Raw genomic sequence first — 288,358 nt, 5'->3', positions numbered from 1 at the left:
TTTGTCTTTACAGGACAAGTACTTTAGTCTTTGACGGTTCTGTCGCCTTACACTTTTGGATCTGATTTTTGATTTGGCAGCCATCAAGAGGCTATTTCAAATACATCTGGAAATTATTACATAGCGGGAGGTCTCAGTCAGGCTTTCTCTTCCTCTTTACATATAAAACACATACAGCAAGGTTTAAGTGCACTAACTTGAACTGTATTAATCAAAAACTGCACTAGGTCTATAGTCGGTATTCAGTGATACTTTATTAAAAAAGTGAGCTTTGTGATGCCATATATTTGAGTCAAATCGCAATTTGTATTTCTTGATGGCTAATCGATATGTTCATTAGAAAAAAAAATGGCTATATTGATGAAGCATTGTTGATCTTGTTCTTGCTGCCGGACATTTGGCCTGTGCTGTTCACAGAAATGATCCCAAGGGATTCACATGGCCAGTGTAGTGCCAAATGAAATCAAGTTTCTTCAGTGGGCAGAGAAAGGAAAGGCAATTGTTTAAGAATGTGTCTTAACAATAGACTGAATGAAACAATAGAAATGATTACGTAAACCTTTTACAAGACTAACTGTACAGCAAGCTTTTCCAAGATAAATTCCCTTCAGTGTCAAAATTGTGGTACGTAAATAACTGGAGTGCATTCTACTCTTCCTCAAATTATCTCAAAATACATTTCCTCTGTGTGCCAACAAATCATGCATACAACTATCCTGACATTCCTGCCATTTTTAGACTTTAGGATCAAAGCAAGCGCAAGTACTTTTACATAAATATTTTAGTATGAATCAGCTATGAATTTGTCCCGTGTAGATTCTGAAATAGCAAAGTAGAAAGTAGATGTTAACGTACTATATAGTGCATTTTATTCCATCATCTGTATTTCAAACCATCTCAGAAAGACCAACCAAATGCTTTACTACCTAGACACTCTTTCGTTTGTTTTTTTTGCAATATTTGTCACTTTATAGAGCAGAATAAAGACAGTGATGAAGAGCTGCATAATCAAATCACGTAAATATGAATTTGAATAAAGAAAGAATGATAAAAATGCATGCAGAGAATATTGAAAACTGCGTAGAAATTTTTAAATCAGAACACAAACAGAAAAACATAATTGCTCATTTAATATAGATTAATCAGTCTAGAGTGAATGTTTAATATGATCAGAAATCAATCTAAATGTATCACATATTATAGCCTTAAAACTACATCCAAAAAATAAACAAATAGGTACATAGGCATGCCAGTATATTAACAGTAATTGTAAGTGTAGGATACGGTCCTTTTATCCAAGTAAACATTAATATAATTTTTCTAATTTAATATAATATAAGTTATAATATAACTTTTGTTGTAGTAAACTATTAGTATACTCAATTATTTTTTTGATAATCCAAGTCCGTTTTCGTCTAAGTATTTTTAATTCGATATTGAAATCCCATCTTTTCAGTACTTCTTTCACTACTGTTTCTTTGGTAGTTTGTGTGTGGGTGTGTGAGATGAAATTCTGCCTGATTTTCTTGACTAATACTTGGTGACAGAGTAGAGTTCTTGTGCTTGAGGTAGCTTGCTGGCCCAAAATGTCTGGTGTCTGTTGCACGAGTCTGTGTAAGCGGCTGCATATTCGGAAATTTTCTCATAAATTACATCATCTAGGTTTTAACACGGCCTCCCAGCAGACACGTGAGGGGACCCACAACACAGAGTGTGTGTAGGTGTGTGTCTGAATCGAGTGCACCCCAGCTGAGCCAAATTGCTTGGTTAAATGATTTATTGCACCTCCAGCAGGGGAGCACAGTTCATCATCCAAACACCTCACTCCAAACGTAACCTGTTCTACCCCAAAAATCTAGAACATAATGTGACTTTATACACACTGGTGCTTTAGGAAAATGTTAAATGGACCTGCATCTAGTACCAAGGTTCATTGTAAAAAAAAAAAAAACTAATTACTATTATTAAGCGAAGAGTTACTGCATGTCTCTTGTCATTCACAACGTGTAGAGACACATTCTGCAACTACAAAGAGAGGCTGCAAGTGTTCTGCAATGAAACTTTGCTTTCGTTACACTTTCTTATTATGGTTTTTAAAATTCAGCTTAGTTTTGGTTTGGATACATGAAAGATTTTATTTCATTCAGTTCCTAATTTTGAGTATTTTTAATATGCTACACACATCGTGGATCAAAACCAAAACTGATTAATCAGTATGAAGACTAAAAATACTCCCACTGGTTATATACCATCCCAGCAGGTTTCACTTCCAGTACTTTACTTTCTTATTTTTTTATATTTATATCTATTTTAATAGAGGGTTTCACGAATAGTTCAGGTTTGACTTTGCTACATTATGAATACTGTGTCTATATTAGAGTCAGGGAGGGAGGTCGGGAGAGAGCGTCTCATGCAGGTTTGTCTCAACAGAAACAATACTCAGAACCATACAACGCTGACATCATACAAACTCCCAGCATGGTACTTTACTTTCCCATTCTGCTGGGTAAAGCAAGCCTGCTGCAAAAGCCCCTTTCCAGAACCCCAGTGAAGATTGACAAGAATAATTAGTTCAGAGTGAGGCTATACATATATTTGGATGCTTTCAGAGTGAGTTGAAAGAAGCAGACACAAATATGTTGACTAGAACCCACATGTAGACACACACATATGCTATCGTTCAGTAAGTGAGACTCCGGGATAAGGCAGCTGTGTGGAAGAGAATGGAGTGAGACGCCTTAGCAGGATTTGACATCCTTGATTTCCTGTCACTGGCGGCAGTCACATGCCAAGTGCGTAGGCGAGATAGCTGAGTGAAAATGAAAGGCGTTAAAGGGGCGAGGCTGCAATGTAGACACCCTAACAAACTTAAAGTCGCACACATACACATACACACACACACACACAGACACACACTCCTGCTTTGACTGTCCCAGTGGTGATGAGGTGCAGAATGCTGATACATTTTCACCCCGAAACAAGCAAACAAGCCTGTAGCAGAGACTGCTGTGAGAGAAATGTCTGGTCTGTGTATTGCAGCATTATGAATCAGCGAATCTACCCTTAAGAGTGGTAGACAAATGTCTTTCTCATAAATGCACACTTACACCATGACTCTAACCACCTATTGTGAGATTTCCTCCGAAACCACTCTTAACTTGTCTCACAAATCTTTGTTAGAGAATTCAGAAACTGTGCATGGAGCAAAATAAATTTCACATCATGGCTATAAGTCTTATAATAAACAAAGGTTTTTTAGTCTGTTTAAAGGAGCTTTTTTTCAAGTGCTCTACTGCTGGGGAAGTGAATTGAAATTACATTGAAAACCTCAAAATCCACTATATCTGTTGCATCTCTCCTCTGTTTCAGTTAGAGGTGGAGCTAATTTTCAGGCTGAAAAAAATGTAAACAGAAGCCGAAGATTAAGGAACTATTCGGCTCTATTGCACAAATTTATCACAGCTTCTGAATATACCTTTGAAATGATACGATTAAGACTATGCTTATATCTACAATTTAGTGCTACTACTGTATGAGACCATGATTTAAAGCGTGGTTGGAAGTTTTGGCCTGTTTGGCTTTCCTGATATCTCAACTTTTAATGAGAATAAAGGAGTATCACACACCTGCTGTGCGATTAAAAAAATAGAACCGGTGTAATCAGTCTTATCTGAATCTTTGTGGCTCGTGGTATGCAACCGGTTTGCCAGAGGGTCAGTATGCCAAAGGCGGCTCAATAAACGGGTAGATCTTTTACACCTGTCAGGAAATATGACTTCTTGACATGTTTTATCCTGCAAAAATTTCCCCTTCCCCAATTCTTGTTCAAAATAAAGTCTTAAAAGCAACATGTCTGTGCCGTGCATCTGGAATACTGACCAATCCACTTCATTCCTTAGAGAATGGCGTGCTTAAAGCTGCTATATAGTATTTATTTGGGATGCTTTTAGACTGAAACAACCTTTTTTTGTTGTTGTTGATATTTGTAAATACTTCATGACATAAATACATTAATGTTGGTTGCTGTTCATGCTGATTTTTATCTTAAAATGTTGTGGCATTTAATCAGCAGATTTGATATAGACAGCAAGGTGGCCAATTGCTGAGCACGCAGAGCAGTATCATGAACCCCTCAGTGCTCAGTGCTTGCACAACTGAAGTGCTCTCACATAGAAAAGTCTCTTTACATATCTTATCTTATCTTATTTTTAATGATACTTGCTCTGCACGCTCAGGTTGGCCACACTGGAGCTCTATATTAACATTTAAATGCCATATTATGCTTTATCAGGTTACTTGTATGCTGTATGGATGATGCTGTATTACATCATCCAGATATTTCTATAGAGCAGCGTTTGCAGTCGGCTTTGCATCATTGTGAAATATGTCCTGATCACTTTCACTTCTTGTCTGTTCATTCGTGCGGATTTTACACTAGGCTTCACAGAGTTTCACATGGTATCAGATGATGTTGGAATGTTGAGTTTATATATGAGTAACATGATACTTGTTATCAGTATCGTTATCAATATATATAACATGTACAACCCCTAGCTATTTTTAGCATAATCATTCAGACGTGAATTTCCTGAGAAAGTAGATTATGGATATCTTACACTATCTCTGTGTGTGTGTGTGTGTGTGGACTACAGGATTGAGAGAAACCACAGCTGAAACAAAATTTATTTATTGATTTATTTTAAGTAGTTAATCATAAACATAATCCAATTACCATTAATATGCATTAATTATTTTTTTTGGCCTTACAAGCAGTGTTCATATATCCTAGGTAACACAGGGGGCATGACTTAACATAAAAACAATTTTTTAAATATTATATATTATTTTATTACATATTCTGTATTTTATTTTTTATATATGTATTATAAATATATTCTTTGGCATTAATAATTTCTAATCTTATTAATATCAATTATTTAAGCTCTTGCAGTGTTCAGTTAAAATATAGCTAAAATATTTTATTAATATCTGTTTTCCTGTCTTTTTTTATTTTTTTTTTATTTTAGCTACATATCTAGTAGATATATAATCAACTGTCAGTGTGGAGGCAAGAGATGCCACAAGCTAATCATCACAAGTGCATAAATTTGTCATCTGAGAAACATATAAAATAAGAAATATTGACAAAGTGGGAAAACTAGTGCATGGTATAATAAGCAGTCGATGTAACATGTTGCTGTACTGCTTACTCATCCAAAAAGCTGCAGCTGGTCCAGAATGCAAAGTAAATCACAGCTCATTACCCTGCTTTTATTATTATCATCATCATCATGGCAGCACAACAGGTTGCAACAGTTGCTTCCTTACATCTCCTGGCTATAATACTGAAGATGAAATTTTTATTTTTTATTTAATCTTTGCTTCACCATTAACCTATCTAAAAAATATGATTATTTACTCGTTACTTACAATGAACCTTAGCACACCAAATTTTACCAATCTAAACCTTATTATCAATAAATACACTACAAATGAAAATATTAAAAAATAAATAAATAAAATAAATAAATAGCTAAATAAATAATGAACTGTGCCTTTCAAACTCTCTGAAAAATTCATTCTGCCATCAGGAGAATGCCATTTTGCCATTTAATCATTTAATATATATATATATATATTTGAAAGAGTTTGAAAGGCACATTCTTCACAGTACTTTAGACATTCTTCCATATATACATTTGACAAATTTACACACGCGATTATTATTGGAATGTGTACTTATAAATATGCAAAATAAATAAATACATAAATAAATAAGAATAAATAAAGTAAATGAGTGAGGGTTTAATAATGTTGTTCCTGCGAATTTTAGGAAGCTCCTTTTTAAATATACCTGAAGTGGATATATATGCTGGAAACAAAAGTATCAGAATATTTAATTCCCCTGACCTCTCTCTAATTTAGTCATGGTCAGTTCCTACCCATCAAGCAGCTCTTTCTCACAGCAGCTGCTAATCAGAGATGGTAAAGGCTATCACTTTATTCCTCTGAGCCATGTGAAGACAGCAAACTACAATATATTTGTAATGTTGTTTCTGCGTTCTCAGTGGGCTGCATAACACCCTCAGAGGAAAGTGCTATTCACCCACCTCTGCATGCATGAACTCACAGACACCTATGAATAGCTAATGTCATTGTGGGGTCCCAGCCACAGATGGCTGTGCATCATCAATATTCAAATTTGCGAACTCATCATGATAGGGAGAAGTATTTCTGTTGCACCACTTGGGAGCCCTATCTGCAATCTTTTAGCTTTCTGACCAAGTGTGTATTTGCTTTTGGAAAGAGGAAGAGTAAGAGCTACTTGATAAAAAAAAAAGAAAAAAGATTTAGAGTTAGAGCTACAGGAGGAAGTGTTAGAGTTACAGGAGGAAGAGTTCGAGCTGGAGCTACAGGAGGAAGAGTTAGAGCTGGAGCTACAGGAGGAAGAGTTAAAGCAACAGGAGGAAGAATTAAAGCGACAGGAGGAAGAGTTACAGCTACAGCTACAGGAGGAAGTGTTAGAGTTACAGGAGGAAGAGTTAGAGCTGGAGCTACAGGAGGAAGAGTTAAAGCGACAGGAGGAAGAGTTACAGCTACAGCTACAGGAGGAAGTATTAGAGTGACAGGAGGAAGAGTTAGAACGACAAGAGGAAGAGTTAGAGCTACAGTTACAGGAGGAAGAGTTAGAGCGACAGGAGGAAGAGTTAGAGTGACAGGAGGAAGAGTTAGAGCGACAGGTGGAAGAGTTAGTTACAGGAGGAAGAGTTAGAGTGACAGGAGGAAAAGAGTTAGAGCGACAGGAGGAAAAGAGTTAGAGCGACAGGAGGAAGAGTTAGTTACAGGAGGAAGAGTTAGAGTGACAGGAGGAAAAGAGTTAGAGCAACAGGAGGAAGAGTTAGAGCGACAGGAGGAAAAGAGTTAGAGCGACAGGAGGAAGAGTTAGAGCGACAGGAGGAAAAGAGTTAGAGCGACAGGAGGAAGAGTTAGAGCGACAGGAGGAAAAGAGTTAGAGCGACAGGAGGAAGAATTAGAGCGACAGGAGGAAGAGTTAGTTACAGGAGGAAGAGTTAGAGTGACAGGAGGAAAGAGTTAGAGCGACAGGAGGAAGAGTTAAAGCGACAGGAGGAAGAGTTAGAGTGACAGGAGGAAGAGTTAGAGCGACAGGAGGAAAAGAGTTAGAGTGACAGGAGGAAGAGTTAGAGCAATAAGCGGGAGAGTTAAAGTTACAGGAGGAACAGTTAGAGCTACAGGAGGATGAGTTAGAGTGACATTAGGAAGCATTAGAGTTACAGGAGGAAGAGTTAGAGCGACAGGAGGAAGAGTTAGAGCGACAGGAGGAAGAGTTAGGGCAACAGGAGGAAGAGTTAGAGTACAGGAGGAAGAGTGAGAGCGGAGGGAGTTAAAGTTAGAGTTACAGCTACAGGAGGAAGTGTTGGTGATACAGGAGGAAGAGTTAGAGAGACAGAAAGAGGAGTTAGAGTTACAGGAGGAAGAGTTAGAGTGACAGGAGGAAGAGTTAGGGCAACAGGAGGAAAAGTGAGAGCGACAGGAGTTAAAGTTAGAGTTACAGCTACAGGAGGAAGTGTTAGTGATACAGGAGGAAGAGTTAGAGCTAGAGATGTAGGAGGAAAAGTTAGAGCTAGAGCTACCGGAGGGAAAGTTAGAGTTACAGGAGGAAAAGTTAGAGTTACAGAAAGCAGTGTTACTACTGTAGAAAACACACCAGCCAGGTGATAGTGATTCATTTTACAGTAGCACCAAATGTAAATTGTTTTTATAGTTATTTGTAATAAATCAATGGATTTTTGCTTGCCAGCAAAAAACCCTTAGGGCTCCCATTTAAGGCTAGTAGTATGCACTGGATACTGGGGGACACAACTACAATTGTGTCATTTGGGCATGTGTGAGCAGGCAGATATGAAGCTTGCAAGATAAAATCATTTAGTCATTAATCCTTAGTAACTTCTTGGTAAAATTGAGAGAGAGAGAGAGAGAGAGAGAAGTGATAATAAAAACCCACTTGACTTTAAATTGGTTAGAAAATATCATAGGCAAATAGAAACAAAATAATTGTAGAAGTAGGATTTATAAACAGTTCCACACACATCTATAATTGAGTCCTATTACAAACTCTGAGGATGAGGAACTGTCAGCCAGAATTCATGAAACATACTGAAAATTTTGGCATTTCTACCTCTAGGTTTTTCCCCTGGGATTTTCCAGTGTTTTTAAGGGGCATAGTGTAATAGCTCAGGAGAAAGGTTAAAGTAAAAATTAAGAAAACAAAAACAAAGGGAGAAAGAAGGGAGAAATCCATTCTGGTTCATTCTGGTTCAGGCCATTGCTGTTCAGGATATCTGATAGATCCAGATAGTGGCATGAGGATGATAATGGCTAAGATAAATAGTATGATTCATGTTTCATGATTTTGATAGAAATGATGAGTAGCGGTGAAAAGAATACAAAGCACAGTAAAAGTACTGCTACCGTAATAATAATTAACTTAAACAGGAAATAGGACATGTAGTCTTCAAAAAATCAGTAAGAATATGGTGTCCATTACGGTTACGATATTTATATCATATCTGGCAGATTATTATCATACTGTTTCCTTTAAGCATTTAATTAAATGTATCGGATAAATTGGGGGCAGGGATGCTTATCTCCCTCCACTGATGCAGACATTGCTGCTTATGCTGAGTAAGCATTTAGTACCTGAAATGTAGACTTCGATATGAAGAGTTTTTTTTGTTTTGTTTTTTTGTTGGGGGGGGGGGGGGGGGGGGGTTGGTCGGGTTGGGGGGGGGGTTGTGAAATTTCTAATTTATTTATTTATTTATTTATTTATTATGGAGGATAATAATGAATGTTGGGGAAAAGCTCTTCTCTAACAGGGTTTTAGCTTAACAGGAATTTTTTGTAATGAAGATTACAAAGCACTCTTGAATGTTGCTCTGCATAAAGAAGGTTAGGTTAAGGTTCAGCATACTGTGAAGTTCTAAACATAAACTAGGAAATTGATTAGAAAGTGTCGATTAGAAAGTTTAACAGTTTTGCATACAAAGGGCACTGTTGGCTTAACTGTGTGCAGAGTTTGACAAATTCACTGGAAGTGACTAATGCTTTTTAGCAAATGTAAAATCTGTTAATGGGTGTGTGCTCACATGTATTGGAGGTTTACACAAACCAGAGAATGTCCTAAAAGGGAACATAAACCAGAAAAATCTAAACATTTTGGGGGGAAATGAATAAAATGACACGAGAAAATATTCTTAATTTGTCCCTCAGACCTTCAGAAAACCATGTCTACAATTTATATTAGTTCTTCTGTCATCTTAATTTTTCACAAAAATGTGTGTGTGTGTGTGTGTGTGTAGTCAGGCCTGTGGCTCAGCCTCAGAGACTGACTGTTGCAGAGTCACAGTGGCCTCTTTCCAGCCTCTCCTGGCTCAGGCCACATCTTTCCATCCTGCACAGTGTCAGCGTGGAGGAGCTGAGCTCAACACAAACGGCACAGCGAGTGTCACGCAGTTCAAACCACCGAATAAAATACTCCTGAGTAAGCCTAATGCATTTGGCCTGTCAAACACACTGTGAGACAGCCCCACAACCTTACATTAACCCTTCAGACTCCCAGTGGTTTGGGTTTAGTGTATTCAGATGCACATTTTTCACTAAGTTTCACTGTAATTACGGAAAATATAATTTAAATAACTGAATAATTAGTTACTAATGACTTATTACTCATTCTTCCTAAAGCATATTCAGGGCTTATACTATTTGATTCTATGCTGAGAATGTGTCCATCTTGTGCCTAGTTTTTCTGTTTCTTACAGAAAGACTCACTTCTCACTTTTATTGATGCAAACAGAACACCCTGCTTAACAACATTCACCAGTAGTATAATACAATGTGGCCATCTAGAGGGTGCTAGTGTAAGTGCTTTTTGGATGAAGACATTATAACTGACAACCAAATGAATGTTTAAACTGATGGATATTCTCTAAATCTGTTTACCAGAATTTGTCATTTTTAAATAGATCTATTTTTTTCAATTCAGTTTATTTGTATAGAGCTTGTATAGAGAAACATAGATAAAAAAAAGTTTGAAGTTACTATTTATCCCTAAAGAGCAAGCCTGAAGGCGACAAATAAATTGTCTATCTATCTATATACACTACTCACAAAAATTTAAGGATAGTAGGCTTTCGGGTGAAATGCACTATAACCTTTACAGGTGAACTTAATTTGACCTTCTCTACACTTTTGAATGCACATGTCCAACTGTTCAGTGTTTCAGTACTTTTTGCATAACTTGCTGTTCTCTAACAAGGTGCTTAACGGCAAAATTCACAACTGGTGATTGATCCATGAATCGACCAATAAATTTTCTGGTTCAATTAGAATTGGTATTTAAACAGTCCTCTTCATCATGCTGTTCACATTTTGACATCATGAGATTAAGAAAAAACCTAACAACTGATCAACAGTAACCCGCCATTGCGAGGCTTCAAACAGGATGTTCTCAGAGGTAAGTGGCCACTGAGCTTAGAGTGTCACAGAGTGTCATCAGCAGGTTGCGACAGAGATACAGAGAGAATGGAAGAGTCACAGAAAGGCATAGAAGTGGACGTCCTTTGGCCACATCCCACATTGATGACCGCTTCATTGTGAACAGTGCCCTGCGGAACCGGATGATGAATGCCACTCAACTCCAGGTCCATTTAAGGGAGGTGAGAGGCACCCAAGTGTCACATCAGACCATTCGAAACCGTTTACATCAGCGTGGTCTGCGTGCTAGACGACCTGCAAGGGTATCTGACCACACCACCACATTTACGCTGGACGAGGGACCAGTGGGCCTCAGTGCTGTTCTCTGATGAAAGTCGATTCACGTTGAGCAGAAATGATGGCCGCCAAAGATGTTGGAGACGTCAAGGAGAGCGCTATGCATCAGCCACTGTTGTGGTGGTGTTACAGTCTGGGCTGGGGTACCTCAAATGGAGTGGCCTGCATTTTCTCCAGACCTGAATCCCATAGAAAACCTATGGGATCAGCTGAGTCGCCGTGTAGAGGCTCGTAACCCTGCACCCCAGAACCTCAGTGACCTGAGGGCCGCCCTTTAAGAAGAGTGGAATGCCATGCCTCAGCAGACAATAAGTCGACTCGTGAACAGCATGAGACGTCGCTGTCAAGCTGTAATTGATGGTCAAGGGCACATGACAAATTATTGAGACACTGACATTTTTTGTTGTGGTATACCCACCACTGTTGTTGGCTTTTGTTTCAATAAATTGTTTGAGATGAGGAAATCACCATTGCATGTTTCTACTTAAATGCCCTACTTTCATGATATAATATCACTGTAACGTGAACGTTTTCCATTTTCCATAAATTTCACCCAAAAGCCAAATATCCTTAACTTTTTGTGAGTAGTGTATATTCATAACATTATGAGCAGTGACAGGTGAAGTGAATAACACTGATTATCTCCTCATCATGGCACCTGTTAGTGGGTGGGATATATTAGGCAGCAAGTGAACATTTTGTCCTAAAAGTTGATGTGTTAGAAGCAGGAAAATTGGGCAAGCCTAAGGATTTGAGTGAGTTTGACAAGGGCCAAGTTGTGATAGCTAGACGACTGGATCAGAGCATCTCCAAAACTGCAGCTCTTTTGGGGTGTTCCCAGTCTGCAGTGGTCAGTATCTATCAAAAGTATCCTTCAAGTCCTGTAAGTATCGTTTAAGTCCTGTAAGTTTCCAGGTGGCCCCATCTCACAACTTACAGGACTTAAAGGATCTGCTGCTAACATACCGGTGCCAGATACCATAGCACACCTTCAGGGATCTAGTGAATCTGTGCTTCGACAGGTTAGGGCTGTTTTGGCAGCAAAATGGGGACCAACACAATATTAGGCAGGTGGTCATAATGTTATGCCTGATTGGTGTATATCTGTCTAATCACCGTAGATAATAATTAGTAGTAGAATAATTTCAACAAGATTTCCTGCATACGTGTTCTTTCTTTCATAATCATTATACAGGAAACGAATGATAATACAGTTGTGCATCATTTCATTTTAACTTCATGCAGCTTGTCATCACTATTATTGTGGATTAGTTTTGTGTCTTATTGTGGATGGGAGGCGAAGACAGATGCAGGTGCAGACTTTTGTGAGTAGAAGCAAAACAGGAACAACATACAGAGCATGAACAAGACCATGGCAAACGCATCAAGCATGACAATGGCGTGCAAAGAAACCGGAAGTTAAACAGAGGTGCTGATTAGGGGGAAACGGGATGCAGGTGAGTGTGAAAAGGACATGCTCGGGTTGATGGGAATTGTAGTCAAGCAGCCGAACCATGACAGAGTATGCCTATAATGAAAAGAACTATAATCTTAAAAACAAGAAATTAATTTCTGTGTACACCCGGGGGGAACCTGCCAAGCATGGGGAGAACATGCAGACTCGAACCCAGGACGCGTGAGGCGAACTTGCTAACCACTAAGCCACCGTGCCGCCTATTTTAATCATCAAAACAATAATTCATTTATGGCAATATATATTAGCTGAAATGGTCTTATTAACTGAGTTACAATTGTTGATTGGTGTAGATTATCTCCTCTCTCCTCTTTCCATTATCTTGCCATTAGATGGCAGTAGGGCTGAGCAGTTGGGAAGGTTGTAGCAAGTCCTCCAGGCATTAGTGGTAGTCCATCATATAAAATAAATAAATAAATAAAATAAAATAAAATACACAAACAGGCTTATCAGAATAAACGCAGAAGTACACAGACCTTATAAAACATGCATCTGTCTCATTGCCTGCTGAGGCAGAATGAATTACTGCCACATATCAAGCAACATTAGTACTAGTCAGGCATTTATCTACTTCTGAGACATTTTTTTTAAATGATATAAATGAAATGAAATGAAATAAATCCACCTACTTAACAAATAAAGACTTAATTTTTCACAAATATTGAGTAATCCTTTCTAATTCCTCTTTAAACTGTGACAAAGTGAAACTTAGTGATGTGTAGCCTTGATAATATTAGTTAATCTCATTGCCTCACTACATTCATTTGTGGCCACAAAAGCACAGTGGATCTCAAATCAGCTCTGCTGCAACAGATTTTCTCCAGTGTAGTATTTGAAGAACAGACTTATTTAATAATCTCAGTTCCTTTTTGGAGATGCTGAGTTATCTTTTTTTTTTCATGTCCACAGCAACAAATGACTTCTAAATGTTCATCACAGCTCTTCGTATATCTTTTGTTACATTTTTTTCATATACTTTTCATATTTTCTGTTCCTTAATAAGTAACTTTAACTAAATTTGCTTGGGTTAAATTCTTTAAACAAAATCATTCATGATCATTTCAATGTACATACATGCTGTAGTTGATCGATATTCTGAACATACCTCAGAACATAATTCAGAACATACCGTAATGTCAAAATCAGACAAGGAGTTTACTGAGAACTGATCGAGTTTTGCTTTTTAAAACAAGCCACATTTTAGAGTATTATAAAACATGTTTCAGATTTACAGATATCTGTATTATGGAGTGTTACTGCTCTTGTTTTTCACTTGTGTTTTCTTCACATCGTTAAATATACATTAAGTAACCACTAGGAGATGTTAATTTTATTGACCAAAGTAAAAAAAAAAAAAGGAAGAGTCATAGGGTAATGAGACTGTGGGGATTATGTCAATCACAGTAAGAATAACATGGACAGATATATTAGAATAGGTGCTGTGTTCGATCACCTATAAACTGAGTGACTGTTGTGTGATGTTTCTAACATCATCAGCAGGGTATCACGGTATGTGATACATACAGTACTGTAATATGTCAAAATCTTACTTAATTGAAAATGGAGTCTCCAGTCATAAATACAGTCGAGTAAAAGTAAAATGCCGACTCCTTGTAAAAGTACTTGAGAAATAAAAAGGAATCCTGTGAAAATGACAAATTTCTGCATGAACACAAGACAATTTTCCATTTTAATGATTTTTTTTAGTATGTTTGCTTTTTGCTGTTGTTGTTGCAAAGATCCTTTCTTAAGAAATCTCCACAGTATATATATATATATATATATATATATATATATATACACTACCAGTCAAAAGTTTGGACACACCTTTTAATTCAATGTTTTTTGTTTAGGGATTTCTTTTCTACATTCTGGAACATTTCAAAACTATGAAATAACACATATGGATTTAAGTAATCCATATGTAATGACAACAAAAAACAGTCAGTTGTTATTTTAAGACACGAAGGTCAGGTGTTCTGGAATAGTTCTTGCAAGAACAGTATTGTCAAGTGCATTTGCAAAACCCATCAAGCACCATGATGAAACTGGCTCATACAAAGACCATCCCAGTAAAGCAAGACCAAAACTTACCTCTGCTGCAGAGGAGAAGTTCATTTAGAGTTACCAGCCTCAGAAATCACCAATTAGCAGCGCCTCAGATTAGAGCCGTTATGAAGGCTTTACAGAGCATCAGTAGCAGACATATCTCAATATCAGCTGTTCAAAGGACATTATTGTGTATTTCGGCCGCCTTCAGCATTGTTTTACAATGTAGAAAGAAATAAACATCAGGAAAGGCCATGGAATTAGAAAGTGTGTCCAAACTTTTGACTGGTAGTGTATATGCAGCTTCCCTCGATCCTGAAGACTTTCCTTTACCCCTGATTGCTAAAAAGCTTTCCCACTGGAGACTCCTTGCAAAAACGTTAAATAAACATTTCCTTTCAAAAAGCTATAGCAATGATTATACACGTTTTTACTTGAATAATAGTACATTAAATCAATCTGTTAGATATTAGGGAGACTCATGCAGATTGATTAAAAATGGAGTTTCTAGTCATAATTGCAGTCAAGTATAATTAAAAGGCTTGCTCCCTGTAAATGTGTTTTAAAAAGAAAATTAAAATAAAAAGTTTTGGACTGAAAAAATGTGCCACATTTCTTATATGCCAATATATGAAAATATATGCCACATTTCATTGTGCAACTACAGAACTTGCCCCAAAACCTACTGCTTAGCTACTTACAATACAATAGACTCTGGAATTGATGCTGGACTGATATGGAATTATCAAATAAAACTTGTTGTACAGATTGTCAAATTTGTAAACTGTTGCAAGTTTGATCCTCAAATGTACTTCTGTTTTTACTTCAGCATACTGAAACACTTCACTTGGGAACTAGTGCTAGGGTCGTTCATCCCAAGTGCAGTCTGCAGGCTTCTGCATGTCAGACACACACAAAGGGATCGCTTCAATATAAATGATGGGTTTTACTTTCCTCAAATGACGTACACATATTCAATTTCAATAATGCTCAATAAAAGGAAAGTACAAATACCTTACACTTAGGTATAGTAATAAAGTACAAATACTAAAGTATTTCTATATCTGTACACTGTAGAAATCATTTAGTGTAAGTTGCATGAGAATTGTTCTATAATTGTCAAACATTAAAACATCCCTCTGAATAACAGTGACAAGAGGGAAATGAAAGGGTTAGTTCCTCTTTTTTTTGCATGTGGAAGTTCACATCTGCATGATAAGTTTGGTTTTGGGTTAATGATTTCATTTCAGACGCTGGGACTGAAACATAGAGATCGCTAACAACCAATCTACAGCACAAGCAAGGCAAGTGTTGCAGTCGAATTTTAACACTTTTTCAAAGAAAACCTTATTTATGTTGATGTAATTATGGTAAATATCTCTGCTGTTTTCTGTGCATTTTTATTATATATTTATTTATTACTTAATGCATTACTTAGATTTGACTGCTGGTTCTTTAGGGACTTTATTGTATGTGCTTTAGACACTAGATAAATAAGTATGCTTTGTTTTTTTTTCCTTCTTATATAGATGATTGCTGTGTTAGTGATGCTTATGGTCGGGCTGGTTTCTGCCAAAGTTGTCTGTCCAGACGGGAAAGAATGTCCAGACAAAAATACCTGCTGCCCTATTACAACAGGATATGCATGCTGCCCCTATCCTTCTGTAAGCAGAAATCAAAGCTATTTATTTTGGAAGTTTGTGGTAAATGATTAATGACAATGCTAATTTAATGCTGCATGCTGCATATAGTTATGCAAGAAACCTTTCTGTGGAACTGTATAAGAAACCTATAAATTAAAATTTCCGTGTATTTTTAAGGCCGTATGCTGTCCAGACAAGGCTCACTGCTGTCCAGAAGGCTACCAGTGTAACAGAGAGTCTCAGGAGTGTGTGAAAAAAGGGCTTCCATGGCTTAAAATCCCTGTTTCCACACAAATACCTGCAGAGGAGGAAGAAAAAACATCTCTTGCTCCTCTGGTGCAATCTCCTGCTTCTGTGGTTAGCTGTGACAGCGTCTCATTCTGCCCTGATGGAACAACCTGCTGCAGGTCTCCTCGTGGGCAGTGGACATGCTGCCCATACACTGTGGTTGGTATTTTTTCAGCAAATTATGAATGTAGTAGGTTTATAAGTATGTATATTAAGACATTTTATCTGTTCCTTTAGGGTCAGTGCTGCAATGATGGCATCCACTGTTGTCCCTTTGGTTATCACTGTGACAGCACATCCACCCAGTGTTTCCGTGGAGCACTGAGTTTTCCTGCATCCCCTCAGATTGATGCCATGCGAAGCGATATTATTCAGGTACGAGATTGAGCAACATTTAAATAATACACAAATAAAATGTCATATGACTCTTTTATTTAACAAATTATAAACACTGGCAAAATGGCAAGCAATGAAAGTAGGTGGATTGGGGAAGTAAGAGGACTCATGAAACAAATGTCCGAACTAGGATAGGGTATGTTTGTGTTTCATCTAAGGAATAAAACACAAAGGGACATACTGATAAAGGAAAAGAATAAAACAGTTGCTTTCTTGTTTTCTTAAAAACAATCCTGTAAAAAAAAAAAAAAGACAAATTTCTACAAGAAAACAAGACAATTTATTGTTTTAATGATTTTTTTTTAGTATGTATGCTTTTGTTGTTGTTGTTGTTGTTGCAAAGATCCTTCACGGAGTCTCCATAGTTTTGTGTCTGGATCTTTAGCACATCCTAAAATGTTTCCTAAAGTTAATATGACTTCGAAAACATGCAGCTTCCCTCATCCTGAATACTTGCCTGTGGTGGAACAATAAAAGCTGCCACTTTACTTCAGATTGTTAAAAAGCATTAACACTGGAGACTCCGACCAAAAATGCTAAATAAACATGTCCTTTCAAAAAGCTATATCAGTGATTATACACATATTTTTACTTGTATGATTTTTAATCTGTTATATAATAGGGAGAGTCTTTAATGCAGGTCCATGTAACTTAGGGATGAATGTGCTGGAAAAATTATACCTGAGTGAAAGTGCAGATAATAATGTGTCAACCACTTACTCAATAAAAAGTGGAAGTATTTGGCCAAAAAGTGAAAGAATAATGTCATAGTCACGTTGTAGTCATGACAAACACAGCATGAACACACTGACTATAACTAACACCCTGGCATCATTTACTCTAGCTTCTTTACAGCACAAGTCTGGTTTATTACTTCATATAGTACAATAAATGTCTGTATAATTAGAGCAGTGCTAAGCTGTACAGTAAAACTGTTGTAGGATATCTTATGTTTTAGGTAAGAATAAGGATGAAGATTCTCTTTAAGTTGATGTCTGCAAATTAGTAGATTCTATGATGCCCTGAATAATAAAATTCAAGGCGTAATAGAATCTACTAATTTGTAAACAGTCTTTAGTTGAATGCAAACCCTGTCTGATGTACATTTATATGCTAGCAAAAACTTCAGTTTAGTAAAGCCCTGGGATTTCTTGTTTATTGTGAGTTAATTTGTTGGTAGATTTGATGTAAAATACTGGAGGCTGTTCTATGGTTAAGGTTTTGAGCTACAGGTCAGAAGGTCAAGAATTCAAATCCTAGCACCATTAAACTGCCTTGGCTGTGTCCTTGAGCAAAAAAAAAACAAAAACTTAGTGCTTTGTGTAATTTCTACTACTATTTGTTCTAATACTGGCTAAAACTGTTTAATGTTTATGTTGTTGCTGAAATATTGGATTTGTTAGGCTGATAAAATAACGTTTCCAAAGGAATTACAAACCGCATTGCAAAACAAGCCAAACTGCAACTGTTCACCTTAAGCAATGTAGGCAATGGCAAGACTTTGCTCGCCACTATTTCCCAATGGTTTTCACAATAAAATCCATATTTTCCTTCTTTTTTTTTTTTAATTTTACAACCACATTTCAGCAAATTGTACATTTAGATGTATGTTTTTCCCAGCTGCTTAACGCATGTACCTTCTAACCCATTAAAACTTCACGTATTACTTGTATATCCAACCAGCTAATGAATACTGGGACTTAATAAGTTAAAATAATAAACAATTTCTCTTTATAGTAATGCATGGTAAATGTTGGTCCCTTTCCCCTCAGACGCCTGCAGTGGAGGAAGAGAAACTAACTCCTGCTCCTCTGGTGAAATCTAGCAATCCTTCAGTGGTTTTCTGTGACAGCAACTCTTTCTGCCCTGATGGTACAACGTGCTGTAGGTTTTCTTTTAGCCAGTGGACGTGCTGCATATACGTTTTGGTTGGTATTTTTTCAGTAGATCGTGATTGAGCTCGGTTTACAAGTATGGACATAATATTTTTGTCTGCTCCTTTAGGGTCAGTGCTGCGCTGATGGCATCCACTGCTGTCCCTTTCTTTATCGCTGTGACTTCACATCCACCCGCTGTTACAGGGGAACAATTAGTATTCTTGCATCTCCACAGATTCCTGCCATTCAGAGCAACACCATTCAGGTACAAGATAAAAAAAATAACCATATCCCTTTATTATATCCCTTTGTTATGTAATCAATGTTAAACTTTAGTTAAGGGTGATATATTAAAGGAGAGTAGGCATAAGGGAAGGAAGATTAAATAAATCTGTGACCTATGAAAGGGTTAGATTCATGTAAGGAATAAAAAAAAACATAGATTAGATGCAGGCATAGAGAAATAATCAACAATGAGGGTGATGTGATTAGTTTCTGTAATCAACCCAAAGTTTATTACTTCCGTATTTTGGATGTTATGGATCGTTTTCTTGTTGCAGGATGCGATAACGAATTATCTTGCAATTATAAATTTTCTTGCAGGTAAATTGCAAAACCAACGGTATGCAACATTTTTATCCACAGCCATACCGGCTGTTTGTCAGACAGTTGTCATTGCATCAACTCTGATTTCAGTTGGATGTGATTGCCTGGTCTTTTGAAATCAAATCTAATGACACATTGGACTTTTTATTGCTTTGCAATTTCTAATACTTGTTCTAATACAAACTAGTATTGGATCTGTCAGTCTAATAACATGATAACTGCTACACGGCTTCATTTAATCAAATAACCCAATAATAAATGACCATAAGCAGTGTTGATGATGGCAAGACATTGCACACCTCTACATTTCAATAGATTTCACATCAGTGATAAATCTAGTCAGATGTATTTATTATAGTTTTCCTGACTTTTTTTGTTCATTTAAAGCTGTTTTAGCTATATCATATTTCCTATATTGTAATGCATAAACCATCTAAGTCTTACCTTATTGTTCAATCTTGAACATCAGTAGAACTAATGGAAATGTATGCAGTTCTTAACCAAACAATACATACTACGAGTTTCAAGAAGGTACAAATAAAAATATATTGCATAATTTAACTTAATATAAGTTTATAAGTGCATCCAATATATTTATTTATGGTAAGGGCTGCCTTCATATCCATGGAGAGCCTGTATAAATGACTAAACATGGTTAATCTCTGCAGGATCAGTGCTGTCAAAGTGAGACAGGCTGCTGTGACAGTGGGTTTCACTGTGATGAGAAGACTAAAACCTGTGTGAGAGACTTTGAACAAATGTCTCCACTGAAGACCATGTTAAAACTTCAGAATCAGGACGCCGTCATACATTGCAATGACCAATTCTACTGTCCAGCTGGACACAGCTGCTGCAAGTCATCAACCGGCCAGTTGGCATGCTGTCCATATCCTCTGGTATCTATATCTCTATCTATTCTTCTGGTATATAAAATATACCATAAAATTAAGGGAGCACTTAATTATCACAGTATAACACCAAGTCAATTAAACTTCAGGGATATCAATCTGTCCAGTTAGGAAGCATGAATGTTTGTGAATCAGTTTATCACACACTATATTCCTAGATTTATAACACATTATTGATCTCTGCTCTTATATTGTATGTTTTTTTAAAGGGTCAGTGCTGTCAGGATGGAAAGCACTGCTGTGAATATGGCCATGACTGTGATCCCACATCTACTGTATGCAATAAAGGCTACATAAGCGTTCCTGCTCTTCTGACAAAAGAAGCACTGCGCCGCTGAATTTTCCTTCCTTGAACAAAAGGCTAAGTCAATAAAAAGCAAAAGAGTATTTCATTTGATCAAAAAATCATTTTTTAAGCTTTAAAGTTTTGCTATGCTTCAATAAGCAAGTACATTTACATGCTATTCTTTTCTTATTTTGAATGAACAAAAAATAAATTGCAAACATAAATGCTTTATTGCTTATGCCAATTAATAAAAAGTGATTATAATCACAAATTTGCATTATGTTCATTATTTCTAGTTTGAGTCTTTATTGTACATCATATTATTTATATAATATTTAATATCTGATATTCTTTTTCTGTATTTGTTAGTATTTCCTATCACATGTTACATTAAGTGTACAGGTAATTGTACACTATATGGCCAAGATAGATAGGTAGGTAGGTAGGTAGGTAGATAGATAGATAGATAGATAGATAGATAGATAGATAGATAGATAGATAGATAGATAGATAGATAGATAGATAGATAGATAGATAGATAGATCTTCACAAATATGTTCTATCATGTTGAGGTCACACCAAACTCGCTCATCCATGTCTTTATGGACCTTGCTTTGTGCACTGGTGTGTTGGAACAGGAAGGGGTCATCCCCAAACTGTTCCCACAAAGTTGGGAGCATGAAATTGTCCAAAATGTCTTGGCATGCTGAAGCATCAAGAGTTCCTTTTACTGGAACTAAGGGACCAAGACCAACCCCTGAAAAACAACACCTGAATTCAAAGGTGGGTCGCACAAACTCACTTAGCTGCAGCCAAATTTATGTTAAGGTAAATGAAACAAATCCAGTCCGATATTAAGCAAACGACTTTTAAGAGATGATTCTTTGTTCAAAGGAATTATTTTAATTAAACACACACACACACACACACACACACACATATATATATATATATATATATATATATATATATATATATATATATACAGCTCTGGAAAAAAATAAGAGAGCACTGCCCAATCTCCAGATTTGAACCCTAATCTGAAACCACATTTGAAAACCTCTGGAATGTCATCAAGAGGAAGATGGATGGTCACAAACCATCAAGCAAAGCTGAGCGGTTTGTTTTTTGCAAAAGAGTGGTATAAAGTTCCCCAACAGCAATGTGAAAAATTGGTGGAGAGCATGGAGCCAAAACACATGCAAATCGGGGTTATTCCAACAAATACTGATTTCTTAATGTTATTTAGCCAAAGCATTAACACAATTTGTTTACAAATTATTTACATTTTGTTTTATTTGAGTTATTAAAGCTCTGCAAATACCACATGATCTTGGGTTATTTTGATGTGTTGTCATTTCCTTTAAATATACACTCTAAATAACAATAGTTATATTTTGAGTTTAGGAGAAATATTGTCAACAGTTCACAAAAAAATGAAACAAAACTGTTCATCTCACCAGTACATGAACCTGTAAGAAAAAAACATAAGAAACTGATTATTTTGCAGTGGTCTCTTTTTCCACAGTTGTATATATATCTGTGCAATATGGGTAAATTGCATGTTGTATGTATTTAGTCCCCCCCATTTTACTTTGAATATCCTATATCCTGCACTATACTCATAAGGTTTTCCACTAGATTTTGGAGTGTGACTGTGGGGATTTGCTCAATCAGCCACAACAGCATTAGTGAGTAATGCACTGATTCTGGGTGAGAAGGCCTGGAGGGCACAGGCTCAGTGTCTGAAACCCTTGTTTGGCTTCTAAATTTGTGCCAACACTTTAGAAAAGGCCTACATGCAGATATATAGTCGTGTAAAAATGTCATTTTGGTTCACTTATAAAACGTAGTACTGCATCTTGTCACTAGAGGGCAACATAAACCTTACAGTATGACTTTTCCTCCCAATAATAATAATAATAATAATAATAATAATAATAATAATAATAATAATAATAATAATAATAACACAAAACAAACAGCAGAAATCAGTCAGCACAGAAGCTTAGCAAAGCACAACAATCAAAGCCTCGATTTTTCAGAAGAAACCGAAAGTAATTCGCTTTAAACAGGAAACTCCTCAAGTATTCAAAATTAAAATGTTTTTATTTTTCAAACAAGTGCAATTATTTTCGTGTGAAAACTAACTTTGTTACTTATCCAAAACTCTTATAAGCCACCAACCTGTATGCTAGAAAGTGTCAATACTGCCGTCTCACTGCAACTACGGAAGGCCAAATGGGTCACATAATAAAGGCTTGGATGTTTGATGTTTGCAAGTTCTTACAGACAGGTTCAAAGGTATGCATTATAGGCTGATTGGCATCTGTAAATTGTCAGTGTGTGTGTGTGTGTGTGTGTCCTGAAATCAATCAGCACCCGATCCAGGATGTCCCCTGCCTTGTGTCCCCCGGGTCTTTGGAATAGACTCCCTGCAACCCTGTAAAGGAAAAGTGCTACAGAAAATAAACAAATGGATGTGCTTTATAATACATGTGATGGATGTGTGATTTATGTTATTAATTTTGTTATTATGTAACAATTCTAAGATTATGCATTACATCTAACTATAGATCGCATAGTCCAGAGTATACCAGCACCATCGAATTCATTCCACCCAGAAATCATTCAGATATTGATGAACAATCATCAGAAAAAGTTTGAGAACAGGACTGGATATGAGCTACTATATTATAGTCATTATTGTGCTAAACAATAAAAGATTATTAAATCAGGTATGTAAATATCTAGTAAAATGTGCCTTTTAACTTGTTTTTCTTAAATATTAGAGCATTATAATTGACCAAAAACATTAAATGTTCTATTAAACGTAAATTTTGATCGTGTGATCCTTTTGGTTTTCTATAGTCACAGCTCCACCACATGTACACTTCAGGGTCTGATAATGACGCCAAGAAATCCACGGTGAGACTGCTGTTAATTCTCTCTGTAAATTTGCTGCTCATGCGCATGAACAATATTGCAATCAAAATAGTAGAATATAACATATGAAATAAAAGTAATCACGCTTTATTTACACTGTCCTGTACAGTGATTGTATACACAATGATCAGCCATAACATTAAAACCAAAGAGAGGTAACATGAGTAACATTAGGTGCGTTTACATGGACACTTGTAATCCGATCGTAACAGGACTAGAAGCACAATCAGATTAAAATTTCAATCGGATTCTAAAGGGTGGTTTAAACCATTTTTAGTCCGATCGAGAGGACATGTAAACACTTAATCGGATGGAATCGTGGGCGGCGTCAAGATGGCGCAGTGTTAACTTCAACTTTATTGTGCTCTATATACTTTCTATGTGCAGAACTTGAGTGGAAGTAGTGGAAGTTCAACATTCATCTTGAAGACAGTTTTGACTGTTTTTGGGACCCATTTCACATCCTTTTTTTAAGTTCTTAAGCCGAGCAGCTTAAGAAAAATAAAGCTCTCAAGGAGAAATGCAGCGGACTGGACAGCTATAAACGCAGATGGAACCTCCGTGTATCGGGGATTCCCGAGTGCGAAGGAGAAAACGTCAAACTGGTTGTACTTGATCTTTTTAGACACCTAGTTTTTATCCCGCACTTGTCGAGATGCAATCTGGGCAGGAGCCAAACAGTCTGAATTTTTGAAGCAGAAAAAATCCGAATTTTAGAAGATCTGACACAGGAGGACAAAGTGGCGAGAAAGAAACTCTGGCCTCTTGTTGAAAAGGCCAGAAGAGAAGGAAAGAGAGCTGGGTTTGTGGGTCCCGCTGCTTTCATAAACGGGAAGAGAATTTCTGTCTGTGACACTTAGTATTTAGTGTATATATTACTATGATTATAATTATACCAACCAATTATATACCAATTATACCAAATTTTGTTTTGATTCTTTTCCCTTGGGTCCACGAAATGGTGTGGTGTTCTTCCTGAATTTTATATGGAATTCGTTCCTTAAGTTCTGCATATCTTCCAAGAAGTTTTTCAGTTTTTTATACCTGTTCTGAAAATTGTAACTCTTAAAGTTTCTTTTTTTTTCTTCCTATGTTTAGTTCATGTTTTTCATGCTTATCTTCGAATGTTCGGGGGCTACGTGACTTATACAAACGAAAAGCTGTATTTTTATTTTGTAAATCCAAGAAAAGGGACGTTTATTTTTTACAGGAAACGCACTCTAGTGTTGATGAAAAATTCTGGCGTAACCAGTGGGGAAGCTCTATTTTTTTCTGCCATAATTCCAGCTCATCTTGGATAGTGTCGCTATCTTACTTAACACTCGATTTCAGGGAGAGAATAGAATAATAGAAACTATTTTATCAGGATTGGGAAGATGGATCATTTTAGTTGTTCATTGGGAAGGCAGTTATTTTATAATGGTTAACATATATGGTTTCAACAGTTCTGCCCAAAATACAACTCTGTTTGATGGTATAATCATTCAAATAAATAACTTAAAACTTAAATATCCTTCTGCCTTTATTTTAATTGGTGGCGATTTCAATGAGGCGCCCGATTTTGTTGCTGATAGATTTCCGCCTAGAAACATGTCTATAAGTATTAATCCTCTAATAGGAAAACTCTGTCAATGTCTGAATCTGACTGATGCATATAGGTATTTAAACCCTGACAGACAATTGTTTACCTGGTTTAAATCAGATTTTTCTCAAAAATCACATATAGATTTGTGGTTGGTATCAGACTCCTTGATCTCATTTTTAGTTTCAGCAGAAATTTCTCCCTCTCCATTAACAGATCACGCTGTAGTTGAGATTACTTTATCTGATGATAAATTCAAGAGAAGGAGGAAAGTAAACCCTGGTTATTGGAAGTTAAATTGGACCTATTTATTATCAGACTCTTACTGTCAAGAAATTAAAAAATTGCAGAATGTGTTAAAAACCAGATTAATATATCAGCCATCCTTAAATGGGAGCTATTTAAATATGAATGTAGAAAGTTTTCCTTTAGATTTGGAATAGAGAGAGTATCTGCGAAAAATAAGGAAATATCAGACTTAATTAAAGAAATGACTGTGCTCTTAAGGAACCCTAATCTGGGAGAGGATGAGAAGGATTTTTTATACACGTTTGCAATGCAGGTTGGATAATCTCTTTTTAGAAAAAGCGAGGGGTGCTTTTATTAGATCACGAGCAAAATGGCTAGAGTTTGGGGAAAAAAACTCTGCTTACTTTTTCAATCTAGAGAGGACACGCAGTAGTAAGATGAAAATTTCTTCTTTATATATTAATAACTCATTGGCTAATGACCCCTCTGTGATCTCTTCTCATGTCTTTACATTTTATAAAAAGTTATGTACTTCGTCAGTTGACCCCAATGCGTCATTTTTGTTTTTTCATAAGATTCAACACATAATTCCTAAAGTTTCTGATAATAACAGAGACTTTTGTGAGGAAGGCGTTAGTTTGGATGGTCTTTATAATCTGGTTAAAAAGATGCCTAATAATAAATCCCCTGGGCCAGATGGATTACCCTGGGAATTTTATAAAGTCTGTTGGAACTCTATTAAGGATCTTCTATATGAAGCTCTTATTGAGTGTGCTAGGAAAGGGGAACTGGCAGATTCGATGAAACAAGGTATCATCTGTCTCATACCCAAACCTAATAAGGATTCAAAACTTTTAGATAACTGGCGCCCCATCACCCTGTTAAATTCTGATTATAAATTGTTGGCTTCTTTTTATGCTGAGAAGCTTAAACCTTGTTTGGCAGACACAATTTCTAACACTCAATCCGGTTTTATGAAAGGCAGACATATTTCTATTAATATTAGATTAATCTTAGATATTCTAGATTATTCTGAAATTATGAATAGGGAAGCATTAATTTTGTTTATAGATTTTTACAAAGCATTTGATACAGTTGAACATACATTTATTTTTGAAGCCCTTTCAAGGTTTGGTTTTGGTAGCTCTTTTATCAGTATGATTCGCACCTTATATAATGGTATTAACAGCTGTGTCTCCTTGGCTTCTGGCACTTCTCCGCGTTTTCTTGTGGGTCGTGGTATTCGCCAGGGTTGCCCCATCTCTCCTTTTCTTTTCTTATTGGCAGCCGAACTATTAAGTTTACAGATAAATCACTCAAATATTGAAGGTATTAATATCGGAGACAATACTTTAATTATTAGCCAGTTAGCTGACGACACTTGTCTTTTTCTTAAAGATGAGTCACAAGTTTCTGTTGCCCTAAATCATCTTGATCTTTTCTCCAAAGCTTCCGGATTAGTGGTAAACCCCAAGAAATGCGAGATTCTATATGTAAACGATTCAGATAAAACCTTAATTGAGGGTATTGAGGCAAAACAATGTGTAAAATACCTGGGCGTTGATATTTTTAGATCAGGTTCAGACCGGCTTTGTTATAATTTTCAGCCAAGATTGAATAAAATCAAAAATGTTTTTGGCTGCTGGCTGCAGAGAGATTTGACTATTTATGGGAGAGTCCTACTAACTAAGGCTGAGGGTATTTCACGTCTAGGTTACCCTGCTCTTTCTCTTTATGTTGATGATAAAACAATTAAATCTATTAACTCCCTGTTATTCCGCTTTATTTGGAAAAACAAACCAGAACGAGTTCAAAGAAATTGTCTGATTAGAACGTATAAGGAGGGTGGTCTTAATGCATTCGATTTTCAAACCATCAATCAAACATTCAAAATTAACTGGATTAAGAATTGCATCGCTAAGAATGATCTTCCCTGGTTCTGGATTCCCAATCTCATTTTTAAACAGTGTGGTGACCTTAAATTCTTATTGGCCTGTAATTTTAAGTGCAGTAAATTACCCATCAAGCTATCAAATTTTCACAAACAAGCTTTGGATTCTTGGAAGATTGCTTTTAAGCATAATTTTTCCCCACACTCCTGCATCATTTGGAATAATGAACATATACTATCTGGTAACAAATCTCTTTTTCTTGAGCAGTGGATGGCTCAAAATATTATTTTTGTTTCTGATCTGTTCAATGCTCAAGGGGACCTTCTTTCATTTTCTGAGTTTGTGTCTTTGAGAGGGGCCACGGTTTCAATGAGAGATTTCAATAAGGTAATCAAAAGTATCTCTGTTGGTATAAAAAAATCTTATGAAAGCGCATTTAAGTTACAGCCAGTTAAATAATCACATTCCTACACTTGCAATCAGAGGTATTAATATTTCAGGAAAAAAAATGTAATAACTTTTTATTAGAAAAGCACTTTTTTCAACGCCATGGACCTTCCCCAAAGCACATTATAAATGGAGTTTCTGTTACCCAAATATTGATCTAAATAATTTATGGACCTTCCCTCACAAACTTTTTATTCCAAACAAATTTAAAGAGCTCCATTTCAAAATTACTCATAGATATTACCCCTGTAACCTTCTCCTGAGTAGATTCTGTCAGAATGTATCTTCGTCATGTTCGTTTTGCGATGCTGAAGAAGAGTCTATTCTTCATTTGTTTTGCCACTGTCCATTCACTAAGTCTTTTTGGTCAGAAGTTACCGTGCTTCTATTCCTTTGTTGTAAGAAAATTATACAATTCAATGAAAATATTATAAATATTATAAGATGTTAATTTTGGGTGTACTGTTTTGTTACTCTGTCTCCTGGGTAAATTTCATATTCACAAAGCCAGAGCCATTCGTTGTAAACCCAACTTCAGAATATTTTCTTCTGATATTAAGACCCTTTTTTCTGAACCTTTAAATTCAAAGGCTTTCAAAACTTATACTATTCTTGAATCCATTAGTCAAAACCTTTGATGTTATATGGTGACAAAGGTGTACTTCTCTATACTTTTGTAATGTCTGTATGCCCCCTATTTGTCCTGCTTTGTTATGTTGATACGAATGACCTATGACGTACGGATGTTGATACGAATGACGTATGACGTACGGATGTTGATACGAATGACGTATGACGTACAGATGTTTTCGTGGACTGTGCGCATGTCGAAAGATCTAATCCGATTCTAATCATGTGTCATGTGAACGCGCATAACAATCTGATTCCTTTATACCGCGTTCATGTAAACGCTGCGATCAGATTTGTCAATCTGATTGAATTCAGTCCGATCTGATTAAAAAGTGTCCATGTAAATGCACCTATTGACCATCTTGTTACAGTGGCACACTGTCAATAAGTGTGATATATTAGGGAGTCATTTCTCAAAGCAGGATGGAGGCAGAATAAAATGGGCAAGTTTAAGGACCTGAGCCATTCTGACAAGGGCCAAATTCACATGGCTAGACAACTGGGTCAGTTTAAGTGACCTTGATATCTATCTTAATGTTTTCTTTATAGTATTTTCTAATAGTAGTTATCTGATGCTTAATAAAAGTGCATGAGGAGTTCATTGACAGTTTTGAAAGGTTGTGGCAGTTCTGTAACAAAGCCTGGTCTTGTTCTGCTGTAAACCGTTGTAACAGATCCTCATTGGGGACTTCCTTTCTGCTGTGTTGCTCATTCTTATGTCTCATTGTACTGATATTATTATATGAAAAGCGTCAAAACTAGATAAATTGTTGGTTAAAGGTTATGTTAAGTGCAATTCAATAGCTGCTATAGTTTCAGATTGTACCCTACATTACCTACTTATACTTACATTTCATTGATTAATATAAAGCATAATGTCAGCTGACTTGCAAATGGTAACTCAGTCAGTCCTGACTCAAAGCTCTAAAATATTTTCCTGCCCAAAATAAAATCAGTATATCTATGAAAATGGGGTGCATTGTTACAAATGATTCACTTTCTACATTGGCATTTAAACTTTTGTGTAAATCTTTGTATAAAATATGTCTAGATCTAAGTTGACAAACAGTGTGAAATGTTTCACCAGTTGCGACAATGGGGGGAAAAACTGAATTTAAACATAAATAAATATCTATCTATTATATTTAACATTATCTCATATCTAACTTGCCCTCCAGCATCACAAACTACACAGAGTAGTGCAGCTCAACTGTTTTAACAATGACAAATGCAGTGGTATCCAAAAAACATAAGGCAAAGTCAAAGCACAGGCCATAGGTCATGTGATGAACAAACAGGATATGAACTGAGATAAAAAACTGAGGTTTACTGAGCCCAGATAATTATTCATCTTTAAATGCATGTGGATAGCTAGAGCATTAAATACACTGCATAGTATGAGAAAATGACCACAGATCATGAATTGGGATAATTCTAGATATGGGATGCGTGGGAGTTTATTTGGCTGATTATATAGCCTGCAGTAAACAGCTTTTTATTTAGTTAAGTAAGAGTACAAGTATTCAGTTTCAGTAGTACTCACATAGAGTGTTAATACTGCAAAATACAATTACGGAAGTATTTTAAACATGTGATCAGAACTGCGTAGGAACAGGAACAGTGTAGTTTAATTGAATGAGATGAATTGTTCTGTACTACATTAACGAGAAATGTCTCCCATTTTTTAACTGACACCACTGACGAGGGATATGAAAGGGTCAGTTCCTCTTTTTTACAAGCTTCACATCTGACTGATAAGTGTGTTTGTATGTTAGTATGCTCATTTGAGACTTTTGAGAGCTGGGACTGAGCATACAGACAGATACTGCTAACAGTCAACTGCAAAAGCAAGGCAAGTGTTGGAGTCATTTTTTTCATAAACAACTGCATTTACTTTACGTGAATAGATACTACTTAAAATGTCTTAATGTCTAGTTTTGAGTGTGAAGGTAAATAAAAAAATATATTTTATATATATATATATATATATATTAAGCATTATGAATTGTTTATATAAATACTTATATAAATGCTATTATATAAATACTATTAGTCAGTATTATTTAGCTATAAGAAGAAGAATTGTGCATTATTTATGCTGTTTCTTTATTGTGTATGCTTCAGACAATGGGTAAATAAGTATGCTTTGTTTCTTCTCCTTATCTAGATGATTGCGGTGTTAGTGATGCTTATGGTAGGGCTGGTTTTTGCCAGTACTGTCTGTCCAGATGGGACAGAATGTCAAGACAAAAATACCTGCTGCCCAACTAAAACAGGATATGCATGCTGCCAATATCCATCTGTAAGCAGAAACCAGAACTATTTTTTTTTTCTGTTGAAGTTGATTAATTAATTAGGATTTAGCACATTGTGCTGAAAATAGCAGCTTATATAATCAAGATAAAATAATGTTGCATTTTGAATCATGAATCGTAAGTAGCATATATAAATATACTCTATACTCTGTATTTTTTTAAGGCTGTATGCTGTCCAGACAAGGCCCACTGCTGTCCACAAGGTTACCAGTGTAATGTAGAGACTCAGCTGTGTGAGAACAAGGGTTTTCCTTGGTATAAAATCCTTCATTCCCCTCAGATATCTGCACAGGGGGGGAAGAAAAGAGCTCCTGCTCCTCTGGTGAACTCTGACAATCCTTCTGTCTCTGTGGTTTACTGTGACAACATCTATACCTGCCCTGATGGTACAACATGCTGCAGGTCTCCTTATGGGAAATGGACATGCTGCCCATATACTATGGTTGGTATATTTTCAGTAAATCAGCAAGTCAGGTTTATAAGTATCTATGTTAAGACATTTGGTCTCCTCATTTAGGGTCAGTGCTGTTATGATGGCATCCACTGCTGCCCCTTTGGTTATTACTGTGACAGCACGTCCACCCGGTGTTTAAGGGGAGCACTTAGTATTCCTGTGTCCCCACAGATTGCTGCCATGCCGAGCAACACCATTCAGGTACAAGACCGAGCAATAACCTTATCCCTTTCTTCAATAAAGTATTATTTGAACAGCTATATGTCTATCTACTATATTTCTTATTAATTAATTCATAGTCCTTTAAGTTAACACTTTCTGGTCTATTTCCTTCACAGGAGGAAGTGAAACAAGCTCCTGCTCCTCTGGTGAACTCTGATAATCCTTCTGTCTCTGTGATTCACTGTGACAACATCTATACATGCCCTGATGGTACAACATGCTGCAGGTCCCCTTATGGGCAGTGGACATGCTGCCAATACACTACGGTTGGTATTTTTTTCAGCAAATCATGAATGTGATAGGTTTATTAGTATACATGCTAAGACATTTTGTGTTTTTTAGGGTCAGTGCTGTTATGATGGCATCCACTGCTGTCCCTTCGGTTATCACTGTGACAGCACGTCCACCCAGTGTTTCAGGGGAGCACTGAGTATTCCTGCATCCCCACCGATTGCTGCCATGCCGAGGAACACCATTCAGGTACGAGACTGAGCAATAACCTTTTCCCTTACTGTAATAAAGTAGTACACAAATAAAATGTTATATGACTAGGTGACAAACGAGCAAACTACAAGCTATAAAAAGAGCGTGTGGGAACAGAAAGGTAGATGAATCATGAATTAAAACATGACCTAGGATAGGGTAAGCTTGTTAGATTGTTTTATTGTTGCAGGATGCATTAATATTTTCTTGCAGGTGAATTGCATGTTATGGGTGCATTTCATTTTCCCTTGAAAGGCGGGGTGTAAACTATTGCAACATACATACATAAATTAAATCCGATGACTTCCATGTGACAGTTGGATGTATTCCCCTGGTGTTGCAAAATTCAGTATTATAACACATTTTACATTTTAGTGTTTTGCAATTTCTAGCACTTGTTGCTCCACAGCTTGATTTAGTAGTTTAAAAAAATATAATGTTAAATTCTTGTGATGTCGTTATGAGAATATGTAATGTAACTCTCAGCCAGTCATTACCAAGAAGAAAAACATTGCATTATTTAAGAAGCAAATCATGTATGTAGCAAGACTAACCATATTTAACGTCTGCAGGATGCATGCTGTCAGAACGAGACAGGCTGCTGTCCCGTCGGCTCTCGGTGTGATGAGGAGAGCAAAACCTGCATGAGTGACACTGTTCTTTAAACGGAAGGTTATTCAGACAAAAAGCAATAAAATTTACAATTATATTTGATCAACAAGTGAACATTCTTCAGGTCTGTAATTAGATTTTTGTAATGCCATACTCAAAAGGAGCAGTTGTACAGCATGTTAATCATTTCTTATTTTGAAAGAAATAAATTACAAATATAAACAGACCAATAAAATTCCCAATGCATAAAAAAATCATTTTAATCCAAAAATTGTATGTGCATTATTTTTAGTTTATGACTATTTATTATAGGTTGTATTCCTACATAATATTTTTTATTTAGTTTGATATTTTTTAATTCTTTATTTATTTCTAAGAAACATTCCTGCTATGAAAATGAGGACATTTTTCATGATTATACCCCAAGCTCCTTCATCTATATATAATTTCAATCATATAATTATCATATTATTATCTATAATCAAAATGAGAGGATCACTGCGGTTTTTACAAAAACCTCAAATTTTAAATGAGCTGCTAAATAAAATTTATTTAATTTTTTATGGGTCACAAATGAATCATGCAAATATGAATCAATACTCATTGCAAGTATAAACTGTTCTCACATGATGCAGCTTCCCTTTTCCTTCACCAAACCTCCAAGCCACAAGAATATATTAGACTTTCTGATACTGAACAGACTAAGATATATATGTAAATGCTTCTGTGGATTTCTTACTCATGCAGATTTGGCAACACATTTGAGTTTCTGTATTCATTTCTATTGTCTATGTATGGTCTCCCCTTTTTATAAGGTTTTAAAAGATGAATTTCTCAACTTTGTTCGATTTATGATAAACTTTTATGCTGGAGAAAAAAACTAAGCAATGGTACAAAAAAAAACTAAACAAGATAAGTGCGTGCTATTTTTCTTTGTTGTTATACATTATTCTAATTAATTCAATAATTTACAAGTTTTTTCTTTTTATAACAACACTACTACTACTACTACTACTAATAATAATAATAATAATAATAATAATAATAATTGTTATAGTGTTATTAGCTACTACTACACTGATGTAACCAATGAACTGGTGATTCAGTGTATATTCACATAGAGTATACACCAGTCAGGAATAACATCATGACCACCTGCTTAATATTGTGTTGTTACCCCTTTTGCTGCCAAAACAGCCCTGACCCATCATACACTGTGTATTCTGACACCTTTCTATCAGAACCAGCATTAACTTCTTCTGCAACAGTAGTTGTAATTTGAGCAACAGTAGTTCGTCTGTTGGATCGGATCACACGGGCCAGCCTTCACTCCCCACGTGCATCAATGAGCCTTGGCCACCCATGACCCTGTCACCGGTTCACCACTGTTCCTTCCTTGGACCACTTTTGATAGATGGCACTAACACTAACAGGTGCCATGATGAGGAGATAATCAGTGTTATTCACTTCACCTGTTAAATATACAGAGCTAGCAGGTCTACTGGTGAATCAGCCTCATAAAAGAGTTGAAGGTATTTATCGCCCCCTAGTGGGCAGATTGGCGTTTCCATGGTAATCCAGTGTCAACATCCCGAGTTGGTGAGCGTGCGCTTTCAGGATGTCAGAGATGTCTGCGCTGAGCAGGAAGCTAATTCAAAACTTGGCTGAAACTCTGTCTAAACAAGTTAAACACTGTAAGTATCTCAGAACTGTGGCATATTTATCTAAATGGTTTTTTTTTTCAGCGAAGAGGAAACATGCACGTGAGCACTAATGAAGTAAATAGTTATCCATTAGCAGTGTAGCTAGCTAGTTACATTATTCACCAATAACTGCTTGTTTGCTCGTGATATAACTGACCCTGGTACACCAGGAGGGTCAGCATTAAACGTTTAATCACATCTATATGCAGTTGCGGACCATCCAGGTCATTTAGCTGTTATAATAATCTCCCTTCTTTTGAGAAGGGTGTCCATTAAATGTTGGCGCTGTGTAGATTTAACCATTCAGCCACAAAGCATCAGTGAGGTCAAGCACCCATGTTGCCTGGGGTGTTCAGGTCAGGACTCTCCTACAAGGACACTTGAGTTCATCCACTTCGTCCTACCATATGCCTCCAGCTTCACAAACAACTGAGGAAGGCTTACATACAGTATGGGTGTGATGATCAGGTGTCCACAAACTTTTGACCAGTACGTTTACATGTTATAAAGCTATTCTGGCCTGAGAATGGGATTTGCAATGCCACGCATCTCATGCAGCAACTCCAAGCATGAGAAATTGAAGTTTTTATATATATACATATATAAATTGTATTTATTACATTGTATAACTTACTGTTCATAATAATATACATGAAATAATATATAACGTTGAATATGACCCATGAACAGTAGATCAAAAGCTGTGCATTGAACAGTCAGCTATACATCGTAATTCAAATAGGAGAGATTTTGGTTGTCAGGTTTGACAATCTATGTGACATCTTTTATAGATAACCCTTATCCATGTATAATACATTTATCGTAGACAATAAATGGTCATTTATTCTTGCTGTGCAGTTAATAAAACTGAAGCAGAGTGCCTGATCCAGCTGTTTAACACACTGCTCGGAGAACAGACAGAGAGGAAAGCACCTAATGGACTGGACCGGGGCAAATTCCGTAACATCCTGCACAACACCTTCGGACTGACCGACGACATGATTATGGACCGAGGTGAGGTCGAGTTTGTGCACGGAAACTAAGCTTTCAACATCAAATTTCTAGGGTTTTCTGAAAAAAATATTATTCATTTTTATACAATATATATATATATATATATATATATAGAGAGAGAGAGAGAGAGAGAGAGAGAGAGAGAGAGAATAAATACTTATAATTACATAATTATACTCATCAATAATTCTCATCTGTCTCAGTTTTTCGCGCCTTTGACAAGGACAACGATAGCTACATCAGTGTTAAAGAGTGGATAGAAGGACTAGCGGTCTTCCTCCGAGGGACACTGAATGAGAAAATAAAATGTAAGATAAATCGATGGGTTTTTTCAGTATTAGTAATTATAATCACGTTGCTCATCATTCTACTGTCCTCTTTTTGAAATGCCTACAGTCTGTTTTGATGTGTACGACCTGAACGGGGACGGCTACATATCTCGGGAGGAAATGTTCCACATGCTGAAAAGTAGCCTGATCAGACAGCTGACTGAGGAAGACCCTGATGAAGGAATTAAGGACCTTGTTGAAATAATACTAAAGAAAATGGTAAGGAATAAGCACTGTCTATGGAGAGAGAGAGAGAGAGAGAGAGAGAGAGCAGATATTTTAAATAAGACAGTTTAAGTAATATTTATTCTGTTGATGTCCAGGATTACGACCACGACGGCAGACTTTCATATTCGGACTTCGAAAAGGCTGTGAGGGAGGAAAATCTGTTATTAGAGGCTTTTGGATCTTGTCTTCCTGAAGCAAAGGTAAAAATAACAAAAGCACACGCTTAAAATGTGTTCTCAATGTAGTTGCAGTCACTAAGGAGCCTCCTGTTGCCTGTGAAAGAAACTGCATTAAAAACACAACCTCAACCTCAGTGCTTTGGATGAAACTAAAGGTAGTGACAAAGTAAAGTAAAAACCTGAGGCTGTTGATGTCCTAATTAACAGAGCATGCAGGAATCACTGAATAGTTTGATGTGTTTTTTAAAAAAAATTGAAAGATGGCAGTCAAGTACACCTTTTACAAACTGGATACAAAAAAACATACCATGATGGCCATTATCATTTTTTATTAAATATACAAAAGGTTATTTACTAATATGCTGCTTTTCTTTCTTCAGTGTATACAAGCATTCGAGCAGCATGCATTCCAGGATACGCCAAGTCCCTGAATCACTGAAATAACTTCACAACAAGGTTGTTCAGCTCCTGTGTGTTACTCTGTATGAATTGTATTTAAATGTGATTAAATTCGTCTTCGAGGCTTTGCAGTGATGGTACTGGTGGTTTTTGTCTCTGTGGGAACTGCAGAGACCTAAAAGAAAAAAGGGAAAAAAAATCAGATTTAAAATAATGTAAAATAATTCAGATTTCAGCAACCAGAACACCTTCCTTGTCACATTCCTAAAAGAGATAAAAATGGCGCACACACACACACACACACCATACTAAAATTCTGTGCATACTTCATACATCTCATGTTAGTATCATATCTAATTTTTATTATAAGTGATTGTTATGGTATGTGTAGCAGTGTAAATTGTGCTTGATTGTTAGTAGGTCATATAACCGTGACATGAATAACCTGCACTACAGACTCAACTTACCTAAAACCACTAGAAGCATCTTTTTAGTATTGGTTATATATTGATATTTTCTATATTTAAAGGTGTTTTATTTTGGTTTCAGCAGCACGATATAAAAAAGTGCTGTCTGGAGTTTTTGTACACATCTATACAAAATATATGTATGTATATACCGATCAGGCATAACATTATGACAACCTGCCTAATATAGTGTTGGCCCATTTGCTGCTAAAACAGCCTTGACCCGTCATGCACTGTGTATTTTGACACCTTTCTATCAGAGCCAGCGTTAACTTCTCCAGCAATCTGAGCAACAGTAGCTCGTCTGTTGGATTGGATCACACGGGCCAGCCTTCAATCCCTTGCCCGCCCATGACCCTGTCACCAGTTCACCATTGTTACTCGGACCACTTTTGATAGATACTGACCACTGCAGACCGGGAACACCCCACAAGAGCTGCAGTTTTGGAGATGCTCTGATCCAGTCATCTATCCATCACAATTTGGTCCTTGTCAAACTCACCCAAATCCTTACCCTTGCCCATTGTTCCTGCTTCTAACACATCAACTTTGAGGGCAAAATGTTCACTTGCTGTCTAATATATCCCACCCACTAACAGATGGCATGATGAGGAGATCATCAGTGTTATACACTTCACCTGTCAGTGGTCAGAATGTTATGCCTGATCAATGTATACCCTGGGTTTCCAGTTTATTAGGGTAAATATACAGAGCTAGCAGGTGAATCAGCCTAATAAAAGCGGTGAAGGTATTTATCGCCCCCTAGTGGGCAGATTGAAGAAAAAATGAAATGGAGTTTAATCAGTATTTTCAAAACATCAGCAGTGAGATAACGGGCAATCGCACACCCTGACTAACTGCAACTTTAACAACACTATTACACAGCTTACCTTTGCCATTGTTTGCCTGATTAAGTTGGCCGTTGTGTTTAATGAAGCATCTTTCATGTCTGTTCTCTGTTGTTCTGGTAGTTTTGGTCCAAACAAAGGAGTATTTTTGTCTGACATTCCCAACAAGTCCACACTATCCTCCATTTTCCTCTTTCTGTTTTCAAAACGTGTTGTCCTCGGTACAAACTCTGGTGCAGTAGATGGAGGATTTTTGGATTTTTGAGTCCTGACTCTTTCGCCCTTTTCAGCAGATGCCGAGTTTGGAAAATCGGAGGTCTGTTTAGAAAGTTCTGGGGAAGCTGGGATGAAATGATGTAGCGATCCCATCTTATCCTCTGTAGGTGCACTTGTTTGTAGACTGTGTGATTTATATCCCCTTGAAGATAAACACTGCTGAAAGGCTTTCTCCTGTGGTGGTAAGGGCAGCAGTGGAAACCCTGAAGAAGTGCTGGGATTTGAAGTCTCATTTTGAGTGCTGTTTCCATCTCCCCATGCATTAGCCGGTGCTGGTGCTGGTGCCGGTGCCGATGAGTCTGCAGGTTTTTTGGACCATGTGGGTTCCTTTTTAAATTCTGTTTCTGGAAGTAAGAATAAATCAATATACTGTGCATGAAAAGTCTAGAAATGTAAAAGAATCCCCATCACTTTGAGATACATATATATATATACCTGATTTATTACATGCTCTGTTTATGTAGCTCCTCCTGTCCTGCAGCTTCTTTCTTATGTCCTCTACAGTCTCATATTCAGGAGCATAACAGACATGAAGTATCCCACCATAAAAACTTTTTTCATCAGTGTTCCGCTTAGCAGCCCTGGAAAAAACCCAATATAATTATTCTTAAATACAACTACACCAGGGCAGCTGTATTCATGATAAGGTACCACAAACCGACTCTCACCTCGCACTCGTAAGTTTCTGGAACTTTATGAGATATACTTCAGTGAATTGTTCAGCTGGATACTCATCAAGAACTCGATATTCCTCTATCACTCCATAAAGTGCAAAAAGTTGCACTAGTTCTGTCATCACTCCGATAGCAGGTACTCCTTGCACCAGGAGAAACCGAGACTCCAAGTTAATAGTGTACACCTAAAAGGCAGAACATAGCATACGAATGATTTAAAAGAGTACACAGTGTCTGAAGTTCCCTGGCTGGGGTTTGATTTCCAGGCAAGGAAACCAACACATCCACTACATGAGTCAGTGTGCTCTCAGTACTCTGACATAAGAGGCCATCTGACATAAACCTGTCTCTACTTTCTCAAAATATCTCTAGAATATTACTTTACCCGTTTGTGTTGAGGATGACACAGAATTTTGTTAATCCCGAAGGAAATTCTTTTGCCAAAGACTGCTTCAGATTACCAGAAAGATAAATAAAGAATGAAATGTATTTAAAGAACAAAAAAGGTAGGGAACTGGAACATATTGCACATAATATGATATTCCATGTGGTACAATGGTATGATATTACACATGGTATTACATTAATGTACAATGTATTTATTGTGGAATTTTTATATTGTCAGGGTTTATTCCGTCAGCTCTGCTCCCGACTGAAAGGCGAGAAGTTATAGAGTTTGACAGCCACTGGTAGGAAAGACTTCATCGGTGGTCTTCTGTGGTCTCAGTCTAACTGAATGTGCTCCGGTACGACTCCAGTGTCACATGAAGGGGATGTGATGTGTTGTCAAGGATACTGAGAAGTTTCCTCAGCATTCTCCTCTCAGACACCTCAACCAGAGACTCCATCTCCACTCCCATGACAGAGCCCGCTTTCCTAAAACACTTATCAGCCGTACAGCGTAGAAGATGACCCTGGCTACCACCGAGTGGTAGAACCTTCTGCAGCATGGTTCTGCAGACATTAATGGACCTGAGTCTCCTGAGGAAGTACAGGCAACTCTGACCTTTCTGAATTATGACTCTTATAGTTAAATAGTCTGATTATATTCAGAATAATAAAAGTATTAAAGAGCAGTTGTGAAATTTATTTCACAGTTCCTGGATACAAAACATTTAAAAACCAATGCTCTACTCAGAACAGTAATTTAGTTGGTTATAGCTGTTGTGTCATTATACCTACTTTTATTAGTGTGAAAACACTGTGCCCTATCATGAATCAGTCTAAGGTAACACTAAAGCAGCTGTGTCCACGACATTCTGAATGACAGGTAGGTTGTAATGTGACGATGTCGTTTATTAAACAGTAATAATACTATTATAACAGTGTGTTGTATACAGCATATAGGGAATGCCATTTCCAACCCTGCCATCGATGCTTGAGTCGCTAGATAGTGAGGTCAATTTTAATCCATTAATCTTACTTCCATTCTAATGTACACGAATAAAACCAAGCTGACCTTGACGGCTTTTGGTCTTCTTCCCTCCCTGTACTTTGGTCTTGTGTGACAGACTTTCTGCTGCTCATGATGTTTGTATACTCGAGGTGTATCCCAAACAGAGCTGCCCTCGGACGCCGCCATGTTTTCTTACGGATTGTTCAGCGCATGCGCACAACGAAAACGCTGTACTAATGCTACATTCACGTGCTCCTGAAATTACTATCAATTCGAGTTCTCGACATATAAGATATCTATATTTATAGATATTTTATTATAGTGTAGCAAGCGTCGTTTCAATGGATGTTTTAGGAGTTTTAGTTTCAGTGTTGGGTTAGAATCATTAATTTTTATTATATAACGATTACGTTTAATAACGTCTGGCCGCAATGGGTACAGTTGCACGCCGCACAAGACCAAACTAATCTATCAAACTGATCGACTGGTATTTACAAAAACAAAATTCTCACAAAACGTATTTTCACGTATCACAGATTCAAATTAACAATAAATATTTTACATATTTTCTGAAACAGTGAGGTTTTTTTTTTAAAAACAAAAATATAGATGTACTAAACACCTGTATGCAGGCTTGTCTTAATCTTTACAGCGAATTTATTTTAAAAATAATATTCTTTTATTTACACATTCATCTAGAAAATACACACATTTGAATATTTGTACAGATCTCATTATTTAATGATGTTTAATTAAAAAAAAAAAAAAAAAAACAGTTTTTCGACAGCTCTACTATTTATGCCTGCCTTGTACTATTGACATGGTTAGCATGGCAGCTTGTCTGTTCACGTTAGCTAGTTAGCTAAATGCCATCGGATAGTTCACATAGTCATCCAGAATAAATAGTTTACATTAGAATTTCGTGCAATGTTAGGCAGCTATGGGATTCAACCAGTTACGCTGGTGTTTAACAACTCTAAAAACTGCTTTCTCCACCTGTCACCTAACTTAGTCTCTCAACTCTGTCTCCGAGAGGTGTGTATGAAGAATAATATTGTTCTAATGTCTATTTGCTTTCTCTGTAAGCATGTGCTTGAACCCTGTGTCTGTTACATACAGGGTCAGGTGTTGGAGTTGTCCTGGGCTGATGGTGATAAACCTCTGTTCTTAAGCTGGATCAGAGGTGGAAACACATCATCATCATCATCATCAGGGCAGGAGGACAGGGTTGAGCTCAGCAGACAGTTGGGAGAGAAGCTCGGGTTATGTGAAGGAACACAGGTAACTTAGTTTAATACTATGATCACGCTGCCTTTCAGCGAATTGGTTTAGGGTAAGAGCAAAGTCCAGTTTGCCTTTTTCCCCCCCAGGGCTTCCTGAGGCCATGTGTTCAGGTGCAGTCAGTACAGCAGGTGTTTGTTGAGCCTGTCTCTTCAGATGACTGGGAAATCCTGGTGAGTGCATTTGATCCTGAGTTGCACTTAACTAAATATATTATACACCGATCAGGCATAACAATATGACCACCTGCTTAATATTGTGTTGGTCCCATGTTTGCTGTCAAAACAGCCCTGACCCATCATACATTGTGTATTCTGTCACCTTTCTATCAGAACCAGCATTAACTTCTTTAGCAATTTGAGCAACAGTAGCTCGTCTGTTGGATCGGATCACACGGGCCAGCCTTCGCTCCAATGAGCCTTGGTCACCCATGACCCTGTCGCCCGGTTCACCACTGTTCCTTCCTTGGACCACTTTTGATAGATACTGACCACTGAAGACCGGGAACACCCCACAAGAGCTGCAGTTTTGGAGATGCTCTGATCCAGTCGTCCAGCCGTTACAATTTGGCCCTTCGTCAAACTCGCTCAAATCCTTACTCTTGGCCATTTTTCCTGCTTCTAACACATCAACTTTGAGGACAAAATGTTCACTCGCTGCCTAATATATCCCACCCACTAACAGGTGCCATGATGAAGTGAATAACACTGCTTATCTCCTCACCTCTAAGTGCTCATAATGTTATGCCTGATCAAAGCATAACACCTATTATTATATTTCATATATTCATTCGTATGAAGTGAACACTTTATACAGGGTCATGGAAGATCTAGAGCCTATCCCGGGAATACTGTAAGCAAAGAAAGAATACATCGTGGACAGGATGCCCGCCCACTGCAGTACATCTATGCACGTACATTCACACGCTCATTTTTGAATAGGGGCATTTGCATGTATCTGCTATGTTTTTGTATTAAAATGCAAACCTATAATCCAGAGAAAACTTATAGAGACAGGTTCAAAACAGAAACCCTGGAGCATTGAGGAGACATCAATACTCACTGGGAACTGTAGTTCACCTTGCCATCCTTTGAAGTGCTTTCTGCAGGATACACAGATATCCACTAAAGAGTCGCAAGTTAACGGTTTTGACTTATTTGGATTTTTCTAGGAGCTTCACTGCCTGGCTCTTGAGCAGCAACTTTTAGACCAAATCCGAGTGGTCTTCAGGGATGCAGTATTCCCTGTGTGGGTGGACCAATACACTGTCATCTACATCAGGATAGGTTAGTAATCTCAATGCTTTGTTGCTATTCTGTAATGCTCGTGCTCTCTGTGAACCATTTCCTCTCTTGTCTTTTATAGTCTCCTTCTCTCCTTCTGTCTCATTTGGCCGATTGGAGCAGTTTACCGAGTTGGTAGTCTCCCCCAAACTTCGGCCTGGAGGCACGCAACTTCCTCATGTTCCCCGAAATACAGAACCAAAGAACCAACTTCTGCAAAGGCAGCAGAACACTGAACTCACATCCTCATCCATTACCTCCTCCCCTGGCACAGACTCTCTCCCTCAGTCTGTTACAAATCAGCCACATTCCTGTCAGAGTCATCAGGGTGGAATGGCTGATCTGAGGAGTCTGTTGAAGTACTTGTTTATGGGAAAATATGAGCCGGCCAAGGAGATTCCTGAAGTTCCTATAATTCCTGCTGTCTTCCAAGATTGTGTTCTTCGGGTGTGTGGATCCCTACCAGCGGCGATCAGTCATCTCAGTTCAAGTCATGGAGGTGTTCATGTATTCCCCTGGCACCAGTCAGACTGTTGGAGTATTGGACAGCCTGTATTAACCTATGGTAGACTTTCAAAGATTCACTCTCCTAAAGAAGTGAGGGAGCAGGCCAAACAAGCGATGGAGAAGAAAAAGAGTAGAGGCTCTCAGACAGATACCGATATGCAGGAACAAGCAGAGGAGTCTGTGGTGGTCAGGATGATTTGCCACGATGTAGACAATCTGCAGCTGGACCGAAGATCCTGTAAACTGGGGGAAATTTATAGTGGGAAGATTTGGGTGAGTATTATTCAGTCCCACATTTTGACTTTTACTATATAGATCTCTGGATTTCCATGCAAAAAGCAGATCTCACAGGCTGCATACACTAATCATTATCTCATGAGTCTTAGCAGTTAATAGTTACTAATAAAATATAATATTGTATAATACAGTAAATATAAATGTTAGGATACTTCATGGTACTGAGTCTAAATAAAATGAATGTAGCTCAGATTCAGTGCAGACTGTTATTACAAAATAATACAATTTGTATTTAAATAATTGTAAAAGAACTCATTTTCACTGTTCTTCCATGTGTCGTGGCTTGCAGGCTGGTGCTACTGAAAAGAAAAAGAGTAAAAGATGCTTAGGTGTATGCTTATGATGAACAAAGGATGATCAACAGTTATCCTGTTCTTTCTCCAGATCCCAAGCAGTTTACGAGACAGGTTGAGCATCGTCACGCGCTCTGCTGTGAAAGTCCATCCTTTGAGATGTACCCCTAAAGTAGCACTAGCTGTTTCACTCCAGCCTGTACATCCACTGGTGAGTGTGTGTCTCTCCTCTACTATATACACCTCAATGTTTTATCATTTAATGAACTTTATCTAAGTCACATAGTGGAACATGGTGCTTTTGTTATGAGGAGAATGTCTGTTTCTGCAGGCTGAGTGTGAGAATGAGGAAGATGTTCAGTCTGCTTTCCTTAGCTGGCTTCATGCCCTGAGCCATCAGCCTTTAGCATGTCTTACAGCACGGACTGACCTCATCGTCCTGCAGTGCACTGAAGGTATAAACAAGCCACTTATGGTTTGAACTGTTATATGATACTTTTTCTTTGACACTCATTTGTTTCCTGCTGTTTTCTCAGGAAAGTCCGAGTTCATTTTGACTGTACTGAAACCTGAAGCTGAGCCAAAGCAAGTGGATGAGATTTTTCTCTTATCCACTGGAGCCCTATACAAAGCAGACATACAGGTAGTTTGCTGCAGGATTTGATGGATATAATTGGATGAAGCACAGTTATTCAAATATTAGGCCTTTTTTTTTAAGTGTATGATAATATTTTGGCTATTTACTGGAGCCATAAAGCTTTTTTTATTTATATATTTATTTATAATAAATATGATAAAGTTGACTGCAATGGACTGGTGAATGATGGACTGGTGCGATCGCCCAATCAATAGGCTCCAGCAGACCCCCGTGACCCTAATTAGGAATAAAGCGGGTATAGACAATGGATGGATGATAAAGTTGATAATGGTGTGTTTTGATTTCCAATATCGAACCCCCCCCCCCCAAAAGGACTCCCTGACTTCACAGACTGCACTTTTAAAATAAAAAAGTGAAAAGTGAAAAGTGAAAAGATCTGTGATTTGTGATTCTCAATATAAACAAAGCCTTATTAATATATTTTTACATTACTAACAAAATACATTCACCACCACAGTAAGCAGTTAAATAGACAGTTAAATAATATTGAGAGAGAACATGAACATTTGTGAATCAAAAAACTTCTGCTAATCTCACCAATATCACAGTCTATGTTTAATTACGTCAATTAAAATGTGATTGATTGATGATAATGATTAATTGTGCAGCTATAATGCACTAAAATGAGGCATTTCATGTTTTTTTATTTAGATTGTCAAGGAGACTGATGTGTCGAACCGTGCTACAGCATACACTGCAGACATGTCACCTTGTGCTGGCTTTCCTTCCCTCAGCACTCTTGGGTAATTCCAGTAAATAACACTAGCAAAACCAATCTTATTAAACCTTAGTGTGTCATTAGTGATCATTGTAAATTTGGTGGTCTCTGAGTACTTACTTGATCTTTGCTTGTTCAGTGGTGTGCAGGACATCAGTATATGTGCTTTTGGGCACGTCTCTCACAGTCTGATGGGAAATCCACTCTCGCGTGAGCTGGTATCCACTGGCTGTGGCCTCCGGAGTGGAGCTCTGATTATCACGGGAGCCAAGGTGACCGTTTCACAAATATAAATTGAGATGGTGCGGTTTAGAGCAAGTTTTAGCAGCAAGCCATAGGTAATAGTGCATTAACTTTTAATATTTCTCTCTGTGCATCTGTAAAGGGCAGTGGTAAGACTTCTCTAGCCAAGGCTCTCTGCATGAAAGCTATGGAAGAGCTGGATGCCCATATTGAGGTGCTGGACTCCAAGAAGCTTAAAGGTAGGCAAAGGTGTTAGTGCACCTGTGGGAGAAAATCACTAGTAATACATCATATTTATAAGGAGTAAAAAATGTTTTCTGTGTTTCCTTTAACAACACACCCCCCGAAGAGTTGTATTCCTCCTATACCACAGCAGTTTGCCAAAGTTTTTAATATCTTAACATATGGCATTATCCACTATAGTCACACTTAATGTTGTGAAACGTTTGAGAAACGCCTTGCTTAGTTCACTCACCAGCTGTTTATAAGGCAAAAATGCCTGACATCTGTACTCTGGTTTTGTGAAATGTCTGCCATAATAGTCCTTGTGTACTGTCTTACTACAGAAACAATAATATATTAGAATGAATTGGAAATACTGTTATAATAGAAAATTAACTTTGATACCATCAGACAATCAACCCTGCTGTTATAGTGTTAATATTGCATGATGATGTTCTGCATCTCTCAGGTAAACGAGCAGACACTGTGAGACAGAGACTGGAAGAGGTTTTTGAGCAAGCAGTGTGGAGACAGCCGTCAGTGATCCTGTTAGATGACCTAGATCAGATGACTGGCGCAGCCACCACACCTGAGCAGGAGCAGGGCGCAGAGGCAGTGCTGCATCACCAAATCGCACAGAGTATACTTACACCTGCGGCCTAATGCTACACAGTATTTGGGACTTTGTTTGAAGGAGTGATCTGATGGAGTGTGTGCCTTTGTGTGTGTGGCTCAGGTCTGAAGGATTTGGTGGATGAAGTGGTGGGACGCTCCAGTTTGGTGACTCTGCTGGTCACAGCGCAGAATGAACACACTCTTCACCCAGTGCTGACTGAAGTACAGGGATCACACTTCTTTCAGAGCTTTTGTAAGATCGAGACACCCAGCCAGGTTAGCTAAAATAAAAGCTTGCCTACTGTAGGCTTCTCATCACACTGGTTTATTATTGCAAACATTTACTGTTGTTGAGAGTGCATGTATTTCATTTTAGAGAATATTTTCTTTGTTGGTAGTTAAAATAGCAATAAACATAGAGCAAAAGTCATACAATTAATCAAGAATTATTTCTCTGACAATGTTAGTGCTAACTGTGATCAGTGGAGTGCAGTGATGACAGTGAGGCTTGCCTTTAAATGCCGCAAAAGGCGATTAGGAATGATTTTAAAACCTAATTTCTACCATCTGTGGGTGATGACCACGTCAGTACTGGGAAAAGAACACAAAACATTTTGTTAATCATATCACTTCTAATGAAAGGGCAGTCATTAGAGTCATCAACATTTATGCCATTTTATATAGTGATTTCATTAACTGGAAATCAGAAATAAAGGTCAAAATCTGTCATCCTTTTAGAGATGAGAAGAATTTGTTATGATCTGCCAAACTAAACAGAGAAGTAACTTGTTTATGGTCTAATTGTTGATAGACATCTCAAAGCCTTGCAGAATTTGTAAATGGCTTTGTTATACTGTTATGCAGTGATTTTGTTTTCAAATGGTTTAGCTACGTCATATATGAATTATGTGCTCTCTGCACATGCAATAAATTAGGATTTTGTCTTTATAGATGCAGAGAGTGGACATCGTGAGGTCACTGATGTCCTGTAAAAACGTCATATCTGACGACTCAGGAATTCTTAATCTGGATGACATTGCCATGAAAACTGAGGGCTATCTTCCACGTGATCTGGACCTTCTACTGGACAGAGCCATCCATGCAAGTGCTGTACACAATAGAGGAAACGGCAACACCCAAGGCAAGCACTTGAAACAAGTTTCACTTTACTGAGAATGTAAGTTACATGTTTATCTGAAGGTCTGTGATGTCCCACAGGGGTGTGTTTGAGCGGTGCGGACTTGCATCACGCTCTGCAGGATTTCACACCTCCGTCTCTGTGGGGGGCGCAGCTGCAGGTGCCCAGCGTTGCAGGGATGGAGCAGGTGGGAGGGCTTCATCAGGCACGCCAACTTCTTATGGACACCATCCTACTGCCTGCCAAGGTAAAATCGAGCTGGAGGTGAAGCAGTGAGTCATTTCCTGTAGCATTTTAAGAGTTAGTTTGTGTAGGTGGCTGGACATTTTGCCATTAATCTGAAGATAGATCACTTCACTGAGTTTCTATTATTGGCCCTCCTAGCTGTCAGTGCTAATGTGGTGTGTTGCAGTACCCGCTGCTCTTCTCCAGTCTGCCAATTCGCCATCGCTCTGGTGTGCTGCTTTATGGAGCGCCTGGCACAGGGAAAACCTTACTGGCTGGAGCTGTTGCCAAGGAGAGTGGCATGAACTTCATCAGCATTAAGGTTAGAATGTATGCTTTTTATTTACACTAATATCTTCTACTAAGGTGATTGAAGGCTCTTACTTATTACAGGATTTTGAAGAATGCCAGAAATGAATGACTGTTTTAGTTTTAGCAATTTTGTATAAAGGTAAAAATAAAGAGAACAAGTGATGTAGGAGTTAATTTCTTGGTGAGGAGGTCTCTGTTCCTTTGCTTTAATTGTTCCCACTATTGTATGGCTGAGTGTATAGTAGTTTTCAAGTCTGTGCATCCTGAAGAAATACTGTGTAAAAGAGTTAAACAAAACCTGAACATAAAACCGATGAACTTTAATTTCATTGTGTGTGAACGTTTATGTTGGATTGTGTATATGTGTTATGCATTACCATCTTAGTCAAACAGATAGATTAATCTGTTCTGTCTTCCTCCAGGGACCAGAGCTGCTCAGCAAGTACATTGGTGCTAGTGAGCAGGCTGTGAGGGACGTGTTTCAGAGGTTTGTATTATAATCCTCCAGTTCTCTGATTATAACACATTTAATTTATTATTTTCACATGTGCTAACAGTTTATACACTGTCCAGGCATAACATTATGACCACCCACCTAATATTGTGTTGGTCCCACTTTTGCTGCCAAAACAAGCCTGATCTGTTGAGGCATGGACTCCACTAGATCCTTGAAGGTGTTCTGTGGTATCTGGCACCAAGATGATCCTTTAGCTCATGTAAGTTGCTAGGTGGGACCACTTAAAGGATACTTACAGGACTTAAAGGATACTTTTGATAGATACTGACCACTGCAGACCAGGAACACCCCACAAGAGCTGCAGTTTTGGAGATGCTCTGATCCAGTCGTCTAGCCATCACAATTTGGCCCTTGTCAAACTCGCTCATATCCTTACGTTTGCCCTTTTTTCCTGCTTCATAGTGTTATGCCTGATCGTTGTAGTTTCAATTAATATTGCAGAACATCTGAGAGACAGGTACATTCATGTTTTCACACCAGTTACAGCTGTGATGCATGTTAATCAATTCCATCAGCAATCTCTGTGTCTGTCTATCTCTTTCACTCAAGCTCATTGCACTCTTTCTTACTCTCGCTCTCTCTTTCTCTCTCACACAGAATACATTAACTGTTCTGCCCTTGACGCATTCCAATGCTATCATACTGTAACTATATAGTGCTTACAACCCAGTCTCCTTACTCAAAAGTTCAATGATTATAAGTTTTACTTTGTTAAACAGCAATATTTGTTTTAAACATGTTATTATATTAGTCAAGGAATCCCTGCCATACAAGTCTCTGTGTATGAGCTGTTACTATAGAAACAATAAGAATGAGTGCATTGATATTATCACTGACGTTACAGCCAGTACTAATATGTGATAATAATACCACATGTGCAGTGACAATAAAGTTGAATCTAATCTAATCTAATCTAATATCTAAACCGTGCTGTCACATGAAAATGAAGCACACCTACTGACCGATCAGATTTGAGCATTCAGTCATGCTGTGGTATAAATTCTCTTGTTTTTGGTTTATCGTAGAGCACAAGCAGCTAAGCCCTGTATCCTGTTTTTTGATGAGTTTGACTCCCTTGCACCACGCAGAGGACACGACAGCACAGGGGTCACTGACCGAGTGGTCAACCAACTGCTCACACAGCTGGATGGAGTAGAGGGGCTGCAGGGTGAGTAGCAGAGCAACATATATTGATTTTTTTTTTTTTTCTGGGATTTTAAGTGTTACCCTGAATTCACATCAGGCGAGTATGATGTTTTGCAGCTTTTGACTCATCTCTCATGTGCATTTTAAAAAAGATGGTTCAGAAACACATCCAGTATGACCTGGCCTTGTTAGATACGTGAACGTACATTTACATTCTTTCAGCACATTATTCTAATTCTTATAAGAGTTCTAGCTTTTCCTACAGCTTTTTATCCAGAAGTATTTAAAATCTAAATTTTATATTGTGGCTGCAGAAAAAAAGCTGTTTCTAATTGGCTGACAGAGTCTGATTAGTTATGCAATTAAACTATTAATTTGAATTATTTATAGATTAGTCTTAAATGTTGTATGAAAGGGAGGGAGGGAAGGTATAACAGCAGTGATTTTAATATCATTCAGTTATGAACATAAGATTTCCTGATCCTGTTTATCCTATTGAAATGTTTATTAATGCTAAAAAGTTTAAGCAAGATGGACTGAAAGATGCACATCATGATGTTCAGCATTGTCACCGCATTGTTTATTTTTTCATGCATGATAATGCTTATATTATCAGCCGACAGTCTACATGCATTTATAATTTTTCTTAACCTCAGGAGTGTACGTGTTGGCAGCCACCAGTCGTCCTGACCTGATCGACCCCGCGCTGCTGAGGCCTGGCCGACTGGACAAGACCCTGTACTGCCCTCCTCCAGACCGGGTCAGTCTTACATCACTTGGTGGCAGTGGATTTCTTTGGTATGATAAACCAGGATGCATGGATGAGTTGCTGGGATTCTCATTTTCCTACACTCTTCAGCCGCAAGTGGCATTCAACTGTTTTTGGATATAGTTGTGTTTCACATAAGACACAAGCTTTCTAGTAACATTTAGAATTAAGTGTGCTCAAAATTGTACAGATTCCTTTTTTAAACCCCATTATTCTGGAAGCATTTAATTTGAAGGCATAAGCATGAGTAACATGTCGCTTGGCATTTGCACTCTTCACTCTATTCGTAATGCTGCCAGTGTTTAAGTGGTCAGACGTATGACTGAGTGTTATTGCATTTAGGAAGCCAGGCTGGAGATCCTAAAGGCGCTGACTCACACTGTGCCGCTGGCTGCAGATGTGGACTTGGAGCAGATCGCTGTAGCCACTGAGCTGTACACAGGAGCTGACCTGAAAGGCCTGTTATACAATGCTCAGCTGGAGGCCATTCACAGCAGTCTGGGACCGAGCGTGCTGGCTGTGAGTCACACACATACACTCTCAGAACTTCATGGTGGCTCCATTATAGCGTAGGCATGTCTATACTTAGCTTTTTAAAGTTTTGAAGACTGACAGGAAAAACTGAAATGTATTAGAGTGTAGAGTAAAATGATTGATTCTGAAAAATACATACTTTTTTTTTTTTTAAAGCACTTATGCAAAACATTGCATGAGCACAATGCATAATTAAGCTAGATTCAGAACTCACTTTTCCCTGTATGTTTCACACATGAATAGTGTAAGACTTTAGACAGTAAAAGTAGGAAATATCTCCTCCAGTTGAGAAAAATGTAAAAAAAAAAAAAAAAAAAAAGGTTGCTATTTCCTCTATTATGGTGCAGGATTTGGGCTCAGGATCAGACAGCGAAGTAAGCGTATCATCGCTCATCTTCCTGAACCATAGCAGTGGCTCTGATGACTCTGCAGGAGAGACTGAGGCTGGCATGGAGACTTCTGCAGTGGCACTGGAGCACAGCGAGATTCCCACTGAAGACTTAAACCACAACATATGGCGCCTTTACTTTGGCAGCTCATTTGAATTAGAGCTCGGTCACCATTCACCTTCTGAGCTGGTAAGAAACACGTCAGTCTATTTAAATTTAGTTTAGTCTAATTTAGTCTGCATTAGATTTAACTGAAATCTAACTGAGATCTAACCAGGAAATATAGACAGGAGCTTTAAAACACTGGTATTAGGAACAGCGAACATAGCAAGGTAGGACACTTATGACTTATAAGAATTGTTTTGCTATCATGCATGCTGAAGGACAGAAAATATTGTTTCCTTTATTACCCTATCCTCACCTTGAAGAATGGGCTTTCCATGTTGTCCTCTTTTATGTGTTCTCTAACTACTATTATGCTGAAGGATTGTGTCTGGATACGAGACCTCATTTTCTGCAGGAGTCACGATCATGCTGATGGATGACATAAGCAGAATTTGTCATTAGAGGATCTTCATCGTATATTCTGACATTGAGAACACAGTCAAATTTCCTCATGCAATCTGTTATAAAGTTCAGATTGGGATCATCTCATACACCAATAACAATTTTAAAAGACGACTGTGAAAACAACCTAAACCCGGCTTAAGGCAGGGCTATGTGAATTCTAATATGATCTGCATTAGGTTACTGCTTATACTTTAGTTTTTTTTGCTCTGTCTTCTCTGCTCCCAGAATTCCCAGTGCATGTCTGTCCCCAATTCCACCACACACGAGCTGACCGGTGCATCGGTGAGAGACGTGACTTTCCTCCGGGGTCCAGTGCTCATGTCCTCTGTGCAGCAAGGCTTCCAGGAACTGAACCCTGAGCAATCTGAGCGCCTCAGATCCGATCTCAACACCATCAAAAGCAGCTATCACAGAAACCCAGTAAGTAAAAGACCTAATGATGACAAAATCCTGATTTGTTGCCTTATACTACTCTGATTGTTGTGTGTATCTAGGAAGACATCGTTTTGGGACAGACAGGCCCCATTAAACCTGTAGTCCTGATATGTCAGTCTCACCTCATGTCAGCACTGGCTAACACTAGAGCCTCTATCAGTAGACAGGACTGGAGGAGGTATAGTGATCTGTAAGTAACTTTGATTTATCAGTACTTGGTTGCTTTGTTTATATATATATATATATATATATATATCCAAAAATAATCTAAATTCGACACTTATTTTTCTTATGTATGTGTCATTGCAGCTATGAGTCATTTGGGGCTTTGAGAGAAGGCAAGTCTCAGAACACTTTGCTGTTTACACCAGGTCAACGAGTAACTCTGGCTTAATGAGGACTGTACACACACACACGCGCGCGCACACACACAGCATATTTACTACTGGTGAATGTTCTACTTGAAATAAGTCACCTAATCTACGTTTCATTTCTGTTTGAATCACGTGTAAATAGTTTTGCTAGGTTTCGTAGACCTAATTGTCCTTTATTTAAGATGACCATTGATTTTAATAATTGTAATATATTTCAGAAATACTTGATGGGTTCTGATTTCTATGATTTAATTACATATTCAAAGAACTGGTGTGTAAACAATTGATTCTCTAACTTAATTAAATTAATATTGATTTACTGTATTTTTTAATAATGATCTATTTTTACACACAGTAATCTGCCTAAGGAACCACATCAATCACATCTCGGCATGTTGTTTACAAAAGTGTCCTCTGTCTGCTTACTGAAGCAAAACCATTTGATTAATAAACCAGGCCTTGTTCACCTTCCCAAATGAATCTGCTAATATTTTTGCACTTTTTTTATATTTTTGAAGCCCAGTAGATGGCAACATCATGCAACAAACAGAGCAGTTTAAAGCAGGAGTGTCTGGTCTTATCTAAGTAGTTGGAAATAAAACACTACACTAGCCCTTTCAGCCACACCCAGGTACCCAGTACTGCAGAACTAAGGTCCAAGGTGTAGAGACAGCTTGGTATGTTTCTGTGTAAGTAAGCCTCTTATTGCTTAGGACTAGAGGTTAGACCTAAGCTTATAGGAGGAGCTGGATCAGGAGGAGGACTATGCGGCAACCCACCGGCCCTTTGTGGATAAGCTTGAACACTACTGCTTTAATGCATTTGCTGGGTTCATCCAGTGTATAGTTTGCTGTGTTTCTAAAAACCCACAGGACCTGATCTCTTTTTCTAGTCTTAGGCTTTTTTACTTTAGCCAGCCTCATGCAATCCTAAAAAATGTGATTGAAAAATCCTTCTAGGGCTTTCTTAATGCTTTGAAGTTCTAGTCATGGTTCTCAGCAGACTGGAGATCTGTCAACATTTCTGATGGTCAGTGCTGCTTGGAGCATGCAAGGGTGAGGCTTTCATTCACGATTCATTCATGCATTCACTTGGTCTTCAGTAGCCTTTTTATCCTGGTCATTTGGAGACAATTTGAATACACTTTTTGGGACACCTGTCCATCACAGGACCATGCGCACACACACTCACTTTCAGGGTAATTTTGAGTAGCCAATCCACCAACTAGCATGTTTTTGGGAGATGGGAGAAAACCAGAGAACCCTAGAAAAAAGATACATAGAGAACATCAGACTTCAACATAAACAGTAACCTGAGCTCAAGTTCGAAAAGGGGAGCTGTAGAGCAATGCTGCTACCAAATGCACCGTTGTGCCACCCTTTCAATTTTCACAAAGCAGCTTTACAGAAACCTGGATGTAGATTTAGATCCCTAATAAACAAACTAGAGCAGCAACAGAAACTAATGTTTAAGACGCGTGGAAAAGGAACCAGATCCAAAAGGGAACCTGTCCTCTACTGGGTGACGCCGGATACTCCTTCTCACCAGTGCTGGAAACAAAGTGCTGAAGGAGAAATCGATCATGTGATCCTCAGTTTAGCACACAGTAGTAGTATTGGAACACGAAATACTCACATTTAACCTAAAATTGATTTCTGCTGGAAAATACGGCTCATTTTTTTCCGGCTCAGTGCAAAACATTCCATGTGAATGTACTTTTTATAGCAAGTTGTTGTTTTAGTGAAAACAAAGTGTTGGGCTATCATAGTATTCTTGGACACATTCAGCGATCCGGGGTACACAGGCCATGTATCATTATGGGCTTTTTGTCGAAGCATAGCAAGAACAAGCTACAGCATAGTCTTATTGATTTGAAGGAAAGCACCTGCACTGGGAAAGGAACACATTATGTTGTTAGATGAGAACTGGAAAATGTTTACTCAAGAAGCCACTGGGAATTCAGTCTGCCCAACCAGCGACTATGCAACAATTCTTTCTGCAGCATACAATCAGTTCAGGGACGAGGTACCAAGCCCTGATAATCAATGCATGCTCCAACTCTATTCAAAGCTGAACTGGCTTGAGGGAAAAACATTAGGTTTTCTGTTAAAGCAGCTACTGAATTTAGACAAAAGACAATTGGGTTTCTCTCTTGTATTTAAGAGGCCTGTTGTTAATGCCCACTCCAACCACTTGGACTTTGATATGCTGCCACTTGAAGAGAAGGGATGGAGAAGAGAGAAGCCTAAACAGGGTGAAAACAAAAAGGGGCAAAATGCAGCTGTGATCTACGGTGTCTCATTTCTCTCATCAATTCTGCCTTATCCATCCTCAAGAGATATTCAAATCAGCTTTCTGTAATTATTGTTATCTGAGCTTCAATAAATAGGCTTTTGCTTTGGGTTACGTACATGTGAGGAGAACATCCACACACAGAAACCCAAGCTCAGGAAATGAACTATGGAGGTCTGAGGTGACATACATACTTTCATATACATTTTTGTGATAACTTGCCAATGCTAAGCTTGTCTGTTTCAAAGCTGATTGGCGAATGATGATCATGTTCCAGCAGAATATATTTCCAGTGTTTGGACCCCTAATAAACAGGCAACTCCTGGAAGCCCCGTCCCTTTTATCCAGTCTATTAGTAATTGTTTATCCAGTGATCTTTTGACTCTTAACTCTTATTTTTCTGATGCATAACATACTACGGCAGCACTGTGAACGTCTGATAATGTTTTAAGTTGCAAAATAAAATAATTAGTGTATGTTACAAGTATACTATAGTTGGAGCCGTACTAACCAAGCAACTCTTTTTGCTTTAAGATGAAATTGACTGAGTTGCTGTGACACAGATCGGACGAGAGCTGTGCCTCTGCTGTTTACACCACCATGACAGGCATTTTAACAGATGAGACATATCCTCTGACAGGTAAAGGCATGTCTGTGTGACAAATCAAATCAGACTCCTGAGAGAACACACAGTCTAGAATAGATAAAGCTTTCTCTGGTACAAAGATCTGAGAACAGATTTTGAGGACAGATGGTGCCCTGACCTGTAATCTGACTGAGATGTGTTCATTGCTGAAACATAAGATCGTGCACACAAATCTAAAGCACCAGGGTTTTAAAATAGATCCAGGATTGTAGTCAACATCGAGCCTGTGAGGTGGAACTGAATCAATTCATTTGGAAATTGGTTTCTACAAAATAGTCACAATACTGCTTTGAAAAGAAGGAAATGAATTGTTGCTCTGGAGAATTCAAGTGTCATCTGTTATCTACTGTTCATGATTAAGATGACGTTTCAGTCAGTCTGAGCTGGATCTTACATAATGAAATCATTCTGCCCTGTTAATTTTGCTCTTAGGCAAGCAACACACACACACACACACACACACACACACACCCCGATCTGCCATCTGCACACTCACTAATCACAGAAAGTTGAGGACAAGCTTGTCTGTGTTGAATTATATTCTTAAACAAGTCGCTACTGTTATTTATTTAATGCAGCATCATGAGCGGGAACAATGCACACATTTAAAAAAGTCAATCTTGCATTGGAAGAAACATAGCAGGGTTCTAGCAGCAGTGCCACACTGAAAAGTGTGGAGCAGAAGTAGATAGAACATCCTTCAACATACTTGAATGATCCATGCAAGAGGGAAAAATGAAGAAATTGTCATTGAATATTTATTCATATGAACTCTATCCGGCATGAGCTTTAATTTTGGGGCTGCAGCGGCTCAAATGATTGTTGATAGGAAGGTCTGAGCTCATGTGCCAGCACTGCCAAGCTGCCACTGCTGGTCCCTTGAGCAAAGCCCTTAACCCGCTCTGCCCCAGGGACGCGGCATCATAGCTGACCCTATGCTTTGACCCCAAATTCCTAAGCTGAAATCTTCTTCTTCTTTCGGCTTTTCCCTTCAGGGGTCTTCACAGCGAATCATCTCTCTCCACCTATCCCTATCTTCTGCATCCTCAACACTTGCACCCACTAGCTTCATATCCTCATTTATTCCATCCATATACCTCCTCTTTGGCCTTCCTCATTGCCTCCTGCCTGGCAGCTCCATGTCCAACATTCTCCTACCAATATACTCACTCTCCCTCCTCTGAACATGTCCAAACCATCTTAACCTGGCCTCCCTAACTTTGTCCCCCAAACGTCCAACATGAGCTGTCCCTCTGATGTACTCGTTCCTAATCCTGTCCAACCTTGTCACTCCCAAAGAGAACCTCAACATCTTCAGCTCTGCTACCTCCAGCTCTGACTCCTGTCTCTACCTCAGTGACACTGCCTCTAAACCATACAGCATGGCCGGTCTCACCACTGTCTTGTACACCTTCCCCTTGATATTTTTCTATCACACAGAACTCCCGTCACCTTTCTCCACCCATTCCAACCTGCCTGCACCTGCTCCTTTACCTCTTTCCTACAATCTCCATTACTCTGGACTGCTGACCCCAAGTACTTAAGCTCCTGTAGCTTCTTCTAAAATTCCTAAGATGAAATATGCAAAGAAAAGAATTTCACTGTGCTGTAATGTATATGTGGCCCATTCCCCATCTAATATTAGTCATGTTTTGGCTGGTGCTCTCTTCTTGGATCGGTTTTCCTGCCTCAAAGGTGAATGGAGAACGTTTTCAGTTTGTTATTCTGGAATAAAACCTATACATGTCTTCAAGCTTAGATAAACCTTAGACATGTACTGTATATGACTTAACTGTATTTATTTCCACACTTTTCCTTTCTCGCTGGAACTACCCATTATCCCTCTTCAGGGTGTGAAGGGTTCGGGTATTTTCATTTAAAAACCATTGTGACAAAACTACTGAACTCCCTGAAGGATATTTAAACAATATTCAAACAAACGGTCACCTTTGTGAAATGAGTTCGCTTGCAAATACTCGCTTTTGACCAAAGGTCCTGTATCACCATGGGGAAAAGTTTTTTTTTTTTTTTTTAACACAAAAGAGACGGATGCTTGTTGACCTGCCATGCCAATGGATGGTTCAATGCTGGGATGACATTTATCTCTAATGGTGCTTTTCAGAAGTGTAAAACCCAGTGAAGGCTGGCTGTTGACATGAAGCTTGAGTGCGAGCCATCCAATCACTGCCATCTGTAATCAGATCAGATTAGCGTGTCTGTCTGGCTGGCAGAGAGGAGCAGCTGCTCCCCAATGTGTTGAGCTTCACAGCATTCCGAACTGAACAAAGTCAGCATCATAACTTCACTCCCAGGCAAGCTGGAAAGAGACTCAGGGGAACTGACGTACTGTGAATTATTTATTCCAGGCTTTTCCCCCCACTAAATCTGTCTACAGCTGTGATAAATAATTGGTCTCTGATGTTCGCTGGATCTAAACACAAGAGTTCAACCTTCACCTGCCATTTACTACAGGAAAGGAAAAACACTTTTTGGCATGGGGCCTGTTTTCTCAGCAATGTTTCCTGATTGAACATGTCTGATTTTTGCAAATGCAATTTACTGAGAAACGAAACAGAAAGTACATAATACAATTCCCTTTCAAAACAAATTCAAACAACTAAACAAATATGCCTACAAGCTTCTGTTATTCAATTACATGGAGACTTCGCAATTATGTGGAGACTACATTGTTTTTTCTCTGTAGTCTCCACCTTCCTCATCTGCAGCGGATATATTCCTCTGTACTGAGAATAAAATAACTTATTTGATGTGAAACACATTTATAATATATTAGTGTTTTTTTTTTGTAATATAATAAGGGCCTTAACTTTCAACTGCTCAGTTGTTTAAATGAGATAAATGTAAGTCACTCTGGATAAGGGCATCTGTGTAATGACTGAGATTAAATGTAAAATATATGAGTATAAGGCAAATACAAAGCAATAGCAGCTAAAGTATAATGAAAGGGCTTAGATTGAGACAAACGTGATTGGACGTAGTCTGTTTTATGTACACACAGCAGCCACTTTAATAGAAACATCTGGAAATGTTATTTATCCCATCATGGCAGCAGCACAATGGGTACAATGATAGAGATACACGGTTCTGCCTACAGAACTACCACTCACTGGATGTTTTTTGCAACATTCTGAGTAGTGACATGGTTGATATATTTTGATTACATCTCTAATATATTTAGATTTCGTGATGTCTTTTATATAATGTCCTTATCTTATGACCATGATATCCTTTGTTTAAGACCAAGAAATTCTTTGTTTCGATTGAATAAACAATGTGTAAAGGACACAGACACGCCGCCATATCTGCCACCACCTCTGTTGACACCTTTGATGTCCACCGTTAGTGTCTTTTGTTTCCCATGGACAAAGCCTTTTGTTGTTAGCTCACCTGTAGTGACCTCTGTGACCATCTCTATTGACATGTCTGATGCCAATTGTTGAACTCCTTTTGTTACCCATGCATAATGCACATACAGTAGATAATGACAAAGACACATGTTTGGTTTGTATAAATACTATCTGTATGTCTCAATAAAGTCTGAAAGGCATTGCTGCTCGAACCCTGACTCTGTGTGGTTCTTTTAGCACTACCATTCCCTGATATCAGCTTGGAGTGGCAAACTACTTCTTAGAAATTTCTTTTGGGTTCACTTCTATCACTGGTGTCAATGATTTTGTTCTCTTACGATTTTCACTGAGATCACCTTTGTCTATTTTCTGCTGTTTGACGTGGACGTTAACTGACGTCTATGTATCAGTATATTTTTTGCTTGGTGCTGCTGTCGCATGTTTGTCTAATTGATCATTGCTTAACTGAGCAGGTGTATAGGTGTTAGGAATAAAGTGGGTTGTGAATATACTTTTCTGGCTGCTTATTCAATCCTGTGCAAATAGTAACCCACATTTTCCAAATATATTTGAAGTATTCATGAAGGCTTTCTCCAAAAACATGTTACATATAAACATTTCTTGACATTGAAACATTTGTTTTCCACTTATATATCAATGGTATTTCCAAATTAAGATTACAAATACACTATATGTGGAGTAGATAAGGATTACCTTGAACAAACTGGATTATTCCTGTAATAAACTGAGGAAGGATGTGTTCTGCACAGGCTGAGTCTGTAAGTGATGCTCATCCAAGGGCAGGTCTAAGCCTGTGCCCTGCTACTAACAGCTTGAACAGTCTTCTCAGAGTGAGAAAGCCACTTTAGATGGGACTGAGTGGTCGGAGACTGACACAGTCCGATTAGCCTGTCCAGCTTTACTGTGGTTAGCCAGTGAAATAGATTTACTTGATGTAAGCCACTTAGACCTGAACATGGCTAAAAAGTTTTATATAACCTATAGATGGACTGATATTTCCCCAAGTCTTTCGGAATGAAAAAGTAAAACCGAGAAGATGGCTTTGTCATATATACATTACTGCACAGTGAAATTCTTTCTTTGCATATCCTATCCTTGGAGAGTTGGGGGTCAGAGTGTAGGGTCAGCTCCCTGGAGCAGGGATGGTTGAGGGCCTTGCTCAACGGTGGCAGCTTGGCAGTGCTGGGATCAACAACCCAGACCCTTAACCTCTTGTGCTACCACTGCATTAAAAATGCATGTCAAAAATGTGGGATAATCACCTTCATGGTTCTGTTTGAGCTGTGAGGAAGTGTCTTTTCTAGAAACTCACTGTATCTGATATGATGGGAGAAGAATGGCTGTTCATGTTTAGCTAGTGGGAGTATAGCAGTGAGATTAATAAACAGAAAAACAACTGTATGTGTGCTATACATAGACTTTTCATTAGATTACTAGGATGGAAAATATCTGGAGGATGCAACAAACACATGATGGAGTTAAAGATGATGTATACAAAAGCTGAAAAAAATACATTAGTTTTATGTGTCTACATTACAGGCTGATTTGATAGCAGTAGTGTTTGTGTTAAATAATAAGTAACAGCAGGGTCTTCATCAGTTACTCACCCAATGTAATCAAGTCACTTAAAAATGCCCAAAAATAGCAGGTCAGAGTGTTTTGCTCCACAAAAGAGAGCCATTTTCTGCAGCCATAACCCTGGGGCTCTATAGCTGAGTGGGAAAATACTTTTAAAATGTTCTAGCATGAATGTAAAGGCTATTATGAAGTCATTTAGATTGATGACTCTCTATTAAACAGAGCAAATCTGTGTATTTAGGACAGTTGTGGGTTGTTCAGTTGCCCATCTGGGTAATCTTAACAGAAAGAGTGTCAATGGGGGGAAATGGGCATAACATTATGACCACCTGCCTAATAGTGTGTTGGTCCCCCCTTTTGCTGCCAAAACAGCCCTGACCCATCATGGACTGTGTATTCTATATTACAAGCCTACCAGTTAACCCATAAGCAACCCATTTCTTCTCAAAGAGTGTATCCTGGGCTTTTCATTACATCGGTATCTGGTTTTATCTATTTATTTATTCATTTTTACCAACATATGTTTAAATTTGCCGTTGTATTAATTCAGTTAATTAACAATATCGGCAGTTCTGATGTATAAGTCCATAGTGGACACTGCAGGTGAGAGAATACTCTGAAATTTGGGAATCAATTGTTTTTGGGAGTTATAAAATGTTTTATTATTTGTGTAGTAAAGGATTCAGCCGCAGTGTATAATAATAACCTGTTAGAAAGTGTGGTTTATAATCAAGTCACTCCACTGATCTGTGTGTAAACCCTGGGGAATGTGAAATTTCAGAGGAATAGTTAAGTTTCTCAGCACCAAAGATGTTGGCAGTTCTAATTAATCTATTTGTGATTATAATGACTATGAAACAACAAATTGGTGTGAGGTTAAATATAATGATGTTATACTTCACTACGTGAGGGGAAAAAGCAATTTCTCATTGCAGTGTGCTCTCAGGAAATGAGAACACGGGACTAGAGGCAAATTTTTTATGCCAGCACAGAATGTTATTTTTGACATTTGTAAGGTAAAATATTCTCGCCAAGACTGACAGCTAAAAAAGAACAAGGAGGCTGCAGCAAACGCCTAGGCTTCAAAAGCACTGGGGGAAAATTCTATATGAATCTTGAGCTGCTTATATGTAGGGAGAGGTTTGAAATTCTGATAAAAATGAAATACTTTCCTTATACAATTCAATTTGTGGTGAAGTAAATAAATTAAAAAAAGAAAAAAGAAAATAATAATAATAGTAATAGTAGTAGTAATAATAATAATAATAATAATAAAATATTATAATAATAATTATTATTATTACTATCTGCAAAACAATCAGTTCTTGATAAATCAAATCCATTATTCTGTTCCTCAGTGCTGTGTTCCTCTTTCACTGTGAATGGAATCAGTGACACTTTACAGAAAGAGCAAAATTAATTTTTTGTAATGATCTTCTAATTGCTTTTGTACAAAGACTTCATTATGTTTTGATTTCAAACCAAATGAATAGGTTTGCTTATCTAGCAAAATGTGATTCTTCTGTTGTTTAGGAAATAACTAAAAAAAAACAAAACAGAATAATACAGAGGAATAATAAGCTTTACAGGTCAGAATGATATGTGTACATTAGCACAAATTGAAATATCCTTTTTTAATGATTATGTCCAGTACGGATATCTAAACAGTGAAAATACACAGACAAGGCATAACTTTATGACCACCTGCCTAATATTGTGTTTTGCTGCCAAAACAGCCCTCAGCACTCAAGCCTTCTCTCCCCACGTGCATCAGTGAGCCTTGGCCATCCATGACCCTGTCGCCAGTTCAGCACTGTTCCTTCCTTGGACCACTTTTGATAGATACTGACCACTGCAGACTGGGAACAGCCCAGGAGCTGCAGTTTTGGAGATGCTCTGATCCAGTCGTCTAGCCATCACAATTTGGTCCTTGTCAAACTCGCTCAAATCCTTACACTTGCCCAATTTTCCTGCTTTGAGGACAAAATGTTCACTTGCTGCCTAATATATCCCACCCACTAACAGGTGCCATGATGAGGAGATAATCAGTGTTATTCACTTCACCTGTCAGTGCTCATAATGTTATGCCTGATCGGTGTATTCCTAAATGTTGTCGTTTATTCACACCTTTTCATGTCTTATCCAGTTTGTTTTTTACGTTTTGTGAATCTAGCAGTTACACTGCCGGGTGTTTTTCTGTGTCTGAATGGTGCTGTTTTGTCTGTTAAAGAAGAGTTTGATATTTTTTTCATGTACTTCTCCAGCTCTGTGAAATGTCAGGATTTCTGTCTGAAGACATGTGACGGCTGGTTTTTCTGATTTCACCGACTCTTTATAACCGACAGTGAATGAATAACTTGATCGCTCGAGGATGGAATTTTTTTTGAGATTTTGAGCTGTTTTGTACTTTTCATGCCTTAAATCAGACTCAACATATTGAACAACAAATTTGACTTCATCAATAAAACATGAAATGGAGCAACTAGATGATTTCTGATGCACATTTGCAGTAATATTAAACAAGTTTTCAATCAGAAAACACAACAGATATCATGGATTTCTGTTTTTTACATACATGGTAAAATGGAGGTTTGACCACATTCTCTGAAAGACCACATGATTGACATGAGCGTGAGTCTCTGCACAGTTCACTGACAGACACACTCATACAGACACACTCGTACAGACACTCATACAGACACGGGTCCTTTGGGCCGAGGTCACACTCACTTCCGGTTTAAATCTGAGCATGGATAAGAATACAGCCTCTAGGAAGCACTAAACAGATGCAGATGGCATTGTGTTCCCCCCTCACCACGAACCATGTGGGAGACGCAAACGTTTGCATACAAGTATACTTTCTTGAATTAACTTATCTGACTTTCTAAACACTAAATTGCTTTTTTTTTTTTATTACTTCAAGTAATAAGGCCTAGTGTTCACAGAAGTACAGGCAGTGAACTGTAAAGAGGGTAATGGGTTCGATCCCAGCTGATAAGAGCCGAGTTCTCCCACTGTGCCCTTGAGCAAGGTGACTAATGCAAAGCTAAAAAGTGTTCGAAATCGCAATTACACATGGCAGCTTGTTGTTTCAATAGAGCTGCATAAAGACCGGCTGGGTTGCTCAAGCGTTATGGAATAGAAATGCAATCAGAAAGCTGAATTGGAATTGATCTTTAATGTAAACAGCATGGTGTAGGGCTCTAAAATACATAACCAACAATTGAAGGAATAAAAAAATAAAACAGGGAGAGGATTTATCATTTAACTTAAATTAACATGATCAAATTTATTTCAGGTTCCTAAAAAAAAAAAAATGGACACAAATGAAACAGAATACTTACTACTTGGCTGCACAAATATCACTAAAGTTTACACCATGTTACAAAAACAGAAGCTCAATATATTGCTTTGGAATGTTACAGCAGTCTACCACAAGTCCGGTGGGTATAAATTAGAAGCGAGCGTTGGACTTTGTATTTGTATAGAATTTTCAGGTTACAGTCCCACAGGCTGGCGAGACCACGGAGGGAAGGTGAGACTCAGATCAGGGCTAAAATGAGACAGGAGTTAACAGTCTATCGTTTATGAAGCAGGGTTCGCTGATGGCGATGGACTCTGACTCTTAGCTACTGCCACTTACACTGCCTTTTCTGTGCTGTTAGCTGCCGCCTGTGTGAGTCAGATGTCTGCTGCAGGAAGTGCTAAAAGCCAAAGTCCCCAGGCTCTGCACACACTCAGCAGCGGGGCTCTCACCTCAAACAGGATGGATGGAAATAAAAACGGAAAGGACAAGCATTATGACAGTGTGAGAGCCAGAGTTAAACCAGGTTCAAGGCGCGCGTGTGTGTAGTTACTGTAAAGTTAGCCGAAATTTTTATGAGATGTTGGTTCTGGACCTGAGGATCCAACCATATGGGACGTGTCAGACACCTGAAAAGCAAGCTGTGAGTTGGATAAACTCACTGGGAAATTATGCAATAATAATAATAAAAAAAAAATTAAGCAAAAGAAAGAAATAAAAATCGATCCTTTTGTTTTTCCTAAAAGTTTTTCTTTTCTTCCAGTCTGCACGTAAAAAAAAGAACTTGGTCCAGTGGAGGGATTTAGTTGCAGTCATAGACAAAGTCATAATTACTGGGTTCTTTCGGGATAGGGGGCGGGGCCTCTGGAATCTGGATGTTCTCCAGGTCCAGGAGGCGGAGCTTCATCTCCATGTTCAGAAGTGTGTCTAGGTCAGAGCGAGTGAATTCACTGGTCATCTCTTTCCCCAAAAGAGCGTTCAACCCATCTGTCCACACGCAGTACTGCAACACAAACACACACTGGATATTAATCTACAGTCAAGAACAATAACTACAATGGTACAATCCTTAGAATTAATATACTTCACTTCTTGTAGCAACTTCTTGTGTTAGGTTCACAGATTTTCTTCTAAAAACGGTATTCATTACAAACATTTTGCATCTCCTTTTAAGCCTGTGATATAAATAACCCATGTTATTACTTTACCAGATGTACTGTATTACTGTCTTTTTCAAAACTCTCGATAAGCTCACGGCAAAATCTCTTTTCAAACTAGTCTGCTGTGTGTAGTGGACTGTTATTATGGCAGACAAATTGTATAATAGACATTTATTTTCCATTTCTCTATTTTGGGGGGTGCAAACATTTGCACTTAACCATGTTTACTGTGTAAATGTGCAGGTTTGATCAATATAAAGAAATGATCATATATAATAGGAACTGGTAAATGAGTAGCATTTAAAGCGTAATGATTTGAACTCTGCTATTATAAAACACTAAGCTTTGCAAATGGCCACTGAAAACTGTGAAGCTTTTAAAAGGGACAGCAGATAAAACAGTGATTTATTTCCATCCCGTAGCACTGATTACCTCATGCCTGTCAGGCGCAATGAAGTTTAAATACTCATCAGACTCGTAGAGGATAGAAAAGGCCAGCTCCAGTACTTCCTAAGAATGAGAAAGAAACAGGAGGAGAAAAAAAAGAGAATCAGTTGATGTTTCTGAGCCGTTTACACGTCTCCTCCGCATATACTACAGCAGATGGCTTATCCTGTCACAGTGTGAGTGTGCATGCCTCAACTTCTGCTGGGAACCAGTGAACAGCAAGCACAGGGAGTGTTTCAGTGCTTTAGTGTAACGAGATGCTCCTCAGCTCCTGACAGATTGCACAAGACAAATGTTTTTCGGGATCGCAGTCAGGGAAACCTGCTACCGCCAGGCAAGCGTTTCAGAATACAAAACTGTTCTCACGTCAGACAATTTGTGTCACAAATCCTTCCTTCAATGGGTTCAGCGGTTGCAGGATTTTAAATTGCTTGAGGTGGGATTTGAATTGATTTTCGATGTTTTCCGTTTCTCACAGAGGCTGAATGTTAAATGGCTTAAAAGTGTGTGTGTTCAGATATTAATAGAAGGAAAAGGACTAAACATGGGTGAAAAAGTTCCTAAAAACGAATAAATTAATGAAACGACTGAAAATGATATCAGTATTTTCTTTTCTGAAAGTAAATATTCTGCATGAACATATCTGTTCGGTCCGTTTCAGTAACGCTCTTGCATTGCACGATGCACCATATTACACCCCCGTGTCATGCGTTTTATTTGAATAACAGCACAGTCTGTTGTGTGTTATTCCTTACTAAATACCCACTCATGGCTTGGCGTCTGTATGAAGTTTGATAGGAACTCTCTAGCATGCGGACTTATTGTGCACAGGAACTGGCACGGACCGGACTGTTTTGTTGTTCCGAATGAGTGATACTATCTGGGTTGTGTTTGGGTTTGGTCTCGGTCTCAATGAGAAGATGCAGTAGTGCACCATGGTGCTCTCTTTGCCCCTCAGCCATTCATCCTGCTGCATTCTCAGCGATAAAATCCATAAACAAATTTGACAGAGCGGCACAATGCGGCTTTGTTTTTCATGCTAAATTTGTCTTTTATGAGTCAGCCTGCAGGACTCAGGGGAAAGCCTGAGGCAGCTGAATTCACCTGAGTACCCAGAGTTCTCTCCATTTTAAAGGAAAAATAACACAGTTTGTGAGGTCTAATATTAGAAAGCTAGGTGGACTTGGGGGCTCATTGATATACTGAAAGCTTTACATTGAAGAAGCTGGGGTCCATTCATTCACTCTACAGTAACTGGTTTGTCCTGGTCAGAGTGATCTGAGGTCTATCCTGGAGACACACTCAGGATGGGACCATCAGCATGCACGTGTGTCCACACAAAGATACACACCCAGGTGTAATTTAGTTAAGCCAGTCTAGCAACCCTGGGAGAAACCCTGAAAACCCAGAAAGCCAAAGCTCTGGGTCAAATTAAGGACCCTGAATCTGTGAGCTGTTGATACTCCAATAAATTATTGAGAAGTCACAAATGATGAATGTCACACACTGAACAATGGTTAATTAAACCAAGCTTACTCCAGAAATCACCTTGTTCTGCTTCAGGGCTCCCTTCTCCTTCATGTGTGGACAGTCCTTACCGGTGACAACAGCTTTAATATCCGCCACGGGCACTGTCGAGAAGGAAGAGGAGCAGTGAGCTATGGTCCAGGCTTCTGGAGTAATTGTCAGCGGTAATGTGGTCAGCTGTACTTACGTTTGTCCTGTAGAGAATCGTGAGGCACCTCTCCCTGAGGACTCTCCTCCAGGTCTCCATAGTGGAGTACTTTATGATTGGGTGACAATCGACAATACCAGAACTTATCTAAGAGAGAGAGAGAGAGGGAGAGAGAGAGAGGGAGAGAAAGAGAGAGAGAGAGAATTTCAAATTCTCAGAGAAATTCAGCTTATATTATCTAATGTTCCCTATGTTATGAATAATATTTTATTATCCCCATGAATGTAATATTTTAATGAATCATGATGACAGACAGCAGCCCTTGATGTGTAGTTTTTAAACACTCAGCTTGGAAGCAATAGCAAATTTGCAAAAAAAATAAATATGATTTAACAAATTAGGAAAACAGATGTTATAAAAAGATAGTTTCTATTGTACAATGTACTAAATTATTTATTTATTTTTGCTAAAACACTGCAATCATGAAAATCCCAACCAGACACAAACTGCATGATTGTGTTTGTAATGGTCAATTATTGATCATTTTGGACATGCCCATAACTTTTATATGTCTGCAATATTTAAAAAGAAATAAACAAATATTGACACTGAAATTGATGAAGTAATTATTTGTTTTGCTCACTGTTACAGAGAGACACAAGTTTCCCATGATATTATTGTTTTTTTCAGGATATCAGTACCATGGTTTCCTGTCATCGAGCTCTGCTGTGAGGACCAGGCCATTTAAAAAAATAAAAAAAAAAATAAAAAAATTTGTAAATAAACTTTGACCTGTAGTATACATGTCCATGTCCAGACGAGACTTCAGGAGGTGCTATTGGCCTGCTGACTAACTAAATCTTTAACTGGCACATGAAGGCTCTCCAACCCCTGGCTGGCACTTCCTGCACTGGACAGAAGGTTGGCACAAAGTGACAGTGCTGCTTACACATAGGCTGACGGCTGGCACTTACTCCGGTGCCTCTTTCCAAAGCCTAATTGCTGAGAATAGCATCCTGGCAATGTTGCAAAGAGTGGAGAGTCTGGGATCTGCCGTGCCGTGCAGAATTGTGCACAGTGGCACTTTGCAGCCCGCTCAAGCTCTCACATGGTACGAGACGGGGACAGGATTGAATACAAACAGACTGCTCATTACTCTCTTTCTCTATAACATCACCCGCCTAACAAACATACCCACCCGGCTGAAGCTTATTTATCTATAGACACAAGCCGAGTGGCTGTGAGGAGCCAGACGGAGGAATTGTCAACCATCTGTGTGTGCATACAAGATGTCAGAAGAAATCAAGCGTGCTGATCATTTTCAAGGTGTAAACAAATAAAACAAGGCTTTACAACTGAGGCTTCCTATGTAGGGACCCTTGGCTACAGTTTGAGAGATTTCCCTGCCAACTCTTAGACACTCAGATAAAAGACAAGAGTGCGAGCTAGCAAAGTCATTTACATTTAAGAGCAGCTTGATGAATATTTGATGGGCAGATGTGGTTTGAGTGGAGCTCTTCAAGTAAAAATGTTGGCAGAGGGATTTTAAGGACAAAAAAGAGAATGAACAGGGGAGTCCGAATTAGAAGGGGAGACTTCTTTAAGCACAGTTGGGTGGAGACACATTTTGAGTGTCCAGTTTTCAAATTTGTATCATATTTTTTTAACAATATCACAATCACAAAGCAGCTTTACAGAAATTCATACGCCGATTGAGATCACTAATGAGCAAATCTGAGGCAACAGTGGCAAGGAAAACCTTAAGAGGAAGCAGACCTATTAAATATAATAACACACCCATGCATGTCCAAGAGATTTGTATATGATCTTCTATTCAACATCCATTAAACACAAAGACATGAGGAAAGAACAGACGGCGAAAATAAAGTAATGTGTGGGTGCACATGCCATGAAATTACTCAGATGAAGTCAACACGGAAGCCACAAACATTTCCAATCAAATATACAGAAACAGAAAGTAACGCAGTCTCAGATCCAGTGCTAATGTTCCAGCTTTTAAAACCGAACCCTAGTTGGACAGGGCAAGTATAATATAGGGATCTGGGGCAAAGTAATTATCATCAGGCTCTCTTTCTCGTTTTCCATCATGTCTAAATCGGTCTGATTAATATTTCCAGACTGAATGTCTAGAGCGGTTGAAAAGATGCCATCTTTTATTTACTAAAATGACCTGTAAAACATAATGTCAATTTCTATGTGAATAATGAAAGATTTTTCATAGGTGCTGCTTTTAGTAGAGAAAGATTGGTAACACTTGATTTAAAGGTTATCTACACAGTGCCTTTATAATGCATGCAAAAGCATTTTAGAAATATTTTTCAGAATAGGAGAATTCATGAAAGGCTTAGGTCAAAACACCATGATCATTATGATATTGAAGGTTTTAAGCAACTGTCTTTACATGTAAGGGAGAACAACAACCATCAACAGTATCTATTTTTAGGAGCATGTAAAAAATTATCATGGGGCTCTCAATACAGGTTTTCTTACTTATAAATCCCAGAATTTACTGCCCTTAAAGCAAACTGTTGATCAAATGTACATTTATAACACTCTTATGATGCAGTGAGTTCACCTTCTACAACTTCGTCAAAGTGTCATGAATGTGCTGTTAGTAATAACAAGCTAATAACTGTAATAAATGTTACACCTTTTTTGCGTTCCTAGCTCAGACTACTTACATATTAAAGAAATGTAATGTAATTGATTTCAGCCTGAGCAGCTATGAGCCTGTAGACAAGCAGATAGATTAGGGAAAATCCAGTTAGCACAGAAGAAATCCAGTTAGACACTTCCAGCTTCGTCATTTATACAGAAATCTCTTAAATCAATCACAATCATTACAGATTAATTAAACAAAATGTATGCCATCTGAATCAGTCCTACAACTGGAGCAGAAATGTAAGACTTTCATGGTTTATGGTGTACCACATGAGGCGTTATTAACACTAACAGCACCCGAGGAGGCAAAAAGATCCTGAGGATTATCTAGATATTTATCTGAATTCTGCAGGGAGGAATGTTGTGTTGCATGGAGATATGTTTAATGCGGCTAAATGATCCTGCACTGCCACATAACAGTGAGCAAAAGTAACTGTTCTATTTATAAGCGGAAGATTAAAATATGGCTCTCTTTATACAGAATTTTGTGGTATAATGTATTAAACCTGATACTGGACCTAGTGCGAGCTCTAGAGATCAGAGTGAAGGTCAGAGTAAAGATCAGATTGAAGTAAAAGGGCTAAAACTGACAGACAACAAGTAGAAAAGTGTGAAATGGAGAACGAGAGAACAGAAACAAGGTGTCTACTCTCAGAGTGATCTATTCATGTAGTGTGAACAATGTTAAATTATCCAGGCTAACTGATAAAGCCACCCTCTGCTCAAGCAGACAGCCCCAATCATGTGAAAGCCTGTGTGAAAGCCAGTATTAACTGCTCTCCACTCCACACTGTAAAAGCTTTAACACTACTCTTAAAACCAGAGCTGGCTGTTATCATTTATTCTCGTATTGCTTACTCTGACAGCTGCAACAATTCTATTCGACACCAACAGCAACCACTTATTGAATATATAGCCATCTATTTAGTTCTACCAGTCGTCTTAGGGAATTATTTTTCAGGACTTTTTCAAGACAAACTCATGACAGCCGTCACTCACAGGAGGTCATCTTAAAATGACTCACGCCTATCAGCATAGCTACAGTTAATATCATCATCATTAAGCTACAAACCTCAAAACTCCTCATTGGCTGATTAAAACAGACACACATGCCTTGCTTTACTTAAAACCCAGCAGCTATGAGCACAGCTTTAGTAATAATAATGTTCAGGTTCACATTTTCCATCCTCAGTGTATGATACACCATATCACTGTATCTTGTACCGACCGTGTCTTTAATTTGATGAACAATTTGAATACATTTATGTGTATAGCAGCTTCACAGACATCTGGATACAGATATCTAGATTATATTTCATCTTAACAGCAAATAGTGTTCATTCATTTCTTAATCATCACTTTATTTACTTGAAATTTCATCTGTTCATCCTCTTTAGCATTTTTGTTCTTAAAATGCTTCTCCATGTCTTTCCCCCAGTATTCTACTGGCTTCTGTTTACACATGAGACTCAAGATGCGCACTACACTAGTTCAATCGTCCCAGGATTTCAATTCAGGCTTGTGCTCATGTTTAACCCCCAGAATTTTCCAGATATTTTCTCCATTATCTGGGTATTTTCCGTGACTGGAAAACTAGTGTGTAAATTTCCAGATTGATTACGTTTTCAAAACTTAAATACAAGATGCACAGTTTTCTGTAATTGGCCAGTGGATTTCCCGTTAACTCCATGATCAGTCGGAAGCTTGGTGGTCAGCTAGACCTCCTTTAGAAGCAGAAGAATTAAATTAAAGCAATTTCATTGTGTTAAATTAAGTTACCCAATTCCTGTATTACTGCAATCAATTCCTGTGCTTCTGGTCAATGGCTGGGAAAGACTTGTGGAAAAATTACCACCTGATAAGATGTACATGTAGAGCATATATCAAAGTGTGTGTGTGTGTGTTAGAGCTTTACCCTGTCTCCTGCGGCTGCTGATCTTCCTGAAGCAGGTGCCTTCACACAAGCGGTTAAGACGCTGCTGTTTGATCAACTCCATGATTTCAGGCTGGATCTTCTCCCTCAGCTCCCTGTATAACATGCACACACACACACACACACATTCAATAAACAGCAATGTATATCAAAAAAGGCAAGAGACACAGCCAAACTTTGCCATCTGCATTTCTGAAAGAAATCTTTCAATATGCAGATCTAAAGGTGAGAGCTGCATAAAGCGCACTCATTCATTCTCTTCATGTTCCCCTGAAGGAGGTGTGCATTCTGCCTGGCATGCATAAAGCAGCTATTAAACTAAATTATGCATGGCTTGGAGGAGAGTGGTAGTGCGTTTGCGTTGGAGAATAGGAGAAGGTTGCTGACACTCCAGTAGCATCACTCTTTGTCTACTTTCAAATTGTGCTCTTTAGCTACACTGACTTGAGGACCTGTCGAAAATTAGTTCTCCGATTAGTCGAAAGGAGAATTTATAGACAAAAGTGTTAGCAAAGTTGAGATATAGTCTGCTGAAATATACCGCTGTAAACTGAAACTTATCTATGGTTAGGGAATGATTAACACAAACTGTGCATGAGCTATAGTCTCGCTGCACCTACGAGGCGGAGCAAAAACGTAAGACTGATCTAATAAAGGCACCAATATGTTTATAGAATTTAAAAATGAACATCAATGAATACAGCTAAGAGGCAGGTGCACCCACAAATATAATTTAGTTCTATAAAGTATTAAAAAAAATGTTATTCAAACAGAACTGAAAAGTTTCATTAGATTTAAAGAGCAGAATTGTAAGAGTTTAAATGGTGCATGAAGTCCTGCCGGCATGTTCTCTGAAACCGAACGCTGCAGCACAAATGACGTGCCGTCAGCTACAAAAAATCTTTAATTGAGCGTCCTCTTAGTCTAATGAGATCTAGACTGCCCTACAACACAATGTGCCATTTGTGTGGAAATGTCCTTTTAATGTGTGCTTGCAAGCTATGGCGGACCAGACAAAATGAAACATTAAAAAATAAATAAATAAATAAAAAAAATAAACACGTAAATAAAGAAATGTTTTTGCTTTTTGTTAACATACTTTGTTCATTTTTTTTTATATTCATATGGTTTTGTAATTTCCTACTAAATATAAAAATACAGTCTAAAACTTGTTTACTTTTTTTTAATTCCCTTTAAATCATTAAATTTGGATTTTTATTTATTTACTTACTTATTTATGTACTATTTTATTTATTCATTCATTTTTATTTCTGTATTTCTTCTGCTTGTGCAATAAATAGATGGTGTGTGCTCATATTCAGACACCACAACCCAGGCCAGGCATCTTTACTGAATTATTAAATTGTTATAATTTTTCTTCAACCCAAAATCCTAGTAGGTGCTACGAACATGGCTGCATCAAGTATGTATGTGAGTACACTATATGAGAATGCAACATGTAAATGGTGTGTCCATGCACGTGTGACTCACAGAATGGGCCGAGACTGGAAGTCCTCCTGGTTCATTCTCTCTGACTGTCTGATCTTGAGGATTTCAGTGTAGCTCAGGTTCTGCAGGCGGGTCTTAAACTGGTCCAGAGAGTTAGGCTTGTTCGTCAGAGCACGAGTGATCTGTTCCCTCACCACCTGCATCACCTACAACACACACACAGATTAATTCCAGATATTGACTCAGATAGACACTTAGTTCTTTCCAATGATTAATTAGACATTACCAGTGCAGTGATTAAGTAGAAGCAGTGATCATCACAATCATTAAGACAAATAAACTAAAACGTCAGAGGATATGACTTCATTTTAAGTGAAGATAAATTGAGTAGAGACTGGGGTTTCAATTTCTTTCTAGATAATGTGATCAAGCATGGGAACAAAATAATCATTCCAATGACAGTACAGCCACCTTGGCTTAAAATTCATAAAATAAAATGCTCTGAATGCATCAAAAGTTGAAAGGGAAAGCCAGATGTATGTGCACAGGGACTTTTACTCTTGTTAATATCACTTACAAATCTTTTTCTGTTGTTCTTAAGAGAATGATTAAATTTCATATTTAGCTACCCATCATTTGTATTACTGCTATTAAAGTCATTTGTAATATTACTGCTACAATTATCAGACACAATACTGGTCCATCTATCACAGAAATCGCAGCACTGTATGAGCATACATAATGCCTGGCCTTTACTTTCAGGCTGTTACTGCTACATTTCGATAAATCATAGCGCCGAGCCGAGAGAGTGGGCCGGTGAACACAGCGTGTCCCGACTGGCTGAACAGCTGCTCTGGATTCGAGTCCAGCTGCTGTTTCCATGCACTGCAGCTTAAGCAGCACTGGGATTAGATGAGTTTTTAATTAGTGATAAAAAGAGCACTGTGTAAGGGTTTCCTCCCAAATCACTGCCCTGATCTGTCTGTGCTTTGAAAGAGGCTGAGTAACTGTTAAATGGAGATAAATCACAGAAGGTTTGATGAAAGTTTCTCAAATGCGGTTTTAAAGGATTAAAGGAATACTTCAGTGCTGTTCGACGAAATAGCAGTCTAGCACATCGGTAGAGCATGTGCAATTAATGCACACACGAGACAACATGTTGCTCTGTACTGAGAAAAGGGCAGAAATTTACTTTAGTCACTTATAATGAAAGTCTAAGGGCAGTTGCTGAGACTTCAATAAATATTGTATTGGAAACACATTTTCATAAAAGACATTCAGAAATTCTTTAATGATAAATGAGACTATAATTCTTCCTTTCAAATACTGGCAAACTTTTAAGGGGAGGGATTTGTGTGTGTGTGTGTGTGGGGGGGGGGGTATATAGAAAGCAACCAAAATTGCTTTTTAATGTCTTGCTCTAGTGTACACAATTACAGTTCTTCTCAAAGATTTGTCTCATCCCCTGATGTTTTATGTCACACAGTGTTTTGAACATGTAACATTTAATCATTTATCACTGTCAATTCATCATCTGCCCTTAGACCTACATTAGAAGTAAGGTAGTTTCCTGCTGGTTTCACAGTAAAGGAAAATGGATCACAGTTATTGTCCATAGTACTCACACATATACTACAGACACGGTGAATAAAGATTATTTAGAAAATAACGTGTATTCCTTTAAATGTGTATGTTCTTTAAAGTCTGTACAGAAGTATACTGGATTCAGCAGTAGGCTTCTTAAGAAATGGAAGTGTGATTTCCTGTGGAGAGACAGAGAGGTGGAGGAGGACAGGACCGTTATTGCTGAAAGGGTGGGTGGTGGTATTTATGAATTAAAAAAAAAGAAAGAAAGAAAGAAAGAAAGAAAACGGTTTTATTAGGTGAGCTGTACTGAGAATCTTTGCTTCACTACAACTGCTGCAGTGTTCATCTACCAAGAATCCTTTCCTGCTCTTTGTCGACTCGGTCCAGCATTGATATGTAGGGAACACATTCACCCACAGTGTGTCAGCTCCCAGATAATGCAGAGCGACATGAAGGGGGAGGAGAGGATGCATCTTCACTTGTGCAAAAAAAAAAAAAGTGCTCGCTAGAGACAAAAGCTGTGTTTCTTTAATTCATGAAATCATTTCTTGATATTTTTACAGTCCACCGTAATGGCACTCAGTATCAAATTCACTTCCTAGATCACACTGCCTTTCCCAAACCTTAAACTAATCACTGTATCCCTTTCTTATAGACATAGATTTATATTTTAATGATGATTATGAGACATATTTATGATAGTGCAAGCCTACCAACAGAAACTTACATAACAAACTCAAACTGGGGATTTATATCATGCTGTTAAAAGCCTCAGTGTAAAGAAGTGGAGCCCAAAACATACTGCTAGATTATCTAGACAAACATTCGTTCTTATCAGAGAAACAAAAACTGCTTAAAACCCAGTCAAGAAATCTATATTTTTCTGGATGAGGTTTAAATGGCTCATATGAAAATACACATGCAGGGCTTTAAGCATTTGCAGTTTTTCATAAGTATTTCTTTTTTCCCTCTAGCCTACTAGATGTGAATGTTTATAATTGTATTGTGGCAGTTGTATACTGTGTTTTTCTAAGCTTTGGTTTTTGGTGTCTGTTTTTATCTCTGTACAAGCCTTATTGTGGAGACTTGTTTATTGCAGCTAAATACAGTCACAATACTCTACATGCAGAAACCCAACAGTGCCCAGATTAATCCAATAACAGACTTGTAGTGATCAAATAATTCATTTGTTTATACTGATTAAAATGTATTGCTAAAAAAGATTAACCCACCTGGCTAATAGTTCGAATTACACTTGCTAGCAACCTAGGCTAATGGTTTACACAATACTTACCCTAACAGCCAAACATTAACAACTTACTACAATCAATCAGACAGCTCTTACCTGAGACATTAGTGCATTGTGTTCATGTAACTGGTTAGCTTAGCTAATGTTTCTAAATGAAGATGTACCAACGCATGTTGTGCAACAATATTATTTGCAATAGTATATTCTGCCATACTACTTTTTTATTCATTTGAAATTGCAGACACCATTATTATATTTCAAATGAGCGATTTAGTGAGTCATGCTCTTGCGCAAACCCAGATGGAAAAAAGAAAAATATATGTAAAATTCATGGTACATAGAATACAAAAGAAGCCAAGATGGTTTTAAAGGCTGCTGGGCTTTAAGGATGCTTTTAGTCCTTTTTTTTTGGTGCACAGATGCTTTTAAGTGTCAAGCCCGACAAACATTTATAGCTTCAAGTTGCAAGTTGTTTTTCATTTCAAGCTTATGAATACAACTGGAAAAAAAGAAAAATCCTCTCAGAAACCATGTCGGGTTAGCTCATGCTTGCTAGCTGGCTAATGTCTGTTAGCAAATCAGGTCACTTAGCTGACTGCCAACAGCAGTGAAGATTATGAGGATTAAAAGTTAGCTAGTTTGCTAATGATAACATAACTTGTGCCACCGTTTATGGTAAAGATTATAAACTGGAATTCTCGGTAATTTTCATGTTTCCTGGTTGACAACATCTGTGAAAAAAGGCAGTATGAACTTGCTACTTCCTGAAGACTTTCATATATGCAACCAAAGGCATGTCCGCATTCCCATATATGGTCTTAACGTCACATTACCACAGGCCCTTCTACTTGTCTAAAAAGGCAGGAGTTTTAGCTTTGTAGCTTTAGCAATCCAGTCAGATTTTTTCTGACAGCAGAATGCTTATTTGTTGGTAATCAAGGCCTGTAAGATTCATCACTCCTGTCTCTAATTTTATTTACAGCTTTGCCTGGTTATCCATCATACTTATAGACAAGGTTCTCCTCCCTTCGGTGAGGAACAAAACCATTTTCGTCATACAAAATAGATTTTCTCTACGCAATATAGTCAAAGCCTAAATTGGATGATTATTTACTATTTCTTACCGCAACGAGGGAGTGATTACAATGAACAATGATTTTTGTGCACTTGATTCAAACTGAACACTGCACATACACGGTCATCAAACACAGCTTCAGTTTGCTTACTTTCCACCTGACCGTGACATTGACCTCAGCCTAACATTCAATCCAGTCGAGTTGAACATTCACAGGATGCGTGTCTAGAAACACACAAAAGAATCAATCCAGTCAGTGGCGCGACACGTTTGCCAAGCGAGCTGGCACTACATGAATCATGAATGCATCCTAGTTTTCCATTCCTCTCCTCTTTTCATTGAGAAAAGTATTCACCTGGTGCGAATCTGAAAATACCGTAGGGTGGAAACGGGAACATTATCCGTTTTACTATTGACATGGTAATTGCATTATTATTATCCTAGCTTCTATTGTACTGCTTAATAACACTCCACATCAAAGCATGATGCACTATTGTGAAGCACAAACAGACGTGATTATTATAAAAAGAAAAAAAAAGGATGAACGATCAAGCGGCGACTACTTTAGGGAAAGCTCTTAATAAATCAGCAGATGTAGGGAATTGCCACATTTGACAGGTCCTTAGCAGTAAAACACTCCTGAACATGTTATTAGGAAAGAATAATGGGGTCGTGTGATGCTCACAGAAGTTGACAGCATGGTAACAGTATTTTATTCCTTTTATAACACAGCATATTGACAATAAATACATTATTTAATTAATTACAAGACGTCAGTTTTTTTTTAAAATCATTTTATTACATTTACTGTCAAGGTCTGCCAAGCAAGTTAGCTTATATTATTATTAAAAGCTATTATAAAGAGCTGTTCCCTCACCGGACTCTTTTGTTTCTTATGTTAGTAAAATCCCAGATCGCTGAACTCCGACACTGAAGACTCCTTCCATAAATGTTAAACACAAAAGCTTCACAAAATCTATACTCATACATTTTCCTTTTGTTAAATAACAGCACCAACACCATTATTAGTCTTAGCTGTTACTATAGAAACAATAATTAAATATTTTAGAATAAGCCCACTAATATAACTAAGAGCTGCTGTTAAAAAGATAAATAAATAAACCACCCCAACTAACACCTAACTAACATCCAAACAGTCTGATTCAACAGAATCTTTATAATGTATTTGCATTTGAAACAGTTGAGCATGTATGTTCTAAAAGTCTCCATAGGTGGGTTGAAAAGCCTGCTGTGTGTGCACTGTGCAGTGGCAGGCTATTAGTAGTGAGGGGAGCAGGTGAAGCAGAAAACACATTTGCCTGCTCAGCAGGCTTCCCTGCACATCTATGACCTCCCAAACTCTTACCACAACTCCACAGACTAACAGCAAAAAGTGCACATTTGACTACATAGTACAATAAATAGGGTAACCATGCTTTACATTACATTCTAGGATGATTTATGAAGACTATGGAGGGACTGGGAGCCAGGACTCTATCACGCACAGCTCACCTGCACTTAACTGGTTTTCAAGGCATGATAGTCTTTTACATTTTCCATTTCTTTCTCCATATCACCTTTTTCTATAAGAGTTACTATTGACTTAGATCCACCTAGAATGATCTGCATGGAGGAAGAAGGTGAAATCATTCAGACTTCCCATTAAGCCAGAATATTAAAAGGGATGATGTGATACTCTGTCTGGTTAAATTTGGGTTGCATATTTTCCAGCTTTTTTCTCTCTCTTATGTCTACACTATATGCCCAAAGGGTTGTGGACACCCGAATATCACACCTACTTGTGGTTCTTCCCCAAACTGTTTCTACAAAGCACACTTCAGTATAGGAAGCTTTGTAGCAATACAGTTTTCCTTCACCGATACAGTCCAGTATGTTCCAGCATGACGATATCTCCATCTTCATCTAGCTGGGTTTGTGCCAAAGGTTTGCAAAGGTTGGAATAGAAGTACTCAAGTGTCCTGCACTGAGCCCTGACCTCAACCCCACTGAACACTTTTAGATGAACTAGAACACTGACTGCACCCCCAGACCTCGGTGCCTGAAGTCACTAATGCTCTTGTGCATGAATTAACACAAATCCCTACAGTTATGGTCCAAAATCTAGTGGAAAGCCTTCCCAGAAGAGTGAAGGTTATTTTAACTGCATAGAAAAGATCAAATCTGGAATGCATTTTTTTTATTCTTCTTAAGTCAGACTTCTGCTTTAACTGACAAAGAGGTCAGAGTTCAACAAGTTGAACACAATACGCTGCCACATTAAAAATGCTGTCCACTCAAAAACCCAACAGAGCTACTTAAAATCATGATCTTCTGATCAGTTGTACCAGTTGGATCCCACTGACCTGTAAGCACCTTTATATTTTTCATACATAGCTGTGAAATCTTGGAGTGACCTCAAATACCAAAAACATACACACATTATTACAGATGAAAAAAGGAAAAAAAGCATGACCCTTGCCGTGGTTGTTTTGTTCCGACAACCCTGGTTATAAATTTCCCTGGGCTTTTTAGGAAAAGCTGCTGAGTGTTTAAGCAATGCAAAGTGCTCCAGCATTGTCACACACAAATGTGGATTTATGCAATGAGTCACTAACACAAGGCACCTGAAGGCCTCAGCATTGAGCTTAAAAATGCATTTCTGTCCCAGAGCTGAGTAATTCAACATCACTTATACCTCATATAGCCAAAGAAAAAAAAACACAAGCCGAGGCCACACATGCCTTCTGAATAAATATAGAAGCTTTATATCTATGGCCAAGGCTGTTTCATTGGCTCGAGGTCTGGCATGATGCTGAAGCGACAGCACTGATAGTGTGAGACACACACAGGGATGGAAATGCAACTTCACAAGCCTCAACACAGTGAGGAAAACACTAGTGTATAAATAGCCCAGAGGGGAGGGTAGTAAATAAAAAGGGAGGAAGGGAGGAAGGAAGGAAGGAGGGACTGGAGAAAGGAATGAAGGAAGGAAGGAAGGAAGGAAGGAAGGAAGGAAGGAAGGAAGGAAGGAAGGAAGAAAAAATAAATATTCGAAAGAAAGGAAAAGAAAACCAAAAGATGAAGTAAAAGAGAAATAAAGAGCATTACTGTGTAAGACCTGCTTTATCTCAGGCCTGTAGTATTATTTACATATAACATACATACAATTTACATAACTGCAATAATTTCGGTCTCTGATAAACTCATCAACATTATCAATCACATTCAGATGGTGATGGAGCAAATCCGCTGGCAGAAATCATGTACCAAATCCATGCATGTGCTGACAATCCATTCTGTAGAAATGCTGCTTTGTTTTTCTTTTCAGATTATCCACAGAAGCCAATTGACGGAATACTGAAACAGGCTGGATGTTCAGCTCAGCCAAAACAACAAGTAAATACAAAAGAGGATTAACGCTACATCAAGGAGCTATTTCTATACTGAAACTACCCCAAGGAAAAATATTAACAATAACAAATATGCTCTTATCTTAAACCCTGAAAATACTAATATATAACAGATGAGAGCTGCAACAACTCATACATGTTTAAAATAAAAAGCAGACAGATCAATGCACACTGAGTGGAAAGGGTTGAGAAAAGGAGGCACATAGCCACAAGTAATGAGTTCATTCATAATACCAGCGTGGTAAGGGTTAGAGGGTACAGATCAGAGCGATAGCCTGCTCTAGATTGAGGGATATTTAATCACAAGCTGAAATCTGCCTCTAACCCGATTACTCTGGCAACCTTTTACAAAGCCTGCAGCCGACCTGTACATGAGCCACAGCCTCAGCCTGTCCCATCTGTCCATGTCCAGGAGATGATACGAACATGCTTCCAACCCCGAGCCCTCTCATTCCCATTATTCTCTTTCAATCTTGTTCTCCAGCAGTCGCGTCTAATAGCAGCCAACCTTGAGTGCTGTATCTGTATCTGGCTTGAGTGAGTGTTATACTCACATGTCGGCGTCACCTCCATATTTGGGAGCCGGCTCCACGCTGGCACAGCTTGCAAGCAGTTGAACAGAGAAGCAAGCACTCTGGATGAGAAAGCCTGAGATCTCTGAGGTGCTTGTTGGATGGCACTGGGTGGGCGTGCTGCTGATGGAACCTCTGAGTTAGCTGGAGACAAGCGCATGCAGAAACCTGTTCATTCTTCTCCACAGCATCAGCTCTCTAAAGAGCGAGAGCATCACCCAGCAGCTTCGCTTATGTCCGTCCCAGCCTTTCAACCCAATTGGGCAGACGTGGCATGGATCAGACCAATGGCAGTCCAGGCGAGGAAGTCACATGGGCTTCCCGGTGGGAGGGGGATTAAAAGCAAGGCTGGTAGCTTAAACAGAGCTGCTACATCACTACTACGCTCTGATGCACCCAGGCGGCAGATTCCACTCAGGTGCCGTAGATGCTTACGTCACTGATGGGAGGGAGGAAGAGAAAGGGAACTGTACGTGAGCAAACACTCCGTCTCCTGTGTCTCCTGCTCTCGCTCTCTTTCACACACAATAGGCATTCCATCTCATCCTAGAGGAGCAGGAGTAAGAGTAATTAGAATACGGTTGCTATGGAAACAGGCGAAATGTTGCCCGTCAGATTTTTGCCCCAGGAGCATCAGTCTGGCTTCTCTTTCTTCAGCAGCGTGCACACACACACACCACTTACTCAATGTGACAGGCAAACCCATGGAGCGAGAGAGATAGACTGGGGGAGGGGTAACAGAAGGTGTATGGTGTGCATATAAATACAAGATGCGCGTGCATGTAAGCGTTCATCAGATTGAGGGTGTGCAGTCATCCATAAACACACCTCATGATCATCATCTTAAGGTACATCTAAACGGCCAGTCACTGCTCAACACAAAATGGAGGTCACACAATAACACACTCAAAGCATGCTGAACAAAGAAGAGCAGTAGAACAGCATTATATTTAATAACATAAATGCATTTTATTTACAGTTTAAGTGATACCTAGGGTTACATTACGATGCTTAATTGTCAAATAATTGCAATTAATGATTTGTTCATTCACTATGTGACTAGAATATTAGCACAATGAACATATGCAGTGTTTCCTGACCTGACCTATCAATTAAGTAAACACCACAATGAACCCAGGACTGTCTTACAACACACCATTACACCCTTAAGAAATTTGCAATGAGTCGGCTGGGATACTACAAAATATTGGATAAGTATCAGGTACACTATATGGCCAAATGGACATATGGCTTATAATAGACTCCACTCTTCTGGGGAAGGTTTCCACTATATTTTGGTAAATGTCTGTGGGATTTATCCATTTCACAAGAGCATTAATGAGATCAGGAACTGATGTTGGACAAGAAGTCCTGGTGAACAGCATTCCAGTTCATCCCTGTTTTATGCAGGAAACTTGAGATCTTTCATGCCAACCATTGCAAACTGTCTTCATGTCCTCACTTTGTGCATGATGAAGCATGTTTGCACTTCTTAGTACCAGTGAAGGGAAATCCTAATGAAGCAGTAGTTAAAAAAAGTCTTTGTAGGAAGGCTGACATACGGACGTGATGCTGAAGTGTCCACATACTTTCGGCTGTATTTTGCGTATTTGCCAATACTCAGCACTAGGATAACAAAACGGCAGGATTGATGCATCCCTATTTTGCTTAATTTTTCCTTCTCATCAATCAACAAAAGCTATTTTTGTGAGAAAACAACCCAGGTGCTCTCGCTGCAACTGCACACTAGAATAAAACGCAACAGACAGGAGACATGGGGGGAGAAATACAACCCAAACTCTAGTCTAACCACGACCCCACATCTGCACTCCATAAATAAACAGCGAAGTGGGACAGCGGCATGTTTGACCTGGCACCCTTCTCCCACCTCATCTTCTGAAGAAATGACACCGAAAGCAAGTTTAATTACAGAGCAATCGTGAAACGGGAGTCATTAATAAAACATCCCTTGCCACACTGAGATATGGCTCATCTTCGTATTCCACACATGAGTGATGAAGCTGTGTGGTTAGGACTGCGCACCCTTTTTCATGCAGCCATGCCAACCCTCCAATAGACCAGTGAAGGAAGACAGGATTTTGTATATCTCTGCTGAAGATCATAGAGGTATGTTAGACTATAATTTCTATTAAGTTGTATAGAAAGTCTTTTGAAAATATATGTGTGGCAGTCTGGGAAAATCCATTGGCTGTCACTGTGGCTGAAATATAAAATTCCCTTTTAGGTCTTAAACATACTTAAACAGACACCTCATCTTTCAATAAGCCCTAAATATATTTTATTGAAAAGATGTGAAAGTATTTTTATTTACTTTTTTTTTTTATATCTCATCTTGTCTCGTCTTCCTGCAGTTTCCCTGTTGGTTAAGGGGTCAATTTAACAAATGTGACGGTAAAAACAGTCACTACAGATATATAAAACCTCATTATGGTGTGATTTCCTCACGCTCTGAATGCCAGAAAGCTATGTACCATAGCAAAATGGATGCAACCTTCATCAGTTCTTCATGTAATCAAATATCTGCAGGAAAAATATCTGTTTTTAAGCTCTGATATGAGATTGTAGAAAACAAAATGCATACACAACTTGCGTTAAAATAAATATCAATGAGCTTTCAATTGCTAGCTTCATTTAAAACATCCAGGATTCATTTAAAAAATAAAATCTTCATGTTCCCCTTCATCAGTTACAATCCTTCTTATCCTCCTTTTTGCCAGACCACCTCAATGGAGCTGCAGATTTTAATGAGCGCCAAAATATAGAAAGCCAGCATTTTTTTCTTGCTACTAGCTGAACAGAGGGAGCGGCTGCTGAATTAGCATTGATTCACAATTAGAGTGTCACCTTCAAGCCGTGATTCTTAATGAGTGCAGGTCTAACAACCCCCTCAGTGTGATGGAGTGTAAAAATTCTATACCGCATTCTTCAAGCTAATGATTTTGCCTACAGGAGCCGCTGTGATCCAAGACTGCGGGTTTTTTCCCTCTACCCCTTTAGAAACATTGTCATAACAACAGTGTCTTATTATTCAGGAACCTTGTCATAAGTCGTGTCTCTCAGAATGAAATTTATTTTTACCAAAAAATGTGGGAAGGAACACCCAGAGTGAATGTTCACAAGCTACAGTTTAACCCAGAAGAAGAGATGTGATCCAGAGTACTTTTCAAGCCTATGTATATGCACTAAGCTCTGATATTAAAGCTTAGAACAGTATGGATATTACTGCTTTGCAATTGCAGGGACAAGTTTGCAGAATGATTACTATAATTACACAAATAACATTGTAGCATGCATGCACACTTCCAGGCAGAGGCTGGGCTCTGCTCCACACCAACCTAAATGAAATCCATGGCTAATTACAAGTTATAACTTACGCCACCTGAATATTCAATCGCTCAAAAATAATTGTGTGTGGATTAGAGTTAAAGATTGCAAATAGAAATTGAGCCCTTTATCTTTGCAGACAGAGAGATCTTTATTCAGAACACTGTTCTTACCTTGTTGAAGTCTTCCGACGTGGCCCTCATCTCCTTCCAGGTTTTGTTGAGCAGCTGGATGCAGATGCAGAAGAACTCCTCAAAAGAGCGGTCATGAGTGAAGAACATGGGGTGGAAGTCATGGCAATTCTCACTGGCTGTGGAGAAAGTGGATAAGTATTAATCATCAGGTCAAATGGGCCAGACCAAAAAAAATCTGTTTAGTAGACCAATCTTGCCTAATCTCACCTACTCCCGTAAACACTCTTGATCAGTTCCAACAGACAGTCTGACCGATCCCATCCACTCTCACAGACACAGTCTGACGAATCATCACTAATCCAGCGCACTCTTGCATACAGTCTGACCAATCCCAACCGATCCCATAGACTCCTGCAGACAGTCTGACCAATCCCAAGCAAACCCATCCACTCCTGAAGACAGTCTGACCAATCCCAACCGATCCCATAGACTCCTGCAGACAGTCTGACCAATCCCAAGCAAACCCATCCACTCCTGAAGACAGTCTGACCAATCCCAACCGATCCCATAGACTCCTGCAGACAGTCTGACCAATCCCAAGCAAACCCATCCACTCCTGAAGACAGTCTGACCAATCCCAACCGATCCCATAGACTCCTGCAGACAGTCTGACCAATCCCAAGCAAACCCATCCACTCCTGCAGACAGTCTGACCAATCCCAACCGATCCCATAGACTCCTGCAGACAGTCTGACCAATCCCAACCGATCCCATAGACTCCTGCAGACAGTCTGACCAGTCCCAGCCAAACCCATCCACTCCTGAAGACAGTCTGACCAATCCCAACCGATCCCATAGACTCCTGCAGACAGTCTGACCAATCCCAAGCAAACCCATCCACTCCTGCAGACAGTCTGACCAATCCCAACCGATCCCATAGACTCCTGCAGACAGTCTGACCAGTCCCAGCCAAACCTATCCACTCCTGCAGACAGTCTGACCAATCCCAAGCAAACCCATCCACTCCTGAAGACAGTCTGACCAATCCCAACCGATCCCATAGACTCCTGCAGACAGTCTGACCAGTCCCAGCCAAACCCATCCACTTCTGGAGACAGTCTGACCAATCCCAACTAATCTCATAGACTCCTGCAGACAGTCTGACGAATCATAACTAATCCAGCCCACTTTTGACCAACCAGTCTGACCAATCTCAAGCAAACCCATTCACTCCTGCACACTGTCTGACGAATCATAACTAATCCAGCCCGCTCTTGACCAACCTGACCAATCCCAAGCAAACCCATCCACTCCTGCAAACAGTCTGACCAATCCCAAACAAACCCATTCACTCCTGCAAACAGTCTGTCCAATCATAACCAATTCCATCCACTCCTGCAGACAGTCTGACCAATCCCAGTTAATCCTATGCATTCCTGCAGACAGTCTGACCAGTCCAAACCAAACCTATCAACTCCTGCAGACAGTCTGACCAATCCCATTTACTCGTGCAGACAGTCTGACCAATCCCAACCAAACCTATCCACTTCTGCAAACAGTCTGACCAGTCGCAACAAATCCCAACCACTCCAGCAGACAGACCGAACAGCTCAGGTAATTAAAGAGACCACAATGTATATGGCTGTGGCACACCAGAACCAGGACAGAGAAACACTGAACAAGATGGTCAGTTTAGCTGAAGTTAGAAATGTATGAATTCCCAGACCACAGCTGAGATTGAGAGGAAGCAGATACAGCAACCTTACTGAAACATCCTGAAACTAGATCAAACCAGAGGATTTAGTGCTAAGCTCTCAAGACACCTACACACTGCTTGACAATGCACATGCTTGGCTATAAATGCCACTCTGATTGGCACATTTTCTCAGAGAGTATTCCAGGCCATTCTGTTCCTGCAGTGATTGCTCTTTATTCACAATCCAGATGTGCCTTGTGTGGGTAAGGATCTCACCTTCTACAGTCTGGCTCAGCATAATAGGGAATTACAGCAACCTATTAGCAAGAAGCTGAGAGGTTTACTGATTCTAAATAATTTAGTTAAAAAGAGTATCGGCCTTGTTTACCCAGATAAAAACCAGTGTTCTTTCTCCACACTGTCTTATTAAACCCTTTCCTGCAGAGAAGAGCTTGAATAGCTGGACCACAGAATAAATCCTTAGTTTTTAACATTATGCTCTCATCTTCTTTTGAAATTAAAAATGGAGCATCCCTGGGGGGTTTCGTGCCAAAGTGATAAAAGCGAGAGACACAGTTATTGTGTTCATAAGCAGTATTGTTGAAGGTGAAAAATAAAATGGTGTCTCTGATCGGTCATAGCCCCGGCAGAGAATGCTCCAGTTTTTAATACAGGATTCAGACCACTGCAGGTATGCCACGGCATGATACCAACTTGAATCCAATGTCCTGTTTGGAGAGTGGACCTGGAGGCTTCTCAGCAGGCATTGGCATCTCACAGAGGGCAGGTAATTGCATTGGCTCGGCAGAAATTGAAACTTCACGGCATAATGAATGATGCCTTTAGGGTGACTAGGAGCTCTTATTTGAGGAGGTGTGGCTGCTCCAGCCAACAGAATGCAGTAGTGCCATCAGTGTGCTAGAAAGCAGCCTTATAAACATGCCTTCTAGCCTTTTAAAAAAGTACATTCAGAGCGGCTGATTCCATCTAGGAGTTTCTACTTCCAAAAGACAAAATTTAAGATTGAATCCAAGGCTCCACAAAAAAAAGAATAATTTCTTATTGTGTTATTACAGCACAACCAAAAGTATGTAACTCCTTTTATAGCAGCCTGCCATGTATTATGTGCTTTTAACTGTCGATACATTCACCTACTACTTTAATAGGAACACCTGCATCCCTGCTCATTCATGCAATTATCCAATCAGGTGGCAGCAACACAATACAAACATTGCAGATACCGATCAAGGGCTTCTGATAATGTTCACATCAAACATCAGAATGGGAAACAATGTGATCACAGTGACTTTGACCATGCCATGGGTGTGCATTTCTAAATCTGCTGATCTCCTAAAATTTCATTGTACAACTGTCTCTGAGTTTATAGAAAATTCTGGCAAAAACACAAAACACTGTCCATGAGAGCATTCAGTGGAGAATGCCCAGACTTGTCCATGTTGAAAAGAAGCCTACCCTAACTCAAATAACCTTTTACTGCCGTGGCGAACAGAAAAGCATCTTAGAAAAGGAATCTGAGGTTCACCTACGTAAACCAGGCAACTGAAGACTGTAAAAATCATCTGGTCTTATTCCAGGTGCTTTACTGTCTCAATGCTGAATGATCTAGTGTTGTTATAATGCCTTTATCTGGGGCAACGTCTCCCTGAAGAATAGTTGTACAATTTAAAACCCTGAATATTTCATCATAACAACTCGCATCATTTCCCAATGGAAACAAATAACTAAGCATGCCTATAAATCAGACATGGCCTCGAACATCAACACGTACTGGTGACAAATCAAGCCGGTGATGTTAGTAGTGGCTGTCAGGAAATACAATACACTTAATCTCCATAAAGTGGAAGGCAAAGCTCCAATGTAAATAAGTGAAACCCCTCAGCTCAAAAAGCCCAAAACTATTACGATCTTCTTCTCACAAGTCAGATTTCATCAGGCAAAGTGTGACATTAATCTGGCAGCTCAGTAACCCGTCTGACCCACCATAAACCATCATAAGCCCACTGAATACCGTATCAGGGACGCTCCATCCGTGACGGACTGAAAAGCCACAGGAAAAAAAAAAGAAGAATCATAAGCCTAGACATATTTACGATTCTTCGAACGTCTCCTTGCAAGCTTTGCTAAATGCACAGTGCCACATACACATCTCTAATGCCATTCAAGATAACGTTTCAGAAGTGTCGGATTTCTGAAAGCAAAAATGATGTGATCCAAAGGGGTTTTTTTTTTTGAGCGACGTATGACATGGTGGTTACGTCATGCTATAGCGGTCCTGGTGTGAAATTTCAAAAGAATTTGTGAAGGGAAGAGAGGAAGCTTATAATGAATAGATGACTCAAAAGCAGAACTGAAGAATCTGAGGATCTCTCCTCACAGCACTAACATATCACTTTAGTGTTAAAAAAATTCTATCTGCCATTCAATCTCAACACAAATTCACAATATGAGGAAAACTCTTTCGATTATAAACAACCTTATACATCAGTGACAAATTAGGCTGGTGTTGTTTGAGCAGACTTGAGTTCAGGGCCAGTCTACACTTAAATATTTAGTCTAATATGAAGCATCTGAGCTCATTAACACCTCCTACTTGAGTCTATATAGGGTGTGAACATAATAAGCCTCTTACGATTGTCTACAGAAATGTAATTAAAACATTTCTAGGGCTTTCAAATGGATCATGTTTTTCCTGGGCAACAGAGCTGAACATTTAAACCCAATTTTTAGCATGGCTCTGGCAAAACCCTGCTAGATGGTTAACTATTATTAAAATAGCTGTCATGTTACCAAATTAACAAGATAACGCTCATTTTATGCAAACTACAAATCAACTTCAAGGCGTCCTTTTTGTTTTCTTGTAGAACGGATGCCTAACATGCATTTTTATTGCTATAACAAGCTGACAGGAAACAGATTACTTAAGGAAAATGCTAACATTACCGCCAGTGGCATAAGAAGAACATATCTGGCAATGCATGCTCAATAGGCACACAGAGTACATGAGGAATATGTGAGAAATTATAAACTATTAAATGCTTATTTTGCTGAATGTTGTTTTTAAAATAAATGTTAAAATGTAACTGCAGAAGAAATCATGCAATTTTTAAGCATCTGAATAAAACCTGATATAAATCTGGCAGGGTTTGATTGAAAAAGTCTGCCACAGAGTAGCATACAGCCTTGACTAATTGGTCTTAACTGTCAGTCAACAGTGCCTTATTAACCATCTGAGCACAAGCTTCCACATGCTCGTCATGGCTCTTTTACATTTTTAAAAACAAGGAGCTAAGTAAAGGTCTCAAGCACTCTTCATCATCTACTCTCTATGTTTTTTTTTTAAAGCTAATAAATAGATTTATAGTAAAACGGCAAATGCACCACTGCTGAAGTGTTGGGTGTAATTTGTAAAGGATGCCGGCTCGGCTCGAGTGTTCTCCTCTCGCCTTGAAGTCAGACTTAATTCACACTGAAGCAAGAGAAGACATTTGGCCACCAATCACAGCAAAGTACAGGCTGAAACCACAGATGCTCCCACATCCGAGCAAACCATTTCGGGTGACAAAAGCAAGGTGGGAATACTCTAGACTAAAGTCTGTAAAGTCACCTTGAAGACAAGGGATGAGATGGAATGATAAATGTGTAGTGAAAGATGCTGTCCTGATCTTAATGAAAAACTCTTCAGGCCTGTCAGTCATCCAATGACAAGCCAGTAAAGAATAATCACCTGCGCCTGTCAGTCGTCAAAGCTACATCTTTAAGGTAGTCAACAGTTAATCCGGTGTCCATCAAATACTGTTCAAGTGTCGCTTGGAACCTACAATTCCTAGGCGACGATTTAGAAGATGTCACATTGTTGGAAACTGTGTGTGTGTGTGTGATAGCCATAGTCACAAAGAACTTTCAGAAGATTTAAACCACATACCTTTCTGTCTTATTTGAAGAGTGATAAACATACAAATTAAAAAAATTGGGGCTTTATTTTTTTTCCTTGTATTCATTTACACACAATCTCCATTCGTTTCAGCCATGCAGGTTCAGTACATCAACATTCTAGGTTCTAAATTAATCTATTTGCACCAAATTGCAAGTTGATTTATACAAACACCCCTTGCATGCCTTTTTACATACAGAAATAAATTTCAATCTACTTTAATAAATTGGAGGTCTAGAGGTTTTTACCTTATTCATTTTTGTCCATTAGCCTTGCATTACAGCATGAACAATGGCCTTAACACAACATGCAAGGGGCATCTTATAAGATAGTGCTTACAAGACAGGTTGATAAATGCATGGCCAAATGTGAGGGTCATTTTCTTTTCAGGGACAATTTTTTATCCAGCAAGGAGAGAGCTTGGAGAGACCAATCTGTTTATATAGCCCTTCTCCATCACTCCTATCCTATCCATTTGACCCAAGAGCATTCACTTACTTGCAAACCACCCCAGTATATGCATTGCAATATGTATTGACCCCTGCAGTATATGTATTGCTGGTCTGTGAGAGACAGTAGGACCAGCAGTAATATAACAGAAACCAATGAAAAGAGAAGAACCTGACAGATGTGGCAAAGCTTCTCCTGCTCTAATAATTATTTGTATGTAATCTATTAGGTTTACAATACAAAACCACAGGCAAAAAAATAATCTCCTCCACAGCTAGTACACCCTCCAGATGTTCTTCACACCTGTAGGAAACATTCTGCTTACGTGAGAAATTATAATGTCATCGCGTGAAATTGTAAAATGAAATTTATGACAGCCAAATGTTGAAGCAACGTATACACATACGAATGCATACAAGTTGAATACAAGCTGCTTCACCACTTAGCGGTCCTAATTCCCATTTAGCTCATTTACGTCATGCTACATCACACCGAACTACCAGATTCGGTGTCTACCTTTTAACCAACGTGACTTGAATCTCCTGCGTACACACATTTATCAAGTTCTAGCTATGATTAATATTGTGGAAAGTCCATGAAACTAGTAAATCAATCAGGCCATCCTGAAGATGACACTGGAGACTGCTTCCATGTTTAAAAGTTAAATAAATGTTAATTAGTTTATGCAGAGAGTCTGCCATACAAGTCCCTGTGTAAGTTGCTAATATAGAAATAATTAGCACATTATTATAAATCTTGCAGCAGGAACTACGGTCAGCTGCTGTTAAAATGATTAGCTCCTTCTGAGCAGTCAGAAGCATGAACCAAACAGTGCTGTGGTGTTATAAACGAATATAATGCACTGAAATAAGTCTCAAATCATATTAAGATTTTTAAGCACCTTCGGGAGTCTGTGCTTGATGTTGTGATGCAGCTATGTTTACGTGCATCGCAGCAGAAAGATAAATCAGCCTGAACTGCCTCCACTCTAACTCCGGCAGCTGAAGGTGTGGATGCTCTTATTAGTGAGCACAGCAAAAGTGAAGAAGTGATGGCTAAGTGTGAGCAGTACAGTTTGACAGTGTACTAATGAAAGTCTCTTTCACTGAAAAAGGTGTGGTTCAGTGGAAACATCCTGAGGATGCAGGAATATAGACTCTGAACCAAATATACCTCTGTACTTAACAAGGCCTTAGGGAGCAACGTGTCAAGAAATATCCTCACTACATCGTCTTACTTGACATGTGGGCAACAATTAAAGATGATGGAGCAGTGCTCTGGCTCGACGTCCTGCCTGGACGCTTGGCCCCAGAGGCATTTTCACAGTCTTGCCCAGGCATGATGCCAATCTGGAAAGTGTGCGATGTCTCAGTAGGAAATATTCTCAGGACCCTCATCCTAGAGAAGTTAGGTGACGATAACAGCTGTTGACATTAGTCTTCCTAATGCTGTCTGAACATGCTCACTGCCAGCAGGGACATGACAGGCTCAAAGGAGCCCCCAAAGTCTGACCTCATTTCTCACTCCTACGCCACCTCCCCAACAACAAATGAAAACTTTTTAGTACCCTTTCAATGTCAAAAAAAGAGAGAGATGGCAACACCATGAATCAATAAGCAGATGTATTCTATCCTTATTCATGTTCAAAATTCTTGATTAATATTACATTTGCTTTTTAAACCAAGGAGTAAGAAGTCATCGTGTGGTGCAGACCACTTTGGATTCCATTAAGGCGTTCGCTCAAGAAACCCGGAGGACTATAAATCTTTCAGAGTGAAATGGCTCTCGGAGATGAGGTGAGGTGGGGACACCAGGACAGCTCATAAATGATGCATATGCTCACAGGATCCTCTGCCCAACAAAATCCCACATGCCTTTACATGATGGAAAATATACACATGAGCAAAATGCCAAAACTATACAGAAGAGTTCTAGTCTTTTGAACTAGGACCTTTCCAAGTCTTTTTTCTTTTTCAGGTCAGTTATATTGAACATAGAATATTATCTTGAAAAGAGACTAAAAATGGCACATGTGCAAAAATAATGACTTTAAAACGTTATATTAGAGACAGCAGATCATGTGCATGAAATATAAACTTTAGGTGTGTCTCAATTAGCTCACTAGCTCCCCAGTTTGTGAATCAGAATATCATGCACACAAGTTGGAGTCACTACATTTTGGGACACTAATGACTCAAAAATCAAACCTAGTTTGTTATTAGTTATTGTATTGCAAGAAATTATTGCAGTTTATAAGTCTATCATTTTGCATTGAAAGGTAGTGAGCTTCCTTTCCCCACAGATTCCTTTAAGCATGTCAATATTTGAATCAAAAACCTTACTAGTCATTTTTTCAAATCTAAAATACTAAATATAAACAGACTGAACCGAAATATTTCAGTACACACTTGTGATTTATGGTAATGTGGTTTTGTGTGGATGAAGGACATTGTCTGCACCAGCAGGCCCATCATGTTTTGGTCAAGTCAGTAAAAGATAACATCGAACATTAGCCAATCAGCTAAACTCACCAGTATCAAAGTAGATGCTGTTTAATCATTTATTCATAAATAATTCTTGTACAAGTGAGATTGGTTGACCGGTATTGGGCTTACCTAAGCTTAAACACAGTACACATTAATGAAGATAAGACCCAGCATCCTCTGCTGTTTGATTTATTTTTGGTGAAATAGTGGTTGAACTCAGAATCACGTCACAGCTCTCACCTGGTAGCAAGATCACCGTCTGGGTTTAGTGCTGAGATTTTCATAAAACACAGGTGCTGCCTTAAAAATAACAACCATGTTTCTTTCCAGGAGCCTGGAGATGTTAATACCTCCTCCCTGCTTACCTGCCTCACCAAATGGAGGCTCACATGATAAAATGCTTTGTCAGAGACAGAAGTGTTAAGAAGTGTTATTCTGTCTCTGTCTCTGTGGAAGGACTGCACTGTAGGCTGCACTGTGCCATAAATGAATAGATCAAAGAATTTATTGTGCTTGTGCTTTCCTTCTCCCTGCAGATACACACACACAAAAAAAAACAAATCTCACAGTCCTGTGTGTGCGCCGAGATTTTCACTGCAAGTGAAAATCAATGCGGAAGACCTCGAGAAAAATAATGCTTTTTGAGGAAAGTTTTTTTTTTTTTTCCACGCAACACCAAACTACATCTTAAAATACCTGAAGCGTCCGCTCTTAAGACAGGCTTGTGTGTCAGAGCTGTGTGCTATTAAAAACACTCAGTAAAATAGCTCAGAAAATACACTCTTGGGTCCTTTTGCTTCCTAAATAAACATGCAGCTCTTTATAATAATCACACTTCACTTCTCCATCTTTTTCCTTTTATTCCTGTTTGTATTTATTTCTCCTCTCCTCATTAAATGTGTAGCCTGACTGACAACTCAGCATATAATCTGAACTAAAGCATATAATCTGGACTAAATCACATATTCTGGAATAAATTATATAATCTGTACTAAAGCATTTAATCTAGACTAAATCATATATTCTGTACTAAAGCATTTAATCTGGACTAAATCACATATTCTGGAATAAATTATATAATCTGGACTAAATCATATAATATGTACTGAAGCATGTAATCTGGACTAAAGCATTTAATCTGGACTAAATCACATATTCTGGAATAAATTATATAATCTGTACTAAAGCATTTAATCTAGACTAAATCATATATTCTGTACTAAAGCATTTAATCTGGACTAAATCACATTCTGGAATAAATTATATAATCTGGACTAAATCATATAATCTGTACTGAAGCATGTAATCTGGACTAAAGCATTTAATCTGGACTAAATCACATATTCTGGAATAAATTATATAATCTGTACTAAAGCATTTAATCTAGACTAAATCATATATTCTGTACTAAAGCATTTAATCTGGACTAAATCACATATTCTGGAATAAATTATATAATCTGGACTAAATCATATAATCTGTACTGAAGCATGTAATCTGGACTAAAGCATTTAATCTGGACTAAATCATATAATATGTACTAAAGCATTTAATCTAGACTAAATCATATAATATGTACTAAAGCATTTAATCTAGACTAAATCATATAATCGGCACTAAAGCATTTAATATGTACTAAAGCATTTAATCTGGACAAAATCACATTCTGGAATAAACTGTATAATCTGGACTAAATCATATAATCTATACTAAAGCATTTAATCTGGATTAAATCACAAATTCTGGAATAAATTACATAATCTGTACTAAAGCATTTAATCTGGACTAAATCACATATTTAGGATTAAATTATATAATCTGGACCAAATCTTATAACCTTGCCTAAAATCAGCCAAAACCCAGCTATAAAGAATGTCAATGATTTAATGTATGTAGCTCTATTTTATAATTGATCTTTAGGGAAAAAAATCATGAAGTAATAAAATTAGCTGTGGGTGTAAAAACACCTGTGAAAGTGCAAAAACTGCTCAGACAGTGATTGGAAACATGAATAAAAATCATATTATCGTTTGTTGTGGAATATGTTTCATTACACAACTGTTTTTTTTAGCTAAAGAAGAGAATAGAAGATGTTTGTGTGTGTCTTTGTATTGTATATTTCAGTCATGCCCTTGGTAACATATTGATTCCTTTGTGTTTTGTCTAATGTTTCTAACAATCTGGAGTACAAAATGCACAGATCAGTTAATAAAACTACACAGAGAACACCCCCCCAGTAATAAACTACACAGAGAACACCGCCCTAGTAATAAACTCCACAGAGAACACCGCCCTAGTAATAAACTCCACAGAGAACACCCCCCCAGTAATAAACTCCACAGAGAACACCCCCCCAGTAATAAACTCCACAGAGACCACCCCCCCAGTAATAAACTCCACAGAGAAAACCCCCCCAGTAATAAACTCCACAGAGAACACCCCCCCAGTAATAAACTCCACAGAGAACACCCCCCCAGTAATAAACTCCACAGAGAACACCCCCCCAGTAATAAACTCCACAGAGAACACCGCCCTAGTAATAAACTCCACAGAGAACACCCCCCCAGTAATAAACTCCACAGAGAACACCCCCCCAGTAATAAACTCCACAGAGAACACCCCCCCAGTAATAAACTCCACAGAGAACACCCCCCCAGTAATAAACTCCACAGAGAACACCCCCCCAGTAATATACTCCACAGAGAACACCCCCCCAGCAATAAACTCCACAGAGAACACCCCCCCAGTAATAAACTCCACAGAGAACACCCCCCCCAGTAATAAACACCACAGAGAACACACCCCCAGTAATAAACTCCACAGAGAACACACCCCCAGTAATAAACTCCACAGAGAACACCGCCCTAGTAATAAACTCCACAGAGAACACACCCCCAGTAATAAACTCCACAGAGAACACACCCCCAGTAATAAACTCCACAGAGAACACACCCCCAGTAATAAACTCCACAGAGAACACACCCCCAGTAATAAACTACACAGAGAACACCGCCCTAGTAATAAACTCCACAGAGAACACACCCCCAGTGATAAACTCCACAGAGAACACACCCCTAGTGATAAACTCCACAGAGAACACCCCCCTAGTAATAAACTCCACAGAGAACACCCCCCTAGTAATAAACTCCACAGAGAACACCGCCCTAGTAATAAACTACACAGAGAACACACCCCCAGTAATAAACTCCACAGAGAACACACCCCCAGTAATAAACTCCACAGAGAACACACCCCCAGTAATAAACTACACAGAGAACACACCCCCAGTGATAAACTCCACAGAGAACACACCCCCAGTAATAAACTACACAGAGAACACACCCCCAGTAATAAACTCCACAGAGAACACCCCCCCAGTGATAAACTACACAGAGAACACCGCCCTAGTGATAAACTCCACAGAGAACACCCCCCCAGTGATAAACTCCACAGAGAACACCCCCCCCAGTGATAAACTCCACAGAGAACACACCCCTAGTGATAAACCCCACAGAGAACACACCCCCAGTAATAAACTCCACAGAGAACACACCCCCAGTGATAAACTCCACAGAGAACACCCCCCCAGTAATAAACTACACAGAGAACACCCCCCCAGTAATAAACTACACAGAGAACACCCCCCCAGTAATAAACTACACAGAGAACACCCCCCCAGTAATAAACTACACAGAGAACACCCCCCCAGTAATAAACTACACAGAGAACACCCCCCCAGTAATAAACTACACAGAGAACACCCCCCCAGTAATAAACTACACAGAGAACACCCCCCCAGTAATAAACTACACAGAGAACACCCCCCCAGTAATAAACTACACAGAGAACACCCCCCCAGTAATAAACTACACAGAGAACACACCCCCAGTAATAAACTACACAACACATTTCTACAGTCCAACCCCAGACATGAGAAAGCATCAGTCAGATTTGAGAGAGAAAGAGCACACACTTACGCAGTTCTCCTACTTTGAGGATCTCACACAGCATTTTGGTGAGCTCGATACTGCTGCGGCCAAACGGACATTCATGCTTATCTTCACGACTGCTGTTCTCCAGGACGATCTTAAAAACAAGAACAAGAAAGTAAAAAAAAAAATAATAAAGAAGTGTAGGCTCTATGCAACTTATACTCATGTTTTGGAAAGTATATTAATGATTGAAAATAAAGGCATGATTGCAATTGCATTGCTTATTTGTCTAAGCCGTTCCATTTTTAATCTAAAGCCTGGTTTAAGGTTGAACTACCAAGAAACAAGACAACAGTGTAGTTTTTGCAATGACACTGCATTTTAACTTACTTAACTGCTTTATGAGCACAACACTTGAGGCAGTTTCCACAAAGCTCGATAATTAGCTGGAATCCTATATCTTTTGTGTGTGTGTGTGTGTGTGTGTGTGTGTGAGAGAGAGAGAGAGCAGGAGGGAGGGAGAGAGATTGTGAGTGATTGAGTGAAAGACAGACAGACAGAGAAAGAGAGAGAGAGAGAGACAGACAGACAGACAGAGACAAAGGCAGAGAGAGACAGAGACAAAGGCAGAGAGAGAGAGAAAGAGAGAGATTGTGAGTGAGTGAGTGAAAGACAGACAGAGAGAAAGAGAGAGAGATACAGAGAGAGAGACAGAGAGAGAGAGAGACAGGGAGAGAGAGAAAGAGAGAGAGAGAGACAGGGAGAGAGAGAAAGAGAGAGAGAGAGAGAGAGAGAGAGAGAGAGACAGACAGACAGACACAGAGACAGAGAGAGACAGAGACAAAGGCAGAGAGAGAGAGAGAGGGAAAGAGAGAGAGAGAGAGAGACAGGGAGAGAGAGAGAGAAAGAGAGAGAGAGAGAGAGAGAGAGACAGGGAGAGAGAGAGAGAGAAAGAGAGAGAGAGAGAGAGACAGACAGACAGACACAGAGACAGAGAGAGACAGAGACAAAGGCAGAGAGAGAGAGAGACAGAGACAAAGGCAGAGAGAGAGAGAGAGAGAGAGAGAGAGAGAGAGAGAGAGAGAGAGAGAGAGAGAGAGAAAGAGAGAGACAAAGGCAGAGAGAAAGAGACAGAGACTTGATGATTTTACCCTGATGTAGGAATCCTGGTGTTGTCTGGCGAAATACAGCATATTATCCAGAGCCAACATCCCTGGAGGAATCTGTGTGAAATCCACTGCTGGGTTTACATGATTCTGTAGAGGCAAACAAACACACACACACACACACACACACACACAATTAGGAACACATAGACCTATTTTCCCATCACTAAACTATTTAAGTCAAGTTCAACACTTATACACTGCTCTCAGACATAATAATACCGCGTGCATGCCTTAACTGCAAATTAGTCGACTTTCTTATTACTTCCATTGTTCGAAATCCCTTCAGCCCATTACAAAGGGCTATAATTCTATGAATTACACATATCACCGATACACAAAAAGCCCCCCCTAAGCCCCCAGAAGATAAGACATTAATTTTTTCTCTCATTGTGTGTCAAACCCAATCTGATATTAATAGAGAAAGTGAAATGGCTGTTATAAGGAACTCTTTCCACATTGAAGGGAATGATTCAGCTGTTTTTACCTAAATTACATTCAACAAAATAACATTACGTCATATTATATATTATAATAGCATTACATCCTAAATAATATTAAAACCAATATTATGATAAATCGATGAAAATGCAACAAAAACAACTTTGGAGAAGTCAAATAAAAGATTTAAGGAACCATACGAATCTCAAGAAATCACAATATCATCACTATACAAAGAATCTCTGGGACATTTGGACACAAAGCTCTAGCTGTACTTGTTTTCCAGTGATGAGTTACCAAAGCCTAAAGTTGTTTGTAGGAACAAATAATACTTGGAGGTGGAAATTTCCATGTTGGAAATAAAGGTACAGAATAAATAAACCCATCCCTTCCATAGCAAATGGCATTTCTTAAAGGTGAAGCAACACTATTTCACGATTTATATCACTATTTATAATACCGGGTTTAATTTCTGGGTCATGCCGATCACAAATGTGTGTGTGTGGATGTGCTGTGGAAAACTGTCCAGAGTTATTTACTAAAAAATGTTCTAGACACGACATTTGCCCTGAGTCTCTCAATAACGCTTATCAACAATGGGCGGAAAAAAGTGAGAGTGCTAACTAGGCATTATTCTGTTCTTCCCACCAGGCAGGATACATCAGCACGGTTACTGGAATAAATCTCCATCAAATTAAAAAAAAAAATGCAGTTCTTGTGATCTGAACTTTTTCTGGCTTTGTTCTTTAGCTCTACGAGAGCGGGGAAGCTTAGATGGTTCACAGGACCTCAACAAAAGAGATGAGTCAACAGCTGATTAAAGATAAAGGGAAGATCTTACACTCATGCAGGCTTGAAGAGCATCGATATGGCTAAAAAGAAATATTAAAAGAGCTGGGAGCAACATGTCATAAGCCAGGATGTGTTAAGAGAGGGGGGGGGGGGGGGGTTGAGAAAGAGAGAGAGAGATTGAGAAAGAGAGAGAGCCTGAGTAAGAGAGACTGAGTAAGAGAAATTGAGAAAGAGAGAGATTGAGAAAGAGAGAGAGAGAGAGATTGAGAAAGAGAGAGAGAGACTGAGTAAGAGAGATTGAGAAAGAGAGAGAGACTGAGTAAGAGAGACTGAGTAAGAGAAATTGAGAAAGAGAGAGATTGAGAAAGAGAGAGAGAGAGATTCTGAGTAAGAGATTGAGAAAGAGAGAGAGACTGAGTAAGAGAGATTGAGACTGAGTAAGAGAGAGAGACTGAGTAAGAGAAATTGAGAAAGAGAGAGATTGAGAAAGAGAGAGACTGAGTAAGAGAGATTGAGAAAGAGAGAGAGACTGAGTAAGAGAAATTGAGAAAGAGAGAGCAATTGAGAGAGAGAGAGAGAGAGAGAGAGGGAGAGAGAGAGAAATAGATAGATAGATAGATAGATAGATAGATAGATAGATAGATAGATAGATAGATAGATAGATAGATAGATAGATATTTCTATATTTAAAACCTACATTAGGATAGTCCAGTTTCTTTAAATCTTTAATGCCCTCACAGAGAGAGAAACAATAGCAGCAGTGTGTCTTTACATTTCCAAAATCATGGAAAGTGCCACAGTTTGAATTCAATTATCAGCTGTAATGTTTAATAATCTTTCATTTTAAGCCTACTAGACTTTAGCCAAATCCCAAATGATTTAATACTTACACACAGTACATAGGGTATATCTAGTGTGTTAAAGCCTTAAACATAGCACGTAACCTAACAATGTTTAAGATTCAGGCGAAGAAAATAATAAATTCATTTACTCAGAGCAGACTTCCTACTTCAAAGCTTGGGAAATGCATACGGAGAAATTAGAGCATGGTATATGAAACATTCACAAAGTGGATTTTTTTACTTCAAATATTATTATACATGAATAAAAACGTATAAAAATTTAAATAGTCTTCAAATACCGACGTTTGTATTTAATAAAGCAAACTCCTGGCTACTTTCACAGTCATCTGCATGACCTGGATCTTCTAAAAGCCACAGCATATGGGACCATATGGCTCATTAACACTGCTGATCCAATCAACCCCTGCATGACTCCATGACACATGAGGAGAACAAGCAAGAGCTTCTGATCAGTCACCCAACCTACAATTTCTGGGTATTCTGTTCGTGTGTATATGTGTTGGATTTAAGAGCACTTCTTATCAGTGGGCAGCACACAGCAGAGTGTGGGGTCTTTAACAAAGCCACAGAAAAAGAAAGCTATAGCATCTCCAGTAATATGCTTTCTCTCACTAACTTAAACCTCACAATCTCATGTTTCTGCCTCTCACCTTCTCTCGCTCTGATTCTAGCTCTCTGATGAAATCCCAAACCCATAATGAGGAGACGGTAATATGTACAGAAAAGAGTAGAAAAGACGCAGATACAGCAGGGGGCCTAATAATGCTGCTTCTCTCAGACATTAAATGTTGTTAAGTATTTTGACTTAGTAGCCCTTAATAAATGCTACAACTAACTCAAAAGCTTAATATATAAATTCCACCAAGTCAACTGTGAGCATCAAATCTAAAATGGACACACTGAAATGGATACAGTAATCCCCTGTTTATCGCGGGGGATACGTTCCAAACCCACCCAACCCACAAAACCAAACGCTCGGGACAGTGACACGCAAAAAACTGGGATGCTGGAGAATTCTGCTTCCCTTTCCCCAACTGCACACATAGCCAGCAGCCAATCACAACCGTGATTAAATGAATGGGGCATTCCGATTGGCCGGACTCGTTCCTCCAGCCTTTACTATATTTTGATTTTCAGCATCCCCGCACCGCGCTTTCCTAAACGACGCTACGTGTTCTTTGTCTCGAGTAAATACGCTGTACAGTATTTTATATATTATTAACATTTTACTTAATTTTAATTAATGTTCATAATTTTGTAATTAATAATTATATTTTTATTAATAAATTACCTTATTTCAACATAAAAACAATTCACTATAAGGTTTGCGGACACCGGGAAAATCTGCAAAAGAAATTACTAATGTTCCAAATAAAAATCTGCGATATACCGGGACCGTGATAAATGAACTGCGATATAGAGGGGGATTACTGTAATAACCTGACTTCTGAGTGTAATAACACAATGCAAGCATTTATAAATGTGACGAGATATCAATATAGGCAGTGAAACAGACTTACGATGAAGCCTAGCTTCTTGTAGTCCCTGGTGTACATGGACTTGCGCTTTTCGATACTGCCACTGCTGTTGGACTCGCACTCCACGTCGAAAGCGATCCGGCGCAGCTCAAAGATGATGTCTCGCTGAGCCTGTGTGTAAGACACGGAGAGAGAGGATTACATGTCTTCACATGCATGACAATGATATGATCATCCTAAGCTTTGGACGGTTATCTGATTATTCATGTGGTCATGAATGGTCAAACCGGACCCAAAATTTAACCATGTTCCTCCATCACATTAACTACTAACATGTCAAAGCTTTCCTCTTATCAGAGTACTGATATACATATAAACAACGTAATCAGTTTACTGCCATAATCTGATTTTTTATTTAGTTTTCAAATTATTTTTTTAAATGCAAAAAATGCACTTGTTATGTCACATCATCAAGAAGAGAGATCCACCTGGTCCTGTGGATCCATCTTGGTCATCATGCGATCCTCCAGAAGGTTAAAGGTCAGCACTTGCAGCATATAAAGCTGGTGGGCCATCTCATCATTAATGGGCTTGGGGCTCCTGATTACATTCTGGAAGATAAATAAGGAGAAATCACAAAGATGAACCTTTAGCCAGCTTTAATGTGGATAGTTGAGAATGTGGAATGTGTGGAGAGAGAGAGAGAGAGAGAGAGAGAGCCAAAAGGAGAAAGAAAAATAATGGCACTCACAGTAAGGATAATGGGGCGCAACTGCTTCTGTGCTAGGATGTGAGCCATCTCCTACAACCACAAACACACACACACACACACACAGAAATCACAGTTAAGATGCTGAATAAACAGCAGGATTGTAGAAAACCATTTTAAATCTCCGTCTGAATGCACTTACGGTAAGGGGACAATCAAGGATGTTGACAATGTTCGGATCATACTACCGTTACAAATGCAGCACGGAAAAAAGGGAAATAAGAAAATAATAAAGTGAGAAGAGAAGCAAAGGCAATTCTGTTAGAGCAGTGCAGAAAGCAGAGAGACAGCAGTGTTAGCACAACCAGCATTCTGTACAAAGATTCAGTCAATATGTAGAGCCATATGATGAGGGATAAAATGATGATCGCAGATGCTCTGCACAATATCAGTATGTATTTAGTAGACTTGAATGAGGACGCACAATTAACCAGCTAATTTGGGTCCAAAATAGTTGTACTGCACTTAATCTTTTGGCACTTTGAGTATTTTGAGCCAAACATAGATTTATAATAATAATAATAAAGAATAAGCCCATCCTGGAGGAGCTTAAATATTTAAAAATATTAATGATGTTTTTTGAGGTCTGGGTTCAATAACACTCTATTATTAATGTTAGATGTCTAGTGATGCAATTAGTGCTAGGGAAATGCAAAAATGATGGCATTTTCCTGATTTTTACAGTGTAATTAGGTTCAGACAAAGGTTAAGCCTTTGCAATGCATGCATTACTGTCTTCTTGTTATCGGTAAGGCTATGAAATAAAAAGGATCTGTTAAACATCACAGCCTTGAGTGGCTTATTGCTTTAATGAAATGGAGAAAATTCAGTTTTCCAAAAAAAAAAAATCAGGCCTACAGTGTTGTCTGTTAAGTGTACGCTTCGCAACACAGCAGGCAAAGATTAGTATATACAGGACAGAAAACTTGGTGTATTAACACAACTTGTGCTGCGGTCACAGGTGTGCCTTCCTTTACTATGGCTCAGATTTGAGAATTAAAACTATCATTTTTATTTTAAAAAGTAATACTACCAAAAGCGGTTTGTAAAATACAACATAAAATCATGTAAAAATAAAGCCAATATAACCAGCAACGATCATTTCTCCTCAGAAGTTTTGTTCATCATACCGAGTCCCCTTAGTGCAATTTACCGAAAGAAAGGACATCATGAAAATATATGAGTAGTGTGCTTTTGTTTGTACCTGTCTCTTGTCCTCGGGGGCTTTCAGGAAGAGAGCATTAATCACTGCGATAGTGTAAGTCTGAATGTCCTGATCCGTCCTGAACACAGAGAGAAACACAATACCCAGGGGCACAGAAGCACAGAACACTCAGTCTTGGTCAATTTTGTTATTGATAATTGATGATGTGTAATATCTGATGCAGGACCAACAAGTTCTGAAGCTGGTCTCTGTGGGACCGCCGTTGTACATACCCTTGAAGATGAGGCATGAGCTGGCCGATAGTGATCTCCTGCGCCACCTTCTGGTATAGGTCCTGACTGTTGAGCACCATAGACTCCAGGATGGCGAGAGATCTCTGCAGCACTGCAGAGTCTGTGGATGACTTACACACAAAACTTGCAATCTGCAGCGGAAACAAGAAACGGTTAAAATCTTGGTCATGAGTCACGCGCGAAACAAAAAAAAGCCGTGTAAAGCCACTGTATGATTTTAGAAATCGTATTCATGTTGGAATAGCTTGGTGTGTACAGCTGAATCCTAGGATTTAGATACACACACAGTGAGTCTAATGCCACAACATGGCGCTCATACTGTTTCCAATTTTTTTTTCCCCCCATCTCAGCCTTGGTGGATCTGTCAGAGACACACAATAATGTTTCCTGTTCCTGCCTGTCAGGGTTGGATGATGAAAAAAATATTGTCCAGACACACATGCCGGAGGGGGTGGCACAGGGTGGCAGCTGTCACTCTTCAAATAAGCCTTGCCACCCCAGCGCTGATTGTAATTTTGGCACTTGTTAGAAAACATATTGTCATGCTGGGGTTTGTATTAGGCAGGGTTGTGGGTGGAGACTGATGAAATGGAGTACAATTCTAACATAATATACAAATTTGTTACATAATAATGTCAGAAAACATAGTTGTTGTTAAGTTAGTTGTAGGTGTGTTTGTGGGTGGAGATTGTTTTTAGATATTTTGAGCTATAACCTTATAGATCTGCAGACATGCTAAGGGTTCCAAGGTTCTTCGTTTTCTTTACATATTCTGTGATTTGGATTTGTAGATCTCTGGATTTAAACGGACAAGAACAATTAGGTTCTCATCATCATCATCATCATCATCATCATCGAATCAGCATGAATGACTGAAGCCTTACTCGAAATATCTGTTTGGGTGACTCATGGCCTCCTAATGAGTGTACGTTGGAGCAGCAGTTCAACTCCAGTGAGCTTTTACAGACGACCGGCTTAAAATTTGTGCATTTTGTGGAAGGAACTGTTCCCATAGAAATTAATGGCTGCATTTTTAACAGATTCCAAAATGTTCTCAAGAATGCAGGCGTCACGCTGACTCAATGAATCATACCCAGATTGTGTTGATTTATAATCACTCTAGGCGGTTTAACCAAATCTCATGAGTATCAGAAAACACAGAGCAAACTGCAAAATCTTTTATTCTCCATTCATTTAGTAGGAATGAATATCAACGAGAAGGCCGGGGGCGGGGCCGAGTGCTTGTTTGTGAATGGAAGGCGGAGTTGATGGTTGAGAGTGAGTGGTAACATGGAGGCTGCGCTTGTGGATGATTCTCCTAATGATTTTCCTGCTTCAGTAAGTGGCGACAAGGAGAGACTGTTTGGAACTGTGCATTTGTCTGTCTGTGTGTGATTTTGAGAAACAAAAGGCTGAAAAGCAAACTCAAACCCTTTTGAGTTCTGCCATGCCTGTCTCCAGTGTCCTCACTGAGGTGGCTCCACCCCTCTTAACCACTCTTTCCCATTCCATGACTAAACAACCTGGACTAAAGCACTGTAAATAATGTCTGTTAAAATCTATGAGGGTTGATATGAGTTTTAAAATCATGCAGTGTACAACCGGCGTAAGATCACTCATCCTCGCTGCCTAATGAACACACCTTCTTGATGAAGGCCACCGAGAACGTGTCCCATGAGATGATGCCGTGGTCCATGAGCTCCACGAAGGCCGTCAGCGTGTAAGAAAGAATCTCTCCGAAGCTGCAAAAAACAAGATGACAGCCACTAGGTTCATGTCTACCTACTGAGCTGATCTAGAGCACAAATAAGCCTCAGCCTCACTGGGGAAGGAGAATTTGCAGGAGGTTTTAGCCATATGCCATAAACAGAGGGGAGCCACAGAGAGCTGAGAGACATAAGAGACAGCAAAGCCTCTAACTACTCTACAACACCACAGAGCAGAAGACAGTCAGCAGGGGCGAGGCAACAGCGTTTCAGCAACTGTACGGCACAATCTCGTGCAATTGCATTAAGTTATTAGTCTGATGGGGAAGGCCATAGATCATCTGATAAAACGCTGAAAATTTTGACGCAAAGCACAGAACTAGTAGTATTCTGTACTCAGTTGTAAACAGAAGCAAGCAACTCTGAATGGTCTTAAACTAAAACTTTAAAAAAAAAAAAAAAAAAAAAGATATATAAATATTGTACTTTGCGTCATATCTCCATTGCCACATTTTAACGTGCAAAGGATTGCTAAATAAGATTTAGGTCTTAAATAAAAAAGCAGCTTTTTAAATGAAACTAACTTTACACATGCAAGAAAGTCAACACAAAACATGAAACTTACAACAAAAAAGAACCACAGATTATGTCTAAGGACTAAGTCGGTAAGTTGTTAGAGGTTGACAGACTGGTTGATAGAGATGGGTTAATCTGGAATTAGTCGTTTGTTTTTTTTTTTTAAGTGAGACGTTAATATGAAAAATAGTAGGAAGTTAGATGTAAGCATTTGCACCTGGAATTGAGCAGCAGCCATCTTCAATCTTACAATCAGTACAGTACAATGTGGCTGAACATTTTTAAGGGCTTTACAAAGATTATGTGCAACGATTTAACAATCGAACTCCAAGATAAGGTTTGCTTTTTGGGCTGAAAAGATGAATTTAGGAGAAGCCGAACTTTTAGATGGACAGCTATTAAGTAAGATTTTCTGTAACAGCACTGCTGGTTCAGCTGTAAGGCTTATGAGAGGTTTATATTAATGCCTTATTTTAATGTGTTATCGTTTCTATAGCAACACCACAATAACAGAGTGGACAATCTATTCATCGATGCATAAAACTAAACAAAGGTGTTATTTGATGATATGGTAGAATTTTCTGTGAGGAGATATTTATTTCAAGTTAAATGTATACAGAAGGAGTCTCCAGTGTCAGGGCTTCTTTGCCAGCTTTTCTACCTCCGCCACTAGGTGTCCATCCATCCTCCATCCATGATTCATATTAGTGCAATGTCTCAAGAACTGGTGATTGAATGTTTGCAGGATTTATACAGAATGATCACTGTAACCAGCAGATAAACTGACTAGATTTTGGAAAAGCACCAAACAGGGTCAAGGTCACAGCAAGGTCAGATGTCAAATAGTTTTAGGAAGTTTACGCATTATTGTTTTATCGACAAAGCATTATATATAATTTACATACATAAAATTTAATGATTTAAAAATATTATTTATTTAGTCTTGTCAACTTTACGAGGGAAAAAATAGGTTGAGTGTTCATTAATAAAAGTAAATATTAATAATAATAATAATAATAATAATAATAATAATAATAATAATAATAATAATAATAATAATAATAATAATAATAATAAATAATTGCAAATTGCTGTATAAATCATTTTGTTGTGTGCTCATATAGAAAAATAATCAACTTTGAGGTGATAACTTGATTATGGCTTTTTTTTGTTTTTTTATGTGATTATGTTTCTTGAACAGCATAATGTCTTGAATTATTCATAATTCCTGTATAACTTTCCACATGAGCTTTCCAAAAGGCCGCTTTAAGTTACTTAATCAAAAACACTGGTCACTTTTACACATGGGGAATTTCAACACAATCAAACGGAATAAAATGTGCATCACATACAGTACACAGAGTCTAAAAAGAATGTTAGCATCATGTGCAAAAGGATCCAACACCTAATGTTAAATAAAACTAGTCTACTGCTACATGTGCCAGGTGAGAAAGGTCACTAGTTGTAGATTTTAAAAAGCCCAAGTTGCCCAATGCCACATGCAAACAGAAAAGGTGCTGATTGAGTTACATGGGGAAAAAGTAATCAGAAAAATAAAACTCGTTAAAGGCTGATGTGGGTGCTGTGATTTTCCCCATCAGTTTCAGCCAGATCATGCAGACCGTGTAGGATTAGAGCAGGGGTGTCCGATTTTATCTGCAAAGCGCCGATGTGGGTGCAAGCTTTCATTAAAATCAAGCAAGAGACACACCGGAGTCTATGAGGATTGAAAACCTGCACCCTGACCAGCCCTTTCTGGAAAAGATTGGACACCCCCGGATTAGAGGCTAAGAGACAGTTTGGATTATCCAGCTCGGGGTTGGGGGGCTTACCAGGGCTTCATCATCTTCTGTAGTTTCTGATACCGTCTGCAAAGATTTAAAAACTTTGACGTCAGGGAGACAGCAAAATGAACAAAAACAAAAAATGGTCTGATCTACTGGGCTCCTTCTGATAAAATATGAAGTTAGAGCCAGCACTAAGAGAAACAGCAGGTTGACAGCGCAAACATTTTTCAAATAACATGAAAAAAAACAAACGATGAGAATCGATGCAACTTTAACATCAAAAGTTGAAGATAAAAAAAAAACATGGCTCTTCTAAGCATGCAAAGCTGAGCATTTGAGAAAGCAGAGCACTGCTCACCACAATCTCAATGACAATAAAGTTGGAGCTAATCTAAATCAAATCACAATACAGTGCATATGTTCCAGCAAAAAGTTTGATATCATAATGAAGAAATCTATATAGGCATGTACATCTCAATGCAAATAAAAGGAAAATGTACACATGCACAAAACATGAATTACAGAAACAGAGCTGGAACAATGAATAAAATCTTACAATATACATATGAGAAAAAAAGTGTGCCCAATGTATTGCCTTCAGTATACACTAGAGATGTAACTGTTCATTCCCAAATAGTGCATTCATAAGGTGCGGTAAACAGAAATGTTCAAATATGAGAAATAGTTTCATGTGTGTACATACACTACTCACCAAAAGTTAAGGATATTCGGCTTTCAGGTGAAATTTCAGGATGCACCTAAAATGCACTATAACCTTTACAGGTGAACTTAATTTGACCTTCTCTACACTTTTGAATGCACATGTCCAACTGTTCAGTGTTTCAGTACTTTTTGCATAACTTGCTGTTCTCTAACAAGGTGCTTAACGGCAAAATTCACAACTGGAGTTTGATCCATGAATCGACCAATAAATTTTCTGGTTCAATTAGAATTGGTATTTAAACAGTCCTCTTCATCGTGCTGTTCACATTTTGACATCATGAGACCAAGACCACACCTAACAACTGATCAACAGTAACCCGCCATTGCGAGGCTTCAAACAGGATGTTCTCAGAGGTAAGTGGCCACTGAGCTTAGAGTGTCACAGAGTGTCATCAGCAGTTTGCGACAGAGATACAGAGAGACTAGAAGAGTCACAGAAAGACATAGAAGTGGACGTCCTTTGGCCACATCCCACGCTGATGACCGCTTCATTGTGAACATTTCCCTGTGGAACCGGATGATGAATGCCACTCAACTCCAGGCACATTTAAGGGAGGTGAGAGGCCCCCAAGTGTCACGTCAGACCATTCAAAACCGTTTACATCAGCATGGTCTGCGTGCTAGACGACCTGCAAGGGTATCTGACCACACTACCAGGCACAGGCATCGTCTTGCATGGGCCAGCTGGACGAGGGACCAGTGGGCCTCAGTGCTGTTCTCTGATGAAAGTCGATTCACGTTGAGCAGAAATGATGGCCGCCAAAGATGTTGGAGACGTCAAGGAGAGCGCTATGCATCAGCCACTGTTGTGGTGGTGTTACAGTCTGGGCAGGTGTGTCTACTCAATAAAGAACTGCCCTACCTCTTGTGACAAGCCAATACTACCTGAATAACATCATTAATCCAGTCATTGTGCCCCTGCATGAACAACACGGGCCTAATTTCATCTTCTTGGACGACAACGCTCCAGCTCATCGAGGTCGCATCATTAAAGAACAACTGCTGGAGGCTGGGGTACCTCAAATGGAGTGGCCTGCACTTTCTCCAGACCTGAATTCCGTAGAAAACCTATAGGATCAGCTGAGTCGCCGTGTAGAGGCTCGTAACCCTGCACCCCAGAACCTCAGTGACCTGAGGGCCGCCCTTCAAGAAGAGTGGAATGCCATGCCTCAGCAGACAATAAGTTGACTCGTGAACAGCATGAGACATCGCTGTCAAGCTGTAATTGATGGTCAAAGGCACATGACAAGTTATTGAGACACTGACATTTTTTGTTGTGGTATACCCACCACTGTTGTTGGCTTTTGTTTCAATAAATTGTTTGAGATGAGGAAATCACCATTGCATGCTTCTACTTAAATGCCCTACTTTCATGATATAATATCACTGTAGCGTGAACGTTTTACATTTTCCATAAATTTCACCCAAAAGCCAAATATCCTAAACTTTTTGTGAGTAGTGTGTATATATAATGGCATGTGGCTAAGACTAGAAATATGCATTGGGCCTGGATTCATGTATGACGGAGGCAAAAAAAAAAAATTGTGTGACTGAGGTTTTCATATTCATGAGCAGTCAGCTAAATGTGAACGTGAAGGATGAGTTCGAATAAAGGGACAGGTTGAGGACACACCTGCTTGTTCGTGTTCTTTAAATTCGAATACAGAAACGAATATTGGAAGCACCAAATGGTCACAGATAGTGGCGCTGCATTACACCCTTAGTGTACACATGTAATCATGTTATAATTCAGTATGACAACATTTCTTTCTGGTAGTAACCGACTGCGAGTGATTGTGCGACATGCCATCCTTTCAAGCAGAAGCATTGTTCATGTGGCAACACAATTATCAGCCCACTGCCTTGCACTGTTCTCTCAGTCCGCCTCAAGTGGCGTGCATGGAACGTGGTTTAATAAAAGCCTAGAACCACTAGAGGGAGACTTCCTATTGCTCAACTTGCTCAGTCTTTCACACACATGCATGCTTCATGATGTCACCAGCCTGATCCCGAAGCACGGTTTCTGTGCCCTCAGGAGCGCCGTCATGCCTCAGCCTCCAGAATAATTACAGCATGGTCAGTGCAGAGCAGGAATCTGTAGCAGGAATGTTGAGTCTTGGCCAATGAATGAACATACAGTATACGTGTGAGTGTGTCGTGGTGCCTTTTGGTATGAATGGACTGCACAGAAACCCACACAGAGACTCTCTGAGGGCAGGAGATGTTGACACAGAGCTGCTTTATGTATGGCGTGCCCATAGAAACCAATTCACAGTGGTTTGGAAATAGTTTCGGCAGGGAAAACGAAAATCATGAGGTTAAAACACAGGGGTAAAACAAAACGACTCGTCCAACTCCCTATATGGAAAGGAGCTGAGCTTTCTCATGCAGAACTAAAAATCTCCTCACCCAACACTCTGAATTAGAGCTCATAAACAAGCTGCCTTAGGTAAACATTTCTCCATCTCCACAGCAGCATCAAATTAGAAAACTATCTGCCTGGAAGACCTGACTGAGGAGGGAAAAACAAAAAAAAAAAAACAAACCCCAAAAAACAAAACATTCATCCTGCTCTCCTGCTCTTTACTGCTTGATGGGGGGAGGAATAATTAGGAGATCGTGTAAGAGAAAACAAAAGCGTGATATACCACCCCCACAGAGGCCATGCTGAGTGGCTCTATGCTGTCCTGAGGCTGACCAGCCTGGACGAGATACAGCCGGGACTGGCAGCAGACGATCATTAACATTTAGAACTGTTCAGAGACACGAGAGCTTTATGAAGAAGCTGTAGTGCATAAGTAGAGATATGCACCATCACACGATCTCACCCTGTGTCAGTGCCACAGATATCTCAGATGGCCTGCCAATATACTGCAAATACGCCTCTGAATTTTAATTACATAAAAATATTTGGATATTGAATACTAGGATTTTATACACATATTAGCAGCTATACTAAATTACGTGTTTATAACTACTTTAATCGTGAGCGAAGAAACTAAAACCTGATCATAAACGTCAACACTTAACATTTCCTCTGTTGCGCCCACGAACACCTGCCATTTCAACTCATTTTAGTTTACTCGAACCTCAAATGGCTTCCTATTCTTATGCACTCTCTACAAAGGTGTATACAAAGTGTATACAAAGGTCTAGTGCACTTTACACGTAATAGCATTTCTGAGTCTCTGATAAGTTCCTGTTATTAACACTGTATTGTTAGCACCAGGGCCAATCCCTGATTGCCTCCTATTCACTATACATGCTCAATACATAGGGCAGAATTCATTCAGAAGGACAACTAGAGGTCAGTTCCTGGGAAAAACGCTCACTAGAAAGTGAAGAACTAAAAGTAGTACACTATGTTGTTCAGCTGAAGGCCATCTGAGGTCCAGTGATACTTGCAGAGGTCAAAATATTAAAATATGTATTTACGTGCTTACTACACAGGGTAGGACCTATTTGAGATTCAGCCATAGTAAAGATTATTAAAAATGATAACAATTCTAATAATAAATAAATAATAAATAAATAATGATAATGATAATAATAATAATAATAATAATAATAATAAGAGCATGATCAGCATTCAATCATTTATTTTTTAGCCATTTCTAGGTTGCAAAAATTGTTTGAAAAAATTGTAGGCATAATGAGTGTTTCAGCTTACATTAAGTGGCTAAAAGTTAAATGCCTTCCAGCATTTAAATATAATAATTTTCACTTGCTGCACCATATTGTGATCTTATTTCTCAATCCCTTCGCTTTCAATTGCTCCTACTTTTTCTCCATTTCTCTTCGTTTCTCAATTCCTCTCATTCGAACTTAAAATTCCTCTTGTTGTCACTGCAGGTGATGTTGCAGTCAGGTTACTGCAGGTGCCCCATGGGTCCTCTGTCAGACGAGGACTGCAAAAGTTCCACCTCAGAGACTGTCTAGCCACACTTGAATTGGGACAACCCACTAGGCCAAACCACACGACTGCAGAAACACTCGAATGCACACACATTCCAACTAAGAGAACAAATAAGACTGAAATAGCAGAATGTGCTTCAGAATAGCAGAATATGTCCTCAGAGCTTCCTCTTTACTGTGAACTCACTTCGAGTCTTAAGACCTCGAAACCTTTTTGTTTTTTTTTTGTTTTTTAAAAAACGCAGCCACTGCCACTCAGTAGTCATCAAATCCAAAGCTATACTCGTTCATAAAATAACAGTACAAGTCAGTGGGCCTTGCAGTATGACTCAACAGCTTCAGTTCTACTGCGTGGGCACAGCTGAAAATAAAAAGAAAAGGCAAGAATAGCGAGTTTAGGGGAAGGTTCACTTACTCTGTGCCACTCTCTACCATCTGGGTGAGCTGCGAGATGCCGTCCAGGTTGATGAACTCCTGGGCGAAGGTAATGTCTCGGGATGAGTTGGCCAAGTCCTTCAGAGCATCCAGTTTCATATCCAGACTGCCGGTTTGGATGCGCTCGTGCAGCTGCTGTGCCATCTGGGCCTGGGAGTGACGCCAACGGAGCAGACACATACACGCACGTGTTACACACACACACACACACACACACATACAATTTATTTATATCCACTCAGCAAAATAGTGATACAGGGCAAACTATAGAGATGCAGAAATATATAAATTCAGGATATCCATTTTTACATAAAAACAAAAACGAGCAAGGAAAAACCTAGAGAGGAGCCAGACACAAAAGGGAACCTGACTTCACCTGGGTGACACCGGATACTGCGATTATAAATCTTTTAAAGTTAAACCATCTAAAGGATTTTGTACCTCAGGGGTGTAGGTTAAATTTTATACTGTTTTTAGAATTTTCAGTTCTTGTTTAACACAGCCGTTTCATTCTCATCAATTTTCAGTCATGATATACCAAATATAGCCAGACCAAAGATAAACCAAACACCAACAAACTGCCTACTGTGCTTGTGCTGCACCCTGTTCACCTGCCTGGACTAATATGATGGTTAATGCACACTCAAGGAGAATTCAAGGTCATGTCCCAAACTGTATACTATGTATTGACTTCCTGCACTGCTGGCTGGAGTGTATCGTTTGCACTATGTAGCCCGATATCCAAATGCAGTATAGGACCAACATAGTACACATAAGACACACACCCACTGAGACTATTTGCTATTTCTTTAATTGTATTTTTTTTACAGCGTTTAAATATGTGAAATGTAATCTCAGACAAAGACTCAGTACTAAACATTAGACTGTGCATCTTTTTGCTGACTGGTTAGACATTTTCCTCATTTCCTTCCATCAGCACCTCTATGAAGTATTGGCTATCCCTGTAAAGGGGCGGGCGTGTGCACACTCCTCAGAGCAATCAGCACTCAGCTGCTAGTAAAGCAACTGAGGGACAACAGCTGCAGCTGGGCCCTGATTCTAGCTCCAACCGTCATGCAAGAGTCTCTCGCAGTTGCTGATGCTTCAAGCTTGAGCAGTCGAACCCATCAGCTACCACATGCTGGGGATTAGCAGAGCGAAGCGGGAGACGGGATAGAGACAGGTCTCCCAGGCTGAATGTGTGTCCTCGTGAACCTCCACCTGAACGAACAACAACAATAACAACAAAAAAAAATCCTTCTTATCTGCTACTCACAGGTGACGTGGTCAGGCGCAGGATGGAGCCATTTTTGATGTTGTTGCGGTTCTGTGGAGCAGAGAAGATGAACGTTTGAGCGTCTTCAAAATGAGTGCAAATCTGTTTAGTAACTGTAATTAGCAGGACACCTTTTCAGTGATGTAGAAGTTAGTGGAGTCTGCGTTTTGTAAGGCGAACTGTTCGGGGTTCGACAGCTGCCACCTAGAGGGGAAAAACGAGAAGTACGGATGGATGCAGTTGCCCGTTGACTGATTTGCAGATATGAAGTGTAACAGAACAAACGTAATTCAGTCCACCAAAAGCAGAAATGATTAATCCCTTACCCATCACAGACTTCTTTAATGATTGCAGAGAGAGGTTTTTTCTGTAGAAAAACAGAAGTAGAAAATGTAAAACATAAGGTTACGTTTGAATAACAAAGAGCTGCTTACTAAAGCTACAACATTTACTTCAACTAACACAATGACAAAACAGAGAAGCTGATTAGAACCAGGGATGCACCTATACTCAAAGATTGAGTAAATGTTTTTGGTGCTCTTACTGATACCGAAATCATTACGCTGCTTACCGTTAATCAGGGATGTCGTTAATCATTAATCAAGGACGTCACTGGACATTTTATTTTGCTCTGATTATGTCTGTGCTTTACACAGTAACCTTGATGTGTTCGGTTACTGTGAGTCACTCTTACAAAATGTTCCTTTATTTATTTATTTATTTATTTTTTGCTCACACACTGACCTGGTCTATTTCCATAAGTTTGGGGAAGGCCCCCGGCCACTCGATGGCCACTTTCAGGATGTCCGCAGGGGGCGGCATGGCTGCAGTGTCGGGCGTTGAAAGCCTCTTACAGCTGCCTAGCTCTCATTCACACCTGTAAAGAGAGAGAGAGAGAGAGATGAAGACAAAAGCAAATTCTAAAATAAATCACACAGAAAACCTCAACTGTGCGGAGTACAAATTTGGTCAGAGAGGGCAAAACCAAGCTGGTGTATAAATAATTAGCATATGCAGATGTTAATGTGGCTACCCACATTCAGTGAGGAAGAGATAATGCTGCGTTTAAGGTAAAGTTACAACTTGTAATTCCCCATTTACAACTTGTAAACATTACCAAAATGCTCTTTCAACTTGAAATGTCAAGTCTCTGGTATGGTTCTCAACTGCTAGTGTTTACAGGGTGACATCAAAACAACACCACGCCTACACCCACCGTGATCACCGTCTTGCTTACACACATTATTTGGTTAAATCAAGAACACTGACCATGCTAAATGCTGTTTTTAGACAGTAATCATCAACATCAGTGTCATCACTAACGTCCACTGGCTAGCTTGTACTGCAATCTCAGTCCAAAATGTTGCATGGATGTTTGAAGTTCCCTACAGTAGGACACACGAGTACCCACTCAGACCTGGCATCCATTTATTCCTATTCTAATTTCCATACACAAGCGCACATCATTAAATAATGTCATGCCATCAAACAGATGCGCTTATATAGCAAATAAGAAATCTGATCGACACAGACACAGTATGTTAATCATTCCAGCCAGACCTCTCTTTTCCGCGTGTGTGAACCTGTTTACATTTTCAATCACCCCTTTTACAATGTATTTTTGTTGTGGAAAAACAAGAAGGCTTCCAGTCAGTGTAGTAGGCATCAATGCAGTCTATTCAAATATGCCAACCATGACTCATCCCATAATAATCTCCACAGACATTTCACAGGGCCAGTTGCCAGGGTTGCTGTTGCATCATTAGTTGCATCCATCATTCCAAGGAGGATTTCTGGGTAATCTGGGTAACTGCTTCTTAGTGAAAGTGGGCAGATAAACAGAGCTCACTTTGGTTGTTTTGCTCCCAGTGGCTAGAAGAACAGATCTAGTGCTCGCTGTAATTTAAATCCCGCAGCCAATGGCACAACACTACTCTCTCCTCCAACCGCTCCAGTTTCCCCCTGGACAGCATCAGATGAGCCTTTCCCTCCCTCACGCCTTGCCTGTGTGTGTGATCTATATGAATGTAGGATCAGAATAACATTAGCCTTCTTGGAGGGCCTTGACCTTCTTCACGCACATGTACAAAGCTCTAGGGCGCAGTCTGGAATAAATGAGGTGGTAAATTTCAGTAGCTTGCTTGTGTTATGTGCTTGTGTCATGGTATAAGATTAGTTACCGCAAGGAATCATGCAGTCTGCCCACTCACACCATGATATAATGCTGGGGTTATACATTATGAACAATGCAATCCTGTACATTTCTTTACTCGCACTGCATTGTGCTTCAATCATTATTCATTTCATGACACTAAGACATTTACTCTGTTATATTCTTGAAAATTCAGTTTGGTAGAAAATAATCCATATTCTATAATAGTTTCATATACAATTTATTTACAAGACTCACTAATGTGAGCTCAACGGTATGCTTTAAATGATATAACCAGGAATATACTATTGCAATTTTATATACAGATTATACACAGTTGTTTCTTATTAAATCTCAAACAAATACAAGTAGAACTAACCATTCAATCACGACAAAGGGAAAGGAGGAAGAGCTAATGCTGAAGTTACAACTTGTAATTCCCCATGAACAACTAGTAAAAAGCTCTAAAATTCCCTGTCGACATAAAATGTCAGGTCTCTTTCCTGGTCACACCCACTATGTCCAGAGTCTTGCTTAAACACATTACTTTGTGAAATCTAGAACACTGACTATGCTAAATGCAGGTTTGAGAAGGTAATCATCATCATCATCATCATCATCAACAACTAGCTAGCTTAGTACTGACTATTGTCCACTGGGTAGCTGGAGTGCAACTTCAGTCCAAAATGTTGCGTGAATGTGTGAAGTTTCCTACACCAGAAAGGAACTAATACTCGCTCAGGCCTGTGACTGTAAAACTGCAGTATGAACATCCATTTAATCTCCACTTCTCACATCGAATATGCCAAAAATGAAACCATTACAATTTGCACACTATTGCTTACAACATACCACAAACACAGAACAAGCGCTTAGCATACTTAATACAGGAACAACATCTGTGAAGGCTGCATGGAGACAAAACCAGCTCTGAAAGCTTTACAAGCTCGGGTATTGTTAGCAATTTCATATTGGCCATTGAGTATGAATGCTCCAATCACAGGTTTTGTCACGAAGCATGCTCGTCTGCAGGATTTGTCCAGCTGCCACATGACAAGCTTATCCATGTTACATCATATTATTTATGGAAGCCAGCTGAATATCATGTCTGCAAAAAGTATTCTAAGGTTATTGATCCGTGCCTAAAGTAGCAGACACAGTGCAATGGCTAAGCTGCATTACTGAAAGTTTAGGGGTCATTTGTTGTTTTCAGCTCTGGTTTGTGGGTGTGACTCAAGGTTTCTGCATCAGACCATTTAGGGAACTCCTTAGGATCCTAGATATAATCTTTTATTCTAAAATTGTCTAAACTTTCTGGCTTCTCTGAAGGCTTCTTGTAAGCTTTTGTGATACTCTACTGTTGAGTTCTACATACAACCATTAAAGGTTTCTTCCTTACAGGAAGAAAGAGGTTTTAGCTTTCTAAAGAAAATCTACTCAGAGCCTTTTCTGGAGTGCTACATATGGTTTCCCTTGAGAGACAACCCAAAGAATCAATTAGGATGCTAGATGCATTTTTCTATGGTTTTAGAGTTAAGAGTTTTAAAGCTTCCTAATACGGTTAAGGTTAGAGTTAAGGGTTTTAAAGCATCCTAATAAGGTTCTACTTGGAAACCTCTGATAAGGAAAAAATGTATGGCCCCTTAAAGAATCGTTAAAGGGTCCAATGAAGGGAAAACCAAACCAAACCAAAAGCCAAACACTGCATGCTGTTTTCTTCAGTGTTGGGAGCAAAACAGAAACACTGGTTCATGAAGATCCAGGATTGGTCACTAAGAGAAGCAGAGATGCGTTTGTTTGTGGTCCACCATCAGGAGAATGAGCTCACGAAACCCTGTGGTTTATTGATTGTCCTTCTCCGGACGCTGACTCAGTGAACTAGAATGTCTGAGTCTCCCCAAACAGACGATGGGCAAAGCTCTTAAGCTGTTGTTTGGAGGGGGTAGAGGTGTGTGTGTGTGGAGACAGCAGGAGATTAAGCAAGTTGCAAGCTAACAAAGCTTCATGTGATCACAGTGTAATGTTAGTTGTGAAAAGTTTGGGGTTAAAGGCTTCAGAAAACACATCCCTTTTGTTTTTCTGAGCTAACTGGTCTGTACTGATGCTAGAAAACATCTAAGAGACTCTGCTAATGCTAGCACTATTCACATTTCTCATGGCTAAATGCTAAAACCCACAAATCTTGACAAGAATGATGGACAGGACAGACCCTTTTCCTGAATCATTTTCAGTCTTTAGCACATTCTTTCTCATACAATTTATTTCCCAAGGTAGAACTCACTGTAGCACTGGCTCTGTTTTTTCCAAGAAGCCTGAGGTCACTTCTCCATTCTAGGAAAATTTGTATTTACCACATGGACTGCTAATACGGCTAAGGAAAATACAAGGATGTGGTAAGCGACCGCACAGCCCTGTCTGAGGTAACAGATTTTCAGCAAGACTTTAAAAGTGAGTAAGTGAATGCAGCAATGTCTCACGTGCACAGTATTAACAGACATGCCTCAATTTTTATTCAGAAACAAACACAAAAACACTACAACCTAATCTGGGTTGGAAAATCGCCTACTCTGTGGTCATTCAACTAAATGTACAAGTACAAGATACATAAGATTGAAAACTAAACCACAGTGCATGTCAGGAAAGTAACCATACCAAAAATGATTGGCATTTTATTTGACTAATTAACAGGTTTTAGAAATATATATAAATATTTTCTATATTTAATAGATATGTGTGTATGGATCTGGTTTACTTAACAGCAAACGATTTTTATTCTTTGTAGATAAAGTGGCAAAAATAGCGATCTCACTAAATTAATTATATTACACATCAGCTGTAGGGTAGCTCAAATTCAGGTCTCACGGTAACTAAAAAAAAAAAATATGCAAACATGCTGCTATCTACACTATATTGCCAAAAGTTTTGGGACATCTGCCATTACATGCACATGAATGTAATATGGAGTTGGCCCACCCTTTGCAGCTCTATCAGCTTCAACTCTTCTGGGAAGGCTTTCCACAAGGTTTAGGAGTGTGTTTATGGGAATTTTTGACCATTCCTCTAGAAGCGCATTTGTGAGGTCAGGCACTGATGTTGGATGAGAAGGCCTGGCTCACAGTCTCTGCTCTAATTCATCCCAAAGGTGTTCTATCAGGTTCAGGTCAGGACTGTGTGAAGGCCAGTCAAATTCCTCAGTACCAAACTTTGCTTAGTACACTGATGTGCAGTCATGTTGGAACAGGAAGGGGTCATCCCCAAACTGTTCCCACAAAGTTAGGAGCATGAAATTGTCCAAAATGTTTTGGTATGCTGAAACATTAAGAGTTCCTTTTACTGGAACTAAGAGGCCAAGACCAACCCCTGAATTCAATGACTTGGAGGGGTATCCCAAAACTATTGGCAACATAGTGTATATCTGTATCTCTTCAAGTAATCATATTTGTGTCTCAATTTAAACCCAAAGTGTGCATGGTCTCTCTGTCTTTCTGTCTCTCTCTCTCCATCAAATATTAACCATAAAACAAAGTTGCCAGAAACAGAAATTGCTGGAAAAATAACCCAGAGATGTTAACAGTGGTCAGTGAATTCTGGCTCTGACAGTTCCTCAACCTTAGCAGCCTCACTCACTCTCAACTACATATCTGTGCAAGATAAATACAAGTTTTCTTGATTCTATTTCCCAAATTAAAAACAAACCAGCACCCTAATTTAACCCACCATGACCATTACTAATTGGCTGCTAAAAGTGTTTTCACACTCGGCCTGAATACTCGAGTCTCAGCACAGATTCCGGGCTCATTTTCACCTCTTTTGTCTTCACACAGAAGAACAGCTTTAGACCTGTAGCTCAAGTGCCTTATTCCTCACATCCTGTTTGTGCACTCAGGTCTGCAGCATTCTAGGCTTCCACTACTTGCAGTTTTTTTTTTTGTTTGCCATTTTATTATTCCTGTACTATCATAACTCAAGCAGCAAAGAAAAACATGATTTGGATGCAGGGCATGTCATGATGCAGGAATACCTGAGAACAGGCTGCTCTGATATGCAGGGAGGCACAAGATGTACTGTACTTTAATCACTCTGCTCTCAGAGCAAGTGCTCACACCAAAATAGGTGAATGCAATGCTCAAGAGCTATGAAAGTCTGCTTTTATACATCAATATCCATAAGAAACACTTTCCTGGCATCACTACCAAACCCATTACTTGACATGAACTCAGGACCCAAGCAGCTCAGAGCCAAGAAAATACTAAAATGTGTAAATAGCCTAAGCATGAATGATTAAACAAGATGAATGCATATATTCATGTCAAGTGTCCTGTGAGCTTTATTTCTGACTGGCAAACTACTTACAAACTTTCTAAATAAATAAATAAATAAATAAAATAAATAAAGTGCCTCCTATTTTTGTCTATTTATATCTATTCAGAAATAATTATCTGTTCAATCTGAATAATCTAATCATATTCTGTTCCATCCATAATGAGTAAGTATCCTATACTTGAGCAGCATCGCATAAGCAAGAGGGCTGCTATTGTGAACGTCGGCACAGATCCGATTCGTCTGCAGGTATTCACAGATTGTGAGCGTGATGCTGCTTTTATAGAACAAATGAATTTCTTCAAAATGTTTTTAAAAAGAAGAAGAAATGTTTTAAAAATCTATGTTTTTCTCTCCGATAGACCGTTGCTCATCACTATTTATTTGTTTGTAATTTTTATTTCCATACCAGCTTCAATGGCTATTTATTAATCAAACATTCTTAATTAGAAATAATCCTGTACCTGACATTTCAGAAAAAATATTGGGCAAACATTTTATATGTGTTTGCTCTGATAGAGCGTTGCTTTTTGCTGTTTTTTTTTTTTGTTTGTATTTATGTTTATTGCCATACCATTCGATATAAAAATATATAACATTCGATAAAAAAATCTGCACAATTTGTGATAAAAATTGTTCTACATCTACAAAACAAGTCTTTTAAAGTTATATAGTTTATTGCTATTAGTCTCACAGTCTGAGTTTGTAGTAAGTATACTGTAGTAACTGTTTCAATGTAATAAACTATTGCTAGAATTGGAATTTTAGTATTTAAAGATCAGTCAGCTAATCTAAATCTAATCTAAACACTAACTGCATCTTTTGTTCTAAAGAACATGTGCATCAAAGTACATCTGGACTACTGGTTATCCATTTCACTTTATAGTTTAGTATTTCAGCTGCACTGACACACCTAAAACCACATGAGAGTTTGAGTTACACTGATGCCAAGCTAAATGTGCACAAGAGTGGCTCAGAAAACGAAACCAATGTCTTAAATTCCGCATCCAGCTTTATCACCTCACAAAGTGTTAAAATAACTCTGAAACTTCGGTCTTTTTAGTGGGAAAGGATGGAAGGCAGGTTGGTTGATGGCAAGCGTAGGGATTTAATTTCTTCAGCGAGCAGAAAGGATTTTATGGTGAAGTTTCAGCTCAGTAATTCAGGCAGCCAGTACATGCAATCCGTCTCCCTGGGGAGAGTTGAGGACACACCATGCTGGCAGTTTAGACACACTAAAGCACTTCCGCAGAACTACCATTTCCACAGAGATATTAAGGAATAATTGACGCACGCTAGTGAGTTTTACACCGATCTAAATCCGACTGAAGAAATCTCAGAGTTATGTAAAGATGACACATGACTAGACACGAATAAACGTGTTCATTAAAAGTTATTTCGGAAGCCGAGCATGACCACGTTCACACTGTGCCTAAATGAGTAGCATTTATCGCTTTCTGTGTGTGAAGACAGGAAAGGGGGTTGGTTAGCCATCGCTCACATCCTATATGGATTTCAAAAGACCCTCTAGGCACTGCATTTGACACCTCCACAAAGGGCCCGGCTGTGCAGTGAGAACACGGACAGCGCTGCTACAAAAGACCAAGGGACCTTTATCTCTGCTTGGGAAACAAAAGCCCAGGATATAGCCACTGGCTCATTACTACTCAATCCTGCTCTCATTTCACTCTCACACACCTGCAGCGCAGATCCGAGAAAACACATTTGATATGCTATTGTCTTGATTAACACAGGTGCTAGCGTCTGTTTAGGTGCCGAGTGAGAGTTCTCAAGGTTAAAGGAGGAGCCTTCATGTATTTCAGTTCACTCTGCAACAAACCAAACCAAACCAAAAACAAAGCTGTATATGACAGACTAAGTGATCCAAAGCAGAACACATGGTCATGGTGAAAAAAGAAGAAACTTACATGTTATAACTACATGTTAAGCTTTGAAGGGTAAGCAATAGGCTGAAAGACAATGCAGTAGTAAAAACCCATTTGTATATACAATTGTCTTATTTAAAAAAATTCCTCATGTAAACTAAGCTGAAAATATAAGGTAAGGTACGGTACTTTGTTATTGTATACAATACAACAAAATTTATTTGGCAACACCCAGACAGCAACAAAGTCATCTAAACACCAAACTATGAAGAAATTTAAATTAACTTTAAAAAACTATTATATATATATATATATATATATATATATATATATATATATATATATATATATATATATATATAGAGAGAGAGAGAGAGAGAGAGAGAGATAGATTATATATAATATATATAAATATAGATTGCACATAGGTGAGTCTTGCTTATTTGAATGTATTACTGAGATGTTTGATTGATTGATTGATTGATTAATGATCGACTGCTTGCTTAAGACTGCTCGACATACTTCGGACCCTCTGTCACTGGACTGCTGAGGTATGCTGCCACATGTTACATGTGTTACTTGTCTGAAAAATTTAGACGTTCATAGGTCTTGTCAGACTAAAATAATACTATCTGCTTAAAACTACCTTCCTCATTGACACCTTAATAAACGTTTATCAAATACATGCAGTGTTACACCACAGAGGTGTTGTCTCCTACTTTATCTTAACCTTAAACACTTGTCTTGCACATTACTTGTTTTTCATCTAATTCTCCATATTATTCCTAAATCTCTGTATTTAGTATTTTTCTGATATATTTTCTTATATTGTTATATTCTGCTATGTTTTGTAATATTTTATAATTTTGTTATTTGATATATATTTTGTTATATTTTTGTACCCTAATTTGGGTATTTTAGTATTTTTGTTAAATTTCTTCCTATTTTATCTATTACCTGTGTTTGTGGATACTGCTGGAAACTGTGAATTTCCCTTTGGGATGAATAAAGTATCTATCTATCTATCTATCTATCTATCTATCTTTACAATTCTTGGTCACATGACAAGCTTTTATTGTCTTTTGTAACTCCAACAGAGGATGAAATGTTGAGGGGGTGAGGCAATGACTGTTTATAGCTGCTATAATCCAAGTGACAAACAGCATTAAACGCAATAAACAGTAAGAAAATGATCTATTCATGAATCATCTGAAAACTGAATAGAAAATAGTGTGCTTTTTTGTAATCAATTCTCTACATGGTGTTATAGGAAAATACTAACTACAGATTGATAATATTAACACCAGGTCATGTTTAATCCTTACTTACTAGAATAACATTATTAAATTGTACCACTGCCTTATGCAGTTGCTTATAGTCTGTATTGTGACACAGTCATAGCCGTGTGATAGTTTTAACCCCTGGTACAACTTGCACATCAAACAGAAGAGAAAGAGGAGGAGGAGGAGAAGAAGGTGTAAGAAAGCCTGTAGTGGTTGTGTACATGTGTAAAAGGATAAAAAAAAAAAATAAAAATAAACCAAACAATGTTGAGCATTCTGTTAAAACTAGAGCAAAACTAACTATCAAAATATTACTACAAATATTTTGCATATTCAACTAAGAATAAATGAACAGAGCAGAAAAACAGAAGATGTTTAGCGTTGGGCCTCACGTTTGTTTGACTAACGTGCTCTAGCTCGGTCATGTAGTAACCAGGATATCCTGTCAGATGACTCCACCGAGGTTCTCCATCTCAGCACTTTACACTTCAAGTCTACTACCATTCAAAACTCCACACTGCAACTGCAGCTTTAATCTCCATCCAATCGATCCAGCAGAAATACTCGTGCTTATGTTAGCATAAATTTCAAAATAAACCGTGCTGGACTGATTCAGATGCACTGATGTGTGTGTAGAATTGTTAGATGCACTCAAGTGTTCAAAATATGATTTATAGGCAGTTATAATTTTCATGAAGTGATACAAATACTAAAAAAATAAAGAGCAGATGCTTGCTACTTAAAATGAAAGGTGGGTGCTTCAAAGCAACAAATATGATACTAAGAAAGGCACAGATGCGCTTGTTACAAAAATACACTGCTAAATAGAAGAATAAAGGTGGAGTGGGTTTTAATAAAATTAAAAAAAAAAAAAGAAAAGAAAAGAAAGTCCAGTGTGATGCAGTGCAGCTAGGGTCAGGTCAGGTGGAGTAAAGCAGGATATGAAGGACATAAGAAGTGTCTAATCTGCCTGAGGCAACACCCTAAAGCCCTGAAACCTCTGCTGTGAGATAAAGAAAAACTCACCCGGAAACCTTCGCGCCAGGCTGCTCTCTCCTTCTTCTTTAAGCCGATTAGTGCCAGGAAAGGCAGAATGCAGCTTCTGCTCAGATATACATCAACACCAAGGCAGCACAAGCTACTGCAGCCAAACTGCAAACAGCTTCCAAACTTTCTTTCAATGTGGCTAAAGCGAGAGAGAAAAGTAAAGAGAAAGAAATGAACAGAAGGAGGAAGTAGGCGTTCTTCAGAGGAAGAGGAAGCGGCCTGGTGGCACCCTTGAACAACAAAGCGCCAAAATTCAAAGTTAAGATGTAACTGAAGCAATGGAGAGGAAACTGACTCAAGCACAAGCCACTCAATGCAACTGAAAAACTACTGGTCAGTATGATGAGGGAGGAAAAAAACAAACCAAAAAATAAAACAGCTTTAGAATTTCTAGGAATCAAGCTTGGTTTCTTCATGGCAGGTTTACTAGCAGGCCTGACAAATGTACGAGATTGAAGCATTTCATAATGTTTCAAAACAATCCCGAGTCATGAATTCAAAGCTCATCAGATACACTTTTAAACAAATAAAGAACGATGATGAAAATGAGCTCTGTGATTAGTTTATCAGAACATAATCGCTTCCTAAACTGGGGGCAACTAGAAGGCTTTATGACAGGAGAATGGCTCCGAATGGCTCGGCTGAATAGCAGAACTAAAAGCACTGCGTCCCAGAATATCACCAACACCGGTTACAGTGTGCTAATTAGAACGAGGGCAAAGAGAAGGGGAAAAAAACACCCTGAACAAGAGCTGCTGATTACAGCATGCTAGCTTCTTTAATTTCCTACATCCTCTGAATCCTGACTGAATGCTCTTATTACTGAGGCAACGGTATGAGTTGCTCTCTGCTCTCTTCCTAGCTCAAGAGTGAGGGGAAAGAGGTAGGAGTCAAGAGCATGAGCTACAGCGATCACTGCATGTGTGTATTAAAGTGGAGGGAAATGATGGTGTGTTTGGCTTTTTTGGATAACTGGGATTCAAGCCACCAGAGCTCTGCTGAAAACAGATACTTTTTAATTTTGTACTGGATCTATAGAGATCAGTGGGACTGCAGGGTGCATAATACATATCCAAGTGTATATTCTGAAATTCTGGAAAGGTATGTTTCTAGTCTAAAGTAACAGTCTAAAGTGTGGTGGGTTCAGCAGATGTTAACATCTTGATGTCTCATTTGCTACTAAATGTTTACCTTGAAATTGACCAAAATGAAGTTAGGTCTGTTGGGCCTTGAATTCCTGAACATGATTGTTTAAGTAACATATCTATTTGACAAACAGGAAGAAAAACTTCTTCAGATAATTGACCTTGCTATGATCTTGACCCTGTTTGGCTCCATTCCAAACTTCATGTGCTGGCATGTATAAAGCCATTCAACCGCTCGTTCCTGAGATATCACAAGACGCGTGGGAAGACAACACAGACAAACCGAAATCACCCCCTAGTCGAAGAGGCATGTAAAAGACATCTTTAGTCTGAAGATCATAAGACAGAACATGCAGTGTTAAAGATAACAAACCACCCGCTGATTCCAGGAACTGCGTAGTTCTAATCTTGTTAGATCTCAGTGCCACTGGGAATCACAAGATCCTTACTGAGTGCTTTGAGCTTATGGTGGGCCTTAAGGGGATTGAACTTGACTTCCTATACACAAGACTTTCATAGCTAATTTCAGCAGCATGTTTTTATATATAGATCGGTTGGCTTTGGAGTACCCCAAGGATCAATGTCCAAGGATCAATGTGACCAAAAACAACGGCATTACAAACAGCCAACTACACACTCTTCCCAAAGCCACTGTAGGCCAGTATTTGCACATATCTCATTTAGTCATCACTGTGTTACAGATCTCGAATAAGTTTTAAAGTTGAAATGAAACTGTGTTAAAATTCTTTAACTATGCTACCTATTACTTTCACTGTGCCAGTATCGGATTTTCCCCGCAGGAGCCAGTGTATGAACTTTTTGTCTATGCAGAAGTTTAACAGTTAATCAGAATTCTTAAGCATGCAAGTGCACAAGAAGCATCAGAGGATTGGGTTGTGGGTAGAACATCCAAGGTTGCTGTGAAACATCCAGCATACTGTACCGAACATCAACAGCCGGTCAGATTCGAGCTGCACAGAACACCTAACCCTCTTCTCTAGTGTTTTATTATTCAGGGAAAATTCAATGCCGTTTCATCGAGATGTTTACCGTTACATTTTCAGTGACTGGTTGAAGCCATTAATTATTAAGTATTGATTAAAAAAACATGTTCACAATCCGAATATGTCTGGAACACTTTGGTTTGTCAGAAATGTTCCAGAAACTTGGTAGAGACGTGCCTCGAGTGAGCAATGTGGTGAATTAGGGGTCAGACAGATGTGTGCAATGCAGTAAACAACTGCATTTTGTTTTTCCAGAAAATAAAATGCAGCTAAATGTAAAAAAATAATAAAAAAAAATGTGACCTTCCGCATCACTGCCTTGCTAAAAACTCCCCAGCAGCTCTGGATTGAACAACAAGACTGCAGTGACGGTGTGAATGATTCACACACAGCATGGGGCATTCTGAACCATTATTGCTGCAAGTCAGACTCATGCTGTGGCACAAAAAAATTTAAAAAAAAAAAAAAAATCTACGTTAACCTAAAACATCAAATAATCTGCATTAGCAATTTTCACTGAAGGATTGAACTGCGGCCTCCCATCATTTCTCTAAGCTTTACCACTTAATAAGTAAGCTTCTAGGAAGAGATGACAGAAGTCTAAACATCTGACCGCTGTGATCCATTTATCCCCTATAATCTACATAAAATCCTCCAAAACAGTAGTCTTATGTAATGCTGCTGCAGTATGCTCTTAACTGGCCATGCTTTATCAGCCTTAAAGTAGCAAGAAAAAAAAAGCAATCTGCAGTCTTCAAATGAAATCCTGTAGTGTTCTCAGTAGCAACGGTGCCTTGTGTAGTGTAATATTATCCCAGTTGAGGAAGAGAGGAGAGCAGAAATAGCAGCAGAACACAAAGCTGCAGTTTAGCTTCCATGATATTCCGGTCGCAGTCGATAAAGTGACTTCCAACAAAAAAAAAAAAAAAAATCAGACATTCTGCAGCAAAAAAGTCCAGGCGGCACATGGCTTAGTGTTTATAGAACAACACAAGCCGACTGTCTTCGAGTGTCTATAGCTAGCCTTCATCATATTTGTTTATGTGAACTGAACAATTGGCAGTAGTAGGTCCTTCAGATCTTCTTATCAAAGCAAGAGAACAGAAACCAAAAGAAGCAAGAAGTGCTTCACAAGAGCACACACACACACACACACACACACACCTCATTTCTCAGCTTCTCAATATTTCACAACAACCTCTCAATGTTTGCCCAAAAAAAGACCATTTAAATTCCAAAGACATCATTTAAACTTATACAGCGGCATGAAAATGGCGCATAGCCTCGTTTGTTCGGCTACATCCCATAATTAAGCCGCGTAGTACGGAACTAAGTAGTGTGCCAATTAGTCTCAGCCTCAGGCACTCTGTGGCCCGTGGAGCATCTGAGCCAGAGTTTCCTGGCCACAAGCTTCACAATAATGAAGGCTGCAGTCACACTTCCATGTCACAGTAAGATTTTCAGTTAGATATAGTGACTGGACTGAACTGACAAACATTTCCTGAATACTGTCTTTAGAGGTTTTGTTGGAAGCTGTTAGTGGTGAGGAAACGAGATGTGCTGATGAGCTAGGAGGTTTAAAAAAAAAAAAGACGTGTGTTTGGTTGTTTTAACTGCCGGTCAAATGGCCTCTTTCTGTGAAAGCATGCAGGTATTTACCGCATTTCTGACAAAACATATCAGACTCTCTAGCCAGTGGTAGAATTCCTACTTGTGATACTCTGTAGATAGCATACTTTAATATACATACTGATACCAGCACATGGTCATTAATTTTATTTTTATTTAGTACAATATGCAATTTAGTTTCCTAAGTTTGCCACGGTTCCAGGCCAATTAGTGCTTTCTTAATGGTTTATAAATATAGATTATTAGCAACGCCTAATTTGCAGAGCTATTTCCTTTCACACAGATATGACTAGCACCAATTCATTTTAATGCAAATTCTCACACAAGCTGGGCAGCGTTTATCAATCAGTCAAGGCTGGCCCGTATTCTCAAACGATAGCTAGACGTGTCAGGGCTCTGTTAAGATCAAAGGCTAAGCAACCTAAAGGGTCAGTAGGGCTTCCACTGTGAATATGACCTCTCAGTGTGTGACCTTCTGCTACCAGGCCCAGGTGCTCAGCAGGCAATAGGCTAATCACGTCCCTCCTTATAGAGCCCAACACACACTCACTACAGGAAGGAGAGAGATCAGAGGACTCTTTCAAGCACTAACGCCAAAAAAAAGGGATGCTGGAACTGAGATTGTTTGTTGTTTTTTTTATATGTAGGCAGGTCTATGGTGGAAGACCCAGATTCTAGGAACTCTATTTTGGGAAGTGCATTTCAAGATCTTCACAGATGACATCTTTCACTTCACTATGCCAATGTTGTTAATGTGAAAGAGTATACATCAGGAACAACCTGACTGAATTACCATAGTGAACTCTATCACCGTGATTAAATGAAGATCCTCCGTACTCTTGAATCAATCTGTCAGATCACAGTGGTCTTTTCCACTTAATTATGTTTATCTAACAGGGGAAGAGATGGGAGGAGAGAAATTCTAGAGATTTCCTCTACATCCCCATAAGACCAGCATGACTCTTGGCTCACTGAAAGGGGTAATTGACATAGCTGAGGACTTAGGCCCTAGGCTGGAGTCATTCACAGCTGAACAACAGCTCTGTGTCAGGAATGTGAGCTTGGATGCTAATGGTCCAACCAGCATGGTCTGGATTTTTTTTTTTTTTTTTATATAACACTCTCCATCAGCTGAGCCCTCCATGGACAGTAGAGGCCAAACTCTGAGTCTCAGAGGGTTTATCATTCTCGGAGAATAAAGTCAGACGAAGCAGCAGCCATTTCTTTGACACTCGACATGGCACATGGTTAGGAGCATGGTGGAGATCGATAAGTTGGTTACATGAATGTTTTCCGACCACAGCTGCGTGTTAACAAAATCAGAGCTGACCTCTGACAGCATGAGCCATTTGTCCTCAACCCTGGCAAATAGGCAGACAAAGAGGAACCTCCCCTCTATACCCATTGTCCTCCTCTAAACAACTCGTTAGTGGTGGAGGAGGGAGAGGTAAAGATCTCCAGAGAAAGAGAAAACCTTTATTCAGCAGCTCTGAAAGCAAAAGCACTATAATATCGAAACAGCTATGAATGCACAAATGTGAAGGCACTGCTGCACTCAGCACTACTCTGCACAGAGTGGGCTGGAGTGGGCAGTTTTGGGTATGGTGAAATACAAAATATAAAAAAATAAAAAAAAAAAGTAAAAAAAGAAAAAGTTCTAAACAGCTCTTTCAGAAATATTCAGGGTTATAAAAAGCACTAAGTGGCCTGGATACGTGGGTTATGAAACACACCTTAGACTGAAAATAAACTGTTTATTAGGTAACCAGGATATCAGAAAATCACAGTTTAACCACAGAGCACCAGTTCCTTATTAAAGTCCCACATGATGGCGAAATGAAATAAAGGCAGAATCTTCAATGTAAACGTCAGGAGCACAAACAGAGGACTGAATTGTACATCAGGAATCACAGTGGGGCAATGCTAAGCCACCTTGTTCTTTTCTATCGCTCTTGGCTTCCTGCCCAAGTACGGCAGCATAGCATGTACGATGGTTTCTGTTGTTCCAGTTGAAAAGCAATAGTGGAACATAAAAGAGCTCCGGTTTGGCTTCGTTTTTGAAAAGGCACAGAGAATAAAGGAAGTGGAAGAGCACATTTCCCCAAAAGTAAAAATAGGGCATGTCCAGGCTCTTTAGCTACTTTAAAACAACAGTGATCAAATGTAAATCAAGGATAATTTAACAAAAATACAATCATCAGAAATGACAAACTAAGCAGTCACAATGAAACTAGGAATAAAATTAATTACAGAAATTGTACCTATAGTATTACAAGGTCACATCTAGAAGAACAGACATTTTGAGATTTTAGAACTTTCATTGCATCTAATTTCTTTACATCCTATTTAATGCAAATATATTCAGACATTAACTAATGTATTAGCTTTTTCTGCTGGAAGGAAGAGGTTTAATAGTTGTATTTTTTAAGACAACTGAATGTAGCTGATTAGGTATTTACAATATTCACTGCAGTATAGTATGAAAACATACAGTAGCAGAATCCTACACTATATAGAAGAAAATAAAATCATTTCAGTGACTTCTATTTGCCTACTTTGAACCAGCACAGCTTCTGGAGCAGCTTCTCAGTATGCATGTATGTAAATTATTGAATACAAGACCTTGGATCAGAAAGCGACAAATTTTCATAGACTTTAATTCATTTTTTTTTAATCCATTTTATTTACCCTCTCTTTTCTCGTTGGTGATGTTTTGACAGGGATTATACAGAAAAGAAAAATATACAGGAGAGAAAAGGAATATTTAAAAAGACAGAAGTATGCATTTATTCTCCCTGAAAGTCTAATCATCTAAGAGTTCATGGCACTGACTGAACAGTGTTCATGAAACAAAAACAACTACTTTGAATTGATGCATCGTATTTATAGCATTCAAATGATCGCTAATGCTTATGCATTAAAAAATAACTGTTGAAAACATTCACTCATGGTAGCCACTTACCCAGACATCTTTAAGAAGACATTTTATGTAAATGGAAGACATATTTTAGTTTAATATCCCGGCGGCGGACCAACAGCAATCCTGTCTTGTAGTACACTTACCTTTTATTACCCTCATCAACTATGCATAAAACATCTACAGATAAATGTTTATTTCTTCTCTGGCTTCCTAATACTGATGTGTCAAATCTTTACTATCAGCACCTAAACAGAGCCTGGGTACTTCCTGGGAACAGCTTATATCCTGGCTGATGATTGGCTATCCAAGAAAACCATTAACCAAGTTAAAATAGAGTTGTAAGCAGCGATTAAGGGGACCAAGCACTTTCTGGATGGTACCCTGTACTTAACTTGAAGGTAAGCAGTCAAGCTGGTGCTGAGCTACTGCTTCACTTCATGATTTCAGCAGCCCTCCCAGGCTGCAAATAATTCAAAGCTTTCTGATTGACATAACATGGAATATACTAGGTTTCAATGATTAAAAGTATGGCTAGGAAGCGGCTTCACTTCCTGTTTCGGCATTAAGTTCACTTGCATGTTATAGAGGAAACATCCTGGATATCAAAAATCAAGAAACACCTTCTGTTTGGATCGATCTTGCAATGCAGTGATGAAGTGATTTTGTGAGAAACGGACAAAGGTAGCAAGAGACGGAGCAACAAAACTGTTCAAAATGGTGGAAATGACTTGTACACCAAAAACTACTGTGTCGGTCACTGAGACTGTCCATCACGCTGCTGGAGTTCATGTACAAAGTGTCTTGTAGGCTGCTAAAGACCCCTATGTGAAAGTACACTTATTATAAGATCCCTGTACACCTTTAGTGCTCGACTTATTATAATCCATCCCCAGTGATGAATTTTATGTGAATAACTTTTAATCCTTTTAAATAAAACGCCATACTGAGCTGAATAAATGTATAATTTAAAGTTAGAGGGAAGGTTAATATACAGTGTAGCTCAAATCTGACCTTCATTCATAAAAATTAGTGGTGCTTTTACAGGGTTCTGGGAAACGCCTGCATGCTGGAGCCAGCAATGAGCAGCAGAATTACATAAACACAGTGCTGGAGCTAAACACTCTGCCTCCCTCATTACTGATAAAACCTCGAGGATAATCCTTTCCCCATCGCAGAAAAGGAACAAGCAAACAAAAACATTACCATAACTACAAGACGTTATGTTCCATTAAGCTTATTTGCCCTACAGCTGAACTCTTTTCCTCTATCCCTTTAAGCGGAGACAAATTCATATTTGTGTACTGCAGCATGCCAAAATGTGTGTAAAACTACCGCTCTGATTATTCCTATGTGAGGTGAGGCGAGGCGAGGCGAGGCTAGTCCACATGACATGAGGAGTGCTCGGCTTGGAACGGCCTCGTCACTGCTCCAGCTGCGGTCAGACTTACAGACAGACTGAGCTATTCACGGAGAATCTAGAAAACAAACACACCAGTGTTATGCGGCCCAACATACTGCTCATAATACATCACACGGTTAAAAGATTAATGACGGCTGTCACTTAGCTAGCGGGTTCCCAGGCCCGAGCGCTTTCACACTACGGACTCTGTGCCTCTATGCTGAAAGATCTGCTAATGTGTCCAGACCTACACTTGGTTGGTGTACAAGGGAAGATTCTCAGGCAGCTTATGTAGTAGTGTAAAATAAGGTCACAGATCTCAACTACAAAAATGGAGATTGGACCATATGGCTGAACATGTGCTTCCTATGCAGTTATTCAAAAGGGAAGTGAGACTCAATCACGGCTTTATCCGTGCGATTATGTCAAACAGAGGTGGAAATCATTCATCATTCTATGATTTTCATTTCAATTTAAACAAAATAGAAATTTTGATACAATTCAGTATCAAACCTTGAAAAAAAAAAATTCACAGAACTACTTGTGAAGTATCACAAGTATCAAGCAGGTCACATGGACAGAACATTGGATCTGCTGAGGTTGTCTGAGATTAGCGTGAGATCTCAAGAGTGAGTGCTGGAATGTTAGCATTTATATAGAAATAATCACTGAACACAGAGCATATGAACTGATTACATTTTGGAACTGATCAGGTCAAGATCATAGCAAGGTCAAATCTTATGGTCAACTTTATAACGGAGGCCAATTTTGAGGATATTTCTGGCTTAATAAGAAGGTGGTGGTGGAGGAAGTGGTGGTGATGGTGGAGGTATCCCTACGCTGACAACTAATTCACAGCAGAATTATTATTCTTATTATTTTATAATTTTCTGTTATATGTATTTATTTAACATTTATGGTAGGAGTCTCCAGTGTCAGGACCTTGCACCACATTATAATGTTTTATACCTTACATATTATACTGCAATTTCATTTTATTCAAAATGGCCTAGATTTGCACACTTTCACATTGTGATGTGTTTTTAGAAAGAGTTCTTTTAAATAAGTCTTGTGTAAGTCATGTGTTGGTCTCTTGGCTGTTAGATTATAGGATCAGTAGAGTCATGGGTGGAAGGCTGAAGGCTGCAGTATGGCTATCTGAAAAGAAAGCGATATTGTGCTTTCTCTAACCTTGATTCATATTGATTATTTTTTATTTATTTCTCAGCCTACATTATGTTTTTTTTTTCCCTGGCTTGACCTCTTGCTGCTTTCAAAACATATTATTTTCATCCATCATGAAAAACACTAGTCCTAATGCATTTCCATTACCTTTTATCAACACGATACTGACGCAAAAAAAGGGGAATTAATATGGCCCAACATCCTAAAACCATTAAACAAAACAGAATACATCAGGATATCTCTTCTAAACACCATCCTCCTGTTAGTGTGATGAACAGCCATAAAAACTCAAAGAAAAACAAGTGGGCTTTTGTAATCAAAATGAAATAATGCTTACATAATAAAATAGAAAAATTCACTAGTGTTCGTCAGCGAGATTGTTTTCTGCAAGAACTGACCGGCATCTATGAATTAAATACTTTTCCCATCCATAATCATTTTCTAAAAAACCATGATGATCTCTCTTTCCTGTAATTGTGATCAATAGCAGCTTATATCATTGTGCAGCAAGACCACTGTGAGCATATCAAGGTTCTACATGAAAACTACTATAAAGAAGCTGTGTGTTTTTTTTTTCAAACAATTCAAAGCAAATTTGATCCCCTGCTCAATGTGAAAAGTCAAATTAGACACTCTTGCATCTGAAGAGCAAAATTAAAGGCTACACTAACATAAAAATTCAGTATTACCCTTTTTAAATGGCAAGGTTAGCATTTCTGCTAATCAGAGCAGCACATCAGAGAAAATCCCCGACGGGTTTTGCTAGCCTAGATTGAGACCTGGAAAGTTCCATGATTGATTTATTGCTATTTTTATATGTCCTACTTCAAGAAAAATGGTTCAGCGCAGATGGGGACAGCAAGGTACAGAACGTCTTAAAAAAAAAAAAAAGATATGTCCAAAATTCCCTAGACTAAATTAACAAGTTACCATTCAGCCTGATGAACACAGAACACAGACATGCTGCACTGTCTGTTTCCACTGCAGGAAACTATTGTTAGCGGTAACAAAAATAAACATGTTTCCACTTACACACACACTCTTGCCCAACCCCACCCCCCCAAAGCACACACACAGACCAACACAGACACTGGCATGTACACACACAGACCCACACACACACTGGCATGTGTACACACAGACCAACACAGACACTGGCATGTGTACACACAGACCAACACAGACACTGGCATGTGTATACACAGACCCACACACAGACACTGGCATGTGTATACACAGACCAACACACAGACACTGGCATGTGTACACACAGACCAACACAGACACTGGCATGTGTACACACAGATCCACACACAGGCACACAGGCATGTACACACACACAGACACTGGCATGTACACACACAGACCAACACAGACACTGGTGTGTGTGTGTCTGTGTGTGACCCTGGCATGTACACACACAGACCAACACAGACACTGGCATGTACACACACAGACCAACACAGACACTGGCATGTGTATACACAGACCCACACACACACACTGGCATGTGTACACACAGACCCACACACAGACACTGGCATGTGTACACACAGACCCACACACAGACACTGGCATGTGTACACACAGACCAACACAGACACTGGCATGTGTACACACAGATCCACACACAGGCACACAGGCATGTACACACACACAGACACTGGCATGTACACACACAGACCAACACAGACACTGGTGTGTGTGTGTCTGTGTGTGACCCTGGCATGTACACACACAGACCAACACAGACACTGGCATGTACACACACAGACACACACACAGACCAACACAGACACTGGCATGTACACACACAGACCAACACTGGCATGTACACACACACACACACAGACCAACACTGGCATGCACACACACAGACACACACAGATACAAATACACTCACACAGACAGACACAGAGCAACACAGGTACGCACAGACCGACCCACACAGACAGACACAGACACTATAAGGCACACTAACAGGATTAAACTCCGCAGTGCTCGGTTCTTCTCTCCACTCCCTCACAAACCTGTTTTTTAAACATAGTAAACTTCATAGCAGCAGATCTAATGCTACAGTCTCCACACAATATGACTAACACACTATAATTACCACGCAGCACTATGACTGAATGATCACGGCCTGTCTACGGCCTTCTCCGAGCTCCAGTCTCCCTCTTTAAGCCCTACATGATCCGTAAGGACTGAAGCAGCACACTGACACTGAGTCTCTCTCTCTCTCTCTCTCTCTCTCTCTCTCTCAATGGCTGCAGTCTTAAAACGATTCAGTCTGTGACTGGCACAGGGAGGGAAACAAAGACGACACTGTGATTTAAACCACCCCCACCCCCCACCCCCCACCCCACCCCCCCACCCACACACACAAAGCCACCCAGCTGTCCTTTACCCCTCCTTCAGCCTCACTGTTTCTAATACACACACCCTTAGCTCAGAGTCCCAGAGGTCCAGGGCTTAACACGATGACCGGACAGACAGAAAAGTCATCGCCACCAGAGCACTGCCAGTGGGAACGCCCTTAAACCCCACCCACAAGACCAGGCTGCTGTTAGTATGTGCCCACACACACGCACACACACTTTTCCTTGTCCTCAGCCCTGCCCATTCATTGAGGCCCTCTATTTATTTTTCTTTAAGGTGGTTAAATCTTTAGGAGCATAAACTTTGATGTGACTGCCGTTTGTCTATTTTCAGCTAGGAACAGAGGCATGTTGACCTACCACTGTATTATTTTCTGCCCTTTCATGCTTGCACTTTTTTTTCTTTCTTTCTTTTTGCAAACATATGGAAGGAAAAACAAGTCGGAAAAACATGTCAGTAGAAAAAAATAAAAACTCTTTAGCTTTGCAAAGGAGCTTGTGATCTGTGATTACCTGGTTATGAAAAAAAAAAAAAAAAAAAACAGCTAATAAACTGCATACTGCTCATGAACAACAGCTGACATAACACTCGCATCCTCTTCAATGTTACTGTGAAAGAAGCCAGAATGAATGCATACGTTAAGAGAAATAACTGCTTGATATGTGTTTGTTAAAGCAGGAAACGAATGCGAGCACAATGTGGGCTACAACAGGAAGTCGCCTGACTCTGTTCTTAGACATTTCCTCTGCACAGTGGATGGATGTGAGTGAGTGTGTAAGTAATGATTTACCAGGGAGCAGGGCTAGTCCTAAATAAGTGAAAAACCTAAGAGTAATTTTCAGTCATTTAAAGATTTATCGATTATTGGGGACCAAAATAAATTAATTAATTTAATTAAATCAAAAAATAAATAAATATAAATAAATAAATAAATAAATAAATAAAAGGCAAATGTCTTTGTATTTTTTTAAATGAAATCTATGGCATGAGTTGTATCATTTTTGTTAGCCTTTTTTGTTTTTACTAAAATTTGTCACACATTTCAAGAAGTGAGAAGATTACACCCTACAAGGTGTTTTCCATCACGCTAGATATGCTTACAGAGATATGCTTAAGAGTTTTACTTCCTAGATAGTCGTTGTGGCCAGATATATATTGCTTAAATGACCTTCTACGATATTAGATATCTATGGATAATTTTAGCCTGAACTGATACAAGCAGCAGAGAACCTGAAGGTAACCCACATGGACATGTGGGTTTAAAAAAAAAAAAAAAAAAAAAAAAAAAAAAAAAAAAAAGGCTTGACTGAAGACTTCATGGTGTCTCCAAAACCATTTCAATAATCTCAAAAGGGTGGGCCTACAAAACATGGGTCACAAACTGGTGGTCAGTGCTCCGGATACGGACCCAGCCATGTATTTTTAGCGGATCGAAATGAGCACTCAAAAAAAAATAAAATAAAACACTGCGGCAAAACCAATCAATGCATGAAAATAAACTGATGAGACTTCGCATTTGTAGCCGATCCTTAGTCACGTACTGTACATTTTGTGCAAACTGTTACACAATCTGTAAATAATGCACATATTCGGGATTGAAAAAAAAAGGGATGAGATTGTGCAGAATTTTTTTTATTGTATTTCATTAACCTTCTCTGGTTTAATCAGAAGTGTTGTTTAGATGACTGGACAGAGAAGTATGTGTTTATTTTCCATATCCAGTTCATAACACATGTCTCATCTGTTCAGAATGTGTGCTGCTCTTCGAGTGATATTGTGCAAAAACTAATCAGAAACACTTCAAACTGATGCGTCTTATTTGCAGCCGTTTCATTCAGCTGGACTGTCCTGAATATTTTTGATCGTAATCAATCAGGAAAAAGCTGAATTGTTTACTTAATTATTATCTGACAATACTATCAATTCTAATAACGAGGAAATATCTATGAGAGCCACCAGATTAAAGCTCTAGTATAAAATAAATATCTTTGTTCTGAGCGAGAGAGAGAGAGAGAGAGAGAGCGCGAGAGAGAGTACAAACTTTAGTACTTGACTATAATGACACAAACATGTGTACTGAGGTTTGTTTAAACCCTTAAACAATCCTGCTTTATTATTTTTCTGCAGTTAAGTGGTAAACTGGTGATGGAGCGTACTGTAGACAGATGCCTCGTCTGGCACGGGAGAGACAGAGACGGTGATAATCAGCTCAAACAGAGCATAACTAAAGCACAGCAGCGGAGCAGAAAGCCACCTGACATGTATCCCGACTAAAGCGGTACGCCACGTCGAGCATGTCTCAAACAGAAGAGTGGCATGAGAGCATTCCAGCAGCTCGCATATGTACAAAAGAAAAACAGATTCACAGTCTGTTACACCGCACGGCAATTCGTCTCTGATTTCAGGCCTCACAGAGAGAAAGGGACTGCCTGCAGATGTACACACACTGCTCATGAGGTTTCAGTGCTGTCAGAGGCACAGTGAGGTCACATGGCGCTTGTTAGAAAGCAGCAGCGCATCAGTGCCGGCGTTAGGAGGCTCAGGAGAGTTTCTGACAAAAATGAGGAAAGATTCATGCCACGGAGGTTTCTTTTAACACAGCTGCACTGGCATGGTCACCTTTGTTAGATATGAAAGGAGGAAAAACAAGTCACTGGGAGGACTCGGACCGCCTGCGGCGGCCAGATTCCCGACATAACCGGTGATGCGTTTTAAACAGGTCGAGTTAATGAGTCAAAAGCTGTCAAACTGACTAAGAGTCACTAAGTCCATTAATTGTGCTTCCAGACCCATGTTGTTTGATGCTGAATGCTAATGAATCTTTATCTTTTTGCAGTTTGTTTGGACAGAGGTGATAACTCCATCCATCAGCATACTCAGGCAAGTCCTCAAACACGTGAATCAGCTCCAGATTTTGGAAACTCAGATTTTCAAATGGTGACAATTTTTGAATGACGGAGCGAACGTTTTCTAATGTCTGTCTTTTCCGATGTACTTTTTATGGCCTGTGATATCCATTACAGGAATAAACATTCACATCCTTATGACCACTCCAAATAAAATGCGATTAATAATGCATGCTCTTATCAAATAATGCGTTCGTTCAATAATACAATAATGCAGTTTGTGTAGTCTTAAGTACAAAATAAGATGTTGAATATTATACTAAAACAGCATGATGTAAGTGGTTTCATTTTTGCAAACGATTTGCTTTCTTTCCCCATTAATTTAACATCACGCTTCTTATTCACGCAAAAGTGATCCGTTTACAGTTGCGTTTAATGATGTGTATAATGATCACTTACTTTACAGTACCTATAACATTTCCTCAGCAGACACTTCATTCTTTCACAAAGTTTATAAGGACGTTAAAACAAAAGCAGATTGCGTTACCGAGAAACTGGAACAGCAGCATGATTTAAATGCTTTATTATTAGCTTTAGATTATGTGGAGCATGCACTGGTTACAACTGGCACAACTGAATTTCAGCAGCAATCCGCTGTAATAAAAATTCACACACGTGAATTCAATTCAAATACACGTGTGTGTTAACAAGGAAATATACACCGATCAGGTTATAACATTGTGACCACCTGCCTAATATTGTGTTGGTCCCCCTTTTGCTGCCAAAACAGCCCTGACCCGTCCTGCACTGTGTATTCTGACACCTTTCTATCAGCACCAGCATTAACTTCTTCAGCAGTCTGAGCAACAGTAGCTCGTCTGTCGGATCGGATTACACGGGCCAGCCTTCACCCCATGTGCATCAATGAGCCTTGGCCACCCATGACCCTGTCGCTGATTCACCTTGGACCACTTTTGATAGATACTGACCACTGCAGACCGGGAACACCCCACAAGAGCTGCAGTTTTGGAGATGCTCTGATCCAGTCGTCTAGCCATCACAATCTGGCCCTTGACAAACTCGCTCAAATCCTTACTCTTGCCCATTTTTCCTGCTTCTAACATCAACTTTGAGGACAAAATGTTCACTTGCTGCCTAATATATCCCACCCACTAACAGGTGCCATGATGAGGAGATAATCAGTGTTATTCACTTCAACTGTCAGTGGTCATAATGTTATGCATTTTCAGTGTATATAGACCAGCACTTTATGAACAAAAATTATTTACTTTTAGAGCAAACTTTAAATGGCTTAAATAAGACAAATTTAGCATCAGAAAGGAGGAAAATAAAAGCTTTTTAAGCGTTGAGAAAGTGCTTTACTGATCTTAATATATGGATGGTACTGGCACCAGGGAGAAGTCTCCTGTAAAATGTCAGACCAATCAAGAAACACCAGCTGTACTAACCATTTGATGCACTTGGAAATCACTTCAACGTGAAGCCAACATGTAAAAGATTCAGTGTGACACAAGATCCCTGATGAAGACTTGAGCAAATGAACTAGGTGTGAAAACAGTGTGACATGAGCTTTATTTAGCCCTGAAACCTGGTGCTGTTCGTTTAGGAAAGGTGTGAACACACCAATCACACTGTGCTGGAGACCGCAAAAACTGAGACCATTTGGCCCTAATCTGCTTCCAGCAAGCCAGAGGCGACAATGGCGAGGAAAACCTCCCTGAAAAATCATTGGATAGTTGTGGAAAAGTAAATGCAGGCAGTTATAAAGTTAGAATTGTTCTGAGTATCAAGGAGAGATTATCTACTGTTTCAGTGTTGAGCCTTCGCCCTAAAATGAATCAACCGAAATCACTTCAAAATATTTCTCTGACTTCCAATCATCCACAGATTTTCTCTGCATCCGTCCACAGATCACAAAAGCACAGATCAAGGTCACTAAAAAGCTATGTGGATTTAGGAGTTGAAAGAGAGTTGTTTCAGTCTGGTCCCTAATTACAGCTCTACAATTCATTTCTAATGTAGAAGCATCACCTTGTGCTGCGCTCAGATCACTTCTAACCCGAACTCTCCAGCATTACAAACGCATCCCCTGAGCAGAGGGAAGATATTCTGCATAACGCAATTCGTCATTTTTTCCCCAGACTGTGATGGTCTTATCAGTTAATATCAAATGAGGCAAATGGACTAAATAAAAGTGTCAAAAATGGGTTAAAATGGAGTCTCTTAAAGGATTTGGGCCATGCAAACGAATAACTAAAATTACACAACCACACAGACGGCTTGTCTGCTTTAATACGGAGCTGCCTTTGCTAAGAAATATGGTTGTGCATCAAGGGGATTAAAAAAAGATCTGCTGTCTATACCGAGATCTGCTGCAGCAGCTCTAGTGCATATTTTTTTCCAGTGAATCTCGTCATAAATGGGTCATCCACCCCCCCGCAAGAGTCAATGAAGTGTCCACGTCGCAACTGCGCATTTCAGCCTCGGACATTCGGTTTTATGTGCTTTCTGCGGAGAAAGTCAAGGTCAGTGTGTAAATGAGGAACTCGGGGCAGTGTAATAGAATCTGCACTCTTTATACTGTAACAGATACTACGCTGATGTGCACACAAAAGCTTGGTGGGGTCTCGCGTGAAAACAAAAACCTTAACAGTTTTCATGCCTCTCTGCTCGGAGGAGAGCAATGCAGAAGTACAAAAAAAAAACCAATCATTTTACATGGAATCTGATAGAGCATGGTTCATCAACAAACACAAAAATAAATTAAAAAATGCAGGCAAATTCAGACTCCTAAAGCAAACAAGCTGAGGTCAGCAGCGTGAGATCAGACTGCAGCTGAGAAAGAAAGAAATTCATGACTGCTAGAACTTTCTGCAAAGTCAAAGCAGGCCAAGCCAAGACTTTTTTTTTTTTCCAAAGGAATTAATGTGCAGTGCTTTGAACGTGGCTGCAACCTTTCGCTTCCACTTCACTGCTGCAGTCATCCAAATGTTCTCTTCACCTTGATAAGTTTTGGTTTGACATGCCCTGCATTACAAGAGGGAAAAGAGGCTTTCTCTCGCTCTCTGGCACACGCTCGTACTGTACTCATTCACTGGATATCAGCACCGGCTCATTCGAAGGCAAGGTCCCACGCTGTTCGTCACACTCCTCCCCCTTTAGACAGAACCCCGGTGAAATAGTGCCACCTTGCACGATAAATCCAACGCACCTGCTAGGTCTTGGCACCTACCCAGTAAATCTCGACTTTAGAGAAAACCTGGGAAAAACAAGTTCGAGACCAGAGCCACGAGTGCTGCACTTTAAATCCACATGATCCATGGAGTGCTATCAGGATCGCAGCAGGATTTATGTGGATCTGCGTTAGGGCAGTTCATTAGCGGCGTAACGTAAGATACTCGAATACTCGGGTAATGATAAGAGCTGGAGAGGTGGCACAGACGAGTAGATCACCGCGGGGACACGGCCTGATTATTTCTTGCACGCTAGGTCACGAGCTGCCGCATATGCCGACTATCAGAGAGGGAAACTTTTACAGAAACCCCATCGGCAATCCAGGCGAGCACAGCTGGATGGACTCTGAGCACGCAGCTGTAGCAAGTGAACATCTGCACAGCGTTTCCTGACTGTCTGAGCAGCCGATGCCAGCACCAGCAAGGCCAGATCTTCTTGAGAAGCGAAGATATGTAGTGCACTGTAAAAGAAACCCGCCAGACAAGATAAGCTTATCGTTTCAAGGAATTTGGTGTCAAAGTTCACTGTCTTAAAAACATCCACAGACATTTTAATGAAAGAAGAAACAAAGTGTAATAACCCCACTCAAACTTCCGCTGAATTCACTAATCGGACAGATCAGAAAATCTGAGCAGAAGACGACATCGGTGCATCTACAGAGCATGCATGACTGACCTCTCTCTGTCTGAGATGCCCACATGGTGCACTCCACTCGAACAAAGCTAAACACAATAACGCATGCTGGAAGATTCAGGAATGTTCAACCCAAATATATACAGTGCAAATATTTCCATCTCCTTAGAACACAGGAAAAAAAGTTGATTTAAAAAACATTTCTAACAAAATGGCCAAACAGTACATGATAGATTTTAACAGCATTGCCGCTGCACAGCTACTGGGGTTTCTGGTGGTTCTTTGGTTTTCTCCCACTTTATAAAAACATGCCAGAAAGTGGAGTACTGACTCTCAGTTGCCCCTGGATATGAATGAAAGTGTAAATAATGTGTGTGTATGATGCCCTGTGATGGACTGATGCAAGAAGTATTCCCACCTCATGTTCCTGAGAAAGTCTCTGGATCCACAAAGATCCCAACAAGATTAACATGTTTACAGAAGATAAACTTTTTCACCCACCTTTTTCCTTTATAACTGCCTCTATCCTGCATCGTATACCTCTATAGAGTTTGATTTGGCAATATAATGCTATGACATCAATATCATCATCACTATTGTCACTGCGGTCAGGTGTGAGGTTAACATCTGCGTTGTTACTCATAAGTAAATCAGAAGGAACTGACGAGATGTTAAAAGCAAATTTTACACCAGCTTTCTTTGTCTTTGTTAAATAAAGGCTGGACAACACTCTCTGAAACTGTTCTAGCTCGTGATTTCACTTCAGCACCATCTCAACAAAACAATATATAATGATATACTGTACTTTGCGTATTATAAAGAGGTTTTGAAGGATTGTCATAGGATCTTTTCTCCTTATCTTCTGAAGATCTTTTAAACAACTCAGTTAGAAATTCTTCTGTTCCGACTCAGAGGCAGTCAACTCTTGACTGTTTTCAGATCAGTTGCTGATAACCTCATAGCTCCTGTAGTTTATTTTGCTCTCATGTATCGTCTCGGGTTTTTCAAATGGAAATCCGTTGTTTTTTATAGGCAAAAAATTACCTACAAAAACACCATAAATATGTTTAGCAATTAAGGATTAAGGATTTGAGTGTCCTGGAGCTTTACTAGATATGTAAATGCTTCTCGAGAGCAAAGGTATTTGACTCCCCCGACTAAGCGGTTCAGTTTATTTGTCATTCACTGATAAGCACAGTGAAAGCTAGAACTGAATGTGCTTACAGGCAAAACTCCTCGTCTTTTGTACATCCCTTGCAACACTGTGACACCGACACCTCCATTTGCACCTGTCTTCTTCTGTAATTAATCTAGAGGCGGTAATTACATGCATGGCAACTCTCATTTCAACTGAAACAGCAAATTAATCGGAGCCTGGAAACTATGGACAGAGTCGTCATCGTCATCGGAGGAGGAGGAGGAGGAGGGATGCTGATGTACCTGCTGTCTGAGAATACCTGCTGGTCCCTAAAAGCCTGGTGGGCAAAATGCTTCAACTTCTGTGCAAAAAGAATTAGCTACAGACAATGACAGCGAGGAATCTATCAGCAGGGGAACAATTTACAAAGTCACAACTCTGTTGAAGTGAGTTGGGATGATTTAGATGGGGGGGGAAGGGTGCAAGGAAGAGAGAAGTGAAAATGATCACAGACACTGCTGAAAAATAAAAGCGGAAAGTGAAAGACTGAGAAAGAAAAAGTGTGTGTGAGAGAATTGCGAGCCCTGTGCAGTTGTGTGGTGCTGGTTTTAGGCTGCGATCTTTAAAAGCTCAAATCGCATCAGTCTCAAAGACAGCAAATCTAACAAGGTCAGAATGTGATGTGAGCGTGTAAGGGGCATAAAGGGGCTGTCACACTGGCAGATCAGTCTGAAAAGGAGCATGCTTTGCAGGTCACGTGGAACGGGAAGGGCAGCGCTGGTACCAAACCCGAGACTCTCTCTTTAAGAGTTCGGCTGCAGTGGAATTGTGAACACAGCTTGTACTCCTGATCATGAAAACTGTGCACGTGTTAAGTTGATGATTATTAGTTTCCACAACACAAGAGTGGCATGAATGGCAGGGGAACGTGGTGTAACACAGAAGAGATGAGCTGCCCCGACTCTGAAACCAGACCAACAACCACAACCAAGAATCAGGTACAGGACACTGCAATATTCATCCTGCATCTTTAGTAAGAGCTTTTCCCAAGCCAGGATGCCAGATATTATCTCAGATATTCAAGCAACTATTCAAACAACACAGTGCCCAACCTAATTCTTAGCACACACCCAGCTGCTTTCATAATAACAGATAAGGCCCTCAAATAAGCAGTTAGGCCCTACACACTAACCACGTGCTCAAATGTCAGCATCGACTGTTATTAACCTGATGAGTATGCATGACTTTGCAGTGGTTTAATTAGCAGCCAAAAGTCTACAGTGTGTGTTTCTGGGTTGCTGGATACACACCAGAGCATGATCTCTCTCTGACAGTCAACAGAAAAATCAGAAGAGCTAGTATGAAGCAAAGGCGGTGGTGTCTGAATGACTGTCAGCCACACAAGTGACTCAACTAATTCAGGATGACTGGAATCTGCTGTCAATGTGAAAAGACGGTCTTCTGACAAAACGCCTTAAAAATAAAGCATGCCAAAGAATGCGGCATTTTTTTTTTTTTGATAGCTGATCCACTTTCACAAAGAAAGAAGAAAAAGACATGCAAGTAGAAGTAGAGAATAAAACATTTGGGGTTGGGGGGGGTGGTGTTATAGGGAAATAATCAATGATGGGGTGATGAGATGTGAAGAGGATTTATCGTTACCACTCATTGATTATTTTCCAATAATAGTACATCCAAAAGTGTTGTATTTCTCTTATAACACAGCCTTTTGCCATTAGCCATCCATTTACAGGTACACAAAATGTTGTGCAGATATAAACAGTCATAGCTTCACCAACCCCTACCCCCCTACCCCCCTCTAGAAGGCAAAAAACAAAACAAAAGCATGTCATGTTAAACCGGAAAACCTCCGATACTGGAAGACCTCTGGACTGAATTCTTGCTCCAGCCTGTCAAAAAACCGGCTGAAGTGCTGACACCAGAGATTCCTTACATAAACATTAAATCTCTTCACAGCATCACCATAACACAGACGATACTGTTTATTCTTATCTGAGATTGTGTGGATCATCATCGTCATGACTAAGTTACTGCTGAAACGATATGGTAACATTTTAGAAAAAGCAGCTTGATAGAAACCTGTGATTTGTTTTCCAGCTGGAACTACTCTCAGACCTGTTATTACAGACAATTCATCAATGCCTTCTGACCAATCAGATTCGAGAATTTCACTGTAATGCAGTACAAGATTTCATTATTGGGATATAAAACTAAACTTTCCTGAAGGTCCTCAGGAAGTATGTTGACGGTTTGGTACTGGTGTTGACAGCTTTAAGCAGACATGCCTATTACGTGTTCTGAAAGCATCCTCAGGTATTGTGATATTTTTGCCTCATGAACTCTCACGAGGCTGGATGATCTAACTCTCAGGGCAGTGTGGACTTTAGCTCCTAGAATTTCCTCATTTCTGAAGGAGTGTTAGTCATACACATTTTTCATAAATCACACTAGTAGTTTAAGGCGATTGAATGCTCTTGAGTAGTCCAATTTCACACAAGTGCATTTTAACATTTTATGTCCTGTTTATACACTATATTGTCAAAAGTTTTGGGACGCCCCTCCAAATCATTGAATTCAGGTGTTGTTTTTCAGGAGTTGGGCTCGGCCCCTTAGATCCAGTGAAAGGAACTCTTAATGCTTTAGCATACCAAGATATTTTGGACAATTTTAAGCTCCCAACTTTGTGGGAACAGTCTCCTTCCTGTTCCAACATGACTGCACACCAGTACACAAAGCAAGGTCCATAACGACATGGATGAGTGAGTTTGGTGTGGAGGAACTTCACAAAGTCCTGACCTCAACCTGACAGAACACCTTCAGGATGAATTTGAGCGGGGAGACTGTGAGCCAGGTCAAAACTGGGACGTCTGCCTTTACATGGACTTGAATGTAATATGGAGTTGGCTCGTCCTTAGCAGCTATAACAGCTTTAACTCTTCTGGGAAGACTTTCCACAAGGTTTAGGAGTGTGTTTATGGGAATTTTTGACCATTCCACTAGAAGTGCATTTGTGAGGTCAGGCACTGATGTTGGACAAGAAGACCTGGCTCACAGTCTCTGCTCTAATTCATCCCAAAGTCGTTCTATCGGATTAAGGGTCAGGACTCCGTGCAGGACAGTCAAGTTCCTCCGCACCACAAAGATGGGAGTATGAAATTGTCCAAAATGTCACGATAGGCTGAAACATTAAGAGTTCCTTTCACTGGAACTAAGGGGCCAAAGCCTAACCCCTAAAACCAACACCTGAATTCAATGATTTGATTTGGAGGGGTGTCCCATAACTTTTACCATTATAGTGTATAACAAACAAGTGTATATACAGTTAAGTGTGTCCAGTTTGACCCGTCAGACGTTGTGTGCAGATTTAAGCCTGCTCTTCACCAAACATGAAGCCTTCAACCAATGACGAGATCTGTTCAAAGTTTCTTACTGGAAAGTTTTTACATCAGTTTTATTGTTTAAAAGAGGAGAATCCATGCCAGACAATCAGATGTAATCCCAGATGAAGGATTTTAATCACTGATTTGTTAAACCTGGTTTAAAGCTACACAGACCACAAAACTCGACTTGAAATAAAACTCTGCTCAACAAATCACTTTAAAATAGAAAAAAAATATGAAATGCATCACAATGAAAATTCTATTATTGAGAAATGTAATTGATGCAAAAAAAAAAATAAATAAAAGTTAAATGAACAAACCCTTACTCTTAACTGTGTGATCTAATCCTTGCTGTTTCAGCCTCCAAACAAAACACAAACAATACAAACCACTTCTGCTTCCTGAAACATCAAATTGTTACCAAAAACGTCACACGGAACGCAGGTGATGTTTACTAAATAAACTAAACACGGAGTAATAAAAATAAAACTAATCCCATGTTTAGTGCCGTGTTGTTAACTGATTTAAGCAGCAGTGGGACTCCTATCCGCCGTCTCGCGCTGATACAGCGACACATCAACACGGGCGACAGCGCGAGCCGCGGGTCACGAGAAGGAGATTCACTCAGCGCGCGCGCTTGACTCCGGAGCGCTTAACTAAAAAAAAAAAAAAACATGCACGAGCTCCGGGATCTGCCGTTTTATATCCAAACCCCGGCGTGTTAACGCGTATTTGACTCACCAGAAGCGGTGAGTAGAGCCCCGCTCCGCCGGAGGACTGCTGCGGGGAGTTTGGTAGCCGTAGTGTCTCTGCGCTCTCCCTGTCTTTCTCTCTGTCTATCCTCCACATAGATAGCGCTGATGCTTTCACTTCCTCCTTCCTCCTCCGCGTGCTGGTTGGTTCAGCGCCGCGTGCCGCAGCGGCCAATCCAAGCACAGCAAAAGAGTAGGGCGGGGCCAACAAGCCGCTCCCTCAGTGTAGTGGCTACTACTGTACTACAGAGACAAGTATGCTACAGCAGTGCGCTTCCTATGGGGCAGCATACTGTTTAGTAGGGTAGTATGCGGCTTTGGACGTAATCCAATTCTTTCATTCATCCTGAACACTAAACGTGACAGTGTTATGTAGCTTGTTTGCACATCAATGATTATTAAATACAAGACGAATGTATCAAATTTGGCCATACTACACTAGAACAAAATGTATGTTTTATACATAAGACTGAAGAGAGAGTGATAATAATGTTAGTGATAATAATGCTATATGAATTCTATTCAATTCGATTATGAACGTGAACAATATAAACGGATACATGAATAGATCATGTTGTAGGAATGGTTTAACATCTTTCTAGTACAACAATAGTATTTGCATATGAATGCATATTTCCATTTTGTAAAGCTGGATTTGAATGATTCGAGATTGCATGTTATTGCATTATCTGAAGATGACTTAAATTGAGTTTGTACTTTTTTTCATAATTTGTAGGGTATACAAAATCTGACGCTGATGTGCATGATGTACATGGAGGATTTGAAATTTGTATGTGTGTCACTGTGGTTTGGGTGTAAATGTTGGAAATCTGCATTTTAGTTCATTTTATAAATGTACACCGATCAGGCATAACATTATGAGCACTGAGCAGTGAAGTGAATAACACTGTTTATCTCCTCATCATGGCACCTGTTAGTGGGTGGGATATATTAGACAGCAAGTGAACATTTTGTCCTTAAAGTTGATGTGTTAGAAGCAGGAAAAATGGGCAAGGGTAAGGATTTGAGCGAGTTTGACAAGGACCAAATTGTCATGGCTAGACCACTGGATTAGAGCATCTCCAAAACTGCAGCTCTTGTGGGGTGTTCCCGGTCTACAGTGGTCAGTATCTATCAAAAGTGGTCCAAGGAAGGAACAGTGGTGAACCGACGACAGGGTCATGGGCGGTCAAGGCTCACTGATGCACGTGGGGGAGTGAAGGCTGGACAGTGTGATCCGATCAAAATTGCTGAAGAAGTTAATGCTGGTTCTGACAGAAAGGTGTCAGAATAAACAGTTTATGCTTGAGAGCTGTTTTGGCAGCAAAAGGGGGACCAACACAATATTAGGCAGGTCGTCATAATGTTATGCCTGATCAGTGTAAATCTGAAGTTGATTTCAATTTATTTTTCATTCATTCATTTCATTCATCTTTTATAGCCGCTTCATACTGTCCACAGTCATTGTGGAAAATTGGGCACCAGGCACTGAATATTCCATAGATGGTATGCCATGACATCAGAGAGCACCACCCATATACACACTTACTGTAGCCAAATGAAGTTTTGGGATTTGGGAATAACCCCAAACAGATGCAGAGAGAAAATGAGAATACTGGGGCTCTGAGGTGGCAAAGCTACCAACAACTCACTGTATAAAATTAAAACTTATATAATGCTCCATCCAAGCATCCTGGAAAAACAACAAATTTTTAAAAGCCAGTCATCTGGAAAACAGATCCCCATTGTAAACTTATATTCAAATGTGCAAATTTCACACTGCAATCCCACTGGCTCAAATTCCATTAAAGAATTGCTTTTGTTATTGTAATCTATATATTTAACACCTAGCAAAAACATTTCAACCAGACCCTCGGGGTCTAGATGGTCTCACATGATCTCACAGTCACGAAATGTAATCCTGTAAACATCCTGAAATTAGAGATAATGATCTGTAAAGCCATTCGGTGCATTGGCCATACACATTTGGAAACATTTACCCTTGGAAAAAAAAATGTAAATCATAATTTCTTTATTCCAGTTTTGTATCAGTGGAAAAGACATTTTGCTCAGAAATGAGCTTTACGCTGTTTCCTTCTAAATAGAAGTGCCTGTATTTGCAGATTTTCTGCGTGCTCAGACACTTTTTTTTTTGTTCCACGGGTGGTAACACATATGGTTTAACCAGCGGAGTCCTTTATATACGCAGTTTTATTTGCACTGCTGGGATTTAAGTTAAAATCCTTTTTGAATCCAGATGATTTAGGGAAGAAAATGCGGTTGCGCTGTGGCTGAGGAACATTATGAAGGTTGTTCTGTGATACTGATGTCTCTACTGAGATAAAAGAGCTGCACACACACTGACACAGTCCTAATGCTGCTTTTTATCTAATGCCTTAGGCCACATAGTCAGATAGAGTTACCATGGAAAAGAGGGGTGGCAAGGGAGGCCCGTGGCTTCTACACACACACACACACACACACACACACGTACACACACACATGCTTGAGGTCAGCGATTTCACAAATTATTCTAAATGCAAATAAAATCTGTCCCAAGGCTACAGTTAATAGGAATCTCATCAAATTTAGTGACTGCTGCCTTTTTCTCTGTTGTCCAGCGCACGCATGTTAAAATAGTTCCTAATTAAGTCATGCATTCATATGGACTATTGTGTAAAATGCAGCACAAGACACACATAATCTGAAAATGTGAATGATTTATTAGCCTTATGATTAAGTATGTACCATTCTTTTTTCTTTCTTCTCCTTTGAAGAAGTTACATACTGTACCATTTATCAACCAAAAATCAATGCACTGTATCGGTATTGTGTGCGCTATCACCACAAACAATAAATCTGTATAATCATCCTTTCAAAGGCTTTTTCAGAGGGCTTTGTGTTAACAGCATAGTCAAAGCAGCTTAAAGTGCTTTAGCTTCTGTATGGAGATCAGAAAATGACACAAAAACATCTCTGGTAAGAGTCTATGAGTTTTGAATTCATGTGAAACAGCAGTGCTGACAACATGTATTGACAGAAAATATCAGTACTGCTTATACACCGATCAGGCATAACATTATGACCACCTACCTAATATAGTGTTGGTCCCCCTTTTGCTGCCAAAACAGCCCTGACCCTGTGTGTTCTGACATCTTTCTATCAGAATCAGCATTAACTTCTTCAGTAATTTGAGCAACAGTAGATCGTCTTTTGGATCAGATCACACGGGCCAGCTTTCACTCCCCACGTAAGCCTTGGCCGTCCATGACCCTGTCACCGGTTCACCATTGTTCTTTCTTTGGACCACTTTTGATAGATACTGACCACTGCAGACCAGGAACACCCCCACAAGAGCTGCAGTTTTGGAGATGCTCTGATCCAGTGGTCTAGCCATGACAATTTGGCTCTTGTCAAACTCACTCAAATCCTTACACTTGTCCATTTTTCCTGCTTCTAACACATCGACTTTGAGGACAAAATGTTCACCTGCTGCCTAATATATCCCACCCACTAACAGGTGCCATGATGAGGAGATCATCAGTGTTAACCGGTCAGTGCTCATAATGTTATGCCTAATTGGTGTATTACTGTTACACCACATGAATCCAAGCTTGTTTAGAATGTGTTGATTCATTTTCTATGTAATCAACACCTCAGAAAGTTTTAAATTAACATTCTTATACCTGATGTTTCTATAATAACTAGTGATTCACAGAGACACTCCAAATAAACTACACTGACACTGCATGTATGCTTTCTGTAAGATTTTGGGAAGGAGTCTCTAGTGGTGGCGCTTTGTAACATTCAGAGGTAAAGCTAAGGTAAATTTTAAAGTTAGAGGGAAATAAAAAGAGATGAAACTTAAGAGAAAGAAAAAAGAAAGGGTGGCAAGGGAGCGAGTGCTGCTTTACAGTTAGAGATAACAGGAACTCGTTTCATGAACACTCCACAACATTAAATGTAACTATAAATATTTAAAAAGTAGAATCTGAGAGTCTATACAATTTTGGCGATTTGCGTGAGTAATTTACGAGAAGTAGGAGACTATCCTGGAGCCATGGATAAGGTTGATTACTTCTCAGGAGAGATTTCAAACCCTGAGCACACACGGTCAGGCTCTTGAGCATGACCCTTAATCAGGGCTGACCCTATGCTTTAACCCCAGCTTCCTGATTAGCTACTACATGCAAAGAAAAGGATTTCACTGATTGGTCAGTCTAGTTGTCACGATAAACATCATCTTTTGTTATTTTCCTATAACAGAACATAGTGTGATTAAGACATGATTAAGTTTAGACCAAGTAAATACAAATAAAATGTTGAAAATGTATTTAATAACACCTTCAATTCATTTAAAAAAAAATATCACTTCCAAACAAAACTCAACACATTAAGAGAGGAAGAAGCAATAAATACATTACATCAGCAAGCAATGTTCCTCTTACACCACACCCATTCAGAGCTGACATTACATCATCTCCAGGCATGGACCGTCTGAGGCCTGCGGCACAAACATGACAGCGGTCTAATAAGAGACAGAACTGATAGAGACGTCACGTGAACAAACCGTTCCTGATGACAGGGGAAATGAAATGCCTGCATGTATTATTAAGCAGAGCCAGCAGGGTGAGAGGAAGAGCAGGGTCTAGGGGGGGAAGGTTGGAGGAAGCAGAGCTCAGTCATTTAAAGGTCTCTACAGCTGCCCCTATCATCTCCCAGCAGAGCCAGCAATAACAACCCTCTCCTCTCAGTCCGAGCTGTCACTACTACTCTTCGACTTGTGCTTCTTATTCTTCTTATGTTTCTTCTTCTGCTTTTTCTTCTTCTTTTCTTTTTTCTTTTTCTTCTTCTTATGGGCGTGGCGAGAGGAGGAGGAGGAGGAGTCGGTGTCGGAGCTGGAGTCGGATGTTGTATCCTGTAGGAGCTTCCTCAGCTGCTCGATCCTGTGGTGAGCAAATGGCACAGGATCAATATAATATCAGCTTGTGCAGAAGCCATAAGGATTTAGATTTTCTACTAAGAATATAAGTGATAGTACTCAAGCTGGAGTGGAGGAAGAGAAAAAAAAAAAAACTACACACATCACACTTTGACAGTCGGTACACCGGAGCGAGTGTTAACATTTCTGTGCTTATTCTGCTTTTTCTATAGTTGCTGTCTTACACTGCTGGGCAGCATAACTTTTCCAGCCAGGCCTAAAAGTCAGCTCACTTCTTCTCAGGCTTTTTCTGAGAATTTCCACATTATCTCCTAGACGCCTGTATCCCTAGGAACCGCACAGCAGCGACCCCCTGTCTCTTTTCTCTATTGATTTTTTTTTTCCTCCTGCTGCTCAGACGCTTGCATCAGTCCCCAAGCTGAAACTGTTTCTCAACTCCGGCTTTTAATAATCCATGCTTTGTTTTCTGACACGCGGCTGCAAACTGTCAATAAAATGAGCCAACACTTTATTGCTGAACTGAAACATTTCAACAAGGCGGAAGAGAGAAAGCAAAGTTTCATGTTGCTCGGACCACAAAAATTCCGAATGATTTTATATACACTGTGTTGCCAAAAGTTTTGGGACACCCCTCCAAATCATTTAATTCAGGTGTTGGTCTTGGCCCCTGTTAACTCTTAATGCTTCAGCATTCCAAGACATTTTGGACAATTTCATGCTCCCAACTTTGTGGGAACAGTTTAGGGATGATCCCTTCCTGTTCCAACATGACTGCACACCAGAGCACAAAGCAAAGTCCATAAAGACATGGATGTGGAGGAACTTGACTGGCCTGTACAGAGTCCTGACCTGAACCTGATAGAACACCTTTGGGATGAATTAGAGCGGAGACTGCGACCCAGGCCTTCTCGTCCAACATCAGTGCCTGACCTCACAAATGCGCTTCTAGAGGAAGTGTCAAAAATTCCCATAAACAACCTTTTGGAAAGCCTTCCTAGAAGAGCTGAAGCTGTTATAGCTACAAAGGGTGGGTCAATTCCATATTATATTCATGTGCATAGGGAGTCGTTCCAGTTTTAGTCTGGGTCACAGGCTCTGCTCTAATTCATCCCAGTGGTGTTCTGTCAGGTTGAGGTCAGGACTCTGTGCAGGCCAGTCAATTTCCTCCACACCAAACTCACTCATCCATGTCTTTATGGACCTTGTTTTGTGCACTGGTATGCAGTCATGTTGGAACAGGAAGCGGTCATCCCCAAACTGTTCCCACAAAGTTGGGAGCATGAAATTGTCCAAAATGTCTTGGTATGCTGAAGCATTAAGAGTTCCTTTCACTGGAGCTAAGGGGCCGAGCCCAAACTACACCTGAAATCAATGATTTGGAGGGGTGTCCCAAAACTTTTGGCCCAAATCTTTTCTTCTCGTTCTTTTTTTTTTTTTTTTTTTTTAATTTAAACTGTCCGAAAAGTTACTACAACCAACTGGTATTCCTGAAATACCAGTGATTCCTCAGTGATTCCTCTTTATTCTTCGGAAAGTTCTGTGTACCAGTATCTGGACGCTAACTGACTCCATGGTGTATACTTCATTTCTCCCCCAGCAGAGTGTAATTACTCCCTTTGTAAAAGAAACAATGTCATCACATACATCACGATAATTGCAGTGTGCTATGCAGTTACATAATCGCTGTGAATAGGATTATTTTAAACACACACACACACACACACGCTGTCATGTTCTTTACATCAGGACAGGCTTCAATGGGTTTTTTTCTCCCCCGAATCCCTTTTGATTGATTTGAGACGAGTACAATGACAGTCCTACGTCGCGTGATGAAGCATCAAAAGAACCTTTCCATCTAGTTGAGATATTCACAATTTATCAGTGTCCTTTTAATTACTCCTGTGGGAACAGGAACCATCGCATAAATAATGATAATTACAGTGAGCTGAACAATTACATAAGTGATAAGAATAGACTTATTTATATTAAAAGAAAGAAAGAAAGAAAACAAAATTATCATGTTGTTGGGATGGAAATGCTTTCTTGTGCCACTGATGGGGGAATAAAACAAACAAACAAACAAACATATATATATACGCATATTGTGACATCGCAAAGCAAACGTCGTGATGTACGTGGTGATATTTACGCTCATCTAAACACTGCACAACTGAAACATTTCAACTGCGCCAAGTTCTAACTGTTCTGTCTTTATACTGCAGCTGGCAGGTAATATAACGTGAATATTTTATTATTAATCTTATTAATGCAAATTCTGACTGACTGCATTGCTGTCCAGTGCCACTGACAGATGGACAAAAAAATCAGTCACAACTTTCCCAGGCTTTTAAATGCAACTGCTGCATTGCTACTCTTTCACTCTCTCACACTGACACACACACACCCTCTCTCTCTGTCTCTCACACACACACTCACTCACTCTCTGCCTCTCACACACTCTCTCATTCTCACACACACTTTCTCTCTGTCTATTTCTCTCTCTCTCTCTCACACTGACACACACACACCCTCTCTGTCTCTCACACACACACTCACTCACTCTCTGTCTCTCACACTCTCTCATTCTCACACACACTTTCTCTCTGTCTATTTCTCTCTCTCTCTCTCACACTGACACACACACACACACTCACTCACTCTCTGTCTCTCACACACTCTCTCATTCTCACACACACTTTCTCTCTGTCTATTTCTCTCTCTCTCTCTCACACTGACACACACACCCTCTCTCTCTGTCTCTCACACACACACTCACTCACTCTCTGTCTCTCACACACTCTCTCATTCTCACACACACTTTCTCTCTGTCTATTTCTCTCTCTCTCTCTCTCTCTCTCTCTCTCACTCTAAATCTCTCTCTCATGTATTGTGAAAATCTTCAAAACTTATATATTTTTTTTTACCCCACTGCTACATTCTGTAATAAAATGCATCATTAATCTCTGCACAGTAGGACATTTAGGTATGAACTATAATGAATGGTGGCTATTTAAATTAATAGAGCACTTCTCACTGAAGCGGTGCATTTGGTGATCCTTCTCTCACTCTCCCACAATATCAGAGCTTCCTATCAGTTACAACATAAGACTTGCTCAGTGTAGGCTAAATGCTTTTAAAAATTCATTTGCGCGAACCTCAGTCAGCCTATTTCTTTCTTTGCGAGAAATAAAGGACGATTCTATGAGTTTTTTATGAGCTGGATTTAAGGATTTATGGCACTGTGTAACGAGGCAAACGGGACTTGTCAATCGGTGGCAGGTGATATTGTATGTGATATATAAGAGATGTGTGTGATGTACTGGTTAGAAAACGAGGACTGAGTGACAGGGATAGAGCTCTGTCTCACTCCCTCAATTTTTCTTATGCAAATCTGTATGGCTATGTTGTTTACCTGTCACCAGATACAGTAGCATTTACGTCTACTCTTCACTAAATCGCTTTTATATTTGAACGTCTTCTGTCACGCTTACGCTGGACTTCACGCATGATTGAATCTCTCGATGCGGCCCTCAAAATCGCATCGCAATCATAATTACCTTGCGTGACCTTCCAAAGTTAAATGTCAACGATGCCACTGGTCACTTCAGACTGACCAAATACAAAATACTAACAAGCAGCCAGTGTGTCGTTAGCACTGCTGTACGTCCTGAAACTGAAAAAGAAAAGAAATAAGGACATGCAGGACTCATTTGCATGGTAGTGCTGCTTTAATCAGCTGTGTTTCTTTTCTCTCAGTCAGTGACAACCTAGTTTGCCTCTGGAATTAAAGTATCATGGGAGCGCATTATAAATAAATCTGCTCCCAGAGAGTCTGGTAGAGAAGCTCTTCAAAGAACAACCCTAGCATAGACACTCCACGAAGCTAGACTTTATGGATGAGTAGTGGGAAAGGGAAAGAAAAACAGTCAAGTGAAATAATGTCAAGGGGATTAAAAGAGGAACTTGGCGCAAAGCTTTACATTGCTTATCACCATGAGAACACTATCCCTAGACTGAAGCATGGTGGTGGTAGCATCGAGCAGGGACTGGGAAACCAGCCAGGAGCTGAGGTCGAGCTTGATGTAGAGCAATCACAGAAAAAGAGACTGAAGCAGAAATTCCAGCAGGACAACAATGCCAGGCAGTCAAATCACCAAGACCTCAATCAGACTTACTCTCCCCATCTATCCTGTCTCACTCTGTGATTAATTTTAACCACAATTCAAGAAAAATAAAAGGTGGTGGTGACAGTAAAATGATGGCAGCCTGGCTTTTCTCATTTTGCACATTCCCTGATGGTCAGTTTCAATCAAGCTCGCTGCTCAGCAATGATTCCTTTAACTGATAAATAATTAACTAGCATCTAATTTCACTTCCTGCCCTTGAACATAACTACAGGATAAAAAACCCCCAGGAGAATAAAATGTCTGTTAAATGATGCATCTGAGAGTTATATTACAGCTGTGGGTCTGGATGATCACGCAGTGCCATAGCTCAAGTACTCAAATTTGTGGCCAGTGCCGGAAAATGTACCTTGTCTCTTTCTCATTGCGCTTGTTTTCCCTTATGATGTCATACATCGGGTCTTCATGTGCCTGCAAGCAAAAGATCCACTGATTTGTACACAGTTAATCACATAATATATGAGTTATAGAAACAACTGGGTTATGTTTCAGTGTTATTTTTAATTCAATAATCTGCTGAGATAAGCCGTATCAGGTCTGAAGATGCTTTCTTCGTGCAACAGCATCATTAACATTAACTCAGACCTCTGCTCCACAACGCATCCTTCAACATCAGCTGCTGATTAGTATGAGATGTTATTATAAGACCATCTAGTGATAAGACATGCGTCTGATAAACTCACAACTCTGAACTGCTCCAGTTTCTGATTGCCTTTGATGAAGAAGGGACATTCTTTGTCCCCGGTCCTGTGGCCGTAACGCTTGCATCTCCAGCCTGAAATACACACAGGACATCTCCATCTGGATTCTGAATAAATCTCTAATGCATGGTTCTGTCTGGTTCACAATAAGAGTATTATGATGAAGAGGGGACTTCAGACATCTGTGACATCCTTAATGTTAAGGGAATGAAAAAGCCTGGTCAGAGCGGCAGGACAAAAGTGACACCAACTGGCCTGAAGGAGTCAGTAAAGGACAAAAAAAACTTTTTTAAATTTATTTTTTAATAAAAAAAGTGGCAATTAGTATTAATCTCAGTTAGGTTTGTGACAATTATTATGTAATAATTTCCTGAGATATTGTGATATCCTTTAATTATTTTAAAAAAAATTACAAATGAATTTATTAAAATTTTTACCGAATATTTACAATTTTTTTTTTTTTACAGTTTTGCATGTTTATATATTTATATTTGTTCTCCTTTTTGATATTAAATCTACAAATAAAAATGTATTTTTAGATTTCATATTTCTAAATATTTTCGTAGAATTATTTTAATGCCACATTAATATTTTGCTAGCTTTTCGTAGCAAATCTATATAGCGTTTATCTCAGAAACATCTTTACACCTTAAGAAAATACATTTTTATTTATTTAATTTTGTAAATAAATAATATGATCATTAATTATTACAAAAATAATCATTGAAAATAAATTTAAAATAATTATATATATATATATATATACACATACATACATATATAATTATTACATAATATAAAAATATAAAATAAATAAAATAAAAATAATTTATAAAAAATATTTAATATAATAAATATATTTTTTAAATTATAATAAATTATGAAAATATATATAAAAGACTACCCATAATGCACTTTCCTGTTCATATTGAATCTAGATTAATACTTCCTACTGGACACAGGAGGAGAGATCACTCACACTGCATGACTTTCACCTCCCTGCCCAGTGGCATCCACAAGCCTTTAGTGGGCGCGTGAGCCAGAAACTCCCGGGCGTCTTCATTCCCAGGGGCATCAGGAATACAGTCCTCTGGTTTCACTTCTTCCTCCTGAGTCGAAGATACGAAACTTTCACTTCCCATATAAAGTCAAAATGACAATTACTTACAAACTCATACTTTACTCTAAACAGATATCACTGTGTGATGATCACCAGTAACGTATAGATACAGGGAATTTTGCAAACCTTTATCAGTCCAGGGGGAGGTTTCTCATAGCTGAAAAGTCAGAAAAAGGGACATTTATATTAATTTACTTAATAAATAGACAAATAAACAAACAAACAAACAAATAATAAAAAGGACAACTGTTTAAATCTGCATAGTAACTAAAAAAAGGATTTCATTTAATATGCGCTATGCAAGTTTGGGCTCTTAATGTTTTGCAAAGGAATGTAATCTATTCTCTCACTCTGTAGGAATATAATCTCTCTCTCTACCCATCTATCTATCTTTCTCTTTATCTATCTATCTATATATATATCTATCTATCGATCTATCTATAGGAATGCAATCTCCCTCTCTCTCTATCTATATGAATGTAATCTCTCTCTCTCTCTAGAAATGTAATTTATCTATCTACCTATCTATCTATCTATCTATCTATCTATCTATCTATCTATCTATCTATCTATCTATCTATCTATCTATCTATCTATCTATCTATCTATCTATCTATCTATCTATCTATCAGAATGCAATCTCCCTGTTTCTATCTATCTATAAGAATGTAATCTTTCTCTCTATCTATCTATCGAAATGTAATCTCTCTCTCGTTCTCTCTATCTATCTAGCTATCTATCTATCTACCTACAGAAATGTAATCTATCTATCTATAGGAATGTAATCTCTCTCTCTATCTACAGAAATGTAATTTATCTATCTATCTATCTATCTATCTATCTATCTATCTATAGGAATGCAATCTCCCTCTCTCTCTCTATCTATCTATAGGAATGTAATCTCTCTCTCTCTCTATCTACAGAAATGTAATCTATCTATCTATCTATCTATCTATCTATCTATCTATCTATCTATCTATCTATCTATCACCTTTATAGAGTAGTGTAAACGCACAGCAGGACCTACAAGGTCTCCACATGTTTGAGTTTCTGTACATCCTCGCTGACTTTCGCAGTGTGTGTGTTGTATTTCTCTTCATCTTCTTGGGAATCTTTCCGCCTCTTCTTGCTTCGTCTTTCCTCCTGCTCTTCTTTCCGTCGCTTTCTATCTGACATGACGGTTATGTTTGTGCACTACACACGGTATAATACTACAACATTAAAAAATAAACAAACAATTCTTGCCAAAATCCTTTAGATAAGATTCACATTATTTTAGGTGAAGCATAGCAACTGCAATGAAACGGCTGCTCATCGACTTCCGAGTGGTGATCTGTATGTCACAATAAGAGTCCCGCCCAGAGTCATATTATGAGGATAGTGCAGAAAGGACTTTTATTTTTCACAGGCCTTCAGGTTCTACTTTTTGCTTTTGCTGTTAAAATTAAGAGTGTATCTGTGTCTTATATTGTAAATGGGCCATGACACACGGTGTGTGTGTGTGTGTGTGTGTGTGATGGTGGGATTGTTTATTTGTTTGTTCTCTTTCTTTCTTTTTTTTTATTGTCAGCTTATTATTATTATTATTATTATTATTATTATTTTACTTTACTCCTTTTTGATGTAAAAGGTGTTTTCAAAAAGTGGTTTTTGTATTCATGTATGCTAATAATAAAAAGATTTTGGGGAATATATATATTATTATTATTATTATTATTATTATTATTTAAAATACACAATAGCATAGAATGTAATTTTATTAGGATAAAATGGAACAGAATGGATTTTTCTTATTAAAAAAAATATAAATTTATTAGAATATAAAAGATTATTTTATAAGAGAAGAGAAGAGAAGCTGTATTGTTTCACAGTTTTATTGAAAGTAAGTGAAGTCTGCATACACGTTGCAATCATTGGACAGTGTATCTTAAAGTGGCTACAGCAACACATATTTGGTCAGTCCAACAAATGTAAACCTTTAGTGTGAACCCACTAACAGCCCTTAAATACTAAACACCACTGACCAGTATGTCAAGCTCAAGTGTACAAAAACAGCTGTTAAAAAAAGAATAGAAGATACAAAAAGTGGCAGAGATCTACTTAAAAAGATTGTGTGTAAACTCCAAAATGCATTTCTTTCTCTATATATGTATATATACACAGCATCTCTATATATCTATCATTCACCTCGCTTCAAAACCATGACAATCAGCACCTTCTCTTTCTGATTATTTATTCATTCAGTCGTCTGAGATGTCTAGAGACCTTTTCAATATTCTGTTTGTGCTGAATTACGCGAACATGAACACTGAATAAAGAGTAAAACGTGAAAAAATGGAGGAAAAACACACACCTGTTATCACAACAGTGACAGAAAAAATAACATTTATTTAGAATTTACAGCCTTCCAGCTGTACTGAAAAAAAACTAAAAAGTTGAAAAGTTCTTCTAGTCCTCATCCATCTAGACTGGGACTGTGATGGAAGACAAGAAAGATACACTATATTGCCAAAAGTTTTGGGACGTCTGCCTTTACATGCACATGAATGTAATATGGAGTTGGCTCACGCTTTGCAGCTATAACAGCTTCAACTCTTCTGGGAAGTCTTTCCACAAGGTTTAGGAGTGTGTTTATGGGAATTTTTGACCATTCCTCTAGAAGCGCATTTGTGAGGTCTGGCATTGATGTTGGACAAGTAGGTCTGGCTCTAATTTATCCCAAAGGTGTTCTATCGGGTTCAGGTCAGGACTCTATGCAGTTCCTCCACACCAAACTCACTCATCCTTGTCTTTATGGACCTTGCTTTGTGCACTGGTGTGCGGTCATGTTGGAACAGGAAGCGGTCATCCCCAAACTGTTCCCACAAAATTGGGAGCATGAAATTGTCCAAAATGTCTTGGTATGCTGAAGCATTAAGAGTTCCTTTCACTGAAACTGAGGGGCCGAGCACAGCCCCTGAATTCAACGATTTGGAGGGGTGTCCCAAAACTTTTGGCAATATAGTATATAAGGACCTCACATTTGTAAACCAGACATCACTGAGTCATCCAGCAGGTGTCGCTATAGTGCACACTAAAGCGAGCACAGCCACATATCATCATCTCCTTTCTCCCTCTTAAGCCTGTTCTAAACTAAATCAGGCTAGACCGTGGGGTTTCTGGGTTCTGTGGTCCACACGGTTCTTAAAGAGACGTGAGGAAGTCTTTCAGACCGCCTTTCTTACTCTTCTGGCTGCCCTCCACCATCAGAAGTTTCTTGAGACGTGAGAAAGCAGATTTTTTCCCGCTGCCTGACATTGAAGAGCTGGTGGATTCAGATGAACGTGACCTGTGGAGGAGAATTAAAACAAATGGTTATGGTATGTAATTAGATTGTACTCAGCAAATCTGCTCCATTTCCCTTTAATGAGCTATTATCATGCTTTATTATGGATTTTGTGTTTCAGCATATTCGAGTGAGGCTGGCAGCATGGAGAATGCACTTACTGTTGAGTGCATAAGTTTGTACACCCCCCAAAAAATGATTTATACCATAGCGTTTTTCAGTTTCCTGTATGTAAAATGTAAATAATATCTGTTCAATTATGTTTTCATTTTTTCATCTCCATGAGCTCTGAGTGTTATATTAATTTTCTCTAATAACCTTTGCCTCTAAAGTTATTTCTGACTTCAGTCATATCCTCTGAACAGCTTTTGGACCTTCTCACTTTGGCCCTTGAGCAATTTCCTCATATATTTTTCTATTATTTTTTTCTGCACATTTTGGATTGTTCTCCAGTTGGAGCGTGTATTTCATATTTATCAGTTAAATGTTTTGTAGATACAGTTTAATACAGAGATACGCTTTCATTTTAGCCACCTACAGGGAATGCAAACTTACATACTCTAATAGAAATAATTAAGTTACCAGAAAATAATCAGGAGCCAGCTCTCCCCTGTCATTTTTCAGCCCCCAGTGTGAAGGTTAACACTTGCTTTCTCAGAGACATGCAAAGCCAGATTTATCAGACGTATCACTCATGCTGCACACTTGAAAGAAACTTTTGCCTGCATGAGCTCACAGATGCCCATGACTGGCTAGTGTCACTCTGATTGACAGGCGAGAGAGCACATGCTCCTCCCACCCAGAAAGCATGCTCGCATGGCTCTATGGTATAATGAAGAGATACCTTTTTTATTCAAATAAACCAGCATGTAAAGTAACTTACACTGGTGTTCTGTTTGGTGTTTTGTCATGGAGGTTGGGTTTCGGAGTCGTCTTGTTAGCAGACTTAGGAGTCCTGCATTTTGACATGCTCACTGGGGTGTTCTTGGGTAAAGTCCCCAGAAATTCCCTGTTCTTCCCAATCTGCCTGGACGTCTTATTGCAAATGTGACAGGTCGCCATCTAGGAGAAAGATGAATAAAATACCTTCAGAAAAAGATGCGTCAAATCATGAATAACAAAATAGAGCAGGCTTAACTGCAACAAAACAAATTCTTTGTATGGTTGGAGATGAGGAAGAGAAGGGGAAAGGGTAGGAGTGTGTATGCGGTCCTGCTTGTGTGTGAGGATCAGCACTAATGAATCATATGTGTGGAGTGACGGCTGTGCTGGAATTGCTGAATATTACTGTGTGAGTCATTACAGATGGGTTCAACACGTGCGTCATAAAACGCCTCCTGCGTAAACAAGCGTGCGCCGTGTTTCAGATGACCTGCTGAGAAATCAAGGTAGGTGTGCTGTCAATAGTTATGCTTATGACATTCTGCTTATGACATTAATGCATGATAAATTATTCCATATAATACTTCTAATGTTTATAAAACGAGGAATAAAATTTTTACAATTTGAAACATTCAGTACTAAATGCAGCTCCTTATAAGCCTAGAATTAGAAAAAAGACGGCATGGTAGCTCCAATATCTCAGAATATTGTATAGTAATTATGTTTGATATAAAAAGATCGCAAATTTGCAGGGGAACAGGATGTTTCAAGGTTTCAAATTGTAGGATGTGAAAGTAGTGAATACTTGAAACAGGATTCAATGAGGATATAGACAGACAGACAGACAGATAGATAGATAGATAGATAGATAGATAGATAGATAGATAGATAGATAGATAGATAGACAGGCAGATAGACAGATATATAGACAGACAGACAGATAAATAGACAGACAGACAGACAGACAGATAGATGGACTGACGGACGGACAGACAGACAGACAGACAGACAGACAGACAGATAGATAGACAGACAGACAGACAGATAGACAGACAGACAGACAGACAGACAGACAGACAGATAAATAGACAGACAGACAGACAGATAGATGGACTGACGGACGGACGGACGGCCAGACGGACAGACAGACAGACAGACAGACAGACAGACAGATAGATTTACGTCCTTTTGGAAAACAAAAAAAGAAAATCCTCTCAGCTCATCATAACCGCCAAAAAAATCCCTCAAAAGGATATTATTCCACTTATTCCTCATCAATTGGGGAAATAAAATTAAATCACTATCAGTTCCTGTAACAGCTCTGTGTTTAGACTCCACAGATGTGCTATAAAATATTTATGGATTTAAAAAAGCATGAATTTATCACTAGATTGAAATACAGTAAACTGAACAGGTGGAATTTTAATGTGTCACGATTAAAGGCATGATTAATCTGACTCACTTTTATTTATTTTTTATTATTATTATCCAACAATTTAAACCCAGAGATTTGTCAGAAGGGCACAATAAATAAAGTGTGTTTTGTTAAAGTGCTCACTTCTTTGATAGCATTATTCATATAAAAAGTCAATAACAATTGATGTATTCAGTTGTCCTACAAACACACGTGACGCATAAACCAAACACACACCAAAGCCTGGGCGTAACAGCCGGGCGCTTACTCACCCACTTACATCTACAGAGACTTAGAAAGCTTGAACAAATATCCATTTATGTAATCCAATAGAAGTTTCCATCACGCAGAGCAAAGCAAAAGTTTAGACTCACCGACACAAAGTTAGCCATGTTTGCTGATAGGGACAAGTGGTGGAGCTGAAGAGTGATACAGGTTGTCTGGGAGTTTAGAACACTGCACGTTATTATAAAGCACAGTTGTGTGCACACACACACACACACACATATAGACACACAACTCCAGCCAATCATCCTGACCGGGGCGGAGACAGCTCGACTAACCGAGGGTCCATTGGTTAATATTATAACCTCATTTCTTATGAGTCTAATCTGTTACACAAATTTTAAACACTTCTCAGGTGGGAGAAACGTCTGTGTTCTGTGTCACAAAAATAGTCGAGCGATATTTGTGGACAGTTCAGTGACAAATATAATGACACATATAAAAGAAAAGATCCAAAAGCTGCTCAGAGAATTATATATTTAAAGAAAGAAAAACGTTAAGCTCTTCATTAAGTCAACATAGTGGGCCTATGGGTTATTAGAGAAGATTTTATAATTTATGCCTCTTTTTGTACAGACATTATTTCAATATTTTCACAGTTAATATTGTAATAACATACACAGCGTGTTCATTTGGCTTTTGGATGGTAGTGTTCTTACACTCTACATAATATAACCCTGTTTTTACTTTATATATTAAATAAATAACTCAAGAATAATAATTATCTATCAATATTTCAGCTATCCCTTGGTGAAATGTAGAACTAAAAGATTTTGTAACACAAAAAGCCAGTTTTCAAGATTAGACTGAGCATGAAATGCATAAATAATGAATATATTATTGAAGAGTAAAAAAAAAAGTTTGCACTATTCATGGTCTGTAGACAAGAATAAATAAGAGCTATGAAAGACAATCCTGTCAACGCCCATTAGCCAACAATAGCACATTACCAGTGGAAACTAGTCTTCAAAAGATGAGCCTGAATCCATATGAGGCTATAATCTGCTCCTCAAACCTCAGCTTCTAACTATAATAAATATCAGAGACAGAAATGCTCTCGAAGTACCTTACCTATCGCGATAACAATCAAGCAATAAAACAACTATAAACACCATGTTCCAGCTCATAACAAACACCTCGAGGGAAAGGGAAAGTAATAAGAACCATATGTCCACAACCACTTCCCTTTCAGACAATATATTACCTAAAAACTTTGAACTTTATCAATATATTCAATTCAATTTGTTCACATCACTGCACCATATTCAGATCCGATCACTGCATTCAGATACTTCTCTATTTTTTATATATTTATATATTTTTCTACTGTGATCTTCCACCACATCTTCCCTATATGCCATATATGTTCTACCTTATTGTACCTTATTTGTGTCTTATTTTTTATCCGGTGTAAAACCTGTGCCAAATCAAATATACGGACCAGATGATCCACTGGGATGACTCCGAACAGGGAGCAGCTGAAAGAAGAATAACATTTGTGGCTTATTTTTTATTCTTTTACCTTTTTTTTCTTTTTCTTTTTTCTTCCCAAGGGAGCAAAAGACAAATTTTGGAATATAAAAATACAGAATTAAAGGTGTAGTATGTAAAATCCTACGCAAAGGTCTACTGACCTATTATTATATAAAATTTCAATAAGAATTACTTTTTTCCCGACATTTTCATTTCAATACAATCGAGTCTTCCTCATTTTCCCCAAAACAAAAGCCTGCACAGTTTTAACACAGGCTGTGATTGTTTTCCCTGCAGCTGTGATTCATCTCAAAAAAAGCTGGCTCTTATAATAATTACAAACTGCTCCTTAAATAAAAGAAAAATAGAGGGATCAACTTATATTTGTACATGACGATGACAGTGATGTCATTTGTTTTCCATTTGTTTATCACAGAATGTCCCAGAACATGGAATGTCCCTAGTATTGTTGTCACCAGTGGTGCCATCAAATTACAAAAATAAGTAAGTAATAATACACGATGGGGGCGAGCTTTCATGACTGGGGGGGAAAATAAAAAATAAATAAAAATAAAAATAGCAGTCATCTGTCCTGAAGACTGTTAGAGATATCACAGGCATTTAAAAAAATAAATAAATAAATAAAAATAAATAAATAAATAAATAAATTTTTTTTTTTTATCAATTTATTATTAGTCTTACTAATAATACTAGTTAATAATTAGTAGTAATTATTAATAATTGCTAATTATTTTTCCGTCTTACAAGTGAATTAGATACCAGAAAACATTTGAAAGAGCACATTGATATCAACTGGTTACTTCTTCCAAAGCTGCTGTTATAGAATATTAATCAACATCTTCTCACCAATCAGATTTGAGATTTGCCCCTCAGACACCAGATGTTATATCATGACTTAGGGATATGAAGTGTAAATCTGGTGAGAACGCAGTTCTAAATAGAAATGCTGCTTTTTGAGGTCATACACACTCATCGGCACACTTCCTACTCAAAAGACCCTCAAGAGTTTTGAGTCCTTGAACAGGACCTTCATCTGTTCCGCTTAATTCGACGTCACTTTGGATAAAAGCCTTTGCTGAATGAGTAAATGTCAGCAAACGAAAGACTGGTTTGAGGTCAGGTGACAGAGCAGCACGGGGTCCAGGCGTCTCGGGTGCATGGGTGAGATGGAGAATTGTAACAGAAACCGCTGCAGTGAGGTAGCAGGAAAACAACTCTCAAGGACAATCTTGCAGCAAATTTCACTCAGAAGGCAAACAGACCAACGCAGACAAGCAGTCATGATATTACCAGACTAATCCCATTTTCCCCAGTGCTTTTAAACATGCACAAGTGTGAAATTTATGCCACTGCTGTTAATATATGTCAGGAGGAATTTGTAGACACTCTCAAGCATGCACGTATATACCAGTTAAAACCTGACAGCTCTAATGAGACTCATACAATCAATCAGCAGCAGCTGCTTGAGCTCAGAGAGCCGCTGTGAACATGAAGAGAGGGAAGTGAAGCGAGACCAGCTGTATTTAGCTCAGTGTTGGGCAGATCACAAACTCAGGCCTGAAACGCGAGCACTGCATTACAGATTTCTTCACGCGGAATTTCGGACTACTTCCAGCATCATGACAAGTCTCAGCAGCTCGGCGAGTCGTGAGGAAAGGTTCGCATGAAAACCACGTACGGGATCGAATAGCAATGGTTTCATGAAAGAGCTTTTCAATACCAGGAATCAGGTTCTCTCCAGTCCGAGCCAGTAGTACTTGTTTTTTCTACACACTTCCTGAACACCCCCACCTCTACCCCACACTCAAACAAAACAAGCCCACACTAAAAATCAATGCTGTAGATCAATCTATTAATAGGCCTGGGACCTGAAATACCCTCCGTCACTCGCCGCAAGCTGGGCTTCGTTGGCTGATCTGACCTTGGTGCTATGGTTTCAGCTGGAGAAAAGCAAACTCGCGCTCGTGCCCAAGCCATTACTGAAACCCGACTGCTCTCTACGGCTCTACGGATCAATTCCTCTTGTCTGAGCGTGGGCAAAACATTCCGGTCGCCCTCTGCCTTTTGGCAGAAAAAAAAACCCAGCATGTCACCCATGTCAGGATCTGGAAGCAGACTGGAAAGAAAATACAGCCCCATCCATCCTATAAATCTACTTTAACCTTTCAAGGGCAAGTCAAAGCCATAATCATTCCATTATCCAGATTCAACTATTTTGAGAAGAGTTAAGTTTGGGGTAATGGTGGCCGATCAGAGAGCAGATTTTTTCCATTATGTACGCCTTTGGAAAGTTATTATAGGAAGAGTTCATGGAAAAGATTTTCTCTTCAAGTACAGCAGTTGCATGGCAATACTCTCAGAGCTGCTGGTTTAGAAAATTAATCAACTCCTTCTGACTTCTCAACCATTCGACAGCACTAAGGTAAAAATATCATACCGCAATATTCAAAGCTCAAAGAAATTCCTGGCAAACCAATTCAGTAGATTTTTACATTACACATTTACACCTAAAATATCCAGCAAACTAAATCACCTTTAAACACCAACACACACACACTCAGTAACCCAGTACAGTACATGTACCTCATGCATGTTATTCCTTTCACACTATCAACACACACACAAAACTATGAGCAGCATCTAAACACTCCAGCTAAACTTTCCCCAGATACCCCAGTGTCTCAGTATAATCACACAGCTATGCAGCACCTCTTGCTTTGTACAGCCACTTCTACAGAGTTATTAATACTACTACTAAAGCCCATCATATCTTTGCCGCTATAATACACTGCCTGGCCAAAAAAAGGCTGCTGATTGGATTTAAATAAACAAATACTTAAGAGTTTATAACTTGTTTCAGCTAAGTATATCAGATCAGCAGGTCATTCAGTCGGTCAGTAAGTCAGGAAGTCAGTCAATAATTTAGTGAGTATGTCAGTAATCAGTCAGTAATTAAACCAAATGAACAGTAAATCAGTCATGAAGTCAATAATTAAATCAATAGGTCAATAGGCAAGTCAATCAATAAGCCAGTAAGTCAGACTGTCCATGCAAAATAACAACATAGGGATTAAGGGAAAGGTAAGCAAGCACACACACTGCACTGACGCACGTTCACAAATGCCTAAGACAGAATTCCTGAATGCTAGTGTAAGAGGAGGATCTTTTTGAAAATGACCAGCAACATGATTGACAGGAATGTAGAGATGCCTTCGTCTCTTAATAATCAACATTTTATTGACGGCTTCCAGAACCAAAAGTATGCTCTTTTTTTGCAGGAAAAACAAAATCCCTGACCTTTAAATAGTTTTGAATGCAAACTAGACCTAAAAAGTCTAAAAAGTTGGAAGTATCCGAATAGAAATATCTGAAAGTGCAGCGTGTCGGCAGAGATCTGTGGATCAAACCGAAATACTCTAGCAGATCTTCCAATTGTACTTTCCCTGCTCTAAAAAAAGAAGCACTACATTAATATGCCACGGTTTTTCTATTACCTCAAAGTAGAAGACCAACCACTTTCTGCTGTCTGTCTACCTGCTGATGTGGACGTGAGTCTGACATTAAAACAGAACATGCACGCAATGTCTGGATGAACAAGTAAAATGTTCCTAGAGACTAGTTCAAAATGCAGACTATTACAATTATAGGAAGAATTCAAGAGGAATATTTAATACACACTACCAGTCTAAAGTCTGGACACACCTTTTAATTCAATGTTTTTTGTTTAGGGATTTATTTTCTACATTCTAGAACAATACTGGAGATTTCAAAACCATGAAATAACACACATGGACTTAAGTAATCCGTATATAATGACAACAAAAAACAGTCAATTGGACGAAGGTCAGGTGTTCTGGAATAGTTCTTGCAAGAACAGTATTGTCAAGTGCATTTGCAAAACCCATCAAGCACCATGATGAAACTGGCTCACATGAAGACCATCCCAGTAAAGCAAGACCAAAACTGACCTCTGCTGCAGAGGAGAAGTTCATTTAGAGTTACCAGCCTCAGAAATCACCAATTAACAGCACCTCAGATTAGAGCCGTTATGAAGGCTTTACAGAGCATCAGTAGCAGACATATCTCAATATCAACTGTTCAGAGGGCATTATTGTGTATTTCGGCCGCCTTCAGCATTGTTTTACAATGTAGAAAGAAATAAACATCAGGAAAGACCATGGAATTAGAAGATGTGTCCAAACTTTGGACTGGTAGTGTATACTGTGCATGGAAACCTCACCAGAATGGTAGAAGCCCTTCTGAATCTCTGAAGCAGCTTGATTTCCTGTGAGCTGAGCCTCTTCCGGGTCTGTTCCCTCCTCAGCAGCTTCTTGATCCGCACTGAGGGTGTGCACTTGGGCTTTAATCGGACGTGGTACTCTCCGGGCCGACGCCACTGGAAACAGAACGGGCACAGCACCGTGTTTGGCAATACAGGGCCTGAAATATACAACAAGCAAACAACAGTCATCATGTGTGTTTAAATATGTTAAACATAATATGATCAAATATTGAAAATAGAAGCTCTCATTACACTCAGCTATAATAAATTAATACCATTAAACACAACTAGACTCCTATTGAATGTAATAACGTTTATTTAGCTTTTATTCTCTCTCTCGTCTGCTTTTGTTTCTGAGAGCATATCCTCCGAGACTGAAATACACGGATGATAGCGTTGGCTGACGTAAGATAGAAAGTTCTTTCACATACAGGAAGGTTTTGGCCTTTTTATTATTTTTATTTTTTCATGTTACTCTTTTAAATGGCAGATGTTCACTGTTGAATTGTTAAACTTGTCTGCATTCCAGTCTTTATATATTTTAATTTAAATGCATTTAAATATATATTATCCTGTGATTAGCCTATAATTTGATATTTACACAGAAAGAAATTTCATTCGTAATACACAATATAAATGCATTAAAAATTCAGTTAAAATCAAACCTAATATCAGCTTTTAGGGCTTTTGCTTGCTATATTAATAAAGAAATTGATGATGAAGATTTCTCAGTGTGTATGAAGCCTGGTTTCACTGTATGGTGTGCTGTCAGATTTTATTTTACTCAGGGCTGCCATTTTTTATTGACTGTTGATGCCCTTTTAAATTTTTTATAGACGCTGTGAGGCCACTATATTGAAACAAGATTTCAGATGAGAGTGTGAATTACAGTACAACAAAACTGTGTTTAGAACTCACCCTTCATCTGCTGCTTCCGCCTGAAACAGAGAAAAGACAAGAGAAGGTGTGGGTTATTTCGAGGTAGCTGTGGCCTTTTATATTTAGGTGAATAGATGAATGAAAATAAATAACTGCAACACGCACAAAATATAGTTAATCTTTTCATAGATGAACTTCCCCCAGTAGTAGTCAAATTGTTAATGTGTGTGTTTTAAAATGTGGTGATATTAAAAACTTTTATTATTGTATTAAATACTTTCTTAATCACTAGTTCAGTGTAAAACTTCTCAAACATCCAACAGCATGTAAATAACACTATATAGCGTAAGGATTTGAGCGAGTTTGACAAGGGCCAAATTGTGATGGCTAGACGACTGGATCAGAGCATCTCCAAAACTGCAGCTCTTGTGGGGTGTTCCCGGTCTGCAGTGGTCAGTATCTATCAAAAGTGGTCCAAGAAAGGAACAGTGGTAACCCAGTGACAGGGTCATGGGCGGCCAAGGCTCATTGATGCACGTGGGGAGTGAAGGCTGGTCCGCGTGATCTGATCCAGTAGACGAGCTACTGTTGCTCATGTTGCTGAAGAAGTTAATGCTGGTTCTGATAGAAAGGTGTCAGAATACACAGTGCAGGACGGGTCAGGGCTGTTTTGGCAGGAAAAGGAACAACACAATATTAGGCAGGTGGTAATAATGTTATGCCTGATTGGTTTGTGTGTGTGTGTGCATATATATATATATAGTCAAGCTGTCTACTTCTTCTCTACTTCAACATGTATTTTAGGCACAAGACGTTGTCCTAAAAGCCTTGTCTTAATTAAAATTCCTCTACTACATCTCCTTATAAGTGCACCCTCCAGCCTGTACGAGATGCTATCAACAAAGCACTTGGAATTACGAGCGCTCTCTCAACAGACTCCTGATACGATCTAGAGAGGAGAAAGTATGTCCTGATCGCTCACAGATAACCGTGATAACTTCCACGTACATGAGATTAAGGAAAAGGGGAAAAGATGAAGCGAGCTCAGCGACGGTCACAGACTGCGTACAGACATGTTTTCCGCACTCGTCACAGTGACCCTGCTGCCGTCTCGTCGTGGATAAACAGAAACAAACTGGTTAAATGTTTAAAATTAGAATGGCACGATGTAAAGCATGCCTGTGGTAAAGCCCTTCATCAGAGCTGTCGTCTCACATGTTTGGGAAATAGTGCGTCTAGTGAGACACGTACAGCCTGGTGTGAGTCAAGCTAGGGCCACTTGGCTCAGTAACATGAATACAGGCATAGCGCATGTAATATGCACAGCAAGACAAACACTCGAAGCATGCAAGGCATTGTCACAGGACACACAAGGACATTTCACATGAGGCAACAAGCACATGAACAAAGCTAAACAAAACCAAGTCTATACTCTCTCTCTCTCTCTCTCTCTCTCTCTCTCTCACACTCACTCTTTCAAGTTAATTATATTACAGTGGCTTTAAGTGGCTTTTTATTACAGGAAGCACTTTGAATGGTGCACTGAACCCATCTAAGAAAAGAGATGTCCACACTGCTGTGTAATGTTCATGGATTACAAAACTATAAATAAAATGTGCTCAGGTAACAGGGGTGCTCAAAGGTGGTTTAAAGTGATGATTGCTCCATAAGCTTATTATGCAACAATAAAAAGGAAAAACTATCACTGTCTACTATGTAACTCATCAAAACAAACTGCTAATAAATTGTTATAAGGTATGGGAACAATTTGTGTTCTAGACGTATGACATGGAAAGAAATGTTGCATGCTTTCCTCTGGACAGTGAGGACTTTGAAGCACAGTAATAAATCAGGAATGCGGTATTTATTTATACTGCCAAGTGGCCTGTATTCTTCTAACCATGCTGAAATGATGTGTCAGGAGATGGACAAATCAGCAGTTTTGATTTCTGAAGTTATTTAGTAAGGATGCAATGATACAGTGTGACGTATTGTTCGATACAAGTCTATTCATTTAATGCACTTGTGTATCGAACAATATATCCAATAGACTGCATAATAAAGTAGGCCAACTGATAGAAACACCACTTTGTATAGTGTGAGGTAGGATTCAGGCACTTAAATCAAGCCAGAAGGGTTGCCAAGGTTTAGGCTAGTTCTAATAAATAAATCAGAAATTTGTGTGCACCATGGGGGAACATATCTCCAAAGCAAAGACTTTAAAAAGATGTGACTCCATTTCAAGTTCCTGGATTTATGGGATAGTTTCATTCATTTGGGCTTGGTCTTATTGTGTGGATTTGAGTTGTAGGTGTGGTGGGATCTGGCAACCCTGCACATCAGGCCACAGAGAGCTGACGTTTAATAAATCGTGTCCCATGTAATTACATTGTAATACACCAGCTTTTGTTTTGTTATATGCTGAGATGAGTCTGAATGGATCACACAAATTCTGTCATTAAAAAACCTAAAACCCTCTAACACCCACTTACTTAACCATTAGAGGCAGAATTTGATATAAATAAACATATAGCCTTCATTATAGGTCTCGGATTTTGCGGTGGCTGGTGGTTGTGAAAGGATTGAACTATGCTAACTATGCTGTAAGACAAGACTATGCTGTAATTGTATGCTAAATTGTATGTTGTATGTGTACGAGTCAGCGTATATAGAGAGGAGGTGCAACAACTAGCAGCCTGGTGTAAAGTCAATAACCTGTCTCTGAATGTCGACAAGCCTAAAGAGATGGTTGTTGACTTCAGGAGAGCAAAGAGTGACCATTCTCTACTGAACATCGATGGGTCCATCGTGGACATCGTCAAGAGCACCAAATTCCTTGGTCTTCACCTGGCGGAGGACCTCACCTGGTCTCTCAACACCAGCTCCATCACCAGGAAAGCCCAGCAGCGTATATATATTTATATTAATCCCGTTTACATGTGTCACTTTAATATCTGCAATCACTGTATATACTGTATGTTCTTTCTTTGACTAACATTGTCTTGTTCATTGCACAAAGTCGGCCTATATGTTGTTTGTCTGCACTGTCTTGTCTTGTCTTCCTATGCACTTCTGTTGTATGTCTAGTTCTTAAAGACTGCACCTTAAGTATAGTTTTAATTTTTTAGTTTAATTTTAATTTTTAAATTATAGTTAATTTTTTTTTTTTATCTCTGTTATAACTCAATGTTTGTCTGCATCATTGTACTTTGTCTGTGCACAGTCGCACTCACTTTCATGAATTTTTGTATACTTTCATAATTATATTGTTGACTACTAATAATATAATGATGTAATGTGTTGTTGGCAGCAATTTCGCGCATGCGCAGAACAAAACCAGAACCGGTGAATTATACACATGGACACGAGTGAAGACTTGCTCTGCCATCTAACGACATGTAATTCTATTACAGTTAACAGTAACAATAATACAGAAACACTTCGTAATGTCGATACATATCCAAATAAAAGAGTTACTCACATGAGGAAACGCGCCTGCTCTGGACAAGTGTCCTTATAAAACAGCGAGGCGTTAGCTAAGAACACCTGGGTTTTACTGAGGACCCTGTCTGCCATCGTCTTAAAACTAGCAGCGAAAAACACGACCAACTCCGATATGTGGGTTTAACACAAAACAATAAATAATAATAATAATGATAATAATAAATTTAAGAAACTATGAACCCGGGATCTTTTATCTTAGCTTTCCACCATGAAGCTATAACAGGAGGGCAGCATATTTTACTTCCGGTCAATTTCCGGAAAAATGTTGTCAAAATAAAAGTTTTCTATCCGAAAGTAAAAGCTTTGCTCATTAAGATACTTTGTACGTGATAATATACGACACACAAACATGACAGAATGTTACGTGTCTAAACAAATCTATTAAAAAATTGTAAACCACCAGAGCAAAACGTTATTATATCCAAAACTCAGGTTTTAAGGATATGAGAATACAGAATATGAGTAGATTATTTGAATTGATCTCTCTAAGTAATGAGCAGATATGAATAAGAAGCATTATCTGTTTTTGACAGAGAAAAGATGTGCAAGTTTGAGGTTTTAACTTTCCATAGGTTGTGAATGAGCAGTCATATACACTATAATGCCAAACGTTTTGGGACACCCCTCCAAATCATTGAATTCAGGTGCTGTTTTTCAGGGGTTGGGTGGAGACTGTGAGCCAGACAAAAATGGGATGTCTGTCTTTACATGCACATGAATGTAATATGGAGTTGGCCCGCCCTTTGCAGCTTCAGCTTCAACTCTTCTGGGAAGGCTTTCCACAAGGTTTAGGAGTGTGTTTATGGGAATTTTTGACCATTCCACTAGATGCACATTTGTGAGGTTAGGCACTGATGTTGGACGAGAAGGCCTGACTCTCAGTCTCTGCTCTAATTCATCCCAAAGGTGTTCTATCAGGTTGAGGACAGGACTCCCCGTTCCTCCACACCAGACTCATCCATATCTTTATGGACCTTGCTTTGTGCACTGGTGTATGTTGGAACAGGAAGGGGTCATCCCCAAACTGTTCCCACAAAATGTCTTGGTATTCAGAAGCATTAAGAGTTCCTTTCACTGGAACTAAGGGGCCAAGCCCAACCCCTGAAAAACAACACCTGAATTCAATGATTTGGAGGGGTGTCCCAAAACTTTTTGCAATACAGTGTATGAAGCTTTCTGTGGGGACAGACCCTGTTCATTATTATAAGCTTACATTCCTCTTTCACTCATCCTGACTAATTGCATGGTCAGGGTTACGGTGGTTTAAACTGGGCTGCTAGTTTGATTATATTTTGGGAAATAAACCAACTCATATTTTTGTTAGAAAAAATTGTGAACAGGTACAAGCATTGAGTGCATGAGTGGAAATGTAAACAAACAAAAACCATACTGACCATGCTGCCATTAATTTTGTTTTTTGTTTTGTTTTCATTATTTCTTTGGGCATAGTGGTAGAATTTCATACAAAACAAACAAACAAAAACAAGCAAACAAACAAAGAAATCCTCTTTTAGCCATGTTCACTTCAGTTATTTACGCCCTTACAGGGATGATGGTGTCTTATTGTGTTTAACACTTTTGCCTCACACCTCTGAGGCTCGGCTTCTTTTATCTATCTATCTATCTATCTATCTATCTATCTATCTATCTATCTATCTATCTTCTTCATATTATTATTATTACTATTATTATTATTATTATTATTATTATTATTATTATTATTACATTACACATCCAGTGCCCCTAGTTTAAGTTTGAGCTCAACTTAATTTTCTCCCCTTTTCCACATGGGTGTCCTTAAGATTCTCTGGTTTCCTTCCACTTTCCTAAAACATGTCTGTAGGTAGATTGGCTATGTTCAATTGCCCTTAATGTTGCCCTGCATGGATTGAAATCCCATCTAGCATGTACTGTCACCTCACACCGTGTTCCATGCTCCATGTTTTTTTTTTATGTAGCTGCAGAGATAAACGACTACATCACTCACCCATTTGATCAAACCTAGACCTTCATGATTGCCTCTTAGACCTAGTTACTAGTTGGACCTTGTGATGTAATGTTGCAGTAGGCTGTATCCCACTACACTGGTGATTTCAGAGCATGCCAAGGTCAAGAGGACTAGAGCTATATTTTTTGGATGAGAAATTGCAGGTAGCAGATGCAGCATAAGGACTGGAGGTGAGGTGAGCAGGGAATTTTACTCCGCGCAATAAAGTGGAGTGAAGGTTAAAGTTTTAAGCGCCTAGGGACAATGGAGATTGATTGCTTGGAGAATTGTGTTTTGTCCGCAATTACAGGGGTTGTGAGGCTGGAAATAACTTCCTTTTCAGTTAACGTCGTCAGAGAACACAGCCTATATCTGTCTGCACACCGCGCTGTGTCATGTCTCAGATGCGGACAAGAGACTGAACGCACGGACTTCTCCAGAGCGCCAAGGTGGTGCAGTGTGTGTGTGTGTGTGTGTGTGTGAGAGAGAGAGAGAGAGAGAGAGAGAGAGAGAGAAACTGGATATTTAAAGGCATGGACCAGCAGTGCCTCCACACACACACACACACACACACATACACACTGCGAGGGACTTTAAGGACTGAACGCAGCATGAAGCAGGCAGAGGAAAGGCATGAAGCTCGTCTACAGCGCGTGCAGCAATGTGCATCTGTTTTCGTGACTGAGCAGATCATGAAGCAGAGACAATATGTGGGTAAGCATCAGAGCTGTTTAAGATGATCTCATCTTAAGAGCAATAAATCCAGTAAAACCATCCAGCGGTTCACACAGACATGAAAACACAGCGCGCGCGTCAAGAGGAGCAACTCCAACTTCACTCCAGGTAAACGCAGAGCACCAAATACACCAAACATCTGGATTAGTCCGAATGCTTCCTAGTCCTGTTTGCTAATACTTATAATAATAGTGTGATGATAATGATGATGACGATCATGATGATGATGTTGATATTATTATTATTATTATTACTATTATTATTATTATTATTATTATTATTATTATTATTATTATTATTATTATTATTATTATTATTATTATTATTATTATTATTATTATTATCCTCATCAGAAATACTACTAAACTCTACATTTCCTCACTGCTGTGATTATACCTTTAACACTAATCTTATAACCTTCAGTATGTATCTTTTACCTGGAAATGTCAGTTATATTATATGCTTATATATTTATACTGTATACTTATAAGTATTCTCTACCTTTAAAATGATTTACGACGGAGGCTCTCAAACTTTCTGTGAAATCAATTCCATTGATCTTAGTGCAGATTTATTTCATTGATATTATTTAGATAATATCTTGACTAGTCTTTGGAGTCATAGAGCTTGCGATTACCGAACTTTCCACCCACAGAACACATTAGGTCCATGTTGACATTATTTATTATGTCCTTAAACCTATTCAATAATTTATTATACTGAATTAAGGTCAGTTGAACTATAATAACAGATTAATATAATACCTTTCATAATAGTAGATTGCGTTTTTGTTTATCGGTGTATCAAAAAAAAAAAAAAATAATAATAATAATAACAGATCCCTTGACTATGCTTCATAGTCCTTTGAGAGGTCCTTGACCCCAATTTGAAAACCGCCTGATTAATTTCATCAGCTTTTAGAATAATACTTTACTAAAGTAACCCACTGCAAGCATATTTCTAGGCAAAAGATACATCCTAAACGTAGAAAAGGTGTACCCTTGAACACACCTCTCCCTATCTAGAAGAAGAATGCTTCAATATCTTGTTTTGTAAGTGTATATTCAGTTCAATTAGTGGATTTAGTGGAAGTTTTTATGCTATAACCGTTGAACTCAGTGTAAATAGAAGCGTGTTGCATGATAAATGTACTAATTTTACTACTTACTTTTTTTTTCTTTAAAAAATTAAACCATATATCTTCTTCTTACCTACAGTCTTTTATTAAAAAGAATAAATCAGCCTGGAGTGTTCCAGATAGAACCTGTCTATACAGCTAGAACCATTAACAATCCAAAGAACCCTTGAGGAACCTCCTTTTCTTCTAATGGCATGTTGTGAAAGAGGGCTTTGCTATCTAATGGCTTGCACATTGAGCTTTTCTTTCATTTCCTGTAGTGCCTTTTCCCCACAGGGTTGCAGTTCAAAATGCTTTCTGCACTGTTCCATTCATTTTTACGTGTCAGTGTGTTGACAGTCCTTGCCTTTGCATTAGCCAAAACCAGTATTTCTGTACTTGATTAGATCCAAATAGCAAACATTCTAAACCAATCTGTGAAAAATGTTGAACTCAGTCCTGACCAGTTCTGAGCCAGGTCCCAGTCCTGTTTGATATTAAACCCAGTCCTGATTGATGTAAAAGTTAAGGAGCACGCAGAATGTGAGCAGTGCAGACGTTATCCAGTCCTCTTGATTTTCCTCAGTGTATGACGAAATAGGTCAGAGTTCCCTTCCCTCAACACATCTAACCTACTTTAATTACTCAATAATCAGCTGATCGGTTAGCAATATAAACAAATTGAAATAGTACTGGATTGGGTTCCTGAGGAGTGAATTTGAGAACCCCTGTGATAAGTAACACCCTTAACTGTTTAATATAGAAAACTTCAGAGTAAAGCTAAAGAAACCTTGAAAAACCCTTGAAGTGTATAAATAGCTCATCTCACAACTCATTCTTGATAAAGAGACCTGAAGACTGAAATACGTCATTCAGCTTCCTTCTTATTCAGTGCAAATAGTGCTTACAGACTCGTATCCTTGTCCTCTCAGATCACCTTTCAGAGACACGCGCTGACATTCAAGTGTCTTTGGTAGTCAGACATAGGCAAGGGTTTGATGATAAATAGAGAGATCATGAACTGAAAGGGAACCTTTGGTTGTGAATAAACCTGATTTTGCTGAGAGTAGGGCAGAGGGCACTTGGGCAAAAATAAATGAACGCTTTCAGGTATTTCTAAAGAGCAAATTAGTTTATGTCTTGAATTAAATATATGCCATTTAACTATTAACTATGGTGTCTTAAGAGGGATGTAGAAAGAAATTGTGGTAAATATGACTTCTCTTCCCCCCATTTTTAGGTTTTTTTAGCTCATGAGTTATATATTAATGTGTGTGTTAGTAAAAAATTCTGCTAAATTTCTCAACACGACTCAGGCCAAGTAATACCTAGGCTTTTTATGTGCACCGGAAGTCATAAGAGTTTTGACAAACAGGAACAATCATTTATTTAAACTTGTTTAAGCTATATTTTTTTTTACGATCTTGACATTTTCCATTTTACAGTGCGTCAGCTTGTGGCAGCTTAGTGAGCTACTCTTATGAAATTACATGCGATTAGTGCTGATCAAACAGAAATCAGGAAAGTTACTCAAATATGGCAGATGCTGAGCACTCAGATTTTCCTTCGGAATAAAGCACATAAAGTGCATAGAGCTCCTACGCTTACTGTTTGCTTCCACTCCTGGCACTAAATATGCGGATTGGCCGCTGCTGGTACAGAGGAAGGATGTTGTCTGGGCTGAGGATTGTGGATAGTGGGGTACCAGTAGGCTAATGGAACAGTGTGCAGCATTGTTCTGGTGGCAGGCAGAGCTATGGCTCTATTTGTAGTGGGTCTGGAGTACAAAGAAGACACAGTACAAAGCAGCCTCATACCAACCTCGACATCACAACCCACGTGTTCTGCCTCAGCTTTAAGGTGGGAAAAGCTTTTGGAAGTGTTCATTGTGGCTACTCCTGCTGGCCTCGGTGCCTCCTGTGCCTTTGCAGTACTGTATGTATGCATTTGTTACAATCAGCCAGTCAAGGAGAGAGGTTTTTACTGCAAGCAGTTCCAGTCATGTGTCTACCGTAGTCCTGATTGTCTAACGGCTACTTATTACCTTGCATCAATACTGTAATTACAAGTCTCATTAATTGCCTGCAGCTACTGCAGCAAGGCACCATGAGAGCACATTTATCTATTTTGCTGTCAAACTGATAATAAAAAGCTTTTTAGATAAGGAACGGGATAAGTGCATTAAAGAGTTTCATAATTTTTCATTCAATCAGAACTAAAGTGAGCTGAAATATGACTTCCATTATATGTGATCCCCTTTCTCTGCATTTTAAAATACATCCTTCTAGGTCTCATATTAAGCTTCACCTCAAAACAGATTTGACTTTTGCGACTTGCGAAAAGCAACAACAAATGCAAAAATCAGACGTAGAAATCACCTCTCCCCCTTCTTTCCGGCCGACAATGTCAAAGCTGTACAGAACAGCACATCCATATCCACCGCTCTCTAATTTCCCTGCTATCTGATTGAGCCCAGGCCGGATTTCGCCGTTTTGTCAGCGTGCAAGTTTTCCCCATCGACTCCTCTTTCTGTTCACCTCGATGTCCTTGGGCTGCTTGGTGTCGCATCATGCTTGGTCCTGGAGCCTTGGAATGTAGTTTGAACCCATTAACACTGAAGCAGCTATGAGTTCTCAGTGATGATGTCTTTCAGCTTACTGTGCGAGAGGCAGACTATGCATTATACAGTAGGGAAGACTTCACGTTGCTGTAAAGAGAGATAAAGTGCTCAGATGTAGAGTATCAGAAAACACTAAACAAGGACATCTTTTGAAGTCATTCGGATTTTCTAAAAGATAGCCACAATCTTTAGGGATTTAAATACCTGAGATAAAAATGGAAAATATTCTGCACCAACAGTGACCGATTTCTCAGGCATAAAGCTCTCAAGAGATTTTTTGTCTTTTTGCTAGAAGGTGACTTAAAATGTCATTAACCTCACTTTCAGGCAATTTGGGCCATGGTGTTTTTTTTTTCCTCTTGAGTGGCTTTGGGAGAGGGGCTGCCCGTCTCAGATGTAAAGTGAAACATGAGGGCTATTTTGAGTGCCTGTGATGAATGTGGAGTCCATAGCATCTCTGTTTCTCTCTCTCTCTCTTTTCTTTCTCTCTCAGGGAGCATGGAAGCTGAAGGTGACCTGTGGCTGGGCCAGGGGCTGCAACACAGGACATGGGAGCTGCCTCTCACTCCCGCTCGTGTCTTGTGTTGCAGCCAGTGGAACTGCTGCGCTGTGCACATCAGAAGGACGTCCTCCTCAGCACCAGGCTCCAAAGGTCTTTTGTTTGTTTAGTGTGTACAAAAATGTGTGCAATCCTAAATAAAAATTCATAAACATTTTGCTGGGTGACAGTAAATCCATTAGTTGAAATGGGACTTTTTTTTTTTTTTTTGCTCGTATAAGAAAGAGCGAATATTACTGCAGAGCAACAGACAAGGTCAACAATATTGCACCTGCATTTGTATTTGTGTGTGTGTGTGTGTGTGAGTGAACACACACTGCTTGTCTGTTCCAGTATTAATGGTGCATAATCTTCCTCCTCAAGGTTAGGTTGAATAACACAGATGGAGAAACACAAGATTGCATTGTCCGCATGTCGCTGCTCTTCCTATTCATAGTTGCCAAGCTGAGGAAGTGGATTTTACGGCATAAAAGTCATCATTTAAACTCACAAAACAAATTCACTCGATTATAAGATTATTTAGACCCAAGGGTAAAGCCCAAAAGTTATTTCAATCATATTTAAGCTCTCTTGTTGGTTTCTGAATAGAGCACAATAGGAATGACTGCAATATTGAGAGTCACGGCAATTGAAAAAATAAAAAACAGATATTTTGTGAAGCGGTATAACAACACAGACGCTGATGACCTAATGATATCCAACCATAGCACAATGATGATGATGACAGTATGTTCTTTTCACGTGTCAAAATGAACGTTGCTATCCATTTCTTTTATTTGAGTGGCAAAAACAAAGGATAAACAATTTTGCTTTGTGCATCAAGCACATTACATTTAAGACATGTGCAATAGACTTGGCACCATTCAAGCTGAATTTTTGGATTTCTTGACAGACTTCTTTCCTCCTACTTCTGTCTGCTCCGTCGAAGATTTCTCTGTCCTAGCAATTTCAGTAATAATCATTTCGACTAGAGTTTCAGGCTACTAGAGATAAAATTATTCACATCACTCCTGAAGGGAATAAATGAAAATCTAACTAAGGTTAGCTGGACATGCTGCCAAGAGAAACTTCTCAATTGTCCCATAACATATTTAGCTAGTTATGTAATACGGCTATACGCTGGAACCCTTTTATCAGTATAAATGATAAAAAATCAAAAATATTGAAGCAAAGATTCATTTAATGATGCATTCAATGACTCCATGATATACTCTGGGTCATTGCTGCACCAGACGTCCATCAGTACACTCAAAGTCTGCATAAGTAATACATCCAGTGTTTTGTCCCGTCATCCTTTGTCCTTTAAAAAAAAGGTAATAAAACCAGGGTCCATTGCATCAAATGCCTTCCCTGAACCTGAGATGTATGGGCTAAATGTGAGGAGGGAGTTTCCTCTTAACACATCCTCTCATCGAATTCTTTATCAGCAACATTACTTTAATTCCATTACACTCAATTCCCACATACTTTACTAAAAGTGTTTTTTTTTTTTTTTTAATTTTTTATTATCGTTTATAGTGAAAAGACCTCTCCACACAAGAGAAGGTCATTTAAGGACTCAAAAGCGTGCTCATTCAATATTCTTCCCCTGAGAGCGAAAAGAGAAAAGAGTGCTATAGATGATTTATTAAAACTGAAACACTGGAAGGTTGCTAGTTCAAAACCCATCATCACTAAAAGCTACAACATTTGGGTCTTTAAGCAAGAGCATTAACCTTCATTTTCAAGTCGCTTTAGATAAAACAAAAAAAAAAAGCATCTGCCAAATGAGCAAATGTAAATGATCCATGATGTTAAGGCAATCCAAAAGCAGTACTTCTACCTTTCTGGTGCAGTAATTAAATAAAGTCACGTAACCGGGAGGGAGAGAGATTTGGGGGTCAGAGTGACTTTGAGGATGGTTTGACGACATTGTGGCTGAGGTCCAGTAAAGGCGACGAGGCATAGCAGGGAAGGACGCAGACAGATGTAGTTTCATCCGTTCCCCTGCAGGCCAAGCTGGAGAGGCAGCCAGAGTTTGATAAGGTGCACATCACCATCTGCTCTTCTCTGTGGGCTGTGAGAAGTGAAAAAGAAAATGCAGAATGATTGAAAGAGGAACTCATGCAATTCCCTTTCAACAAATATTACAAGTTATGCTCACTGACTGCTAATAGGGTGTACAGGGCATACAATGCAATAAAGAGACCACAATCTACAACATCTGGAAATTGAAATCCAGACACATGACACCACACTGAACAGTGTGTGGAGCTTTAATGGGAACTGCTCTGCTGTACTATTTACCAGTGTAATTTAGCTGCAGCATCTGAAAAAAATAAAGCATTTTCCTTTCAAATCAAAGCTTTTTACTGACCTCACTTTAAAATGTGAAATGCAAGTGAGAACAGGATGACCTGTGCAGACCAGTGTAACACAATAACAGACAAAAGCCTGTATCTGTCTATTTAGTGGCCTGAACATTCAACCTATAGTGGGCGTGGCCTAACCCTGAAGTTATTAAAGTTATGATTATTCTTAATTGCCCTCAACATCTTCCAACAGTTTTAGCTGGATTTATTTCCCAAAACAAACCAGATGTCCAGTTTAAATGACTTTGACCAGGCTGGGTCATTAATAAATTATTAATTTATGAATTTGGTCCTTATTTGTCCTTCATATCTGATCACTTGCTCATGAGCAGAAGCTTCTTATCTGACTGCTCCCAGCATGAACATAAAAATCTGGCTGTTGCAAGACGTTGCATAAAGCAGAATCGCAGAATCGCAGCCTCATGCGACATTTTCTGGCAAGCTTTGTTCAAAAATAAATGAATAAAATAAAAGAAACAATTGTGCACATACAATCCTTTTTTTTTGTATTTGTTTCTGTTTAGAACATTTTAAAAACCTCAATCTTTTTTAATAATGGCCTTTTCTTTTACTTGTCATCGGACAAAAAGCAATTTTTTTCACTGTCAATCATGATTTTGTCTTACGGGGTACAAAAAGCTATTTATTCTCTGCTTCTATTCTTATTTAATATATATATATATATATATATTTGTCCTTAGCAAATATACTGTTTTACAAAATATATATATATATATATATATATATATATATATATATATATATATATATATATATATATATATATAAGGACGTCTTCCTTATTGTAAATTATGAGTAATATTTGCTAGCTCAATAAGTAATTGTACTGTAATGGGAATCCATTAACAATTCATTGAGTACATCACGATGATTAACTGGGTAGGTGTTTTTTTCCTCTTAATCCAAAGACGACACACAGATGGAACAGAAATAATGCAGAAAGTTTTTTTTGCCCATGCACTTAAGATTGATGTGTGAGATCCATGATGATGTGCTTACATGGCCATGAAAACACCTCAGTAACTCCCACACAGAAGGAACTGGTTGCGGCAACTATTTATAAATGTGCAGAGAAGTCGGAGAACAATTCCTCCAGTGTTATCAGGAGCAAGCAGCCAGAGACTCAGGAGGCCCAAATTCAATGGAGTGATCTCTCTCTTTCTTACTTCCTGTCACATACATAAACACAAACAAATCAGCACAATCAGAGTACTGCAGGAGATCCGGGATGGTGAATGTTTCACATTTTCTTCGCATACAGTATAGTATTTCTTTTAATATAGCAGTAATAACAGTAAGCACTACTGTCTCATTACATACGTGAGAATTTCAAGCTGAGCAAAACGGTGTATCACAATCTAAAAGAGCTAAGACTATCTCAAACTCAAAAGAATTTTATATAATGCATAATTCACATTCTTGCTCACCTCCAGACAGTGTTATTACACTAAAGTGAAAAGAAATGCAAACAATGACTGCTTTTAAAAATGACTCAGTCCAAGACTGTGAGAATTGTTATATTTGTTTTATTCTTCATAGTGAATCCATTTTAGGCCTAAAATATACAATTCACAATTTTCCAGCTATGCTCAGAATGGAAAATTGTACATATACAGCACACACGCACACACATAATGAAACATGATTCATTAGACCAGGCCACCTTTTTCCATTGCTTCGTGATCCAGTTCTAATGCTCACGTGGCCATTCTTTTGCTGGTGCTTAGGGGTCATTATGGGCAACCTTTACTGGTCTGCGGCAATGAAGCCCCATACACAATAAACTGCAATGTACTGTGTATTCTGACACCTTTCTATCAGAACCAGCATTAACTTCTTCAGCAGTTTGAGCAACAGTAGCTCGTCTGTCGGATCGGATCACACGGGCCAGCCTTCACTCCCCACGTGCATCACTGAGCCTTGACCGCCCATGACCCTGTCACTTCACCACTGTTCCTTCCTTGGACCACTTTTGATAGATACTGACCACTGCAGACCGGGAACTCTGCAGCAGAGGTAAGTTTTGGTCTTGCTTTACTGGGATGGTCTTCATGTGAGCCAGTTTCATCATGGTGCTTGATGGGTTTTGCAAATGCACTTGACAATACTGTTCTTGCAAGAACTATTCCAGAACACCTGACCTTCGTCCAACTGACTGTTTTTTGTTGTCATTATATACGGATTACTTAAGTCCATGCGTGTTATTTCATAGTTTTGAAATCTCCAGTATTGTTCTAGAATGTAGAAAATAAATCCCTAAACAAAAAACATTGAATTAAAAGGTGTGTCCAAACTTTTGACTGGTAGTGTATATATATATATATATATATATATATATATATATATATATATATATATATATATATATATATATATATTGTATATACTGTATTTATATGCAATAAAAGGTTTCTTGAGAATTATTCCACAGGTGAACAATGTTTGGCAACCTAAATAACATTCTGGTCTATGATCCTTCAGCCATATACATTTCGTTTTGCCCTAATGAATGAAAGCATCATTTCCTACCACAAAGGTGCTTTCATGTGATGTTTTATACATGTTTTTTACAGGTTGATATTGTTTCATTGTTTCACCTGCCTTATTATATCATTAGACTTCATCTTCTTAACAATAATTTTAAGACAACAAAACATTACTATACATTATGAAATGCATTTTATATTATTTTACCAGTATGTTTTTATCATATAATGTATGTCATTCAATTGCACTTGAAATGCCCTAAAAGCATTTTAACAAGGGGAAATCAACTTTTACTCTGCTGAAATAAGTGTGCCTGACAAGGAAACAAAGCTTTATATATCACTTAACTTAGCATTTTAACCATGATTAACATAACATGAAGAGCATATAAATTAAGACATATTAAATGTCACATAAGACATAGAAAACATTTTCTTTTGATCACTAAACTAAATTGCACAGGGAACTAAATATTGCACACTATAGACATAAATATTACAGTACAAATGAATATCCATAAAGCCATAAAGGTCACCAAGTCATGCATATTTAATTTTTGTGTTTACTTTCACATTTGTTATCTAGAGTGACGTACAAGAGTTATTTGCTTTTCCAAGTTTCACAATAGCAGCATCAGAAAGCTGCAATTGCAAAAGCACCCTGTCAGTGAGCTAAATGAATCTGTCTTTCACAGCCTGGTTCCCAGAACAGATTCCTGCTTCAATACAGTTGGATGGCATTCAGCTTCCTCAAGCCTATCGTCCACATTAACCTCCAGTGTCCTTCATGCTTCCTCTTTCTTACCTCTCCTTATTTTTTCTTACTTTAAGGCTCAAGCAGATGACTCAGAGTGTTGCTGGGGGATCATGCACAGATGTGTGGGATGCTGTGTTAGGGTCATGAGTAAGTGGCAGGAAAAATCCAAGGAGGAGTGAAATAAAATGCCTGGAAAACACAAATTCACCCTATCCCAAACCTCTTCTTGACAATTAGTTGCTTATATATACCACACGTCACACTTAGTATGCTTGCCTTTACTCTTCTACACCTGTATTTTAGTGATTTATAATCCCACTACTTGATTTCACGCAGAAGAGTATGGTTTCTTTTTTGACTTTGGTTCCTCTTAAGATGCCTTTGTCATCAAATCTCACTTCCCACTTACTCACTTCATGCCGGATTTATTTACCATTGTCAGTGGTTCATGACAAATCTACATTAAAATCCTTATACAAAAATTAAAATGGAGGAAATTTGCTTACACATAGCATGGAGCACAGAATACACAAAACACAACCACCCATATCTTTTTAATATTATGGGACAAAACATTATGGAAATATTATGGGAAAAAACAGTTCCTGTGAACTGTTGTTCCCTCACCATCCTCTCATTTTCTTTCTCTTTAAATCAGTAAAAAAAAAAAAACATCACAGCTTGTCTGGATACATCTGACCTGAAGATTTTCCAGTGTTCCAAACCTTGACTGACCAAGTGCTGACACTGGACACTACTCTTACAAATGTCCAGTAAACATCTGCTTACAGAAAGCTTAACCATATCAATGATTATATAATTCTCCTTCCTATATAACAACAATCTGTTTCTTATTAGCCATAGATTATCCAGACCATCCACCATACCTGTCCCAGTGAATGAGCCACTACTATACAAAAGATAACATATCGAATCAGAACATTAATATAATATTATGATTAGACTTGCTGCCAGAATGACTGCTGTTATATAACGTTAATCAGCACCTTCTAACCAATCAGATTTGAGAATTCGACGCTTATAGTATAAGATGAGTGCAAATGTCAAAATAAATCTTAGCACAAATGTTGATTTGGGATTTATTTACTGCATATTGTGGTATCTTGTGTTCATCAGAGCATTGGATTCAGCAAAAAGATAAATGGTCATCATGGTCAAGTTTGTCAGAACCTGTGGATATGGATGAACCTTATAAATGATGTCATGGTTGAATGGGGAATGGATGATACAGGGGTGGTGGTGGTGGATGGGAGTATGTGCATAAAAACTTGCCCATAAATCACCTCACACTATTTGCTTTATATGCAATATACTGTAAAATAAATTTGTAAACAATTTCCAACTCCCAAAAAGGAGGGTAGCATGGGGTAAGCTGGTTGTCCTGTGACTTTATAAAACGCTTGTGTTTGCAAGGTCACCCCCTTTATATTATTCCATGTAGTGTTGCAGGATCGATTTCAATTAAGGCAATGTGACCTCCTGGGAATTCCAATGAAATATAAAATAAATTAAATGAATAAATCAATGAATAAAACGCATGTGTACGGTTTCATGCATCAAGGAAGAAAAAAACAATTGTGATTCTTTGTCTGTGAACATGATTTAATGCAGCATTTAATTAAAACGCACTATTTGTTTACTGGATTATTACCACTAGGTGACAGCACACTCTTAATCATTCGACTAAATCTGCTCTGCTTTGGCCTGTGTGGTTCATAAAGTTTAGACAGAGAATTTTCTACTAATTTGGAGTCCATCATTATTGCTTTTAAGTAGCACATAATGATGATAAATGCTAGTCCTCTCAAGAAGAACAGATTCGAATGTTTTTTTTTTAAAATATATATATATCAGATTAAAATATAAATTTACTTCTCTCTATATATCTATTATTATGTAATGGCTCACAAGTCCTTTAATCGTTAGCTCTGCTTTATATCTAATTGTTTTTGAACACCTAGAAATTCCATTTAAGAACACCCAAGGACTATCACAAAGGCTTCTGAGGCTGATTAGGTTTGTGCCACGAAGAAAGACAGTAATGTAAGACATGTGACATAAACACCTGCCTTTTAAAGGTTGCTTGAGATCTTATCATGGAAATAGAACTCTAGCACTTGCAACAAGAATCCTGGAAGAGAAAAAGAGACGTCAGTTGGCTTGAGCAAGGAGAAGAAAGAGAGGCAAAGATCGCCAAACCTGGGGAAATGCCAAGTGTCACAGGTGTCTGGCAAACTCTGTGTTTGAATATTGTCATGCTCCATAAAGACCAGACGGTATCTGGCATTAGCAGGACATGTAGAGAAAGGCTGGTTCCTCCAATGGTAAACAAAGTAGGTGGAGATTGTGGAAACCAGCTAATCCATTAATACAACAAAAGATCACATGATGGCTTATTTGGAATTTATTACATATCTTCCGCATCCCAAAAGTGTGTGAAGTAAATATTTGTTAAATTCTGTATAAACTCTTTATCAATTCTGGTTATTTACTTAATAAAATAAATTCTTTGAACTTACTTTGGGTCCACTTGTCTCCTTAGAATAAACGGTCATGGCGTATCATTCCCAAATTGATCTGTGTGATCACTATTATTTTATAGGGAAAAATTTCTAGCCTGGTTGGAGTGGTTTCTTCTATTAATACTTCTCCCCAACCTACAGGCCACAAGGGCTCACAGAATGATCTGACGAGGATAAACATGACGTAAATCATATGCTATGACGTTTACAGTCTCTACAGCCCATCCCAGTCACATACCTTTGGGACAATAAAACCTTTGGGTGTGTTAAACAACTGATGTTGATTATTAATAGTGAGCTTCTTGAAGAAGTGTTCATCACTCCAGTACAGTTTCAGAGATTTATAGAATCAATAGGAAGAAGAATTGAACCTGTTCCGGCAAAACAAATTTTTTTTATTCAGTTATGGTCAGGTTTTCTGCTCAGTATAAATATAAATATAAAAATAATATTGTAATAATAAATATAAATAAGTGACTACTTGTTACTTGTATAGCCACAGCCAAGTGTACAACACCTGAGTGTCACCATTCATAGAGTAAAATACCATATAATATAATTTCTAAGGTATTATTTACTACGCATGTTAAATATATATTTGCCTATATATCAAATATATTGAATATATTGAATATGCACACATTTTGACAACAATCAAACAATATCATTGTAAAACTCTAGAGAACTAAGAATGGCTTGTAAACTGGCCAGTCCTGCCTGTCCGGAGCAAACAATGAGGAGACAAATGATAATCAGTTTTGGCAGCATTTCTTGTCTAGTTGTAAACGCTGTGACATAGCAAACTGATTCATGGCTCGTCTCCTTAATGACAGTCAGGAATTCCTAAAATGTCCTTGCATGCCCTTTATGAGGCCTTTCACCAGGTACGTTAAATTTCTGATGCAGATAAATTATTCTTAATGCAGATCAGTTATTAATTAATGGAAGGGCAAATTATATGATGTGAAATTATGCTATGAGAAAATTATTTCACATCATCCAAAAAATGATGTAATGTATATTATTGCTGGTCAGTCTTGGAATTTGTCTGCAGTCCCAGAACATTTGTAGTCCCTGAACGTTTGTAGATGGACCAAATGTTCATTAGGTGTGTCTTTGTGTGTGGTGTCCAGTAATGGACTGGTGTCTCATTCAGGGGGTATTTCAGCCTTGCTCCAGTGTTTTTATATTCACTGCCATCCTGACTAGAATAAAATGCTTACTGAAGATGAATCACATTATTATCCAGGCTGAGCACACCCTCACTTGTGGACTGGTAATGTGAATGCTCTCTCTCTCTCACTCTCTCTCTATCTATCTATCTATCTATCTATCTATCTATCTATCTATCTATCTATCTATCTGTCTGTCTGTCTGTCTGTCTGTCTATCTATCTATCTATCTATCTATCTATCTATCTATCTATCTATCTGCCTGTCTATCTATCTATCTATCTATCTATCTATCTATCTATCTATCTATCTATCTACCTGTCTGTCTGTCTGTCTATCTATCTATCTATCTATCTATCTATCTATCTATCTATCTATCTATCTATCTATCTGCCTGTCTGTCTGTCTGTCTGTCTGTCTGTCTGTCTATCTATCTATCTATCTATCTATCTATCTATCTATCTACCTGTCTGTCTATCTATCTATCTATCTATCTATCTATCTATCTATCTATCTATCTATCTATCTATCTATCTATCTGTCTGTCTGTCTGTCTGTCTGTACAGATGTATGTAAGACTGGACCTTGCGGGCTAGCACGTGCAGCTCCACACTGACAACACATCAGAATGGTTTCCAAATCTTGTATTATATTTACGCAGCTGCTGTAAATGACTTGCTTTGTATCCAGTCCCTGTTGAAGTCCCCTTCCCCATTTCCATCGTTATCGCCATTATAGTCGTCCTTATCTCTTTTCTCTTCGGCTCAGTTGTGCTTTTTTTTCTTCTTTTAAAAGCCAAAGGAAAAGAAACCCGTCCAGAATGTTAATCAAAGCCGAGACGGGTAACGCTGTGGTCACGTGACCTGGCAGCGCGTCACAGCGTGTCAAACCTGCGGGCTACGGCATAAAGTGCTAGCTTGAGAGAGTGTCACTTCAAGTCATAATGTTACAAGGAGATTTATTGTTAGCGCTACTTTTTCATCTTGTTCCGGGATCCTGCATATGAATAACACTGAGTGTGTTTGCTGTAGCTGGCAGCAGTGTAAGTAACGTGACTTCAGCAATGCACAGTTAAAAAGAGACGGAGCGCACTTCAGGAATGAGGGCTGGTGTAATGTCCTGCTGAGAATGGAGCTGTGGATGAAGATGTGCTGACAGAGGGCTTGCTTATAACATTACACTGCACTCTATTAAAATAGCTAGCTTGCTAAAACTCCATAGTAATTGTTTTTGAGAAGTTGTTCGGCGAGCTTTGCTTTTCTGCTGCGGTGCTCCAGGAAACACCAAATGCCCAGACCCGGTAGGACCTTTTATCATTTACAAAACAAACCATCAGTCTTTGTGTACTTTGCTAAAAAAACCCTTTTGTCGCTTTCGTCGATATGAAAGCAAGTAGAAGCTTTGTGTCAGTGTATGGCTGTGGCCCGAACAAGGAAGTCTAGAAAACTTTTGAGCAGGAAAAGAAAAGTTAGCTAGCATAGCTCACATCTTACATTTCGCTGACTGTGGCAAAGATGAAGCAGGACCTCCTGTGGTTCTTGGAAAAACTTTTTTCTTTCCTCCTGCTTCCCTGTCTACTGAGACGACCCGTTTTGTTCTTCCTGCATTACTCCTAATGTTTATTTTAACACCAGTGATTCTTTTCAAACTGTTCAGCTGCAGCATTCAGGTCGATATAATCAAAATAATACAGCGAGTCTCGAGGGTTTTTTTGCAGACAGGACTATCTGTGACTAAAATCCCTTCGTGAGGGATTTAATAAATCTCTCTGTCTTTGAATATATATAGGGGTGTAAATTTATAGTATATTCGGGATGTGGTAGTTTAGTGGTTAAGGTGTTGGGTTACTAACCCGAAGGTTGTGAGTATGAATCCCAACTCCACTGAACAAGGCTCTTAACCCTTGTTTGTACAAAATGAGACAAATATAAGTTGCTCTGGATAAGGGTCTTCCAAATGCTGTATATGTACACACATCAAGCATAACTATGACCACCTACCTAATATTGTGTTGGTCCCCCTTTTGCTGCCAAAACAGCCCTGACCCATCATGCACTGTGTATTCTGACACCTTTCTATCAGAACCAGCATTAACTTCTTCAGCAATTCCAGCAACAGTAGCTTGTCTGTTGGATCAGATCACACGGGTCAGCCTTCACTCCCCACATGCATCAGTGAGCCTTGACCGCCCATGACCCTGTCGCCGGTTCATCACTGTTCCTTCCTTGGACCACTTTTGATAGATACTGACCACTGCAGACCGGGAACACCCCACAAGAGCTGCAGTTTTGGAGATGCTCTGATCCAGTCGTCTAGCCATCACAATTTGGCCCTTCATCAAACTCGCTCAAATCCTTATGCTTGCCCATTTTTCCTGCTTCTAACACATCGACTTTAAGGACAAAATGTTCACTTGCTGCATAACAATGTTATGCCTGATCAGTAGGTATATATATATATATATATATATATATATATATATATATATATATATATATATATATATATATATATATATATATATATATATATATATATATATAAAATATGTTAATTGCAGTTTGACATAACTTGTGGTACTGTTTAATAAACTAAACAGTAATATTCTAAATAATATAATTAAAAATAATAATTTGTATTAAACCCATACTAGTCAAGTGTCCAGTTAAGAAGGTTTAATCATCTATGTTCAGTAACTGCTTTATCCTGGTCAGGGTCAGCTTATCCCAGGAATACTGGAAACAAAGCTGGTATACACTTTCAATGGGATGACACTCAGTCACAAGGCATGCCCCCCCCTCCCTCCCCCAACACACACACAAACATTGACACACTCATTCACACCTAGGGGCAATATAGCATAGCTAATATGCTAATATCTAATCAGAGCATGTAAAACTTCACACAGGCAGTAAAAACGCTGAGCTCCTGATCGAGACTGGGACCTAGGTTTAGAAGGAGAAAAAAATCATGGCCTTCGATGTTTTTATATTCAAATACAATACCAACTTTTACACTTCTTACTTTTTTAAGGAATGGCCCGTTGTTCTTTTACAGTTACACTGAACGTTGTGAAATATCTACAATACGAGTTAGCTCCTGTTATCACTTATGTTACAGCATTCATTACCTCACCCTACTGTCAGAGCTGCTGATATAGAAAATACATCAAAACCATCTGGCTAATCATATTTGAGAATTCAATCGAGAATGCCGTGGTATAATTCATTTTAGGAAAACATGTCCAGCTTCCAGCTTGTTTGTCCCTGAAATGAAAATGAATAGTAGTTAGGGCGATATAAATGTGAATTTACACAGTTATTAACACACAAACAATAGACGGTTTAAAGATTATGCATACAAAATAAGCTGGGATTATCTAGTACTCATGCAAAAATGGTTTACGGAGTAATATGGTACTAGGGAAAGAAATAGGAATATGGCACTTAAGGGAAGAAAATGACTGGGGTCATGTGACCTAGTTCTCACACTAAACAACAAAAACTATTCATTATTCACTGTTCATTACACTCATGACCAGTGGACTTACATGAGATGTAAAGCAATGTATCTAATTATCTCTGAGCTGAGATTTTTGTGGCTACACAGGTCTAGGTACTTGTAACCAGATATGGTCACACTTCAGCTTTGTCAGATGTGTGTGAGAGTAAAGCATATTATAATCATCTACTGTAGGTCAGCGATATTCATTTCATTTTAATTCACACTACAGTCATGGGCCAGTCATTGTATTCAGCATAATGTAGTCAATTTGTTAACAGCGTAATACTTCTTAATAGGCAGCAACGTAATGACCGTCCCATTAATGATCGCTTTGTTCTGGATGTCGCTGAGCAATTAGACTTTGGTATATGGCTCGTTGTGCCGTCTCTCATTTCTCATTCAGAAGTAACGTTCTCCTTTTTTGTCACAGAAATCATGGAAATTTAACTTTACCCTCTTTCAGAGCTCCACCGTCATCACAAGTAGACTTATCACTTCTGCTTGTGTCTGGTTTATTGACTGGAAAGGTTGTAGCTGTCACTGGATTGCATCACCTTGTGACTTAGAAGATGTGGTTTAAGAATAGAGCAGCAGAGACCGGAGGACGGTATTGCATCGACCGTCTGCCAGTTCTGCCGTTCGTTCAAATCCGAATCCCTGCCTGTTAAAAAATTAATGCCTGACAATTAAGTGATTACACTGGCGGCCTCTGATGCTGATGATAGATTCTTTTCAGACGCAGCCGTTACCATCTCTGCCAGGTGTCACAGTCAGTTTCACTGATTGCGAGGTCTATTTAGCAGTCATCAGAACAGCTGAGAAATGTCGGAGTATTGCAGAGCACAGTTTGGTGTGGACGAACGATTTCCCTCTGTATCTCATTATGGTGAGGCTTATTTGGAGGTTTTATTTTGTTTTTAAATGTCTGAACCGTGTGTGGCCTAGTCATCAAATCATCATTACAGCTTTGCTCAGGCATGCTGCTCAAATCCGATTGTCATGTCAGCAGGAAAGATTCCCAGCACTTGGAATGTCAGGAAGGAAAACACAAATACAGACAAATTTTACTCCATGCCACATTTGTATGTGGTTACAAATCTAATAGAAATCTGGGTTGATAGACATAATAAACACTAATCAGAGCTTTTTGATGGTACAGTAAAATGTGTGTGTGTGTTGGGGGGGGGATTAACATGACAACAGGTTAAGAGAGAATCTTATTGTAATCAAAGCTGCAACACACATGGCATCCTATAGTTTCAGCATATATTTTCTGAATATATTTAGAAATAACGCTGGATATTGCCATTATGTAAAACCAAAAATAGTGAAATCTCCATGATAAATTTCACTTCACCATATGTGCATTGGTACCATAACAAACAATGTGGATATGCAATGCATGTAACTGGAAGTTTAGTCAAACAATTTATATTTGGTCAGTATAAGATTTGTACCATGAACCAAACCTTTGTCCTAACCTGATCGGTATTTTGCTGTTTTGTAAAATATGAAGTTTATTTTTCTTGTCTTTAACGACACTGTGTTGTAGTGAGCAGCGTCCTTTGATCGGCAGCCGTGAGTGCCGCCAGCAGCCATGAGGATGAGGGTGCACTGGTCGAAGAAGCTGGCTCTTCTGACGAAGGCCGGCTTTTTCCTCTGCGCTCTATGGCTCCTCTACCTCTTCCTGTTCCGCTCATCCAATTCAGCTCCGGCTGAAGACAGCGGCAAACACAGCATTAAGGCCAGGGTCGCAATCACACAGGGAGAAGTGGATGTAGAGACCCTGAAGCGGCCCATTTACCTGAAGCCACCTCCTGACTCGAACGCACAGGGAGAGTGGGGCAGAGCCACCCGACTCAACCTTAACTCCGAGGAGAAAAAGCAAGAGCAGGACAGCATCGAACGCTACGCCATCAACATCTACGCCAGCGACAAGATATCCCTCCATCGCCATATTGAGGATAACAGGATGCATGAGTGAGTTGACCTTCCCCCATTTCGGATTGCAGTCGCATGCAAAACACTAGATTACATAAAGAATAAACAAAAACAGGACTATGCTGTTATAGGAAAATAATCAGAGACAGTATGGTGTGATGAGAGCCAATGCAAAACCACCCTAAAGTTAATTATCCTCCAGTAACAGCAAGTATTTTGTTTCTCTTATGCATATACATTATTGTAACAGTAATTAGATTACTTTTTTCCAAATAAACAATTTTTATATTTTTGATTGACATTGATCCACGAAACGAGTTAGTTCATGTTATCACTTATGTTGTAGTAACTGCTTCTTCTCTCTTAAGCTTCAATTCTTTCTCTATTTAAGCTACAATATCTCATATCAACAAATATACCTTATTATTTTTTATCTTTTTATCTAGAACATCCATCCCTCGGCTCGTTTTCTCCTGAGGTTACAGTAACCTCACAGAGACAGCTTACAATTTTACAGACATGAATGGTGAACAGATGATAGAGTGTAATTTTTACAGCTTGACATGCTCAAAGTGTCCTACTCATTAAAAACCATAATACTGGAGTGTTTTTGACAGATACCAAAAAGTCACTGTGTATGCGGTTAGATTTGAGTCACTGCCTTTTCTGTTCTCTTCTGAGTCACTGTTGTTTTGATGGCTTAAACTTTGCTGAATCCTTTTCTGTGGCAATCACACATACACCACAGATGCAGTAGCAATTATGTTCCACAGTACTGGAGTGTTCAATAAGCAGGACATGAGGTCATTTTTGATGATTATTGATCTGGTTCAATGCCAGATTAGCATCATAGTTGAGTTAATTTAAAGACAGCTATAGCATGCTGCCTTATCATGAATGAAATGACTTGTTTTTGGAAATGTGACCTGGATACCGTGTTCTCCAGGTTATCTCCGATTGTGATTCAGGAACTTTCCACATGTGCGCTTCCCTGTGCTAGATTCCCTGGTGAGGCTAGTTTAAGCACTGTGTAGTTTTATGTTCTGTCATGTTCCATCTCTCTAATGAAACCCAGACCTCATTAGAGAGATGGAAGTTAAAATTCCCATCCAGCCCACTCACTCACACATTCCTTACCCGTTAAAACAAATCAGTCATCTTGGTTTACTTAGTGTTTATACATGTCTTTTGTTAATGAGTCTGACTTTGTCTGACTCTGGCACTTTAGTGCAGTCAACCTTTTCATACACTTTTATAACATACTTTGTAGAGATGTAGGGATATAAAATTTCCCCTTTTTCCCATATTTAGACTGTACTTTGAGAGCTGAGCTAAAAGTTTCGCTCTCTATTACCTATCTACATGTTTGTTGCTGTGAAGTTATCCCTCTTGACATATCACTGCTTGTTTCCATGTTGCCCCCAGTTATCGCCACCACTTACTGCCCCATCGCCCCAGTTATTGCCCCCATTGGTGGCTTTTTTGTTACTTGTCATGATGAGTGATACCTGAAGAACAAGTACCGCTCGAGATTCCGGACTCCTTATTGAAGCTTTTGTGGTAGCGTTTTGGACTAAATCCAGTCCAAAAAACACAAGCTGTCACCTCCTGTTTAGTCAAGGATACTGCTCTCTCATTCTGTTAGCCATTTCTTTCACCCCAGTTCTCACAGACTGGCTTCCGTTCCCCAGACTCTTGTGAAAACAGCTCTGGCATTTTTACCCGATGTGCTAAGAGCTCATTCGCGTTGTGCACCACTATTCTTTCTTTGCACTAAACCTAAATATCAAAAGACCAAAAACAATCCTGAATTTTTGCTTGTATTTGAATAGAATGATCAACTCTATAGGTCATGGTTAACCTGTGTGTTGAATATATATTCTCCAGTGTTTTATGTTTCCTTAAAGAACTTTTGCCACAGCTGTTTTGACATAACATCTGCAGCATTACCACATCAAAATATCTTCACGTTTCAAACCTAGAACTTGTAATGGAATTCACAGGGCATTTGTTAAACATTAAAAATATTAAAAAACATATGTTACACGCGAACAATAACGCTCCTCAGACAAACATGAGAAAAATGTTTTACTAAATCTGTTTAGTTGTATTGAAACATCGCAGTAAATGTTTATTATGGTTAATTACACTTTTATGACATTTTTATGTGCAGTGCAGGTTTTCCATTTGCTTCTTGCAGTAATGGCACATAAAAACAAGTATTTCTTTACAACATGCGCTAATCTTTAATGATTGCATATCGACAGATGTAAAAGCAAAACCTATGACATCCGTCACCTTCCAACAACATCTGTGGTCATCGCCTTCTATAACGAGGCCTGGTCCACCCTGCTCCGAACCATCCACAGTGTCCTGGAGACCACACCTGCTATCCTGCTGAAAGAAATCATTCTTGTTGATGACTTGAGTGACCGAGGTAAGATGGAAAGTTGTGTGCCTGTGTGAATGAGCGAGCAACTCTAGTCACTCCCAAGAGTATTACCTAAATGCTAACTCATCTTGGGTTGAATTCAAGCCTGCCATTTCAGACGTTACGCAGCTTCCTGTGGTTTGAATCTCATCAGATGTAATAAGGAGACGTTTTCTTTTCTGTGTCTCCCGCAAGCTGCCACAGTTGCTCTATGAAGCTCTGCTATTTATTACATTGTCATAGATTATGATCGGAATTCTGATCACAATATAAAAAGGCTGGAGTATGAGTTGGATGGATTTCTATTTGTATAATTTTACTTCAATCAAATGGAGAAGTAAACATGTCATGTTTAGCCTTCTTTTGGACCACTGAGGCTTTTCTTAGGAAATTTAACCAGGATAATTTGCTCCACTTCCCTGTTCACATTCCCATAATGGATTTAGTTTAACAATAGGGCTTACTTTGAGTTCACCTTGACAACAAAAAGCAGATGGTGAACTTCCTGTTTAATCCTTAAAATGCCTGAATATTTCTTCAACCACAGGTTAGTGACCTGGCATCTAGAGCAATGACACTGTTTACCATCTATCATGATAATGTAAAACTGTTAATTTCATTAAAACAACAGAGAAAGGAACATTTTTTTCTTCAACTGACTAAAATGCCATATTTGGCCAGAGATGACTGCCATCGGAATTTAACTGGCTTATGAAAAGTGGGCATTAAAAAGAAAACGCTAGCTTGCAGTTAGTCGTGCAGGAGTGAGGTCATGTATTCGAGTCTGTACAGCCTGTAGCCGGGAACAGAGGCAGTGATTCAACCTCCAAAGTGACATAAAGTTAATGGCCTTGCGGAGGTGGAAAAATTGCTGGACTTCAGTGGAAGATTACGGACAAAGGAGAATTTTGTGAACTTTTAAGTGAATCATGTGCAGTCTGACCAAGGACATAAGCTAACAGGTTAAAAGGGTCAGTTTTGATTTTCAGTTGTCTTTAAAATGGTGTCCGAATTTGACCTGTTTATGGTAGAAAATGCTATTACATACTACTCGCAGAAGAACATTTCCTAATCAAATTGATTTTAGAAGTGAACAGAAGAAGACATCACTTCAACAAGCATTTTTAAGCAACATTTTTTTTTCCTGCATGTTAATACACAATTTATAATTAATATACTTAAAAACATAGAATGCAATAAAATAGTAATTGATGTGGCTAATTAATGCTACAAAGCAGGGGAAGGTTATCGAAAGAGATAAAATGATATCAGCATGCTTCCAGCTCACAATTTTCACTGTCTGAAATGTCATTAAGAAACAGCAGTTAAGTTTTAGCTGACACAGTGTTGCTTGAACAATCCTAATCTGCATGGAAGAGTCATCAGAAGACAATCTTACCTCTAACCTAATTATAGAAACGAATGTCTGACATATGCAATACAATATTTCGATGAGCCAGAGTGGACTAATAAAGGAACACTGGAAATCCTTGCCCACAATCACCCAAGGTACACTATATTGCCAAAGGTTTTGGGACACCCTTCCAAATCATTGAGTTTTTCAGGGGTTGGGCTCGGCCCCTTAGTTCCAGTGAAAGGAACTCTTAATGCTTCAGCATACCAAGACATTTTGGACAATTTCATGCTCCCAACGTTGTGAGAACAGTTTGGTGATGACTCCTTCCTGTTCCAACATGACTGCACACCAGTGCACAAAGCAAGGTCCATAAAGACATGGATGAGCGAGTTTGGTGTGGAGGAACTTCACAGAGTCCTGAAAAGCAACACCTGAATTCAATGATTTGGAGAGGTGTCCCAAAACTTTCGGCAATATAGTGTATGAGTGAAAGAAAAACGTTGCCAGCTAATAAACATTAGGGTGAATCTGTTATGCTTTGGGGTTGTTTGGCATCCATGGGTGCCTGAAATATTGCACAAATAGATATCAGCAAATGCCACACAGTTAGTCAAGAACTGATGCTGTAAAGAGGCTGGTGTCTACAATATGATAATGACCAGGGTGCCCTTTAGCCTTTGATTATAAATGTGCTATTTATAAGTATATTCATTATATATTTATATTCTTTTCTTGATTGAAAGACTGTTAACTGTTTATGATAAGTACTTTACAGAAGTAGTGGATAGAGATCAGCTTGAAATACACTGGAGTATTTCTTGAAGGATTAAGTGTTATATCGGCTAATATATGCCAAGACTGTTAACAAAGATTGTACTGTGCTGCTGATGGATTATGTGTTCGCTGCTGTAAAATACTGTTAACTGATAAAACTGAGTGATAGTGATGCACCCACAGATGCTCATTCTCTCATGGTGGAAATTGCAGGCTATCTGAAATCTCAGTTGGAGGAGTACATTAGCAACCTGGAACGCGTGCGCCTCATCCGCACAAATAAGAGAGAGGGACTGGTCAGAGCTCGGCTTATCGGTGCAACGTATGCCACAGGAGATGTACTCACCTTTCTGGACTGCCACTGTGAGTGTGTGCCTGGATGGATGGAGCCTCTGCTAGAAAGGTATACTCGATCAGATGAGCTCATGGAGAAACACTAATGTGTGGGAAAAAAACAGTGGAAAACTAGCATGGTGATTTTACTAGAATAGCTTTAATGGATAGTTTTACTGACTCAGGAATTCTGAGTCTCTCATAGTGTTTGAATAATAAAAGTTTAGTTTTTACCTTATAGCAATGTTTTATGGGTTTTTTTTTTCAGGATTGCTGAGAAGCAGGACACTGTTATTTGTCCAGTGATTGACACCATTGACTGGAACACATTTGAGTTTTACATGCAGACTGATGAGCCCATGGTGGGTGGTTTTGACTGGCGGCTGACATTCCAGTGGCACAGTGTGCCTTCGGCGGACCGCAAAGAACGGAAATCCCGAATAGACCCCATTAGGTCAGTGTTCAGTTGGCCTCTCGGCAGTTCAGAGTTTTACTTTCCACTGTTTTATGGCTGGAAGAAAGCAGAACTGAAATGTTAAGTCAGTGAATGTAAACTAACCCACACTTACCAAATCAGAAATGTATTAGACAGATCACCAGAAAAGTAAAAGCAACAAAGTACTCCACTACTATAAATGCCCAGACATGATTCTCCCGGGAACCTAGGCTAGTGTCCACCTCTGCTTACTTGTCAATTATATGGATGTGCTGATGGATATCCCTGCCAATGTCCTGCACTCTTCACAGATCTCCCACCATGGCCGGAGGTCTGTTTGCCGTCAGCAAGTCCTACTTTGAATATCTGGGTACTTATGACACAGGCATGGAGGTGTGGGGAGGAGAGAATCTGGAACTTTCCTTCAGGGTACTGTGCTCTCTTGTTTCCAGTTGCATGATTGATTTGATAGTTTTGCGGTCTGGATCATTCACAATTAATTGCACTCTACATATTGGATTCCTTCTGGCATGTAGGTAAAAATCAAGATTGATGGTGCATACTTGCGATTAATGTTTAATGCATTTGGAAACACAATACACTGCAGTGTCTTCAAGAGACCTGAAGGAGCCAGTGTTTAATTGATGGGCTGTAAATAGGTTAACAAGGACTGTCTGAAAATGTCTAATAATATTGATACTGAAGCACAAGGGCAAACTATTCCATGCTGAAAGACAATGATTTCAGAAAGTGGCTGAAGTGTTTAATCTGACTACTAATCACGACTAGCACTTTAATACCAGTGGGCTCTGGTAGGATGCTGATTCTTTCTGTTGTGTGTAATGTTATTTCCAGGTTTGGCAGTGCGGAGGCTCACTGGAGATTCACCCCTGTTCCCATGTGGGTCATGTTTTCCCTAAGAAGGCACCGTATGCCAGGCCAAAGTTTCTCCAGAACACAGTGCGAGCTGCTGAGGTCTGGATGGACTCCTACAAGGACCTTTTCTATAACCGCAACCCTCCTGCTCGTAAGGTACAGACTAGAGGTTTATTTGTGCTATTTTTGTTCTACTGTTAGTTGTACTTAGGATGTACCTTTGAACACCGATAAAGAGAGTAGGCCTTGTGTTTCAAACAATACATTACTCCTCCATGTTAGCAGGTGAATGGCTTCCACGTCATGGTCAGTAAATGTAACTGTCTAAATTTTCTACTTGGCATGTAAAATATGTGCAATCCTTGTGAAAGGCAAACACTCTCGCCTAACTTTGGCAACCGTTTTGGGTGTGAACTTGTTTGGCTAATATTAGCTGTATGTAACTTGTGTTGTGCACACAGATAAGTTAATATACTTTGAATGACTTGTAAGATTAAGATCACATCATCACACAGGAAGCAAAATAAATTCAACAGAAAAAAAAGAAATAGGTTTCATTTAGTTTCTTATATTGTGGATGCATAACATTTGAAATCAGCTTTAATTTTTCTGTTCTACACGTAACAACTCCTGATTACACTTCCATTCTTATAGGTGACATACGGGGACATTTCGGACAGGATTCTCTTACGAGAGCGGCTGAAGTGCAGGAGCTTTGACTGGTATCTAAAGAACATCTACCCAGATCTGCACGTACCCGAGGACAGACCTGACTGGCATGGAGCTGTAAGTGGTATTTTGCTGGAAGTGCAGTTTAATGAGTGGCTTAATGATTAGAATGTTTGGGTTGGGAGTTTAATTTCCTTGCCATGTTTGTCTAACAATTTGCGTGTGCAGATTTCGCATGTTCTTTAGTAGACATACTGAACGTTGTAGGCTAATTGGCATGTCTAAATTGTTTGGAGTGTGTGAATGTGAGTGTGTGCAGGGTTGGCACCCGGTCTAGGGTGCATCCCACCTTGTGCACTGACCATTCTGCTGCCCATATCCCTGCACTTAGAAATCAGTATTAGAAATTAATGGCTGGTTAGTATTTCATTACTTCAGGTTAGGTTTAGGGTTCATAGTTAATGTAGAAACTTAATGTGTTTCCTTGATTATGGTTATCTGTGTTTCTCTACTCGCTGCTAGTACCTTTCTGACATGCCTCTTTTCCTCTTTCTGGTACAGGTGCGTAGCGGTGGGATTCCTTCTGAGTGTCTGGACTACAACGCTCCAGATCACAATCCCACAGGGGCTCACCTGTCTCTGTTCGGCTGCCATGGACAAGGAGGGAATCAGGTAGATAATCATATCTATCCTCTTACTAAAAAAAAAAAAAACACTCTCAAAATGAATGAACAAAAAGTTTGCAATGAATGTCTGAACGATCGCACAACCTGAGAACGAGCCCCAGAGGTGTTTCCTGCACAGTAATCTCATATAACCCAAAGCAGGTATCATGTATCATATCACAGCAAAACTGGATTCCATGGTTAAGCTTGTCATCCTATTTAATTCACCCAGTAGAATAAGCGAATTGTTTGTATGAATGTATATTTAATGATGAGTGTCTCTGGACTGATATCACTGATTATTCATTAATGCTGTGCATCAGATGTCTCTGGAAAAAAAAAAGCACTACGTGTGAGTGAAAATCAACCTTAGCCACATGTCCACAAAGACTGGCCTGTGCATTAAAGATGGATGAGGTTCCTTGTGCAGAATGCCTCATATTGTTTGGGTAAATAAGTTTGTGTTTGACAGGGGCTCTCTCTCTCTTAGTGAGTGAACTTAGTGAACTGAGTGAGTGAATTGTGTCATGAGCTCTTGGCAATTGATTACCTGTCCAGTCATTATGTGATATGCGGTCATCTGATTCAGTAATTCGATTTTTTTTCTGTATAGGGATTAGCGTGTCTAAATCTAAGGTTGAATTTTAAAGTAGAGGTGAATAATCAATGCTCTAGTTAAACCTGGTAATTAAGTAAAGAGTTAAACTGGATGTCTTTGAGTAGGAAAGCCACCATCTGTACTGGGCTGTGGTTCTCAAGGTTGCTGATTTATGACGTACCAAATGAGAAACTGTGTGTTTAACTCTAAAGCTGTGCCTTGCCCTTGAGTGTTATCTTTAGGAGAAAGTCCCAGCTCACTTACTAATTATTAACTTCACCTTCATTTTCCCTCCCTCTGAAGAGGCAGGGAAAATATACAAGAAATGAATGACTTTAAGGCGACTTTATTGGATTCACTCGTTGATTAAAACGTTATTTTATCTGTACAGATTTTATTTTTAATATTTTACCATAAACAAGATTGGACTGTTTTTACAGTAAGGCGTAATTAATTAACTTGCATCCCCGTTGTTTATATACTTATTAAGATGAATAATTTTGTGTTTGTCATTCAAACACACATAGTATTTATTTTACTTTGTTTGTTGTTTGTTTTATACTCTTGGACAGGAGGATGTAGGTTTGAGGAATCAAGGAAGCTTTAACTTTTATAAACATTTTTATAATTGTTAGTAATGTAGTTATTTATTAATTTAGTAAGTAATATTAGATTTTTCTGCAACACTAATGACTTTCTGGAAGTCATTACCACTTTAAGAACTTTAAGGAAGTGCGCTAATAAACAATAATTTTCCCTCTGTGTCTCTTTTTCTTTGCAAGTATTTTGAGTACACCTCATATAAGGAAATTTGCTTCAACTCAATAACCGAGCTGTGTGCGGAGTATACAAATGGCCAGAACCATATAGGCATGAAACACTGTCCCCGTGACGGCGAGCCAGTTCCTCCCACCATCGTCTGGGAATTCAGAGATGTGAGTGTCGCCTCCCACACCACCACGTTCACATACGCCGCTTTAACTTTTTTCTACACTGGAGCTAAACTATTATTTTGTCTTTTCCAGGACGGAAGTATCTATCACCCTCTTTCAGACAAGTGCATAACTGCGTATCGTACAGCAGAGGGGCGGACCGACGTGCAAATGCAAAAATGCTCTAGTGAAAACATGAACCAGAACTGGAAGTTTGAATGATTGTGATTTTGACAGTACGTCAGATTCAAGTTGTGCATTTTATATGAAGTCCAAGCATCAAAACTGTAACTTTGTTCAAACAGCCAGTTTTCATGAATATACATTTCATGTTGCACTGGGAGAACCTATTCGTCAGATCTGAATGGATTTGAGTGGAAGTAAGACGTTCTAAAGCTAAATCTGGGACTAGGAAGCAACTACTGCTGTCAGTTGCTCAGAAAGAATTATAATTTTAACTGTTGTTTATTGAAATGTGGAAGGCCTGTGGCTTGTTGATGAGAAGCTTTGTTCTGTGCCTTTGAAAACCAAAGGTGATGAATTCTCTGCTTGTATTGTATTTTCTCATCAACCAATAATGGTGCAATCCAAATTTCCCTTCAGTAGTAATATGGGGAAGGAAATATAGTTGTGTTGGAACACTAATTGTGTTTACATGATTGCACTATGTATTGATAATTCAGCAGAACTGTAAGTTTTGACTCAAAACGCAGCTTTTATATTTATAAAACTTTATTTTTTAGAAGACAAGTATTTCAGGGAGTGGCAAGAACCTGTTTAGCTTGCTGTACTCTTTATACTCTCGAGTCATGTCATTCTAACCGTGACATTGTTTTTCAAACCAGTTTATATTCGTACCTGTACAAAGCCCTCTTAACGTATGTCCATTATGTTGTGGGTTTATTTCCTAGTAACCTCCACGAGCGTATTCTGTACCAACACACTGTGCCTGATTTGAACAGTGAAATCACTTACAATGACGTCATAGGTTACATATTTCCCCGGTTCGGTTAAAAGCTGATCAAGGAGGTTATACTTTACTTTGTCGACAGATTTAAGAAGAAAAATATCCCTGAAATCAAATCATTTTATGAAAACTGCTGTGCCTTAATCAGATTGTAAGCAAATAATTTTTTAATATCAAATAGAGATGCTCTCCATTTCATTCCTTACATGATGCTAAAGGGGGTAAATTTCTTTTTTTATTTATTTTTTTTATTTTTTTTTTATTTTTATGAATGAATGATCTAGAAATGCATTGAGATGTTTGTTCAGTAGAACCTGTGCACAAATGTTTGACGATATCCATAGAAACCTGCCTCTGCCGTGCCATCCTGGCCATTTTCTGTATTCAAGTGTCTATTTTCATGCTTTGGGTGTAACGTAACGAGTCTTAAATGTTAGCCAAAGGAAAACATTTAAAACTTCTGTTAGTCATTTTCTTCCTTAAGTCTTCCAGATGTCGGAATAACACTGTATAATTTTATGTTTGAAGCAAAATCGTTTTAGTTCGGAAGAGCAGGAGCTCAATTACAGGACCAGTCATTCCTCTGATCTGAAATTCCATGGACATTACAGTACACCGTGGCCTTAAAAAAAAGTCTACATCCTGGACCTTTACATTTGTGATATTAATCAGTCATATCTGAGGAGAAATCTGTTTTTTTTTTATTATTATTATTATGTTTACTGATGTTTGTTTAATCATGGTATAAAGGGACCTTTTAAGTGATGGTGTAAATGAATAATTCCAAACTACTGATTAAGCACAAAGTGTGATGGTTATGTTCATTGTATTGAATCAACCAGTGCCGTTTAAATTAATCAAATATGTTATTTCCCCTTGAACCAATGAGAATCAAACTTTCAGGTCATAAAAACAAGAACCATTTTTCTGAATATTGCCTCTTTCTGTGCTCTGTTGCAGTGCCATCTTGTGGTAAACATTAGATTATTTCCGTTTGTTTCATATTGCATGACTTGAATATGACTCAGGATTATCTGCATGTTAGGTGTGCAGTCTAGCATTGTGCATTACAACAGCCTTTGTCACTTTTACAATAAGAGTACTCAAACCATGTGGCACTCAGATTACCGCTTCATCTGTTGTAGTCTCATCAATTATTGACTTTAATTTGGACAAACATGCATTTTGTTCCACACCATCATGTCAGCTTTCATGGATATCAAGTATCCTGATAGGGAAAAAACAACAACAATCAGAACCTTTTCAGAGAACTACATTTTCTGCCATATGACCAGAAAAACAGTGTGAACCCGTATAATGTTTGCCTACTCAGGTGACGATGCATAATGTTTTAAAAGCTGCTCACTCATTTCTTAGGCTAATATAAGGAAAGGTGTCACTGTGCACCCCTTCGAGTGACATTAAGCTGCAAGTGAGTGTACCAGGTACCAACATGTTTTGCATGATTGATGTGCCTGAAACTCCTATACTAATGGGACAGATAACCATCAGTTCCAGTCATCTTCTCCTGTCATTCAGTCTAGGCCACATGGATCATAACAACATGAGACCTATCTGTCTGCAAAAAAAAAACCCAAAGCATCTTCATCAGGAATAATAGAAAAAATCACACAGCAGCACATTTACCGGCTCAGGGTAAGTGTAAAAAATCACTCCTGTTACCAGTGACGGCTGGTCGTCTAATATCAATCAGCAGCTTGAAAACAGGCTATTAGTGTTGAGCAATGCATTACATCACAGAGTCTAATTAATGACTTAGTAAGAGTGATGTGAGGCAAGGTATTACACACACACACACACACAGAGACTTGGTAAATAGGTAGCAGCATTCCTGACTTGATGACTTGTGTTTCAATTTGAATGCCAACCATGCAAAAGAGAAATGTTATAATGTTAACTAATCGGTTGTTATCTATTATTTTCAGTAAATCTTGATTGCATTCCTCATATCCCATGACTTGTTTTTCAACATATGGTTTTTGCATGATTGCAGATGGACAGCATGTAGCAATAAAATTCAACATAGTGCTTCTTATTCCATCAATAATGAGATTATAGGGTTGATTATATTCTTGCCTTTGTCCTGTGAGCGTGGAAGATTGCATGTTCTCCCTGTGCATCCTCCATGTACACTGTGTGTGTGTATATTATAAACCAATCAGGCATAACATTATGAGCAGTGAGAGATGAAGTGAATAACACTGATTATCTCCTCATCATGGCACCTGTTAGTGGGTGGGATATATTAGGCAGCATGTGAACATTTTGTCCTCAATGTTGATGTGTTAGGTCTGCAGTGCTTACTATCTATCAACAGTATCATTTAAGTGCTGCAAGTCCTTAAAGTCCTGTAAGTATCCTTTAAGTATTGTAATGGAGGCCCTACCTCACAACTTACAGGACTTAAAGTATCTGCTAACATCTTGGTGCCAGACACCACAGCACACCTTCAGGGATCTAGTAGAGTCCATATACCTCGACGGATCAGGGCAGCAAAAGTGGGACCAACAAAATATTAGGTAGCTGGTCATAATGTTATGCCTGATCGGTGTATACCGCTCAGTGAATTGGCACCTTATCCCCTGAGTCACATTACGTGTAACTTGATATGAATAATTGGGTTAGCCTTTATAGTTTTCTATATTAAAATACTCTTTAGGGGTCATAAGATGATTAAGTAATTATTTAATTTGTAGGTATATGCAGTATTTCATCTTTCTGGACATTTTTTACTGAGCAGTCTGATTTGCTGTGATTGTCATCATACATTGTTAAACATGTCCAGATCTCTATTAAAAATATTGAATATATGCCATGTAGTGTCAGATGATATCGAATCATTATTTTCTTATCAGTATTGCATAGTATTGAACTGATACCAGATACTAATTGACGCATCTTAAAAAAAAAAAAAGAAAAAAAAAAGTATGACTCGTCATTCTTACATACATTTCATCAAGGAAATAGGGGGAAAACGTGCATTTATTCAACTTCAGGGTATTTTTTGCATTGTTGTCATGTTTATAAACCCCTTGGATGTGGACTTTTAAGTGGTATTATTATACTGCAGCAGCAGGGACGTCTAAGACTTTAACCTCGCTTGTAGGAAAACGGTTAAGCTTGGTCACGTGACGTGGCGTAACATTGTTGCCAGCTCACGCCCGGAAACAGTCGAGTGTTGTTGCAAAACTTTCTCTAGAGGGTCGACACTCCATAGTCATAAAGTTTTATTTACGGGGGGGGATAATAATAACACGAAGAGGTCAATTAAAGATAGGGGAAAAAAAAAGATTTGCGTCGACTTTGATTCGATATATTTGTACATGAAATGTGGGTTCCTTCCTCCTCCTCCTCCTCCTCCTCCTATCTCTGGTTCACGCCAAACTTCCTGGAAACCAAACTGAACACTTTCTCAGCAAAGTGCGGAAGAGTTCCTTATTACCTGCATCATTAAGGCGAGAGAAAACATTGGGGAAGTTAAAGGAGCTTGTGAATGGCGTAAAGAAGTTATGGCACCGGGGAGCGTTCAATGGCGCTGGACTCGTATTTTACACTGGATCTTCTGATATGTGACCTGGATTATTATTATTATTATTATTATCATTATTATTTCCAGTCTTGTTAGCAGAGATTTAATAGATCTAATAGTGTAAACACGCCCTTTCAAAGACAAGGCGGTGTTTCTATTAAAACGCATCAGCGTGTGGAAATGTCACCCTGAATCCAGTTCATAAAGTTTCAGCTGTTTTCTTAGACCCTTTTTAAAAAACCCATCCAAAACAACAGACCAGTCAAGCGCCACGATGGCACTATGCGGACGCAAGAGTCGCCCCAAGCTGCTGCTCTTCTTCATGTGTGTTACACTCTTCGGATATTTCATGTTTCACAAAAGTTCAGATGTGAGTCGGGCAAATCGTCGAGGAGTTTCATCTGATCTCAGCCCTGAGGATGATCATGAGCTCCTGCGCAGACCTGTGTATGAGAAACCAGCTTTAGATGTGGACGCGCTGGGCGAGATGGGGAAAGCCGTGAGACTGGAGCTGACTGGAGAGGAGAAGAGAAAAGAAGAAGAAAGTCTTCAGAAACATCAGATCAACATTTATGTGAGCGACAAAATCTCTCTCCACCGAAGATTACCTGAAAGATGGAATCCACTGTAAGTAAAAGTTTGCTTAACCCAAGTTTCTAATACTATACATCTTTCTTTTCCCATACATTTCATGCTCAGACATTCTTTCCAGTTCATTCCACAAATTCTCAGTGGGATTCATGCCATGGCCATTTTACTTTCACTTTTCTGCTCTTAACTTTTAGAGACATGTTTAGGAACACTGTACTGCTGAGAGACCTGATTGGGACCAATTTTGAACTTTCTGCTGCAGTATTTTGTCTAATAATCAGCCTTCCTCTTTCTTTTTAACACCAAAGAGCACCAGTTCCGTTTTCACTAAAAATCTTATCTCACATATAATGCAGTTATACCCTCAGGCTTCACAGCTGCGACGATGTTCTTCAGATTAAAAGGCACAACCCGATTCCTCGTATATACATTGATCAGGCATAAGATTATGACCACATGCACTGTGTGTTCTGACATCTTTCTATCAGAACCAGCATTAACTTCTTCAGCAATTTGAGCAACAGTAGCCGTCTGTTGGAACGGATCACACGGGCCAGCCTTCACTCCCCACGTGCATCAATGAGCCTTGGCCGCCCATGACCCTGTTGCCAGTTCACCAGTTTTCCTTCCTTGGACTGCTTTTGATAGATACTGACCACTGCAGACCGGGAACACCCCACAAGAGCTGCAGTTTTGGAGATGCTCTGATCCAGTCGTCTAGCCATCACAATTTGACCCTTCGTCAAACCCGCTCAAATCCTTACTCTTGCCCATTTTTCCTGCTTCTAATACATCAACTTTGAGGACAAAATGTTCACTTGTTGCCTAATATATCCCACCCACTAACAGGTGCCATGATGAGGATGTTCATGTTCATCCCTGCTCATAATGTTATGCCTGATCAGTGTACATCTGAACACCATGGCCAAACAATTTGTTATTTTCATCTGACTGTTTTAATGGTAGATGTACAACCTTACTTTTGCCTGGTATTTTCACTTCATTTTCTATGTTGTAACCTTAAACATTTGAACCTTCTGGGCCAAAGTTTGTCCATCAGTGGGAGTTGGACTACTGCTTAAAAGGTTGTGAGTTTGAATCCCAGGTCCACTTAGCTGCCACTGCTGGGCCCCTGCTCAAAGCCCTTAACCCTCAATTGCTAAGCTGTATAAAATGAGATCAATTGTAAGTTGCTCTTGATAAGGGCGTCTGCCAAATGCCCTAAATGTAAATGAGTTAATTTGTGCTTCCTTCCTTACCAATGCAATGTCTGTGGGCTCCAAAGTTTTTTAGATTTGCATACATTAGTCTGATATACAGATATTCCTGGTAAATTCACTTGTTTGGAAATTGCCTTTAGGGAAAAACTTAACTTGTTGAGGTTCACATTTTTGTCTGAGGTATTGGCTAAGTCGTGAATTTTCCCATGGTATCAAGGGCAAAATGGTCCTGGATCTAATTACAGCCAGAGGCAGATTTCCACTTAACTCCTAATGAAGACAACTGGCCAATAAGAAGCTTCCAAAAGTCAATACATCTCTTTCTCGAATCCTCCAGACTGTTTAAACTCACCTGATATAGTGAATTACAGTGATTTATTACAGCTTATTTTCAACTGTTTTTATTTATTTTTTTTTACATTTAGTGTAAAATATGGTATCCTTTTTTTTTTATTATTTATGTTTTTCTTACATAAATAATTTTTTGATTTAAAGGAAGTGTGTATATATATATACATACATATATATATATATATATATATATGTATGTATGTATGTATGTATGTATGTATGTATATATATATGTATGTATATATATATATATATATATATACATATATACATACTCATATATACTATATATATATATATAGCATCACACACTACCATATTGTTGTTAGTACTGAAAATGGAGAGCTATATGGTAAATTTATGTGACAAAATGGCCAGTGTATGAAGTAATAAAGACCACAGACCACTGAGAGTATTTTCAAGAAGTCTCACTCCTTCGCAGTGTCGTAGCCACGTAGTAACGAATTTGCATTCATCTTAGTGTTTGTTCTCTGGAATAATTTGAATATTGTTATACTAACAGTAGCTACAACTTCTGTCATTATCACAAGATTTATTAGGACATTTATGTCCCATCTAACATCACTGTAGGCCAGGGAGGGGCAACACCTTGAATTTCTAAGAAAGTTTTTATATTGATTGTAAACTGTTGCTCTTTCAAATGTTGTGTATTTGTGAGAATCAATAATAATCTCTAACCATGTTGTTGTCTTTCCATATTCAGATGCAAAAACCTGAAGTATGACTACCGGAGTTTACCCTCCACATCAGTAGTGATTGCCTTTTACAATGAGGCCTGGTCTACTTTATTGCGCACAGTGCACAGTGTTCTGGAAACCTCACCTGACATTCTATTAAAGGAGGTCATTCTTGTGGATGACTACAGTGACCGAGGTATGGAGGAACACCTACACTGTGTTAATTTCATCCTGTCAAATTTATACACAATCAGGATGTAAAAACAGAGAGACTTTTGTGTTAATTCTTCTGTGTGATTCTTTAGAGCATTTGAAGCAGCCTCTGGAGAAATACATAGCTGACCTGAGGAAAGTACGTCTGATCCGAGCGAGGAAGAGAGAGGGTCTGGTCAGGGCTCGGCTCCTGGGGGCCTCCATAGCCACAGGTGATGTGCTGACTTTCCTGGACTGTCACTGTGAGTGTCATGAGGGCTGGCTGGAGCCCCTGCTGCACAGGTAAGACATCCATCCATCCATCCATCCATCCAGTACCAACCAATATACATGCAAAGATTCATCATGACATCCATCCATACATTCAGTCAAACAACTAAACAATGTTTTATTCATTTTTCATTCTGTACATCTATCCATCAAACCAACAAACCATTGATCCATGTATGCATCTGTTTTTCAACTAAACATTCATTCATCTATCCTTTCATCATTCATCATTCTGTCCATCTATCTAACCAACCAACCAATCCTTGTACTATTCTTCATGTCCCTGTCTCTCTGTTGTGCAGAATAAAGGAGGAACCTAGCGCCGTTGTCTGTCCTGTAATAGATGTGATTGACTGGAACACATTCCAGTATCTGGGCAACTCAGGAGAGCCTCAGATCGGTGGCTTTGACTGGAGACTTGTTTTCACGTGGCACAGTGTTCCTGAATATGAGCAGAAACGCAGACAATCCTCTACTGATGTCATCAGGTGCATAACTCTGCTAGCGCAGTGTTAATATTTAAAGAACATTTATAAATAAAGCAATATTGTCATTCTGATCTAACAAATTGTAAAGAAGCTCTAGCTACTATTTGTGATTTTTTTTATGGTAGTGCCTGCCAAAGTGTGGTAGTTTGTAATGTAGTTATGATCTTGAGACAGAGCCAGAATACATACCATGCTGGCAACGCTGATAAATCCACCTCTGGGTGGAGAGAGACAGAGAAAGAAAGACACGTCTGGTTTAAGCCATGCCTCTTCATTTGAAATCAGGATATAGACACGGACATATGGAGCACTATAACAAACCTACTGGCATTACTTTACGCCCTTAGTGTAAACAGTTGTATCTTGCTACATCAACGTAGTGTAAATATCACCATAGCTAGCTCTCCGTAAAAATAGACTAAAAGTTTTTTTGTAGATTGTGAATACTATATTAATAACAGATAAACAGTAATTTAATGGATAATGAATAATTTAATGTTTTTTTGCTTTAGATCTCCAACCATGGCTGGAGGTCTGTTTGCAGTCAGCAAGAAGTACTTTCAATACCTGGGTACATATGACACGGGGATGGAGGTGTGGGGAGGAGAGAACCTGGAGTTCTCATTCAGAGTGAGTATGCTTGCATATCTATAGATCTGGAATAGCGCACAGAGTTCAGAAATCATCAGTCTATTATCTATACTTTACTTTTGGCTGTATAATTTGTGGACATGTGTCCAACACAACTATATGTGCTTGCTGAACATCCCTTTTTAAAACCCTGGATGTTAATATGGAGTTTGAGCCCCCTTTTCTGATAGAATAGCTTCCACCCTTCTGGGAAGTCTTTACACTGGATTTTGGACCGTAAATATTTGGTGGATTATCCCATTCAGAAACTTAAGAATAACTGAGGTTGGACACTGATGTTGAACACAGCCAGGCTTCCAATTTATACCAAAAGTGTTCGGTGTGGTGAGGTCAGAGCATAAGAAGATCACACAAGTTTTTCCACTCCAGCCAGGGCAAGCTGTCTCCATGGACCCCACATTGCGCACAATGATATTGTGGTGCATCATGTTTTGGCCTGTTCCAGTGAAGGGAGATCATAATGCTACAGCACACAAAGATATTCTAGATACGTTGTGTCTGATCTTATCTGTAAAGGACCAGTGTGGGTTCAGGTTTTAATTCCAGCCAAGGAGAGGCCATGCCACATCTACAAAGCAACGATCAACTGATTAAACAGGTTGAATCAGGTGAAGCTCCTGCTTGATTGGAATGAAAACCTGCACTCACACAATCCCTTTGCGTATAAGATTGGACATGCACATACACTGGGCATTTATAGATTGCAATATTTCTCCTAAATTCAAAATATAACTATTGTTATTTAGAGTGCATATTTAAAGGAAATGACAACACATCAACATAACCCAAGATCATGCAGTATTTGCAGAGCTTAATAACTCAAATAAAACAAAATGCAAATAATTTGTAAACAAACTGTGTTAATGCTTTGGCTAAATAACATTAAGCAAACATTGAACAACTCTTGATGACATTCCAGAGGTTTTCAGTAGGGTTCAAATCTGGAGATTGGGCAGTGGTCTCTTATTTTTTTTTTTTAAGAGCTGTATATTTCATATATATATCAATTAATCAATTCAATTTATAAAATGAGTTAATGATATGTATAAATAAATGAATGTTAAAAAGTTATATCTGATTTATTTCATGTAATGATGGTCTAACCTTTTATAAGTTACAGAACTTGCAGTAGATATCTATATATTCATATAGATTCATTCTGTTTCATCATTCAAGACCTGAAAGAATATTTCTTTGTACATTTGTGTTGCATGTCCATTGAACAGACAGTTTTAGAATATAAATTTTGTCATTATTACGCTTTGCTGCTCTTTGAAGGCATTAATTCTGAAGGCACATTTGCTTTATTTCTTTTGCAAGACTTTTGCACAGTACTCTAGGTTATCTTATGTTTTTCACCTTTTTTATCTTTTAGATTGTCAGTCTTTGGCATCCATATCACTGCTTCACCATACACATGTTCTCACTGTATAATGAGATAAAAATGTTATTAATCCTAGATGGGAAATAAAAGGAATGAGCCTTTACTGTGATATTTGTGAGACTAATTGTTGTTGCTTTTCCCAGATCTGGCAGTGTGGAGGGAGTTTAGAGATCCATCCCTGTTCCCATGTGGGCCATGTCTTCCCTAAAAAGGCTCCCTATTCACGCAGCAAGGCTTTAGCCAACAGCGTCCGGGCAGCAGAGGTCTGGATGGACAACTACAAGGACCTGTACTACCACCGCAATCCCCACGCTCGCCTGGTACGTTCACTGTCCTTGCTGTTTACATGTCCTTATTGTGGCTTGTCATCCCTTTGTTTCCTCCCAGTTTCCTCGGGCCCATTTATCACATTCGCGTCCTCTAAATGACAGCTCAACAACAGTGTAAACAGACCCTGATTGATTACAAGGTCTCAGAGAAATAAGATACAGATGCTTGGCTTAGCCCCACGCATATTCACGCAAGCTGTGAACATATTGAGTGACAGACAGCACTGAGTTCACTGCAGTCCTGAGGTGACGTTCTCCGAGCTCAGTGTACGATTACAAAGGTGAGAAGTGGCATCTCTCTTACAGTGCGTATGTCTTTGATTTGCCCTTGAGTAGTGTCTGTCTGTGTTTAAAGAAAGATGAGTGCTCTCATCCTCACATGGGATGATGTTGTGCCAGGAAAAATGGATAAAGTCAATAAAAAAGGGAAAAAACACAACAGCCTGTGCTGTTGTACGAAAATGAGGCAGTCTTGGATGGGTGTAAGTTGATGCAGCATGAAACGAACACATAAGTGGTTTCAATTTATTTAACATCACCACAGCAATATGGAAATAGTAACAATGTTTATCTACTTGTTATACTATATACTCTAATAGACTATAATTATAATCGTGAGGTGTGATGGCAGTGTGCTTTGTGATGAGCTGTGTTTTATATGCCACAGCTCCATAGTCTCTGGTTCGATTTTGAGCTCTGTTTACATTCTGTTTGGAGTTTTGTACATTTTCCTGTTTTTTTTTTGTGGGTTTCCTCCCACAGTCCGCATTGTGTAAATGAGTGTGTGATTGGTTGCTGTATAATTACCTAGAGTACCTTACCCGCTTGGTACCATGTTTTCTCGGATCCATTCACAACCAGGATAAAGCAGTTACCTAAGATGAAATGAATAACTACATAAATGTGTCCTATGTTTACATGGAACATATGTGCTGTCCGTCAACATAACATGAGAGAACATAAGTACATGAAGCCTTTAGTATCGACACACATACGTTACAGCACAGTGGTATTCTTTTCTTTGTTCACTTGCCCAACAGTGGAGCTTGGTGGTGCTGGGGCTTGAACCCCGATCCTCAACCCAGATGCTTAACCACTTGAGCTACCAGCGGATGTCAGTGGATCATTTCGAAAAATTAAAAACTCCGAGCATCAGGTACGGATCAGCTTTAGTACTCGTACTTGGTAATGGATTGGTACATATCTTTTGAAAGTCTTTACTTGCTGAGAAATTTGAATCGTCTCATTTATTTGGTATACAACCCACCAGCCATATACATTTCCCCCTGTAATCGCTTTTCATTCTGCAGTTGCGACCTAAAAATGTCAACGGTCAATGATGGGTTGATCCTCAACCTCTCTATTCAGTGTAAAAACTCTGGTCCAAGCAAACAGCTTAAAAAAAAAAAAAGGCCCAGTCACAATTATAAATTATTACGCATCTGCTTTTATGGTACCCAGGCACCCAGCTGGTCGTTTGGCCATTGCACTCTGATGAATCATCTTCTCATCAGTAGGGGAAGTCATCCATCACTACTCAGTGCTACTAAATAGCTCCAACTGGGTTCTGCTTCCAACAGCTGTCGCCTGCAAACAGCGTGTGCAGTGCTCCTCTGTGGGCCATAGCTCAGCACTCCATAGCGTCTGAGGTGGCAGGATTGTGTGCTGAGCATACACATTCAAGCAAACGAGCTCCTCGCCTCTAACTGCACTTCCTTATAGTATACGGGCGAGGCCACATCGCGATTATTCCTCATATCTAAGAGGTGATGAGGTGGCACTGTGTAGGCGTTTAGACGTCTGTGGCTTTGTGTCCGAATAATTGGTGGTTAGAATGTATTGTCCTGGCTGTTGTTTTTTTTATTTTTTTTTGTGTAGATGCCACTGCTGGGTTCAGCTATTTTGAAGGTTAGTGCTCATAGTAATGGATCTTAGCCTGTTTCATTTTTAGAGTATTTCCTATGGGCCAGCTTTCCGTATTCTGATTTCTCTTTGCCAGACGACATCCATAAGAATTATAGAACAATACAGCTTCATCTCAGGATCCCTTATAATGCTGAGCCATGCAGTCTTTTGCTCTTTAAAGCAGCCACATACTGAGAGATTATACTGGAATTTTACAAGCGATATTGTACTTGCTTCTTAAATCTCTTTTAAAGGTTAAACCTCACTTCATGTACTTTTGTACAATCCCTGTGTGCTCTGGAAGTCTGATCATAGTTCAGCAAGATTTCATGTACTGTACTAAGTGTATAACTGTGATGGCTACAAACTTGATATCCCAGATTTGTGGTATTTCTTTTAGAAAATATCTGCAAAGCGATTTGTTACAGGTGCGATGCCTTTGAGAAGTTTCTATATAAATAATACTGAAATGCTGACCTATACTCAGCGACTATATAGTCACATTATAAAAAAAAATAATAGCTTGAGTGTATGGTTCATCATTAAAGGAAATGTGTTTAATGTTATAGTATTAAATAATTGACATTTTTTATAGACAGTGTAACAATAAATGTAATCAGGAGGTAATTTTTTTTTTTCATGTATGACTGACATTGAAACACAGCGCTAATGTGCTTGATTTGCAGACGTAACAGGGAAGTAAGCCTCACTGTTTACATAATTGCCTGCATACCTTATGTACTGCATATCAGTTAGAAAGCACGTCAGAGCTAAAACATCCTCGTCTGTCAGGTTTTCATTTTGACCAGCAAGATGTTTTGGAATAATTGTCTCTGCGCAGGAGTATAGTGATGTTAAATACAAGCTTCTCTTTAACTTTTTGCCATTGTTTTCATACACCTGTACTCTGTGCTCCTTAAACACTCATTAAAAAATCTAGTGGAAAAGCATATGGTAGCACTACTTACATATGGTCTTATGCTTTAAATATATTTGCTTGTGTTTCTTCATCTGTAAGTTTCTTTGAATAAAAGAAAATGTAAATGCACCAATTACAAATTTGTTATGTTAGCTATCTATCAGGCTTTTCTATCATGAAACACTTAATTACTGTCCATCTTTTCCTGCAGAAGTTGGTCTTTTCCCCAAGTCACTGCTTCATATTCTTTTTCGAGTTTGCTAGAACGTTTACCAGAGAGCCTACTCTCTTTTTCTTGTTCACTTCCTAAACTGCACACAGTACATACAACTCCAATTAACCTATAAAGCCCTACATAACCTTGCTTCCTTTTGTCATTGTTCTTTGTCTTGTGCCATATAGGGCACATTTTTTAAACACGGAAACACAGGACTGTCTGAGAATGAATTTCATGCATCCAGTAACAATGTTCATAACACACCCCCAGGTTCAGCAGGATTTCCCTGCAGTGTTCCTTGGCAAATTAGACACTGTAAAAAAAAAAAATGTTTACTTAGCATTATCTAATACTCTGTTACCTGTTTTATTATCTTGCTGACAAAGCTCAATCAGCAGAGACATCGGGGAATTAGTCAACTCCATATTTTTGTGGAAAAGCTCGTTTACAGTCAGGTACAGAGTTTTACAGTCGATCTCTTGCTCCACATTTTAAATGCTTAAAATTCTTGAAATGATTTTGAGGACTGTGTATTTATGCATCGGAAAAAGAATGGAAGGCCATGTTCCCATCTATGAAAAGTCGCATTTGAATAGTACTTTGAAATGTATTAGTATTTTTCGGGTTCTCTCGGTGAAGAAGCCTGAGCCAAGCTGCCGACGCTACCTCTGAGCTGAATTCTGGGAAGGCAGTGAGTGAAAGCCTTCTAGGTCAAAATAAAGGATCTCACGGTCATAAGATAAGGACATAAACAAATGATGTCACTCAGTCAGCCCAGGATCACAGTCAGCCCAGGACAGAGAGTGCCAAGATGTATTCAAAGTATATCAGTTTGAGTATGTATTCCTCAGGAATATTCCAGCACAACCTTATATTTGGTAAAATTGCCTTTTTTGTAGGACACACAATCTTAGCTGTTTGGAAATTGAATTTTCTTCAGCTACTCGGCTTCTGTAAATGGCTGAGCTGCACAAGCTGTGTGGAGAACATACACAGGTGGCCTCTCCAGCAGGTTTACTTGTTATGATTTTATGAAACGTATCCCTCTCTGCGTGAATTGCTTTTATTTCTGCCAGTGAATTTGTGTTTTCTGGTGATGGTACATTTTGTCACTGTAGTGACGGGGAAAAAAAAAACCCATTTGCCTTTGTACTAAATCGACAAAAGAAATAATTCTCCACATGCAGCTCAGCTGTTTTGTATGAGCTTCATGAAAACTTTGACTCTATAACCTTTGGGAAGTGTTTAGTGTTCTTCGTCATTGCTAAAACAGCAGAATAAAAACAAACAAAAAAGCCCTCCCACTTTGAAGCAGCATCATAACAGAAGATTATGAAATCTACTATTTGTTTTGGTCCAGCTTAGATCAGTGGGTTCATTCGATGACTGTTGGGAGCTGAGAGTTTTTTGACGTTTACCCAGCTTGAATAGTTTTCAATAAACATTTTAATGTGTGTAGTTGAGGACACAGTTGCTTAGTAGTTAACCATTTTCTTCTCGGGTTGGGGGTTCGATTCCCAGCTCTCTATGTGTAGAGTTTGCATGATTCAGAAGTTTCTTCCATCTATTCTTTGTTCCAGACACACGCCTTGTAGCATCTCCAAATTGCCCAGGCGCCTGAGTGTGTATGTGTGTGTGTGTGTGTGCAGTTGTGTTTTGCCTTGTGCTCTGGGATAAGCTCCAGGCCCCCCAAAACCCTGAGTAGGATAAGCTGTTCCAAAAATGCAGGGATGGATAGAACTGTGTAGTTAGAGTACCATATATATATATATATATATATATATATATATATATATATATATATATTGTATATGCATTCATCACAACTAAATGGTAATGACACCAGTGATATACTGAAAAAACCTTTAGTATGACATGCATGAGCCAATTAACTAAAGAGATATTGCATTTTCTTGAACATGTAACAAGTAAAACCTCTCCTTTGCTCTGCTGTAATCTCACAGTGTTCTCCTCTGCTGGCTCGTCTTGCCCTGCTGTGAGTGGATTTATCCAAGGTTTCCGGGCATATCTGATGCTGATGGATAGAAACGAGATTTAGACACAACTAACTTTAGCTAGCAAAAGAAAATAATTGTTCTGGTTGCTTGCAATGTGTGGATCTCGTTATCTAATCTGTGTATTTTGTTCTCTAGCCTGTCAAACACACTTGGCTAGAATTCTACAGTCTACCTCATGCCTAAACACACAAAGCACTAAGGGTTACACACCAAGGGCAAGCAGACACCCTAAGTGAGTTTGAAATACAAAATACAGAGAAGTACACAGAGCTACAACTGTGTAACAGTACAAACTGCACAATAACCTTCTCATACTCTTAACACTCTTTCTCTGCCCTGATTGGTTAAAGCGTCTGTCTGTCACTATATAGTCAGAGTAATTTCTTGACTCGAAGTGTCTGAGTTGGTTTATGATATATGCTTGCAAGTTTTCCTGTAATTCTGACGGTGCTCACAGCATGGTCTTTAATGTGAAAATGTACTTTTTAGCCCTTAGTTCTGTGTTGTCTTTATGTAGCACCCAGGTCATGGAGGAACCTTGTTTTATTTGCATGTTGCATCAGCTCGATATGGTCAGAATGCCAGTAAAAGTATCAAAGCGACTCATTGCAGCTCATTAACTATATATAGTAACTAGTATGTTTTCCTCTGTTGCATTAATCCTATCACAAAAAAAATAATTTGAAGTAAAACTTTATTTTAATGCGCATCCAAAGAGCATATCACATTTTTAGTGACTTCGGCACTTTTCGTTACACATCTAAGCATAAAGATGCTATTGGACATTGTCATGAAATTAGTTTTCGTGTTTAGGAGGCATTTGGCGATGTGACGGAAAGGAAGAAGCTAAGGATGCGTCTTGGCTGTAAGGACTTTAAATGGTTCCTGGAGAATGTCTATCCAGACATCCATGTCCCAGAGGATCGACCCGGCATGTTTGGAATGGTAAAGTGACCAAGGATGTGTCTCTTGGTTTATAATTATACCTGCTTTTACTTCTCTCTTACTTTTTTTTATTCTCATCTTAATTCTAGCTAAAGAATCGAGGGATGTCTAACTATTGCTTTGACTACAATCCACCCAGTGACCATAACGTGGCGGGCAACAGGATCATTCTGTATCAGTGCCATGGCATGGGCCAAAACCAGGTAGGAAGCTTTTGGAAAAATTTCCACAATATGAGCAGAATTGCCTTCCACTGTAAATCTCCATCTCTGTGTTATTTTCTTCTCTCTCTTCTTTCTCGCTCTAATATTTATAGCGGTTAAAAAAACTTGTGTTTCTGATAATTAATAGATGTCAGTGAAACTCTGTGAATCCTAATGATCCTTCTCATGCGTTTGTTTTTTCTGTGAGCAGTTTTTCGAACATTCTTCAGAAAACGAGATCCGTTACAACACAAGGGAGCCCGCAGGCTGTGCCATGGCCGATCCCATCTCCACCTTCCTCAGCATTAATCTATGCCGAAAACCAGACCAGCCCGTCCCTGATGACCAGAAGTTTGTGTTCAGAGAGGTGAGACGTGACTCACTCGCCATCAGTGCTGTGGCATTAAAAAAAAAAAAAACATAGAAAGTTGAGAAACAGCAGGAGGCGTGTGGTACTTGAATTAGCTTCAGCAGGCATTTGATTATTTATATATGGTCACAGTAATGAGCAGCTTGGCATTTCTGAAACTGCAGTGAATATTTAGAAAAGACGCTTGGGAATATAGTTAGCAAACTCATTGCCATGAGAATGCTCAGATTTGCACTTTTGCTGACCATATGCTGATTAGTAGCATTACAGCTGGCCGGATATGACAGGATGCTGATCGTGGGAACATGCTTAATCTGCCGTAGTTTATAAACTCGAAAGTTTTTCTCAGTATTGTGAACAGTCAAATCCAGTGAGTGAGCTCAGAGTGACCCTGTAAGGCGGCGCTAAAAGAGACCAGTGTTTGTTGGATTTATAAGGGGAAGTGTGAAACTCTGGATTGCGTCGGTGCCTGTGATTGAGCTGGCCTGAGGCCTTGGAGCGCTTTCAGAGAGAAAGAGCAAACACACTGACATTCAGCCCTGTCATTCTGTAATTGATCGAACGAGGTGCCTTTGGCAAACCCTGCAGGGCGTCTCATTTAAAATCAACAGACAGCCTCTATTTATACTAGTGTGTAATGTTTTTAATTAATTGTTGTACTTTAAGAAGATAAACATAAAGATTTTCCTGAAACAACACAGAAATGGAGAAATCACATTAGATAGTTTAGCCAGTTTCCACTGGATTTTGGAGCATGGCTGTGAGGATTTCCCCTTTTTAGTCTCAAAAGCATTAATGAGGTTGGAGCATTTCAGTTCATCCCAAAGGTGTTGAGGTCAGGGTTGTGTGCAGGATACTCGATTTCTCTTACTTCAGCCATGGAAAAACATGTTTTCATGGACCTCACTTTGTGCACACGTGCATTGTCATGCTGGAACAGGTTTGAGCCTCTTCAGTTCCAGTAAAGGGGAGTTGTAATGCTATTGCAAACATCTTATACAATCGTGTGCTTCCAGCTTTGTGTGAAAAGATTGGAGAAGGCCCATGTAGGTGTGTGAGAGTCAGGTCCACTACATTTTATCTATAATAAAATGTCAAAATGAATGTGAACAAATGTTTTTACTTGGATTTTTATGAGGCTGCTACAGTGCTACATATGCTCTACATGTCACATGTGCAGCATCCAAAAAGCATAATTGCTGTTTATTGATTAGCTCAGCAGCTGACTTCAGGTAAGCTGCTATTCTGTTCCTATCTCAGTACAACCAAATAGATCCAAATTATTTTCTTGTATAATTAAATATGAAATTAGATTTAAAAAGATTTGTTCACCATCTTTGCTGGGTTGTGAAGTGTGAAGCAGTGGTAGGTATTACAGCCAGAATCCTTTATATCTTCTGCTTTAACAGGATGGGACTCTGTACCACGTCCAAACTCAGAAGTGTGTCGAAGCTGTGCAGCAGGTGGACAACGACAACCCGGGTCCTGCTCTCCGCCCGTGCAGCGGCTCATCACACCAGCAGTGGTTCTTTCAGGAGAGGACACATATTTTATAGGGAAACCTCACAGCACTTTCTGTACAGCTCCAGATGTTGTAAGGACATCTGACATGATGATCTACAAGACTCTCTGCTGTGACTTCCTCATATACAGATACATAGACAGATACATTTTGATATAAGATAGTCAAGATTCACTCTTTATTTATAATCTAATGTAAAACACCTTTACAACTGCTGCAGCTTTGATGGATTTAGAGCAATGACTTATTTCGGTATACTGGTCACTGCCTCCTTTCAAATGTTTTGGAGCTCACATTTTGAAGTAATTGAATTGAGATCATTGATTTTTCTTAATTCAGTGCAATCGATCTTCCTCTTCCTCAAATCAAATGCTGACTGTTGCTGGCCGATATGCATTCAATACGTTTAAATAGTTTTTTTCTAAAGTAACCTGGGAAACATTATTGGAGTCGTGGGTAGGATCGGTTTCTTACTTCTGATCTCTGTTTGGCTTTGTGGGTTTGGTTTGGGGCTTCCAGTTTCCTTACACCTCCACTTCCTGCTGTTAAATTGGAAAATAGGCTAAATTGCGGCCAGGTGTTAATAAGTAAATGTGTTTATATAATCTTCCAGTGAACCGGTTCCTCGTTCAGGGTGCATTTCTGCCTCAGATGCAGTGTAAGTACATCTAGTCGAGACTTATGGTGTGCCTCAGAACTGGGATCCTGCAGAACACAACAAAATTGTCATGGGACAAACAATAGCAGAAAAACAAAGACCATGTTTTGTAATTTGCTGTGTATTTGCTGTGCTTATTTATGACATGCCGGCAGTGCTGGCATTTCTACCTCTGGGTTTAGTGTAGTGTTTCTAAGGGAATACTGACTGCCTTCTAGGTCTTGTTTGTTTTAAAAATCCGTCCTGGTTTAAACCGTGCCCACTTTGGGTGTAAATCCGAATACAGATCATATGAATATCTTATTATTCGTTCAATATAATTAGATGAATTGCACAGATATAGATACAGATAACTCCTGTTTACTGAAAAAATGCACTATGTGGGTACTGTAGACCAATTTTAAAGTCATATTCGCTTGTTTTTTTGGCAGCTAGGTCACTTGATAACATTTTTTTTGGCTGGTTAGAAGATTGAACATCTGCAGTGGTGCAGGCTCTAACACTGAGGCAATACTTATTACAAACCACTTGATGGTGCCAACTCCTCCGTGTTCTTCAGCATTCGAGAGAAAGCTGGTTTAAACATTCCAGATTGCTGTAGTTCAGATTTAGGGCTTTAATAGTAGCCTTTACTATGCATATGCTGATCTGCTGATTAAAATAGAACATGGTGGAACGTATACAGTTATAAAAGAACTTTGTAATACAAGGGCAAATGTATACATATGTATTTAATGGCTAAATACAGACTTTAACCTTCTTTTCTATTGAGTGATCACTGAGGTCAGTGATGATGGGTGTGGAGTATATGGATTAAGTTTAGATTGCTGTTGGTCAGATGCATGTTAATGAATATGCAATAAGTGACCGTAATTGGTCACTACACGCTGTAAGTTCTTTATTAACATCTGTTCATAAATGTTGAACATTTATTACTGATATCCTAACTGATATTGTGCATCACAGAACAGCTGTTTCTTTTCTTATTTATAGTTTGTTTTTTAAAGTTATGGGTGCCTTAACTGGTTATAATGTGATTCAGTGTTCTGAGACATAGATTTTGATTACGTTTAATCATGTGCCTAATCTGGATTAAATGAATGAGATGGCAATTTACAGAACTAAACATATATCAGGAACTGTTTATTCAGACTGACCGGTGACCTTTTGAGATACTACGCAGATGTTCATAAAACTTCCAGGGATAAACAGGTGGTTGTCAGCTTGTTTATCTGTGGATTTACACTGGAGCACCGAGAGACCTTGTGCTGTCGATCAAGTCTCAAAACACAGGATTCATCAGACGGTGAGAAGAAATACGACCTCTGGACAGTCGCCTGTAATGCTGATCTCCTGAAGAAGCGTCTTATGATCTGAAAAACAAATTAATGTAACTTTTCGTTAACAAATATTACATTGTTTTTGATGATTTATTCAGTGGCCTGATACTGATGTCTGATACTGAGGTAGCTATTGATTTAGCTACTATCTAATATAGCTGGTTTTGTTAGGGGCTTTTGATTTTGTTTGTGCACTTTTTATGTGAACCACCATCACAGTGAACAGAAATGCCAAGCTTCTCCTTCACAGTTCAGGTTTCTTTACTGGAACCTAAACTGCAGGTCATGGATGCTGTATATTAAGTGACCTTAACGTATCTGTAATTAAGCCTTTAATTCCATGCATTTCTTACATTTTTTTGGTGTATTGGTCTGTATGAAGGAGAACATGATGTTCATTAGTTTTGTACTTTGAATTTAACTTAAGAAATTAGTGGTGGCTCAAGTGGTTAAGGCTCTGGGTCGTTGACCGGAAGATCAGGGGTTCAAGCCCCAGCACTGCCAAGTTGCCACTGTTGGGCCCTTGAGCAAGGCCCTTAACCCTCTCTGCTCCAGGGGCGCCGTATCATGGCTGACCCTGCGCTCTGACCCCAACCTCCAAGGATGGGATATGCGAAGAAAGAATTTCACTGTGCTGTAATGTATATGTGACAAATAAAGGCTGTTTCATTTCATTTCTTTGAACATTAAAGAAACTTTTCAAGTAACACTATGCAATCCTGAAATGCTCGATTTGTTTTGTGTGAGAACATGCACTTTGCTCATGTTTTCTAGAAACTAAAGAACATTCAACTTTTCAGCCCAGCATATTTTTTGAGAAACCTTTTACACTCATTTACATGGTTTACTTGTAAACTGATTATGGATATAGACTAGACTATGTTGGCATTATGATGACATTTTCTCCGAAGTTTAGTACGAGTGCATGTTTTACCCTGGGGATGCTGGAAGGAAAGGCAAAAGTATTAAACCCCTTAATCCTTTATTTTCTCTCATTGCTCAACCTTTGATTTGACTATTTTTACCTAGTTTTTGGTGCGGTTATATGTGGTTTGAGTCCTCATTTGCAACGGAGTCTTCGAGGTTGAAACATGTGCAGCTTGTGCCCTGCAGTCCTTCCTCATGACTCATTCATGACGTGTGTCTGCTGGTATCTCACACACTGTGTGGGTCTCCTTTGTTCGATGCCATCCGCCTCACACTCGGGTGGTGGTGTTGGGATAAGAAGCCCCCCCATTGCTGATCTGTTACAGTACACACCGCGGGGCTTTCAACAGAGGGGGCCAAGAACCTCTTTTTACCTTGCTACTGAAAACAGAGCTCAGCCTTTGTCTCCAAGTGTTGCATTAAATCCGAGGAGGTGGTGGTGCCAGTCTCTTAAAGAACTTAGGTGACCATGTTAATGCTGTGTCAACGTTAAGGTGTCTATGTGGCGCTAAATGGGATTATACCCATCATGCACCAGTTTGTAGCCTAAGAAAACTACAGTTAGGAATGGAAATGATCTTTGTGCTAAACACAGCTCACACCTCAGAATGATCCATTTGGGAGCTTTGATATTGAGGCAGCTTGCTCGCCTACATGCCATGTGTTGTGTAACAGGCTCTGTGCACACCCCGAACCTCTCTCCTCTTTCAAATGATGAGCAGTGGAGGCGACTGAGGGACCCGTCTACGTTCTCTTACTGATAACACTGCTTTACCTTATTTTCTTTGGCCAGCGCTGTGTTTTCTGGAAAGACATACTGTATACATGTGTTGTTTGACTTGGGTGAATGTGTATGCAGGAAAACACTGAGGAGAAATTTTGTATAGTACGCTATTTCCTTTGTACAGCAGATTCTTCACCTTTAGTGTCAAAACCTGTAAATTACAGATTTCCTCAGTAATTACATGTCAAATTTCTCAACTTTACCAGTTATAAGTGCAACATGTGTTTGCTGTAAATCTAGACGGTTTACACAGTCAATACATGAAGTAAACATTTGGACTTCTACACAAAAAATCTTGTTGCCATAGCAGCGAAGAGACAAAACAATTCAACAGCAGCAGGGAGTTCTGCGTTCATCCATTTTCAGAGTACTGTTAATGATTGAAAAGTTATTATATTTATCTCAGTGTAATTGACATTGTTCTGAGGTTTGATCGTTAATGGAAATCCTTTTTTTTGTCTGTTTTTGCATCACTCTGTCAACCTACAAGTGATGTAATGATGAGCAGGGTCAGGATCTTTGATAGACTACTTGTCTGTAGTAAGCTAGCTTTATAAACATTGACAGTGAGTATGCACTGAAGTAATCTGACTGCAGGAAAAACAACTAGGTAAAAAGACTTACAGGAAATTAGAACAAGTCAAATGAAAGCCATTAGTTTCTTTATATTTTCCTGTAGCAAGAAGGGATTTCATGCCAGTTTACAAATCAACTAGACGAAGTATTTCAGTAAGGAAGATAAAACATAGTGAAGGTGTTATATGGCTTGTCTAAAGTTATAAGGGACAATTTGCCCACTATTACAATCTTCATTTAGTTAAAAATGACCCATCATACATTTGAACCATTTCTAGTTAACCTTAAATGCTGTATAATGTCATTAAACATCATGTATTTCTTTTTGTCGCTTATGTTATAGCACGTATAAATACTCATCCCCTTCACCGCCTATCCTTTTTCTCTCTCAAAGTGAATCAGAGAGAAAGCAGTTTCTACCTTTGTTCTTCTTCTGAGTGTTGCATTAAAGCATTTCCCAAATGTTGATTGTAGATGTCAGTGAAAGCCTGACCTGGCTTTCTGATGTTCTGTGGTGTTTCTATGCCTGTTACACCATTAAGTTTGATACAGCTCTCAAGGGTCGCGATTGCATTATCAGATTCACTTCCACAGCCTATTCCTTTTGGCTTTTTCACTCTTCCGGCTTACTTAAACTAACGGTGCGCCTTATAAATCTGTCCATTTCTTACCAGTGGCCCCCTCTTTCAATTTTACAGAGGTTTTTTTTTTTTCCTTCATATTTCCATAGATTTGAGGGGTTTTCAAACATCTTTTTAAAAGACTGGAACATAGATTTGCATCCTTTATATCTGAACACTGCAGAGTTTTTACAGACAGTCTCTAGGCAGGGCTTCACTATAAAGCCTTTTCAGCAGGAAAAAATCTCCATTAACAGAGTAATTTAGTGCGGAATTAGGCTGTATCCGGCAGACTGGCCCAGAACAATAATGCAATCATTCAGCGTACTTCATTTATTCTTGATGGTCAGTGGTCTGTCCCTAACTGTCTTGGCCATTATTGATTATGTCTGTCTTTGCCTTATTAGAGCTTGACATCTTGAAAGGTCTTCCAGAGAGACAGTACAAAGAAAAGTCATGCAATGTGGTGAAGGGGAGCAGACATCCTTCAGAAACAGGTGATGTTTTTTCTCTGCTGTAGTTTTTTTTCCGTGTCTTTGGTTAAAACACAATATTTGATCTAGTATTAAGTTCTGAAGGTATAATTGCTTTGCTAGTACCAGACTTTAAATGCTGCTCTGAGTGAAAGTTCTTTCTATTGTTTTATGCCATCAAAGTATCCATGCAATTATCCTTATATCAGTGTTGGGCAGGCTATGTTTGAAAGGTAGTTAGCTTTGCTACAAGTTATGCTTTGTGTTACAAATATATTTAAAAGAAAATGTAGTTATTTACACTAAAGCATGCCATAACTAGATTAGATTAGATTAGATTAGATTCAACTTTGTCATTGCACATAGTTACAAGGCAACGAAATGCAGTTAGCATCAAACCAGAAGTGCAAGTTAGCAGTGCAATATGAACATATATACAGATATATATAAATAAAAGCTATATATAGATTGAATTTACAAAATAAAAAATGTGTGTATATATATATATATATATATATATATATATATATATATATATATATATATATATATATATATATATACACTATATTGCCAAAAGTATTCGCTCACCCATCCAAATAATCAGAATCAGGTGTTCCAATCACTTCCATGGCCACAGGTGTATAAAATCAAGCACCTAGGCATGCAGACTGTTTTTACAAACATTTGTGAAAGAATGGGTCGCTCTCAGGAGCTCAGTGAATTCCAGCGTGGAACTGTGATAGGATGCCACCTGTGCAACAAATCCAGTCGTGAAATTTCCTCGCTCCTAAATATTCCACAGTCAACTGTCAGCTGTATTATAAGAACGTGGAAGTGTTTGGGAACAACAGCAACTCAGCCACGAAGTGGTAGGTCACGTAAACTGACGGAGCGGGGTCAGTCAATCGCTACAGACCTCCAAACTTCATGTGGCCTTCAGATTAGCTCAAGAACAGTGCGCAGAGAGCTTCATGGAATGGGTTTCCATGGCTGAGCAGCTGCATCCAAGCCATACATCACCAAGTGCAATGCAAAGGATGCAGTGGTGTAAAGCACGCCGCCACTGGACTCTAGAGCAGTGGAGACGCGTTCTCTGGAGGGACGAATCGCGCTTCTTCATCTGGCAATCTGATGGACGAGTCTGGGTTTGGTGGTTGCCAGGAGAACGGTACTTGTCTGACTGCATTGTGCCAAGTGTAAAGTTTGGTGGAGGAGGGATTATGGTGTGGGGTTGTTTTTCAGGAGCTGGGCTTGGCCCCTTAGTTCCAGTGAAAGGAACTCTGAATGCTTCAGCATACCAAGACATTTTGGACAATTCCATGCTCCCAACTTTGTGGGAACAGTTTGGAGCTGGCCCCTTCCTCTTCCAACATGACTGTGCACCAGTGCACAAAGCAAGGTCCATAAAGACATGGATGACAGAGTCTGGTGTGGATGAACTTGACTGGCCTGCACAGAGTCCTGACCTCAACCCGATAGAACACCTTTGGGATGAATTAGAGTGGAGACTGAGAGCCAGGCCTTCTCGTCCAACATCAGTGTGTGACCTCACAAATGCGCTTCTGGAAGAATGGTCAAAAATTCCCATAAACACACTCCTAAACCTTGTGGACAGCCTTCCCAGAAGAGTTGAAGCTGTTATAGCTGCAAAGGGTGGACCGACGTCATATTGAACCCTATGGATTAGGAAAGGGATGTCACTTAAGTTCATATGCGAGTCAAGGCAGGTGAGCGAGTACTTTTGGCAATATAGTGTATATATATATATATATATATATATATATATATATATATATATATGTATGAATATACAGTATAAAGTGAGCAAGGATGGTTATTGTGCATAGAAAAAATAATGTACAGAATAGTTGTAAATTTACAGATATATATGAATGTGCGGAATAAGAAATATACAGAAATTATATATAGATGAATTTACAGTGTATGCAATAGTATGAAATATACATATGAATAAATATGAATAACTTTACAGCTGGATGGATATGCAGGGAGTATACATACACACACACACCTATATACCTATATGAATATACATATCTATGTGCAGACTATACAAACGAATGTACAGAGAGTATTTACAGAGATATATTACATCACTGCTGGGTTTATCAGTGTGTGGGGGGAAGTTACTGTCCCTGTAAGGAGGTTAGTGAAGCTGAGTTCACTAAGGTAACCACTGTGGGATAAAAACTGTTCCTTAGCCTGCTGCTTTTGGCTTTTAGGCATCTGAACCTTTTTCCAGAGGGAAGGAGAGAAAACAGTTGTGCAGGGTGAGAGGAATCCTTCACGATGCTGCGAGCCTTACGCAGACATCGTTTCTTATAGACGTCCTCAACGGCAGGGAGTGGGGTCCCAATGATGCATTGGGCAGTTTTCACCACCCTTTGAATCGATTTACGGTCCGAGACAGAGCAGTTCCCGTACCAGACTGTAATACAGCTGGTTAGGATGCTCTCTACTGCACAATGGTAGAAATTGTTCATTATGTCCGTAGAGAGGTGATTCTTCCTCAGTAATCTCAGGAAGAAGAGACGCTGGGATGCTTTCTTGAGCAGACTGGAGGTGTTGGAGAACCAAGTTAAGTCCTCAGAGATGTGGACCCCCAGGAACTTGAAGCTGGTAACACGTTCAACCATCGTCCCGTTGATGTACACAGGAGAGTGTGTGTTACCCCTTCTGCTCTTAAAGTCCACAATGAGCTCCTTGGTTTTACTGGTGTTCAGGAGCAGGTTATTGTCAGCACACCGCTCGGCCAAGTGCTTTACCTCTTCCCTGTAGTTTGTCTCATCGTTGTCATTGATGAGTCCAATCACTGTTGTTTCGTCTGCAAACTTTATTATGGTATTAGAACCATGCACAGGGCTGCAGTCATGTATGTACAGTGAAAACAGGAAGGGACTCAGTACACAGCCTTGTTGGACGCCAATGTTCAGTATGATGGTTGAGGAGAGAGAGTTATTGGATTTTACATTGTGTGGCCTGTTGGTCAGAAAATCCAGTATCCAGCTGCATAGAAAGGTGTTGATACCAAGATCAGCAAGTTTCCTAATCAGCCTGGAGGGGATGACTGTGTTGAATGCCAAGCTGAAGTCGACAAACAGCATTCTTGTACAGGTGTTCTTGTTGTCTATGTGGAAGATTTATCCATGATTGATTTACCACTTTAGTAGATGACAATCACTGTACATTTGTCCTCAATTAATTATTATTAAAAAAAAAATTACATATAATATTATATTGAGTAATTATAATGAGTTTTTTTATTCTTCATAACAACAACAACAATATTCTTCTTCTTGTTCTTCTTCTTCTTACTACTAGTAGTAGCATTAGTAGTAGTAATATTAGAAGTGGAGGTCTAATACATAGAAGAAAGCTATAATTAAAGCATGCATTCCGTATTAATTATGCAGTTCATGTATAATAGTTTGTAGGTGAGTACAGCGTGGTTCACATACAATAGTTCCAGCTAAATAATCTAAATAACCTTAACCTTGACCCAAATTTACATTAACTTTACACAACACAGAAACGACCAGAATCCAGAAAACTAGGCCAAAAATGATAAGGCCAGGTTTACTTGTTGTTAGCCTTTACCTGAGAATTCCTTGTGCTTTGCTCTGACATGATCTGACATGAAATATATTACCTGATGAATATAAAGAACAGAATGTATAGATTAAAACGAGGCTACTTGCTTTAAAACAGAGCAAGACTTCCACTTTACTATTGCTATGTGTAATGGCTGGTACTGTTTACAATGCAGCTTGTATCCTTCTGTATAATGTCACCGTGTTGAGAGGAAACTGAAAGTCTGTGGCATGTAATAAACCAAATGAAACAGCAATCAATCTTGGGCAAAAGAGCCTGTATCTTGGATGGATTTACCATTAGAGGCTTATAGACTTGTTAAAGGTCAAAGTGAATGAGAGCCTATTTTTTCTGTCGTTCCAGAAGCACAATACCTTTTCAGTGCCTGTAACAATCCAATGATATTTCTTAGTAAAAACTAGAAGTTTCCTCCTTGTTCAATGTATTGGAGACTAATTAGGGAGTAGTTATTGGAAGTGAACTTTTCCAGTGTGTGTCCATGTTGTGGGAAACCAACAGACTGCCTACGATTTTTGCTCCACAGCCTTAAAGAGCTCTTCAGAAAGCAACCTCGCTCAGCTTTTCAATGCCTCCGCTAATCCTGGATACTCACAGGAAGCCAATGGAGCCATGAAGGACACTCAACCATCAAAAGAGAGTATTTTCACACCATCCTTGCCTGATGTATCAAATCTAGTGTAACCTTGTCATGATTCAGCTTCCCTACAGGGGGCACTGAGTTATGCAGAGACCCTGTTTATCCGCAGCATAACAGCAGCTGAGCTTGTGTGTGGTCAGAGGAGATATAAATGCTTGGGGTGCTTGCATTACTATGATTATCTGGACTGTTTGCTGGCACATATACAGCAAGGCAGGATGGACGGCTTTAGCTGTAGAGTTTTCTACAGCAAACTGAAGAGCATGCAGGAACAGAAATATACAAAGACGGGACACAGAAACAGTCCTCAGCTCCAGATCCAATCTGCTGTATTGCCAGTGGAGGGTCATAAATGTTGCGGCTTCAGAGATAAGAAGATGAATTTGATCTGCATGTGGTTGCAGACAATGCAGATATCAGCTGTGCCTGAATAGATAAAATAAAGTGACATAAAACAGCCACACAATGAATTGTACTGGGATTTATTTGTTGTATGCTGTATGTAGAGTATTGTTTTAGATTTCAGGAAATGAACTCAAATATTCCTTTCTATTTCAGCATAGCATTCAGTAGACACAGGAATGAATCATTGTACAGACTTCCGGGCCTACCATACAACCATTAAAATATAGAAATGTTTCTGTTTTCACTATTATTAACCTTAGAATTCAAAAGTTCATGAAACAAATGAAAACTGTATAATATTAATGATGAGGTACAGTACATGACATTTATAGTATCACTGTTTGAAATCTCAATAAAGTGAGGCAAATCATTTCCATGGTGACAGGGAGACGAGCACAGTCAGAATGCATATCACACTTGTAGGGCAAAGTATGGAGTCTGCTCATCTTTCCAAGCCAAAACGAATGTTCTTGGCACTTCCTGTCAAAACAAGCATGTTTCGCTTTCAGTGGGGGAAAAATTCAGTCGACACGTTTGGAACAGCCTGTTTCGTGGTTGATGGAGGATCATTCTCCGCTCAGTTTAAACCAAATGCTTGTGCATAGAGCACATGTTTTAATTCAGGTATTTATTCAAGTGTACAGTGAACTCCAGAATTATTGCCATCCTGGGCAAGAACGATGGCATACAATAATTCTAATAAAACTACTCGTCTTCTTTGAGAAACCAGTGAGCCGCTGTCTTTTTTAAAACAATAGTATTTTCATTCGAAAACATATATGGCAGAATGATCAGTACCTCTAAAATGTCATCCTTGAAACAAAATCCTGATAGGTGTCTGAACCTGGTTGCTTCTGCCAACACTATATGCGCATCCAAATCAACTCATTATAAATAGAGTTTGATAACTTGAAATAAAAATGGCCATTCCCCATTGACAGGAGCAGTGATGTGTTATCTAACCCCCTCTAGTTTTTCTCAAAGGGATGTTACCAGCTACAGTATAGCAAGCACTGATCATAGCACTATTTTCTCCCTTTTTTCTTTACTGACTACACTAACTCAGAAATGATACAAAAAACATGCACAACCTAATGTTTGACTAATAATCCGAAACCATAAATCTGGATAGCGCAAGTTTAAATCCCTATGATGCCACAGCAATCTATGGCTGGGAGCCAAGGGAGCAGAATTGGCCGTGAGGGTGATAGGGATGGTTTTCTCCTGTCACTCAGAGTGACACAAGCCAATTGCAGGCATCTGTGATCTCATGACTGTGGAAGAGGCTATATAGCACTTTCCTCTGAGTGTGTTACACTGCTCTGTGATACAGTTTGAAAAAGATGTAGTGACTGACTTTGTAAGTCTCAGAGGAAGAAAGTACTAGACTAACACTCTGGTAGTTAGTTGTTGTGTGATTAAGCGAAAGCTGGCTAGTTGGAAGGAAGTGGGAGATTAACAAATTGGGGAGAAAATGGGGAACAAATACCCAGAAACTAATGATCTCTCTCACAGGCCTATAACTTCATATACCTCCTTACAAATATCTTCTTTTCTTTACATGACGAGCATGCTGATGTTGAGGATGACTGCTTGTATTCAACTGCTTTCCTGTCCTCCTACCTGAATTACATAATTGAGCAATATTATGCCCTGTGGGGGGAAAAATGTTGTACACCACTAAACAGAAAAGGATGCACACTACAATTTGGAAATATTCCTAATATAAGGAATATATTATAGGTTTTTTTTGTTTTTTTTTACAAGATAGATAATATGGTGGATATCACAAATTTGCTTAAATCGAATTGAATAAAAATTGAAATGTTTTCTTAGACTTTTGGACCCAGTGTATGCATCTTGTGTCAACAGCTTTACAGTTTCTTCCTGGCTAAATACTACAGATAGATTGGAAATTAGGTTGAAAAGTGCTGGATTATTTAAGTCTACAAAAATATGAAAAGCATTAGAACTATTCTACTTTGCCACACCTGTACATATTAAATATTGTGATTTGGCTACATGACTGTTTTGTTGATGCAAAAACTTTCCTCATACATACATAATGCCTCCAATTATCTTGATTATCCAGGCATTACTGAATAGGTTAAGCACAATACACACTAGAAGTCCCTGTAAGATGAGTCAGTCTACTTTGCTGCACTAGATCAGTCTCTTCCTTCAGTGGGTGGCTGGGCCGTGAAGAGATTGTGGGCAGGGGGCACCACTGTCATGCCAAGATACTGACCTTTTCAATGAGGCAATCGATGAGGCCCAACACCAGGGGTTCCGGAACTCTTATGGCAGTCAGGGTGGAGAAAGGAAGTTCACCAAGCAGCAGTGGTGTGCTAATTGCCTGAGGTTGCTGGCGCTCCCACTGTTTGGGTTCAGGTGGTGTGACTGTGTGTCCCTGTGGAGCCTGCTGTGTGTCCACAACAACCCTGGGGAGCTGCTCGGTTTCCTACCAGAAGCCTGCAACAGTGTGCTCTTCTCCACAGAGGACTGAACATGCCACACTAATACCTCTCATCCTTTCATACTGCTCTAGTCATGCATTGTTTTTACCTGACATTACTGGTGATTTCAATATATACAATGACCATGCATGTGAGAACAGTACCAAAACATGTGGAAACTGTGGAAATTTACACTAATATACTTTCTCTCATAGCATGTGACTGGACCTGCACACTCTAATGGTCATACTCTAGAGTCTAGACTATGGTCAACTACTGATGTAGATGTGGTCCTCGTTAGACACACAGACCAGTGTATGCTTTAAGACCAAAAAATGGAATTTGTGCCTGTTTTGTGGTGTCCATTTTCAGCATTGAATTTCTTTGTCATGTCACAGTCCACAGTGCTGCTTAATGGCTCATATAAAAGGCACTTAGGGCTTTAAGGAATTTAGAAAGTTTCCCAACAGAAGTAAAAACATCTCACACTGAAAGCCAGCAGTGTCTTAGATCATTTTATATCAGACTTGAGGCGATAAAATAATTTATTTCTGATTAAAAATGTCTGATTTCCATTCCGTCTGTGGAACGAACCACCAGTGTACTGGTGAAAAAGGTTAAGAAATGATTTATAGATGATCCCAGATGTACACTTTTCATTAACAAAATGTCTGCCCTATGATGCAGACTGGGTAATCTGGGGAATCTGTAATAATCCGTTGGATAACTTTAATGTTATTGATGTCACTGGACCAGTTATTGCCATAACCATTTAATACAAAAAGGAAGAATTATGGAGAAATTCCACTGCTGTTCAACTCCAAAAGAGAAAATGCTGGAAGGCAGAATACAGACACAATAAAAAGAAACTTAGAAATTCACAAATAGCCCTAGAAATGATATCAGTTCTATAATGCAATGCATTTGCATATTTATTAATAATAAAATCAATAATATCAGACTGCTCATTAGTATTTCCAAGTCCAGTAATGAGTCTGTCTCATCAATAACACTGCATAGAGGTGACCTGATTCAGATCTAACAGTTCAGTGCTACTGACTATAAAATTTTAAAGAAAGAGTAAGGAAACTAAAATCATCTCTTTACAACACTTATTCTCTTACTCTACTCCCAACACTTTTCTTTGTACAAATAGGTTTTTAACTGTGTACAAAAAATATACTTCATATACTAAATCTAACCATCTGAACACTGCAGTTGTCAGGGTTTTACCTATCTCCCAAAATCATGCCAGTACATGTGTGTGTTCTGTGGCGTACTGGCATCCCATCCAGGGTATGTTCTTATTTCCCACTTAATATTCCCCAGATAATCTCTGGACCCATCATGACCCTGGGCTGGATAAAGAGCTTACTAAATGTGGGTGAAGACATTTTCACACAATTGATTACTTTTTGAACCTTAAATACACTATATTGCCAAAGGTTTTGGGACACCTCTTCAAATCATTAAATTCAGGTGTTGTTTTTCAGGGGTTGCACTTGGCCCCCTTATTTATTAGTATGCTTCAGCATACCAAGACATTTTGGACAATTTCATACTCCCAACTTTGTGGGAACAGTTTGGGGATGACCGCTTCCTGTTCCAACATGACTGCACACCAGTGCACAAATCAAGGTCCATAAAGACATGGATGAGCGAGTTTGGTGTGGAGGAACTTGACTGGCCTGCACAACCTGATAGAACACCTTTGGGATAAATTAGAGCGAGACTTTGAGCTAGGCCTTCTCGTCCAGCATCAGTGCCTGACCTCACAAATGAGCTTCTAGAGGTATGGTCAAAAATTCCCATAAACATACTCCTAAACCTTGTGGAAAAACTTCCCAGAAGACTTGAAGTTATTATAGCTGGAAAGCGTGAGCCAACTCTATATTACATTCATGTGCATGTAAAGGCAGACATCCCAAATCTTTTGGCATTATAGTGTGTCTTTTTCCGACAACATTCTGTGTGAATTTTTTTCAGTGTGAACAGAAGCAGTCTGTTCTTATAAAAGTCTTTAATGACATCTGATTTTGGTAGAACAGCTGTTATAATTCTCAGTATAGCCTTTGACCCTACTGGTTATAAAATATTCATAAATAGACATGAAAACTGGGTTGGATTTTTAAGTCATATTTACATAGCCTTGACTACTTTGTAGAAATGGACAAATATAAATCTGAGTGAATGTCATGACCTATGGTGTTCCCCAGGGTTCAGTATTTGGAGCATTTTTATTCAATTTATACATGCTTCCCTTTCACAAAATCTAATAGGATTACAGAATGTCTTATCAGAGCTCTCTCACCAAATGAATATAGTCCCACTGAATCATTAGTCAGTGCCTTGAACACATTAGACGCAGGATGCAGCAAAACATCCTGCAGATAAAATGGAGCTCATTTTAGTTAGAAACAATTATGACAGAGCTGCTGCTCCTCTTCGCTCCAGAGTAAGTTTAAAAAAATTACAAAGCAAGGATACAAAACTGTGCTTTGTGCTTTAACAGCTTAGTTATAGGTGTCCTATCATATCAAGCAGTAACTAAGTCAGCATTAGAGATTTATAATCATACCAAACCTAGAGAAACTCATACAGTACATACTATTATTCTTAGTAGGGTTTTAGTAAGGTTATCTACCACACATTTCACATGATCTGACTTCCTAAAAAGCCACACAATTTAACCTAATTTAAAATAAAGCTCCAGAGTCTTCACTACAACCAGAAAAATGTCAGCCAGATGTCACCTTGATTCTTAAATAAAGCAATCTAATCCCAGCAGGACTTTCATTTCATTAGTAACTATTCGTTAGCCATGCTTAAAATAAACACAAAGCATGGTCAAACAGTATTTACTTTCTATGATATACTTTGATAGGAGCAACATGCATATTTGATCAAGAGATCCCATTTTTATCTTCAATCATGGTATTTTTCTACACTATATTATACTACAGATGGCATAATTGCTGAACTATGGCCAGTTTTTTCTCCTGTTCATCATGTCTGCTAAAGCATTTTTAAGTACTTGGTTCATATAAACAAGCTCTTCAGCTCAACATCTTGAGTCTGGTCCACTATTTGATGACCCTTGGTAGAGGTTATAAGCTGATTGTTTATGTAAAATTACCACGTCATTTCTGGACCAGCCATAGCTACCTAAAAAGAGATGTATGTCCTTATTATCTCTGTATTTTTCCCTAAGCCACAATGACATCAAATGAAAAGAAAGTGAGATTTCTGCTTAAGTATCCTGGATTTCAGGTCTGTCTCCTGGCACAAAATCCACCACTAATCTCACATCTTCTCTTGAATTTCACTAGAGATCTCAGTGAAAAGATAATTATGTCACGTGTTCCATTATACTGTCAAAGTGCCAAAGTTTACTTAACTAGGTTTACTTCATGCATACAGATTGTATATATGAAAAGATCTATAGTTTGCTTTTGACATACTATCATGTACTATTCTTTCACCTATACTGCAAATAAGAGTACTTTGTACACACTATACACTGATCAGGCATAACATTATGAGCAGTGACAGGTGAAGTGAATAACACTGATGATCTCCTTATCATGGCACCTGTTAGTGGGTGGGATATATTAGGCAGCAAGTGAACATTTTGTCCTCAAAGTTGATGTGTTAGAATCAGGAACAATGGGTAAGCATAAGGATTTAAGCGAGTTTGACAAGGGCCAAATTGTGATGGCTGGACGACTGGATCAGAGCATCACCAGCTCTTGTGGGGTGTTCCCGGTCTGCAGTGGTCAGTATCTATCAAAAGTGATCCAAGGAAGGAACAGTGGTGAACCGGTGACAGGGTCATGGGCGACCAAGGCTGATGCATGTGGGGAGCAAAGGCTGACCGGTGTGATCCGATCCAGTAGATGAGCTACTGTTGCTCAAATTGCTGAAGAAGTTTATGCTGGTTCTGATAGGAAGGTGTCAGAATACACAGTGCATGACGGGTCAGGGCTGTTTTGGCACCAAAAGGGGGACCAAGACAATATTAGGCAGGTGGTCATAATGTTATGCCTGTTCAGGGGATAGTGATAGTATATCAGAAAAGACCACTAGCTCTATCCACATATACAAATAGTAACATAAAAACCTGATAAATAATTTAATATGAGCATGCTGATTAATCAGGCTTACTTATTTAAGGTCCATATTAAATAATTTATTAGGCTTTATGTGAGCTAGTTTTAATCCTGCATTTTAAATATTATTTGAAGAAAAAAAAAAAAACCCAGAGATTTCAATCCCCTTTTACTCAAAAATCACGTTTCTTAATCTTAATACTCAGCATTCTTAATACTAACCATTCAAAAAAAAATCCAAAGCAACAGATTTGGTTTGTGTTAGTCTTAATGAACATGCTGCAGTTGTAAAGTATTATCCCAGGATATCTTTAATCTCAGACAAATATCTTTTATCTTTCTCATTCTATTTCTCCTGAGACATTTTAGGGGATAGAATTATTACTATCCATGAGCCATTATGATTTTTTTTTAGCCAAACAATTTCTCTGTTGAATAATGATACAAATTCCACAATGAGGTTAAATCTATCTTTAAATACAATTAAATGTCTTACCCACCAGAAAGCTAAAATTCCATTAGTCCCATAGCCTCTCTTTATTTAAAGTATAATGCTGGACTCTTTCACATGCTCTTCTGATTGCTCTCTCTTGACTACAGGTAATCTGACTACTTTTCAGGCTAAATTTAGGACATGATGATGATTGATATCTGACTGATCAGAGCTGGCTTGATGGTGTATGTGGACAAATTCTCTGCATATTCCAACCTGACCTGAATCAGTCATCTTTTTTTATCCAAAACATCACACACAGTCTAACATTAATCTAAAATAGAATAGTCGTGGGTGTGGCACTTACGCTTAAGTGTAACCACAGGCAGAAAGGCATGATAAGAATCTCGACTGAAATCTCATGGCCTCCCCAAGTTATTTCAATGCACGTCATAAGCTGTACAAACATATTTTAAATAGGCAATCTTGCACTCAACTCTCCTGCCCACTCATACCACATTTATAAATCATGCTCTGGCTTTTAACCTTTCAGGAGCAAATGCTCTTTCGTCTCTTCGGCTGCAACTCATTCCATAATTAATGCTGATACCCCAATATCCTGGAGGGTTGTCTATCCTAGAGAGCTTGCACATTGCAACAGGATTTGTAACTGTCATTAGGATTGGGAAGAAACATTATAGTATTAAAAATCAAAAAAAGAGAGAGTGCACACGAGCATGAAAAATTGTCCTTGGCAGATAAAGATGCTGATTAAAGGCATGGTATAATGCACCTCTAGAAGCTGGAGATAAGATGCCTGAGATTGTAAAGGTTATATATAGTGTTCGCCATGGGCATTCCTCTAACTTTCAGTGTAAGGTGTTCCAACAACGCAATGGCCTTTGAGTATTTTATCTCAGGTCATGTCAAGTATTTATGGACCATGGTGCAAAACATATCAAAGCACTGCCACAATACACAGGACAGCACCAAATGCTCATACATGCTGTATGAGATGAATGACATAAATACTCAGGGCCATAAATGCATAGAACAGGATGAATGAACTGGTGCAAGCTCATTTGAATCATTTCCAATCTTAACCATGGTAGTAAAAAGTGTCTCATGACAGCAAACGCTAGCAGTATAAAGTGCAGGTACAACATTGTGTTGAGTAATCTGAGATAAGAAACTGTTGTGGAATCTGGTATTGGTGGCATGGATGTTCCAGTACCATCTGCCAGATGGCCGGTGGGTGAAGAGTGTGTGAGAGGGTAAGAAAGGTCACTCACAATGCTGGTGGCCTTGCAGATGCCATGTTTATGGTAGAAGGTTTTAGTGGTGGGTGGAGAGACCCCGATGATTTTCTCAGCTGGTCTTACAATCCACTGCATTGTCTGTACCTTCTGCTCTTTCTGTGGGACGTCCATTTTTCCATTACACATATTGTTTTGAAGGAAAATACTGCTGTATTCGTTCATTTTTTATTTTGTATCTGTTAAATACAAAAAAAAAGGAAGACAAAAGAATACTCTTCTATAAAGCTGCAATTTAAATCCCAATACATTTTAACTTGGGATACAACACAAATATAAAAATATAGTAAAAAGTGTTTGTCTGAGGTTTGTATTGCTTGGCAAATTAAGACACAATCAGTTCATCAAAAAATACCACACATTAGAGAGAAAGAGAGAGAGAGAGAGAGCGCTATCATGGCAAATTAAGACATCAGTAATAATGATTAATGGTTATTGCCTAATGGATTCAATATTTTGAGTCCATTATTATAATACAGTTAAAAGGGAATTAATGAATACTGAACAGGATGCCAAGGTGAACTGAACAATGTCCTTTTACTCCTAAGGCAGTCTTATGGAAATAAATGATAAAAGTATTGCCATGGACAAGTATTGTCTGTAGAGGTTTCTATAATATATTTGAGTGTATTTCATTGTTGTGTGTATATGTGTGTGTTCATTTTGAATACTGGAGACGCCTGAGGCAATGGCTGTACCCCGGATCTGCCAGTTGGTGAGATTTGTGTTCTTTCAGCCTGGCTGGGTACAGGGTGAATTGCCCGATTGTTCACTCTAAAAGATTGTGTGTAAAGGATACAAAAAAAATAAATACCCTCAACATGTCATGTAAAGCATCAGAAGCAGTGTGTGCTGTAGAGAAAAGCTTGTGGAAAAAGCTTGTAGAGCTCAAACGGTACATAATACAGGACTCTTTTTTGTAAACACATGGATCAAATTTTATGAGAAACGTCTGGGTCTGTTTTTCTTTTCAGTTTTTAAATGGCAAAGTTGGGCGATACCTGACCTTGCTCCAAAGCTATTACACTGTCTGTGATTCTAAGACAAACCACTTTGCGAGTGCACTAGGGGCCAGGGTTTAATTGCTTCTAGACTGCTTAGTCATTCACATTCTTACTGTATATGCAGCCATATACTGATGATAAGTCTGGGGAAGAGTCATGCATTGATTGTCACTGTAAAAATAAACCCCTTAAGTGACAATTGTGTTGTACTTTTCTTCCAAGGGTGTTAAAAGAACAATAAAAAAAAAGAAAAGCTTATGAATGAGAAAATAGAGAACACTTCCAGTTCTTCACATCTTCAGCAAACACTGACAAGGACACAGTGTGCTTCGGTGGAACTTAAAAAGTGACAGGACATGCGGCAGTCCAGCTGTTACGATCCTTCTATCTGGGGTGATGTAAGGCAGTGTGAGAGCCTGCAGTACACTCACTAATGAACAGGAGCTGCTAGTCGCTCACACACCTACAGGGGGAAAACCCTAGACACTGATACTGCACTGTGACGCATAGCGGGATCTCTGTTGCAGGGATTGCTGGGAAACTTTAGACCTAATTTTGTTTGTTAGTGCTAGAAAGACTGCAGAACCCCAGGGAAGACTCTGCAGGTTTTCTGCTGCTGTTCAGCTGAGCGGGTGATGGGTATGACAGATGGAAGGACACTTCTGGGACAGTTGTCAGACGCTAAACCATATTGTTCATGTTTTTTATTGAGACATTATTTAACAGTCAGAGGGGAGATGGGTCAGGTGGGAGGGGGCTACATGCTTAACCAATGCAATGCTTTGCTTTATAGAAGATATACACAGGATAGGATTTATACAGAATCGACATGAACTGCTTACATTTTGGAATTGATCCAAACAGATCAAGATCAAGGTCACAAGGTCATTTTAAATCTGATAGACCTTCAATATCAATAGCTTCTTTCCTGTGTGAAGAACATTTTAAGGGTACTTGATGCATACAAATGAGTAACAAGAAGTACTGGACTTAAGCTGGGACTAGAGGTAGAGGCATCACAACTTCCACTTGGTTACTCAAGATCTTCTCTTTTACACAGTATTCATTTTTCATATGTAAATTTTTAAGACTTGATATCCTTTATACCCATTTTTTAAAAAAAAAAACAAATAATTCTTGAATTCCACTTGTCATATATAGGACATGTGACTGTATATTTATCATATATTGTTCAGATGATGTCACATCTTTACATGAGATGCATTTTCATGTTTCTTCATTTCATTTCATTTCATTTCATTGTCTGTACTGTTTATCCGATCTATACTATTCGATTTTCATGTTAGCTTTGCATACAGGAAATGACACGCTGCTGTCAAATTAGTTCATCCTAAGAGATCAAAACTCCAGAATGTAACATACTATTTTTTAATACACATAATACACAGCTGGGGTCAAATTATGTAAGCAGTCGGTCTTTAAACCATTCTTATTCAATAAGTACAGAAAACTCTCAGCATACCTGCATATCCCTTTAGGCAGTTATCCAAAGTTTGTTAACATAAAAGTAACACATACTTTTATGTTATCCTTGAGAAATCCTTATGAAATTAAATCATAATCTGCGATGTCTAGTATGATTATATACCAACAGAGAAAAGTAGAAAAATGTAAAATGTATATCTGCACTACAGGGAGACCTTCCTAAACCACTCTTAAAGGTGACCTATATATATTTTACACCCCCCTGTTTTCATCCAACAAATTAATCTTTAATCCTTATGTAATCTAGGAATTGTTAGGGCTTTAAGAAGAGGAAAGATGTCAGCGACCATAATTCCAGCCCCTTAATCCATCCAACTGTTTCTTTGTTGTCGTCACAACAATTTCATTTTTTTTTACCTTAGAAATTCATTCTCTTTTTAAACACCTAGGTTACATTCCAAGTATTGATTTCTTGACAGTGTAATTTTAAAGGCAGCAAAATTTTCTTAATTGCGGTCACTGTGTCACGATCGGCTCTTCCATTAAAATACATTTAAAAAAAAATAAGTGCCAGAAAATAAGTGCTAAGATTAGTAGCCTCTGGAACAGGCTATACAATACTGATTGAAATGAATAAATAGTACAATTATTCACATTCCACTCAAACTCTTAGAGAACTTATCCTCTCAGTCTGTTTAGAATTTTATTTTATTTTATTTTTTTGCCTGTGACCAAATATAATAAGCAATACAGAAGTAAAATGTCACTCTGATCCCTCATCAATGGGGGAAAAAAACACAAAGATTTCAACACAAAAGAGATAATTGTTGACCACAAAACCAAGATAATGGATAAACTAGGTTTCTTCTGCCAGAAAGTTAAGTCTTCATCATAGATAGACAAATAAATTATAGTGGATATCTTTTGGAAACCTATAATAAGAATTAAAGAATGCAGGCCATGCGCACCAAGCTAGTAACATAAAAGATCTTATTCAAATGAATAAAAAAAGAAGTGTCCAACTGTCTGGAAGACACTTCATAGGAAGAAAATCCTTGAGGGTCTTTCCATGTCATGTGTTTGGAGTACATGTGTGCTCTTTGCTAATGAAAAATGCATTTTGCCTGCGAGGGCTATATCTGTTCATTAATAGATGCATGGTGGTGATGCATAGGGTTTAGTGGCTGTGAATTCTAATTCAGAAACCAATTATTCAAATGAACACCCCTACAAACTTCCACCTAAGCCGGTCAGGAGCTAACATTATTCAATTTACAGCATGCTTTTTTGGTCTTAACATTAAATAAACACATTAAAACATGGAGTGTAGTTGGGTAGATTACTGTAATTTCATTCCCAGCTTTTGGTGAAAAAATAACCCTGACACAGTTTTTCCATTTTGCATGTGACTAAAGGTTCCATCACAGCAGTAGGACTCTCCTGGACTTCTTACTGGACTGCATTTCATTCACAGGTTACTATTGCATTAATGTTCCATTAATAGAAGCCTTATTTCCTGGAGCTCCTATTTACTTGTCTGGCCAGATGGTAGCTGATTGAAATACTTGGTGCATTAAAGACACTTCTTATAAATGTTAAAAAACAAAAAGCACCTTGTTAATGTCATCAAATTCCCAAAATACTCTCATCAAGCCAAAGTCATGTTATAATGTGTCTTCATTGGGAAAACAGATGCTTCCTGTCACACACAGTCTGAAGAGTAAAATGCTGATACTACTGTAAATGAGATTTGCAAATCTATCTATCTATCTATCTATCTATCTATCTATCTATCTATCTATCTATCTATCTATCTATCTATCTATCTATCTATCTATCTATCTATCTATCTATCATCAAGAACAATATTTTTGACCACAACTTAATACTTGATACATTTATTTATTTACCTTGTCCTGGTCTGGATTTACTATCTAAGCCCCCTCGTGCTCACTTTGAAAACTGTTTCTGCACTGATTGCTGGCATTAGCAGGACATAATCAATTCTTTTTCCACAGGTCTATCGTTCATCCTCTCAGGCTCTTCATCATGTAATATGGCACAGAGAACACGTTATTGCAGCCTGTTAAAGAATTTGGCCCATATTTTATTGGGACTATGACTGACAGTGTGATAAGTAATAATTTTATAAGACGACTCTAATTGCACAGTCTAAGATGGTGTTAAGACATAGCATAGGACAATATAAATGGCCATGTTTAATGTATTCATGTTTTATTCATGCCGCTTTGAATGTCTGACAATTCAGAAGAAATACAGTGAGGAGCTTGCTGAAGGATGTCCTCAGACTGTCCTAATAATCCTTTTCAATCAGAGACAAGTCAGATAGGTATGTGTATGTGTGTATACTGCTTAAAAAATTTAAGGGAACACTTAATCATCATGAATAACATCAAGTCAATTAAATTTCAGAGGACATCAGTCCAGTTAGGAAGCATAAATGATTGTGAATCAGTTTCACCTGCTTTGGTGCAAATGAAAGTGTGCTGGAGTGGCATCAGCAAGACAACCCCCCCAAAAAGGGAAAGGTTTTACAGGTGGTGACCACAGATAATTGCTCTTTATCTCTCCTGACTGATTTGTCTGTAGTTTGGTGTATTGTTAGGGTTCTTGTCACTACTTGTAGCATGAGGCAGTACATGCAACCCGATCAGGTTACATGGGTAGTCCAGCTCCTCTAGAATGGCACATCCATCTGTGCTGTTGCAAGGAGGTTTGCTGTTTCAAGAGCTTGGAGGAGACACCAGGAGATGGGCCATTACACCAAGAGAGCTGGACAGAGCTGTAGAAGGCAACAACCCAGCAGGAGGACTGGTTCTTTGTGTTAGGAGGAACATGAGAAGCACTGCCAGAGCTTTACAAAATGTCCTCCAGCAGGCTACTGGTGTGCATGTTTCTGACCAAGCAATCAAAAACAGACTCCATGAGGGTGCCATGGGGGCCCGACATTCTCTAGTGGGACCTGTGCTCCCAGCCCAGCACTTTGGAGATTTGGAAAGTGCACAATTGCTGCCCCAGCTGACACAGACCTCCATCGTCAATGGTACCAAAACTGCTGTTATGTACCAGAATAAGATCCTCAGAGCCATTGTTGGACCTTACTCTGGTGCAGTGGGCTCTGGCTTCCTCCATTTGCATAACTATGGCCTCATATATACATATATTACTATACATAATACCACGTTTGCCTGAAGCTTTGGCAAAGTTGTGCTTTTGCATCCTTCTTATTAACACAGATTGAGTATAAGAAGTGATTCACCTTATTAATTTGTAAACATGGTAGTATCATGTTAAAAGAATATTTACCTTGCAAAGCTTTTGCAAAGATTTCCCCATAAGTTTTTCATGTTTATATATTGAGCATACGTCTGAAGAACTGAGAAGTGGTAGGCTGACATAATATGGCACGTAGAGTACTTTCTATTTCTTATACATCTTACTAGTCATCTTATACATGAAGATTTTATATAATAAGTGAATCCATATGATTTGTTATAGACACTTCTATCACAGTGACCAGTTTTATTGATATTAAGTGACTTTTGGGAATCGTTTGGGGAATCCTTTCCAATAAACTTTGCACACTCAATGTAGCCTACTTTATAGAATTTAGGAAAATGATGCTACAGACACAAAATGCTTCTTTGGATTTACTTCATTGTAAAGTATTTCAAAGTTAAGCAGTTGTACGCGCAAAGTAAACTGAAACACACAAAGTGCACGTGCACATTGCTGCCTAAAAGCAGCAGTATCCACATAACAGTGAGGTGCGTTGGTACTCCAGCACTTCCGTATTAAAAATAATTATAACACAAGGATAACCCACAGCATCAGAACCCTGGACAGCGACGCTGTGATATTTATAATACTCTTTTTCAGTCTCTAACAAATCATTGTAAATTAACTTGTCAAATCTGGACAGCTCACCAAGGTGTTATGTAACCTTCAGTAGTTTAATGTTTATATTAATTGTGCAATGTTTATAGGATATTTAACACACCTGAAATATTTTTTTAAAAAATCTGTGTAAGCACACAAATGTATTTGGAGCCGGGTACCGCCGCACACCTTTGAGGATGTCTCTTGCACCGTGTGTGTGTGTGTGTGTGTGTGTGTGTGTGCATGCGCGCCACTAAACAAACGATACGCTTCTCAAAGGCGCTTTACGCAGCAGCAGCATAGTACGGAGCAGCAGCGAAATCGCGGACACTCTCAACCGGATCCCTTTGCGCAACCGCTCCTGACGTTAATTGCATAAGTGGACTCTCCTCTCTGAGATCTCTCTCTCTCTCTCTCTCTCTCTCTCTCTCTCTCTAACACACACACACATACACCTGTGCGTAGACATACAGCGATGCCACTCCTCCGTCACCGGACCGGAATATACTCAGATGTTGAATTTGTATCCATAACAACCGCTCGCGCGAGTAAAACCTAAACGCTTTAACACGACCCGTCTTGTGTTTGTCCTGCAGGCTGAGGATGTTTGTATACTCATTCGGTTCAGTTTAAAGGAAGTCAAACGGATTGAGTAACAGGAGAGGAGCTGAACGGAACGGACTGGAACCTGTACGGTGTTTTGTTTATTTTTTTTCACCCTAACTGCGACCATTTACGCATCTCAGCTGAGAACTCCAGTGCTGAACGTCCGCAGGAATTATCCTTCTCTCTCTCTCTCTCTCTCTCTCTCTCTCTCTCTCTCTCGCTCGCTCGCTCACACACACACGCACACACACAAGCGCGCGCGCGCTGCCTCCTCAACCGAAGTGGCTCTGCTGCGGAACCCCTAAATCTTCACTGATCTTATGATTTTGAATGTATTTCCGTCCCGGGAGATCTGATCAGCCCTGAGCGTCTTCAAGACTGCAATGCCCGGCCAGTGAGCAGTTTGCGCGTCGGCTCTTCTTCGTGCGCGGTGCAGCATGGCTCCGTGCCGCAGGGGCCGCGGCGGGCGGGAGATTTCGGTTTTTCTGTCCGGATGTCTGCTCCTATCCGCCGCCGCTGCGAAGGTGTGCAACGACTACACGCGGCACAGTGCGGACACCGCCTGGTCCTCCAAGGACGTGCCGATCATGGTGCTGATGCCGATGAACGAGTCGGCGCTGATGAGCAGCATCAGCCAAGGCATCGAGCCCGCCGTGCAGCTCGCCATCCGGCACATCCGCGAGTCACAGCAGTACTCCTTTTCACTCATCACGAAAATCTACGACACCGAGGTAAATTGCTTGGCTTGTTTTTGCTTTAGATCACTGATGGGTGCCGTCCCAGCACCGTGCATGGCCAAGTGGATCAAAGAGGAGCACCTGCTTGTGTGAAAAATATAATATAATAAAAACAAAAAAGACCGTCACATAACATACTCAATAACCATTTAATATCACAGTCAAATCTTACCTGGTGGTTGTAGCACGTGCAATTAACTCCTGACAGAAGTCACTTATTGTGCACATCTGAATAAAAGCATATGCATTTATTAATCTTATTTTTGTGGTACTTGGGGTTCACGCAATTTGAATTCGAGTGTTTGTTTACCCTACGACACTGATCAATTTAATAGTCCAGTTTAGAGATCCTCAAATGAAAATCTATCACCAGGTTAGATTTAAATGATCTAAAAAAATCACAATTTTAATAAAGTAGGAACAATTCCTTCTGCCATAATCGGTGTTTATTAAACAGCAGAGCAGAGCCTGGCTTCCAACCGGTTAGTTTTTGTTACACCTGAAGATGGCAGTCATTTGTTGTGTTTTTTTTTCTGTGCTCGACCTATCGGCACCTTCAAGGATATGGGATGTAAATGTAAAGACATCGCCTGTATTTAAATGTCATAGGCATAGGGTTAAAAACAATTAAGTATTTATTATTATTATTATTATTATTATTATTATTATTATTATTATTATTATTAATCGTTTATTGCATATAGCCAATATTCTATGAGCTAACTCCAATGTGTTAAAAGTAGGATAGACATATTGTGGGTTACAATTCCTGTATTTTACTTATTAATATTGACTAATAATATACAGTTTTAAAATAGAGTATGTTCTTCAGGTAGAGGCGGTGGAATGGCTCCTATAAAGTTCTCCTTCTTCCACATGGCAGGGGAATTCCTCACTATGGGTTTGGACAAAAATGTGTGAAATAATAGTTGGATATACTATATAATAGAAAATATTCAATCATTCACATCCAGTCATTGTCAGTAACTGCTTGGTCAGGGTTGTAGTAGATCCAGAGCCATTCCTGGTGTAAGGCAGGAATATACCTAAAATAGATGCTGGTAAATCATGGGGCACACACATTCACATTTACATCTAGGGGCAATTTAATGTCGGTAATCCACACACTGGAATCTTTTAGAATGTGGGAGAAAACCCACACGAACACAGTGAGAACATTCATAGACACCCCACACAGACAGTAACCTGAGCATAGGATTGATTCAGGAGCCAGCCTGCCATGCTGCCCCAACAGAAATTATGTAAAATGTCTCAAAATGTAATGTCCAAAAATAAATAAATAAATAAATGAATAAACCTGACAAAATACTACAACTAGAAAAAAACTTCATAATAGATTAATAATTCAAATGATAAAATATGTTTATTAAAAAGAATCAGTGTGAATGCAGAAAAATCGTGAATAAATAAATAAATATGCGATCATTAAAGATCAGTACTACTACTATCACTATGGAAGGAAATGTTAGTTATCATTCTTGTCGATAATACTTAACACTATTGTTCGGTATCCTTCAGAATCATCCCTACTACTTGATTTCTCAGTTTTTACAGATGTCAAGCTACTCTTAACCTGCAAGAGATTACCATAGCTAAAAGATCACAGCAGCTTTGTCCACTAGCTGAAATCTGGCTACTAGCTAGCAAAAGCATTGTGAAAAATAAACAGAACTGATTATGTGAAATCCTTTAAACACTCATCAACTCCAAGCAGTAACAGTCATAGCTGGTGCCATGAAGCAAATCAGTCAACACATTGCTTCCACTATGTTCCTCCTTTAATGTTATCTTATTTTTTTTGTGGCTTTCTAGTCACAGAGCAGATTTAGTGCAAGTGGCTGCTTTATAATCCACCAGAACCCCCCAAGCATCAGTTTACATGATACATAAAGCACAAAAAACGTCATAACCTGCAACCTTTGACCATCAGCTATCAATTCCAGAGTAATTTTGCATTTCAGATATTTACTGTATATCAGAATCTCTGTTCATTCATGCCTGTGTTAAACAGCATCCAGAATTCTCAGGAACATTGTATGTCAGGGGGTTAATATGAGCTAATGATCAATGTAAAGCTATGTGTAATTCACCTAGGTGTTAAAAAATGTGTGAATGTTCTCTCATTAAAACGGATTGTCACACAATAATAAAGGATGTACCAGCTTCCAACTCATGCCATGGCTATATACAGTATGTTAAGCTGCATTGCTTGTCTAATAGGAAATCCAGAGCAGGTAGCTTTTCTTTGTTTCATGTGTATTGTGTATTAATTTTACATAGTGGCTGATGTGCAGCATAAACCAAAACTTTTACACTAATTCTTTAAGTAATTTATTCAAATTGCTCTTTATGTTTGGAAAACATTTCCCTCCAAGTATCTTACCAGTGATTGAAGGTAAACGTGTCAAAAAGTGATGGCTATTATAGTATTAATTTTTTTCTCAAGCCATACTGTGACATTGGAAGAAAGCCAGGGTTGACTTTCTCTTTTTGGTTCATTCTTACTGGTTCAAGAACAGTGGTATGGCGTTTTTAATGCAGTGGAGCCAAACATCATATTAATATTTAACATAGGAAGCTGAAAACTGCAGATAACTTCAGTCTTCTTTTCTTTCATGAGCATGTAGCGTTTAAATCCTCACTAAGGAAGAAAATATTCAGCACTTGTCTCCATCGCTCCATCAAATGCTTTTGTTTCTTAGTTGAAAGAGATATGGTGCAAATATCTGGCATCCCTGTCAGTAAGGAGTACTTAGTCTACTTAGTTATGTAATCATTCTGCTATACAAGGATAATAGACAGTATAATAGACTGTCAGTAGATCAATGTAAGGACATGTTTGTCATTCCTAGTTCAAATTCACACACAACAAGCATGCACACTGAGAGAGGAGCAGGCTATAATAGTGTAACATGGGTTTGCCAGGATTTAACAGGGCAAATGTAAGTAATCAGTTCTAGACCATCTTTATCCTTTTATCCTCTCTCAGTAGAGCTGTAGGCTGTCTGAATTTGCTCAGCTGGGCATGGGTGTCACTGCAACAGCCTGGTCTAAGGGCTACACTTTAGACAACAACTGGAGAGATTCATATAGACACCAATCAGCATGTATTCAGCATTAATAAGGTATACGTTTCTGGATATTCAATTTTCACACAGGTGCTTTAGGATTATGACGTTCCATTAAGGAACACTGGGCATGAGGCAGGAATACATTGTGGATTGGGTACCATTCTAATACAGGATACCTGTGTATAGTGTGTGGCACAGTGCTGCCTCACAGCTCAAGGTTCAATCCTGAGATGTGGTCACTGTCTGTGTCCAGTTTCTGCGCATATTCTTCCCATGTTGGTTTCTCCTGGGTTCTTCTGTTTGGTTCCGCCTCCCAAAACAATGCCGACAAGTGTGCATGGTTGCACTGGTATCTCATCCAGGGCGTATTCTTGCCTCATGCCCAAGGATGAGCATGATTGGTTCCAAGGATTGGTTCTGGATTCAACAACACCTTGACCAGGATAAAGTGGTTAATGAGTGAGTAAATTATATTGAATATACACCCTGTATACCCTGTTCTTCTGTGTTTCAACTGAACTAAAACTAAAACAAGGCCTCATGGTAATCCCATCTTTTCCCCCTTTACTACAGGATGTATTTATTTCCCTGTGTGATGTCCTTTAAAATTGATTATTGTAGGTGTAAAAAGCTTTATTTTGCTTTGAGAAGCTCCAATTTGCATCAGATCAAAGCACCCATAGAGATTAAGTGATAAATGAGAGAGGAAGCTATTTCAGCAAAAGGAAGAGAAAGAGAAAAGCGCAGGATACAGATTTATTTATTGCCACAATTGAAGTGCAGGTACGGATGTGACCTGCATGCTGCATTTTTCACTTTGTATTGCCAGTCAAGTTGAGGGCATGTCTCATCTTTCAGATTATTTACTTTATAGACCAGATTTTGGATAGGAACATTAATGTTGGCTTGTGGATATAAGCACTTTTTTTTTTTAAATATTAAAAATCCAAAACAGAAGACCATTCATGGTCAACAGTCCCTGAAAAACTCAACATCCAGGCACATGAACAGTCAGAAGAATCAAGCAAGCCACCCCTCTTTCATTATTACCTTAACAATCTATCGTCCTATAATCTCACACCCTACACATACAACAGATTTTTCCTTAGTAGTTTGCAAATTCTTGCAGTCTTCTTCAGTGGCATTACCGATCTATTGTTTGTACGCCTGCCTCTCTCAGGGTTTGACCATAACATTGCTTATTATTCTGTGTGTTTGGTTTTTGCCCTTTTCAAGTCTCTTTGTAGTTTTCCCAATGCTTTGCTACTTTATCCAAATACTGTCTTAATCCTTAGCTTTGTTTGCTTGGCATACTTTAAGAAACAACCTGAACTTGCATCCATTTCTCTGCAAGTCATGACAGTGAATATTGTTGAAGGATAAAATGATAACATTTATAAAAAAAAAAGTACTAGAAATTCATATCAGTAACTGTCATTAACACTTATAAAGCAACACCTGGGCAATTATTGAGGAACATTACTGTGGTGTTTTTTTCTTGTTTTTTGCAGTTTATGTATCTCTTGTAGTCCCTACCCTGGGACAAGCCAAGGCTGCTCAATATAATTAGTCAATGCTAGAGCTATGTCATATTTTGTCGGACTCAGGCCTGTTTATGGGCCCATAACCATGTTTATGACTAGCAGTAAAACCCCAATCATAGTGCTGCTCTTAATCACACTTTATACTTTTTCTTGTTCCCTGTGACTACATGCTTGTCATAAGGGGCTATTTTGCACAGGCACAGTGCATATCTGTAGCTGTTTATCTGACCTTTAAAAGGCCAGGAAGTCAAACACTGCCTTTTTTTACTTGTAAATAAAGAACAACAGCATGAACCTGTCAGTGAGGTGGCATACATATTGTTAGTAATGTTTGAATATTTTCTCTTTTTTATTTTGAAGTGCATGGACAGTACTTCTATTGACTTATTGACTTAAGGGAATTTAGTGAGTAAAATAATCTGCAATTCTATGGGTAGCTACACTACCAGTCAAAAGTTTGGACACACCTTCTAATTCCATGGTCTTTCCTGATGTTTATTTCTTTCTACATTGTAAAACAATGCTGAAGGCGGCCGATAATAATGAGTAAATAATGTCCTTTGAACAGCTGATATTGAGATATGTCTGCTACTGATGCTCTGTAAAGCCTTCATAACGGCTCTAATCTGAGGTGCTGTTAATTGGTGATTTCTGAGGCTGGTAACTCTAAATGAACTTCTCCTCTGCAGCAGAGGTAAGTTTTGGTCTTGCTTTACTGGGATGGTCTTCATGTGAGCCAGTTTCATCATGGTGCTTGATGGGTTTTGCAAATGCACTTGACAATACTGTTCTTGCAAGAACTATTCCAGAACACCTGACCTTCGTGTCTTAAAATAACAACTGACTGTTTTTTGTTGTCGTTACATATGGATTATTTAAGTCCATGTGTGTTATTTCATAGTTTTGAAATCTCCAGTATTGTTCTAGAATGTAGAAAATAAATCCCTAAACAAAAAACATTGAATTAAAAGGTGTGTCCAAACTTTTGACTGGTAGTGTATGTCTATCCTTCTTTCTGAAAATGCTGTCATATTTAAACAGTGGTATATGCCGTATACACATCAGGTCAGCTCCATCACTCCAAATAGTCCTAATTGTATATTATTGCCGTATCAAGTAGTGATCCACTGATATTAGTCCCTGCTCTTAAAAAACAGTGGCTTTATCTACTAGAATCAGCTAATTGTTTGCTGTGTAGATGTTGGAGTGGGGTGTTAATTGTTGACCTTTCTCTGACTCGTTGCCATAGCCTTGAGTCAGAAGTCTAATGCTCTGCTAGTACTCCCCTAACCCAGAGGATCTCTGCCCTGCGCCCTCATTTACATTCTTTAACATGAGCAGCCGTGTTATTATTCTAGCATATGCCTTACTAGCACATAAACCTTTTTGTAAACCCTCTTCTCAGAAAGACCCAGTGCTATACTGTACATTCCACAATGATGAAAAAGGGTTCTGGTATGCTATATCATTATGAGATTTCATGAGAAAACAGCAACATGTATATAAGTAATGTAGTTTGTATTGATCAAGCAATTGTTCAATCCAACAATTTGTATAATACACATACCTGCAAATCTGTAAGAATTCATCTAAGTCAGTTTGTATGAAAAGGTTAGGGCTTAATTTCTATATAATAATTTTTAATACAAGTTTTTAGAATATCATGTTCATACAATAATCACCTGACCTAACCATGAACATTACACAACACTCACTTTAGCTATATTTAGAATATACTCTTGCCCCTTTGTTAAGCCAACAAATGTGATGAGAGATTATATGAAAAGCTCTTGGACATGAGCATCAGGTTGCAATTAAAGTAAAACCAGCATTTACTGTACATAGTGATTGGTTTTGCAGCAAAGGATAAAAAGAGCTTTGGTCTAAGGGAAAGCCTGGGGAAGGTGCAAGAGCTAGCTAGTCACCCAGATTTCTTGTTTCAGTAGCCAAAATGCTACAGGGTAATTGGAGTCTATCTGAGTGTGGCCTCACATTTTGGCCAGTGAACTCTTACACCCCACAGAGTTTCTCGGACATGTTCTACATTTGTAGTTGGAAAATCTTTGAGGACGGTAATTTCTGTGAAAACAATTTCTGATAAACAGAATATGTTAGATGGTTCCTACTTTATAGATCTGAAATTGTAAATGGTGTTTAATGAGCATGTTGCTATAAGCATATTCATGTAGTCTAGTCTTTTCTTAGATTGCTATATTCAAAGAAAGAAAAAGTTAATTAGCTTCTGATTAGTCGCTGAATGTTCTTTAGTCTGGGGGAAACGGTTGACCTTCATTAGACTTCCTCTGAGTGTTTCTTTAATTACTCATCTTGAGATTTAACTGGATTTTTCACCAAACATTGATAACTCCAGTCTGTTGAGAGATGGCATCCAGGGTTTTTCCGTACTAGATGTCACTTCTCGAATAACATTCATGTTAACCCATATATTTACTTCAAAATCAGTGCATGCATCTTGTCACTGTGACACAAACATGTGACTGTCCTTTATTTCCCAGAGTGCGCTGAAGTTTAGACAGGAAAAGGTGTTGTCATTAGAGATTGGGCAAATGCCATATGAACACTGTCTTTCTCCAGGGGGCAAGCACTGAGTAATAAGTGGAAAGTTTGTCCTTGTCAGTCCTTTAATTATATTAAATCCGGTGTAATTCCTGGACAGAAGGGAAGAAGCTGCTTGCTATACTGATTGTGTGTGTGTGTGTGTGTGTGTGTGTGTGTTCATGTGCAAGCATTGGACTGTGTCTCTTTAATGACATAAGACCAGAGTGAATAGCATGGCAAAAAAACTAAAAGTTAAACAAGTATTCATGTATATAAAACATGTATTCCATAAATAAAGGCTTTATAGAAGGAAAGAAGCAAGTCTAAAATGAAGGCCTTGAAGAGTGACAGAGTAATGAACCTAAATAAGCTTAATCCAGTCTTTTTTTGCTAATCTCATTTTTAGCACATCATCCAGGTTCTTTATGAAAGGTTAAAACGTACTACAGGAATTAATTTATCAGTAAACAAAGCATTATTTTGTATTTTCGATTCCCCCCACCCAAATTTGCTCTGAGATTAGCTTTGAGACATGGGACACCCATCTCTACATCTTTTCAAACTGCTGCTCATACTGCATCACAGGGCAGCATAATGCCCCAGGGGAAAGCACTATCTAACCCTCTTCTGCATTCAGCTGATTGACAAGGTAGAGAGTAATGTCATCCCATATCTCCATACAGAACAGCCAGTTTTGCTTTCTTTTGGCATTGAAAGGTTTGAACTTACAATCTTCCAAATATAGGTTGTTAGATAAGACTTGTATGTTGCACCACCTTGTTTTATTTGTTTTAAAACTCCCCACAAAGGCTGTCAGAATTTTAGAGACAAACACCTTCATCGTGACTGTTGTCAGGAGCTTCAATAATCACAGAATGTTGAAGAAGCAGCTCTGTATCAAAATATGTAGGTCAAAATGTAGGCTTTGTCCCAGGCACTACTTATTTTTGTGCTGAAGTTGGAAACTTCTAAACTTTTTCCATTCTTCATTGTTTTACATCTTTTCACAGAATGTTGTAATAACGAACCAAGCAAAGTAGGATTAGGCCTTGAAGGCAAAATGTATTTCTTAGAATTACATAAGGAATAATAATGTGAGGCATCAGGCAGTATTTTGGTTCCTGGGTGATGCAGGGAATTTGGTTTGTTTGTTCGAATGCAAGATTTGAGCGTCTTCAGTCCTATCATTGTGTGTCATCATCTTGCCCTCTGTGATTTGCATCATGGTTGCCATCATGACTAAGACCATGTGTTTTTTATTTTAGGTTTGTTTTAGTATCTACCTTCTTGTTGAGTTCTCTAACACGGATCCCCTGCTCCTTGTTTACCCTAGATTAGATGCCGTGTGTTTTTCAGTTCCCACATTCATTTTTGAGCCTTGTTATCAAGTTCTGTGGTCCTAGAGTTCATAATGCTTCCTGGGTTTTGACTGTTGCCTGTTCTTAGTTATGAGTCCTCGTATTTGTCTGCCTGTGTGTTAACCCCAACTAAGGGCTTTGAGTCTAATAATGTGGACCTTTAATCACTACAAATTACATTCTGTTTGCAACTTCAGATGATGCCTTGCAGCCTGTGAATGATGTTGAATGATGGTCTTTTCCATAACCCTGTAAAAGAACTCCTACTTAGCAAGTTATTGGCAAGGTATTAATTACTTATTCAGTTCATTTCAGTTAAATTTTATTTGCCTTTAACGGCAGACACTGTCACAAAGCAGCTTTGCAATAATCGAGGTCTAGCCCCTTAATGAGGAACCAGTGGCAATAATGGCAAGGAAAAGCTTTCTGAGACAGCAGAACAAAGAAACCCTGAGAGGAACCAGAAGCAGCACTGGAATATGATTTGGATTTCTTGATAATGATAAGTGTATTCAGGTCATAAGGAAGTGACTAGTACTGATTGTGTTAATATATAGCTCCGGTTCCAGCTTTGGCATGGCATACAATTTAAAATTTTGGTATCATGCTTATAACAGCTTATAATCACCTGAAGTGAGCTGTCCAGATGGATGAGATCATTCCATGTGGCTATAATAAGCCTGGTATGAAATGGAAAATAAAATGATAAATAATCCAAGGGTTAAAGCAAATATTGCAATGCTGTGTTTAGAAATAATGTGAAAAGACGCAGTGTGTAGAAATAATGGTTTGTGATTTCTTTAGCTCAGCCCCCTTTCATTCTCCCTCTCTCGTACTCTTGGTGCCTTTGTCACAATATTTCTAAATTAATCCCTTTGTTTTTGCTGTTTGTGAATATGTGTTTCCTTAAATCCACATGAAGTGGAACATTTTAAACCACACTGCATAATGTGAAGCTAAAATGCCAAATGCTAATGAGTAATAATTAACATTAAGAATAACACTGACTGTGGTTTGGTGCTATCTTTTACATACTACAGAATGAAAACAAAATATTATGCTCAATTTCTAGTACAATACCATTCAAAAACTAGTGTTCAGATAGTGTTGTTTATATATGCTAAACCTTTTCTTTCAGTCAGAGTTTGGTGGCCTTTCGGCCCTTGAGATGCTGCCAACATATTCTATTTGGAGCAAATGTAGATGCTAAATAGATATTGGTTACTTCAAATATAGCAATATAGCAAACTAACATGAGGACTAATCCACTAAATATATATTAGCAATATAATATATATTTAGTGGATTAGTCCTCATATTATTTTCCTTAAATGGACAATCTCATAGACCATTGAACATGAAGCTGTACAAAGCTGTAGGTTCGCTAATGGATGGACTGTCTCATAGAGTGAATAAAAGTCCACCTCGATTTAATGAAGTGTTACTAGAACCCTACTGACTACAGACCCCTCGCTGCCTGCCAAATATCTGGTGCTTGTGCTTCTTTTTGACTAAAAATTATTCAAAATTCCTCTGGGGCTGTGGTGTTCAGTTCTCCTGACCCAGGTATTACCTCAGAGAAATGCAGGTCTGTACAATCTATGGGATAAAACTTTATTTAGTACCTCATACAGTTCAGCTGTGCTCACAAGACTGCATCAGGGTCTGGCCTTATGGGAATTCTGACTCACAACATTGTTGTGTAGCATTTGATCTGTTTTCACACATTGAGATGAAGACATAAAATTGCTTTTCTGCCTTTTTCAGCTCACTGGATAGGGTGGTCTAGCTTTTCTACAGACCTAGGATACCCTCCAGATATTAAACAATCCTTCCTTGTCCCATTCAGCTTAGAATTTGTTTCCTTGCTGTAATCCACTTCATACTGTCCGTCTGGCTGGGGGTTGCATCGTGCCCCTGTTGTTGCGAAATCATATAGTGTTCCGAGCTTACGGTGTCCAACTGTTGTTTATCTTCTTACTCGCAAAATGCTCTGCTAATTGAATTCCTGTTCTGCTTACATTGATTTGATGACTGAAGATGAGACAATGGCAAAATGCCTGAAGTTTCTTGGTTCTTGTCCAAAAGAATATCAGTCCCCACTTTTGTGCTGTTCATGTTCCAAAGCTCCTAGTGCTATTATTTCACAAAAAAATTTGAGCATTCACACATGATTTCAAATGTGTGAATAAATAAATTATCACCACAGTTTTAATAGAAAATTTTACCTGGATAGAGTTTGGTTATTGCAAATTCCCACTCAGTTCTCTTCTAACGTATGACAGCAACCAACCTAGAATGGTGAGGAGAAATGGGCTTCTTCTGAGTCATGTGGACCTCTGCAAGAAGTCACTGGGCAACCAAATGTACCTGGAGTAAAGCACTAAGTGACCTATCTAACACACACACACACACATACATACATATATATATATATATATATATATATATATATATATATATATATATATATATATATATATATATATATATATATATATACATATATATATGCTAGTACCCTTAGCTGTGTATCTTTAAATTCAAGACTTATTTTAGGATATAAATGGACCAAGGCAATGTGAACTGGAAATCTTCCACTGAACCAAGCATGCATTTATGAAATATAATAAAATGTAATGTAATAACATATACAGTAGCTTTTGAATTGTTTTTAGAACTACCTGGCCTATTTTCTAGCCAGGTGAATTTTGCTTTGTTTTACCAAGCGGTAATTTAAAACATAGATGTTAGCATCTCACTCTTTTTTCAATAATAATAATAATAATAATAACAACAACAACAACAACAATAATAATAATAATAATAATAATAATAATTATTATTATTATTATTATTATTATTATTATTATTGTTATTGTTATTGTTATTGTTATTATTATTATTATTATTATTATTATTATTATTATTATAAATCTATCATACAGTTTTATTCTTTTATTTGTAATGATCACAGATCTCCCAGTCTGTGATGCCTGTAGCGCTATGGTGCAAAGACATCAGTTTAGCATAACTGATGAATGAAACATGTCTGGTGCTGCTGGTAGACTGGACATGAGAGTTGTCTGTTTTTCTAATTCAGTATAACATTTTTCAGAAAGTGCTTGTTGTTTCATTAATGCATATAATTTGTTTTTTATTCTGACCATCTGCTTGAGAAATACAGATTGCTCCTCGTATCTAATCTTAGCATTTTCTCATGCCTATGCCATCACACAGGTCCTGCAGCACAATTGTGCAATATAATGGTTTACTCTGTTTCCTGTGCCAGTGCAAGAGCAGATATGACTTGATAAGTCTGGAGATATTGGGAGCTCATTTTCTGAAATACTGTCCAGAATGTCTAGATAAGGACAACAATGGTTGGCTTTTAAACATTGTTCAGCCATGACAGCCTCTAGCATTAATTTAGTCTGCATGCCATCACAAAATCTGTATGAAATTTTCTCATGGGGAACTTTCTCATTATATTATACTAAACTCAAACATTGTGGCAAGTTCACGGTTCAGATACTTTGGCCTGAAACCTTATTTGGTTGGGGCTATTTTGGTGATAAACCATAAAATGACAAAATCTGTAGCACCTTATTTGAAAGCAGGATTGGAAAGGGCGCCGTCCATCTGGTTAAAAAAGAAGAATGAAATCTCCCATGTAAAAATGCTATCCATTTTAGATTGATGGATTGGTGTTGGGATCAATATTATTGACGATTCCTACTCCATCCATCTTTGAGATTTACACTTTGGGTTTATGTACATGTGTCAGTATTTCTTCATGTCAATCCAGGATCTGTGTAAAGCATGCAACCTTGCAGTGGAGGTGGTTATTTAGGAATCAAGGTTGCCAGATTGACTGTTTCCAAACTGATCATGGTTTAAAGCTTTCCCAAGTTTATTAGAAACCATGGCAGACTATGTTGAAATATAATCTGAAATCTGTCTATCTACACAAGGTTATTTGTTTCCTGGTACAATCCTACAATTTATTCAGAACCCACTGAATCTACCTCTCTTGAAAATTTTTATCTATTCTCTCTTTAAACATATAATTCTCATTACTTCATTCGCTAGCATCTGAATTAAATGGTCAACCCTATAATCACTGACAGTATATCTAACAGAACATAATAAACTGTCAAAAAGTAACAATGGGGCATGCTGTATAAAGAAAATAATCTATGACTGCATGGTAAGAGGAGGTCCAAAGTAGAGCCACATCACACCATTATCCCAGAAGTGGATTAATTTCCAATAACAGAACATTACAACATCACAGCCATTTTCAATGATGAAAACGTGTTAATGCAGGATCCATCATGCTTTTTAACCATTTATAGGTAGACTTTATGTTGTGGAACATCAATGAGGTCAATTTCTACCTCACTTATGTTATCAAAGCAATAAACAGCTGTCTTAGTCTAATATTAATCTTGAACTTTTTGTACTCTATTTCTTTTGTTCTTCTTTAAAGCTGCTGGTCCATTGTTAAAAGCGCTATACAAATAAAATTTTAGTTACGTTTTATTGTACTCTTACCAGTCTCAATTTGTTCTCTCTCTTAAAGTAAACAAGTCAAAAACAACAACAAAATGATATGTTTTAGAGAAACCGAAAAGTCTCTTAAAGTCTCTTTTCCCTAGCAGAAGCTTAATAACTATTACAAAACGCTGACATCGAGGCTTTTTCTCTAAATGTAAAATAAACACCTGATTCTTCACCATTTAATTGGAAACCTTATTTTGTTTAATTATTAGACTTAGACCATGTTGATAATCCACCATATCCTCATGTGAAGGAGCTGTTACTATAGAAACAATAACATGGCCCTGTGAATGAGAGCATTAATCTGAGCTGGTGATTGAATTACAGCCAGAACTATTATGAAAGCTTCTGTCATTGAAAAAGAAATCAATACATTCTGAGCAATCAGATATGAGAATCCAGCAGCTCTGAGGTGTCAATTTTAATCAATCGTATTAACAGAATAAATATATATTTTTTTCATTCTAATGATCAGGATATGCCTCAATAACATGGTTTATTCTGAATACAATGAAGAGTGAGCTCTTAATAATCCACAGCAACATGTATTTTGAAACTTTTTTGTGGTAAATAATCAGTTCTCATATTTACAAGATCAATACTCTTCAGATGTATGAAATAGATTTATACATGCTCCCCTGTGGCGGTTTGACCCTGGCCTTTACATAAATATTTTCTCTGTGCCTGAGCACTTGGGTACTTGTGCTCTGTTGACTCTGACAAGTGTAGAGGAGCTTTATTGATTTCTCCCGGTTCTTCAAGCCAGCATGTCGAAACTGTATGTTGCTGTTTTATCTCCAGATGCTTCTTTTGAATGGAAATACCCAAAGGATGAACAGCCACTGATAAGCCCAACATCAATAAGTGTTGACCCATTGCATTTTTTATTTTATTTTAAGAAAAACAACAATAACAAAAACGTTCAAAATACTCTGAAGCTTTCTGAGACTTTTCACCGTGTTCATTCACACAGCAATAGAGGATTTTTCTATTGTAAAAGAACAATGGTGGTATTATAAGAAAAAAATGGTCGCCATCAAGTCCAAGCACATAGATCTACTAGTAATTCAGCAGTAGTTGATAGGAGATTTGCAGGGCTGGACAGTTCTCTAACACCTTATTGAGTGAGATCTCTATGGGATCCAACACAGGTCTAGAGGGATCCAGACCCGTGTTTCTCTTTCCTTGATAGAGGGCAAATGTAAATGTCACCTTTGTCAGGCTGTGGAAAGGTCTGGATGCCTGTGAAAGAGCATTAAATGAGTTCTGACAGGAGAGGCTGCCCTGAAAAGCCAGCAATTCAGCAAAGGCTACAGGCACAAGGAGAGGATCTGCATTTAATGAGTGATTTTGAGCACTCAAAAGTGGTTTCGGAATTTTATTAAGCACTTGAAGTCCCAGGATACATATGCAGGGACAGATTTACATTCTTCACTTTGGTAATGACATACTTTTCCTATTAGTGACATTGTAGCTACTGAATAATTTGCAGTAGTTACGGCATAATATTCTTTAAGAGGAATAAGCCTGACATTTATCATCATCTATGCAGTATATACACTCTTCTGGGCAGCACCTGGGTCCGTGTGCGCTTCCTGTGGGCTCTCCAGTTTCCTCTTAAAAATATGCCAGTAGGTGGACTGCCTATTTTAAATTGGCCCTAGGTGTGAATGAGTGTGTGAAGGTGTATGTGATGCCCTGTGATAAACTGGAGAATAATCCAGGGTGTATATTGCCTCATGAGGCTACACAATCCATTACAGCAGTAACAAGGATAAAGTAGTAACTGAAAATGAATGAACGAATAAATGAATGAATATACACCATAAGAAAAAGAGGTTCTTGTACTTCAAAAAGGGTTCTAGTATTGTTGTCGGGTTCTACATACCACTGTTAAGGGTTCCTCCAGAGCAATAACCAAAGATCTTTAGGAACTACATCCTAAAGAAACCTTTAGGATGTGTGACATTTCTTGACTGCTTTTACAGTTTTAAATGATAAGAATTTAATGAGTTTTCCTACACAGGACCTTTCACATGTCAGAGGATACGTGAACGGCTGAGTCAAACCCAGGGACCAGTCATGTTTGACTATTAATAGCAGAAAGCGTTTGCGTCGTTACAGAGATATGAAAAATATGGCTTTTTAAAATATTTCAGAGAAAAAAAGCTGGGGTGAGAATAAATTGGCCGATTGACTGTCCGTAATTGTATTGATTAACTTTTAATCTATCATGTCGGTAACAAGCTTGTCATTTCAAAGTGATTTACTTATCAGTCAATCAATATCATGATATTGGTGATAATAAAGAAAGAAATAATTTAATAAATTATGTTCAGGAGATTTAGAGTTACTGGTAAACAAGTTGAACATAACCTATAATCATAAAGGTAAATAATGTTTCGAGCATGAGATGTTAAATAGGTTCAGTTATTAATGGCAAGTTTTAATGATTATATTTTAAGGTAGAAAGTGTAATTATATTGGACTGGCAACCCGGATATAGGTTGTTGTGACACTTTACCTGTGTTTACAAGGCCTTTTACCTTTGCTTTACATACATATTGGTAAATGTAATATCACTGGAACACAGTTGCCCCCCTACTAGTAGAATTACCCAATACATGACATTTTCTTAAATAAAATAGCTCTGTATATATAAATCTGTGCTACAAATAATCTCATGTTTTTCTTGATTACTCTTTTGCTGTGCAAGTGGCTCGCCTTTAACACCAAGGGCCAAATCACAATGCACTGTTCATCTAATCATCTTGAGTATCCAGTTCAGTGCACTAGCAAGCCACTGGAGTCATCCAGTACAATGCCATTGAACAATGTTAGCACCTATTTAATTCATTTATTCATGAGCGTAATTGAAATATTAACGCCACCAGCAGACGCTAGAGGCTTGGCGCTGGGACCCGAGCCTGCTCACACAGCACAAAAAGTGGAATATTTTATTGTCATTGTCTCATAACGCTCCTACGGTGCAGATTAATTTATTCCCTATTCCAGATCATGTTCCCTGAAGTCCATTACAAGATAGCTAATCATAAAAGACGTTTACAAAATGCATAAAAAAGGGTATCTTTGCTTTTTTTTTTCTATGTCATGGATTCTATTTTTCTTTGCTGTTTTGCCCTGGATCACAAATGACACACACTTCATTCGCTAATAATATCAGTCAATGAAATTCCCAGCTTTATTTGAGCTGTGTCTTTAACCTGCTGAATATGCAGTAGGCGGACTTTTGGTTTGCAGGGATGTTTAGCTGATGTGTTATGAGCGTGTTGCCGTGTGCGCCCACACACTGCTCTAATTTTGCCCGAGCGTGAGGTTCTGGCAGGAACAGGCACCGCCAGCTGAAGATTTGCTCTCCATCTTTGATGCATGTGCTGAATGTGTGGAAGATAAGAACAGGTAAGAGGAGTGAGGAATCAGTAGAGGAAGATTTGAGCCTGTAGCTGAAGAGTAGCCAACATGTTCTCCTCTCTCCATGTGATCTTTCTGTCACATGTTGTTGCCACAGCAGCAGTGAGGAAAACACCACCCACTGGGATACAGGGCCGACACAAGCTGACACTCTCTCCTACTTTTCTCTTTCTCTGTTCTGCCTCTTCTTGCCTTCCTATTTCTCTCTACACAGCAACTCCCACCCAAACCAGCCCTCTATCATTTTCTCTTTTGCCGCTCTTTCTCTCTCCTCCGACTTTATCATAGAGAAACGAATGAAACTCGGGGCGATGGAAGTGCCACTAGGCATCAGTGTTGCAGCTCTGTCACAAAAGAGAGGGAAGGCGTGAATGTCTTCAGGAAAAGAAACAGTGAGTAGGCAGGGGCGGGAGTGTGTGTGTGTGTGTGGGGGCTGGGCATGTAGAAAACATTGCGGTGGCCCATGTGACTGCTTTGGCCTGGCAGCATACATGGGGCTTGTGGATACTGTATGTTCCTCCACACTCTGTGTTCCTTCCTGTCTCCTCCCAGTGCCTTATTGTGTATACATCCATACTTGTGTGTCTGTTCCTGATATATATGCTTGGTACAGTCTGGCCAAGCCTACTGTTGGCATAAGTACACTTTTATAAAATCTACTTATTCAGACCGGTTCATCCTGATGAACTTGCATTTTAAGCTTTATAATAAACATGGACATCTAAAAATTTCTCTACATAAACAGACTGATGCATCATCACTTTAGTCCTTTAGTCTGTCCAGCTTTCTCACCTCATTTATACACTCTTCTCAAACGGATCAGGTTTCAACACTTTACATTTCATGCTGATACAATCAATAGCATTGTGCTTATCGCAAGCTGATTCTCTGCCCTAACGCAGCACAACGGTCTCTTGTAGACACACTGGATGTTGGAACTTTGAGGCCAACGTTTGTCTCCACTTCTGTCTTTAATATGCTAATATCACATTGTTGAAAAATGGTGAGAAGCTCGTGCAATTTTTTTTTTTTTTTTGGAGCTAGCATTAAAACCTGGCTGTCATCCTTTATGGTTGAGATCATTTTAATTAGCAAATGATTTCTATTATCACAGAATAAGGTAAAATGATGGTTAAAATATGATGAGCTAGGTGATAGGGAAAGCCTCTCTACTAAAGGTTAGAGAGAATTAAAGAAGCCACAGGAGTCTGAGGAACACTGGCAATTAGTCACCATGCCCTTTTCACAAAGATAAAAAGACGAATTTATATCCAGTCATGCAGTCTCTCAGTGTGTGATAGTGCTTTGAGTTTTGTGTCTAGAAACTTCCCCCTCCGTTGCTGTGGGCTTGTGGTTTTTCCTCAGAAACAGCAGCACTAGCAATTGAGTACAAGTGCATAATGAAGATCTCAGCGGTGCTGCAGCTCCATCAGTGGGAACAAGGATGAAGTCCACATTTCACATTTTAATCTGTTCTAAGCTTTCAGCCAGCAGAGTAATTCGTTACCACAGAGCCGAAAATATAACACTTAATCCATTGATTTATACTGCTAACAGGCTAACAGGAAATATTTCATAGTAAAAAAAAAAAAACTTTGCCATTCACTGTGTTGTAAGGCTAGAAAAGTGCAACTTAGATCTAACCTCATCTCAGTATGGTTCGTCTACTGTGATCTAATGAACTGTAATGTGTGTACAGGTGTTTCCTCGTTTCCATGGGCTATTTTGCAATAGCTGTCTCTCGAGTGTGCAGCAGTTGATGACGTGAGGAGACCACAGGAGGTTCAGGGGAGGAGGAGTGAAGTCTGTTATCTTCACTCTGCCCAAGTTGCTTTCGGACAGCTCCATTCATTTAGAGTCCTATTCACCCAGAGTACAGTATTTATTTTTAGCTTGATTCATGCAAGCCTTCTGCCTCAATTCATCTGCTTTTTACAGTGCAAATACAACACAGTAATGTGACCTTTTCCACTCAATTCTCTCAGAAAGCCCTCTGCTCAAAGCTATACTTGTGTAGTGTTTAGTTATTTGCAAGATTCTCTAAAAGGTCTGAGTTCCTCAAAACAGATTAAGCTGAGATCTAATGATATGAAATGTGCATATTTGGACCATGAATGTATAACAAAGATGCTTTATTTTATTTCATCTTTCAACTCCAGTAAGCATTTTATGCCGGTCAGGAGCCACTGTGGATCCTGAGCCAATCCCAGGAACACCTGGCATTAGGTGAGAAGACACCCTATTGAGAAGCCAGTCTATTGCCAGTTACCCTGCACACACACATTCACACATTCACACCAATCCACCTACTGGCATGTTTATGAGAGGTGGGAGGAAACCAGAGAACCTGGTGGAAACTCACAGAGGGAACATGTACACAGACAGTAACCAGAGCTCAGGATTGAATATACCATTGTTGGAAAAAATGATTACGTCTAGAACCCTTAGGATCTCTGTCAATGAAGGGTCTGTGTAGAACAATACAAACAGGGTTTCCCTATCAGAAGAATCTTTAGGAAGAGTTTAACATACCTATACAAAAGGAACCGTTTAAGATCTTGGGATGTTTCACAGGAAGGATGACACACACTACATTTGTGCATTTTGCTGCATACTCTTGAGTAATATTTGTTCAATTATTGAAAAATTTCACACAATTAGTTCAGATTTTTTTCTTGTACACTCTCGTTTTCAGTGTTCATGTGCCAATGCCGACCCTGATGCCACCTGAGCTCAGAGAAGCGCTCTCCTGGGCAGGCTAGCCCAGTTCCACCCTGGTGCATCACAGGACTGAAATGTACAGCTCACACTCGTGCCACAGGGAGGGAACGCCTGAGCCGCTTTTAGATTCCAGGCTTACTTTAACATTTTGTGCTCAACTGTTAATGCACTCTGCTTGTGTGTCTCAGCTACTGACTTATTCATTACATTCATGCACACATAAAGTACAGACTCCCTGGTATCGAAGTGTAGTGACGTATCCCAGATTCAAATGTGTTTTATTCTCAGTTTACATCTGGTGTTCAATCACAATTTATTTTTCTTCCAGAAGTAAAACAGCTCAGTGTTTTTGCTTTATAGCCGGATGTGAAAGTGAGAGATGTGAAATATGCAAAAGTTATTGCATGGTGATTGAAGATTTAAGGAAATAAAATGTTTTGAAGCGATTGCTACTGATGAATGATTAGACGAAGAACATGCAACTAACAAGGTTGAATTAAAAAGAGTTCAGATAGGAATTTATTTTGAGTTTTGACTTGAATAGATCATTTATGGTTCATTTATAGTTAGCTAAGACAAGCAGAAAAAATAAATGTTTGGCAAAGTTCAGTGGCAGCTCTGACATTGCTAAAAATAATTTTATTCTGAAAGAGACTAATTCTTCAGCAGTAGCTGATAACTGGGGAAAACAGCATGACTGTACCAGCTGGTGATATAAGATATTGTTGTGTACAAATATCCTATTTTCATAGAACAGCCATGGACCGGCGTCCCATCTATGTCTCATGTAGAGTGTTCCCAGGATATTGTAGGATCCATCACAACCTTGACCAAGATGAAACAGTTATTGAAGAGAAAGAAACGAATCCTGTATAGTCTTACTAGCATCAGAAACATGAACTGTGGCTCGGGCAGGGAAATGAAGCCAAAAGTAGACATGTAGATGTAAAAGTAGCAACTTGCAGATGGGAGGAAATGATGAAAGAGTTCAAATCAATGGATGTGGGCAGTGTAAGAAGGAGGAGGAAACCCCCCTGAGACTGATTCAGTTCCTGATTAAACGAGTAAGGCCTAGGGTAAAAGAAACAGCACACAAAGACTAATACTGGAAGTACGTGTATACAGATTGCTATGTGTCTCTCTGTGCGTGTGTGTGTGAGAGAGAGAGAGAGAGAGGGAGCGAGAGAGAGACAGAGAGAATGCTGTTGTTCTCTCAGATGTGAGAAATCATGGCACAAGACCAATCAGTGTTATTATTTTTATATCAGTGTCTTATTTTATACATTTATTTGGAATTAAACCCAATTATATATATATATATATATATATATATATATATATATAATTTAAACAAGAAGGGTGTCTATTTATTTATTTATTTATTTATTTAATTGAATATGAACCCTATTACTCTTTTCCCAGAAATACTGCAAAGTTCAGAACTGCTCTCATCTAGTTTATAAATCTCGCCTACACAGATGTTATTTTTGTTTGTGATATTTTCTCCTTGATTTAGTTTCTTCTATTTTGCAATATATATATATATATACACTATATTGCCAAAAGTATTCGCTCACCTGCCTTGACTCGCATATGAACTTAAGTGACATCCCTTTCCTAATCCATAGGGTTCAATATGACGTCGGTCCACCCTTTGCAGCTATAACAGCTTCAACTCTTCTGGGAAGGCTGTCCACAAGGTTTAGGAGTGTGTTTATGGGAATTTTTGACCATTCTTCCAGAAGCGCATTTGTGAGGTCACACACTGATGTTGGATGAGAAGGCCTGGCTCTCAGTCTCTGCTCTAATTCATCCCAAAGGTGTTCTATCGGGTTGAGGTCAGGACTCTGTGCAGGCCAGTCAAGTTCATCCACACCAGACTCTGTCATCCATGTCTTTATGGACCTTGCTTTGTGCACTGGTGCACAGTCATGTTGGAAGAGGAAGGGGCCAGCTCCAAACTGTTCCCACAAAGTTGGGAGCATGGAATTGTCCAAAATGTCTTGGTATGCTGAAGCATTCAGAGTTCCTTTCACTGGAACTAAGGGGCCAAGCCCAGCTCCTGAAAAACAACCCCACACCATAATCCCTCCTCCACCAAACTTTACACTTGGCACAATGCAGTCAGACAAGTACCGTTCTCCTGGCAACCGCCAAACCCAGACTCGTCCATCAGATTGCCAGATGGAGAAGTGCGATTCATCACTCCAGAGAATGCGTCTCCACTGCTCTAGAGTCCAGTGGCGGCGTGCTTTACACCACTGCATCCGACGCTTTGCATTGCACTTGGTGATGTATGGCTTGGATGCAGCTGCTCGGCCATGGAAACCCATTCCTTGAAGCTCTCTGCGCACTGTTCTTGAGCTAATCTGAAGGCCACATGAAGTTTGGAGGTCTGTAGCGATTGACTCTGCAGAAAGTTGGCGACCTCTTCGCACTATGCGCCTCAGCATCCGCTGACCCCGCTCCATCAGTTTACGTGGCCTACCACTTCGTGGCTGAGTTGCTGTCGTTCCCAAACACTTCCATGTTCTTATAATACAGCTGACAGTTGACTGTGGAATATTTAGGAGCGAGGAAATTTCACGACTGGATTTGTTGCACAGGTGGCATCCTATCACAGTTCCACGCTGGAATTCACTGAGCTCCTGAGAGCGACCCATTCTTTCACAAATGTTTGTAAAAACAGTCTGCATGCCTAGGTGCTTGATTTTATACACCTGTGGCCATGGAAGTGATTGGAACACCTGATTCTGATTATTTGGATGGGTGAGCGAATACTTTTGGCAATATAGTGTATATATATATATATAACTAGCAGTCCAATTGCTAAAACCCTGATCAGACTTTAGATGAATGAATGAACCATGTTAATGAATTTTCCTTAAAACAAACAAACAAAAAAAAGAGATTTTGAAATGAAACCTCGTATATGTTGCTATATTCTGGCACACAGAACTACTCTCCTGTGTGTCTGAGTATGAAGTTAAGTGTTAGTGGACCAATGAGTATTGATTACACGGCATGATACTCACAGTAACAGATTCAGTGGCTCATGATGGTACATGATGTGCCTGAAGTCAACAGCTGCAACTTGAATAAAGGGCTGAAATGTGCTTTTGTGTTCATACAGTCTACTGGAAAGCTTATAAATGATTCATGGTGAGAAAATAAATGTATTTCCTTCTTCCTTGCACTGTTTGTGTGCCCATGAGGGGACAGCCATTTGTACGGCTGGGTGCCTGAGTGAAAAAAGCATCATCTTAGCAGTGTGTAAGATGTGTGAAGAGCCGGCCTGGCCGGGGCCAGGGGTGTGTAACACTTCAGCCATTGTAATTGTGTAATTGTGTACTGGGTTGCCAGTGTATAGTGCTGTGAGGCCGGAGGAAGAACAGCATACCTAAGCCCTCACAAACAATCTGAGACTTTGTCATTTTGGAAAACGCTGTGAATATGTCTTTTGGTTGCACTGTAACCATGGAAACACTGCTTGACTTGAGGAGGAAAATAAGATTTTATTCAAAGAACACACACACACACACACACACACAGAGTTTCATACCAACAATCTTGTTTTGTCTTCTTTTACCAGTGACCTGATTTGAGCCTATGACTTGAGCATGCTTTGGGCTTGTATGCGGTTAATGCTTTAAACAGGTATCCTGTTGCCATGGCAATAGCTGGACGACTAGGACGTTGGCTAATTCCGCTTCTCTCAGATTGCACAAATGTAGCAAATGCTGTACTATGGTATGAAACAAGCTATAGGGTGGCTTAATTACCCCCCACCCCCCTTCATCTTTCACCCATCTTTATTCTTATTTGCCGAAGATCATCGCTGTAGCTTAAGTGTTTGGCTTACATCAGAGTACTTTAATGATTGCTGTATGGTCAAGGGAAGACACATACAGGGTGAATATGTTCTAATCCCAAAATGATGGGTGTGTAACCAACAGTCATTCAAAGGGAGGGGAAGAAAGCAAAAGTGAGAGACATTCAGCAGCTCTCTATGCACATTGTTCCTATGAGGCTGCGCCAGTGCCCACGCTGTTCCTCCCACATCATCATCTTAGCACATGCAACGCTAAATTCTCTCCTCCTTTCCTCTCTCTCACTCTCTAGATATAGCCATCTCTTTCAACCTCTCTCTCAGCCTCCCTCCCTCCCGCTCTCCCTTATCTCTCTCTTGCTGTCCTCCCCTGAATTATTTCACTTCAGGGCTTCCTGATGCACGCTGTACCTATATGCATTGTACAAAACATAGAACCTTGAATCTATCTCTTTCAAATGAAACACACTACTTTATTGTTTCAATAAATTTGCATTTCTGAGTCTAGAATACAAAAGATAGAATGCTGGCTATCAGAATATTTGAGGTTTTGTTGGAATATAAAAACAAATTGAATGAATTATACAAGCCTTTTCTTTAGTTTCTAACCAGCATACACAAAGAGAAACAAAGAGAAAAAGACACGGGAAAAAAAAGCATAGATTAATGAAAGAGGCAAATAATGCTGCTCTCATACTGTCGTTCCACATCTTCATCTAAAGGTCAGGAAACTTTCTGTCCTTATTTCAGTCTCCCTCACTTGTTTGTTATGTGTTATACACTTTTGCCTGAATGTCCCTTGTCCCCATGCCTTATTCTGGGTCTTAAGATTTTTGGTAGCTTCTGGTGCGTCTGCCTTTTTTCCACTGTAGGCAGTGATGCGTTAATGCGTTCCTGTGTTCTTTAATTCATATCATATTGCAGTGAAGAGGGAAACCCCAGTAGCCTCGTCTCCCAAGCCGAAGCAGATCTACCAACCAGGATACAGATTGTTGCTGCATACATGCAGTTATTTGAGATCTCTGTTCTACACGATGATCCTCATGATGATCTTTCACATGCATAATAACTATATGTACTTTAAGTCTGAAAGCAGACTGGTGGTATGCTGGTAAGACATGGGCCTACAAGCAAAGCCTGCACACCTGACGTCTCCACCCGAGCAGTAACAAGGAGTCCCATGGGGATGCAGTTGGCTGCATTTCTGTAGGAAGAGAATAAAGTGAATATATGAAAGTGATCACTTCTATTTGAAATGCCATACTGACTGAGTCAGGATCCTCTCTGGTCCTCCAAGTACTCTGAGTCATTTCTTGACATGCTGGATATCTTAGCCTTCTGTGATCATTGGTGTTGTTTAATCATTCATCTTAATATTTAGAATATATGTATTCATCTTAATATCTTGAACATATTGCATCAATATGTTATATAACTTGAAGAACACTATTTTGTTGTAGTGTAAACTTATATGATACCTATATATGGCTAGAATAACAGTAATGCTCACTACTGTTTACTTTACTCTGATATTCAGTTAATGCTTTATACTGGTCAGGGTGAATCCTATTATGGGAATGCTGGGCATGAGGTGGGAATATGCTCTGGATCCATCTCATACGAAAGATATACAATCAGATGACATGGATCAATGCATTAATGTAAAAGGCTACGATTGCAATCAATCAGGACAACAATCATAAATCAGTTATTATCAGTTATAATGATTGTATGTTTGTGTATTTTATGACTGACTGAAGTTAAAATGATTGGTATTTTAAAACTGATGTGTAAATAAGCTAGAATGGTGAGTTGCCTGTAACTCTGTAACTTATACATGAAAATCATGTATAATCATGTAGTCATCATTATTTGTGAATTAACAGTTGGCCTACCCAGATTCTAAATAGAGCTGGTCACATATCGATCTGAGGCTACAAAATTAAATGGTATCGTATCATATCATATCAAATTCAGTGGCATCATCAAATATTAAATCGATGCCTTAAGAATTGTATCATATAATGAGAGAACAAGGTAAAAACTACCTTTCCTGCTTCACTAACATTCACCTACAGCCTGAATGAAAGAAAGTCTTTGTGTTATCTAATATGGACTGAGAATGAACAGTGTTTTAATTACAGATCTTTGATTCTTCATGCGTGGTTGCTTGATTGTGGAAAAAGTGTCCTGCCCCCATTTGTCCTGCACCTTCGAGAAGTGTCTGATGGCTGTAGTCTTCCATGAAAATTTGATTATTTCATCCTAACATTCATTTTATGGCTTTCTGTATGAGGATCATTTGGTACCTTTCATTTTCATTGCACTTCTTGTGTTGGTATTGTATTTAATTTTTCTTATATATCATGTATATAATCATGTTTCTTTTCTACCTGAAGTCATAATTATTTCACTTTTCAGCAAATGTTGTTATGGTAAGCCAGTTAGGGCTGTGGTAGCTCAAGTTCTGTGCTCAAACTTTTCCAGCCTCACTGGGTCCTCAGGCAAGTCTCTTAACCCACAGCTGTATACAGTGGTGTAACAGCAACCAAAAAAAGTGGTATTGACTTGTCATAGCCCTTGGGTTAAGGTGCACTCAAGGATCCTGGAGTAAAAAGATTGAGATTTTATGAGAAGGAAGCCAGCAGACAGAGTCAGTGTTTGCTCAGTGCCAGAAATCTGTGACATATCCCTGGGTATGTAGTACATATTTGGATAAAAGTATCCGACAAATAAGTAAATGTACGTAGTCTTTTTCATTGTTCAGTCTGAACAGACCATTGTAATGCAAAGTGTGTTGAGAGAGTATTTTTAGTTTATATGATACTTCTCAATCCAGGGGAAAATAGCGAGGTTGTGCAAACAGAATTAATTCCATCTGGGCCACAGAGCTACCCATGAGCGTCCTTGGATTGTATCTAAATATTTTATGTCTCTCAATGCGTCTGTAAAACATCTCCAGTTTTTTTTTTTTAACCCTCAATAATAGAACACTACTGAATGCTTGACTGGTCAGTAGGTGTAGCAGCTCTGACAGTAGTTTTGGCTACAAAGTTTATATTAATGTGCTCCGTCTGATATGTTATGATTATATAATAACAATTTACTGCAGGATTTATGTGGTGATTCCTCTGTCATGGATTTAAAAAGGTGTGCAATTCTTTTGTGCTTTCTATAAGGAGATATTTGTGCAGCCTTTTTAGAAGAGTCAGTGTGGAGGTAAAGCTGTAAGTGTGTTTTCTGCCTTTCACAGACATGATGTGTAATTATGATCTTTATGTGTGTGTGTGTGTGTGTGTGTGGACTACACAATAGCCAGTGTGATCTGTCTGAGGGAGTATGCTTTGACGATATTGAAATCCTTTACTCAACTTAAAAACCCAAACCAAAATTCACCCACTGAATCCATCTTTACCCAAAACTCTCTGCCAAACACCTATAAAGCTACCGGAAGCCTTTGAGACCAAAGGGCACTGTAAGGAATGATTCAGTCTGATTTTAGCCGTGTCTCATCTCAACACAGAGACAGTTAGATTCACCCTACTGATTTAAAAGCAGGCAGGCTATCACTGTCTGCACAGTAAGTTTCAGCTACTATCATCACTGTCCTAAATGTTCGCTTGATCATGTAAATACATTGTGGGTCTGATATGTAACTACAGCACAATCCTGTGTAGCAGTGACTTAGAGAGCTCAGCCTCCCTCATCATGTACTCTGGAGAGAACGGGAAAGGCATTGGCCTCATTTTATAATGGCTTGTCTGTCAAGCTGTGGTGTGATCACACGTGCCTGCTCTTGCGGGTGGTGGCTTCACACACAGTGAGGGAGGATGGATTTTTCCCTCCACTGTAGAGATTCAGCTGTCATCCTACATTCCTGACTCCCTCTGTTGCTTCTGGCCAACTGTAGGTGGTGTGGTTTTGGGGGTGACTGTGCATTACAGTGGAATCTGAGTGAAGTCTACAATTCAGGCACTTACAAGTTCTGAATTTAATATCCGTAAATCCTGAGGTTATGTAAAGGTTTATTGAAATCGAATCAGGTTACGTAAAAAAAAAAGTAATACACTGCATATAAATCATTGCTACAGTCTCAATATTCTGCATGCAAATTTTCATACTCAAGGATGCTAATAACTTTATTTAAGGAACTTATATTGAGGCAGGATGAGAAGCACTGAATCTTATGGTTGTATAATCCTATGGTGTGAGATTTCACTGATCAAATCCTCCCTTACTAGGCTGGTTATAAATTTATAAGTATATTGTCTACAGAGTTTATAGGACAGTGTCCCCTGACATTGCACTATCTCTGTGATTTGTCTTTAAGAGAACCTATCTTGAGGTTTGGGTGAATGAAGCCCTTAGTCTCTGTGGCCTTGAGAAGTGGGTCCTCATTTCTACCAGTTCCTCATAAATCAATACTGGATATTTACTATTGCTTAGAAAAAGGATCAAAAGAAGCTGTCATTTTTAATTCCGTTGAAGGGGTTGCATCCTGTAGGGTTGCAATATTGAATAAAATAATTAACTTTGACCTGCTATGTTAAATCTAAACCCTTGCTTGCCATGACCAAACATCTATAACAGCAAGCATCTGTGCTCAATGTTACATTCCTGGAGATAGCAATATTTATTTAAGGTGACCTTGAGGGTGCTGTAGACAAAGTGACTTGAAGAGGAAGCAGCTTGTGCTTGATTTTACTCATAAAAGATCAAACTGAAAGGTAACAGAACAGCTGATTGTCAGAGATGCTGTCAAAAATACCGCCTTACAGCACCATACAGGCACATATTCACTCATTCATGCTGTATATTCATCTTCAGCAGCTTATACGTGGTCGTGTGGATCAATACAATACAATACAATACAATACAATACAATACAATACAATACAATACAATACAATACAACACAACAAAAGGCAGAAAAAGACCTATGATATATAAGGCATCAGATGGATTCCCTAAAGATTTTCTCCAAAACAGTTATGCCCAAAATCTCTCTCATGTTTCAGTGTTTATTATCTCACATGGACTTTTACCTAATGCCTCTGGTTGTGCTTATAAAGACTCAGGTGGTCATATTGAACATCCTTTAGTACTGTTTTGACTTTAGACTAAACGTTATTGTGGAAAAGAAGTGATTTATAATCTTGTTATCTGGCATCGTTCAGAAGAAGATGGATTCCTTTTTGTCTGTGGTTCCTCTCAATGTATTTCAACCATGAGTTTTTCCGTGCCACTTTCACCTCACCGTGTCATGCTCATTAGAGATGTGTATTGTTAAAGATGCTGTAAAAATAAAATGTTATACCAGTTGTACTTGCCCTATCGAAATAATCCACTCCCAGGACTGGCAAGTCAAAGACATGTACATGACAAAATTGCAAGCCAAAGACATGTACATACAAATTCAGTTCACATCAGTTGAAGGACTTCGGAAAGGTCAAACAAAATCCTCTCCTTCATATGGGAGAGCTGTGGCTGTCTGAGTGATTAAGCTTTTTCTTTTTTCTTTTTAAGCTTTGCCAATATTATTGGTTATTGTAATGCACTGGGGCTCAGGTAGGTTAACTCAAGTGAAACAGAGTTCGATTTCATTTTGCTTTCCTCCTCATTAAGTGCAACTGTTGTTCTGTGCAATAATAGAAAATCTGACCCAAGATCAAAAATCCGAAAATCTTAAAATTAGGGAAATCTAATGCTAAGTCATCTTAAATGAAGACTGACTAATTGTTTACATTTTGAAATGGTTCTACAATATGGCAGTTCCATTCACAAAACAACTTCTAATATCCAGTGATTGTCTTTTTACTAATGCTCTACATTTTTTATCACAGTTGTATCTCTGATTCACAGCTGGTCTGAGTCTGTCCCCAGCTGGAGATATTCGGTGCAGTCAGACACAGATTCCAATTTCCTTCCTCCTGATTGAAATTTAAGCCAGTCAGAGCAAGTGTCAGAACGAATGTATATCAAATATTTGATTTTTTTTTCCCAACATGACTTTGTACATGACAGCATGATAATATACACTAGTCGCTGATTCAAATCGATTAGGTCCTGTCAGCGGCCAATGAAAATTGAGAGCACCAAGTAAATGGAAGGAGTAAAAGAAGAAGGGTGGTGTGCGCTCCGTGGTTGCTGTTCCACGTCATTCACACTATTCAGTCACAATAATATTAATCCACCAGAACTAGCTGGTTAGGCTGTTATGTCCAGCTTGATAATAAAAGGGTGTCATGCAATGCCAAGAGCTGTATCCGATTAGAGCTTCAAATATCAGTGTTTGGATTTAAACCCAAAGTATAGTATAGTACCAAAAGTAGAGTAGAATTAAATATGCTCATGGAAACAATAGAAAAAAAATACAGAATGCTAGCAGTGCCAGCATGGACTGTGAATTTTTACAGTTTCTTGACCTCGACTATATTCAATTCATTTGTATAGCACTTTTAACAATGGACATTGTCTCAAAGCAGCTTTAAAGAAGTATAGAAACATAGAAAAAAATATTAAAATTTAAAGTTAAGTTACTATTTATCACTAAAATGTATCCCAAATGAGCAAGCCTGAGGTGATGGTGGCAAGGATAAACTCCCTGAGGATGAAACCTTGAGAAGAACCGGGCTCAGAAGGAAACCCATCCATATTGTGGTGACTAAATCTCATCTAGAGATGTGCATGATGTATGTTCTTGAATTGAGAGTGATGGGATTGTCCCCCCCCCTCCCAATAGCCTTATGCATAGGCTAAAATCCACCATCACCATGAGCAGGCGGTTGCTAAGGATGCTCTAAATGCATCATGCAGCTCTGCATGTTCATGATAACATGTAGCCTCCCATGGGATCCCAATCCCAATGCCCTAAAAAGCCTGAATAGTGTGCCACCTGTTCATGTCTGCATTCCTATCTGTTGAGAACACATTATCAGTTCATCATGAATAATGTATTTATATTTGGTTGCATCCCTATTCTGGAAACTATTAGAGAGTGCAACCTGATATTATGCAGGATTTTAATACTGAGTAATCCATTTAACGGATGTGATTCCATTTTAATTTGCGTTAAACTGAATAACAATTTATAGCAATTGTATATCCTAAGCCTTTTTAGTGTTTTTGAGCAGACCCTAGGCTGATCTTTGTTTAGAGCATGTCAAAAGCTGCACACATGCTTGCTCCACAGTGAGGCACTCCGGGGAGGTTTATGTATGCAAGGAACTGCTACATTTTTGATGCAGTATAGGAGGAGTTTGACTCAGAGTCTCTCTGACCTACTTCAGCTGCAACAGATTCTCATGTTCTCACTGTGCTTTTTGAAACAGCCATTTTGGTACAAAAGGGATTTCTATTATATGCCGATGTATGTGTGTGTGTGTGTGTGCATGATAGACAATGAAAATGTGTGTGGAGGGAGAAAAAAAAAGTGGGGGTGGACAATGATTTGTCAGATCGGGCTAGGGCACAAAGATGACCACACTTGTGTTAAAAAAAAGATGAAGAGGGAGGAAAAAGGAGGTGGAGGAAATAGTGGGGAGTTGTTCTGATCTTTATCATGCAGAATAACAAAAAAACTGGGACCATGTTAGCCTTTACAGGGATTTTCAGCAATACAGAAAAAGCCTAAATTAGAGAAGTCACCATATCGGCTGTTAAGTCACTTAACATTATAACGAGAGACCTCTCTCTCTATCTTTCTCTCTCTCTCTCTCTCTTACTCTTTATAGAAATGCCCTGACTGACATCAGCTCCCCAAATCACACCATTTTGTCCGTTTCCTCTTCCTTCTTAGTTTCCTTGGTGATGTACAATGTATTTACGTACGTGTATGTGCAGTGGTCTAATATACCAAACTGACCAAAAACTATTTTTCTGTGGTATAGATCATGCTGCAGATTTCAAATGATTTATAAATAATCCTGAGTTTGGTAACAGTAGCATCCAACTAACGACAAATGATGCTTTTCTCTCCTTTCGTTAAATTGTATGTATTTTCTATGAATGTCAACATGTTAATTGGATGTATTTCATATGGTTTGCTAAGACTGACATCATTTAAAAGTCATTATAGCACAGCGTTCTTGAATTCTTATTCACGAGTCGTCAGAAGCTGCTGTAGCAGAAGTTGATTAATTTTCTATAACAGCATGGCTCTGACAATATCAAGGCCAAGCTCAGGTTTAAATTCATTTGCTCCTTTTAATACATTGTTTCTATAGTAACAGTTCTCAGGAAAGGGTGGACATCCTGTATGAATGGATTAAAAATTGTGTGCAAGTGAGGAGATGTTCTTTGTAAAAGAGGTGTAACTTTAAGTTTTCCAACACTGGACATTTTCAAAATGGACGACTTCAGGCTTTTTTCTCTTAAGAAAATAAAAAGGGAAAGGTTATTTATAGCTGCTATAATTTAACTAATATAAGTGCTACAAAAACCAACATCCTGCAACACTAAATGATTTTTTTTTTTATATATTGTGGCTTTAATTGTTAAAACTTTGCTGTGATATAAGAAGAATAAAACATTTTTCGATACAAAAATCATCACATCACATTGTCACTTATTATTTTCCTTTAATTCAATACAATTCAATTCTATTAAATTCAATTTTATTTGTATAACGCTTTTACCAATGGACATTGTCTCAAAGTAGTTTAACAGAACAAAAGAAATATAGTACAAAAAGCTTGAGATTAATATTATACAAAAAAGGTAAGACTTTTATTTAAGTTTATTTGCATTCATCCCTAAAAAAACACATGGTGTTTTATTCCTTTCTTAAAAACACAACCACAGAATATCAATTCTTGGCTAACCTGCTAAAATAATGTTTGCTAATTGCTATAATCAGGAATTACAAGCTCCTTGTTGTTGTTATGACAACAATCATTTATCAAGCTGGATATGAATGGATTTATGTGTAAATCGCTCACATGAGTGTTTACACAAGAAAGTTGGTATACATGAAAATCCTTTAAATTCTGGAAAATGTTTGTATTCTAATCCTACTGCTGAATGTGTGTACATTTATGCATAAGACCAACTAACTAATGCAAACCATGATTTGATCATCTTCAAATCATATAATTGGCATGGATTACTGCACTATTATGTGGAATGTAGGGTTGAGATTAAATCGCTTATTTTTTTATTACATTTACTGGCTGCTTTATAACGTCTAGCAGGCGCTCTTATAAAAAAATGCAAATGAGCTGTGTCAGGAATTATTTTTGCACGTTACGTGATCAACATACACACGCGTACAAGGAAAAGCAGCCTAAAACTTTTGTAAATCCGCCAGGAAAGTTTTACTGCAGTTTGGCTTGTGCAAACATTTATACACAGCTTTACTAAAATATTGATAAATGAGGCCCAGTGATACTAAATGCTGCTCTGGGGTTTTTAACCAAATAAACATCTAAACATTAAATATGACTACATTCTTCTGGGGCTGACAAAAATCTCTCCTGTAATCACAGTGCAGTAAGTTAATGAAATACAAAAACAGCCATGTGGCATTTCATTTGCAGGTGTCTATCACACACAATCCAGCCACCTGGCCAGTGGTTTGTTCCGTGCTGTGTGCATTGATGAGTGATTGCTCAAGCTCATTGTTGGCTCCTCCACTTGCTGTAAAAATGTGCAGACTGATGAATCTCTGTTCTGGTGGCTTTGTGCCACACAATCAGAGCTGGCCAGCGGCACTCAAAGCTCTCCATCTGAACAGGCTCTCCAGCCGTGCACACCACAATGCCTCTGCATAATTTTGCACTCCACCGCATCAGTGAGCAAGGTTTCGTCACTGTAGGTTTGCATCTGTTAACCACCACTATGTGCACTGCTGACATAAAGTGTGGAGAGAAATTCTTGTACTGTCTGAAGTCTGGATCAGAGGCCAATCGACAAACAAGACTTGTAGAAAGAAAGGCCACTTGTGATAGGTCAGTCATAAAAAACATTATTCATGGCTGAACTTCTTGCCCTTTGCTACTAGATCCAAGTCTCATCTTGCCATTACATTCCTTCAAATGACTGTTTTATGGCATGGAGGCATTTTGCTGACATGTTTTGAGTCCACTTACCCTCTTAGAGACAAGGATCACTGCAAATCAATGCAAAGTTCTTCTGACTGATAACCTTTAGCCTGGGATGAAATATTTCTGATGGGATTGGTGTCTTCCAGGAAGACAGTGCTCTTACTGATAGGAAATGAAAGCACACTGAATGGTTTGATGAGTATGAAAATGATGTAAATCATACGCTGTGGCCTTCACGGTCAATCCAATTGAACATCTAGGGGAGATTGTGCACAACATGCTAGACAGCTCTTTCTATCATTATCATCAAAACAGCAACTGAAGGAAAATCTCTAAGAAGAATGGTATTTATTCTTTCAGTGTGGAAAACACATTGAAGCTGTTTATAGTATAGTATAGTTATAGAAGCCCAGTAAGTCAGTCATTCAGCCAGTCCCATTATGTCATTACAATGCATATTGTAAAACGTACCACTGTATGATATACTGAGTGAAAATTTCAGTGTTTACCCATGTTAAAGCCTTACCGTCCATTATTTAGAGATATGTGGATGGAGAAGGTCTTGTCAGTTGGCTGAGTGGCCATGGCTGCAGTCTGTAATGTAGCCATGACACTCAGCTGTCCGCCCATTGCACCGCCCTGTGTCGCATGCAAGCAGCTTGATGAATGCACCTATTACTCCAGACATTATGTGTTTGCAGGCCTGAGGTTTTCATTGGCTAAAACATCTAACCAGTCTGGTAAACTGTCCATCATACAAATACACAGCTTACACTCGACACACAGTAGCATCAAGCATCTCCCAGAATTGTAACATTCACTTTAAGATTGCATCAAGTTCCTGCTTGAGAAACATGCTTCTATCATAGAGTTATCTGATATTCATAATGAAAATCTGCTGTACATATTTCTGCGTTGAAAAATATCAAAATGCTTAATGGACTCCATTATATCAGTGGGTGTAATGAGAAATAAATGGGGAAAATACAGACACTGAGGAGACTGAGATTGTGATATGGGGTTTCATGACAGAAATGTAGTGGTAGTGTGAGTAATTACTTCTAAACACAGCTAGAGATCAGCCGTGCCGACAGAACATAACCTTCCACATAGAATCTAGTAGGAATGAGTACATAGCAGTTACTTGATCAGGATTCAACTGATGCATCATCCTACCAGTCCCCAGGAGTTTGTGCAGGTGTTTGCACTGCCTTGGCACTCCAGCACAGAAAATCCCTTTCCAAAGGAGGGTCTGGAAGCTGGAGTTGGCCAGCTCTGATTTTCATGCTCTGTTCTCTGCTTGATATTCTGAATGCTAGGATTGGTGGTAATGAGATCAGAATGGATGAATGAATGTATTAACCGGCTAATCACAAAATTATTCAATCATTTTTTCTCATGTAAGAGGATGGATTGAAGATTATTAAATGCTGAGCGGCTTTATGGTACTACATACAATATGATCATAGCCGCAAAATAGATGGGAATATATTTCCTTGAGGCTGAACTTCATCAGGTCAAGGGTTGGGTTGATGGAATTAGAGGTCGTGCCACATTGGAAATCTCCAAAGGGCCAAACAAAGCCAAGGAAATGCTGCTTACCCATTTCTGCCTGTTATCCTGGGCTGAATTTACACCACACACTGCATCACCACAATTATCCAAAATGGCAGTAATTACCCCTGCATCCCTCCTTGACTCTCCAGAGGAGGCATCCTGGGGAGAATGGAGGACCTCGGGCCAACAAATAATTAACTTGTTAATGACCTCGCTTTCCTCAGCCCATTCCTCATATCCTCTCATCCCTCCATGTATCCACTAATTATGAAGCTACTACACACTGTATTGTTCTCCATCCCATTTTCATGTGACTATACTGAGCATAAACACTTTCGTATATGAAAAGCAAGGTTTGTACTTAAAGAAACTGAATGCTTGATGAAACTGTGACCATATTCATTATTTGATCATAAAACAAAACACACAACACCGAAGTGGCATTTGTTGAGCTGGGAACTGCAACACGCTCCAAGAAAGGGAATAGCCCTATATATTTTAGTTTATTATTTTAGTGTCTTTGTTTCTCTTTTAGTCTTGCCACTGTCGCTCTCCTGTCATTGGTTTGTTTCCTATTTATCATCTGTGCTGTTTTAGTCATTGAATAGGCCACGCATACCATGTTGTGCCAATGTATTGTCAGTCATATCATGCATTTTGTGTTATTAAATACAAGCCTTTTGTCACTCTGGCAGAGACAGATCTAAATCTAATACATGGCATGATAAAAACAAACGCTGAGCCAAAAACAGAACACATGAAAGTGGCCTTTATTGTGCAGAAAACACTGACCGAGAGGGGAGTTTGTGATGGTGTGTTTCAGCCAGGTCCCCTTTGGTGCATTCCCACATTGAACCTAGATTTGCCTTTTAATAGTATTCCTTTCTAATGTTCTCTACTGACATTTAATGTGATCATAATGTAATGTAAGGGATGATTATGTTTATGTTCATGGCCAGTCTCACTGCACAGCAGTAAAAGCTGTTAACCGTCTCTGACCTTTGCAATCATCTTATAAAGCCGTGTTGTTTAGAAGGGAACTGTTTGGCACTTTCACAGCCAATTTGGACTGATCATGGGATCTATGGTTCTCATCTTTTGTAAATCCTTGGCAATCTGATGATAATCTGGGTCTGGTGGTGCCACTGCACTGAATTAAGCCTGTCCAGCTGTGATCACATAATCATGGCCAACTATCTGGCAGAGCAAAAATAAAATAAAATAAACAAAACCCAACAACAACAACAACAAAATGCCAGGACGTCAAATGAATTTTGTAGCTCACTAGCCATTGTGGCTAGTTGTTTTCCAAATGAAGTAGCCAGTCAACATCTTCACTCTCCAAAATATTAAAACACTTTAACATATTAATATTAAAACTCATGTCCCATTAAAATTAATAAAATGCAAATGAGTTCATTCTTTATGTCAGAATGTAATGTTTGAGGTAGAGATATTATATTTGATTATTCCTGGGACACTGTGTGCGTATGAGTGTGTGCAATTTTCAGACTAAATGCTATGTTCATAAAACAGAGGAGAATCTGCAATAACAAATGATGTGTTTTTTTTTACCCAGTGGGCAAACGTAAACTTGAGTAAAAATCTATTGGACTTGGAAAAACCCATATGAATCATAGATGAGTTTCTCAAGATTATCAACTCAAAATCTATGCTATTGGACATTTTTCACTGGATATACATTGTTTTTTCTTTCCATATTTTAAAAGCAGTGCCCTAAATGAAAAGTAATTAGTCAATTAACCAAGTTATCCACCAATGGCAAATTATATCCATATTTCATGAGTGTTCATTTTAAGCCTTGCACACAGAGCTTCGTATATATTTATTTTTTGTTTCAGAAATTAAATTGTGGATTTTGAGAGTTTCAGCAACAGATGTCTGGAGACATGTATTGAGCACTTGGAATTCAATACCTCATTATAGTCAGACGTCAGTCTGTCTATGTAAAGTCTTAGTTTTCATTGGATAGCACAAGGTTTAGTCTGAATCTCCTCACTGATGCTTAGTCAATGCAGCTTCTCCAGTCAAGCCTCTGGAGCCTGCTGTACAAATGTTACCAAAGGGCATCAAGGCTACTCAGTTCAGTTTCATACACTGCACACATGTGAATATCTCCATGCCAAAATCCCAATAGCAAGCACAGTGATGGATTTCACTCACAAACATCCGGAAGCCCAGGCCAAGTGTCTTGGGGTTGTAAAAATCAAGGTTGATTTGTTCGCATGAGTGGACTCATGGAGTCTGTAAGCGCAGCAATGGAAATAAAATTTACGGAGCTCATATTTTCTTTATTCTAGATCTTTTGTATTGTAATATGCTGTCACTGTGATGGCACAGTACATTATGTCTAATTCAAATGTTTCACTTTCAGATACTTTTCACTCAGGATTATCACTTGTAAAGGAAATTCCTCATGCCTTAGGCCTCACAAAGAA

The 288,358-nt window shown here is 38.8% G+C and overlaps 12 protein-coding genes and 1 long non-coding RNA gene across 24 annotated transcripts in view; 8 read left to right on the top strand and 5 right to left on the bottom strand.

The window, feature by feature from the left end:
- The first annotated feature begins 5,927 nt into the window (after positions 1-5,927).
- Positions 5,928-7,543, top strand: LOC131345364 (golgin subfamily A member 6-like protein 7). The gene is given in 7 exon segments (XM_058378216.1): positions 5,928-5,985; positions 6,355-6,752; positions 6,884-6,920; positions 7,008-7,054; positions 7,099-7,177; positions 7,213-7,386; positions 7,434-7,543. Coding segments are annotated over 7 exon segments (903 nt in total).
- Positions 7,544-15,520: 7,977 nt separating this feature from the next.
- Positions 15,521-20,624, top strand: LOC131344798 (progranulin-like). The gene is made up of 8 exons (XM_058377277.1): positions 15,521-15,678; positions 15,904-16,038; positions 16,195-16,464; positions 16,543-16,680; positions 18,474-18,629; positions 18,706-18,843; positions 19,853-20,080; positions 20,302-20,624. The coding sequence occupies exons 2-8, from the start codon at positions 15,904-15,906 to the stop codon at positions 20,428-20,430; spliced, it is 1,194 nt and encodes a 397-aa protein (XP_058233260.1). The 5' UTR covers positions 15,521-15,678; the 3' UTR covers positions 20,431-20,624.
- A 2,609-nt stretch (positions 20,625-23,233) lies between these two features.
- Positions 23,234-32,467, top strand: grna.1 (granulin a, tandem duplicate 1). Of its 3 annotated transcripts, XM_058377592.1 has the most exons (8): positions 23,234-23,306; positions 29,900-29,976; positions 30,292-30,426; positions 30,603-30,881; positions 30,957-31,094; positions 31,232-31,381; positions 31,458-31,595; positions 32,171-32,467. In XM_058377592.1, the coding sequence occupies exons 3-8, from the start codon at positions 30,292-30,294 to the stop codon at positions 32,261-32,263; spliced, it is 933 nt and encodes a 310-aa protein (XP_058233575.1). In that variant the 5' UTR covers positions 23,234-23,306; positions 29,900-29,976; the 3' UTR covers positions 32,264-32,467. The 3 variants fall into 3 exon arrangements, with proteins under 3 accessions (XP_058233575.1, XP_058233574.1, XP_058233573.1); XM_058377591.1 differs by lacking the exon at positions 29,900-29,976 and having other exon boundaries at positions 23,237-23,306; XM_058377590.1 differs by lacking the exons at positions 30,292-30,426; positions 30,603-30,881; positions 30,957-31,094; ... (1 more) ...; positions 31,458-31,595; positions 32,171-32,467 and having other exon boundaries at positions 23,244-23,306; positions 23,712-29,976.
- Positions 32,468-32,907: 440 nt separating this feature from the next.
- On the top strand, positions 32,908-36,182 carry clxn (calaxin). The gene is made up of 6 exons (XM_058377594.1): positions 32,908-33,904; positions 34,772-34,927; positions 35,131-35,235; positions 35,324-35,475; positions 35,580-35,684; positions 36,044-36,182. The coding sequence occupies exons 1-6, from the start codon at positions 33,829-33,831 to the stop codon at positions 36,092-36,094; spliced, it is 645 nt and encodes a 214-aa protein (XP_058233577.1). The 5' UTR covers positions 32,908-33,828; the 3' UTR covers positions 36,095-36,182.
- rbm48 (RNA binding motif protein 48) lies at positions 36,101-39,951 on the bottom strand. Its single transcript, XM_058377593.1, has 5 exons — positions 39,787-39,951; positions 38,322-38,512; positions 38,089-38,234; positions 37,420-37,997; positions 36,101-36,237 (listed from the first exon to the last, which is right to left on the bottom strand). Exons 1-5 carry the CDS (start codon positions 39,907-39,909, stop codon positions 36,169-36,171), a joined length of 1,107 nt encoding a protein of 368 aa, XP_058233576.1. The 5' UTR covers positions 39,910-39,951; the 3' UTR covers positions 36,101-36,168.
- Positions 39,952-40,530: 579 nt separating this feature from the next.
- On the top strand, positions 40,531-52,741 carry pex1 (peroxisomal biogenesis factor 1). The gene is made up of 24 exons (XM_058377589.1): positions 40,531-40,758; positions 40,843-41,004; positions 41,094-41,177; positions 42,176-42,290; positions 42,370-43,067; positions 43,476-43,595; positions 43,716-43,839; positions 43,921-44,027; positions 44,694-44,785; positions 44,900-45,032; positions 45,146-45,242; positions 45,695-45,865; positions 45,962-46,116; positions 46,792-46,981; positions 47,059-47,225; positions 47,391-47,525; positions 47,938-48,002; positions 49,058-49,200; positions 49,835-49,938; positions 50,290-50,466; positions 50,829-51,059; positions 51,666-51,860; positions 51,935-52,065; positions 52,185-52,741. Exons 1-24 carry the CDS (start codon positions 40,651-40,653, stop codon positions 52,267-52,269), a joined length of 3,789 nt encoding a protein of 1,262 aa, XP_058233572.1. The 5' UTR covers positions 40,531-40,650; the 3' UTR covers positions 52,270-52,741.
- Positions 52,742-63,313: 10,572 nt separating this feature from the next.
- elmo1 (engulfment and cell motility 1 (ced-12 homolog, C. elegans)) lies at positions 63,314-148,583 on the bottom strand. 7 transcript variants are annotated; one of them, XM_058377578.1, is made up of 23 exons: positions 148,441-148,583; positions 114,822-114,954; positions 114,404-114,444; positions 114,209-114,281; positions 114,078-114,128; positions 112,782-112,951; positions 107,774-107,809; positions 105,302-105,401; positions 103,639-103,790; positions 103,406-103,484; positions 102,344-102,385; positions 102,184-102,234; positions 101,921-102,043; positions 101,475-101,603; positions 97,844-97,948; positions 96,738-96,846; positions 84,216-84,352; positions 72,847-73,010; positions 71,338-71,450; positions 66,780-66,887; positions 66,602-66,696; positions 65,051-65,128; positions 63,314-64,461 (listed from the first exon to the last, which is right to left on the bottom strand). In XM_058377578.1, exons 2-23 carry the CDS (start codon positions 114,897-114,899, stop codon positions 64,261-64,263), a joined length of 2,235 nt encoding a protein of 744 aa, XP_058233561.1. In that variant the 5' UTR covers positions 114,900-114,954; positions 148,441-148,583; the 3' UTR covers positions 63,314-64,260. The 7 variants fall into 7 exon arrangements, with proteins under 7 accessions (XP_058233561.1, XP_058233563.1, XP_058233562.1 ...); XM_058377580.1 differs by having other exon boundaries at positions 66,614-66,696; XM_058377579.1 differs by lacking the exon at positions 148,441-148,583 and adding an exon at positions 124,745-124,947.
- A 4,188-nt stretch (positions 148,584-152,771) lies between these two features.
- rp9 (RP9 pre-mRNA splicing factor) lies at positions 152,772-160,726 on the bottom strand. Its single transcript, XM_058377136.1, has 6 exons — positions 160,426-160,726; positions 159,525-159,555; positions 159,258-159,387; positions 158,261-158,352; positions 157,927-157,988; positions 152,772-153,397 (listed from the first exon to the last, which is right to left on the bottom strand). Exons 1-6 carry the CDS (start codon positions 160,572-160,574, stop codon positions 153,202-153,204), a joined length of 660 nt encoding a protein of 219 aa, XP_058233119.1. The 5' UTR covers positions 160,575-160,726; the 3' UTR covers positions 152,772-153,201.
- Positions 160,727-161,256: 530 nt separating this feature from the next.
- On the bottom strand, positions 161,257-175,676 carry lg24h18orf21 (linkage group 24 C18orf21 homolog). Its single transcript, XM_058378084.1, has 5 exons — positions 175,441-175,676; positions 171,999-172,018; positions 171,039-171,238; positions 163,607-163,785; positions 161,257-162,726 (listed from the first exon to the last, which is right to left on the bottom strand). The coding sequence occupies exons 1-5, from the start codon at positions 175,533-175,535 to the stop codon at positions 162,582-162,584; spliced, it is 639 nt and encodes a 212-aa protein (XP_058234067.1). The 5' UTR covers positions 175,536-175,676; the 3' UTR covers positions 161,257-162,581.
- A 7,424-nt stretch (positions 175,677-183,100) lies between these two features.
- On the bottom strand, positions 183,101-190,798 carry LOC131344700 (uncharacterized). 2 transcript variants are annotated; one of them, XR_009203364.1, is made up of 3 exons: positions 190,637-190,798; positions 185,853-186,022; positions 183,101-184,537 (listed from the first exon to the last, which is right to left on the bottom strand). It is a non-coding gene; the product is annotated as an uncharacterized LOC131344700 (long non-coding RNA). The 2 variants fall into 2 exon arrangements; XR_009203365.1 differs by having other exon boundaries at positions 183,269-184,537; positions 185,853-186,018; positions 190,183-190,798.
- Positions 190,799-192,688: 1,890 nt separating this feature from the next.
- poc1bl (POC1 centriolar protein homolog B (Chlamydomonas), like) lies at positions 192,689-208,226 on the top strand. Of its 3 annotated transcripts, XM_058377476.1 has the most exons (12): positions 192,689-193,111; positions 196,052-196,201; positions 196,868-197,295; positions 199,524-199,693; positions 202,032-202,221; positions 202,420-202,605; positions 202,899-203,016; positions 203,443-203,619; positions 204,118-204,249; positions 204,694-204,804; positions 206,178-206,330; positions 206,421-208,226. In XM_058377476.1, exons 3-12 carry the CDS (start codon positions 196,913-196,915, stop codon positions 206,547-206,549), a joined length of 1,749 nt encoding a protein of 582 aa, XP_058233459.1. In that variant the 5' UTR covers positions 192,689-193,111; positions 196,052-196,201; positions 196,868-196,912; the 3' UTR covers positions 206,550-208,226. The 3 variants fall into 3 exon arrangements, with proteins under 3 accessions (XP_058233459.1, XP_058233458.1, XP_058233460.1); XM_058377475.1 differs by lacking the exon at positions 196,052-196,201; XM_058377477.1 differs by lacking the exon at positions 196,052-196,201 and having other exon boundaries at positions 192,694-192,853.
- A 2,265-nt stretch (positions 208,227-210,491) lies between these two features.
- galnt12 (UDP-N-acetyl-alpha-D-galactosamine:polypeptide N-acetylgalactosaminyltransferase 12) lies at positions 210,492-227,843 on the top strand. The gene is made up of 10 exons (XM_058377478.1): positions 210,492-211,471; positions 213,731-213,900; positions 214,010-214,199; positions 214,490-214,675; positions 215,188-215,305; positions 216,854-217,030; positions 222,912-223,043; positions 223,133-223,246; positions 223,458-223,613; positions 225,026-227,843. The coding sequence occupies exons 1-10, from the start codon at positions 211,119-211,121 to the stop codon at positions 225,170-225,172; spliced, it is 1,743 nt and encodes a 580-aa protein (XP_058233461.1). The 5' UTR covers positions 210,492-211,118; the 3' UTR covers positions 225,173-227,843.
- A 22,424-nt stretch (positions 227,844-250,267) lies between these two features.
- gabbr2 (gamma-aminobutyric acid (GABA) B receptor, 2) overlaps positions 250,268-288,358 on the top strand; it is a 177,112-nt gene continuing 139,021 nt past the window's right edge. Inside the window, exon 1 of the mRNA XM_058377129.1 lies at positions 250,268-251,195. Within this exon, the coding sequence (XP_058233112.1) occupies positions 250,902-251,195 (294 nt within the window). The 5' untranslated portion in view covers positions 250,268-250,901. The remainder of the gene's footprint in view (positions 251,196-288,358) is intronic.

This window comes from Hemibagrus wyckioides, linkage group LG24 (genome assembly GCF_019097595.1).
Source record: "Hemibagrus wyckioides isolate EC202008001 linkage group LG24, SWU_Hwy_1.0, whole genome shotgun sequence".
Lineage (NCBI taxonomy): Eukaryota > Metazoa > Chordata > Actinopteri > Siluriformes > Bagridae > Hemibagrus > Hemibagrus wyckioides.
This window is presented reverse-complemented; position numbering and strand designations above follow the sequence as displayed.

Coding starts and splice junctions, on each gene's coding strand:
- LOC131344798 (XM_058377277.1), top strand. CDS start 15,904: ATGATTGCTGTGTTAGTGATGCTTATGGTCGGGCTGGTTTCTGCCAAA. Junction 16,681..18,473: donor TGCGAAGCGATATTATTCAG/GTACGAGATTGA, acceptor CTTTCCCCTCAG/ACGCCTGCAGTGGAGGAAGA. Junction 18,844..19,852: donor TTCAGAGCAACACCATTCAG/GTACAAGATAAA, acceptor TAATCTCTGCAG/GATCAGTGCTGTCAAAGTGA.
- grna.1 (XM_058377590.1), top strand. CDS start 25,434: ATGAGAAGGATTTTTTATACACGTTTGCAATGCAGGTTGGATAATCTC.
- clxn (XM_058377594.1), top strand. CDS start 33,829: ATGTCAGAGATGTCTGCGCTGAGCAGGAAGCTAATTCAAAACTTGGCT. Junction 35,476..35,579: donor AAATAATACTAAAGAAAATG/GTAAGGAATAAG, acceptor GTTGATGTCCAG/GATTACGACCACGACGGCAG. Junction 35,685..36,043: donor CTTGTCTTCCTGAAGCAAAG/GTAAAAATAACA, acceptor TTCTTTCTTCAG/TGTATACAAGCATTCGAGCA.
- rbm48 (XM_058377593.1), bottom strand. CDS start 39,909: ATGGCGGCGTCCGAGGGCAGCTCTGTTTGGGATACACCTCGAGTATAC. Junction 37,998..38,088: donor CAGAGCATGTAATAAATCAG/GTATATATATAT, acceptor TCTTACTTCCAG/AAACAGAATTTAAAAAGGAA. Junction 36,238..37,419: donor TCAGGCAAACAATGGCAAAG/GTAAGCTGTGTA, acceptor TTTTTCTTTTAG/GTCTCTGCAGTTCCCACAGA.
- pex1 (XM_058377589.1), top strand. CDS start 40,651: ATGTTAGGCAGCTATGGGATTCAACCAGTTACGCTGGTGTTTAACAAC. Junction 45,243..45,694: donor GGACTCCAAGAAGCTTAAAG/GTAGGCAAAGGT, acceptor TGCATCTCTCAG/GTAAACGAGCAGACACTGTG. Junction 48,003..49,057: donor GTGAGGGACGTGTTTCAGAG/GTTTGTATTATA, acceptor GGTTTATCGTAG/AGCACAAGCAGCTAAGCCCT.
- elmo1 (XM_058377578.1), bottom strand. CDS start 114,899: ATGCCGCCCCCTGCGGACATCCTGAAAGTGGCCATCGAGTGGCCGGGG. Junction 105,402..107,773: donor CAGAAGATGATGAAGCCCTG/GTAAGCCCCCCA, acceptor TGTTTTTTGCAG/CTTCGGAGAGATTCTTTCTT. Junction 102,386..103,405: donor CCCCCGAGGACAAGAGACAG/GTACAAACAAAA, acceptor TTGTAACGGTAG/TATGATCCGAACATTGTCAA.
- rp9 (XM_058377136.1), bottom strand. CDS start 160,574: ATGTCAGATAGAAAGCGACGGAAAGAAGAGCAGGAGGAAAGACGAAGC. Junction 158,353..159,257: donor GGAGGTGAAAGTCATGCAGT/GTGAGTGATCTC, acceptor TGTGTATTTCAG/GCTGGAGATGCAAGCGTTAC. Junction 157,989..158,260: donor AACTGGAGCAGTTCAGAGTT/GTGAGTTTATCA, acceptor TTTTGCTTGCAG/GCACATGAAGACCCGATGTA.
- lg24h18orf21 (XM_058378084.1), bottom strand. CDS start 175,535: ATGGCAGACAGGGTCCTCAGTAAAACCCAGGTGTTCTTAGCTAACGCC. Junction 172,019..175,440: donor GAGCAGGCGCGTTTCCTCAT/GTGAGTAACTCT, acceptor TCTCTGTTTCAG/GCGGAAGCAGCAGATGAAGG. Junction 162,727..163,606: donor ACACCAAACAGAACACCAGT/GTAAGTTACTTT, acceptor TCTCCTCCACAG/GTCACGTTCATCTGAATCCA.
- poc1bl (XM_058377475.1), top strand. CDS start 196,913: ATGAGGATGAGGGTGCACTGGTCGAAGAAGCTGGCTCTTCTGACGAAG. Junction 197,296..199,523: donor GAGGATAACAGGATGCATGA/GTGAGTTGACCT, acceptor GCATATCGACAG/ATGTAAAAGCAAAACCTATG. Junction 206,331..206,420: donor TCGTCTGGGAATTCAGAGAT/GTGAGTGTCGCC, acceptor TGTCTTTTCCAG/GACGGAAGTATCTATCACCC.
- galnt12 (XM_058377478.1), top strand. CDS start 211,119: ATGGCACTATGCGGACGCAAGAGTCGCCCCAAGCTGCTGCTCTTCTTC. Junction 213,901..214,009: donor GGATGACTACAGTGACCGAG/GTATGGAGGAAC, acceptor GTGATTCTTTAG/AGCATTTGAAGCAGCCTCTG. Junction 214,200..214,489: donor CTGGAGCCCCTGCTGCACAG/GTAAGACATCCA, acceptor TCTGTTGTGCAG/AATAAAGGAGGAACCTAGCG.